Source organism: Lepus europaeus, chromosome 14 (assembly GCF_033115175.1).
Source record: "Lepus europaeus isolate LE1 chromosome 14, mLepTim1.pri, whole genome shotgun sequence".
NCBI classification, from domain to species: Eukaryota; Metazoa; Chordata; class Mammalia; order Lagomorpha; family Leporidae; genus Lepus; species Lepus europaeus.
The window spans coordinates 26,059,448-26,318,359 of NC_084840.1; the positions used below are offsets into that span (position 1 = coordinate 26,059,448).

General features: G+C 44.2%; 2 protein-coding genes and 1 non-coding gene across 5 annotated transcripts; 1 reads left to right on the plus strand and 2 right to left on the minus strand.

Annotated features, from left to right (window-relative positions):
* Positions 1-59,673: 59,673 nt before the first annotated feature.
* INTS7 (integrator complex subunit 7) lies at positions 59,674-141,714 on the minus strand. The gene is made up of 20 exons (XM_062210304.1): positions 141,479-141,714; positions 132,787-132,916; positions 131,871-132,017; positions 124,545-124,682; positions 117,462-117,508; positions 113,226-113,425; positions 112,633-112,755; positions 100,217-100,334; positions 96,445-96,579; positions 94,863-94,960; positions 92,561-92,800; positions 90,177-90,314; positions 88,987-89,193; positions 78,555-78,749; positions 77,992-78,095; positions 77,003-77,071; positions 69,809-69,941; positions 66,047-66,145; positions 64,136-64,321; positions 59,674-61,067 (listed from the first exon to the last, which is right to left on the minus strand). Exons 1-20 carry the CDS (start codon positions 141,570-141,572, stop codon positions 60,780-60,782), a joined length of 2,889 nt encoding a protein of 962 aa, XP_062066288.1. The 5' UTR covers positions 141,573-141,714; the 3' UTR covers positions 59,674-60,779.
* Positions 141,715-141,880: 166 nt separating this feature from the next.
* Positions 141,881-194,326, plus strand: DTL (denticleless E3 ubiquitin protein ligase homolog). 3 transcript variants are annotated; one of them, XM_062210308.1, is made up of 16 exons: positions 141,881-142,079; positions 142,955-143,592; positions 147,152-147,277; positions 147,841-147,939; positions 149,197-149,258; positions 149,345-149,465; positions 158,660-158,725; positions 160,501-160,613; positions 168,572-168,645; positions 170,160-170,263; positions 170,575-170,679; positions 173,158-173,270; positions 177,475-177,564; positions 180,945-181,080; positions 189,949-190,781; positions 192,409-194,326. In XM_062210308.1, exons 4-16 carry the CDS (start codon positions 147,849-147,851, stop codon positions 192,505-192,507), a joined length of 2,007 nt encoding a protein of 668 aa, XP_062066292.1. In that variant the 5' UTR covers positions 141,881-142,079; positions 142,955-143,592; positions 147,152-147,277; positions 147,841-147,848; the 3' UTR covers positions 192,508-194,326. The 3 variants fall into 3 exon arrangements, with proteins under 3 accessions (XP_062066292.1, XP_062066289.1, XP_062066290.1); XM_062210305.1 differs by lacking the exon at positions 142,955-143,592; XM_062210306.1 differs by lacking the exons at positions 141,881-142,079; positions 142,955-143,592 and adding an exon at positions 145,429-146,170.
* On the minus strand, positions 163,571-163,677 carry LOC133774022 (U6 spliceosomal RNA). Its single transcript, XR_009868003.1, has one exon. It is a non-coding gene; the product is annotated as a U6 spliceosomal RNA (small nuclear RNA).
* Positions 194,327-258,912: the final 64,586 nt, after the last annotated feature.

Here is a 258,912-nt window from a genome sequence, read left to right on the forward strand (position 1 = left end):
TACCCAGGTCCTGAAGCCAAAAAGCAAAAACAGCACTGCCATGTGTATCAGTCCCTTTTATGAGGTAGGGGGTGGTACCGTAATAGAACATACAAATAAGCTGGAGTTAAGTATACATGAGGCTTTCTGGAAGTTTCATGGTGCCTCCACAAGGAGCTTAACTTCCACGTGGCCATCATGGCGTCTCCTCCATCCTGGTCCTGGATGAGACACAGGTGCACAATAGGAAAATGGGCTTACTGCACAGGTAAGGGGATGGAGTTAGAATGTAGGGTTATGTGGAAATCATTAGAAATGACTTCCGGCTCACCTATTCCTACCTAGTCCTTCTGCCTCTTTCTCCCATATCAAAGGGATGTGAAGGGTCATGACCCTGTGCTGAAGAAGAGTGCAATGTTTGTTCAAAATGAAAACAAAAGCAGCATCCCCTGAGTGGTGAGCCCAGGGGAGGCGGTGTGAGCTGAGCTGCAGACAGGTGAGACCTAGGACATGGGACCTTGAAGACCATCCTAAAGGTTTCACACTGAGAATAACTGGGAGCTGCTGGCAGCCTGGAACAGAATCTGAAGGGACCCATAACCTCAGTTTGCCTGGGACTGAGGGAGGTGGTACTCTCAGTGGCAAAACTGGGACGGAGGCCGGCACTGCGGCTCACCAGGCTAATCCTCCGCCTGCGGCGCCAGCACACCGTGTGCTAGTCCCAGTCGGGGTGCCGGATTCTGTCCCAGTTGCTCCTCTTCCAATCCAGCTCTCTGCTATGGCCCGGGAAGGCAGTGGAGGATGGCCCAAGTGCTTGGGCCCTGCACCCGCATGGGAGACCAGGAGAAGCACCTGGCTCCTGGCTTTGGATCGGCACGGTGCGCTGGCTGCAGCACACCGCCAGAGCGGTCATTGGGGGGGTGAACCAACGGAAAAAAAGGAAGACCTTTCTCTTTGTCTCTCTCTCTCACTGTCCACTCTACCTGTCAAAAAAAAAAAGGTGGGATGGTCCCAGGCAAGCTGAAAGACCTAGAAATTAGACAATCTGATTTAAAACAAAACAAAACAAACAAACAAAAAACCACACACAACTAACTGTAGTAAGGCAGGAGTACAATCTATCAGACCAGAGAAGAGATTGCTGGGACATCCAATGACAGAGGATGGTAGTTTGAGTCCAGGGAGAGTTGAGGAGAAGTAGGTGGATTGGAGAGAAATTCAGGGGGTAAAACTGGCAGAATATCGTGAGCAGGTGGAACTGCTGCTTCAAAGGCCACGTGAGTCTTGGTCCGTGCTCTGTTGCTCTAACAAAATACCTGGAGCTAGACACTTTACAAAGACGCTCATTCGGCCCACAGTTCTGGAGGTCCAAATGCATGGTGCTGGCGTCTTAGGGTAGCTCCCCAGGCTGGGACACAACATGACAGAGAAGCAGAAAGGGAACCAGCACGAGTGACCTTGCTTCCTGACAGCCAGCTGAGATGTCAGACAGGACTGTGCAGAAGAATCGAATTCTTCTCTTCTGAAGGCTGCACCCCCAGTGACCTGATCACCTTCTGGGAGGTCTCACCTCATCACCGCCACACTGGGGACCCAGCCTCTAGCACGGGAACCATCTGGAGGCTAGTACAAACCACATCCAAACCATGGCTTCAGGCAAGCCTAACTGGAATCTAACTGGTCCCGCCTAGGCCTAGTCTAGAGTCTGTTTTTTCAGCATTGAAACACCAGGGGATATTGCCTCAGCCAAAGTATGAACTATCTGGCCTGGGCCTTAGTTTTGAGAATCAAAGGCTATAAAGGAAGGGTCATGGCCCTTTAACTTGCAGCCTTTAGGCAAAGCCAATTAAGCCACCTCAGATCAGTGTCTTCCAGAAGGAAAGGGACCCTCATTGCAGCTTAGCAGCCACATCTAAGCCCAAGCAGATTCACAGTAAACAGTAAACTCTTTCGCCTGGCTGTGCTCTAGAATGTTTTTCCTCCCTCCGGAAAGTGCCTCAGAAGTTCTCCCGAGCCATTCCGCTGTTTTACTGATAGGAGACCTGTGCCTCTAGCAGTACCTCTAAATAATCACTAGTCCCTGGCATGTGTCTAAACTCTGGTGCAGAAGACAGTTAAGGAAATTGTTGTTTACCTACGATTGTCATTGCGGTTTGAGATAATTTTCATGCTCTTGACAAAATGTCCCACCTTCTAGTAAATGGACCAAAATAGTACATATATACCTTTTTAATTGCAGCACTCTTTTCTTTTTTTTGCACCACAACACTAATTGGTGGTTTTAGAAATAAGAGCTGAGGGTTTTGAGCCAAGCAAGCAAGGACAAGAAGAATCTGGCGTTATAGGACCAAAATTGACATTCTGCTTTGTTCTCCGTTCATGTTTAAAGTTGCTAATGAACCTGCAGGAACTTCTTTGTTTGTGTTTTTCACATTAATAAAATATGCATATGCTTTCTTTGCAAACTAATGATTAGCATCTCTTAATATTATTTTTAAAGATTTATTTATTTACTTGAAAGGCAAAGTTACACAGAGAGAGAAAGAGAGGAAGAGAGAGAGAGAGAGATCTTCCATCAGCTGTCTCACTCCCCAAATGACCATGACAGCTGGGGCAAGGCCAGTCTGAAGTCAGGAGCCAGAAGCTTCTTCTGGGTCTCCCACGTGGGTACAGGGGCCCAAGCGCTTGGGTCGGAAGTGGAATGGACAGGACTTGAACTGGCACCCATATGGGATGCTAGCACTGCAGGTGGCAGCTTTACCCACTGTGCCATAGCACTGGCCCAAATCTCTTAATATTATTCGATTTTGCCCTAAAAGAGTCCAGTTATATCCTGGAGACTCCAGTGATTTAAAATTGAATTAATTGACTTAATTATAAAATGCGCTAAAAATAATGACAATGAAATAATTCTGAAAGTTTTGTGACTGTGACCAGGATCAGTATAGGTAATTTGGGGGGTCCGATACAGGTGTGGCAGAGGTGGGTATGTTTATATATTTTTTTATTTTTTAAAGATTATTTATTTGAAAGGCAGAGTTACAGAGAGAGGGAGACACAGAGATCTTCTACCCACTGGTTCACTCTCCAAATGGCTGCAACAGCTGGGCCAAAGCCAGGTGCCTGGAATGGAACTCTATCCAGGTCTCCCACATGGGTACAGGGGACCAAGTACTTGGGCCATCTGCTGCTTCCCAGGCACATTAACAGGGAGCTGATAAGAGATGAAGTTGGTCTAAGCTGTTTTTAAGGGTCTTCAACACTGCACCAAATTACTGTGGCTTTGTAGTAAGTTGTTTATTTGTTTTTTAAGATTTATTTATCTATTTGAAAGGCAGAGTTTCAGAGAGGGAGAGGCAGAGGCAGAGAGACAGACAGAGAAAGAGATCTTCCATCCACTGGTTCATTCCCTAATGGCCATAACAGCCAGGGCTGGGCCAGGCTGAAGCCAGGAGCCAGGAGCTTTTTCTGGATCTCCCACAGGGTAGCAGAAGCCCAACCACTTGGGTCATCTTCTGCTGCTTTCCCAGCAACATTAGCATGGAGCTGGATGGGAAGTGGAGCAGCTGGGACTCAAACCAGTACCCATATGGGATGCCGGTGCTGCAGGCAGCGGCTTAATCTGCTATATGACAGCACCAGCCCAGGCTTCCTCCTATAGACCGGCTGTTTCTTCTGCAGAGGACTGGGTCTCATACGGGTGGCAGCACTGGAAGAGGCAGTACTGGCTATCTGCCTACTTCTTTTCATGCTAGCATCTCCTTGGTTTCATAATAATCCTTACCCTTGTTTAAAATGGTCATGACCTTCCACCTCATTAAGGAAACCCTCCCCACTGGGGTGGCTCTATCTTTGGTGATCGTAGACCCACATGCCTCCCAATCTACAGGCTAAAGATCTAAGGGACCTGATGGGAGAATCACAGTAGTGCAGGAAAAAAGCAAGTTGCAGCCTTATCTTAGTCACAGACTCAAGGCTTTGTCACCAGGATGGAAGATTAGCACTGGTAATTCCGTGTCTTCTCATAATGCTCATTGCATTAGCTGTACCACCACTTCCTTCCTTAATATGTGGTTAAAGGCTGATTTTATAAGAGATAAGCGACATATCAGTTTTATGATAGCCAAAGCCAATAATCTTAACACGTGGTTTCCTAGCTAGACTCAATAGCAGTGCAGGAGTGTGGCCTAGAGTCAGATTCAAATCCTGACTCCGTGCTTTAATAGCTATGTTACCTTGGCTATTTAGGTAACCTCTCTGCTCCCATTTCCATACAGAAAAGCTGCAAAAATAGCACATAACACATAAAACTTTTCTATATGCTTGACCAAGGTTAATTCATTTTTGGTATTTTACTATACTTACCTCAATCTCTATTAGTCTCTACTGAACTCCTTCTAAGTTAGTAATAGGCTGTTTATTATATCTCTATACCTCAACACTTCATTGTATCTTTCCTAAGAATAAGGATATTCTCCAAATAATCATGGTTCAGTTATTAAGTGCAGTAAGATTAACATGATAAAATACTTTTATCTAATGTACAATACATATTCCAAATTTGCCATTTATCTCAATAATGTCTGCTATAGCAACTTCTTCCTCCCATGCAGGATCCAATCCAGGATCGCATATTACATTTAGAGTGACATCCCTTTTGTTTCCTTCAATCTGGAACAGTGCCTCAGCCTATCTTTTTTTTTTTTTTTATGACATTGACATTTTTAAAAGAATACAATCCAGTTCTTTTATAGATCATCCCTTATTGTGGGTTTGGCTGGTGTTGTCCAGCGATTAGATTTAGTTTGCTTTTTTTTTTTTTTTTGGCTGGACTCCTACATAAATGATACGCCTTTTCAGAATCTCATCTCTGAAGACACAGAATATCTACTTGCTTCTTATTGGCAAGATGGACCACTCTTTAAGAAATATTGACTACTTTAAGAAATATTGGACGCGCCGTTTTCTGTTGTAAGAGACCTTAGAACCTGAAGTGGTCAAAAAAAGAAACAAGAATCTTACTATTCTGAATTTTATATTACTTATTGATCTGTTAAGGAGCTTATCTATGACCTCTTTTAGAAGATTATCTCATATTAACCACAGCCACACATTGAGCTTTACATTAAAGGTCTCAACATTCCTTCCTTCTTTAACTTTTATAATTCCTCCCTTAACCTCCCCATTTCACTCTTAGTAACTCTAGATCATGACTTTAATTTTGGAGTTAATGCAGGTAATCTATGCAACGTATAAATCCATCCATGCTGTTGATGATTTTTTAAAGATTTATTTTATTTATTTAAAAGATACAGTTACAGAGAAAGAAAGAGAGAGAGAGAGAGAGAGAGAATCTTCAATCTGCTGGTTCACTCCTCAAATGACCACAACAGACAGGGCTGGGCCAGGCTGAAGCCAAGAGCCAGGAACTTCTGGGTTTCCCATGTGGGTGCAGGGACCAAGCACTTGGGCCATTCTCCCCTGCTTTCCCAGGTGCGTTAGTAGGGAGCTGGATCACAAGTAGAGAAGCCAGGGCTGGAGCTAGTGCCTACATGGTATACTGGCGTTACAGGCAGTGGCTTAACCCACTACACCATAACACTGACCCTTTTGATAATATTTTCAGGGTAGTAGAGACAACTAATTTCTTGCATTCACATTTTACAATGACGTATGAGCTTCCTCTTCAATAATGTTCTTGAAAATTTCTACTTATTTGTGCCTCTCTCTAAAATATACTTATCCATGAACTGTAATTGACAGTTTAGCTTGTTACTTGTATTTCCATATAAAATCTCTAGCCTGCTATCTTGGTGTATCTTCTACATTTCAGATTGTAAAATTCTGGCATTTATTCATTCATTCAAAAAATTGCTTAAAAATTTATAAAGACTATGATTTCAGTATTCAAAGAAGCTGGTATTTATTGAGTAGCAGCTTAATGCCTGCTACTATTACCTATACAATTATTTCCTTACAACAACCAGAGAGGAATGTTTCTGTTACTGCCATTTTACAGACAAGGAAACCTAATTAAATTAGTTCCTTGAAACCAAGCAACTAACAAGTGCCAGAACTAGGATTTAACTCTATGTCTGATTAACTTTTAAAAAAACTTTTTCTGAGAACACCTATAAAATTACAATCATGAGGACAGAGTTAAAAAAAATTGGATTCATAAATTTTAGTACACCAGATTTAGGGCATGCCATTCCAAACTGAAAGTGTAACTTAAGGCCAAATGAAAGCACTGCTTTACAAAACAGCCAGGGTATTTAAGGGAGCTTTATTCCTCAGGAAGTGTTATGAAAAAAATGGAAGATTTCATAATACAGTGTTTTGAAAATAAAGTTGAAATCCTTATACTCCCTCTACCGTCCCCTCTCTCCTTAACCTTCCTTCTTCTCAGTTTGCTATTAGATTACTTTTATACTTTGCACAAATGTCATCATTAAAAATATAAATAAAGACAAAAGAGTTTGTAATATATAATAACACTGGATAACTTGATGTTGCTGTTTTCAAGACTTTGCAATCTGAATTGTAATCATTTAATATACATACTTCAATTGCATTTGTTTTTATGATTGTATGGTAGGAATGTGCCAAGTGGTATAAATTTCCACAGTTTATTCTGCAAATGAAAAATAGTTGAGTTTATGGTGTGTTTTTAGGATAACTAGGATTGATTGGAAGATACCTTTAGCTTTTGAGATTAGCTTTATGAACAAACCCTCAAAAGTCGGACAGGGTAAAGGGGCTTGGAATTCACATTTGGTTTTAGGAAGATCTTTTAGCTTGAGCCTTCAGATGTCAACATGGGTTTCAAAATTAGACCCTATTTCTACACTTTTTAAAGTTTCTAGATTTTAAGCAACAAGTACGCATTAGAAAACAGAAGAGTGGGTGTTTGGCCTAAGGATTAAGACCCCACTTGGGATGCCTGCAAACCATACCAGAATGCCTGTGCTCAAGTTTCATCTCTGCTCCCAATTCCAGCTTCCTGTTGGCAACGTACACCCTGGAAGGCCGCCAGTGACAGCTTGAGCAATCAGTCCCTGCCACTCACACGGGAGACCTGGGCTGAGTTCCTGTTGTGGGTATTTGAGAAGCTGTTGCGGATGGGAGATTTTTTTTCTCCTCTCCCCATTGTCTGGATGTTTATTTATGTATTAGCTTGTTTATTTATTCACTCACTGAAGGATAGCTTGATTGATTCCAAGTTTTGGCAATTATTGATAAAGCTGCTATTAACATCTCTCTGTGTGTCTGCCTTTCAAATAATAAAAGAAATGAAAATCAAAGAAAAATAGATATATTATAAAGGTATATTAAAGACTAATGTACTCATAAGTACACATTATCCTTATTTGTTTATTTTAAAAAACCTTATATTTTAGAACAGTTTTAGTGTCAGAGCAAAATTAAGCAGGATGTAGAAGGATTCCCTATACCGCAAGTCTCCAGTACTCAGAAATTCCCCTCTTATCAACATCGTGCTCCAAAGTGGGGCATTTGTTACAATCACTGAACCTACGTGGTCACATCATCTTCCAAAGTCCATAGTTTACATTAGGGTTCATTCTTAGTGTGTTAAAGGTATATTCTGAAGTTTGGACAGACGTGTGTGGTCTGGATGCATCATTAATGGTACTGTACAGAATGCTTCTACTGCCCTAAAAATCTGTGCTCTGCCTATTCACTCCTTCCTTCCCACCCTCCCTCCCACCCCAACCCCTGGTGACCATTAATTTCTTCACTGTCTCTGTAGTTTTTTCTTTTCCAGGATGTAAAATAGTTGGAATCATGCAATGTAGTCTTTTCAATTTGTATTTTTCATCTGCTAGCATGCTTTTCAGTTTATTCCACATTGGTTTCATGGCTTGACAGCTCATTTCTTTTTAGTGCTGAACAATATTCCATTGCCTGAATGTACCACCTTTTATTTATTTATTCACTTACTGAGGATATTTAGATTGATTCCAAGTTTTGACAATTATTAATAAAGCTGCTATTAACATCTGCGTATAAGTGTTTGTGTGAGCTAAGTTTTTGATTAATTTAAGTAAGTACCAAGGAGCACATTTGTTTGGTTGTATTCATATGCATGGATTGCAAAAATTTTTGCACCAAAATAAAATTAGCTTGTATTTCCATTTTTCTCTAAAGTTTTAAAGTGTCGTTTTGGTGTGGTAAGAGTATGTTTTATTTTGTAAGAAGTTGTCAAATTGTTTTCCAAAGTAGCTATTCCATTTGCATTCCTACCAGCAATGAATGAGAGAGAATTCCTATTGCTCCACGTTCTCACCAGCATTTGGTGTTGTCAGTGTCTGGGATTTTGGCCATCCCAATATTAGTATAGTGATATCTCACCAGTGTTTTAATTTACAATGCCCTAATGGTGAACGATATGAACACCTTTTCATATGCCTTCTTGCCATCTGTACAGCTTCATTGGTAAGGTGTCTAATCAGGTCATTTGCCCATTTTTTAATCAAGTTGCTTGTTTTCTTATTGTTAAGACAAAACTATCGGATATGTCTTTCGCAACTACTTTCTCCCTATGTGTTGTTTTTCTTCTCATTTCTTGACCGCATCTTTAGGAAAGCAGAAGTTTTTAATTTTATTGAAGCCCAGTTTACCAATTATTTCTTTCATAGATCATACCTTTGGTATTGCATCTAAGAAGTCATCATCAAACCCAAAGTCATGTAGATTTTTCTCTTATGTTATTTTCTGGAAGTTTAATACTTTTGCTTTTAGGTCTCTGATCCATTTTGAGTTAATTTTTGTGAACAGGTTAAGATTTGTGTTCTAGCTTTATTATTATTATTATTATTGTCTTTTTGCATGTAGCTGTCTGGTTATTCTAGCATAAGAAACTGCAATAAATAGAAAGTGTCGGGGTAATATAAGGGAGGAATGTTCTGTAGTCTGATGATTAGGTCTCAATCTTTTGGTGAGCCTCTGTTCCTAGGCTGCTACCTTCCCAAGTGCTTCTTGATTTTGTTTTGTCTTCTGCCCTTTGATGGGACAGGATGGCTAGAGGGGCTAGTGTCGGGCCCTTCCCTCTCTCTGCATAGAAGGTCAGTGGCTCCCATAGTTGGGTTTCTCCTTTTCTCCAGATAAGTTAGTCTCTGACAAAACCCCAGAAGGGTAGGTTCAGATAAATTAGTTTCTCCTGAGAGCAGCCTTTGTTAAGAACAGAACATTCTGGCATATTTTATGATGGTTCACTGGCAGAAGCACAGAGGACTTTCTCAGATCTGCTGTGAGAAGCTAGTAGAGCTCTAGGAGGTAGCTCTCATAATAGTGTGCTCCCCTACTTGGTTACTAGGGCCCCTGGGGTTTTTTATCTCCCTCTTGTCCACCCTGAGCCTTCAACTGTTCATTGATTTTAGCTCAGGTTTCCCTACCCAGGTTCCCATGGTGGTTTCTGCTCATGAATCTCTTGTGATTTTCTGTATCCACCTGTTAGTGTCTTCAATCTTAAAAGGTAGAGTTTGCCCTGTGACTTGATTTCTCCAGTGGATCTAAGAAGAGTTGTTGATTTATTAACTTGTTCAGCATTTCACTTGTTAGGACAGAGTGGAGACTTCTAAGCTCCTTATAAATCAGACTGGAAGTCCCTATATTATTTTTAAAAATATACATATTTTAGATTTATTTATTTATTTGAAAGTCAGAGTTACACAGAGAGAGGAGAGGCAGAGAGAGAGGTCTTCCATCCACTGGTCCACTCCCCAATTGGCCGCAATGGCCAGAGCTGCACTGATCCGAAGCTAGGAGCCCAGAAGCTTCCTCTCAGTCTCCCATGCAGGCATAGGGACCCAAGGACACAAGCCATCCTCCACTGCTTTCCCAGGCCACCATAGAGAGCCAGATTGGAAGTGGAGCAGCCCAGACCCAAACCAGCACCCACATGGGATGCTGGCACTGCAGGGAACGGCTCCACCTGCTATGCCACAGACTTGCCCCCAGCCTATATTACAAACTTTAAAGCTCCAATCCCAGGGGTGGGCATTTAGCACGATGGTTAAGATACTCCCTGGGACACTGACATCCTGCATCAGAGTCTCTGGGTTCAAGTCCTGGCTCTGCTTCCAATCCAGCTTTCTGCTATGTGCACCCCGGGAGACAGCAAGCAAAGGTTTAAGTACTTGGGTCCCTGCCATGCACGAGGGATATTGAACTTTGGTCTGGCACAGCCAAGCCTGCTTGTTTGCACTCTCACTCTCTGTCTCTCTGTCTCTGTCTCTCTCTCTTCCTTTCTCTTTTTAACTCTGCCTTTCAAATAAATAAATAAATGTTTTTTAAAAAGAAACTTACAGGGCTGGCACTGTGGCATAGCAGGTTAAGCCACCACCTGCAGTGCCGGCATCCCATATGGGTGCCGATTTGAGACCTGGCTGCTCCACTTCTGACCCAGCTCTCTGCTATGGCCTGAGAAAGCAGTAGAAGATGGCCCAGGTCCTTGGGCTCCTGCACCTGCATCGGGGACCTGGAAGAAGCTCCTGACTCCTGGCTTTGGGTTGGCCCAGCTCCAACCGTTGTGGCCAACTGTGGGGTGACCCATCAGATGGAAGACCTCTCTCTCTCTCTGCCTCGCCTTCTCTCTCTTTGTAACTCTGACTTTCAAATAAATAAATAAATCTTTTAAAAAAAAGAGTTAAGTTAAAGTTAAGTTCTAATCATCTGACCTTAGGCGAATGAGACAGAACTTCTTGCAGGTGGCTTTCAAGTCTTCTTGATGTGATTCATTAACCTTGAGTGGCCTCCTGCTATCTGATATGTTCAGGCTCATTTTGCTAATCTTCTCCAGAATTGACATCGGCCGTTCCCCACCCTGGCCCCCCTCCAAAAAAATCCTAGTATCTTTATTGAGATTTTTTAGATTTAGGATTATTGGCAGCACTACCCTCAGAAAGAATTAATGTAGTTTTTTTTTTTTTAAGTTTATTGTATTTAGTTGAAAGGCAGAGTTACAGAGAGAGGGAAAGACAAAGAAAGAGAGAAAGAGAAAGATAGAAAAAGAAAGAGATCTTCCATCCACTGGTTCACTCCCCAAATGGCCACAACAGCCAAGTCTGGGCCAGGCTGAAGCCAGGAGCCTGGAACTCCATCCTGGTTTCCCACATGGGTTGCAGGGGCCCAAGTACTTGGGCCATCTTCTGCTGCCATCCCATGTGCATTAGGAGGAAGCTGGATTAGAAGCAGAAAAACCTAGACTCAAACCAGCACTCAGATGGTGTTGCTGGCAGTAGCATAACCTGCTTTACCACAACTCCAGCCCCTAATGTACTTCTTGCAGGAGCCTGGTTAGTTCTTAGTAAGGTTTGTTATAAAAGAGCAAACTGGGGCAGGCATTTGGCAAGGTGGATAAAACACTACGGGGGGTGCCCACTTCCCAACTCAGAATGCCTGGGTTTCAGTCCCAGCTCTGCTTCTGCTTTCTGGGAGAAAGCAGGTAACGGCTCAAGTAGTTGGTTCTCTACAAACTACATGGGAGGCCTGGATTGAATTCCAGGCTCCTGGCTTCAGCCTGACCTTGCCTCAGCTATTGCAAACAACTGGGGAGGGAACCAGTGGATGGGAGCTTTCTTTGTGCCTGCCTTTCTCTGTGTTTTTCTGCTTCTTAAAAAAAAAAAAAAAAAAAAAAAGTTTGAAAAAAAATTATGGCCACGTGACCAAAACAGCTAGAAATTGTTGGGTCTCTTTCAACTTTTAAGTGGTTCTGAATCTGTGACTTTCCCAAACCCTTCCTGGAGTCAGAATCTCAATTGAATTATGAGTCTGCCACAATACCAGCATTCTCATATTGTTATGTACAACATAAATTAGTGTGTAATTATCTGCTTTACTAAGAGATTTACTGTGGGAAATAGTAAAGTCTCCCAGAATATTTAAGGTAAAAGTTTACTTACAAAGTAGAAGGATGAGCCCAGGTGAGAGGAGGCCATCCAAGGACCTAGAGAAAGACACTGCTAAGGCAATGCAAAAAATAATGATGGATTCTCACTCATGCTAGTGCAGGCTCAGGGGCAGGCAAGTGGAAGATTGGAGAGAACAACTGCAGATGTAAATCCAGTGCCATGGCCATAATCAAGGGCATCACTCTTATCCAGCAGAGCTTCCAAGTCACAGGATGTGCTGGAACTGAATCATGAACTGTGCATCAAGAGGATCCTAAATTAAAGTAATAATGGCCAAGAAAGAGGACCTAGAGAATTCAAGGGAAATAAAAAGCAATCCAAGTAGACTCAGTAAGGATTAGAGGGAAAGAATCCAATGGAATTCTTCCAAGAACATTTCAGAATTTCAAAGCATAGGCATTTCAAAAGGGGAACAAAGCATATGGATTCATTAATAAGGGAATTGTATGTCTGTGGTCATCAGGGACAAACCAACCAAAAATAGAATAAGGGGTTCAAAAAAATGTTTTTATAATAATGTTTGTTCATCGTTTACTTCGTGACAGGCACAATGCTAAATTCCTTTTCATAGCATTGTCACAGTTAATCTTCACAAGAATACTATGAAGTAGGTAGAAACTATTTCCTGACATTTATATGATTGTGACTTTTAAATAACTTTCTTAATATCACTCAACCAAGTCTAGGACTCAAACCCAGGTTTGTGTGACTCCAGAGTTGGAGCAAGTTCGTAGTATCAACAGTCATTACTATTTCATAAATATCACGGAGTGTCAGGCTGTCAGGCACTTCATATATATTATCTTTATTCCTCATTGCAACTCTATGATAGCTGTTACAGATATTTATAGAATATTACCTTCTTAATTATTAATAATATCTTGATGGAGAGTTGCAGTCAAAAGTATGAGAAGCTGATATTGAATTCCCTCAATAGCAAACCATCTTCAGCTTTTCTGTTGCTCCTCCTGCTCCTCCTCTTGTGAGAATGGGCAGCAGGGAAGAGTGGATAGAGTGTGGACATCAAAGCCAGATAGGCCTGGCTCTGACCTACTAGGATCAGATTCCAACACAGTTGGGATAATAGCAATGAAAGAGGTCTTCTTAGGAGGGACACAACCAATTCTTTAACTCCTCTGTAGGGTGCCTTTAGTGTGTTCTAGACATAGAAGCTTATTGTTGGGGGAGTGGGGTAAAAGTCTCCTTCTAAAATGTATTGGAGAGGTTAAAAGAGAAAGCATAGACAGAGGTGGTGCTAGAGAATTAACATAACTTAAAGAAGGAGCTGAATATTGTTCTTTACAAATAACAAACTTGAATGCCTAGAATAAGATAGCAACTTTCTATGGGAGGCACAAGTTCCTGGAATTATGGAAGATGACAGGGGAGACTTTGGTTATTTGAGGGGAAAACATAAGACGTGCTTAAATTGTCATGCAACTTGTCCTCATTGTGTAAAGGATGGTGTGAAGTTCTAGTTGGAAAATTACCCAAAATTGCTGCTTTTCCTCTGATCATTGCCTTATTTGATCTCTTTAACTTCCATTTGCAGGATTCCCAGAGGGTGGAAAAGAAGAAGAAAATGGACTTATGTCCTGATGAAATTTTGATAAAGGTACAGTAAAGAGATTAAACATCATGGGTTAAAATTCATTTTCTAGGCTACCTGAGTGACTCACACACCCATGATTAGGAGGACACTTGGAGACAGGATAGGGATTCTGTTGGCTCACTGGTGTGACTTTTTAAACTAAACTACTGGTTATGTGCCCCTTGTTACTTTAGTTTGTCTTTTCCCTGAAGGTTTGTAACATAAAGATTAGAGCACCTGAGCCATATTCAAAGATGCCTGGAACATAGACGTGAAGAGACGAGTACGGTTATCCAGAGGAGTAGACTGGAAAATCCCCTCTCTGCCTTGTGCCTGATTCCATCACATAGTCTCCTTGACGATTCACCCAACTGGTAAGGGAAAGCAGTATGTTCTTGTTAGAAGGAAGGCACAGTATTTGTCAGAAACGTTGGCTACTGATAAACAACAGCAGCAACACTGTAGATAATACAGACACTCTCAGTTAAGTGTGCTAAAGATGGCAATCAGTGGAACTAGCCCGCAAGATCTTTGGTGAGTCCTTCTAACCTCGAACAATAAAGTTCATAGTCAAGTAATCCTCATTTCCTGTTCTGAAAAAATGAGCATCTAGCCAACTCCACTTGTGGAGGGGTGACTGCAGGTGACTCTTGGTTTCATAGGTTTAGAGATCCACTGTCTAGCTTAACAGTTTACATGATGCTTTATGGGCAACCCCTGCTGATGCTGTGAAGGGCTTGTAGGTCTGCTTAACTCCAGGCCCCACCTGCAGTTCAAGAGAGCCTCTCTGTAGTGGACCCCATCCTGTGTCACCCTCAGCCTCGTTCTCTCTTCCTCTGTAGTTCCCAACTGGATCTACTGCTGCCCTTTTACCTAGTCCCACCATTCTTCCTTCCATTCTGTATGCTGGCTCCCAGACAAGCAGAATTGGATTCCAACAGGTCAGAGAACAGCAGAGTCATGTGTAGGTCTCTACCTCTTTTATTCATAGTAGCAATGAGAAGTGCACAGCCACCACCCACTATCCCGCAACAGCAGTCCAGCCTCGGGGGATAGCCGTTTCTGTCTCCATGGCAGTGGTTGGACACACACACAGAGACATCTGCATACAGCCACACATCTGCCTCTTCGTGTCTACATGTCATGCATGCACTTCCACCAACAGCCACAAACAACCACCCACAGCCGCATCTACCTATGCCCCGTGGTGGCTTCTATGGGCTTAAAGGCCAAAGGGGCCCAGAGCCAAACAGTTACATGACAGAGCTGTGGGCAGCTAGGCAAGTGGGTGGGCCTGTCTGTTACCACATCGGTTGCCATAGAGGCACACAGATAAGAGGGCACAAAGGCGTGGGAACTTGATAAACTTCACCTTCCAAACATATTCAGTTCTTGATAAACTTCACCTTCCAAACATACCCAGTTCTTGAGCCCATCCTGACTAAGGCGGGGAGGTCAGATTGTAGTCTTGGTCTCTCCCCACAACCTCATCTCACAGAGCTTAAAACTCAAGTCCACTCTCGAAGACGAGACCTAGAGTCTGTCTCCCAAGTTATGGCTTCTGGGCGCCTGTGTGGGTTGCCCACTCATTGTCTGGTTCCTTTGATTTCTGGGCCAACCTAGAACTCCGTGTTCCTAAGGAATGCATAGAGGGGGATCGTGTTGACCCATGAAGCACAGCTGTCCTTAGCTTGTGCCTCACAGCCAGGGAAACTCAGAAGTGGTTGCAGCATGAAAGTTTGCTCAGGATGCTTCGTATGGGCCTCTGTGAGCAGTGGGCCAGGCCAGGAGTCCTGGGCCTGGGCGAGAAGCCAGGTAGCGATCAGAAAGCCTTTCTGCTGGTCACTGGCCTACAGTGGTTTCAAAAGGAAGGCAAACAAATGCCCCAGGCTTGAGTGTTCTGTTGTCCTTTCCCGACTCGCTCCGAATGAAAATCCACGTCCATACCTGAATGTCTGTATGTACTCTGTATTCCTTTTTTTTTTTTGACAGGAAGAGTGCACAGTGAGAGAGAGAGACAGAGAGAAAGGTCTTCCTTTGCCGTTGGTTCACCCTCCAATGGCCGCTGCGGCCGGCGCACCGCGCTGATCCGAAGCCAGGAGCCAGGTGCTTATCCTGGTCTCCCATGTGGGTGCAGGGCCCAAGCACTTGGGCCATCTTCCACTGCCTTCCCAGGCCATAGCAGAGAGCTGGCCTGGAAGAGGGGCAACCAGTACAGAATCCGGCACCCCAACTGGGACTAGAACCCGGTGTGCCGGCGCCGCAAGGCGAAGGATTAGCCTGTTAAGCCACGCGCCAGCTTCTTTTTCTTTTTAAAGCTGGACCCCCACAGCCTGTATCCACCCAAGGCCTCCCTCTCCAGAGGTGATCACTGACACGATCCGGGGCTGCGGCTCTCCTCCAGTGTTTTCCTGCAGGAGCTAGGTATTCGGCAATGTCAGCAAACACGGGCAGGAGTGGGACTACTATTGGCATCTATCGCGTAAATCAGCCAGGAATGCTGCTAAGCGTCTTACAATGCGCAGGAACATGCTCCACAGTAAGGAGTTCTCTGGGGGCTGGCTCAGACTGTCAGCTATGCCACAGCTGAGAAACCCTGATCCAGGCTAGGGCTCTATTAGCATTTTTCAAAACCTTTCCGATCAAGTTGAATATACAACCCCAGCAGAGAACAACAGTTCTACAGGTAATAATAGCTCACTTTACTGTGAGTGCCTACTTTGTGCCTGTCACTGTTTTAAGTGGATTGACTCATTTTGTCTTTCGAATAGTTTAGCAGCTAAATACTGTTATTGTTCCCATTTTATAGATAAATAAACCAAGGCACAAGAGATTAACAAATATGTCCTGGGATTCGATCTCAGAGAATCAAACTCACACAATTCAGCTCTGAAGCCTGAGCTGTTAACTGGTATTGCACATCTGAACCTCCTTCCCCAACCAGAGAGCTCCGTGGGAGAAGGGAGGGAGAGTCCCTGGAGCCCCCGGAGCCCCCTCGCTGGGTATAGGGGTATTTGCCCCAAGCTCACATATATGTCTCTGTCAGGCTAGTTTGCTAGATGCAGATTCTTAAAATGAAACTTTTAGCCAGAAATGGTAGATCCACGTTTGGGTGAGAGTTCTTAAAAAACAAGTACTTTGATCCATTAGACTATGAACAACTATTAGTCATTGCTGCTGCCATGCCCAGGCCCGCAGTGGTAACGGGCTGTGTGGCAGAGCACTTTACAGATGGCTGTCTCTAACTGAAAGCCACGCCAAGCAGCCATCAGCAATGCTGACTTCCAGCCCGGGGAAAGCACTGCCAAATGGGAGGAATGCAGACAAGGACTGGCAAAAATGGTGGAAATATATAACCTGATTTGACTCTCTCTTTATTCACTGCTAAAAAAAAAAAAAAAAAAAAAAAAAAAATGCTCAAGCAGAAAATGTACCAGCACACTTGGGCTTCTTGGTTCAATTCCACAAAACCGAGAAGGAGGAAGACACAGTTTTTTGTCTTCAGGGCAAGGATTAGGTGGTAGGGATAAGACACAAGCTATGCAAAGATGTATAATAATAAAGGGCTGTGGAAGAGAACCTTGTGTGAACCCCACGTCAGAACCACAGCTGTGGTCAACTCTGATTTCAGCCCCGTGAGCCCTAAGCAGAGAGTCTAGTCCTACTTGCTTGGACTCTGATCTACAGAAGCTATGAAATAATATATTTGTGCTGTTTTGAGCTGCTAAGTTTGTGATCATTTCTTATGCAGCAAAGAAAATGTACCTGGGAGCAGATACATCCCCTATCAGAGGCCCAGGGTTTGGGTCCTGGCTCAGCTTCTAATCCAACTTCCTGCCAATGTGCACCATGGAGTGAGCAGGTGATGATGGCTCAAGTACTTGGGTTCCTGACACCCATATGGGAGACCAGATTGAATTCCTGGTTCCTGTCTTCATCCTGGCCAGCCTCAGCTATTGTGGACATTTGGGGATTGAACCAGCAGAGATGAAAGATCTCTCTCTCTCTCTCTCTCTCTCTCTCTCTCTCTCTCTCTCTCTGCCTTTCAAATAATTTTAAAAAGTGGGGAGGGAGGTGATTGACTTTCAAATGTGAAACCAGCCTTATAGTCCTGGGATGATCCTGGTTTGATCTCTGTATATTATTCTATGTTGAGTTTGATTTGCTAAAATTGTGATCAGAAACATTTGTATATGTTCTTGCAGGACATGGCTTGAAGTGTAAGCTAGAGAAAATCTGAAGGAGAAACTAAGGTAGGGTAAGGAGGATGTTACAGGTGAGAAAACAGCACAGACAGAGTTGGGGGATTGTCACAATACAGGCATATCTCACTTTGTTGCCCTTCACAGATACTGCACTTTACACAGATTGAACGTTTGTGACAATTCTGGGTCATGCAATCTATTGATGCCACTTGTGCAACAGTGCACACTCCCTTTATGTCTGTGTCACATTTGGTAATTGTTACATTTCTGGTTTTTAAAAATACTTTTAAGATTTATTTATTTATTTACTTGAAACAGTGACATAGAGAGTGAGAGACGCAGAGAGACAGACAGGGAGACAGAGACAGACACAGAGAGATCTTCCTTTCACCGGTTCACTCCCTAAATGGCTACGACAGCCTGACTGCAAAGTGTCACAGAACTGGCTGGCTCCTGTTAGTGGCTACTACAGCTTGTGATTTTAAGTTGAAGCCAATGCTCATTTATTATTCAGAAAAATCCTAAGACCCTTAACAATGATATTAAATCTAATCTGCCCACACTCTATAAATGAAAACAACAAAGCACGGCTCATAACATATCTGTTTATAACATGGTTTATTGAATATTTTGAGCCTACTATTGAGACCTCCTGCCCAGAATAGATTCAGTACTTTGATAGCGCACCTGTTCACCGCGAGCTCTGATAGAGATGGGCCACAGGACGTGTTGTCTTCACTTCTGCTAATAAAACATCCATTCTGCAGTCCATGGACCAAGGAGTAATTACAACTTTCAGATGTTATTAAGGAAGACATTTTATAAGGCTATAGTTGCCTTATTTTTTGTTTCCAAAGAAACCTTTTATTTAATGAGTACAAATTTCCTAAGTACAACTTTAGGAATATAGTGGTTCTTCCCCCCATACCCATACCTGGGTTTGTGGCCCCAGTGCAGGATCAGAGCACAGGCAGACAGGAAGGGTTTCCCTGGAGGAAGCCATCCCCAGGACAATGCTTATCCTGTCACAGAGGTTGGAAGTGGGAGACGGAGGGGCGACATTGCAGCGTAGCAGGTAAAGCAGCTGCCTGCAACACCGGGTCCCATATGGGCAACAGATCAAGTCCCACTTTTTGAACCTAGCCTGGCCTAGCCCTGGCTATTGCAGCCATCTGGGGAGTGAATCAGCAGAGGGAATCTCTCTCTCTCTCTCTCTCTCCCTAACTCTATATTGCAAATAAATAATTAAAAAAAAAATTCCTTAGACTCTGTAAAGTTGAATAAAAAACAAAAATGATTCATGAGTTGAGCAGCTCTGAGAACCAGAGCCAACCAACAACACCATTAGACAGCATTTGTAGGAAAGCAAAAATTCAAACTGAATTGCCTACAGCTAATTAATCAACCAATTAACTGGTTACAGCTTAACCAGTTAATTGGCTACAGGGCCTCCTGCAACCAACCAACCATAGTTACGGGATTAACTCTATTTTGGTTTGTCTGTTGGGCTCAGTGCAGGTGCCCGGTACAAATTCATGTCATTTCACAAAATTTTATTTAACTCTTCTGAGGGCTGTTAGGGAAGGCTCTCTTCCAGGCCTCCCCTCTCAGCTTGTACAAGGGTGCTTCAAAAATTCAAGGAAAAGTGGCATTGAAAGATAGGTTTCCATGAACCTTTGAAGGCCCCCCATGTATGGCTGTCTTTGGCTGGGTCCTCCCATGGCCCTCCTCCTATGTGTGTCTGTATCCAATTCTCCTCTTCTTGTAAGAACATGAGCCACATTGGGTTAACACCCACCCCGTGACCTTGTTTTAACTTGGTTCCCGGCCGACACCGTGGCTCACTAGGCTAATCCTCCTCCTGCGGCGCCAGCACCCTGGGTTCCAGTCCCGGTTGGGGTGCTGGGTACTGGTCCCGGTTGCTCCTCTTCCAGTCCAGCTCTCTGCTGTGGCCTGGGCGGGCAGCGGAGGATGGCCCAAGTCCTTGGGCCCCTGCACTTGCATGGGAGACCAGAAGGAAGTACTCGGCTCCTGGCTTCAGATCGGCACAGAGCCAGCCGTAGTGGCCATTAGGGGAGTGAACCAACAGAAGGAAGACCTTTCTCTCTGTCTCTCTCTCACTGTCTATAGCTCTCTCTCTCTCACTGTCTTACTCTGCCTGGCAAAAAAAAAATTTAAAAAAAACATAACTTGATTCTCCCTGTGTAGACCCTGTCTACCAATAAGGTCACATTTTGAGATACTGGGTGTTAGGGGTGCAAGACAAGAGTTCAGGAAGGGACAGCATTGTGGTGCAGCAGGTTAAGCTGCTGCTTGGGACACCCCTATCCCATAGTCGAGTGCTGGTTCTAGTCCCAACTGCTCTCATTCCGATCCGGTTTCCTGCTAATACTCCTGGGAAGGCAGTGGATAATGACTCAGGTACTTGGGTTTTTACCACTCATAAGGGAGACCAAGATGAAATTTCTGGCTCCTGGTTTCAGCTGGCCTAGACCTGGCTATTGTAGCCATTTGGGAAGTGAACCAGTGAATGGAAGCTCTCCTCACCCCCTTGTGTATGTGTTTGTGTGTGTGTGTGTGTGTCCCTTCCTCTCTGCCATTCTGCCTTTCAAATAAATAAATGAGTCTTTTAAAAAAAAGAAGAATTTGAGAAGATGGAGTAGACACAAAATTCAATCCACAACACTTTGAACTTCAGGTTTCACAGCTTGTACTGGCTGATTCCGTGAAATGACCTATATTGAAGCTGACGCTCAGTGCACAAAATTGCTTACCTTTAATAATTTATCCAGGAATGAAGAGGTGTTACATGGAGTTCCTACCTCATTTGAAAAACCAAATATTGAGGCAGGCATCTGGCATAACAGCAGTCAAGACGCTGTTTGGGGAGCCGGTGCTGTGGCTCAGCAGGTTAAGCGCTGCTTGCAGTGCCAGCATCCCGTTTGGGTGCCAGTTTCAGTCCCAGCTGATCCGCTTCCAATCCAGCTCCCTGCTAATGCACCTGGGAAAGCAGTGGAAGATGGCCCAAGTATCTGGGTCCCTGCCACTCTTGTAGGAGACCCAGAAGGAGCTCCTGGCTCCTGGCTTTGGCCTGGCTCAGCCTGGGTGGTTCCTACCACTTGGGGAGTGAACCAGCAGGTGGAAGATTCTCTCTCTCTCTCTCTCTCTCTCCCTGCTTCTCTCTCTGTAACTCTGCCTTTCAAATAAATAAATAAATCCCACATCCCATACCAGAGTGCCGGGTTTGAGCCCCGGCTATGCTTCAGATTCCAGCTTCCTGCTGATGTACATCTTGGGAGGCAGCAGGTGATGGTGCAAGTGCTTGGATCCCTACCACTCCTGTGGGAGAACTGGATTGCGTTCTAGCATTAATTTTGGCCTGGCTCAACCCTAGTTGTGACATCTGGGGGAGTGAACCAGTGATGGAGGAACTCTCTCTGTCTCTCTGCCTTTCAAATAAATAAAAATTAATAATAAAAAGGACTCAACAAATCTAGGCTCAATTCAATTTTGATTCCAGAATCAGTCACCTCTTGAACTCTCAGTAACCCTGGAAAGTGCTGCAGGCTCATTCAGGGATGGGCAAGGCTCAAGTGAGCTGTGAGAGAGCAGGAGCCAGGAGACCGGACAGAAACAAGAGAGAAAGGACAAAATTAGGAGGAGACTGGCCCCAAGGAGAAGGAACGAGAGGAATGAGGAAAAGGGAAAGAATAAAGAAGCCAGGAAGCTCCAAGCTGCCTCAGATCAACCTCAAAAAATCCCCCCGCCCCTGGAGACCGAAGTACTCCATTCAAATATATGCAGAGGGGTTACGTGTGTGAAGAGTTTGACAGGTGTCGTTTTCTTTTCTTTTTTTTTTTTTAAGATTTATTTATTTGTTTGAAAGTCAGAGTTACACACACACAGAGAGAGAGAGAGAGAGAGAGATCTTCTATCCGCTGGTTCATTCCCCAGTTGGCTGCAATGGCCAGAGCTGCACCTATCGGAAGCCAGGAGCCAGGAGCTTCTTCCCAGTCTCCCACGAGGGTGCAGGGGCCCAAGGACTTTTGGGCCATCTTCCACTGCTTTCTCAGGCCACAGCAGAGAGCTGGATCAGAAGTGGAGCAGCCGGGACTTGAACCTGTGCCCATATGGGATGCTGGCACTACAGGTGGTGGCTTTTACCCGCTACGCCACAGCGCCAGCCCCAGGTGTCATTTTATAAGATAGAGCTCTCCAAGCGTCATACCCTTTGGAGAATGCACTGCTACACTTTCCGGCAAACTTCTTTCTAGATTTTCATCTAGTTTTTGAGCCACCAAGACTACACCGTAACTCCTCTGTGAGCTGCCAACATTCATCTTTATTGCTTTGAGGAGTTTGCTTCTTGAATAATTAGCAAGGGTGAAAACCTTGACCTTTGTGCTGACCTAACTGAGAGTGTCAGGTCAGGGAGTTTCGATTTTGCCGGAGGTCCTGACATACTTTTAGCATGGAAATCCAGAAGGTGAAACTCAGCATCTCTGGTCTCAGCCCTCATGTCCCCCAGTCTAAGACCCTCTCGAATAGTAGCTCAGACACCCTCTGCCTTCCAACCAGTGACTTTTTTTTTCCTCTTCACTTTATTTGAAAGGCAGAGAGACAGAAAGATATCTTCCATCCATTGGTTCACTCCCCAAATGCCCACAACATCCAGGGCTGAGCCAGGCCAAATCAGAAGCTGGGAACTCGTTCTGGGTCTCCTTTGTAGGTGACAGGGACCCAACTAGTTGAGCTATCGTCTGCTGCCTCCCTGGGTGTGTGTTAGCAGGGAGCTGGGTGGAACTCAAACTGGGCATTCCCATAAGAGATGTGGGCATCCCCGGGAGCGAATTAACCTGCCCGCCCTTCAGCCAGTTGTTCTTAAGTGCTGTCCAAGGCCTCCCTGAAAGCAGGGCTTCCCTTTTTCCTTTGGGATGAGCTATTTCCAAATCCATATACTCTTGTTTTTATGTACCTCTAAGACATACATACTCACTATCAGCTTACCAAGTGAATTATCACAGCTCAATCCAATTTGGAACTCATAATCAAAAGCCAATGAGCTAACAAACTTTATTGAGGATTATAATTTAGGATTCCACCTAGAAGTCTGACTTTTTGTGGCCTGACACAGAACAATGATGCCTTGTCTATTCCTGACATTGTTTGGGTGTGTTCTCTGGCATAGTCTATTATCAATGTCACAGGTGAGTTGAGGTCTTCATTTGCTGCCAGTCTTGTTTTTAATTATGATTTACTGTTCATTTACTATTTATCAAGGTAGCTGGGGTGAGTGAACGTGATATATGCTTGTATGCATGGATTTCAAACATTTCCTACACCAAAAGAAGCCTATTTAATTCTGTTTTATGCGAGCTTTGGAAGTACCCTTGTATTTGCTTTAACTGTATTTTTGGTCTTAACTTTCCAATAATTATATATGAAGACAGTCATGCATTGCAATTTTTTAAAAGATTATTTATTCAAAAAGCAGAGTGACAGAGAGAGAGAGAAAGAGAGAACCTCCATCCACTGGCTTACTCCCCAAAATGCCACAAAAGCCGGGGCTGAGCCAGGAACTCCATCTGGGTTTCCCACGTGGATAGCAGGGGCCCAAGTACTCTGGCCATCTTTTGCTACTTTCCCAGGTGCATTAGGAGGGCACTGGATTGGAAGCAGAGCAGCTGGAACTCAAACCAACACTCTGATATGGGATGACGGCACTACACGTGTTGGCTTAAACCCCTGCACCACAAGCTGGCCTGATGCATTGCAATTTGAATATGAATCATGTAGGCCTTGATTGTGAAGACAAGTGTATACCTTGTCCTCCCAGATATACTTTACATTGGCCCTAAATACTATCCTGAAGTCATTTTTCCATTTGTGCATGAGATAGGATGGGGTAGATTGACTATGGCTTATTTTGCCAGGCTTAACATGGTCTAGAGTTGGACAAAGACTGAAAACCACCTTTTTAGACTCTAGACTCGAGGAGTAAACAACAGACTGGATTGCACACTGTGCAAATAGCTTGCAAATGGCATGTGCAAATTCATTTCTCTCGATAGGTGCCCGAGAAGTAAATACCCAACCTTTTTCCAACCCCTGCTCAGCTGCAGGCTCATTGTGGTAGCAGGAAGTACTGGAGGCCAATTGATCAGCAGCCCAGCTGTGAGCAGGGACAAAAGGGAGGCAGGACTCCACAGGGCAAAGGTTTCAGGGGAACCACATATATGAGTGGCAGGGCCACCACGCTGAGCTCTGCAAATAGCACCCACAGCTCAGAGCGTGAGGTGTCTGTTCAGGGTTTTGCAAACTGCCGATCCCACATCAATAATTGGCCAGGGCCCACGAAAGCCCAAAACAACTTGGAGACACTGGTAACCTTGGGGTTTCTTAGGTCACCCAAGTAGTCAGGAACTCCCCAAAGCCTGGCCTGGGCTCACTTGAGGCACAGTTTGGTCTCAAATATTGTCTTCTTTGGGATTCCCAATGAATTTTTTTTTTTTTTTTTGACAGGCAGAGTGCACAGTGAGAGAGAGAGACAGAGAGAAAGGTCTTCCTTTGCCGTTGGTTCACTCTCCAATGGCCGCCGCGGCTGGCACACTGCGGCCGGCGCACCGCGCTGATCCGAAGGCAGGAGCCAGGTGCTTATCCTGGTCTCCCATGGGGTGCAGGGCCCAAGCACTTGGGCCATCCTCCTCTGCACTCCCGGGCCACAGCAGAGAGCTGGCCTGGAAGAGGGGCAACCGGGACAGAATCCGGAGCCCCAATGAATTTTCTTTAAATCACTGTTATTGAATTACGCTCTGTCTAGCTTCATGGTTGTAGAGAGGTCTAACTTTCCTGCAGTCTTTGTTTCTTTGAATCAGGACCAAGTTTAACTCTGCTTTGAGAGAGGGCACAGCAGAGCACCAGCTGCAGAGCTGGGGGTTAGGAAGACTGCTGTGAACTGGGGCTCCCCAGTGCTGCCTCTCTTACTCTTAGACAAGGTACTTCCCTGAGCCTCGCCTCCTTCTTAGGATTGCTATGAGGATTGAAGGGGTCTGTTAGGAGTCAGTCGTTTTAAATACAGTTGTTCTCTGTATCTGAGAGGGAGAGGATCGGTTCCAGCACTCACTACCTCCGTGATCCCTCACAAGTACCAAAATCTGTGAACACTCAGGTCCCTTTTATAAAATGGAACATTTCCGTATAACCTATGCACATTCCTCTTTATACTTTATATCTTTTAAAATGTTTATTTATTCATTTTTATTTATTTGAAAGACAGGGCAACAGAGAGAGAGAAAGAGACAGAGAGAGAGAGAGATATCTTCTATCTGCTGGTTCACTCCCGCAATAGTGCCCACAATAGCCAGGCTGAAACCAGGAGCCAGGAGCTCCATCCAGGTCTCCCACATGGGTGGGAGGGACAAGTACCTGAGCTGTCATCTGTTGCCTCCTTGGCACATTAGCAGAAAGCTGGGTCAGAAGCAGAGGCAAGACTCCACCCTAGGCACTCTGATATGGGATGCAGGTGTCCCAAGCAGTAGCTTAACCCCAAATGGTCTACCAGACCTGCTTCCTCTTATATACTTTAAATCATCTCTATATTATTTATTTATTTATTTTTTGGCAGGCAGAGTGGACAGTGAGAGAGAGAGAGAGAGACAGAGAGAAAGGTCTTCCTTTTGCCATTGGTTCACCCTCCAATGGCCGCTGCGGCCGGTGTGCTGCGGCCGGCGCACTGTGCTGATCCGAAGGCAGGAGCCAGGTGCTTACCCGGGTCTCCCATGGGTGCAGGGCCCAAGCACTTGGGCCATCCTTCACTGCACTCCCGGGCCATAGCAGAGAGCTGGACTGGAAGAGGGGCAACCGGGACAGAATCACAGTGCCCCAACCGGGACTAGAACCTGGTGTGCTGGCGCCGCTAGGCGGAGGATTAGCCTGTTGAGCCACGGCGCTGGCCTATATTATTTATAATGCCTAATACAATGTAAATGATATGTAAATAGTTGTTCTGTTGCATTGTCTAGGGAATAATGGCAAGAAAAAAATTGTGTATATATGCAGACGTAGTTATCTTTTTCAAATATTTTCAGTTCTCCGTTGGTTGAATTCGTGGATTCAGAACCCACAGCTATGGGACTCTGACTGTATTAAAAACCCAACCCCCAAAAATGGTCCACAGAGGGATTGCTGGTTTATATCACAATGGAAACAGAGACTAAAATTAAGTTGTCAGGTCTAGATAGATATATCTCAGTCTCCCTCTGTGTGTGTGCCTCTTTGTGTGTGTGTGTGTCTATCTCCACCCCACCCTGGCTCCAACACACACACACACGCACACACACAGTCAAACCTGCTCTTCTTTGAGTCGCCCTAATTTTCTCTTACTACAAATAAGCTTCGAATGCAATGTTGCAGTTGCATTTTTATCTAATTTCTGCCTAGCAGCCCCAGATGGAAAGAAGGCTTCTCCTTCCCAGGATCCATATATACAAGCCCTAGAGGAGGGCTCTGATTGGCCAGACCTGGGCTGTGTGCCTTGCCCTAGAAGGGAGACGGGTTTTGTGATTTACAGTCTCACAGGAATCCTTTGGAGTGGGGAGCAGAAATTCCCCTGAGAAAGGGCGTGTGTAAATTGAGTTAGCAAAAATAAAGATTTGGCTGGTGTATTTGGCAGACAAAGTTGCGACAGCTTCAATGGACAGGATGTCTTACCTGAGGCCACAGTGCCTGAGACGGAGCCTCCTGTTTCTCCCTTCTCTGGGCAACACCCAACACCTTTGTGCTTAGTCCCTCCTACCTCCTTCCTTTCCTGTCTTTGTCCCAGCCACAGCCTGGGCCCTTCTGAGGCTGCCGTGGGACTCCAGCGGAAGGAGGTCTCTCTGGACTCCCTCCAGGAGAGGGAGAGGAGGAGTGCCTTCTTGCTGGCACAGAAGAATCACAGGGAAATCAGAAAGCTGGAGGAGAAGAAGAAAGGACGGAGACTACGAAGAGGTTCTTATGAGGCCTATTTGCTTACTGCTTGAAGAATTACCAACTGGGGCACAGCGAGTCCCGTTAGAATTAGTGGCAGTCCCGGGGCGGTGTTGTGGGTCCGTGGGTCAAGCTGCTGCTTGTGACAGGCATCCTGTATCAGAGTGCTGGCTGCTTCACGTCTGTGCCATCCTCCTGCTGATGCACTTGGGAAAGCAGCAAAAGACGGCCCGCCCACATACTTGGCCCCTGCTATCCATGTGGGAGACACGGATGGAGTTCCAGGCCCCTGGCTTCAGCCTGGCCCAGCCCAGTTGGTGATGGCTATTTGGGGAGTGCAGCAGTGGATGGAAGATTCTCTCTCTGTGTGTCTTTCCTTCTCTCTCTCTCTCTCTCTCTCTCTCTGTTGCTCTTTCAAATAAATAAACAAGCACACAAATAAATCTTTTTAAAAAGTATCTCAGAAAGGTACTTGAAGAGAGATGAGCAGGTTCTTTCCTATTGCTGTCCCGGACCCTTCTTCTTTGTCCACTCTCTTCTCTCCCTGTCCCCCACAGCTGCTGTCACAGCATCAGTATCAGGTCCCTGGCAAGCGCCTTCCCAGGCCAGAGGTTCAGCACCAGGAGACGCGAGCTGAGACATCTGAGGCCGAAGCAGGAGGTCATTAACCCAGGGTGCGGGTTCCCGGGTTTCAACCTGGTTACTTGTTCCACGAGGCTGTCTCTGAGCGGGTGGCAGAGAGGGCCAAGGTTCTCCCGAGCCCTTCAGCTGCCCTGGTGTGGCGCTGGCAATGGATTCAGGATTGGGAGAAGGCAACGCCTGGACAAGGATTTGTGCCGAGCCCTTGATTTTTGTGGTTTTTGTTTGTTTGTTTGTTTATTTTGTTTTCCCATTGAAAGCATATTCCAGTCAGGCTAGAGGGGCAAAGATGGAAGTAGCAGACAATTTCCTAAGATTTGGGTCCTCACCGAGGGCTAGCTGGTAAGGAGGTTGGATTCACAAAAAGGCAGTGGTGGTTAAGGACCCCACTGAGTGCAGCTGGAATGTAAAGGATGTGGAAGCAGGGGATCTGAGTTTGAATTGAAAGTCTGACTCAACTACTCATTCACTGTGTGGTCTTGGACAGCTCACTTAGCCTCTCTGTGCCTCGAAGCGAAGACAGGAACTCCTCCCCGAGTTGATGTCAGCATGGGAGAAGCAAAGCCTGTCGATGAGCCAATCGATTTCTCCAGGTCTCCCACCTTCCCTGGCAAGCTGGCAAGGGTAACTGTTAGGAGCTTACATGGTGTGATTTGACAAAGTGGGGCTCAAATCCCCATTTGGAATTGTGAGGGGAGATATTTACGGATGAAATAACAGGTGTCAGGGATTCGTTCAAAATGACACAGGAAGGGGACAATGGCAGAAATGTTGCAGAAGCAAGACTGGCCATCAGGTGACAATGGATGTTGGATATGTGGGAGTTTGCACTGACCTCTCTATTTTGTAGGCACAGTCAGCGCTCAGTTTGCATGGTTCCAATATGCATGGATTTCCGTTACCATGGTTTAGTTAAATAATACCATTCATCCTACAACACGGCTCAAATTTCAGTTACCATGGTAATAGTATCTGTGGGTAATCGCATAACGTACACACGTTTCTGCTAACTCTTCAGTCCTCGGATTACTGTGTCAATAACAGATGCACATCACGCTGGTTGTTCAGCCCCATCATTTCAGTCTGCCGGCTCGTGATTGGTCACTTCCCACCTGTTCAGTCCACACGCTGGCAGGAAGCGTGTATTTGGCTGAATCCTTGCCTCCTCATGAGGCACCCTTGTGACATTTTACAAACATGGGTAATCAGAAGAGGACATTGGTTCTCCCAAAATGAAAATATACCAAAGAAAGTGAAAAATCACTGAAAGTGGTATGTGAGCCAAACGTACATGGAATTCTAGAATAAGCAGCTGCCTTGGGGATGTCCTGCGGAGTGCGGCCAGAGGGGCGCAGTGAAGGCGCAATGGGAAAGTGGTTCTGATGAAACGAGTGGCAGGGTCCCAGAGGAGGTGACACGGGGCGAAAACGTCACCTGAAAGGGCTCGGAGATCTTCCACAACACTGAAAGCACAAAGGGTCCAATATTGGCAGCTGATCCAAATTTGGGGCTGTGACAGCCCAGGCGTGGGGAAAATGCTCCCTCTTTATTATACATTAAACAATGAAAAGCAAGCATGGTTCAAATGCCTCTGGGTAAGTGTTTTACCAAAAAAGGCAGCACTCTTTTTTTTTTTTTAAAAGATTTATTTATTTATTTGGCAGTTAGAGTTACTGGGGTCGGGGGAGGCAGAAAAAGAGAGAGAGAGAGAGAGAGAGAGAGAGAGAGAGAGAGATGTCTTCCACCCACTGGTTCACTCCCCAGATGGCCACAATGACCAGGGTTGGGTCAGGCCAAGCCAAGAGCTAGGAGTTTCATTCAGGTCTCCATGCAGGGCCTAAACCCTTGGGCCATCCTCTGCTGCTTTCCCAGGTGCATTAGCAGGGAGCTGGATCAGAAGTGGAGCAGCTGGGACTCCAACCAGTGCCCATATAGGATGCTGGCATCTCAGGCAGAGGCTTTACCCACCATACCACAACGCCGGCCCCGAAGCACAACCCATTTTCTCCAGGAGGCTCACCTCTGGATAAAGGCACATTGAGGCTGATCAGTGCTCCTCAGTCTTCTTTTTAACATTATCACCCTCACTCTAGGAGCCTTTTTAGACGTTAATCACTTTCCCTATGAAATGTTCATATCATTGATAGGCTGTCTATCTGTTCATGTACTCTATGCATATTTGTGCTTTACACACAGAAAGAGTAAAATCCTTCTCCAATCATTTTTTCCCCTCTTGGGGGAACATCACTGCCATTGAGAATGTGTGACTTAGGTAAGACATGTTGATTGTCCACCCAGTGCCCCTACAGCTGAATCGTTCAGTTCCCTGCCTCCTACCCTGCCCAAGCCTGCGCCCACTGCTTTCTGCCTTCTAAGAGAACTCTGACTTTGTTGTTGCGGCTGAGCCATTGTTTCTCATGTGGCCACGCACTTCGCCAAGCCCACTAGGCAGCCCCGTTTCTTTTGCTAGCTGTGGATGAGGAGTGAGTGGGCAACCAGACATGAGAGCATGTCTGCCAGGTCATTGCTTCATGCAGGAAAACGGAGCCTCAGGAAATGACCTAACCTTTTTCCCCGTGGACGTTGTCAGGTCTTGTGTGGACTTGAACTCTGGCAGCTCTGTTGTCCCTCAGAGAGGTGCTCCAAGGACCTCGCTGACATGCCAAGCGTGCAGCGTGGATGCGAATAACGAGGGTTCTCAGTGACACTGCTTCGCTGAGTTCATGAACCCTGGAGCGACCCCCACTGGGGCTTCTTGTTAAATGAAGTGATCTTTTTCCTTCCAGCTTTGGCTTGCTGGGTCAGGGTTTCCAATTACTTATAGCCCAAAGGAGCCTGAGTAATAAAGGGGGAAAAAAAACCTCACTGTAAACAAAATAAGACTTTTGAGCAACATCTTAGTAAAGATTCGAAGCATTCACATGAACTGAGGCTCACTGCCTTGTGGAGAAAAAGACTGAAACACAATTCCCTCCATGCCTCAGCCCCAGCTCTCGTGTACCTACGTTTGAGCCCTATCCACCCACTCACCAGCTGGATGGCTTTGCTAAGTTGGTGCTCTGAATGCCAATTTCCTTTCTAATAGAACTGATGTTAGAGGTCTGTACTGGATGATCAGAATTGACCAAAAATAATATGAATAAAATGCATAGAACAATCATTGACCAAAGTAATATGAATAAAATGCACAGAACAATCTGGCATATATACAGTGTGTAAGAAATGGTTGTTTATTGGCTTCCAATATGACCTCTGTAGTCCCATCTGGTCCAGATATTTGCACTTGGAGCTATCGATGTTACTATAAATCTAATTCCTTCCTTGCTTCCCCTAAGCAGCTGCTCTCCCCTCCCCTCTCCCCACCCCCCACCCCCCATGCTCTAGATTGCAGGGAAGGTTCATGTTGTTCCCTAGCCTTAGCATAGACTTCAACTTCTGCAGCTTTCCAAAACACATCTGCTGGGGCTCAGCTCCTTGACCCCTTAGCTCCTCGCCCCGCAGGTGCTATAAAGGGTCTTTTAGTCTCCCACGGTGTTTTCCATTTCTCATGCCTCGTTTCCACTATGAGTTAATTATGCCTGTGTCTTCCCCCTCCAACCTGCAAACTTCTTGCAGCCTGAGTCTGTAATGGACACTCACTGAAGGATGGCACAGCGTGCTTCCAGCTAATAAGTCCCTGTTGTCACTCAGGTGCTTCCGGCTAATAAGTCCCTGTTGTCACTCAGGTATTCATTTTCTCCTTTTTATTTCTAAGATTGATTTATTTATTTGAAAGTCAGAGTCTACCCAGGGACGGGTTTTTATTGTCTAGAGATAAGCCTACACTTCCTGCCAAAGCTCTAGGCTTCAGCTTGGGGCTTTTTGACCCAATCTACGCATGACATTTCTCTGGACACATGGATTGGTTTTGGAGGGATCATGTGACCCAGTCTGAACCAATTAAAAATAAGGGAATCTTTGCTTCATGATTCTCAGTGAAAAAAAATGCCCTTGCTTTTTTTTTTTTTTTTTTTTAAGATTTATTTATTTTATTTGAAAGGCAGAGTTACAGGGAGGCTGGGCTGAGGCAGAGAGAGAGAGAGGGGTCTTCCATCCACTGGTTCACTCCCCAGATGGCTGCAATGACCAGAATTGGGCTGGCCCAAAGCCAGGAGCCAGGTGCTTCCTCCTGGTCTCTCATGTGGGTGCAGGGGCCCAAGGACATGGGCCATCCTCCACTGCTTTCCCAGGCAATAGCAGAGAGCTGGATCAGAAGTGGGCAGCCAGGATGCCGGCACTGCAAGCAATGGGTTTACCTGCCTTGCTACAGCGCCAGCCCCATGCCTTTGCTTTTAAAAGTGAGCTTCCACTGAAAATTCCTGTCTTTTGCAAATTCTGGTGTTCGTTAGGGCTGTTTTGGCACAACGAGGGAAGCCAGTCTGAGGATGAGACCAGTTCACAGAGGGGAGATGACTCAGGAGCCGCTGAGGTAACCCTGACGCTTGTCCTGTCAAGGTCTCTCACACTTGCAACCTATCCCATACAGGCATCCTGTCTTCAGCTTGTATTCACCATAGGACCTGCACATGGCAGACATTCCACACATGCATGTTGGGTTGGATGAGCCCATGATTCCATTCGGTTCCTTTTCTTTGGACCTTCCCTGCACAGTTCCCACCAGCCCCCACCTCATTTGAGTTTGGGGCTTCTGGTTGGGGGAGGTTCTCGTTTTCAGCTTCCTGAAATGACAGGAATGTTCATGTCTTGCCAGCCCAGCTCTGTCTCGGGAATTCCTTGATGAGCACTGGCAAATCTTAACCAAATCTCCTTTCTCAGGACTTTGGACTGTGACCTTTTGGATTGCAATTGTGGTTATAATTTCAACATACTGTCATGGAGTTTGAAGCTTATTACCTCCTGGTGATAACTTTGGAATCACCTAGGGTAATCAATAAACTGTCTACAAATTTTATTGGAGGCTGTGTCAGTGTTGTTGAGCATTCAATCACCAAATATTTGAACTGCACATTCCCTACCATGGAATAAAACAATTTTTAACAAGTTTCTTGTTCATCATTTTCATTATTGCTGGATTGGGATTATTAAGAGCTTTATTGTCAGTTAGTCATATTTCTTTCCCTTTTTGCAATTTTCCAGTATACAATGTGTTGTTGTTAACTGTAGTCTCATGATGCACAAATAGATTTCTTGAACTTATTCCTCCTGCCTGACTCTGATGCATGGCCTTGGTCAACATCACTCCAATCTCCCTACCCCTAACTCCTGGTAACCACTGTTTTACTCTATTCGTGTGAGGTCTTTTGCACACTCTCTCCCTAAGTGAGCTCATGCAGTGTTTGTCCCTTTGGGCCTGACTTATTTAACCCAACATAATGTCCTCCAGCTTCATGTATGTTGCTGCAAATGACAAGATTTCTCTCTTATAGTTTAAAACAAAAAGTATCTGCCCTGCACCCCATGGGAGATCAGGATAAGCACCTGGCTTCTGTCTTTGGATCAGCGCAGTGTGCCGGCCGCAGCGCGCTGGCCGCGGCGGCCATTGGAGGGTGAACCAACGGCAAAGGAAGACCTTTCTCTCTCTCTCTCTCTCACTGTCCACTCTGCCTGTCAAAAAAAATAAAATAAAATAAAAAATAAAACAAAAAGTATTTATTTGTAATCACTTGTAAGGGGGAGAAAGAGATCTTCCATCTGCTGGTTCACTGCCCAAATGTCTCCAACATCCAGGGGTGGGCAAGGCCAAATGCAAGGGTCAGGAACTTCATCCAGATCTCACATGTGGGTGGCAGGGACCCACCTTCTTGAGCCATCACCCCCAGAGAACACATGAACCAAGAGGGGAAGCCAGGACTCGAACTCAGACACTCAGATATAGAATACTGGCATCCCAAGCAGCAGTTGATCTCACTGAACCACAGTGCTCACCTGCAGGAGTTCCTTCTTTTAAAGGGGGTGGGCAGTCATGGGACTGGGAGTTGGGACACTGGTTAAGACATCCACATGCCATGTGGGAGAGAGGCCTGCACCACACATCAGAGTTCCTGGGTTCCATCCGTGGCTCAGGCTCTGATTCCAGCTTCCTGTCAAAGCGCACCCTAGGAGAAAGCAGGTGATAGCCTGAGTAGTGGTGTTGCTGCCACTCACAAAGGAGACCTGGACTGGGTTCCTGGCTCCCAGCTTTAGTCCAGCCCAGTCATGACTACTGCAGACATGTGAAGGGAAGAGTCAGCTCCTTCTGTTTTCTTTTTCTTTGTTTTTTTTGTTTTGTTTTGTTTTGTTTTTTGGTGGTTTTTTTTTTTTTTTTTTGTATTTATTCGTTTTATTTGAAAGGCAGAGAGACACAGAGAGGGGGGGAGAGGAAGGGAGAGAGAGAAATCTTCCATTTGCTTCTTTACTCCTCAAATGCCTACAAGTGCCAGGGCTGGGCCAGGCCCAGATCAGGAGCCTGGAACTCCATCCAAGTTACCCACTTGAGTGACAGAAACCCTAACCCTTGGACCATCATCCACAGCCTTTAAGACAGATCAGCAGGGAGCTGGATCAGAAGTGCAGAGCAGCCAGGATGCAAACCAGCACTCTGATATAGGATGCCAGTGTTACAAGTAGCAGCTAAACCTGCTGCCCCCCAACATTGGCCCCTGGCATCTCCTTATGTCTCTGTCTCTGTCTCTTTGTCTCTCTCTCCCTCTCAAAGCCTTCTTTTTTTTAAAATATATAAGATTGGATATTATTACATTGTGTGTATATACCATATTTTCTTTATCCAAGTATGATACTTCTAAAATTGGCTATCATATGCTGTCTCTAATTTCCTCCTACTCCCACCATGTATTGTTTTAAATGGAACTCCTTATCTTGGGCACAGCTAATAGGGCCAGAGATGGGTACTGACCCTAAGGCAGACATTCGTAGGTGGCCTAGGACCCAGCAGATGGTCTGGCACAAGATTGTCACCCAACCACATTGTGTTACCGTGCCTGGGCAACCAACTAGGTCAACTTAAAGGGATTCTGACTGTGAATCACATAGGAAGGAATACAGACGAGTAATAAAAAGATAGATAATTTCAACCACATTAAATTTCAGTACTCTGTTTATCAAAAGATGACAGAATGCAAAAATAAGACCCAAAATGAGAGAAAACACAATATTATTTAGATGATCAATCATTATACAAAAGAATTTCTACAAATTAATGTAAAGAAAACAGCAACTCAATAGCTCTATCCAAAAGTTCTCAATAGGCACCAAAAAGAAAATTCAAATGTTGGATAAATGATATGAAAATATACTTAATTTCATAGTGATTGGAAATTATAAATGAAAACTCAGCTGTGCACCCTCTACATCCATAGGTTTGGCAATATTAAAACATCTGAAGATAAATACAGACAGAGCTATGAAACACAGGGAAAACAAGCACAGTGAATGAAGATGTGTAACTGCTACGACTACTTTGAGTTTGGCATTTTGAGCTAAGCACTCAAGAGTCACCACTGTACTCCTAAGAACAAATCCAGAGAAATATGTGCACATGTGCACTGAGGCATATGTACAAGAATGTTCATAGCATAATAGCAAAAAGCAAACAAAAAAATCAGAAACAACTTATCAATGACAGACTAGATAAATTGTGATATATTCTTAAAGCAGAATACTATTGAGCAGTGAAAATGAATGATCAACAGCCACATGGGACAATGGTGTGATTATTCCATGTGGGCAGGAAGTAGTAAAAGAGGATGGAAGAGAAGGGTGGGAGTTGTGGTGTTAAACCACAGCGTGGAATGCCCACCTCCCACAGTTTGAGTGCCTCTGCTTCTAATTCAACTTCCTGCTAATGCACACCTTGGGATTCAGCTTGTGATGGTGCAAACGCTTGTGTCCCTGCAATCCACATGGGAGATCCAGATGGAGTTTCTGGCTCCCGGCTTTAGCTTGGCCCAACCCTGGCTGTTGTGGGCATCTGGGGAATGAACCAGCAAACAGAAAAATCTTTCTGTCTCTCTGTCTCTGTCTCTCTATGTCATTTTGCCTTTCAAATAAATAAAAATAGACAAAACTTTAACAAAAGTGTTTGGAAGTGGTCTATCCATTATCCTTTAAGGCCAGTGGCTTTGCCTTCTGGGAGGTCCTTCATCCATCACCTTTCTTGAAAGATTTGAAGTGAGCTTTGGATTAAACCTTCTTTGAAGCATGTAGATTTCACAGTCTTCATCCTGCTGTGCAGGTGGGAGCTCATTGGCTGTTTTAAGGTTTAAACACTTACAGATGCTTTTATTGCTAAGGCTGTTAGTTCTTTGTCAATATAATTCCCTTGAAACCTAAGAAAGCTTCAGACAATTCCATGAGCCAGTTCCCTGAGGTTCTTTCCTGGATACAGTTCTTTGTTGCTGTTGCTTTTAAAAATATTTCTTTCTTTATTTCCAAGGCAAAGCGAGAGAGAGAGAGAGAGAGAGAGAGAGAGAGAGAGAGAGAGAGAGAATATGAATCTTCCATCCTCTGGTTCACTTGCCTAATGGCCAGGACAGCCTGGGTTAAGCCAGGCTGAACCCAGGAGCCAGAAACTTTTATCCTTGGTGACAAGCACTCAAGTACTTGTACCTCTCTTGTTACCTCCCAAAGTGTGTATCCTTCATCCAGTTTGTCCATCAACAGCTTCCTTCTCAGGCACATTAGCAGGGAGCTGGATTGGAAATAAAGAGTCAGGACTTCAACTGGTGCTGATATGGGATGCTGGCACCACAAGAGGTGGCTTAGCCACCACATCACAATACCAGCCCCTGGATATGCTTCTTAAATCTGCTTTGTTTTTTGCTTTTCATGATAAATCATTGCTTCTCTGTCTCATTATAGTGGTGGCTACCTTGAGTCAATCTGAAATAATCGGCTTTTCATGCAAGTCCTTAAACCCTTAGTCTCATCTTTGCCATAAGCCTGGCTCTTAGTTTGGCTGAGAAGTTTCAATGGGTCTTTGAAAAATGCTTTGAGCAGCTATAGTTGATCTCTTCTTGCTTTGGTACAGAAACAATTGGTTTTTAAAACTGTCCAAAGATCCACGTTTCCGCTTTCTGGACACTGTCTGCAGTGTGACCGATTTGCGCCTGCGCTTTTTCTTGTAATGCCGTGCAGAAATGCAGAAAGGAGCAACCTGCACCCACTAACAATGTGACTATGCAACTGCTTCCTCCAGAGCCAGGGACTCTGTGGGCAAGGGGGCTGTCACTCACACTCTTGCAGCAGGTTGCTCCCGTCAGGTGTTTTCTTGCTTCAGCTCAACAACGATGCCAGCTTTCCAGCACAGCCTCAATTTTCTCATCTTCCAGCTGCTGCAACAATGGCACGTACCTCAGGTCTTTGAAACAGAAATACCATCTTGGTACTGATCACTGTATTCATTAGGGTAAGTTAGATTGCACTGATGAAGGCATCCATTGGTAATCCCATGACTTAAAAATGATAGCTTAGGGGGCCAGCATGGTGGCATAGCAGGTAAAGCTGCTGCTTGCAGTGCCAGCATCCCATATGGGTGCCAGTTCGAGTCCCAGCTGCTCCATTTCCAATCCAGCTCTCTGCTATGGCCTGGGAAAGCAGCAGAAGATGGTGCAAGTCCTTGGGCCCCTGTGCCCACATGGGAGACCTGGAAGAAGCTCCTGGCTCCTGGTTTTGGATCAGTGCAGCTCCAACCATTGCAGCCAATTGAGGAGTGAACCAGTGGATAGAAGATCTCTCTCTCTCTCTCTCTCTCTCTCTCTCTCTCTCTCTCCTTCTGCCTCTCTATAATTCTGCCTTTCTAATAAATAAATTTTTTTTAAGAAAGATAGTTGAGTTCTTTCTCATGGAACAGTTCAGGGTGAGCATTCTTGGCAGTGGGTAGTTCTGCTGCATCTGATCACTCAGGGACTTAAGTTTCTTCTCTTTCACATTCTCCATCCTCTAAGCCTTCATGTTGTCTGCTTGGAGACTGAGCCATTGCCATGTTTTGGTTCCAGAGTGTGGGAGTGGGGGGGAGTTGAGAGGGGACAGGTCTCAAAGTGCTGATCTGGAAGTGGCACATGTGTGCTCACACCCCTCCAGAGGAAAGTTAGCCACCTGGCCATAGCTAACTGCAAGGAATGCTGGGAGATGTGATGGGATAAAGGGGAGAGCAGACTTTGGTGGGCAATCACTACTACATTACTCCCAAAGTTTCAATCGCAAGCCTTCAAGTTTATTTTTAGCTCTGGGAAAAGAATTGGCCATAGAGTCAGAGCTACCTAGAAGATCAGAAATACAAGAGGGAACTCTCTTGTCACACATAGGATCTGCTAAAAAGCCAAACAATTCCACAACATCAATTTTTGTACATCATTAAGGAATATATTCATTTATATTTGAAAATGTTCCCTGCTGGCTATGAGTTTATTATCCATTGATTCAATAAGAAAATGGGAATTTACTTTATTTTTTCCCCAGCTTAACTGGCATATAATGGACAAGCAAGAATCGTTTATATTCAAGGCCTACAACACGATGCTTTGGTGCAATGGTTACCGCAGGTGCAGTTATGCTGTGCAGCAGTAGAGACGGTGCTTGGGGCACCCGCGTCCCATGTTGGAGTGCCTGGTTTTGGGTCTCCACTCTGCTTCTGATTCCAGATTCCTACTAATGCACACCCTGGGAGGCAGTAGCTGATGCCTCAAGTACTTGGGTCCCTGCCACCCATGTGGGAGACCTGGATTGATATCTGGGTTCCTGGCTTCAGCCTGGCCCAGTTTGGCCACTGTGGACATCTGGAGAGTAAGCCAGCACATGGAAGATTTCTCTCCATCTGTCTGTCTTTGCTTTTCTAGTAAAATGAAATTTAATTAATTAATGAAAAAGAAAAAAATCTCTTTTAAAAACTCCACTAGTATTAGTAAGAACTTACTGGTTGCCAGTCATGGACCCTCAAGCTAGTGTAAGTAAAAGGGATCAGTTCAATAAAAAGATATAGGGTTGTCTCTTAGTACCGGAGAGCCAGAAGGAGCCGAACGAGGGATGTGGGCAGCCACCCAGCAGGAACCAAGTGGGGCATCTCCTTGGCTCTGCTTCTGCCTGGGCATCTGCTCCCTCTGCCCCTCTGTCTCCCTGTCTCTCTCTGTCTCAAGAGAGCAATATGTGGCCACCCACAGTACCTCTGTTTCTGTATCACATCTGCCAGCCCATGGGCAGCCTGGATCTCTCTTAGAATCCAGTTCCTCGTGGGCCCCTCTGGGGGTGGGACTCTGACTCAGCTGAGGACAAGAGAGCAGGGTTCGTGCTGAACACGTGGCTGCTGGGAGCTGCCACGGTGGGCCAAGGGGCAGGAAGTGAGCTCCTGTGAGGGAGGCAGGTCCTGGAAAGGCGTCAGCCGTAGCTGTTCATTCCTCTGGACCCTGCTCCCTGGAGATAACAGCCATTGCTTTACCTAATTATAGCACAGATCTGATGAGCTAGCACACATAACGAAACTACCATTGAGCAGGCGCTCCGATGGGGAGGCGACTAGTCAATCAGATATCACATTACAGGGTGATCAGTTTTTAGGAAGCCCAGCCTAACCGGCATGCATCCTTCTTCCCTCCAGCCAAGCTGACCACCCTGACGCAGAGATGTGGCCAAGGCCTCTCTTCCTCTGTCTCAGGCCCAGCTCCCTCATCTGTTGTCTCCCACTTACAATTCAGAGCTCCCTGGGCCACATTCCTGCAAGCATTCTTTGCTGGGACAAACCCATGGCTTCCTCTGGGCCCTTGTCACCCCTGCAGGCACCCGTCTGCCATGACTATTTAGGAATGTAGCGTTTGTAAGTCTGTCCTCCCACATGAGCCACGAGACTGTTCTCGAGAGCCATGATGGGGCTGTGCACCTGCGTTCAGCTGACCAGGCGTGTCGAGTCACTGTGTTCTCACAGGAAGGACGCTATCTGTTTACTGATTCATGAAAAAGGAACTCATTTACCTTAGACCACTGCCTTTAGCCAGGATAATGTTAAAAACAGATGGCCATGGGGTTTGTTTCTCCTCTCACCTCAGCCTACAGTCAGACCACCTGGGTGTGGAAGGAACTTGGTAGGTCATCTTAGGCCAGGTGCCTCCCAAGGTGGGCTTCTGCACCCCCTGCCGGCCTCTGACACAAGGGCCTCTGTCTCCAGCTGACCAAGGAGCTTGTGACCTTCCGAGGAGGTTCACTCCAGCTTCTCTCTGTTACAGATCTGAGAAGAATCGATCCATCTCTGTGGCACTGCCTTGAATGATCCTAGTTCTGCAGGACCAGAATGAATGCTTCCTCCCCACAGCTGCGCTTCTTGCACACAGAGTGAGCCTGTCCTTCTAGGTCTCCTAAGACAGAGGGAAGTAAGGAACTTTCCCAGGGTCACACAGCATGCAAGTGATGAGGCTGGGATTCGAACCCAGGCAGTCCATTAGCATTCAGAGTCTGTGCTCTACACCATCAGACCTCATTGCTTCTCTACTTCCTTTCCCCACTGTTCTCTCAAGAACAACTTTTTGCATCACTAAGCGTCAATTTATGCCATAATACTTCAGCATACACGTTGAAATCTTGATTTGGGCACCCAAAGTATGAGTGATCCCTTCTCATAAGGGAGCCTCGTTGGACCCACCTGTGACTTCCTTCCATAGCAAGACCATTTGTCAATTCTCTATAAGCATAGAGCGTTTAAAAATCTGGAACCTTCCTAGTGTTCCATTACCTCAGCCACTGCTTCCCCGAGTGCATGCTGAGACAAACCACCTAAGAATCACATGGGTACATGTTTAAAAATAACGCAGATTCTCAGAATTTGCCTCAGACCCTGCAGGAGAAGAATCACTGGAAGTGGGGCCCAGAAATCTGTATTCCAACAGTTGTCCAAATGACTCTGATGTCAGATAAGCTTGGGAACCAGTGAGCTAATCTCCAGGTCTCCTCATCTGTACCAATGGTTCCATCACATCCAATACAAGATCTCAAGTACATTAAAGCTATGGAAACCCTTGGCAATCATTTGAAAGGTGTCCAGGCTCTGCTCTTAGTCAGCCAGCTGATTTGATGTCTGGGCTCTGTTCACCTTCAAAATGAGGAGGCTGGGTGAAGCATTGTGGAAGATGCTGTGGTGCTGTGGTATGCACACACATACCTTCTCCAGGTCGAGTCACGCATTCCCCAAAGTGCTGGAAGTGTCGGCTGCTGACAGCTCACACGTGGTTCACATTACGTCTTCTCCAGGGATGTAGCCTTTATCCAGGGTATAGTTGATGAGAAAATGCAAAGACCCAGCCCCCCAGCTCAGGTGGGTCTGTTCTGGAGGGCCATCAGACCATGGTTGCCTCTGCATCACAGTCTAATTCATCCCTCTGCCCATTTCTACTCCCTTCACTTCTTTGCAAGTGTGGGTCTCAAGGATATGTCTCAATGAACTTCCTGCACGCAGTCTCTCTCCAAGTCTGTTGCCTAGGGAACCAACCACCACCATGACCTTCTGCTCCTGAAGCATAGAGTCTCCTCTTAGGATCTTTTCAACCATCTTGGGATCTCTGCTCTCCTCTTCATCCCTCTCACAATCACTCTTCATTCACTGAACAAACATTTATTGTGCTCCTACTACGTGTCAGGTCCTGAGCTCAGCCCAGGCATTGAGAAGCGTGCCCATGGCTCTCACAGTGGAAAGAAAGCAAGTACTTTGAAGCTGAATGGCTCCTCTGTCTCTTTGTCATTTGTTAACACTGTGCTGTTCCCCAAGCTGTGGGACTCGCTCATCTTCTTGCCCTGAACATGACCTTCTGATTGCCCTGGTCAGGGTCTGCCAGGCCCCTCTCGCTGGGGGCTTAACCCTTCCTGACACCATTCTTAGGGGCTTGTGTCTCTTTTTGTATTCCTTTCTTAGCTTCTGGGTTCCTCCTTCTAGTTCTTGTAGTCAAGTTGGACAAGGGCCAACATCAGTGCTTCATTCCTTTAGGACATGAGTGTCTATTTCATGGTCACCAGACTAAGGATAGTAGGAAATCTGGAGAAAAGGATCTCAAAGTCTCCCAGACAGGCTGGGATGGAAATCAAGATTCAGAGTCAAGTTTTCACCCAATGATCTATCTAGGGCCTGCCTACCTAGACAAAATTGAAGTAAGTCAGCCCCATTGGCTGCTGCCACACTCTCTCATCAAGTCCAGTCCCTGAGGGCTTTTGGTAGCCCCATCTCCCTACTCCCCTTCGTGGGTCTGCAATCTTCCTGCTTCTTTTTCTGCACACTTCCTCTTCCCTTTGCTATCAATCATTTTCACTTTTACTTTAATGAGATTGAGTCATACACTCATTTTCCAGGGATCATCACATTTTAAGCTTTTCTCAGAACACCTTGCAACATGAAAGGCTTTGTCCAATGGACAAGGCATTGGCAGATACTAAGAAACCAGAAGGCTTTTTGTTGACCTTCTAGAATCACGTCATATCCAAGGGTTTGTCACTAGACAGACACGACAATCTAGCACAAAAGCAGAAAAGACCCAAGTCCAGCACTCTCACTGCATACATGAGGAAACCAAGGAACAATGGTGTCAAGCAATTTGCTCAGAGGTCACACAGCAATAATCGCCTAAACAGGAACAGAGGGCACCTTTAGCAAAGACAGAGGACACAGATGGGAGGTGCTAATTTCTGGATGCTACCTAAAAGTATTGCTTTGACCACTTACTCACAAAAGGGGATCCATTCCTACTGCTCTGCCATCTTTTACCTGCCATTCCTCTACAGTGGGTCAAGACCAAGCCCTCCGTGCCTTTGATCAGATAAGGAGTAAAGGAGCCCAGGCTCTAGGGCCCCTGCCCTGAAGAATACCATTTAACTGCTGTATCCTTATTTTCCCAGTCTGACCTTGCTCCTACAAGCTGGGGGTTATCAGGCAAATGAAGACACACAAACCTCAGAGCCTTGGCCAGCACCGTGGCTCACTAGGCTAATCCTCCGCCTGTGATGCCAGCACCCTGGGTTCTAGTCCCGGTTGGGGTGCCGGTTCTGTCCCGGTTGCTCCTCTTCCAGTCCAGCTCTCTGCTGTGGCCCGGGAAGGCAGTGGAGGATGGCCCAAGTCCTTGGTCCCTGCACCCGCATGGGAGACCAGGAGGAAGCACCTGGCTCCTGGCTTCGAATCGGCACAGTGTGCCGGCCGTAGCGGCCATTTGGGGAGTGAACCATCACCCCATGTGCTGGACTCTTCCATGGAGCTGGAAATGGAAGGGGGGGAGGAGTGGGGCCTGGTGTATGACTTCTTTTTTCTTTTAAGCTTTGTTTATTTGAAAGTCAGAGTCACACACACACACACACAGATCTTCCATCTGCTGGCTCACTCCCAAAATGGCTGCAACATCTGGCGTGGAGCCAGGCAGAAGCCAGGAGCCATGAGCTTCATCTGGGTCTCCCACATGGGTTCTGGGGCCCAGGGACTTGGGCCATATTCTGCTGCTTTCCCAGGTGTATGAGCAGGGAGCTGGATGGGAAGTGGATCAGTCAGGACCTGAACCAGCTCCCATATGAAATTCTGGCACTGCAGGTGGTGACTTAACCCACTATGTCATAGCACCAGCCCTATGGCCGTTGCTTCTTAGGCCACACACATGGCCATGTTACCATGTCTTAACCACAGTGATGTCCTATTCACCTGGCCACAGTGATTGTCTGGGAATTCATCCAAGGATCAATCCAAAAAGCACAAAACAAAACAATCATGGATTTTTTGAAATGAAGTTCATGGAAGAGGCCCTTCTTTCTGGCCAGGAACTCTATGACTGTGACCTCAGAGCTGCCACATGAGGAACCTGGGAGAATGAGGCCACGCTCAGAGGGAGGAAGAAATGAGACAGTGAGAGAGAGATGGAAACAAGGTGAGAGTGTGCTCCTGTGGGGTCAAGTTCCCAGGGCTGACTGTCCTGGCATTCACCGGCAGCTGCTGCTTTGATTCCTTGAGCTATATTTCCCCAAAGTCTTTTTTAGCTTAAGCCAGTTTGTTCTAGAATCTCAACTGCTTGCAATCCAGATCTTAACGACCAGAACACTCTGACAGCTTCCCTCTCTATCATACAGTTTAAAACAAGTTGTCAAACATTCGAGGCTCTGTGTATCTGAAAACCGAGTCTGTCCCTGTCTTCCTTTGGTCGGGAGTGTTGGCATGGTCTCTTGTCACCCGGTTATGCTGGGAAGTGCATCTCCCAGAACCTCCCTCACTGTGTGGCTCTGGGAGCTGCGTGAGAGGTTGGAGTCTGCAGAGAAAGAGCTCCCATTGAGCTGGGAAGGTCATGGTTGGTTGAAGGTGGTGAGAGACAGGCAGGGGTGTAGGCAGCTCCTGGCTGTCCTCACCGTCCCTTTCTGTGACCCCACGCCCACCTCCAGACGCTCTGCTGTGGACTCCCGGAGCCAGCAGCCACAGTGAGTCCACATCCTTGCCATGCCAGAACTAGACTTGCCTTGTCCACCCACTCCCTGGGCTGGTCAGTGATCTGGCTGTGACCCTGCAATTCTGCTTTTCAGATCTCTACTTCCGCGGCTCCCCTCCCCTCGGGGCTGTGTAAGATCCAATGCTTGCAGTAAGTGCCTCACCCCCTCCTACTTGCAGTGGTTCTGCTTTGCTGGTTCTATTCTGACGAATGCAAATGATATTGGGTGGGCCCCCACAAAGAAACTTCCTGTTTCCTTTCCTAGCTCCCTAGCTGACAGCTACTCCTACCTCCACTGTCCCCTCCTCTCTGGTCATCTCCACCATCTTTTCTCATCTCCTCCTGTGTGTGTGTCAGTGGGAAAGCCTGATCCTGCCCCTGCTCACTTTACTGCTATGCTAGAGGCAGTCTCGAGTGCCTGGGTCACTGTCAATCTTTCCCCTGCTCTCCGCTTCGAATCACAAGTCTGGCAGGCAGCCTGAAGATTTGCCGTAGACTGGCACCTAGCTAAAGCAAATGCTGGATGCCCTGCCTGGAGCTTCCCACTCACGATTTCCAGTTAAGAAACATCATTAGGGAAGGAAGCAAATGGGCACTGCGTGTTGCCTAGAAACACAACATGAATTAACATGGTGAAAACTAGTTGAGTTGCAAATGATGATGGAATGTTGTGTTCTAAAAATCAACCTGGTGTTTTGTTGGCCCATTGAATGCTGCACACTGGGTTTGATACTTCCACTGGGAGCTGGCTGTGTTCTTGATGGGTTCCAGGTCTCTTCCAGCTTCGTGCTGACAGCTCAGAGGCCAGAGATGCTCATCGCAACCCAGCCACTGCTCAGTGTGAGTAGCTGGTTGAGTCAGCTGGGCTTGGGCTGATCTAGCTGGATCAGTGGAGTAAACAGAGACAGACTTTGAAGTCTTGGAATCTCAGGCATGGAGGCAACCATGCAGGTTATCTCCTAACGCAGGCCGCTGACCTGGTCTCCATCCTTTCGCTCTGGCTCCCTTCACCCATCACTGAGCTGGGACCCTGTGGCCACATTCCACTATCCCATCTCTGCAGGCAGATCCAGGGGTTCCATCCTAGACGAGGGTTCCTCAGGCAGAGCAACGTGGTACCAGGCAGGTAAAATCTTTAGAATCCACAGGGGGAAATCTATCTGTTCCAGGCCCCCTTAGATAATCAGAATCTGCAGGTGCGCAAGTTCTTACACAGCATTCGCATATAATCCATGCACAGTCTCCCATATAACTCACCTCCAGATTGCTTATAATACCCAACAGCGCGTAAATAGCTGATGCCCTGTGTTGTTCAGGAACGGTGACAAGACAAGAGTCTGTGCACGTTTACTTATTTTCATGTTTTCAGCCCGCGGCCAGTGGAACCCACAGATGTGGAAGCTGCAGACGCTGAGGGCAGACTGAGGCTGCTGCTCCGTGTTTGCCCAGGGAGCGACCCGGCCTCTGGATCCGCTCCTTAGGGTGCCTAGTGAAATGGGAGCACACCCTCCCTGACAAAGCAGCTCATGGAGGCTTTTTACTGCCAGGAAGAGGGAAACACAGTGTAAAATATCAAGGAATCACTGGTCCCCTCCATGCCTCTCCTCATCACGTTTTTGTGACTTCAAGCTGCGCTCGTGAGCAAGGATGGCACACACTCAGGGTTGCAGTGGGCACCACTGGGGCATTGCTCAGCTGCCCTTCTCTGGGCACCGCTCAGCCTCCCCACCCGTTCTAGCACACATATGTCACCAGCACGTGCTCACATGGTCCCAGGAAGCCATGATTATTCCATGTCCTGCCCGGATTCCCTTGCCCAGGAATTTGGAACGCTGGGCAGAGAGACCCAGAGCGCAGGGCTGTCTGGGGAGGCCGGCTGGTTATGGGAGCCCCCATGGGGAAGTCTAAGACAAACTGTGGCCATGCCACAGGTCCTGGATCGGCCCCAGTAACAGCCCTTCAGTTGACCAATGCAACATGGAAACTGGACTCTCTCTCTCTCTCTCTCTCTTAGACACACACACACACACACACATGCAAATACATGCAGGCACATGCATGGAACTGGAAAAACTTGCTGGTCCTCCAGAACCAATACACAGTGCAGAAGTGAATCCATCTTTGCCCGGCTTCCTTTGTCTCCGTGGTATCATCGCAGCTTGCATTCTTTCACATGTCAGACATCTCTGGAAGCCCACAAGTGGGCCATGGAGGCAAGAATGTGCCTTGTTCTCCTTTGTATTCCTCCCTTGCCTAACCGACCCCTGACCTCCACCGGCACTCAGTGATGACTGATGGAGTCGAGTTCAGTTTGATTGAACAGATTGACAAAAATAGTGGATTTGCTTGTTCCCGGGATAGATAGTATTAAAACTATGCTCCAATTTTATTACCTATTCTTCTTTGTATCCTGATATTATGTTATGATTTGGGAACGAGGCAACCATTAGGTAAATGTCTTTTCAGAAAAAAAAAAAAAAAAAAAAAAGGCTGGCGCCGTGGCTTAACAGGCTAATCCTCCGCCTTGCAGCACCGGCACACCGGGTTCTAGTCCTGGTTGGGGCGCCGGATTCTATCCCGGTTGTCCCTCTTCCAGGCCAGCTCTCTGCTATGGCCCGGGAAGGTGCCTTTGGATGGCCAAAGTCCTTGGACCCTGCACCCGCATGGGAGACCAGGAGAAGCACCTGGCTCCTGGCTTCAGATCAGCGCAGTGCGCCAGCCGCAGCGGCCATTGGAGGGTGAACCAACTGCAAAAAGGAAGACCTTTCTCTCTATCTCTCTCTCTCACTATCCACTCTGCCTGTCAAAAAAAAAAAAAGAAAGAAAGAAAAAGGGGGGGTGGGGTGGAGGAAGATGGGAATGGAATTCCTGTGGCATATTCCCACTTCTGTATTGTCTCCAGTGCTCTTTCTCTGCCCCCAGCTTGCCTCACTCCCCACGGTCCCCAGCTCCAGGCCGGCGGCCTCTCCAGCTGTGCCCCCAGCACACACTGTGAGTCCTGTCTTCAGATGCAGCTGGGAAGATGGAGAGGGCAGTCTGGGGCTGCGATTCTGGATCCATCACTGAGCAGACTCGCACCAGGCCCCGGGCAGCCACTGGAGAGTGGGGAGGCTTGAGGAAGAGCCACGAACCAGCTGGGGCTGAAGACCTAGATATAAGGTGGTGAGCTTGGAGGAGGACACCCCAAAGAGACCTTAATTAGAGCTGCTTAGTGACTGTTTGGGGTTGTGCCTCCTCCCTGTCGGGTGTGCATTTCCCAGTGATCTATGGATCACTACACGGGCCACCTACACACATGGCATAAAGGCCTGACTGATGGCCTTGATGAGACAGGGAGCGGTTCAAAGTGAAGGCCAGCAGGCTCAGAGTGTCAGGGCTGGGCCCTCCACGCAGGGTGTCCTTGGCCAGGGCCTCCTGTCACGCCCTCTTGGCTGCCTCGCCCCAGCAAACAGCTGCAGAAGGTTGACAGATGGGGCTCCGGGCACTGCTGAAGCCATCCACATTCGAGGGCCTCCCCGCCAGCCTCAGCTCAGAGTGAGGCTGGACACAGGGGAGGGCGATGGCCCCAGGCAGACTCTGGTGGTCTGGCAAACCTCCATCTGCCTATGCAGTGTACTACATGTTCTATGTAAAGTAAGCCGGCCCTACACTCTCAGCGCTGTCCATCCACGCTCCAGCATTTTAGTGATAAGAAAATGCATTTTTACATTCCTTTCCATGTCTATAACATCTAGGCAAATAGGCAGTGGAGGTGAGTTTTTCTTTATACTGAAGGTCTGTTTAAAAAAATTAAAACAACCTTTTTGATTTATATTTTTTTCACTTAAGTAATACATGTACCATTTAGAAAGAGATACTGCTGGAGTTCTTTTTTTTAAAGATTTATTTATTTATTTGAAAGTTTATTAATTTCAGGTACAGAGAGAGATCTTCCATCCACTGGTCACTCCCCAAATGGCTGCAACAGCCAGCACTGGGCCAGACCAAAGCCAGAAGCTTCATCCAGGTCTCCCACGCCAGTGCAGGGGCCCAAGCACCTGGGCCTTCTTTCACTGCTTTCCCAGGCCATTAGCAGGGAGCTGAATCAGAAGTGGAGCAGCCAGGACATATGGGAAACTGGCATTGCAGGCCGCAGCTCCACCCACTCCCCCACAATGCTGTCCTCTACTGTTGTTTTGAAAAGTCTCCTACCCCAAAGTATGTGTTGGAAACTTCATCTCCAAAGCAACAGTGTTAAGAAGTGAGGTATCTGAGAGGCGACTTGACCACAGGGCTCTGCCCTCAACAACAGATTGACACAATTACAAAATGCTGGAGCCCGCAAGTGTGATCCCTGGCCGTCTTAGGTGCCTGCTCTTTTGCCTTCCCACCCTCTGCCATGACATGATGCGGTATGAAGTCCCTCTCTAGTTGTGACCTCTCAACCTTGGACTTCCCAGTGCCCAGAGTGATGAGCCAAGCAAATGTCTATTATTCATAAATTACACTTTTCTACAGTTTTCTGTTAAAGGAACACAAAATAGACCAGGAGCCATCTTATTATTCTGGCAGACCTCCAAGACTCTCATGTACCTATACATGAAAACACATATTTAACAATGTAAGAAAGTACCATAGCTAAACAATTGCCTACATCATCATCTTCATCATCAATCTTAATAGTTACATAGTATCCTATTTTTGGGAGTAAGGGTAATTTATTTGATCAATTTCTATTGTTAAAACTTTAGATTGCTGGGGCTGGCACTGTGCCATAGCAGGTAGAACTGCTGCCTGCAGTGCCAGCATCCATATGAATGCCGGTTTGAGACCCCTCCTGCTCCACTTCTGATCCAGCTCTCTGCTATGGCCTGGGATAGCAGTAGTAGATGGCCCAAGTGCTTCGGCCCCTGCACCCACCTGGGAGACCCGGAAGAAGTTCCTAGCCCAGCTCCAGTGGTTGTGGCCATTTGGGTAGTGAACCAGCAGATGGAAGATCTCTCTTTCTCTCTCTCTCTCTCTGTCTGTCTCTCTCTCTCTCTCCCTCTTTCTGTAACTCTGCCTTTCAAATAAATTAATTTTTAAAAACCTTAGATTGCTTTCAATTTATGTCTTAATAAGCCACGTTGAGAAATGTCCTTTTATAAACATCTCTGCTCTCTTGTCTGATAACTGTTTTAGGAAAATTTCTTAGAAAAGCAACCTTCACATCATTTTTCTCTTGCAGCTAGAGAAATTCTACCAACTTATACTCAGTCTCTTATCCACTGTGCCACAATGCCGGCCCTTCATTGTGGCATTCCTGTTTGGCTGTTCACTGCCTGTTTCTGTTTTTGTTTTTTGTGAGTTCTCAGTGTCCCCAGCCCATCTTTCTGTTGGTTGTTGTTCTTGTCTTAATGACATTTAAAGACCTTTACAAAAGTATATTAAGGGTATTACTCTTGGGGCTGGCGCTGTGGCACAGTGGGTTAAGCTGCTACCTGTGGTGCCAGCGTCCCTTAAGAGTCCCAGCTGTTCCACTTCCAAAACAGCTCTCCACTAATGTGGCTGGGAAAGCAGCAGAAGATGGCCCAAGTGCTTACGTCCCTGCCACACTTGTGGGAGACCTGGATGAAATTCCGGGCTCCTGGCTTTGGCCTGGCCCAGCCCTGGCCATTGTGGCCATTTGGGGAGTGAACCAATGATGGAATCTCTCTCTCATTCTTTGTTTCTCTCTCTCTCTCTGTAACTCTGCCTTTCAAAGAAACAAGATAAATCTTATGAAAACAAGGATATTACCCTTATTTGTGATGACTTACAAACTGCTGCCACAGTCTGTTCTTTTGATGGTTTGAGTTATGGAGCTCTTTGCCACTCGGCAGTTTCACGTTTCTGCGCAGAGCCACCCCTCTCCCTCGGCAGCTTCTACCCTTTCTGCTGTCAGAGCCGCGCGGAACCACACTTCTCCGCCCCCGGCCATTCAGGTGACTTCGTGTTGTCCAGAGGGAGCTGGGTCACCGTGCAACCCGGATCACATCTCTGCTTCGCAGATGTTTAGAAGCAGCAGCGATGATGCGTTTCCCTTGGCTGGAGACCTGAAAAGCAAATTGAGCTGTGCTAAGGCCTCTTCTTCGCTTCTTAGGCGAAGGATGGGACGGGACGGTGAATCCTCCCCCAGAAGCCAGCAGGAGGCTGTGTTCATTGCAGCAGGGCCACCTGAGGGCCTGCACAGCCGCCAAGAGCCACTGAATGAACTCGGCAGCCCCGGCCTGGCACAGGCTCCGCTCCCCCAGGGCCTGCTCGTCTGCTCTGGCTTTTACAGTCCTGCAGCCCAGTTCCAAGGAGCTTCTGTGGTTTTAATCAATGTGCTTCTGGGAATAAGTGCCCTTATTATTTCCTAGGCCACGTTAATTGCCTTGCTGATACCATCGTGACACACTAACCTTTGGCCCGCTGAACAGTAACAGTGCTTTCAGGAATCTCTAAGAGCTTTCTAATTAGGACTCTCCACAGATGGAAAAACCAAAGCCCACAGATAGGGAGGACGAAGCTTCACCTTGGCCACAGAGGAGCCAAGTTCAGGTCTGGCTCCTGCCCAGAGGCCACAGGGCCCCAGCTCCACTGCTTATTTGGTTGCAATGGTAGAATTTCCAGGCCCTTGGGGTGCATGGCAGGAAATTCTAGGCCCTGCTCAGGGTCTCCTGGTACTGGGTCGAGGACTGAGCAGTAGCAATGCCCAGGTGCTGGTTGGGCAATGGCTCTTGGGTTTACCATAGGTTCTTGGCAGCTCCAAGGACCAGACACCGCATCAAGGCTAGGTCATGTGAAACTGAACCCTGCAATCAGCAACTACACTTTACTGACCACCTTCACGCAGGGCACTGTACTGGACACCAGGAATTCGAAGATGAACTCCCGAGGCCTCCGTTCAGATGGCGACAGTCTATGAGAGGTGACAGATGAGTGAGCAGGGGGCTGGAGGCTGAGCACTTCAATAGAGTAGCACAGAAGCCCCATGGGGAATGCCTCCTGGAGAGGACCTTTGGCCTGGGTAAATATTGAGAGATGAGCTGGAGTTGGCTGGGCAGAGCTAGGGGGCGGGGCACACTGCAAGCTGGGAGCCAGGAGCAGGCACAGCCCAGAGGTGTGGGATGGACTGGGGGTCAGGGACCAGTGAGAAAATCAACCCCCGTCAACTGGCGGCGGTCATCCCGCCTTTCTCGCTCCGTCTATTTTTAGAGGCACAATCTATCCCTGCTATTCTCCACAACTTGCTTCGGGTGTGAAAAGGCCCCTTGTCTTCCTGTGTTTGCCTTACTGCTCTCCCTGCCACCGTCCTCGGATCCATCCCGAAGCAGGACAAACGCCCAGAAGGCAAGCACCAGGAGGAACATTCCACAGTAGAACAGGGCAGGACCCTGGCCAGGAAGCTGGGCCATCCTCAGAAACCCTGGCCTGGGATGGGCTCCTGAGCTACCCGTCACAGGCGCAGCCACCCGGAGCCGAAGCTCACAGCAGTCGCTGTGGATGAAGCAGACAGGGGCCAGGGGGGCGAGCGGGCAAGCAGCTTAGGAGGAGGCAACAGGAGCGAAATCTCAGATTTGCGCCTTGGGATCTGCCCGGCGGCTGGGGTGTGAGAGCCCAGAGGCCGCTTCCGCCTTCCTCAATTCGTCTCCTCCTGGTGTCCCCTTCTGTTGTCCACTCCGCCTCCCCCAGGGGCTTCCGGGCAGCGCTCCACACACCTGCAGTCGGGAAAAACACACGTGGCCTCCTTTCTGCCACCCCCACCTCTCGCAGGCCCTTGGCACCCTGGGCCCGCACACGCGCGGTCACTCTGGCCTCTGAGAGACACGGGAGGTGTCCCTGAGAGCCACAGGTGCACACGGGGGCCTCGCAGAAGAGGCAGGCAGGCAATTCCTGAACATGGAGAGGCACAGGGAAGGGGGAAGAAGGATGGACGGTGAAGCAGCCGCCCAGAAACTGACACCCAGCTCGCCCAGAGCAGCGGTGTGTTCTGAACTCTGACCCAGGGAGCAGATGGCGTGGGCCTTTGGTCTCCAGTCAGCGTCTCAGCTACGCTCCAGGCCGGCTCTGGGCCTGGGTGACACGCGATGCTGATCTCGCTTGGCGCTCCCTGCAAGGCTCTGCAGTGTGGCCAAGGTGAGTATTGGGCGTGGCCAGCAGGCAGCTCAGTGGGGACTGCTCCAGGCAGAGGTGAGAGTCAGGGCTGCAAGCCAGGGAGTAGCCAGGCTGATGGAGGCATGGGATAGTGGCGGGAGCTGTTGGCTGCCATCCACAGTCGTGGTGACATTAGCCATCATTTGGCCACACGGATGCTCACCCCACAGCCTCACCGCTTCACATGAAACCCCAGGGTGCTGCTGGGCCTGTGGAGGGCAGGACGGGCTTGCAGGATGGAGGCGAGCAAAGCCGCGAGGCTGCGTGTGAACCACCCGGCTCACGGAACGTCCTGGATGCGAGCCGGGCTGCCATGTGCGGTGCAAGCAGAGGGGTGGCCCTGAGCAGTGTGGGAAGCCGGGCTGCCGGCTAACTGGGGAGGGGCTTCCAGAGGATTGGGCTGTGCTGTGAACCCGGCTGGGGGATGGTTTCCGGTTTGTAATCAGGGGAGTAAACTGGGAAGCACTAAGTAAAGTGTGCTCGGAGGGGACCGAAACTAGAGACAGGGGAATCAGGAAGGGAAGGTAGTATCCGGGAGACATAGTGAGCCTGTGAAGCAGGGTGATGGCAGCGGAACAGAAGGGGGACAGCCCTCCTTCCCCCAACCCTCAGGGAAACAAGGATGGCACACAGCCTCCGCCTGCCACTCTCTCCGCTGTCAACCCTGTCCCTGCCCCCTGCCACCCCCGCCCCCCAGCTCCTCTCCTGTTCCCTCCATCCCATAACGGGAAATGGCTGGAGGCATGGCTCTGAGGACAGTCACATGCGGGTTATTTATATCTCTGCAGCTGACTGCTGGCTGATGGTGGAAGGCAAGTGTGTTGGGTGGGGAGCAGGGGCACACCCCACCTCCCAGCAGAGCCCACAGCTGACCTCCAGGAGATCCTGCTGATGGAGTGGGGCACCTTCAGTGCGTCAGTCTCCCCAGTTTGCTGCTGCTTCCTGATACCTGAGCTGCACCTCTTGCCGGCCTTGGAGGTCTCCTTGCTTCCTGTTCTGTGTCTGGGGCGTGGCGAAGTCCCCCAGACCTTGTCAGTGGGGAAGTCCTGCCCACCTCGGTATGACACCACCAGTGACTCACAAGGCTTTTGTCTGATGGACACGATGTCACCAACTCACTTTGGATATACGCCCATTGCTCTTGCAAGTTCCAGAAAGAATGCAGAGGAACCTGGGCTGGCTCCCTGTGCAGGCGCCACTTCCCCATTGCCTCCCAGCCCCCGGACCCAGCCCTGACTCAGGGCTCAAGGCTGGTGCTGCGAAGCGATGTGAGGAGGACTTCCTCGTGGGTCGGAGGACTTTCAGTCCCATCTGGGTCCCCCGATGACCTGGCCCCTCACCGTGCTCTGAAGCAGGGCTGAGTTGAAATGTCAGTTTTGTCGAGCTGCCGATTCTTTGATTCTAGAACTCCCAGCTGCTCCCTGCAGCTCTGGGCCATGCTGCCCCCTCTGGCTCTGAGCGTGTGCTGGGCACCGGCCAGGTCCCAGGCTGTGGGCACGGTACCACTTCAGCAGGGCACTGTCCACCGCACTCCAGGCCAAGGAGCCAAGGCTCAGAGAATAGCCAGGGGGCTGATGTGGGCTGGGGAACACCGGAGGGGACGATTTATTCCCATCAACAGGACATGGTGACTGTACCTGCCATTTGCCCTCATTTAAGCCAACCCTGAGGTTCAGGGCACTGGCTGCACAGTACGGGACATGGTGCTGGTCGCAGAGGGATGTAAGAGGCGCATTTTGTTGGGGGAGCCAGGGTGAGGGTGTTTCTGCAGGGCCTACTGGGCAGCTGCATTTTTCTTCTTTCTTCTCTTCAGATTTATTTGAAAGACGCTTAGGGGGCTGGTGCTCTGGCATAGCAGGCTAGGTGCTGGCATCCCATATGGGTGCCGGTTCGTGTCCTGGCTGCTCCTCTTCCAATCCAGCTCTCTGCTTATGGCCTGGGAAAGTGGTGAAAGATGGCCCAAATGCTTGGGCTCCTGCACCACATGAGAGACCTGGAGGAAGTTCCTGACTCCTGGTTTTGGATCAACCCAGCTCCGGCCATTGTGGCCATTTGGGGAGTGAACCAGTGAATGGAAGGCCTTTATCTCTGTCTCCCTCTTTCTAGGACTCTGCCTCTCAAATAAATAAATAAAATCTTAAAAAAAAAAAAAAAAGGCAGAGTTAGGGGGAGAAAGAGAGAAAAGAGAGATAATCTTCCCTCTGCTGGTTCACTCCCCAAATGGCTGAGAACCAGGAACTCCATCTGGCTCTCCTGTAGGTGACAGGGGTCCAAATACTTGGGCCATCTTCTGCTGCTTCCCCAGGAACCAGATCAGAAGTGGAGCAGCCAGGACTCAAACCAGCTCCTATGGAATGCCAGTGTCACAGCTGGGTTTTTCAATGGGAAATAGCTGGGATCAGGGGAGACAGCTTTCTGACAGGAGCCATTTCCCTCTGACCAAGGTTTCCATCTCCCCCAAACACAAGGAATCAAAGCAGGTTTAAGATTGCAGTGAGTGGTTTAGGTTGGCTATGAATAGGCAAGTGCCAAAGAAGGGCACACAAACTGAGTGAGTTCTCTCGACGGGCTGCACGGGAACAGGTGCGACACTGACCTGGACGGTCCCATCCGAACCCATTCTCCTCTGCCACCGGCAAGAATGATCAGGTGAGACTCGCAATGCATGGGGAGTCAGAGTGGGTTTCTCTGTGCCCTGCCTTCCCTAGTCTCTGCAAAGGGCAGAGTGTGTGGCTGGGAGCCCAAGGAACTCGTCCATCGCTCCCAGCACCTGGTGTACGGGATGTGTCCGATGAATACTTGATGAATGAATCAAAGACTACCTGTCTGCAAAACTGTGGTCCAGCTGCCAGGGCCTTTGGCACACATCTGGGAAATTTACCTGAGTTTGCCGACTTCTGCTGGACAAATGTATGCTGACGGAGCTGCAGGGCCTTGTGATGTCAGCTGAGTCACCTTCTGTGATCAGGATGGACAAAGTGCTTGCTGTCAGCGACTCCTGGCCAGCCGCAGGGCGCGGGGGAAGGGCAAGTGGTGCTCAGGCCGGTGTCAAGGGCCCTCAAGGAGACATGCCAGGTGCGCTCACTCCCCGTGAACAGCTCCAGCCAGAGCTAAAAGGCTTTGAGCATCCCTGGGGACCCGGTAACCACTGAGAAGGATGGATCTGATGATGCTAAGTGACTCCCTAATTAGTTACTTCTCTCTAATGCCCAGGTTCCTCGCATGCGACCTTCAGGGGTTCATGGCCAGCAGCAGCAGTTCCTGCACCACAGTACTTAATTTATCTACCTCTCCAAGGCTAAGTATTTACACTTTAGGGACCCACCTGTTTTCCAAATGCTCTTTTGATGCCCACCAGCTTGCAAGCAGGAAGTACCCAACTGTCTCTGATTATGTCAAGCAGAGGCTAAGGAAAGAAAATGCCAATCGATGTCCAGTGTTCTAGGGGCCTACGCTACAAAGGGTTACCAGTAAGGACTTTTGTGCTTTGCCAATTGCTTTAGTAAGCCTTCTCCATATTCTCTAAAAATAGGGGCATTTTCCCGTCGAGTGAAACCCCAAGTTGCTTGCAGGCCCTGCCTTGTCGGTTTACTTTTGAAGCTCCCATCCCCGGCTCAGGCCTAGCAATGTGTGGGGTCTACACCAGGGCAGCCCTTGTCCCCATGTGCATTTCAACCGTTATCCTGTGACCCTCCCGATCACGATCACATGGTGGCTGCCTCGGCTGGGTGCGGGGACACAGTGTTAACAGTTCATCATCACTGGGCTCCTCTCACGAACCCACCCCCACCCCCGTGTGCCAACAGGAAGAGGTGATGCAAATAGAAAGCATCGTTTGCGCCACTGCTTCCAGCAGGGCTGGCAGAGACTGGAGGCAGCACAGCGTCTGTTCACCTTGCATGGTCTCAGAAACAGAACTAGACATTGGTGTCTTCTCCCTAACTCCAGTCTAATTTTAAACACTTCTGGCTCACTATCACAAATACACTTCATCAAAACCTGCTAAAGAAATCTCAAAAAAAAACCAAAGAAAATGGAGGTGGGGAATATTTCTCTATGTATCATCAGATTTTCTTGAAAATATCATGACCTCTGTGGCTGCTTGGCAGGTACTAGTTTTCCTGACTGTTCTAATGCATCTGGTGTTAGTTAACCTACCCTAATTTTACTGGGAAAAAAAAAAAGCATTTGGAAACAACAGTAAAAATGTTTTCAGACTCAGTTTCCAGCTGGGGATCTTTATACAAAAGCTAGGCCAGCAGACAGGATCTGCGAGGAGGACAAGCCCCAAACTTACTTCACCAAGTTTCAGACTTCAGCCAGGCCTGCACAAAGAGGACAATGACTTCTTGTACGACTTGACGGTGCAGGAGAGAACTGCTCTGGAAGAGACTTAGCAAGCAAGTAGGAAGATAAAGAATAGACTGGAAAATGGTGTGTAACTGCGGTAGACTTTTAAGTTTTTTTTTTTTATTTTTTATTTATTTTTTTATTTTTGACAGAGTGGACAGTAGAGGGAGACAGAGAGAAAGGTCTTCCTTTTTGCCGTTGGTTCACCCTCCAATGGCTGCCGCGGTAGGCGCGCTGCGGCCGGCGCACTGCGCTGTTCCGATGGCAGGAGCCAGGTGCTTATCCTGGTCTCCCATGTGGGTGCAGGGCCCAAGGACTTGGGCCATCCTCCACTGCACTCTCTGGCCACAGAGAGCTGGCCTGGAAGAGGGGCAACCGGGACAGGATCGGTGCCCCGACCGGTACTAGAACCCGGTGTGCCGCGCCGCAAGGTAGAGGATTAGCCTACTGAGCCGCGGAGCCGGCCTTGCTGTAGACTTTTAAAAGTAAATTTACAACATTAGCATTTTCAGGATGCGGAAAATAACGGTTTCAGGTCTTAGTATGTTGTTTAAGAAGAGAAAAACGTGACTTGCCGTGTTTAAATCCCTACTACAAGCCGAAAATTAAATAGGTCATAGTGGTGTAGACTGAGAGATACCACAGGATAATGGACTGGCTCCAGTAGTGCCAATAAAATCCAGCCCCTGGTGTTAAAGGTCTGTGCCCTTGGACAAGAAATGGGAAGGAAGTCACAATCCTCTGTTGGAACCCTGTTGAGAGGAAATGCAAGCCAATTCACTAGATGTTGTGACATCTCATCACATTTTTAAGGTTTAGTGACTGATAAGGCTAGGTGGCATGCGAGCAGGACAGGGTTTGGTTAGCAAGAGTGTTGTATTACCAGACGTAAAGCAAACACACAAATGCTAAATACTCTCCTGTCATCCCTACACCCTTGCGTGTGAAACCTTTAGTGGCTCAAATAATTCTGATGTAGACCCTTTCGTCCCGAAGTCTATGTTAAGTTTTACCTGGGTTTTAAGGTCATGAATCCTCATTTCTCATTTGCTGCAATAATTCTATACATAGTAGCAGCATGAAGCTACTTAAATCTCTCTGAACTGAAAGACAATGAAGGATTCAGTTCCCCAATCACACCAGTCATGTTTTAAGTCCCTAACAGTTACCTGTGGCTTGTGGCCACACTGGACAGTGCAGGTTTAGAATATTTCCATCAGAAATTTCTGCTGGCCAATGCTGCTAATAGTCAATACATATTGCTGTCACCACCTGGGCAATCAATAGAAAATATTTCACAAAACTTTGTCTTTCAGTATTCAGTATTTTAATTAAATGACTTACAGCATCAGACAGAAATTTTTCTGTTTAGGTCAACATTTAAACTATTACTCAAAGTACCCAAACTGAATATGAGGAATAGTAGCTTGAATGTGTGTTCAGGTGCAGAGGAAAAGGAATTTTAAAGAAAAGGGTAAGATTAAGAACTGATCTTAAGGCTGGCGCTGTGGCACAGTGGGTAAAAGCCCTAGTCTGCAGCACCGGCATCCCATATGGGCGCCAGTTCAAATCCTGGCTGCTCTACTTCCAATCCAGCTCTCTACTATGGCCTGGGAAAGCAGTGGAAGATGTCCCAAGTCCTTGGACCCCTGCATCCATGTGGGAGACCCAGAAGAAACTCCTGGCTCCTGGCTTTGGATTGGCACAACTCCAGCCATTGTGGCCATCTGGGGAGTGAACCAGTAGATGGAGGACCTCTCTCTCTGCCTCTATGTAACTCTGCCTTTCAAATAAATAAAAATAAATCTTAAAAAAGAACTGATCTAACACTGAAAAATACTACCAGAGAGAACAGTAGTAACAGCAAGCACTGACGTATCTGTTTACTATGTTCCAAACATGTTCTAAATACTTTACACAAATTCATTCTATATTAACTCATTTAATCCCCACACCTACCCTGTGAAGTATTATCATGTTTCTGGTGTTTTATTACCTTTTTAAAAGATTTTATTTATTTGAAAGTCAGAGTTAGAGAGAGGGAGACAGAGAATTTCCTTCTGCTGGTTCATTCTCAAGATGGCTGCAATAGCCAGGGCTGGGGCAGGTTGAAGCCAGGAGCTTCTTCCAGGTCTCCCCCATGGATATCAGGGGCAGGGAGCTGAGTGGGAAGCAGAGCAGCCGGGACACAAACCAGCACCCATTATGGGATGCTGGCATTGCAGGTGGTGGTTTTACCTGCTACACCACAACCGCCGGCCCCATGTTTCTGCTTCAGGAATGAGGAACCTGACGAATAGAGAGATTAAGTAGGCTGTCCAAGGTCACAAAACTAGGAAGAGCTAAGCTTAGAACCTGGGCAGTGTGGTTCCAAAGGCTGTGCTCTCAGCCACCGGACTATTCGGCAGGTCGCAAGCAATGAGCAAAACGAGTCCTCTCTTCCAAGAGTCACCCAGCCAGCACCCTTCATTATCTGTATTTCTAAATTCATTAACTAGCATGTAGAGCTTTCTTTTCTGAATCATTCCTTGAGTATTTTTTTCATTCATTACTACAGTGTTGAAATTATAACCAGTTTCCCCCATAGCAAGTAACTGTTTAACACTTGAGGCCAAAAATGCAGTAGATATAATACCAAACATAAACCCAGAGCTCCAATCATGGATCTAACAGACACACTGAACGAAAACAATCTTTGTGTGCTTCATAGAGTTATTTTCACACTCTGAACTATCTGCATTTATTTTTATTTTAGTGATTCTTTCCCAAGTTTGTGCCAGAGGCCCAGTACATCAAGTCAAAAGGGTCATAATTACAACTATTAAATTTAAAAAATTTGAAAAGGTTTCAGAGGAAACTGGTAGCATATGAGTTTCTTTTTGAGAATTCTACCTTGAGACAGTACCAAAAACCTAAAATCCACATTACAAAATTTTAACCTGAAGTAACCACTTATCTTTCAGTCATTGGATAAAACTCTAGGGTTGAGGAATCCAATCAATTCATGTTAAAAAGAGATTTAAGTTCTGGAGAGTTAATGACTTGCCCTAGGTCACAGCTGATTCATCAGAGCCAGGTAGAACCAGGCTTTCAGCTCTTTCCACATCTGGTGAAATGGACCAAAGGTTCTGCACGAGCCCTCCACATGGCTCAGGCCATCACCATGTCCCCAGATGGTGCCCTGGCCACGACTGGGCCACATCTAGAGGGTGGACCCTCGCGCTGGCTGCAGTGGACTTCCACACGTTTTTTGACAGTGTTCTGGCTGTTGGCAGTGGAATGTACTGTAGCAACAGCTCATGAAGCCAAGCGATGCTGGAGGGGCCTGGATCGCCCATCAGTTTCCACTCCCAGGAGCCTCAGGACAAGGAGAAAGGACATTTTTTTTTTTTTTTTAACCTCCATCTCCTCCTTTGAATCAATGTTGACTTTGAAGAGAAAAGGCCAGACACAAGCAAGGAAATGGGAAGATTTATTGAAGAAGGAGTTCCAGGGCCTGTGCCTGCTTCCTCTGAGGAGCTGCGCCCAGCCCAGCCGCTCAGACCATCGATATGCATGATCCCAAGATGCCCGATGATCCCAAGTCAACAGTAAATTAGACCTGCTATGCTGTGTTAGAACAGCAGAGTGTACTGTTATAATTTAGAACGGTTCTCAACCAGTATTGAAATAGAAAAAAGGTTTTCTGGTTTATCAGAAAACTTTATTCCCTGAGCATCCCAACTGAGGTTGTGTTATAAAGAGACTGCTCTTTCTAGACAGTCAAGTCCAGCATTACAGAACTCTAGAACCAAACCAATCAAAACAAAAAGACCTGCTCCTTCTAACTTAAAACATTAAGGTACTGAGTGATTTTTTTCACTTCTAGAAATAATGTAGTAAGTCTGAATTCTACACAGTCACATACATATTAGAAACAACAAGTTATTAACTTCCAGTTTTTCTGTATTAATTGCTAGCTGCTCTCTGGGTCAATTAAATACTAAAATAATAAATTAAGATCGCTTTAGCACAGAAGAGACACCTAATGGCTGAAATGACACAGCTGGATGTTTCAGCTTCGCCAGGCTGACTCCAGTTGCATGGGGGGAGGGGATGGGGAGGACTTTCCAGTCCTTTGATTCGAGGACTCAGTTGCCACTGCCATAGAGAACCAGTGCACCAGATGGTCAGAGCGTCTCAGTGCCTACCTCAGTACTCCAGGTCTGGGTCAGGTAGCAAACGCTATATTTTGGAAGAGAAGCAGTCAATTTTCTAATATGGTGATCTCAATATATGACTATTCTCAAAAGAAAAAGCTTAACAATGGAAGTAACAGTGACAAAATAATGAAAATATTAACTACAAGATAAAGGACTTGGTTTAAGAAGGAATGAGGAAAAAAAATCTTTCTGGTTAGGAACCCAATTATTTAAATTTTTTAGAAAAAAAATGTTCCAGAATACTACTTTATAGAAATCAATGAATACGTGGACGCCACTTTGTAACTTTCATACTTAATGAAAAAGCAAACCCCTTCTCCAGGCTGGCCAAGCCCGTCGAGACGGGAGCCGCGCTGCAGTCAGAAGCGTGTGTAGGCGTTTCGCTGCTGCTGCTGCTGCAGTGGCTGCTGGGCCTGCTGCTGCTGCAGGCGGATCTGCTGAGAATAAGGGTCTTCCAGGGACTTGACAAACAGGGTCGTTCTGGGGCCGGTCTTCCACACGATGCCGTTGGCGTCCTTCACTGAAGATTCCACTGTGATACTGTGTGTCCCAAGGATAGCAAAGTTCAACAGAAACTGAGTACTGAAGTAATCATTGTGGGGCTCAACCCTCTGCTCCATCTCATTGGTCATGTTGTCAAGAGGTATCTGAAATGAAAGAACTTGTTATGTCTCGGCAACGGCCAAAACGTCTTCAGTGCTTATAGGAGCCAGGCCCTATTCAAAGCGGGGATTTAGTCTTTGCAAATAAGCAAGAGAGAGGTACTATTATCACCCCCGCTTCTCAGCTGAAGAGACGGAGCAGAGAGGTCAGGCAAGTCCTCCAAGGTCACATGGTTAATGAGTGGCAGAGCTGGAATCTGAACTCCAGAGCCCATGCTCTTACCGATTCAGCAATCCGGCCCCTCACCAGCCTTGGGTAGAACACGCTCCCAGAGCCCCTGCCACCCTTCCATATGCTGGCCTTCTTCCCTTGCTTACTCAACCCTACGGTCAACTCCCCACCATCTTAGTCTGTGAAGAGATTTTCTGAAGAAACAGGACGTAATCACTTGTTTCAGGGAGCTTAAAATCTAAGAGACTGAAGAAGAACATAGCACAAAGTAATTTTAAGTTAGGTTTTCCCCCAGTCTGCTTTTACGTTATTTAAGTAGTGCTGTGATTCCTTGTCCTCTGACAAGTCAGCTTTACAACCGCACACTGCTAACTTAACAATTAGTGTCCCGCTCAGATCAGTCGTGTGATATGTTATAAAATACAGGCTTATGAGCGCATTCACTTATTTAGCCAGACACTCAAATGCCTCTGTCCTTCAAAGAACAGAAGGAAACTGTATCTATGAGGCAGACTTAGTCTGAGGATACACATGAAGGTAACCTTAATGGATATTTGACTAGATTTCTCTCTTTATGTGTGATTTTCTGTGGTTTCATTTGACAATTGTCTCAATGACCAGTTATCATACTATCAGTTTTCCAGGGACATTTATCTGTAACATTAGTGAACTGAAGTCTGGGCTGGCACAGTGGTGTAGCGGGTAAAGCCACCGCCTGCAGTACTAGCATCCCATATGGGCGCAGGTTCGAGTCCCGGCTATTCCACTTCCATTCCAGCTCTCTGCTGTGGCCTGGGAAAGCAGTACAAGATGGCCCAAGTCCTTGGGCCCCTACACCCACATGAGAGACCTGGAAGAAGCTCCAGGCTTCTGGCTTCAGATTGCCGCAGCTCGGACCACTGTGGCCAACTGGGGAGTGAACCAGCAGATGGAAGACTTCTCTCTCTCTCTCTGCTTCTCTTTCTGTGTGTAACTCTTTCAAATAAATAAATAAATCATTTTTTAAAAAATGAACTGAAGTCAACCAATTCAAGATCTTAGTATTATGTATAATCTAAGTACTCTCCCTTCCCCCACATTCAGTTTTTGTAGTTTTTATCTTCTTACAACATATGTCTACTAAAGAATCATTTCCTTAAAAGGACTGGAAATAGTCCCAGCTGGGTGAGTGTTCAGCCTAGTGGTTAAGGTGCCCAGGCCCCGTACCAGAGTGCCTGGTCTAGAGACCTGGCTCTAGCTCTCGATGCCAGCTTCCTGCCAGTGTAAAGACCCTGGGAGGCAGCAGCTGATGGCTCAAGTAGTTGAGTCCCCGGACCCACATGGGAGACCTGGATTGAGTTCTGGCTCCTGGCTCAGGCAGGGCTGGCTGTTCATGCATATGGGGAATGAACCAGGGCATAGGGGTCCACTCTCTTGAATAAAAACAAATAAACAAAGGAAAAAAAAAAAAAAAAAAAACAGGCCCAAGCAACCTGATCACTTGAATGGATGGCTGCATTTTAAATTATAAACCTCAGGGCAATTACCACAGCCAGCAATCACGCACCACAGGACGGATTCTACCAGCTTCTGACTTAATCAGTGCCTCTGAGAGGTGAGTCAACAACAGATCAGTGCTTCTAGGTCTAAATCTTCTTCCTTAACAGTAAAAAATTACTGCGTACAAGGAAGAAAGAGAATCCTGGTTACTGCTGTTTCAAATTCAAAGTGAGGAGAGAGCTGCAGAAGGGATAAATTAAATGTATAAATTATCCTTACAACCTCCTGTGAGAGCCGAGATTACCCAACAGTAACAGTGGTAATCTTAATACAGTAAATGATTTTTTTCATCATTCACCAACTATTTACTGGTGGCTATATAAGGTCTCGGCAAAGAGAGGAAGAGCACTAAGGTCGAAGTTTATCAGAGACTAGACAAAGAGGCAGCTACCAAAGTAAATAAAGTGATGGACTAAGCTAGAGCTTCCCTTTGCTTTTGAAGTCTGCGACCACCACACAAGGAAATGCTTTCCTTTTATCTTCACCAATACCCATTCCTGCTAAGGGACCCCAGTTCAGACACGTCACAGTCAACCTGGACACAACCAATCTGAGCATCTGAATTAACTGTGTTTGTTCCCTTGCTCATTTACTGTGGATAAATCACCGAGGAACTGGAAAGAAATGTCTCAAGAAAGGAACATTCGATATTTGGGACACTGGTATTTCAAGGGCTCTGGTGTAACCAGCCTGATTCTGGTTAGTATTTAACCTGCCTCACGACATCATGACTTCTCAAAGCAGCAAATTCCTAGGGTGACGGGTTATACCTTTAAGATCTCACCTTATTTGACCACTGTATCCTAATGCTGCATCTGACCTATCTATTCAAATGTAAAATTCCAAAAAAGGGAAAGTGGGCTAGGGAGCTATTCATTCTTCATTCCTCTGGAGGGACCCTCCATTAGATTAACAGTACCAGCCTCTGGGGGCACGGGGCCAGTGAACCTCAGACGGGTGAGTTTCCGGGGATGGAGAACTAAGCAACTCCTCGGGCAGCAGGGTCCTCCCTCAGGCCGGGCCGCAGGTTTTTTTTTTTTTTTTGGGGGGGGGGGGGCTTTCACGTACTGACCTCACAGGCACAAGGAAGCCCTTGCTGCCAGGCTCCAGTTCTAACGGTTACAAAACTTGTATTTTGATGTCTGTTGGCTGGATGCTTTTTGTCTATCCACTGGGCGGCAAGGGAAAAGAGAAGTGCTGCTGATCAGCCTCCTCAAGGCCTACGTTTCTGTCTACCTCATCCCTTCTGAGGCGCAATCTGCTTAACCAGGGAAAACAGAGGGAAACGTCCGTCAATGAGCTGAAACATCCGCAGCACGACTCTGCGGCTTCTCTGAGTTACCTTGTAGTCTTGTCCGGATTTACTCTGCAGCGTGGAAGAAACATTCAGACAGACAGACTGAATTTTGCGGAACAGTCCTGGTTTAGATCCGTGCTGAACCACTCCCTCCACCTTTAGTGCCAGCTGCTGGTTGTTATGGACAGCGATGGGCTCCGCAGGGTTCCGGGGCGATGGCGACAGAGCAAGCTGGAATATCAACATTAAAATAAATGCCAACAACCAAGAGCAAGCTTCCTCCCAACAAGCATCTCTGTGGTAACCACTGGTTACAGATTAACATCCTGGCGCCCTTGCACCGTCCCTTGATGGCCTGCCTGTGCTGGGACAGCAGGTAGATGTACCTTTAAAGCCAATCCCCAGTGCCTCCTTTTTAACATAACTGTGTTTTTCATCCCAAACTGCTGTGTTTGAGGGTGACAGGATTAGAGAACAGAAATGGGGCCATACCCCACTGTTTGTAGGGGGGCATTTTTGTGAAAATGAGCCACTTCCAGTAGGCAAATACATCATGTAAATTTTCATCCAGCTTTCTGTTTGGTTTTAGGTAATTTGAAATACACAAATTCAAATGCAAAAGAACTTAAAATTCTAAGGCTGCTTACATAATTAAATCACCATGGTTTTTTTTTACAAAGAAAGTCAATTTTCAAACATGAGCCAAAGGACATTTTTAACTTACAAGAGTAGTTTTGCTTTAAAAATGTATTAAAATCCCAAATACCCTTCAATTACAGACAGCTCAAGTCTTGCGGAATGAAGAGATGGGAGAAACTTGAGTTACTGATAATGCTGCCGAGCCACTGAACTAACCCACCCTGCAGACACCCTACCTTAGAGGCCTTCTATCTATAGAATACATTCTCCTTATTATTCAGGGCATTTTGAAATAGACTACTCTGTTATTTGCAATCGAAAGCATTCTAATGAATCTGAAAGTTTGCTGAAGACATTAACAAACAAGCATAATTAGAAGACAAATTCTCCCCCTTTCCCAACAATTCTATTCTCTGAATGAAAAACAGATTTTGAATTTAGCATTTATATTTTGTAATATTTCAAAATGCTAACTCTACTCATTGGTCAGCATTTAAAACTAGCTATTTAAAGGCAAAAATGCTTTTTTTGAGTTAGGACTGCTGATGTTGACTGGACCATCTGATTTATTTCAGCTTGGGTCTTAATGGCCTGATATAGACAAGACTCAGCTCAGGATTTCTGAAGGGTACTTTGATAAAAACCATTAACTTGGAGCTTGCACTGTGGTACAACGGGTTAAGTCACCGCCTGCAGTGCCGGAATCTCACCTGGGAGCCGGTTCAGGTCACTGCTGCACCATTTGTGATCCAGCTCTCTGCTATGGCCTGGCAAAGCAGCAGCAGATGGCCCAAGTCCTTGGGCCTCTGCACCCACGTAGGAGACCTGAAGAAGCTCTTGGCTCCTGGCTTTGGATTGGCGCAGCTCTGGCCATTGCGGCCAATTGAAGAGTGAACCAGTGGAAGGAAGACCTCTCTCTCTCTCTCTCTCTTTCTCTGTGTAACTGACTTCAAATAAATAAATCTTAAAAAAAAAACCAAAAAAACAAAAACAAAAACCCAAAAACCCAAAAACCCAAAACCAAAAAACCTAACCATTACCTTATTCCTGGCTGCAGGAGACAAGGAACAGAGCTCCAGTTACCCAGATGCCCGTTTCACTGTACTTGGCACTGACAGTTGAAAAGGAAGAGGGTTTACCTTTGAAACCCCATTCCCTTCACCAAATCACTGCATAATGGGAGGACAGGCTTACAGCTGAAGGCTGTGTCTTCCTAAAGCCAAAGGTAAGGCACTGAACCACACCTGCGTCCTACTCAGACCTCACAGGAGAGCTGGCTTTCCACCTGCATTAACCCTACTGTTCTGGAGATAGTACCTTGATGCTGGTAGACTGCAGTTTCTGGAAAAAGTATCTCTGAAACGAAAGGGGAACTTTCAGCAAAGCAATGATGGCATTGCACAGGCAGGCTGTGTGCTGGGGGGAAAAGAAATGGAATCACATGTGAATACATTTTCAACTGTCATCAACAAATGTGGTACATTCAAGAAGTTTAAAACTGCAAACGCTTACAGATTATTTAAAAAGTAGATACCAACAAAGAAATTGGCACAATCCAGGAACTGTGTACTGCTACTAAAGCATTCATTTCAAGGAGTTAAACAGACTTTTGAGTTACATTGCAGATTTTTACTTTATTTTGAAGTATATTCAATAGAAAAAGAATGACAGGAGAATGAGATTCCTTAAGACCGCCCATTAGGCAAAAATTCACATTTCTTTAGTTTAGAGCTATCAGACATATTATTGTATAATATTTTATTTTTACTTATTTCCATTTTAAAGAGCGAGAAAGAGTAAGAGAGTCTCAGCCACTTGTCTCCTACAGCTATTTAAAATGCCTCAAAAGCTCCTCAGTGCCCACCACATTAAGTGCAAGCTCCCCCTCCCCTGGCCTTACATCATGCTGCAGCAACAACACACTGCTCCCAGAAGACACCAGGCCATGGCCAGCCTCTGCTGTCCGCTGTTTGCTGCCCGAGATTCCCCACCACTCCTGTCCCGAAAGCTCACCTGCAGAGCCGCTGTCGCTCTCAGAAGCCCTCCCCTCCGTTCTCCCTACCCTTTAGCATGAGTTACTTCATCTTCTGGCTACATCTCTGCCTCGTGCAGAGCTCTGTGACTGCAAGTACACTGTATGTCTGTTTATAACATTTTTCTTTCTTAGCTTATGGATAACTTGAGGGAAAAGCCTGTGGTCTTTATCATTTTTCTATTCTTTGGATCCAATAAGTACTTGGTAGGCTGAATAAGTATCAAATCTATGAAGTAATTTGGAAAGGGAGAAAATGGAATTAACATTCATTAACTACTCCTTATATGCCAGGTACTATGCTAGACAATATCCATGAATTCACTTACACTTCCCAGTACTCCTATGGGGCAGGCATTCTTTACGTTTCATACAAAAAGATGCTGAGTAACTTGTCCAAGTCACAGAGCTGCCGAGAGGCAGTCTGAGCCCAGTTCAGAATGAAGCCTGGCTCCTCTCTGCACTGTGCCTCCACTTGGGCAGCAGCTTCCCATTCTCTCCGTTACATTTAATGCACTCAACTCCTTCCAAACAACGTCACTGATTGGCATTTCTTTAAATTTCTTGGGGTGAGCTTGAAAGAGTATGAAAATCATCACTGTCCTACAGGGATGTATTTTCTTCAAAAATATCTTTTCAATCTCCCTTGTGTCAATTCAACGAATAGTATTGTCAGTTTTATGTGGAAAGCAGTGTGTTCGGGAAAAGCACCCATCTTTTAATCTAAATCTTTAATGACACATCCTGCCAATTTCTTCTAAAACACTGATAAAGAGTGAGACAACAGAGTGAGAACAGCAAGAAGCCAGGAGAGAGAAGGAATACCAACAGCTAATGTGTGGCAGGAAAGAGAACTCACTACTCACTACAGTGTCAACTTCAAAGGCTGGGTATTACGGGCCACATGCTTGTCTCCTTGTGGTCCCTCACCCCAATTCCTACGTGAAGGAACTGAACTGACTGACACCCAGCTCTGGGACTTCCCTGCCTCCACAACGTGAAAAACAGATGCCTGCTGCTTGAACCGCCCATCCACTGTACCGTATTCTGTCATCATAGAGCTGAAGCATGGGGGAACGGTCAGAGAGGAGAAAATCTAGGTGACAGTGTGTCAGTCTGTCCTATGCTGGAGAGTCAGGGGAGATTTAACGAGGAGCGTATGCTCAACAGTGCCAAAGGCCACAGTCAACAGGCTACGGGCTGGCCCTGTTGGGGTGCAATCGGTTAAGCCACCGCTGGTGACTATGGAATCCTACATGGGCACTGGTCCCCGCTGTTCTACTGCGGATTCAGTTCCTTGCTAATGTGTCTGGGAAAGCAGAGGACAGTTCCTGCCACACACGTGGGAGACCTGGATGGAGTTCCAAGCTCCTGGCTTCAGTCTGGCCTAGCCCCAGCCATTGTAGGCATAGAGGCAGCGAATCACTAGATGGAAGATCTCTTTCTCTTTTTTTTCTCTCTCTCCCCCTCTTCCTCTCCCTGTTAATCTGCCTTTCAGATAAATAAATAAACCTCCGGTTTTTTTTTTTGGGGGGGGGGATTCAATAGACTAAAGGTTGAAAAGTATACTAAAGACAGTAGTAACATCATTAATTGCCAGTGAGAAACAAACCCAGTTCTTTGTTTCAACTGGCTTTTGGCTCTCAACTCTAACAGCGTAACAGAAATCACCTGGGAATTTTAAAAACTCAGATGCCCCTTGACTTATGATGGTGCTACGTTATGATAAAATTATCCTTGAAAATGATCATAAATCAAGAATGCATTTAATACACCTACCCTACTAATATAACTTGGTCTCACCCACCTTAAATGTGCTCCCAACACTAATATTCACCTACAGTTGAGCAATGTCATCTGATACAAAGTATATTCTATAATGAAGTGTTGAATATGTCATATAATGCATTCAATACTGTAGTAAGTTTTCATTCTAATGAGTAAGTATCACTTCCGCACCATCACAAAGCTGAAAATCCTCAATCTGAACCATGAGTTAAGTTGAGGGCTGTCTGTACTACTGCTTGGCCCTCAATTTCAGATTCAGAGTTAACTGATCTGGGATGAGGCCTCAATATCGATCTTTCAAAGCTCTCAAAGTGATGAGTGGGTATTTAACCTAGCAGTTAAGACATCCACATCCCAAATTGGAGTACTTGGGTTTGATTTCCGGCTCCAGTTTCTAACTCCTGCTTCCTGTTAATGCAAGCCCTTTTTGAAAAGCATGGTGATAGCTCAAGAGGTTGGGATTCCTGCCATCTGAATGGGAAGCCTTGATTATGGTCCAGACTCCCAACTTCAGCCCTGGCCCAGCCCTGGCCATTTTGGGCATTTAAGGAGGGAACCTCTCAAATAAATAAATTTTAAAATAATGCTTAAAAAAAAGCTTCCAAAATGATTCTAATGTGTAGGGTTGAGAACTACTACAACTTCAGTTAAATTGTTAAAAAACAAAGTAAAAGTTAAAAAATTTGGCTTTTTAATTTTTATTATTTATTTAAGAAGCAGAGAGAGCGCGAGTGAGCTCCCATCTGCTGGTCTGCTTCCCAAATGCCCAGAAAGGTCAGGGCTGGATGAGGGCCACAGCCGGAAGCTGGGAACTCAATCCAGGTCTCCCATGTAGATGGCAGGAACCCAGTTTCTAGACCTGTCACTATTGCTTCCTGGGATCTGTACTGGCAGGAGGCTGAAATCCAGAGCTGGAGCTGGGAATCAAACCCAGGGATTCTGATGTCAGTCGTGGACATCTTAACCTCTAGGCAAAAAGCCCAACCCAGGAACAAAATAGGCTTACCCCTTTCTAGTGCAGGAGATACTACATGTTAATGTGACTATGGGGCAGCTGGAGATGTGCTAAGTGCTTTAATGGATTGTCTCATTTAGTCCTCACAGCAATGCTATGAAGCATATACTATAATAACCATTTTATAGATCAGGAAACTTAAGAGAGGTTAATTTGCTGAACTCATACACAGTTTCAAGTGCCAGAGATGAATGAAAAAACCACTACCACATAATAAAAATCCAGTAAGACTAATGCCACTTGCCATGTAAGAAACAGGAGTATATTTCCGGTTGAGCGACTCCACCTCTTCCAAGACATGATTGTACACAGACATCATTCTTCGCTCGTACTCACTGTCAGCAGGGGCTGTTCCAGTAGATCCATATTCCTGGAAACTGAAGTAAAAATCAGATATTAATTAATCAACTAAAATAGCAATATTTTGTTGCCTCAGTGTCAGGCGCTTTCCTAAATTATTGCTTAATTTTCAAATGATGGAGTTATTTCCATTAACATACGTGGAAACAGGCTTGGAGAGGCTAAGTGCTTTGCCCATAAGGAGTAAGTGGCAAGCCAGGATTCAGACTTGGATCTGACTTCAAAAGATATAATTCTGAATCCCTTTGGTTGCTAGGTAGACGAGAGTGCTTGAAATTGTTGCTGCCATGAGGTCAAAGGGATATGCGACATTTGAAAAGCGGACTATCCATAAAGTCAGCAGATTACCAGTAAGGACATACAAATCACTGGGTAAATAGGCTGGATAAGCCTGGGAGAGATGGGAAGCACTGAGTGCGGATGGCTGGGGAAATGGCCAGAGTCTAAGGCCCGAGGGTACAGTGCTCATGAGTGTGCAGAGGACAGCAGGTGTGCAGAGCAGGCTGGGAAAGTTTAATCTACATTTCTTCCCTTTTTTCCTACTGCTTCAAACCCACAACATTTCTGAAAATATTTCTAAGTGAGAAAAGAAGGCAAAACTTTTGCATTCTAACTAAACTAGATGAGGCATATTTGAAAATGCAATGTATGTAATTTAAATATGCAGGGTGTAACAGTTATTACTCTTATTATCCATTTTTTTAAAAAAAGATTTATGTATTTGAAAGATGGAAGAGGGAAGAGGATGAGAAGGAGAGAAAGTGAGAGAAGAGGTAGGTCTTCCATCTTCTGGTTTACATCCCAAATGCCTGCAACATCCAGGGCTGACACAGGCCAACGCCAGGAACTCCATTAGGGTCTCCCACATGGTGGCGGCAATCCCAGCACTTGGGACATCACCTGCTACCGCCCAGGCACATTAGCAGGAAGCTGGATTAGAAAAGCTGAGTGGCCAGTACTTGCACCAGGCACTCCAATACAGGACGCCACATCCCTCATCCCAAGTAGTGGTTTAACTTGCTATACCACAACACAACCTCCTCCTACTTTAGTATGTTTTTCAGGCCTACTGTGTGCAAGGTACTTTAGCTGGGCATTCTAAATAAGTTATTTCATTTAATCTCCCCAACCTCTCTGAGAAACAGGCATCATTATCTAACTATAGTGTATGCATAAGCAGCTCAGTGAGATTGAAGTATGCACACAGCTATGCGTAATTCAATCTGTCCAGTTTCAGAGCTCTGTTCCCTGCTATGTATTATATTTTAAATCCCATTACGAAAAGAACTTCATTTATATGATAGAGTTTAAGGACAACTAAACTACACAAATAATACATAAAAAACTGAAGACTTTTACAAAGCGACTTGCTAATAAGACAATCCAATTAGTGGCTTTTGGAAACCAGATTTGCCTTTTTGTCTTTATAAATGAGATTTATGCTTCCTGGCATTTCATATAGATCTATACAATTTATACTCTTCTTGTGTAAGGTGTGAGGTTAAGACATTTTTCTGAGAGGGGGGTTGTGGTACATGGGTTAAGTTGCTACTTGAGACACCTGCATCCTATATTGAAATGCTCAAGATTAAGTCCCACCTCTCCTTCTAATCCAGCATTCTGCTAATGTGTACCCTGGGAGGCAGCAGATGGAGGCTCAAATACCTGTGTCCTTGTTACCCTCATGGACATGTGCATATAGTTCCCAGCTCCTGGCTTTGATCCGGACAAGCCCTGGCTATTGTGGGCATTTGGGAAATGAACCAGCACACAGATCTCTCACTTTTCTCTTTTTTCCTGTCATTCTGCCTTTCAAATAAACACACTTAAAAAACTTGTTCTCTTTTTCTGTTCTGTATAATCTATTGAAAAGACTATTCCTTCTCCACTAAATTATCTTGGAATCTTTATACAAAACCAATCAACCACATGACTACCTTCTGTACCTCCCAACTAACCTCATCCAGTCATAGTGGTTAAATTACTGTAACTCTGTAACAGTCGTCAAATCAGTAGTTGGGTCCTTCCAATTTAGTTTTGTGCATTTATTTGCCAAAGTGATAAATTACATGAATTGATTTTCTAATGTTAAACCAACTTCAAATTCTTGGAAAAAATCCTACTTAGTCTATCTTTTTATGCATTATTCATATTTGTTTTTTATTAAGATTTTTACATCTAGCTTCATGAACAATCCTTGTCCTGTTCATTTGGGTTAGCAAATTTATTTCCACAAAGGCATTATTCTCTCATGTTTTTAATATCTACAGGTGTTTGTGTTGATATCTTTACTAATTTATTTTGAATCATTTTGCCTGGTGCTTTATTTATTTATTTATTTACTTGAAAGTCAGTTACACAGACAGAGAAGGAGAGGCAGAGAGAGAGAGAGGTCTTCCATCCATTGGTTTACTCCCCAATTGGCTGCAATGGCCGGAGCTGCGGTGATCCAAAGCTAGGAGCTAGGAGCTCCTTCTGGGTTTCCCATGCAGGTGCAGGAGCCCAAGAACTTGGGCCATGTTCTACTGCTTTCCCAGGCCATAGCAGAGATCTGGATTGGAAGTGAAGCAGCTGTGACCTGAATCAGCTCCCATATGGGATGCTGACACTGTGGGCAGCAGCTTTACCAGTTACGCCACAGTGCCTGCCCGATATCTTTATTTTTAATACTGGTAATTTGTATTCTTTTGCTTCTTATTCAGACTAGCTACTTTTATCAACTTTATTGATGTTTTCAAATAATCAGCTTTAGTTTCACTAATTTTCTATACTGGTTTCTTTCATAGCAGGTTTTTGAGAGGCAACCATGATTTTTACATGTACCAGTAAGTCATCATCTTTATTGCTGAATACCATTCCATTATATGAATACACTACAATTTGTTTATCCATTAGCTTGTAGAGAGGATTTTGGATTTTTCCAGTTTTTGTTATTTTAAATAAAGCTGCTATGAATATCCGTATATGTCTTCGTGGAAATGGTTTAATTTTTCTTTGGTAAGTGAAGAGGAGTAGAACTGGTGGTTGTATGGTTTACTGTTCCACTTTATAAAAAGACACTATGTCAAACAGTTTCCACAGTGGCTGTGCTGCTCTGCATTCCCAACAATGTAAGAATTTAAGCTCTTCCACATCCTCACTAACATTTGATATTGGAGGTCTTAATTTTAGCAGTTCTAATGGGTGTTAGTGATATCTCATGTGATTTTAATTATCATTTCTCCCATGACTAATGAGTTAAGCATCTTTTAATGTGCTTATTAGATATAAGCACATCTTCTTTTGTGAAGTGTCTGTTCAGACTGCTTATCAAATTTTAAAAACAGAGCTGTCTGGAATTGTATGATATTTTTATATATTCTGGATATATCGAAGTTGATAAAGTATGTTTAACACTTCCATAGCTTTGGCAGCTCATGACAAGAGCCTTGGGTGATTACTGATATCATAAAGAGTGTCAACTGTTAAATCAACAACAGGAGTCACTGTGCACTTGCTCCCCACGTAGGACCTCTGTCCTTAATGTGTTGTACTATGAGAATTAACGGTAAAATTAGTCTTCAAACGGTACTTTATACTTCGTGTGTCTGTGTGGGTGCAAACTATTGAAATCTACTTAGTATAGAGTTGTTCTTCTGTATATAATTAAAAATAAATCTTAATGAAGAATGGGATGGGAGAGGGAGTAAGAGATGGGATGGTTTGTGGTTGGGAGAGTGGTTATGGGGGAAGAACTGCTATAATCCAAAAGTTGTACTTTTGAAATCTGTATTTATTAAATAAAAGTTTCTATTAAAAAAAATAAATGGAACAGCTGGAACTTAAACCAGTGTTCATATGGGATGCCAGCGTCGCAGGCTGTGGCATAACCCACTGTACCAGGTCCTGGTTTTCATTTTTTTTTGCACCAATAAAACATATTTTTATGAAAGAAAAAAAAAGTATGTTTAACAATATTTTTCTCCCACCCAAGTACTAACCAGGCCCGACCTTGCTTAGATTCCGAGATCAGATGAGATCGGGCACATTCAAGGTGGTATAGGCTATAGACTTTTCATTTTCTTAATGGCAGAAGTTTAAAATTTTAAATCCAATTTAGCAAGCTTTTCTCTTTTTTGTCTTTAAAAGATTTATTTATTTAATTTATTTGGAGAGTGGGAGAGTTGAGGGGTGGAGAAAGAGAGAATGAATATCTTACATCAGCCAGTTCACTCTCCAAATGGCCCCAACAGTCAGATCTGGTCCAGGCTGAAGCTAGGAACCAGGAACTCCATCTAGGTCTCCTAGGTGAGTAGCAGGGGCCGTCCCTGAACTACCACCTGCTGCCTTCCCAGGTATATTAGCAGGAAACTCAATCCAGCACTGTGATATGGGATGCTGGCATCACGAGCAGAAGCTTAATCGGCTGTACCACAACACCGGCTCTAAATTTTTAGAGGGGGTGGTTGGTATTGCTGTCTTCAAGTCCACTGATCTTTTCTTTAGTAGTGTTTAATTTATTGTTAAGCCCAGTCTAATCAATCTAAATTCTATATCAATGAAAATTATCCTTCTGAAACAGAGGCAAAACCAGACACCGTCTCTTCTGTTCTTTATAAAGTTGCTTCTTTACCTTTCCTTCTCATTATGTTACAGTTTAAGTCTTTGAAATATTAACAATAGCTGTTTTAAAATTCCAGTCTGTTAGTTCCAACACCTAAATCTATTTTGAGTCTCTTTTCTAACTTACTGAGTGTTCTCTTGGTTATCTGTCTTTGCTTTCCTGGTTCTTTACCTGTCTAGGAATTTTTGGTTGAAGGCCACAACTGTGGATCTGACATTGTTGAGTTCCTGGATTCACTGTATTTAAAGACGCTAAATTTCGTTATGGTAGACAGTCAACTGACCTGTGCATATTCCTGATTCTTTTGAGGCTGACTTAAGCTCTGTTAGCACAGATTTAGAGCAGTCTTTAGCTCAGCTCTACTACCAAAGCCGTGTGACACTTCTGCTTTCCCTCCTCAATATACTGGGTGTTCAATAAGGTTGCTCCAGTTCGGCTTGAATTTCAAACATTTCTTAGTCTGAGTAAGTGCTGTTAATTGTTCTGTTTATAACTTCTTGGTAATTATTTTTTGTTGCTTTTTTGCACAGCCTTGTGGGGTTTCACCTTACATTTGAGTAGCTTAGTATTCAGTCAAAAGACAGCCTATGCAGGTGTCTGGAGTTCACTCTCTGGAAAGACTCCTGCCTTCCTGTATTCTGTCCTAGAAATTCCAGCTTTTTCACGTTCTCTGACCCGATTTCACTTAGCAAGACCTCCATGTTCTGCTCTGGTTTCTCCTCGCTGAGAGGCAGTGAAGCAGTGCTCCAGCGTAGAGGAATGCAAGGACTGTTATCGAGTTTATCTAATCTGTGTCCCTTCCCTCAGGGATTACATTCTTGAACTGCCTGTTGCCCAGTATCTAGAAACACTTGATTCACATATTGCAGCCACATTTCTAGTTATTTATGTTGAGGGGAAAGTCCAGTGTTGCTCACTTATTATGGCAAGAAGCCATCTCCTTATTTTATTAGGCAACAAAAATAAAGGTTAAGTGCAAAGGTATCATGACAGTGAGATTAAGAAGCCAGAATAAAAGAAAATAATCATCAAGCATTTCAAACTATATTTTCTGGATAATCACACAAAAAGTAGGTATGCGGTAGATAACAATTTCTGTAACTTTCTTAGCCTGTATTTACTAAACATACTGGCTTGGGCACTATATTAGTTCCCGGAGATGTAAAGTTGAGTAAGACAAGGTACCTTTCGCAAAACCTTCTAGGTTACGAAAGATAGATTTTTATAAAAACTATAGTAGAAGAGTCAACGTAGCTGTACCTCCACGGAACAATTCTGGACATGCCTCCTCCTCCTGAACTGTTGTTTTAGGTCCTTCTTCATTTGGAAGGTACAGAAGCTCACGACATCTAGAGCAGAAGATTCGGAAGGAATCTGCTGCTTCCAGTTACACACTAAAGAGACTCAAAGCACTCTCATTCAAGGTGCAAGTTTTCTTTCCCAATTTGTTATCTCTACAAAGAACAGAGGTTGGGGAATGGGTTTTGGGGATGCAGAAACGTGGAAAAGGGTGTTAGGAAGTGGAGAGGTTAACAGAGAAGGAGAGAGCCTGTGTCAGCTGACAACCCCTACATTCCACACCTGACAGTGTGCTTACTTCTCTCTAAACAGCTGGGCAGGCGTTTGTCGTGGTACTGAGCCCCTTGGTAGATTTTGTTTTTCAGCAGAGCAAAAAGCTTGGGACACCCACATCGCAAACTGGAGAGTTTGGGTACAAGTTGCAGCTTCTAATTCCAATTTCCTGCTAATGTGCCCCTTGTGAGGCAGCAGGTGATGGCTCAAATACTTGGGTCCCTGCCACCCACATTGAAGACCTAAACTGAGTTCCTGGCTCCTGGCTGTGGCTGGCCCAGCTTCAGCTGTGAGGGCATTTAGAGAGTAAATCAGTAGGTGGAAGATGTTTCTCCCTCTCTCTCTCTCTCTCTCTGCATCTGCCTAATAAATAAATAAATAATTTTTAAAAGATTTATTTATTTATTTTGCAAGCAGAGAGAGAGAGGGAGAGAGGGAGAGAGAGATATGGATAGACAGATTCCATCACATGGCCAGCAATAGCCAAGAGCCTGGAACTCTGTCCAGGTCTCCTACGTGGGTGGCAACGGCCCAAGCACCTGGACCATCCTCCACTGTTTTCCCAGGTGTATTAACAGGGAGCTGTATCAGAGGTGCAGCAGCCAAGACTCAAACAAGCGTTCATATGAAATGCTGGTATTGTTGCAGGTGGAGGTTTAACCCACAGTGTCACAACCCAGCCCCCATGATCAAAAAAACAAAAAGCAAAAAAACACCATTACCTGCTGCCTCCCAGGATATATATCAGCAGGAAGCCAGAATCGGAGACAGTGCTGGGACTCAAACTCAGCCAGGTATTCTAATATGGCCTGTGGCTTCCCAAGCTGCATCTTAACTGTGTTTTAGCTGTGCCAAACGCCTGCCCTGAAAGTGTTTTATAATGTACAACATTCTAAGAATTACCTTGCTGACTCTGGATCCAAAATCAGGGCTTCTATTGCGTGAGATATCAGTAAACAGCTCTGTTGCTGTCTGGATTAATGTTCAGGTTAAGAAATCCATTATAGTTGTTTCGTTATCTAAATATTAAATGCGCCTAGATGAGGATCACACTTCTAGTGAAAGCAATCATAACATTATCAGCTCAAAAAGTCTGGGGCTCTGTTTTTCCTTCTAAGATATACATATTGTATGTGATATTCCAGGAAAGGTACACTTCAGAGGATGCCTAATGTGGCACAGGGACACACTTTTATTTGTCTTACGTATACTTCATAAGAAACATACAAGCAAGTAAGGAAGGCTTCATTGGTAAAAATTAAAAAAAAAAAAAAAAAAAGGCCTTTACCCCAGGGTTTGGGGTCTGCCAAACCTCCTGAGATTATACACAGACTTCAGATGTGTGTACATATGTGAATGCAATCTGGGGCAGAGGGTCTTAATCCTTTTTCTTTGCTCAAAAATGATCTGCAGTTGCTAAGAAGAAAATATGGAGAACTTAGAAAAAGGTTTAGGGGACAAACTGAACCGATGACTGGTAAAGGTGATGCTGACCAGGCCCGTCAGCCATGAAGAAGGACTGGCTGGGGCACACAAAATGTTCTCTGGTGGGCAGACATACAGTAGTGCCATCCAGGGCAGCTTATGAGAGCAAGAGGGGCGTGACAATGGGAGGATGCAGGCTCGTGGAGGTGGAAAAAGCCCCTCATTGAGTCACTATGTTGTTAAAGCCTGGTGAAGTTTTAAAAAGCAAAATCATTCTGCTAATACTAAATTTCAAAGGGGGAATTATTAATTGTAAGAAATCTGTCAGGTTATCTCACGTATATTTTACAGTTAAGCATATTTGAAGTATTTCATCTACATCTAAACAAATACTTCCAAAGCATTTTCAGAAATACGCCCAAGGGGAAGAAAGAAAAGGAAAGAAGAAAACACACTGCTTAGGATACAGTTCCACATTCCGCAAAGTTGCCGAGTCAGCATCAAAAGAGGCCTGATACAGATCCCCATATCGGGAAGCAAGGCTTCGAAATTCTTCCATGGACTGTTTCATCTATAAACCATGGAAAAACACCAATTACAGCAAACATTACTGTTACTGTCTAAACAACCCCAAAAATCAGAACACAAAAAAACCCATTCCCAAACAATAAAAAAATTGAACTCTTCACTGTCATTCCATTTTCATCAACTTTGTTAAGACCAACAAAGATAGCAGATGGCTTATATTTTATTTTATTTTTAAGAACTTACAAGTTCTTCTAAATAATTCATATGCTATAACCATGCCCAACTTTCTTTAAAATGTCCTTAGTATACACAAATATGTAACAACCCTGAGACATCAACCACTTTGTTGCTATAATAACAGCCTATTTTGGAGTTAAGCATTTGACACAATGTCTGAGTCAAACCACTGATTTTAAATCTCTGAACTTTTAATTTCACAATGAACTCCAAAAGCTTCTAAAGTATAAATAAGAACTCTACTAAAAATAAAATGAAGACATGCCTGATTGGAGATTCGACCACACCTCTGAAGGTCATTTCCTAAGGTCACGGCAATTGTTGTGGCGATTGCAGGTGGAGGACTTGTCTTCAGGCTATTGCAAGTACAGATGAGTTGGGAGAAGGCCTGCAGAAGGTCAATCCTGACTTTTACAAATTCGCACTGAAAACTTAAAGGATTCAGTGGTGTACTAGCAGCCTGAAGAAGGAAAAGAGAAAAAACTCAAGACCAAGTACACATAACAAGATGACAGGGCGGCGTCATGCACAACTGACCCTCTTATTCTGCATACATGGATTCAACCATTGTTTAAAAAGCATACTGCCTTAAAGCTACCTTCTTTCACTGCTTTAGAAAGCACAGAGAGGCCACCATGTAAGAATGGGTCTTCACATAGAAATAACCTTCACTGAGGACAGAGGTGAGTCAGGAGTACGTCTTGGATGGCAAAGAGCAGCATTAGCTTGGCATAGACAAGGAGGCATGGCAAGCCATCAGGTGCAGAGGACTAAAACCTTCCACTCATGGTGCTGGCAATGTGGCGCAGCGGGTTAAAGCCATGGCCTGCAGCGCTGGCATCCCATATGGGCACTGGTTCATGTCCCGGCTGCTCCTCTTCCAATCCCGCTTTCTGCTATGGCCTGGGAAAGCATAGAAGATGGCCCAAGTCCGTGGGCCCCTGCACCCATGTGGGAGACCTAGAAGAAGCTCCTGGCTCCGGATCAGCTCAGCTCTGGCCGTTGCAGTCATTTGGGGAGTGAACCAGTGGATGGAAGACCTCTCTCTCTCTGGCTCTACCTCTCTCTGTAACTCTGCCTTTCAAATAAATAAAATATAGCTTAAAAAACAAAAACAAAAAAACCTTCCATTCTTTAGCACTGACCTAGTGGAGAAAAAAAGTACATACTAAAAATGTTAATTTAACAATAAATGGAGGCATGGTGAAGTTAATTTTCCTCTATGACATGACCTGCTTAAAACTTGCCGATGCAGGCCAGTGCCGTGGCTCAACAGGCTAATCTTCCGCCTAGTGGCGCCGGCACACCGGGTTCTAGTCCCGGTTGGGGCGCCGGATTCTGTCCCGGTTGCCACTCTTCCAGGCCAGCTCTCTGCTGTGGCCCAGGAGTGCAGTGGAGGATGGCCCAAGTGGTTGGGCCCTGCACCCCATGGGAGACCAGGAGAAGCACCTGGCTCCTGCCTTCGGAACAGCGCAGTGCACCGGCCGCAGCGCGCCAGCCGCGGCGGCCATTGGAGGGTGAACCAATGGCAAAAGGAAGACCTTTCTCTCTGCCTCTCTCTCTCACTAGCCACTCTGCCTGTCAAAAAGTAAAACAAACAAACAAACAAAAAAAAAAAAACAAAAAAAAAACTTGCCGATGCTGTATTTCACACCATTCCTTTAGCAATTGTCAAGACTGTGATTCTGGGGTCCCAGGGGTAAATTACAATATTATCCATTTGGCCAAGTGCCATATACTGACTTCAGTGTAGTTGTTTCTATTAGTAAGTGTCTAATAGTTTTATTATTTGGTAACATTCATATTTTACTGTACAAAATAAGCCACTCCTTGCATCCTTTGTAAGAATGGACACTTGGGGCAGGCACTGCAGCATAGTGGGGAAAGTCACCGCCTGCAGTGCTGGCATCCCATATGAGCACAAGTTCAAGTCCCTCTGCTCCATTTCTGATCCAGCTCTCTGCTATGGCCTGGGAAAGCAGTGGAAAATGGCCCAAGTCCTTGGGCCCCTGCACCCATGTGGGAGACCTGGAAGAAGCTCCTGGCTCCTCACTTCAGATTGGCTCAGCTCCGGCTGTTGTGGCCAAGCGGGGATTGAACCAGAGGATGGAAGACTTTTCTCTTTCTCTGCCTCTCCTCTCTCTAACTCTCTTTCAAATAAATAAATAAATCTTAAAAAAAAAAGAATGGACACTTGCTTTAATGTCAAAAAGCTTTTGAAAGGTTTTATATAAATAGGGGTAATAATTATACTTAATATATTTAATTGTGTGGTGCCCAACCTTTGGGATATTTTGCTCTTATTATGAAAGAGTACAGCTTAAGATATTAAAAGATTATTTCAGCTGTTTTAAATTTCTTAGATAATGTTTGGTTGCTCTTACAGGAAAATAAATCCCACCTACCTCCTTTGCCCTTTGAGCTCCTATCTGCTATCTTTAACTGACTGCTTGTCAGCAACTGAAGACAGGACAGGGTACAAGTAAGTTTATATGATAATGATATTTAAATAAAGTAGAGACCATCTTACCAGAAAAAAAAAATTGGCATTAGTGTTCAGAACTGCATTATAAAACTGAAAGATGGGGGCTGGTGCCATGGCTCACTTGGCTAATCCTCCACCTGTGGCACTGGCATCCCATATGGGCGCTGGGTTCTAGTCCCAGTTGCTCCTCTTCCAGTCCAGCTCTCTGCTGTGGCCCAGGAGGCAGAGGAGGATGGCCCAAGTGCTTGGGCCCCTGCACCTGCATGGGAAACCAGGAGGAATCACCTGGCTCCTGATCGGCACAGTGCCGACCGTAGCAGCCATTTGAGGGGTGAACCAACGGAAGGAAGACCCTTCTCTTTCTCTCACTGTCTAACTCTACCTGTCCAAAAAAAAAAAAAAAAAAAAAAAAAAAAAAAAAAAAAACCCAACTGAAAGAGAAGCGAGATGTGGTTGTAACGACGGAGATTTGCCACTACTCTGGACTGATTTCTGACTACCAAGAAACATTAGATCAATGATCTAAGAGAAACTTAAAGTGTTTATGCCATTTGGAGTTTGCTATATTAGAGGTAAGCAATGTTAGATATACACGCATGTTCAAAGAGAAGATAGCTCTGTCTTAAAGGGCAAGGACTTTAAAAGGCAACATTGTCCAAAAAAGATGGGAGATGTATAGGAAATAAAATGTAGACCATGCTAGTATGAATAGTGTCAAGGAGAAACAACAGGGATAAAATTTACTATTTTTTACACAGAGACTAAAGCTTAAACAGAGGCTGAGTTTGAAGGTCAGCAGATACACCAAGCATCGTGTATAACCAAAATGACCCAAAAATTCCTCAGAAGACTTCCTGTTAGTTCAACACAGCCAGATGAAGGAAGAGCAAGCTCTGAGTTCTCACCTAACATCCATTCTGGGTATAATATAACTGACAGGAGTGGCTGGCAGGATGCCCCTCTATTTAAATTGTTATTTCCCTTCCCAGTTATTAAATTACTTTTTTTCTTCATGTCTTTTTTTGGCTAGAGATATACAGCTAAATGTGTGTTAGACATACATATAGCAGAACATCACTGAATTTGTGACTTGTAGTACATACCCTACTTTCTAAATGGAGCTAGTTAAAGAAATCCTTGTGAAGAAACCTACTTGATAAACTCGGTTAAAACCTACCTATAACTCCCCAGTGAATGCACAGAGCATCTTCACCAACTTTAAGCGTACGTTTAGCCGTACTACGAAGACTTGCACTGCTTTAAGAGATTTCCAAAACACTTTCATCCCGTAGAACTGAAATTCTATACTCAGTAACCAACCACCCCATCGTGACCACCACTCTATCCTGTTTCTATGAACCTGTCTCCTTAGCCAAGATTAAGGCAATGTGAACTAGATTAAACCAGCTCTCCTGCTAAGAGCAACTAGGAAAACAGAACAGAATGTTAAAAAAAAAAAAAAATCTATTTGAAATACACTAGGGCAGCAAGTTTTCATGGAGACAAAATCATGAAGAGAAAGAAATCCAAGGAGGTAAGACTGACATCTGGTGACACTTCCCTGCTTGACATATGTTAATTTGAAAACTGCTGCTGGCTGGCTCAAAAGCTGAGCAGCCTTCCATGTCTCCTAAGACTAGAGGAAGAGCTATGGACAGCATTTCAGACTTCCTGTTGTAATCCCAAAGGGCTACAGCCTAGGAGTTACAAAACTCCAGATTACACTGGCCCTCACCATGACTGAAGCCTGGGTTCCAATCAGCTCAGTCTTTGTCAGGGTTAAGTGATCCATTCTTGACCTAAGTGCTTGCCTTTCAAAAGCAGAGACAGGGGCAAGCATTTGTCCTAGTAGTCAAGACACTTGGTTGGGACACCTGCATTCCATATTGCCATATCTGGGCTCCAACTCTGGCACCACCCCCAATGCCAGCACTACTGCTAATGCACAACCTGGGAGGCAGTCGATGATGGCTCAAGTACTTGGATCACCGTCAGCTGCATGGGAGACCTGCATTGAATTCAGGCTCCCAGCTTTGGCCTGACCTAGGCCAGCTGATCAGGCACTGGGGAGCTCACTCTCTGTCTCTCCACTTCTCAAATAGAATGAATAAATAAATAAACATTTCAAAGTAAAGACAGACAATTGAAGGCTGCAGATGATGCAATCACCAACATTTCCCATATACACTGTCCAGAAATCTTAACACAAAACTACAAAAGGCATGCAAAAAGAAAACTCCCCAAACCAAGAGGGAACAAAGGTCAGTTATAAACCACAATAGATCCAGATAACAGAGAGGAATTTTAAAATAACTATGATTAATATGCTAGATATTAAATGACAAGACAGAGAAACCTGGCTAAGAACTGGAAAATATATAAAATAACCAAATGGAAATTCTTGAACAGAAAAAACATATCAAATGAATTTAAGAGCACAATGAGTGTGTTTGGCTACAGACTAAACACACTGGATGAGAGAATTATTGAACTAGAAGACAAGTCAGAAGAAAACAGAACGAAGCTTGGAGAGAGAAAAAGTTGGAAAATGTAGAAAAGCATGTGAAATATGAGATGTAGTACAAATGATTAACATGGGTGTATTTGATCAACATGAAAAAGGGACAGAAATAGCACCAGAAGAGATAAGAGCCACATGTTCCAAAACTGGTAAGTCATCAACTTATGACACAAGGAACAAAAGAACTCCTCCCCTCAAGTAAAAAAACTACTTGCACATACTACTGGTGATAGTTTGAATTAGCTGGAACCCACCATGGGCAACTGACTGGCAGAACTTAACTAAAGTTGAACCTAAGCATGCCCTATGAAAAATTATTATATTTCAGAATAAATGCACACCACTGATACCCAAAGATGTGTGTAACAATGTTCTTAATGGAAGTATTCTTAATAAAGTGTAAATAATCCAAATGTTCAACAATAAATAAAGAACAGATCTGGGGCTAGCGCTGTGGCCTAGTAGGCTAAGTCTAACACCAGAGGCACTGGCATCCCATATGGGCACTGGTTCACGTCCTGGCTACTTCTCTTCCAGTCCAGCTCTCTGCTATGGTCTGGAAACGCAGTGGAAGATGGCCCAAGTCCTTGGACTACTGCACCCATGTGGGAGACCTGGAAGAGGCTCCTAGCTCCTGGCTTCGGATAGGCCCAGCTCCAGCCATTGTGGCCATTTCAGGAGTGAACCAGCGGATTGAAGACCTTTATCTCTGTATCTCCCTTTCTATCTCTGTAACTCTACAACTCAAAATAAATAAATAAAATCTTAAAAAAAACAACAACCGGATTTGTAGCCATCATCCAATGGAATACCATACAGCAAGGAAAATGAACAAATGGCTGCAGTATAAAAGAAAAACGTAAATGAATCATACAAACATAATGCTGACCAAAGCCAGAATCAAAATAAAACTACAAAATGTCTTGAAACCATAAATCATGAAGATCAATGTCATATACTATGTTACAATTAAGAACTGCTATTCAGCAACCATTTTTAAAAAGCAGGAAAAATCCCATTGGTTACAATTTGCATCTCATTTAACTCACAAAAGATTAGTATTCAGATCATATAAAGAACTCTTACAAATCAGAAATAAAAGACGAACTCATAGGAAAATAAACAAAAATCCTCAGCAGAAATTTTACAAAAACAAAAACAAAAGCAAGAAACATACATGGCCAAACATGAAACAAACTAATCATATTGGTAATCTGGGAAAAAGCCAATCAAACTCGATATAAAGGGGGAAATGCAGAGCAACAGAAACCCTGACATACTGTTGGGAGGATTACAAATTTATAAAACAAGTTAGGAAAAGATCCTGATATTAGCTAGTTAATTTGAAGATGCACATAACCCATGCAATTCTACTTTTAGGGTCATATCTCAGAGAAGCATCTTTGAATAGGGGCAGGAATGCTCTTAGCAATTCAGGGGTTCAGCATCTCTGGCCGCTGACCATTACAGCCAGCAGCAACACAGTCACATGTTGCATAATGATGTTTCCACATATGTTTCCATCAATAGCAGACCACATATGTGATAGGGATCCCACTGGACTACATCACCTAGATGACATCATAACCAGCTTAGTTTGTGTGAGTACACCCTGAGATGTTCCCACAACGATGAAATTGCATACTGATGAAGTTCCCAGAACAGAATCTACCACTAATAGATGGACAACCGTACTTCTTAAACGTCTATCACTGTACACAGTAATATCCCTATACACTTCCAAATTGAAGCAAGGGGCAGATACACAACTCTGATAGAGGTCAGCACTACTGACATTTTCCATGGAATAATTCTTTGTGGAGGGGCGCTGGTTCTGGGCATTATAGCATGCTTAGCAGCATCGCTGGCTTTTGTGTACTAAAAGCCAGCAACACTTTCTCAAGGTGTGATAACCACAACAGGCTCCAGACATTGTCAAATACAAAACCTTTGCATCAGTGTATCAAAAGATATCTGGAGGAACATTTAGACCAGTACCATAAATAACAGCAAAACACATGGAAAAATCAAAGTGTTTAACACTGGAATGTGAAAATAAACTGATGTATATTCATATGATGCAAAAGTATATAGCAGGGAAACTGACCCACAGTTCTACACAAGTCTTGGGGCGGTGTTGTGGTGTAGCATGGTAAAGCCATCGCCTGGGCTGCCAACATCCCATTCAGCAGAAGATGGCCCAAGTGCTTGGGTCCCTGCCACCCATGTGGAAGACCTAGATGAAGCTCCTGGCTCCTGGCTTCAGCTTGGCTCAGGGTTGGCCATTGTGGCTACCTGGGGAGTGAACCAGCAGATAAAAGACTTCACTCTCTCTCCCCCCACCTCTCTCTGTAACTCTTACTTTCAAATAAGTAAATAAACCTTTAAAAAGACAAATGGCCTGGGGAAGCAGCAGAAGATGGCCCAAGTCCCTGGGCCCCTGCCACCCATATGGGAGACCCAGAAGAAGCTCCTGGCTTCAGCCTGATCCAGCCCCAGCTGTTGTGGCCATTTAGGGGTAAATCAGCAGATGGAAGATATCTCTCTCTGTGTCTCTCCCCCTCTTTTTGTAACTCTGCCTTTCAAATAAATAAAATACCTATTTTTTTTAAAAAAGATAAACCGTAGTAACATAATTTAGGTTAAGTTCTACCAACAGGCACAAGCTTAGAAGAGGATCCTGAGTCCTAGTGATAGCTAGGACTGACCCTGGCACACACCCTGAATGCAGCTTTGTGACAGCATGAACAGAGGACTCAATTGAGCCGTGTCTGGATTTCTGAGCCACAGACACTGAAATAATAAATTAGTATTGTTTAAGATACTACATTTGTAGTAATTCATTGTACAGCACAGAAAGCTAATAAAACACAATTTTTATTCTTAGGAAGCAAGGCAACTCATCACTGTAGGAAATCAAACATCTAATGTTGCTATAGGGTCTCTGTAAGCACAGAGTTCAATTTCTCTTGCTTAGTTTAGCTGATGTGGGTAAAAGGCATGACCTTCATACAATCTAAGGTATGAATCATTCATGCCAAAAGGTAACAGCTCATGAGCATATCCACTCAGCAACTGTCAGATCCACATCTGTCAAATGAACAGATTTTTTTTTTTTAGATTTATTTTATTTATTTGACAGACAGAGTTACAGAGAGAGGCAGAGAGAGAGGTCTTCTATCCACTGGTTCACTGCCCAAATGGCCGCAACGGCTGGAGCTGCACCGATCTGAAGCCAGGAGCCAAGAGCTTCTTCTGGTTCTCCTATGCGGGTGGTGCAGGGGTCCAAGGGCTAGGGGCATCTTCTACTGCTTTCCCAGGCCATAGTAGAGAGCTGGATCAGAAGAGGAGCAGCTGGGACTAGAACTGGCGCCAATATGGGATGCCGGCACTTCAGGCCAGGGCTTTAACCTGTTGAGCCACAGTGCCGGCCCCAAGTGAACAGATTTTTAAAAAATTCTCAGGGGCTAGCACTATGACTTAGTGGGTTGAAGCCATGGCTTGCAGTGCCAGCATCCTATATGGGCGCTGGTTCCAGTCTCAGCTGCTCCACTTCTGTTCTAGTGCCCTGCTAATGCACCTGGGAAGGCAGTGGAGGACGGTCCAAGTCCTTGAGCCCCTGCACCCACATGGGAGACCCAGAAGAGGCTCCTAGCTCTTGGTTTCAGTCTGGCCTAGTCCTGGCTGTTGTGGCCACTTGGGGAGTGAACCAGTGGATAGAATACCTCTCTCCCTCTCTCTCTTTGTAACTCTGCCTTTCAAATAAATAAATAAATCTTTAAAAAGAGAGAAAAAAAATCCTCAATAAACTGACAGCATACTCAGAACTGCGGGCAGATCCCAATGACTATGAGGATCTCATGGCCTGCCCTTTCTAGGTTACTCTCAAGTAGAGAACCACTTCCTATCTTTTTCCCTACTCCTGTTCTTGAAGCCCAATGTTTGCACACAGCCAGTGCATACAATCTGCTGATTTAAGAAAAAAAAAAAAAAAAAAAAAAAACACCTCATTTCAAAAGGAGAAAATCTAAGGCCCAATGATCTACCTAGGGTCATACTGTGTTAACAAGCAGGAAAGAGAGTAAGGCCAGGGTTTCCTGTCTGTTAATCAAGTGCTTTCTTCATATGTCAGAATTCAGTCCTTAATCACTTTCAAGCCTCATTAAATACACACTATCACACAAATCATTAGGAAGGTATTAGATATTCAACAGTTTTTCAGAAACTGAACTCCAACTATGTCACTTGTGTGCCTGTTCCACAGTTCTTACTATTTATTGTACTGAATGATTAATAATTTTCTGCTCCCCATAAACTAGAAAATGAAATTACTTCATTGATTTGAACCAACCAATAATTGCATCTTTAATTTTCTGAGCTATTTATCAGCCTGATATTGGCAGCGACAATCTCTTCCCAGAATAATCAAGAGGAAAGAATCAAGGTAGACAATGCTACCCTTTAAATGGAGAAGAGCCTGTCTGTACTCCTGTTTTAAACAGTTACCAATCAATCCTAGCAAACAAATTACATTTCAACAAATATGCAAATCACAGCACTCTTAATATTGTCTCTTCCGTGTCACCTGTTTTGGCTCCATCTCGATACATACAATTTTTAAAGTTGTGTGACTATACTTAAAAAATGTTTAAGTATACTTTAACTATACTTAATAAATGTTTACTGTTGATTATATATACCCTCTTTACTTTTAAGGGGGAAAAACCCCCTTGTACTGATACAGAAAATGCTCATTTTTAGATGATGGGTTTTTACTTTGGAGTTGAATTTTTATTTATTTATTTATTTATGTATTTATTTATTGGACAGGCAGAGTGGACAGTGAGAGAGAGAGACAGAGAGAAAGGTCTTCCTTTTGCCGTTGGTTCACCCCCTAAATGGCCACTGCGACCGGTGCACCACACTGATCTGAAGTCAGGAGCTAGGAGCTTCTCCTGGTCTCCCAGGCAGGTGCAGGGCCCAAAGACTTGGGCCATCCTCCACTGGACTCCTGGGCCACAGCAGAGAGCTGGCCTGGAAGAGGGGCAACCAGGACAGAATCCAGCGCCCCGACCGGGACTAGAACCTGGGGTGCTGGCGCCACAGGCGGAGGATTAGCCTAGTGAGCCGCGGTGCCGGCCAGGAGTTGAATTTTAAAGAAACATACAAAATGCTAAAAGGTCTGTCCTCTTTACAACCTTTTCACTTTTTTGGCAGAGAAAATAACAACTGTTCCTGGCCAATAGTTAATTTGGAATAGTCTACCTCAGTGGGGTAAAAAGTATACATCCAGTCTCCTAAGTAATCCTTGACTCTATTACTTTGAATAAATGCCAGCATGAGATAAGGGCAGGGTTTCTGTGTGATGGTGGCATTGACCCCGGCTAGGATCTCACTAAGATGTGGAGAGGTGGATCTGATTTCCTCACACTTATCCTTTCTGCACAGATTCAGCGATCCTCTTTCCATGTGGTCCCCAGTGTGTTATAAAAAACAGAATGATAGACTTTCATCAGTCTATGAATGTTAAAAAGAGGAGAGAACTAAGGCTTGCTTTCCTATTCTTTCCTATTCATTATTTTGATATTAGCAGGTAATTCTCAAGGTAGTTAAAAATAGGACAATCCAAAAAGAGAAGGGAGAGAATTCTCTCAAAAGTCTCATCACCAAGGGAGAATTAAGAGGACTTACCGTTAAGGAAGCAATCCCTTTGTGGTAGAATTTTAAAGACTCAGCAATGCAAGAAAGTGCTGAGCTATAATTCTCCTCTTCCAACCCAGTGAGACACTGTTCTGCATGTGAGAACTCCTTCAAACTATTCAGCCAAAAGTAGAAGTGTTCTGAGGCGACCTGAGTCAGCAAACTCTGATAAAGCTCTCTGGCCATGTCGTGATTACCCTAAAAAAAAGAAGACGGGGCACATGGTGAGGGTCTTATATTTGAAAGAGCTGATGCAGCAGCTAAAAAAAACCTCCCAAACCTCATCTTCACATTATGTAATCCTGTGTCTCACTCTCAGTATTTCTTCTCAGAAAATATGCTGAGCTACTCTTACGCAACACAACGCCTGAGGTTCTCTACTCAAACCGTTCCAAGGAGAAAACAGATGGAATTCACTACAACTCACATCTAGAATTTCAGTCCAAAATATAGGCAGTATACTTCCTGTACTTCATTCTGGGTAAGCTATTTTGTGGGGTGAAGGGAACCCCAGGAGGAACTGTGAATGCCATCTAATGCCTGCAGGCCAGGGATGCTCAATGCCCTGCAATGCTTGGATGCGTGGGACCGTTTGGGGTAATGAAAGACTTGCCAACAGCACTGCTCTCTCCTTTTCAGAAATAATGTAAAATTGAGAAGATGCGCTTCAATCTCCTAGAGTAATCCTTATAACATTTTGTTCTCTTGGCTTAGCCCTCAGTATTTCTGTGTTAAAAACTCTGTACTTCTTCTCAAATTAAATTAATAAAAATTGTTGGACTTGCCATATGGCTGAGAGGAGTACAACACATTGGAACTTTATTCCACTTAAGAACAATAGGTGGGGAAGAGAAAAGGAAGAAAATGAGCTGTACTCATGGATAAAGATGGATGGTGGGAGGAGGCCTTGGTTGTGACAGTACAGGGCAAAATCAAAGTGACACTAACAATCTACGGTCAGAAGGAGCTTGGGTCTTAACTTCTTCCTAACACTGACGTATACCAGCAATATATACACCATCATTTTAAAAATGATTTTAAAAATCATTTCTCTCATCATTTAAATCCTTGACTAAAAAGTACTTCTTATTTTCAGATTTGACTATGACTAATAACCACGTGACCTAAGAGCATGACCTGCCACGCCCACCATCCAGTTCATGTTGAAGGGTAATACGTACCATTCGGGAAGCCTGCCTGGCAATCCGGTACACAGTCCAGCCATTGGAGACACTTTCAAGCTGCTGCTTAATCACTGCCTTTACGTCAGCAGACAATGCTTTCTGACTGGCAACAAAAATTACAGTAGCCAAACTCACCTAACAAGGGCAAGAAGTAAGAAAGCCAAGAGAATTATATAAGTGTATTCAATGTCACAGGTAACCTATCCAAAGGGAGAAAAATTAATTCAAACTCATTTAAAAATAATAAAATTTGTTTTCTACTGATATTTAATTTCTCATTTTGAGGTCATTCAGCAATTTATTCCAATGACTTACAGCACTGTCTAGAATAGCAAATGTTGAGATAGTCCATAAACACAGCTAAATAAATTCTAATATCATCATGCAATGAAATATTCCACAGCAGTGAAAAGAATAAATGAGATATACTTAACACAACAGGCAAAATGCAAAAGATTACATGTAGTATAACATTTACATAAAGTTAAAATTATGTAAAATAATTCTACAAATACATGCATAATAAAAGTATACAATGTAAAGGAATAATTCCAAATTTAGAATGGGGTTACTTCTCAAAGAAGGGAGAAGATGCTAACAGGGAGGGACACAGTGGGTTTCAACTGTATTAGCAACACTTTCTTCATTTTTTTTTTTTTTGACAGGCAGATTTAGACAGTGAGAGAGAGAGAGACAGAGAAAGGTATTCCTTTCTGTTGGTTCAACCCTGCAATGGCCACTACGGCTGGCACGCTGCGGCCGGCGCACTGTGCCAATCCGAAGCCAGGAGCCAGGTACTTCCTCCTGGTCTCCCATGCAGGTGCAGGGCCCAAGCACTTGGGCCATCCTCCACTGCCTTCCCAGGCCACAGCAGAGAGCTGGACTGGAGGAGGAGCAACCAGGACAGAATCCAGCGCCCCGACTGGGACTAGAACCTGGTGTGCCGGCGCCGCAGGTGGAGGATTAGCCTAGTGAGCCGCGACGCTGGCCTAACACTTTCTTCTTAAGCTACATGATGAGTGCAAGAGTTCTCACTATATTGTTCCTTGTATTTTTTTGAACGCTATGTTTCTTAATTAAAATTTTCCTTAGGGTAGTACTAACAAAAAAAGGGAAAAAGGACATTAATTCAAAATGCCACTTCAATAAAAATAAACTTGGCTAACTGCCTGTTAATATTCCAAAGCTGATACATACGAAGATTCACCCATGTTGTTGATAACCACATGAGATCATTACCACCAATGTTGCCATTTGCTCATCAGAGTAATCTCTGACAGCATGGGTCAATTTTTTACAATAGAGCAGTCTTGAAAGTATAATTTCATTCTTTAAAAAAATTTTATATTTATTTATTAGAAAGGCAAAGACAAAGAGAGATCTTCCATCTGCTGGTTTGCTTCCCAAATGTCCACAAGAGCCAATGCTGTGTGAGAGCAAAGCCAGGAATTCAGAACACAATATAAGTCTCCCACATGGAAGGCAGGAATCCAAGTACTGGAGCCATTTCCTGCCGCCACCCAGAGTGTGAAGTAGCAGGAAATGGGAGTGGCGGCAGGACACAAAATCAGGCACTCCTATACAGACACTGCTATCTCAAATGGTGATTTAACTGCTATGCTGAATGCCTGCCTAATTTCATTAAGCTTCCTCCCAGGCCCTAAATTCAAATGAATAGAAGTAATATGGAACGGCCACTTCATAGCTTTCATCTATCTTACGACTGTTTAGAATACAGTCTACTCTCAGCTTTGGAGAACTTTTTACTAAACATCATTTTACAGAATGCCTAGTTTCTGCTTCTTTCTAACCACCTATCTTTTCCTACCCCTATAGTCTATAGGAGCCTAAATTTGGTTGCAAACAGCTCAACAGCTCTTGTAACAAAAAACAGGAATTTCGGCTAACTTATGGCCATTATTAGCACTAAATTTTGAACATATTTTCTCAAGTAATTAAACTGTTTTGTATAAGAAAACATTTTGAAAGGCAGAGAAAAAGAGAGACAGAAATCTCCCATCTATTGGTTCACTCCCCAAATGCCTACAACAGCCAAGGCAGGGTCAGGTTGAAGTCAGAAGCCCAGAAATTCATCTTAGTCTCCCACGTAGGTGGTAGAGATCCAAGAACTTGAGCCATCCCTGCTGCCTCCCAGGGTACACACAACTAGGGAGCTGAAATCTGAAGCAGAGCCAGGCCTTGAACCCAAGACTCCAATATGAGATGCGGTGTCCCGAACAACACTGTACCTGCTGTACCAAATGTCCCACCCTATTTTGCTTTTTAAGTAAAATCAAACGGTAGTGTTTACTTCTTAAGGTAACTCCATCTGGACTAGATCCTAGTCAACTACAGTTAAGTTTTTAAAATTGGTGTCTCACCAGAAGCTCTTGTTGCTTATCTGTGGCTGATCGTCCGATCACCTTGTAGAGCTCCATGAGGTCCCCGAGCATCCCGTCGCCCAGCACCGGCAGCTGCATAGCAATGGCTGCCAGGCAATGGCACATCAGGATCCGGGCAGCATCCTGAGCACTGTGCAGCTGAGTCAACAAGGTCTCAACCACTGACTGGCTGAGATGGGGCCTGCCCTTGGCCAACTTCACCATACAGTTTAAAGCAATCTGTATAAAAATAAGAGACTAGTTATAGTGTGAAGGCATTAAATGAGGCTGTAAAGAAAAGAACTTTATACATGTTAACTCAGAAAAATCAAGGGGAAGGTTTTTCTTAGGTATAAGATTTTTCTTCAGAAGAAACACCTGATGTATTGAATCTCAAATTAGGATTTGTGAGGTATGCTGTGCTTAAAACAAATCAGGGCTGTACAATAATCATTTATTTCAAGCTAAGACTATTAAACAAGTCAAGGCTGCAGGAAGCTACTTCATAAAGTTCAAGGGAAATGGAATCAACAAAAACGTTTATTTAGCCGCAAAAATTCTTAAATCTGTACATATAAAAGGTCTTCAAGCTCACAGAAAATGCATTTTATGAAAATACTATGCAAGGATTTCAAATATTTTTTGTATCAAAATAAACTTCTTTTATTTTTTAAAAGATTTATTTATTTGAAAGGCAGAGATATATAGAGAGAAGAACAGAGAGAGATTTTCCATCTGCTCATTCACTCCCAAATGACTGCAATGGCCAGGGCTGGGCCAGGTAGAAGTCAGGAGTCTGAAACTCCATCTGAGTGTCCCATGTGGCTGGGATGGGCTCTGGGTCATCCTCCACTGCTTTCCTAGGTGCAACAGCAGGGAGCTGCATCAGAAGCAAAGCAGCTAGGACTCGAACCAATACAGGAGGCTGGCATCGCAGGCAATGGCTTAACCTGCTGTGCCTCAACATCAGCCCCAATCTTTTAATTCCATTTTCTATAAATTTTTGAAGTACCCTTGAACATCAACCATGTATTGAAACCTAAGACAATTTAAAAAATTGAAAAGCACGAGGAATGCTGAGAGGCAAATACATGTAAAACTAAATGCTACTACTACTGACATTTTAGATGATAATAAAAATATAAATTCCTGGGATCCATCAATTCCAAACTTAATGAATTACCTTTGTGTTTATGCATGTGTCTTGGAGTTACTGAAAATTTAGTTTTAAAAGATATCCCAGTTGAGCTAAGTGCATTGAAGTGAGGGAAACGCTTTTAATTTTCTCTCATTTCTCAAATGAAGTCTACAAACTAGAAATCCAGAAATCCTCACTTTGACACATCCAAATGAATTGCGATCCCAAAGAGACCCTGAGATCCCCTCAGAATATGCTGACAAACACACGTTGCCTATTCCCTTTTGCAACCTTTTGATTACAAGGTTTGTTAACAATGCTACTATCTTTATTGTTAATCACCAAGACAACACATCTTTTTTAATATGCTAAAATGAGTCAAACTCATCTGACACAAGCAAAATTCCTACATTCTCCAATAGCTTTTACTTCTATTAACTGTTCTTTGTTATGAATTTTGCACCTTCACAAACTGTATTTCATGTTTCAGTCCAATGAGAGTAGTCTCATTTCACATTTGAACATCTCAAAAAGAACTTCTGCATTTAAGTGAAGGTGAAAATTATTTACATTAATACTTTGCTGGCTTATGAATTATGGCTTCTATACTCAGGAAATTAATAAACATTTATATCATCGTGAATCCACCTGCAGTGATTTCATCAGGTTTTACCAGTGTTACTTTACAGTCTTTCTACAAAGACAGGAGTTCTGGCAATTTAACTGTTTTATATTGTCTAGGACCATCAAATGTACATATCCAACTTAATGTGTGCTGTCAGCTGATGGTAAAATGAGCCAAAGCTCATATTCTATCATGTCTACCTTTTGGGACCATTCAACAAACCAAGTTTTCAAAATGAAGATCAAGAGTAGATGTTTGTTTAAGCCAGGAGTTGACTTGAGTATTGTTGTAAGCCAAATCTAGCTCCTGGCTGTTTGTTACAAATAAAGTTTTATTAGAACCCAGGCCTCACCATCAACACCTTAAACATACTCTCCATGGCTGTTTTTGCTATACAATGGCCGAGATGAGAATCTGTGACACAGAGAATAAGACCAGCAAAAGTTAAAATACTGACTATGTGACTTTACTAGAAGACTGACAATCCCCCACCTAAGTAATAAAAATAATCACTGTATAAAAATAAACCATATTTTCACCTTTAAAGTGGCTTGAGCACCTGGACTATCATCTTGACTACAAAGTACCAGAAGTGATTCCAATCCAAAGACAGCATCTTGTTCCAGCGCCAAAAGATCTAGAAAAAAAATAGTATACTAAGATTTTGGTAGTCAAGTAGAGGGAAGTAAAATAAATACACAGATACATAGAAGAAAAAAACATCAAGAAACTCAAGATATAGGAAACACTTAAATGAATAAAGCTAATCTTCCTCAAAAAAAGTACATGTGGCATTACTTCTGAAATGTAAAGGCTATCTTCAGACTTCTTTATTTGTGCTACCTCATACTGAAGGTTCTAAAAGTATACACAATCAAATCAAGAGCTAAAGTCACAAGGCTATAAATAAAACAAAATTGAAATAATATCACTAGCTTACCTAAGGAAAATACTAAGAACAGCAAACTGTGCAGTATGCGTTAATCCTCCTAAGCAGACATAAATTATACAGTCCATTTTTACCTGGAATGCAATACTTTTCAGCTTCTAATGAAAGTTGAGCCACTTTTACAAAGTAATGAAGACCCTCACATAATCTTAAAATGTTTTAAGTCTGACCACAAATAATGAACTCCCTTAGATAACTCACATATTAGCAGGACCACAGCATCTTTTCATGGTCATAAGACTAAGATTTCTCTGAAGGTTCTAGAAAGTTCTTAATATATTAGCTTTTAAGACAATGTCAGCTTTTAGAACACACATCAGTTTTTTGTTAAAATGATAAGAAGATACTCTTTACTATGCCAAAAATAAAACAAATTTAATTATTCAAAGCAGAATTAACAAACAAATTAAAGAAATGTTTCCTGAGTATAGAGCTTGGCAAACAGTGTATAAAGACTGTTGGAAGTCAGAGTGCTAGAAAAACACAGATACTAGGAACAAGCAATGGGGCAGGCTGGTGGGGAAAGGGGGACTGCTGAGCTTGCTGTCTTTAATAAAGATTAAAAAAGAACCGAAACAGATGGAATTCCCAAAATGCATTTTCTTTAGAACATGGGCATGAAAAATTTCAGTCTTTAGGGCAGAAGATATTAGGAACACAATAAAATATGTACACTATTTTCTTGGCACATCTTCCTTGATTATACACAACAGTTTAACGTTACATGTATTAGAGACAACTTCTGTGAAAATTTAATTGCATTGCCCTGTTAATTCACTTGCCTCTAAGAGAAATTATTTGTTTTTTAAGTCCCTTGGTAAGTAACTTCTCCAGGTGTTGTGTAAGCGGGCACACTGTCTCACAGTACAGGGTACAGTCCTAAGCAATCCCCATCACAGCACCACACAGAGGTAAGCAGGGGAAGGAAACAGGCAGTGCTCCAGAACGCCTCTAATTCCACAAGCCAATTCCAACGGCCTCGTGCTTTAATTATTTTTTATAAGGATTAAGTAGCCTTGAGAAAGTCTGCTCTCAGAACATTTGGAAAAAAGCATCTTGTGGATCAATGCAAATAGGCTAAAAAGAATAAGAGATTAAAAATCCAAACACATGGAATTCTACCCAAGCTCAAGCCAAAGTTCTTACGTAGTACAAGACCTGACCAAACTCACCTTTTTCTTGACAGGAGACAGTTATATTGGTGAGGACTCTCACTCCATGGGCGGCAATGCCCCTGTTGTTATGGTAACAGCACTCTTGGGCTAATTTGACTAAATCAGAGGATCTGGGGGAAGAACCGACATTTCCTAAACAAGCAGAAGAAAGCAGCAGATTGTAACTCAAACAGTGCAAAAGCAGTCCAGCTTATAGGTTCAATTTTCTTAGCTTTATGAAAAATTCCTGAACAATAAACCTCTACAAAATTTTCTATCTCGATCCCATCATCAATATATATCGCTATTTCTCTTTCTCCTGTCAAGGTATTTAAAACAGGTACATGACAACATTTTCGTAATGACCAAGAGCTAAAATCAACGTAGGACTTTCCCATAAAAGTAGAAATTGACTATGAAACAGTGCAAAAGACAGAACAACTACAGACTCTGTCTGGGGAGTTCAAAAGGATTTCAGCTACAAAATGCTTAGTGCTGATGGGCTTTCTTTTGGATGGGGCCAGTACCTTGACAGCATGACAAAACAAGCCCAAGTGAGCCCACTGAGAGTCACATGGAAAACCGATGAGGAGTCACAGCTGAAAGCCTTCCAGCTTCCAGACTGAATGAAACCATCTCAGGTCATCAAGTCCTGGGCAAGGCTCTTGGTGACTGCAGTCACAATTGGGTGAGACAAGTGTAACTGCCCAGCTGAGTCCGGTCCACCTGGCTGATTCACACAGAGCAAGCAAAACAGTCATGGCTTTCAGCCACTAAGTGCCGGGGAGGTTTGTTACATGGCAACAGATATCTGGCACAGAGCACCTCACAGAGTTACCGGAAAGGCTGGGAAAACTAAAGGCAGAAAATGCACAGGAAAAAGGTGAGGCCAGAGAGCAACCGAGAGATGACAGCCCAAGAAACCATGCCCGAGTTAGTCCAGTGAAGCTATTGTGGCCATTGTCACCAAGTACTCGATGTCCTGGCTTACAATGCTGCCATGGGTACTACGTATTTACTGTCACAGTGTATGGAAAATGGAGGTTGCTGTGGTCACTGCTACAGCACCAGAATGGGTCTCTGGAAACCCACTTCTTTTTACTGGCTGCCAATTCAGTCTGTGGTATGGAAATTATTAGTTGAGTCTGGGCCACATGTATGTACCCCAGTTGGAAGGCAGTCATGCCAACAGAGTGTCAGGTCTGTTTAACTTCCTCTCAGGGAATGCTAGTCACCCCAGTAAATTAGCTCATATGCTATTCAGCACTAAAGAGAGACTTTTTTTTATCATTGTTCTTTAATGAATTTAACTCAGAGTAACTGACTAGAAAAGAAAGCCATGGAATACCTCGAAGCAAACAATAGCAAACCGAGTCTGAAGCTTACTAGGTAAGCAAGCTCCTCGGGCATTCATGAAGGCATTCAGGAGTGAATATCTTAACAGGAAACTAGAAAAGTGCTACTGAGCTGGGGTAAAGTTTTATTTTAATCACAACCCAAAGAGATAATATACACCTAAAAGGAAGCATATGACATTTGGCTTTAAAATTTACTACCACTTGGTCTTTGAAATATATTTAAATTCAAAGGGCACTCGGGGGATTCCAACACAATCCCATCAAGGTGGCATGTACCAATGCCATCTCACTAGTCCAAGTGATCAATTTCAGCTCACAACTGATGGCTCTGATAGGTCTAAGAGTCAAAGGGATCACACAAACAAGACAAGTGTCTGCTAATACTAACTGATAGAATCAAAAAGGGAGAGAAGGATCCAACATGGGAAGCGGGATACACAGCAGACTCATAGAATGGCAAATGTCCTAAACAACACTCTGGCCTCAGAATCAGCCCTTAAGGCATTCGGATCTGGCTGAAGAGCCCATGAGAGTATTGTAGGCATGGAAAGCCAAGATATCATGGAAAAAAAAAAAAAAAGACCTAAATGAAAGATCTCTGTGAGTGAGATCCCAGTGGAAAGAACGGGGCCATCAAAGAAGGAGGTACCTTTCTCCGAAAGGAGGAGAGAACTTCCACTTTGACTATGACCCTATTGGAATAAGATCAAAGTCAGCGAACTCTAAAGGCTTCCATAGCCCTGACAACTCATGACTAGAGCCTAGGGAGATTACTGACGCCATGAACAGGAGTGTCAAATTGTTAAGTCAGCAACAGGAGTCACTGTGTACTTACACCCCATGTGGGATCTGTCCTTAATGTGTTGTCTAATGTGAAGTGATGCTATAACTAGTACTGAAACAGTGTTTTTATACTTTGTGTTTCTGTGTGGGTACAAACTGATGAGGTCTTTACTAATTATATACTGAATTGATCTTCTGTATATAAAGAGAATTGGAAATGAAAAAAAACAACCTGGTGTTAAATTGGAAATGGCATAGAAAATTAATTAACTTTAAAAAAATATTATGTAGGATCTCTGTCTTTAATGTGCTGTACACTGTTATTTAATGCTATAACTAGTACTCCAACGGTAGTTTTTTCACTTTGTGAAGTGATCTTCTGTATGTAAAGAGAATTGGAAACGAAAAAAAAAAAAAGGAAAAAAAAAAAAAACAACCTGGTGTTAAAATGGAAATGGCATAGAAAATTAATTAGTTTGAAAAAAATTATGTAGGATCTCTGTCTTTAATGTGCTGTACATTGCTATTTAATGCTATAATTAGTGATCCGATGGTAGTTTTTTCACTTGATGTTGCTATATGGGCAGAATGTTGAAATCTTTACCTAATGTATGCTAAACTGATCTTCTGTATATAAAGAGAATTGAAAATGAATCTTTACACGAATGGAAGGGGAAAGGGAGCGGGAAAGGGGAGGGTTGCGGGCGGGAGGGAAGTTATGCGAGGGGGGAAGCCATTGTAACCCATAAGCTATACTTTGGAAATTTATATTCATTAAATAAAAGTTTAATAAATGAAAAAAAAAAAAAGAGAATTGAAAATGAATCTTGATGTGAATGGAAGGGGAGAGGGAGCGGGAAAGGGGAGGGTTGCGGGCGGGAGGGAAGTTATGGGAGGGTGGAAGCCATTGTAACCCATAAGCTGTACTTTGGAAATTTATATTCATTAAATAAAAGTTTAATAAAAAAAAAAATTCAAAGGGCACTCTGAATGAGAGACATACAAAAGAAAACTAGCTATATTAAGCATCCTTAAAAACATTATCTCGGGGCTGGCACTGTGGCATAGCGGGTTAACCCCCGGCCTGAAGGGCCAGCATCCCATATGGGTGCTGGTTCTAGTCCCTGCTGTTCCTCTTCCAATCCAGCTCTCTGCTATGGCCTGGGAAAGCAGTAGAAGACGGCCCAAGAGCTTGGGCCCCTGCACCCACGTGGGAGACCTGGAGGAAGCTCCTGGCTCCTGGCTTTGGATCGGCATAGCTCCGGCCATTGCAGCCAATGGGGAGTGAACCATTGGATGGAAGACCTCTCTCTCTCTCTCTCTCTGCCTCTCCTCTCTCTGTGTAACTCTGACTTTCAAATAAATAAATCTTCAAAAAAATTATTTGAAAAAAAAGTATCTCATCCACATATAATTCAAAAAAGGACACATTTAGAAAAATAATATCCTTGAGTTAAGATCAAGGATGCAAGGTTTCATCACCATGGACATCAATTAAGAAATTATTTTCAAAGACATTACCAGCAAGTAACACAGGAGATGGAAACTTTCCCTGATTGTAAAACTTTATGGAAGAAACACCTGAAACATAACCATGGAGAAAAGAACTCAGCAAATTATGCATACAGTAGCTCCTTGCTCTCCCTCACCCGGTGCTGCGCTGAAGTAATGTTTGATGGCAATGGTCCCTGATAGCGTGGAAAGGACAGACAACATCCCCAGTTTTAAGCTGTCATAGGGAGTCTGGAGAGCACATTCGCAGAGTGCCTGAAAAGCAGAGAAATGAGTAGATGTTAAAACATCAATACTTTTAAACTGTCAGCTCCATCTACATTTTTCTAGCTTTTAGAAAAATTATATATTAAAGTCTTTATCCCATGATAAAAAACCTAAGTCAAACTGCCAAATTCTTTAGAAGAGCCTAAGGAGACGTGGTTACTAAATGTAATGTGGTATTCTGAAACAGAAAAAGGGCACTAGGAAAAAATCTACAGAAAGCCAAATAAAAATAAAGCTTGGTGAATAACAACAATGTATCTGTGTACTGGTTCTTATATAACAAAAGTACTATACTGATGCAAAATGTCAGTACCAGGGAAAAACGAGGGTGGGGTACATGGGAACCCTCTGTGCTGTCTTTTCCATTTTTTGGTAAATGTGAAACTGTTCCAAAACCTTCACCAGACTTTGTTTACCTATGATACTTAAGTTATTTCATATGTGTGTATTTTAAAAAAAGAACACTCCTCCACTTCTGGTCATTTTCTCTACTCTTACCAAAGGCAGCTGAAAGCATCACCAACGCCGAGATGCTAGTGTTTTCCGCAAGGCAGTGAACTAGGAACCGTGCGCACAGTATGATGACGCCTGCCTCCTGCACCACAGGACTCTATCACAACTGCACGCAACACAGGCAAGTAACTCATATTAAATTAAACGCCCATTATTCCACAAAGTTTCACAGCAAAATTTAAAGTCTAGGGGGCTTAGTGGGTAAGGCCTCTGCCTGTGGTGCACAGGGTACCAGTTCTAGTCCTAGTTGCTCCACTTCTGATCCAGCTCCCTGCTAATGTTCCTGGGAAAGCACTGTAAGATGGCCCAAGTACTTGGGCCCCATACCCATATGGGAGACCAGGATGAAGTGCCTGGCTCCTGGCTTCAGAATAGCGCAGCCCCAGCTGTTGCGGACATTTGGGGAGTAAATCAGTGGATAGAAGATCTCCCACTCTCCCTCTCTCTCTCTCTCTCTGTTTCTCTACGTTTCAAATAAAATAAATAAATCTTAAAAAAAAATTAAATGTTGGAGTGGGCATAGAGCCTTGCAGTTAAGATGTCAATGTTCTGGGGCTGGTTCTGTGGTGTAGCCTGCAGTGACGGCGTCTCATATGGGCACCAGTTTGAATCACGGCTGCTCCACTTCTGATCCAGCTCTCTGCTATGGCCTCAGAAAGCAGTGGATGACGGCCCAAGTGCTTGGGCCCCTACACCCACGTGGGAGACCCAGAAAAAGCTCCTGGCACCTGGCTTCAGATTGGCACAGCTCCAGCTGTTGAGGCCATTTGGAGAGTGACCCAGTGGATGGAAGATCTGTCTCTCTGTAACTCTGCCTTTCAAATAAATAAATAAATCTTAAGAAAGTTTTTATTTAATGAATCCAAATTTCATAGGTACAGCTTTAGAAATATAGTGGTTCTTCTTCCCATACCCACCTTCCCACCTCCACTCTCATCCCACCTCCTATTCCCTCTCCCATCCCATTCGTCATTAAGATTTGTTTTTAATTAACTTTATATACAGAAGACCAACTTTGTACTAAGAAAGATTTCAACAATTTGCACACACACACAAAGTATAAAGTACTGTTTGGAAACAAGTTTTACAGTTCACTCTCATAGTACAACTCATTAAGGACAGAGGTCCTACATGGGGAGTAAGTGCACAGTGACTCCTGTTGTTGATTTAACAACTGACACTCTTCTTTAGGACGTCAGTGATCACCCGAGGCTCCTGACATGAGCTGCCAAGGCTATGGAAGCCTTTTGAGTCCACAAACTCCATCAGCATGTAGACAGGGCCATAAGCAAAGTGAAGTCCTCTCTTCCCTTCAGAGAAAAGTACATCCTTCTTTGATGGTCCCTTCTTTCCACTGAGGTCAAACTAAAGAGATCCTTCATAAATCCAAATAAATAAATAAATAAATCTTTAAAAAAAAAAAAAAAAAGGTGTCAATGTTCTGCATCAGAGTTCCTGTGCCTGATTCCCAGCTGCAGCTCCTAACTTCAGGTCCTACTAATGCAGACCCTGGGAGACAGAGATAACTCAAGTAATGAGGGTCCTGTCACGCACATGGAAGACCTAGACTGCATTCCTGACTTTGGGGTATGGGCACCCCCATTCTGCCTCTCAAATTAATGCTACATTATATATTGTTCAATTACATAATGCTCTATTATGATTTCTGTCATCTTATACATTATTAGGTACCTAAAATGGTCTTAGTAAATATATACTGATTTAAGGGCTCACTGACCCAACTAGTAAGCTTAACAGCAAATCACAAAATTTCCCAGGGATGGTACATCAATCATATTCCTATGATGAAATCTAGCTCAAGATTCTGTTTCAAAGACATCAACTATTGTAAAATTATTCTCACCAGGATAATTGTTCCTATCTACAAAAAGGAAAAAAATATTTACAAAAGGAATCCTCTTTCTCACTCACCATCACTGCCATCATTGTTGTCTACTTAGCTTAATTCATTGCTCAACCAGAGGTCCTGGCCTGAATTACTGTTTTCTGGGTCAGCCTAAATAGGGGTGTCTTTACCCTGGAATGGGACTGGCCACCGGGGATGTGTTCCAGAAAAGTGACAAAGAATAATTTATAATCTTTAAAGTTAAAAAAAAAAAAAAAGAAATTATGCTTGAAAGTATTTGGTGAGAGACATAACGTCTCCAAAGTTTTTTTTTTTTTTTTTTTTTTACAGAATTAGACAGTGAGAGAGAGAAAGACAGAGAGAAAGGTATTCCTTTTCTGTTGGTTCACTCCCCAAATGGCTGCTACGGCCGGTGCGCTGCGCCAATCCGAAGCCAGGAGCCAGATACTTCCTCCTGGTCTCCCATGCAGGTGCAGGGCCTAAGCACTTGGGCCATCCTCCACTGCCTTCCCAGGCCACAGCAGAGAGCTGGACTGGAAGAGGAGTAACCGGGACAGAATCCAGCGCCCCAACCGGGACTAGAACCTGGGGTGCCGGTGCCGCAGGTGGAGGATTAGTCTAGTGAGCCGCGGCGCCGGCCCTCCAAAGTTTCTTGAAAGTATTTGATGAAGACATAATATCTCCAGAGTTTCTCTGTAATAACTACAAAGAAAAATATTATTAAAAGAAACAACTGGCTTACCAAATTCTTTCTATTCTCAGGTAAGGAACAAGTTGCAAACTCCCAGGACAGCAGGGCAGGTAATGTCAAAAATAAAATGATGTCTTCAAGAATTTCCAGAACAAAAAATTATCTGCTTTGTAGTAGAGGTTCCATAAATCACATAAATATGTTCTCTAAATAAGACTATATCATCATAATATTGTAAACTCAATCTGAGTCTCCTACATGGGTGGCAGGGATCCAAGTATTTGAGCTAGCAACTGATGCTCCCAGGGTACACAATAGGAGGAACCTGACAGGAAGCAGAGCCAGGACTAGAACCCAAGCACTATGCTATGGAAAGAGTGAGTCACAAGTAGCATACTAACCACTACCAAATGCCTGGTCCAAGAGACAGGGCCTGTAAGAGGTAATTAGGTCATGGGGCCTCTGCCCTCATGAATGGATTAAGGCCATTATCTTGGGAATGGATTCCTTATACAGGACAAATCTGGCATCCTTCTACTTCTTTCTCTCTTTGTTTTTCTGTCTTGGGGTGATTCAAGAGAAGGCCTATGCCAGATGCCAGCCCCCTGATCAGAGTTCCCAACCTTCAGAACCAGAAGAAATAAAAATTTTTATTGTTTACAAATTAGTGTATGGATTCTGTTATGGCAGCACACAATGGACTAAAGTAGTTTCCTATAAAGTTTAATATACATCTACCACCCAACCCATCTGTTCCACTTCCAGGTATTTACCCAAGATGACAAATGGGTATGACAGCAGTTTTATTTGTAATAGTTAAAAAAAAAAAAAACTGGGAAGAATCCAAAGGCCCATCAACTTGTGAATGGACTAACTGCTGAATGTCCATACACTGGAATAATACTCAGCAACAAAAAGGAATGAACTACTGCTACTTGCAACAATATGGATGAATATCCAAAGTATTAAACTAAGTGAAAGCGGGGCCGGCTCTGTGGCATAGCAGGTAAAGCTGCCGCCTGCAGTGCTGGCATCCCATACAGGTGCCGGTTAGAGACCCGGCTGCTCCATTTCTGATCCAGCTCTCTGCTGTGGCCTGAGAAAGCAGTAGAAGATGGCCCAAGTCCTTAGTCCCCTGCACCCACATGGGAGACCCAGAGGAAGCTCCTGGCTTCAGATCGGTGCAGCTCTGGCCATTGCAGCAATCTGGGGAGTGAACCAGTCAATGGAAGACCTCCCTCTCTCTCTCTGCCTCTCCTCTCTCTGTGTAACTCTCTCAAGTAAATAAATAAATCTTTAAAAATAAATAAATAAACGAAGTAAAAGCAACATCCAAAAGACTACACATTACTTGATTACATATGTATATTATATGTGTATTTTGGAAAGCAAAATTACAGATATCAGAACAGCAATTGTGAGGGGTTATGGGAACTACTGAATACACAGGGTATGAAGGAAATTTTGGGGTGAGGAAAAGTGTTCTTTATCTCAATCATGGTTGCTGCTACACAACTATAAACACTTGTAAAAATTCATTAAACTGTACACCTGAAATGGCTTCTGTAAACCAATTATGCCACAGTAAACCTTCTTAAAAATCCATTTCAGGCTGGCGCCGCAGCTCACTAGGCTAATCCTCCGCCTTGCGGCGCTGGCACACCGGGTTCTAGTCCCGGTCAGGGCACCGATCTTGTCCCGGTTGCCCCTCTTCCAGGCCAGCTCTCTGCTGTGGCCAGGGAGTGCAGTGGAGGATGGCCCAAGTGCTTGGGCCCTGCACCCCATGGGAGACCAGGAGAAGCACCTGGCTCCTGCCATCAGATCAGCGCGGTGCGCCGGCCGCAGCGCGCCTACGGCGGCGGCCATTGGAGGGTGAACCAACGGCAAAAAGGAAGACCTTTCTCTCTGTCTCTCTCTCTCACTGTCCACTCTGCCTGTCAAAAAAAATTAAATAAAAAAAAAATCCATTTCAAACTAATATCAATGAAAACATTATAAGCCATCATTCATGGAATGTGGCCAATCTGTGATAAGGGAAAAATTAACAGCCTCAAGTGTTTTTATTATCAAACAAGAAGAATAAAAATAAACATATCAAGCATTTGAAAAAGAAAATCTAACCTTTTAGTAAGTCTTAAGGAAAGGGTATTAAAAAAAGTACAATATTAAGAAATTACAAATTAAAGATAAAATATCAAAAAGTTCTTTATATCGATAAAATGAAGTTAAGAAATGAATTAAGTGGAAAGGAAGAGTAGGAAACTGATACAGCAATAATCACGTAGTAACTGGAAATGTTCTGAAAACAACATGCTTGGAACAAGTCCCAGATCTGGAAAGATCTCTGGTATTTTTTAAGCTACGCCTTCAGGAAACATAAAAGTTATGCTATAATTCTCAATCATTCTAGATTATAGAAAGACAAAGCTCTCAATTCATTTTATTAAGAGCATAACCCCAACTCTCTGTCAAAGTATGAGAAAATGAAAACTACAGAATAATCTCACCTTTAATACAGATTTTTGGAGCTACCCTGAAAAAAATGCATTTATTTGTATGTGCCAGAACACACACTGCTGAAATATATCTTAACCACCTCAGTCTCCTATCTGCAATTGTTTCTTTAAACGTCTGTCTTTGCCTTCCCCATTCTTATCCACACTCAGCAACCCTATTTCAACAACAACCACAAAAAACAAGCATAAGAGATTTTCTATAAAGTCTACCAACACTGACCCAACCATGCACATCAGTACCCATTCCTACTGTCTTCCTTCCTGTTCCTGTATAAACTAGATAAAGTCTCTACCGATCCACTGGATCCTTTCCAGTCTTATCTACCCAGATATTTCTCATACAATTTTTCCTCCTTTACCAGGTAATTTCCACCAACATAAAACATGTATTCCTCCCAGGCCAAAACCCAGCAGACAGCTAACAAATGACATTATTTCATCCTTCTCTAAATGTTCTCTAGCAGTATTCTCTCCCTAGCTGTGTCACCCAGCTCATGGCTTTAAGCACCATCTATTAGCTGATGACTCTCATATTTATAATGTTGCTACATCTGCCCATAGACTCCAGATTCATGTATCTTTGGCATCTCCATGTGGATATTAGATACCTCAAAGTTTATATAACCATAAGTGAATCTCCCAGAGTCTTGTCTGTTCTAAGAAAATGGTAGTTCCATTTGTTGAAGGCAAAAAACCTTAGTGCCATCTTCAAGCCCATCAGTCCTGTCTTTCAACATACTTACAATATGACCACTTCTTGGTATACCCCTACCACCACCCTGGTTCAGGAAACAATATTCTCTAACTGTATTATTTATAATTGCCTCCCAAATGTTCTCCTTGCTTCTGTCCTTGTGCCCCTACAATGTAGTCTTAATATAGCTAAGCCAGAGGGAGTCCTTTAAAACTAAGTCAGATAATGTTCTCTGCTCAAAATCTTCCAACGGCAATCCATCCTGTGCACAGTAAAAACTAATGTCCTTATAAAGGACACAGTGGTCCTCAATGTCATGCTCCCCCCCAACTCCCAAGCACCTGTCATACAGCATCTCCCACTAATCTCATTATTCACAGTCACAGCTGACCTTCCACTCACGAGCACGTCTGCTGCTCTCTCTGCCAGCAAACCCCTGCCTTCAGAAGCCCATGACGTTGACGTTTCCTCCTTCAGATCCCTGCTCGCATGTCAGCTTCTTAAGGAAGTTGACCACCCTGTTTAAAACTGCAACCTCCATCCTCCACTGACTCAACCTGTTCCTAACTTCATCTGACCTCTCTTAGGCAGAAGAAAATCTAAGTCTTCTCTAGAAGAATCTATCTCCACTCTGTGCCTCAAAGAATTCCCACATACAGTTTCCCAAGAAAAATGCACATTGAAAGTAAAAAACAATCTGCTGCACAAGGAAAATGTGTACTATGATGGAAAAGCAATAGAAATAGAGAGCAAAGACAGATCTGCGAAGACTTCAGACAAGCTGAACTAAAACACAGGAGAGATTATGCAAAACACAGAGCAAATGAGGTGAGCAGGTAAGATAAGGATCCCAGATGAATAATGGAGATGGGTTAACAGGGAGCTCTAGAAGAAAAGGAGAGAGGGAGAAACAATGGTAGTACCTGAAGGACTTACAGCTGACAATTTTCCAAATCTGTTGAAAGACTCAGTCTTCTCATTCAAGAACACAATAGCTTAAAGAGAAGGAATTCAAAACCAGACATTTCATAGTAAAAACACAGAACACTGAAGAAAAGAGAACATTTTTTAAGCAGGGGAAAAAAATTCTTCAAAAGATCTTTGCTACTTCATGTTGATAATGGAACCCAGCAAGCAGACACTAGGGATCCTCAGTTCTCTGGGAATTCTATCCTCAAAGAAAGTGTCTTTCAAGATTGAAGACAGAATGCAGACATCTTCAGAAAAGTAAATATTTGCAGAGTTTACCACAAGTGACTCACAAAAGGACTTTCCAAAGGCAGAAGGAAAAGCCTCACAGAGAGGAAAGACATTGGAAGGTCCAAATTAACATGAATTGATAATATAGTAACAATGCCACATAATAAGGAAAGACAGAATTAAAATATAAGACAATAGTATCTATAAATTTAGAGGGATTTGAAGGGAATTAAAATGTGTTCTGAAGTCTTTGTAGCAGAATTTCAGACTTTGATAAGAACTATGCATGTTTTGATTTCTAGGATAACAATTAAAATAACATAAAAAGACTGTAAACTTCTATTCAAAGGAAAGAGAATGGTAAAATATATTTAAAAAAAAAAAATCAATCCAGAAAGCAGCAACCCCCTCACAAAAGAGACAAAACAAAAACAAAAACAAAAACAAAACAGGAGAAACAGAAAACACAAAATAAGATGGCAGACTTTAATACAAGCATGGAAAAAAACCACAGTAAATGTACACGAACCAAATGCTCCATTTGAAAATGACAAAGACAACCAGACTGGATTAAAATAATCCAATTATGTGTTATAAGAAATATATGAAACATAAAGATATAAAGTAAAAAGATGGATAAACAATCTACCATGTAAATACATCTTAGGGGAAACCAAAGTAGCTATGTTAATATTATATGAAATAGACCAACCCAAGAGACACATTAAAAAGACCTAAATAAGTGGAAAAATAACACGTTCATACACTGGAAAACCTAATATAGTATAAAGATACTAATTTGTTACAAACTGATATTTGTATTCAATGCAATCTCAATCAAATTGTCAACTTTTGGGGGGAGGGGGTTAACTTCAACCAGCTGTTATAAAGTTTAGATAGAATTGCCAAGGACCAGGGCTGGCACCATGGTTCACTTGGTTAATCCTCCGCCTGTGGCACCAGCATCCCAAATGGGCATCGGGTTCTGGTCCCGGTTGCTCCTCTTCCAGTCCAGCTCTCTGCTGTGGCCCGGGAGGGCAGTGGAGGATGGCCCAAGTGTTTGGGCTCCTGTACCCGCATGGGAGACCAGGAAGAAGCACCTGGCTCCTGGCTTTGGATTGGCGCAGCGCCGGCCGTAGTGGTCATTTGGGGGGTGAACCAACAGAAGGAAGAACTGTGTCTCTGTCTCTCTCTCACTGTCTACAACTCTCTTTCAAAAAAAAAAAAAGAATTGCCAAGGGCCAACAAGTATGAACAACCAAAATACATAAAGAATAGCTAAAAAACAAACGGAAAAATAGGCTTGAATAGCTATGCTATAAAAAGAAAATGCAAATGATCAATAAAAAAGTATTTAATTTATTTAGTAATAAATGAATTACAAATAAAAACTAACTCCTAAATCTGTTAAAAACGGAAAATTTGCTAAATCTATGTGCTGGCAAGGATGTGGATCAACAGGCACTCTGGTACACACAGAGGCAACGGAAATTGGTTTTATCATTTTGGTAAACAGTTTGACATTATCTGATAAAGCTGACAATGCACATATTTTATATGTTAGGAATTTCAGTCCTAAGTATACATTTTAAAGGAACTCCTGCAATATGTACCAGGAGACAAACAGAAGAATGCTCAAGGCGGCATTGTTGACAAGAGCCCCATGATGAAAACAATCCATTAAGAGCAAAATGACTGAGGTACAACCACGTAATGGAATACTATATATAAGGGTATTTCATAAAGTTTGCACAAAATGGAATAAAGAAGGGTTACTTTACAGCAAAAAATATTATTTGTATTTATCTGAAAGACAGAAAAATACTTAGGTACTCTGAGATGGGATAACCAGTGTCTTAACTGCTACGTCAAATGCTCACCCAGTACAAAAAGATTTTGATACCATCAACTTTCTGAAGCTCCTGCATTGCAATTAAAGGGAAGAAAAACAGCTACATGATGAGTCTCACCTGCATAATGTGAAACAAAAGCAAACTAAAACTAAACAGTATTATACAGGGAGTCAGACAGGAAGGGTAAAACCATAAAGAAGAGGAAATTGATGAGCGGCTTTACTTGGGTGGGTGTAAAGTTCTGATCAGGAGGACCATGAGAAAGCAGGCAGGGTTCTACAAATCTGCAATGTTCTATTTCGAGCTACATGGTGGCTATGTGGGTTTTTACTTTAAATTATTATTTAAGTTACTACATATACAATTAACATTTTCTATATATGTGATCTCATCAACAACAACAAAAACATGAAACGGAACACAGTGCTGCTCACTGATCTTTCTAAATAACTGGGTGTCATCTACACAAATTCCCTCAAATGACTCAAGTGGTTGAGCATATTCTCATTTTGGAAAGACAGGATTATTTTGTCAAAAAAACACCAGATAAAGGATCACAGAATCTTTCTTAATCAAATTCTTAATTAAGTTCTCTTCAGAAGCTCTCTGAAGCACATTGAATCTCTGAACTCTAATTGCTTACCCATTAAATGCAAATACTAACAACTGCTCTAACCTCTTGGGATATCTGTGACTATTGAGTCATCCTATATTAATTGCAAACTAACAGAAAAACAATTAAACATAGCAGCTTAGTTTCATAATCCACAATTCAAAGATTTTTGTTACACTAAAGCTGTAATGTGCCAAGAGATAAAAATAAAATTCATGAAAAAAAGGGTCAAAATCTAATAATCTTCATTTTCACTTTCAATTGCATTATTTAGAAAATGGTATGTTATCAGTAACAGGCAAACAAACAGGGTTGTATTTTGAGAAAAAATAAATAAATTTATCCTAAGAAATGGTACAAAAGATGTCACATTAAAAGTCTGGAACTGAGAGTTGCTTTTATGCTTATGAAAGGAAACTTCAGAGTGTCTGTCTTTTGCTCTCTGGGAAAAGGAAGAATATATTTTTCCAAGTTACCAACTGTGAATTATGATATACATATTTTGGTTTTTGTCCTTAGTTCTTGGCTCATGACTTACTCCTCAAGGCAGGCGACAGAAACTACAGTTTCTCGGGGGCAGGTGTTGTAGCACAACAGGGTAAGCCACCACTTTGGAACCTGCATCCCACAGTAGAGTGCCGGTTCGATTCCTGGTTCCTGCTCTTCCTGCTGCTGGGACTAGGAAGGCAGCAGACGACTGCACTAATTCCTGGGTTCCTGCCACCCACATGGGAAACCCAGATGGAGTTCTTGACTCCTGCTGCTGCAGAGATTGGGGGATTGGGGAGTGAACAGCTGATGGAAGATGTAGCTCACTCTGTTACTCTGCCTTTCAAGAAAATAAGTAAGTAAGTAAATCTCAAAAAAAAAAAAAAAAAAAAAAAGGAAGAAAGAAAGAAAATAAAGAATTTTTCTCCCCCAAGGTGTTTCTTAGAAGCTTAATCATCATGACCAGCTTTGTGGGAGGCAGATTAAACTGTTACCTGCAAAGCTGGCATCCCATATGAGATCACTAGTTCGAGTCCCAGCTGCTCCACTTTCAATCCAGTTTCCTGCTAATGTGTCTGGGGAAGCAGCAGAAGATGGCACAAGTGCTTGGGCTCTTGCCACCCAAGTGGGAGTCCTGAATGGAGTTCCAGGCTCCTGGTTTCAGCCTGACCCAGCTTCGATTGCTGTAGCCATTTGAAGAGTGAACCACCTGATGGAAGATCTCTCTCTAACTCTGCCTTTCAAATAAACAAAATAAATCTAAAAAAAGAAGAAAAGAAAAGAAAACTAATCTGCCCTTGTCTTTAGCTGGCCATAAAGAAATTCAGTGACCATCCCTTGTCCAATAGTAGGTCATAAGACTCTCCTCATTCCAGCGGGGTCCTGCCCCTTCCCAGTGAGGAAGGATGGCTAAAGATCTGAACAGACAGGCCTTGCTGGGTTTTTCCATCCAGTCTACTGGCATTCAAGTGTAGGCAAAGAAGTCTCCATAAAAACCCAAAAGGGCGGAGAGTTTCTGGAAGGTGGAATATGTGAAGGTTCCTGGAGGGAATCCAGAAAGGGTTTAGAAGCTCTGAGCCCTTTCCCACATGCTTTGCTCTGTGCATCTCTGCATCTCCATCCTTCGCCACATCCTTTATAGTAAACCAGTAAATCTAGGTGTTTCCTTGAGTCATGTGAACTGCTTGAGCGAGTTAACCAAACTTGAAAAGGAGGTTATGGGAATCCTGCTTTATAGCTGGCAGATCAGCACAGGTCAAACAACCTGCTACCTAAGGTGAAAAGCCAGAGTCTTGGGTACTGAGCCGTCAAAATATCAGATCCGATGCCATCTTCAAGTATACTCGTATAGTGTCAGAACTGAACTGAGGGACACCTGGCTGGTGTCTGCTGCAGAACTGACTACTTACTGGCTGGCTGGAGGAATACCTGCACCTTAAACGAGGTCATGGAAGTTGTGTGTTCCCTGCGGTGTGAGAGCAGAGGAAACAGTTTGTTCATCATACATGCCCAGCCAGGACCTTCTCCATAATAAATCATAGTGAGCATCTAAAATGTTCTCCCTGAACTGACTGAAGAAGACAGGAATAAAATAAATAATTTAATTGAGATTCTCAATTAGCTTCACTGTTGCTACAGAAAAATTAACAAGAAACAGAGGCAATTCTCACTTACTAAAACAAACTTTGAGGACAGAAATTTTGTTTATTTTGCTACTTATAAAACAATTTCTGCCACAAATATCAACAACACTTGTAGACGCTTTTCATGTTCAACCATGCAGAAGATGATAAAGGCAATATTAAATGTAATGCTAAACAGTTTATTTTTATGTTCAAAGTTCTAAATACCTGAATGTTCTCCCTACTCCACGTATGTGGTGTTTTATTGGCAAGTAATTTCAGGTCTTGAATAGCAAGTCTCTTCACTGCTTTCCTGGGGTCATTCTTCAGATACTGCAACAGAAGCTGAATCTGTAAGAGAAGTCAGTCACTCCATGAACGATATGGTCACTGGAATCAGCACTAGTGATGCAGCATAGTCTAGCGAATCTTTGAGATTGCGTCAGGACTCACCTCAGTTACAGCCCTGTCGCCTATCAGCTATGCGCTCATGTTTGGGCTTCCCTTTCCTTGTGGGTAAATACCATCATTTAACTGGTAAGCTTCTAGCACAGGACTTGGCATTTAACAGACCCTCAATCCTTTCTTTTCTTTACTGCCAGCTTCACATCCTGTCATGTACCTCCTGACACCCCATTTTCTCAAGGGTAGCCAAGAATCAGTATTGGGGACTATAGAGAAGCACACAGAAACTAAACTGGTCTTTATCAAAAAAAGGGGATCTTCATGTTTTTAACACAGCAGTTCATTTCTCATCTTTATCATATACTAAATACGCAAGTTTACTGAAGAATAAGCAGTTTAAAGAAAAGTGAAATTACCTGCTTTGGTGTATCAACCAAAGACGAAGCAGCAAGCAGAGTAAAAGTATGCAAAGAAACAATCACCATTTTGGTGGAGGGATAGGATGTAACCAGCTGCTGTAAAAGCTGACGAGCACTGGAAGCCAGGATCGCATCATGGTGCATGTGCTGCAGGATGGGGATCAGCTTCAGCTTCAAGTCTACTGGTGTAGCTAAACCTAGATGCAAAAAGAATTCAGAGATTTCCAATCATCATCCTTACTAGTTCCTATTTAAAGGGCTGGGGGCTGGGCTGGAGGTACAATGGTTAGACTGCTGCCTGGGAACATGCATCCCATATAGGGGTACTCTGCTTCCAATCCAGCTTCCAGTTAATGCACACTCTGGGAGGTGCCAGACGACACAGTTCAAGTATGGAGGTCCCTGACACCCACATGGAGACCTGGACTGAGTTCTAATCTCCTGGTTTGGCCTGGCCCAGTCCTGGCTATTGCAGGCATTTGGAGGAGTGAACCAGAAGATGGAAGATCTGTCTGACTCTCTCCATTTCAAATAAAAAAAAAAAAGGAAATAAATTAGAAATAAAAGGTCTGACTCAATTAGCAAAATGTGCATTTAAAAAATCAAATAGTATACTAATAGTTATATTTGTAACATTAAAGATTATACTAGAACTAATCCATAAATTCAATAGTTTTTTTCCCAAAGTATTTATCTTATCGTTAAGTTTTCATGATTCTAAAACTATCTGCTAATAATAGAAAATGCCTTTAAAAGGTATAGTAGAAAAGCAGCCGTATTTGCTGTCCATTTCTTCTTACAACATATTAACATGATTACATACAGATATACACACACATACACTATCAGGATATGAATACACTGTGTGTAGAATAGCTTTGGACTTCTCTGAACTTTGCATAGCAAAGCTTTTCTTTGCTGTATATACAGCTGGAACTCCATGAGCACTAATCCTGGTGCATCTTTTCCTGACAACCCTGGAGCTAAACAAACAAGACTTTTCTCCAGAGCAGGAGTAGGGAACATATGTAAGGCCAGTGAAATCACTAGAGTTGGCAACCACAGGTGGGACTCGAAATTCAATATATCTACACCACAACTTTCAAGTTGATAATTTTGTATGGTGTGCGAATGATGTTATATTCAAATGGCCCCTGGCAGAAAAAAAGGTTTTCTACCCCTCTACTAAAGCATGGCTTTGTGGCAGTAAGAAAAATTTCTCCACCATAATGTACTAGATCACATCAAAAGCTAATTTGTACTCTGCAGATGACCGGTTTTCCCATTGTAAAATCACTGTCAGTATGAACATAAGACAGCATCTCACCATCCAATGGTAACTTACATCAACAAACTCCCTTACTATTTGGTCTCAATTTGGGTTTGGCCAAAGCAAGAGAGCACCAGCAGGAGACGGGTAGGGGTGGTGATGGGGGTGGGTAGAGAAGAGAGGTCAGAGCAGTTCTTCCTTTGTTTCCTCTCTGCAGTCCATTCTGCTATTTTTCTGATCCTTAAAGTGCATTTGACGGTGCTGCCAACTCTATCTAGGAAACTTCCCAAACCAGCTTCTGCTTTTCCCTTCCTGCTGGTTTCTGCCCTCTTTCTCTGGCTGTTACTCCTTAGTCTCCTCTGTAGTCTCTTCTTCTATAACTTCTGGTATTTCTTGGAGTTAGTAATAAATTCTCTTCTCACCTTTTGTTGTATTTTTTCTACATAAACTGACAGTAGTCCCATGGTGTCCACTATCAGCCAGCCCAGAACTTCACATTTATATATCCTGTTACCTCTGACCACCTCCTCTAGGATATCTTACTAGGGCCTAAAGACATCTTCTGATCTCACCTTGAAATTGAGCCTCCAAAACCTTCCCTATCTCAAGAAATGACAATGCCAGCATTATAGCTCCTCAAACCCTGGAGTATGTCTTAATTTCCTTCTTTCTCTCACATCACTTTTTCCAAATTTATTAGCAAGTCTTTGCTTTATCTTCAAAATGCAAGCCAAATGCAATGCCAATTTCCACTACCACCTCTTGACTGAACTACTGCAAAAGACCTTAAGTACTCTCTTTACTTAGGCCTTTCTGTATGGCTGACTCCTGGCTCAACTCCCTCTCTTCTCCACTCTGAGTTTATTCTCAATCCAGCAGTCAGAGATTCTTCATCTATTTTTAAACACACCTTTACTGAAGATTTAGGGGGACTCAAAAAGCTTTGCTTGGAAATGAGGCAGCTTAAAATTAAACATCAGAAAAAAAAAATTAAACATCAGGATATTCTGTTCCTAAAACTCCTCTGCCATTTCCATATCTTGACCTCCAATCTTCCCCCACCCATGTGCCAGTTTTCTTCTCCCTCTTTCTTTCCCTAATTCCTGTTCCTAAGTTTCATTTTTGAAGATAAAGCTTAAGGAATAATAAAGCAATGAATCTTAAGCATACAGATTAATGAATTTCCATATATGTATATATCCATATAACCACCTCCCAGAAACATAAATACTCCAGCACCCTAGAAGGCCCACCTGTAGAGCTTGCACCAACTCCCTTGCTGTCTGCCCTTTACTCCTCTGTTTGTGTTCAGGTAATGGAGAGCCCCAGGAGGAGAAGGGAGGGAGAAGAATGAGGTCAAAATAGTTATATTTACTCTCTGGTTCCCTCTCGGCAGAATCACTTCAAGCTCGCTGAAAGTCAGTTTTACAAAAAGGCCCTCTTGACATGACTCCAAGTTTCTGGTAACCACTCCTTTTCCTGGGCCCTGGAAGGGTGACAAAAGCTATTGCTAGGCTCCAGCACTACATTATTCCCTACAGTTTATTGGATGCTCTTTGAATTAACCCAGTGCAAGTGTGCCATTTGTTTCCTGCTGAGATCTTATCTAATATAGCACATATTCAATAAAACCTTGCTCAATCAATGAATGATGCTTCCTTTTAATGATATGAAGACAATGAACCCTTTGTTCAGGAAAGCCCTTTCCTGTTAGAGGACAAAAAGACAAAGAAATGAAGGTGAACAGGATAAAGCTCAATCACTGCACCTTGGTATTTGAGTGATTATTATTATTGTAAAGTGAACAAGACCTCTTTAAAAGACAAGGGCCAGCGATGAAGTGTAGCAGGTTAAGCTACTGTCTGCAACGCTGACATCCCATATGAGCACCGATGCCTGCTCCAGTTCGGGCTGTTCCACTTCCAATCCAGCTCCCTGAGGATGCCCCTGGGAAGGCAGCAGAGGAATGGCTCAAGTGCTTGGGCCCCTGCACCCACATGGGAGACCCAGATTAAGCTCCTGACTCCTAGCTTTCTCTGATTCTTGAGGCCATGTGGGGAGTGAGCCAGTAGATGGAGAACCTCGCCCTCTCACTCTCTTTGTAACTCTGATTTTCAAATAAAATAAATTAACCTTTAGGAAAGAAAAACCTAAAAGACAAGTCAAACGTAAGTAAAATATAACTAATATAGAAACTTCATACTCCAGAAAAGCACTGGACCACTGTGGTTAAAAGCATGGACCTCAAAGCCTCACTGTGCTATACCAGGTGTGTAACTACAGACAAATCACTCGGCCTTATTGCAGCACCTTTTCCTTTTTAGGAAACCAAGAGTAGTGGTGCTCTTTAGAATCCTGTAGCCTGAGCTCCCTTTTACAAATGTTACGAAGATAAATGAAGTAAATATTCAATAACCCTGAAGCAGGGTTTAGAAAGTGAAGTCGGAAAACTAAGGCTTTGTAGGTCACAAAAGGAATGTGGATTTGATTCTAGTTGCCACTGGAAGACACTGGAGGGACATGAGTAGAAAGCAACCAGAGCTCCTGATAACAATGCCTTCCTGCAGATCAAAGCATTCTTCCCTGGCCTACGTGCACGGCTGGCTCCTCTCCCTACTTTACTTCTCACACAAATATCACTTCATCGACGCATGTAAAAGGGAAGAAGAGGTCCCTCCTCTCCCTCCACCTACTCTTGGGACTCTACCCTTCTTACTCACTTTTCCTCCAGAGCACCTGGTATGTCCTATCTTATCTGTCTACTGTCCCACCCTAGACCAGAACTTAGGTTACATGAAGGCAAGGGCTTTGTTTTGTTCCTTTCTGTATCCTAAGCACCTAGAACACTTTTAGCACATAGAAGATGATGACCAGCATATAGTAAGTACTTAACAAATATTAGCAACTACTATTAATATAAATCCTATTAAGTCACTTCCCAATAGTAAATGAAGCATACATACCTTGAATCATTTCACTGATTTTATTACAGATTCCTACAGCAAAATCCCTTTGGAAAGAGAGAACAGCAAAAAGTTTAAAATCAAAACACTAAATTTGTTAACTTTTCCAAGGAGTTACATCATAGGAGAAATGTAATACTATAAATCGTTAACTAATATTCAAAAGGTCAAGTGTGGAGGAAGGGGTAATGGTAAGAAACACAATTCCAGGCCGGCGCCGCGGCTCACTAGGCTAATCTTCCGCCTTGCAGCGCCGGCACACCGGGTTCTAGTCCCAGTCGGGGCACCAATCCTGTCCCGGTTGCCCCTCTTCCAGGACAGCTCTCTGCTGTGGCCAGGGAGTGCAGTGGAGGATGGCCCAAGTGCTTGGGCCCTGCACCCCATGGGAGACCAGGAGAAGCACATGGCTCCTGCCATCGGAACAGCGCGGTGCGCCAGCCGCAGCGCGCTACCGCGGCGGCCATTGGAGGGTGAACCAACGGCAAAAGGAAGACCTTTCTCTCTCTCTCTCACTGTCCACTCTGCCTGTCAAAAAAAAACAAAAAACAAAAACACAATTCCAACAAAAACTTAACCATCAAATAGGTGTAAGCCAAGACTTGTCTCACATGATATTCAAGGAAAGACCCCCTGATTTGTGAGAGGTGTTGGAATTTGCATCCATTAGTGACACTGTCGGAAAGAATCAAGGTCAGTATCATAGAATATGTTTTAGGACATACTTCATATTAAGAAACAGGTTCTGGGACCAGTGCTGTGGCATAGCAGGTAAAGCTGCCACCTGCAGTGCTGGCATCCCATATGAGTGCCGGTTCAAGTCCCAGCTGCTCCTCTTCTGACCTAGCTCTCTGCTGTGGCCTGGGAGAACAGCAGAGGATGGACCAAGTCCTTGGGCCCTGCACCCACATAGGAGACTCGGAAGAGGTTCCTGGCTCCTAGCTTCAGATTGACCCAGCTCTGGCCACTGCGGCCACTTGGGCAGTGAACCTCTCTGTAACTCTGCCTTTTAGATACATAGATAGATAGACAGATAGATCGATCGATAGAGGAAGGGAGGGAGGAAGGGAGGGAGGGAGGGAGAGAAAGAAACAGGTTCTAACATACAAGCACTGATTACATAAGCAAATTAGGTCCTAACATTTTGAAGTTTAGAAAGAGCATGTACATAGTAGTAGAAATGCAGTAGGAAATACAGAGAAAATCTTACTAAAACCAAACTACTTAGTCATATTTTTCAATATCACGCATGTGTTTATTTTCTAAAGGTGCTGTTTTTCATTTTATCACAACAGAAATATTACTGTGTTGAAAAAAGTATTAATAACATGAATAACTGAGATAAAACATTATATAACATGTAAGGAAATAGAGGTTAAGAGGATGAAAATGGATTCATTTAGTCATGATAAAGCATACATGAGACATGAAATACTTTCTTCTACAGCTCACAGATGTCCAGGTAAAGTATTTTCTGCTATTAAGATAATATGCATAGGGGCCGCCACTGTAACACAGCAGGCTAAGCCTCTGCCTGCAGCGCCAGCATTCCATACGGGTGCCAGTTCATGTCTCAACTGCTCCTCTTCTGATCTAGCTCTCTGCTATGGCTTGAGAAAGCAGTAGGAGATGGCCCAAGTGCTTGGACCCTTGCACTCGCATGGGAGGCCCAGAAGAAGCTCCTGGCTCCTGGTTTCAGATCAACCCAGCTCTAGCCATTGTGGCCATTTGGAGAGTGAACCAGAAGATGGAAGACCTTTTTCTCTGTCTCTTCCTTTCTCTGTAACTGTACCTCTTAAATAAAGAAAATCTTTAAAAAAAAAAAAAAAAAAGGATACTTTGTGTAGGCACTGGTATTGTGGCATAGTGGGTTAAGTCAATGCCTGCAGCATCAGCATACCATACGGGCAGTAGCTGAGTCCTGGCTGCTCCATTTCTGATCCAGCTCCCTGCTAATGTGCTTGGGAAAGCAGCAGAAATTGACTCAAGTGCTGGGGCTCCTGTACCCACGTGGGAGTCCCAGAAGAAGTTCCTGGCTCTAGCCTGGTCTGGCCCCAGCTGTTGCAGCCATTTGGGAAGTAAACCAGCAGATGGAAGATCCTTCTGTCTCTCTCTCCCTCTCTCTCTCTCTAACTCTGCCTTTCAAAGCAATAAAATAAATCTTAAAAAACAAATCATGTGTTATTTTCAAATTCCTTCTTTTACAAGCAAACAGTGAAGTTTTGCAGAGGCTACAGGATACAGAATGACATCATCTCTCAAGAACTAATGGAATATGTGCTTTCTAGTGTTTTCCAAAATTTTCGAAGGGAGTATATTTGGTATATCAACATGAAATCCAAGATTAATTCAGTCTGTTCTCAGTGTTACTGCACTCTTACAATGTCTGTAATCTCACCATCAGCCAATACTTGTACATTATTTTGAAATCCTGACGTTTGTGCTTACACACAGACATATCAAGTATACTTTGTCTTGGTTGGTGGCAAAATTTTGAAAGATTTCTCTAAAATTGCTTCTAAAAACAAAGTTCACCTGCACAATATTCTTCTTATACTTAATGGTGAAATTCTGACATGACAGATGAGAAAACTCGTTTTCTCAACTCACAACTGTATAATGTTGGTCCAGAGACGATGAAAAAGACGAATCATATCAGACAGTTCTCTGATTTATAGAGAAGAATGTATTCTAAAGAAAATGGTAAACCTGTAAATAAGAAAATAAAAAAACCAACTAAACCTATTCCCCGGCTTTTCAGATGTTAATACTCCAACTCACCATGTCTTATGCCACAAAACATTACAGTGCCAGTTAAACTGCAGCTTATTTTGAGACCAATAATTTAAAATTTAGCTAGAATGTCTGAACACTTTTTACAGTTTATTTATTTATTTGAAAGGCATAGTGACGGGGTGGGGGGGCATGAATAAAATGAGTATCATCCATCTGCTGGTTCACTCCCCAGATGCCAGCAATAGCCAGGGCTGGGCCAAGTTGAAGTCAGAAGCCCAGAACTCCATCTTGGTCTCCCAAATGGGTGGTGGGGACTCAAGTGCTTGAGCCGTTATCTGCTGCTTCCCACGGTGTGCATTAGCAGGGAGCTGGCTTGAATCCGAGGCAGGACTGGATCCCAGATACTCTGATATGGGACACAGATAGGCATCTCAAGCAGCAGCTCACCCTGCTGTTCACAACGCCCATCCCAAGGTATATTTTAAACACAGATGTAATGTGCTCTTTAAAGCAAAAAAAAAATTTTTTAAACTTTTATTAAAGCTCTTCAAATAGAAATGGTAACAAGTTAACTAACTGTAGTAGCACATTGGCTGCAGAAGTGCACATGGTACAGACTTATACAGCTGATAGTGCTAAATGTGTATTGGACAAAGTCAGCAAGGCATTGCCACTTTGCAGTAACATAGTAACCTGTCCAATTAAAGATCTGGCTGCAAATATGAGGAATGAATTAATAGCTCATCTGCACCTTGGCAAGAATCAAGGCAGTAGCAGTCATTACAGTGTTCTTCTCAACCAGACACTTATATTAAAAAAAAAAAAAAAGGGCCAACGCTGTGGTGCAGCAGGTTAAGGCCACGGCCTGAAGCACCGGCATTCCATTTGGGTACCAGTTCGAGACCAGGCTGCTCCACTTCTGATCCAGCTCTCTGCTGTGGCCTGGGAAAGCAGTAGAAGATGGCCCAAGTCCTTGGGCCCCTGGACCCACGTGGGAGACCTGCAGGAAGCTCCTGGCTTCGGATCGGCACAGCTCCAGCCATTGCGGCCAATTGGGGAGTGAACCAGCAGATGGAAGACCTCTCTCTCTCTCTCTCTCTCTCTCTCTCTCTCTGCCTCTCCTTTCTCTGTGTAACTCTGACTTTCAAATAAATAAATAAATCTAAAAAAAAAAAAAAAAAGCCAGCTGTACTCAGTAATGCTGTTAATAAAACAGTGAAAATTACTAATTAATTAATGTAGTTTTATTAAATCTCAACCCTTGGATTCACATCCATTTAATAAACTCTGACAGACTGGGAAGTACAGAAGGAGTAACAGTATTGTTTCCACAGAAAGGAGACGACTGTTCAGGGAGTAACATTAACTAGTCATCTTCTCATAGGATGTCACGCTTACTCAGATATGGTTTTATGGCAGGCATTTTGTTGAAAGATGAATAAAATGAATGTGGAACTTGAAGGTGGATAACTGAGAATATTTGTTGTCAATCATAATATTTGAAATTTTAAGTAATAAAACTGATGACATTAACAATGTGATCCTTTGCTATTATACAAGGAAATGGATCAAAATTTGGAAGACCTGCCTAAGACTATGAATCAGGATTTCCCAAAAGACAAGCGCACTGGGCTGGCATTGTGGTATAGCAGTAAAGCCTCTGCCTGCAATGCTCGCACCCTATATGGGTGCCAGTTCATGTTCCAGCTGCTTCACTCCCAATCAGACTCCCTACTAATAGACTGGAAAAAAGCAGCGGAAGATGGCCCAAGTGTTTCAGCCCCTGCCACCCATACAGGAAACCTGGATGAAGTTCCTAGCTCTCACGTGGCCCAGAACTGGCTGTTGCAGCCATCTGAGGAGTGAACCAGTGGATGGAAGAAGTCTCTTTGTCTCTCTCTCTCTGTCTCTGTCTCTCTCTAACTCTGACTTTGAAAATAAATTTGAAAATCTTAAAAAAAAAAAAGACCAATAAATACATCATTACTAAATCACACACAGGCAGAAGATTCCAATTTAAATCAACAGAAAAAATGTTTACTGATACAGTTTTACAGTTCACACTAAACTAATCTTTTTGCATTAATGTATTTATTTGAAAGAGTTGCAGAGAGTGGGAGAGACACAGAGAGAGAGACTGATCTTTCTGGTCATACTCCCCAAATGGCTGCAACAGCCAGGGCTGGCCAGGCCAAAGCCAGGAGCTAGGAGCTCCATTAGGGTCTCCCAAGTGGGTGGCAAGGGCTCAAACACTTGGGCCATCAGCAGCGAGCTGGGTCAGAAGTGGAGCAGCCTGGACATGAACCAGAGCCCATATGGGATGCTGGCATCACAGGCAGTGGCTTTACCCACTACGCCGTGATGCTAGTCCATGCAAGTAACCTTTGAAAAACCACCACTTGTATAGTTTTGAAATATTATCAAAGAAAAAAGATCCATAACTATGAAGGCTTTAAAAATACTTTTCTCTTTTCCAACCATATATCCATGTATATATCATATATAAAGAACATACCATACACTGTACTCAAAATAGCACATTGCAACAGACATGTAGCATGCAGAAGCAGATGTAAGAAACTAGTCAGATAGTAAAGAAATTTGTAATTATACAAAATAATGCCACTCTTGCAACAGAACAGTTTTTTGTTTCTTTTTTTTTTAACTTTTGTTTCAGAAAATAATTATCTTCATAAAGACTTTTTAGGTTAACATTATGAATCTTTTATTATTTTTAAGAGTAAATATTTTTAAAATTTAGCCTTTTTAATTTCTAATATGTTAAACAAAATATAATCAACATAAACAAACTTCTTTCACCCTCAGTAATGTTTTAAGAGTGTAAAGGGAGTTTCATGGAAGAACAGTTGGAAGGTTACTCCTCTAAGGTATTGGCCTCACATTCAAATAAGGAAAAATGACACATGTTTTTAAGGTGTAAGGCAAGAAATAATGACTTGTTCCCATCTCAGAGAGCTCCTGCACTTCCTCCTCCTTCCAACTGGAATATTATTCTAGAATTCCGCACAGATGCCTCTTCTTCATCACACAGTCTCAGTTCCTATCTTCTGAGCAGCCTTCCCTGATGACCACAGCTGACGTAGCTCACTCAGGACATTACCACAATCTCATTTTATTCTTTCATAATGTAACCATACTGAATACAACTTTCTTTTTCATATTCTGATAAACAAAAGCTAACCACTCGGCCTGCCACTAACTAGAGTGTCTATTCAATTCAACGGATAAATAATGCTTGCTTGTGACTTCCAGGAGCTGGCATTGGGAAAGTCAGCTGAAATGGTAAAGTCATCTGGCCCTCTGCAGTCAGCTTGAGCAAAGGGGATTCGATGTAACACAGTGTAAAATGGTGCGCATAACTAAGGGCACAGTGAGCTCTAGGCTGAGTGGACCTCATCCTGGTTAGGAAAACTCTGGAGTCTCTTAACACAACACTGCCTCTTTGCCTCTTTCAGATCCCAGCCAAATAACATTTTGCTGCCGCTTTAGTTGTGTAACACATCCTGCTTGCCCCTCATGATAAAATCAAGCCACCAGGCAAGTTTCTTAAGGAACTGTGTGATGTCCAAGACTGATAAAATACCACTGTCAGGTCAGCAACCGGCTTCGGCAGCCAGCGATCTACTGCTGACTTGTCATCAGTCATACTCAGTAGCCTAACTTCCCTTTCCACTTCTTCAAAACCTAGGCCCCCCTCACCGAGGAAGGCAGTTCTGAGACCCTCGTCTGCTACCTTAACATCCACCAGTAGATTAAATGTTCTCTTGCTTTTTTTTTTTTTTTTGACAGGCAGAGTTAGATAGTGAGAGAGAGAGAGAAAGGTCTTCCTTCCGTTGGTTCATACCCTAAATGGCTGCTATAGCCGGCACCAATCCAAAGCCAGGAGCCAGGTGCTTCCTCCTGGTCTCCCATGTGGGTGCAGGGCCCAAGCACTTGGGCCATCCTCTGCTGCCTTCCCGGGTCACAGCAGAGAGCTGGACTGGAAGAGGAGCAACTGGGACTACTATCTGGCGCCCCAACCAGGACTAGAACCTGGGGTGCCGGTGCCACAGGCGGAGGATTAGCCAAGTGAGCCGAGCCACTGCTTTCTATGAAATCTTCCCTAAGAACTCTGACCTGTGCTCACCTGTCCTTCTGGGAACCAACATTTTGACCAAAGTTTCTATTTTATGTATTTAAGACTTGTTCTCCCAACAAGCCAACATGACATAATCCCTCCTGGAAAATTATCACATTGTTATTTACATTTTTCTGTAGCCCTTAGTGTCGACCAGTTATTTCTTCAGAAACTCTTCTTGGGAGCCAAATCAATAAAAGCCTGATGCTTACTTTGACTGTGCAGAGAAGTTCGCAGCAGCAAAAACAGCAGCTTCCACTTCGACATTATCGTGTGAATCCAGACTCTGACGGATACTGTGGTGAGCATTCTTCCTTTCAGGAATAATTGACGCCAGACTTCCCAACATCCTACAGAAACAGAAACCCAAGAAGAGTGGAAGTAAGTAAACTGAAGGTCAGGAAAAGACAATGCAAGGCAAAGTTAGATTACCAAAAATACAGTCTGAAGGGGATTCATAAATCTCGGGTTAATACACTGTAACTTTAGAAATCCAGTAGTGCCTCAAATGTCAAAACCTTTCTATACATTATTTCTAAAAAATCAAAATGGCTTCACTAACACAAGAAAAATCTGAAAAAAAAAAAAATAAATAAAATTAAAAAAAAATCTTGAAGTACATCCCAGGTACCAAACAGGCGCCATAGAAAGAAACTTTTGAATTATTAAAGCATCAGAATATCACTTTTCCAATGTTGCATAAAGAAGTGCATTTTAGCAAAACATTAAGAGTACAACCTTTTTGCTAGTAAGCAGATCCACAAAGTAAACAACGTAAGATGCCCCAGTCTTTTTCTCTACACCAGTAAGTATCGGTATTACGATTTTCAAATCTGTCCCCAGCATCAAGACAACAGAGGTAGAGCTATGCCCCCCCTGAGGCTCATATAGATCTACAACAATGAGGAAGAAACACAGTCCTCTTTAAAATAAAATTTTAAGACTGGATGAGAAATAGAAATCTACTGTTTGGAATAAACTACAGAAAGCAGTCTGAAAACTGTAAGTAAGGCATGGGTTTCACAATGCTGCAAAACATTACAATAAACAAACCTACAGTGTTTCTGAAATAACAATCTTCTTCAAAGTTAATACTCCAAGTTATTCACTTTCAATCTGACATGCCATTACCATATATAGAGATGACAATCAACTGAATTACAGCATAACTAATTAGGTTCTTATGGATAAGATATTAAAATAGAATGCTTCTAATTTGTAAATTACACGTTTTTCAAGTGAAATAAATTGTTATTAATCTAATATTTAATAGCATGAAAGACTAGCTAGGTTAACAGTGTTAGGTTTTGGGTTAGGCACATCTTGATTAAGTTTGTTGCTTTAACAGAAATGGGCAACAAACATATTCCCAGTGGTATTTCTGAAAATATTATAAGTGATTCACAGCAATACATTTCAAATACTATGACTCTCTTCCTGCTCTGTTGTTTCAAGTTTAGAGTAATAAAAAAATACTGAACATCTTTAAAATGTCTCTTCCCTATCCATTTTCCCCTTTTAAGTTTAAATCATCCTGACTCTAAAAACTGCTTAGGGTTTTAAAGACATCACTTTCTTTCCTTACCAGTTTCTACTTATTAACACATTTTTCTAGAAAGTAAGTTCCCTGACGTCAGTCTTGATCTTCTTTAAACATATTCTGTGAAGCCTTCCACTCAACAGTACTTAAAGAGTACTTAACATTAATGAATCACTGGGGCCAGCGCTGTGGCACAGCAGGTTAAAGCCCTGGCCTGGAGCACGGCTGCTCCTCTTCCGATCCAGCTCTCTACTATGGCCTGGGATAGCAGTGGAGGATGGCCCAAGTCCTTGGGTCCCTGCATCCACGTGGGAGACCCGGAGGAAGCTCCTGGCTCCTGGCTTTGGGTCGGCGCAGCTCTGGCTGTTGTGGTCATTTGGGGAGTGGGCCAGCGGATGGAAGACCTCTCTATCTGTCTCTACCTCTCTCTGTAACTCTTTCAAATAAATAAAATAATTTTTTAAAAAAAAATTAATGAATCACTCATCAGCTTCTATCTTTGCTTGTGTAGAGTTTGTTTTCCTCTTTAAGGCAATCTTTCTTAGTGGTATCACAATACTCCAAGAAAGTTACATTCTTAGAAAAATTAAGATTCTCTCTGTATCGTATGTTCTTTTTCAAAAACAGTATTGTAGTCAAAGCATTTCACAACAGAATGAAAATACAATAACTTACAAACCAATAACTTATCAAAGATGTATTTCTATAACCATACTCTACATTTCTAAAAACCAAGGAATATATTTTTGCATTTTATCATATGGGAATAAATGAAATCTGTTAATGCAAGTATTATTTTTCTCATTTTACATCAAGGAAAGTGATCTTCTGAATGCTAGTTCATTAGACTATGAGTCAGTCTTCCTACAAGGTCAAATTTCTCTGTAGTAACCTAGACCACTGCTCTCCAAATAGGAGTTCAAAAAACTGACCTTTTAAAAAATTATTACTTAAACTATTTTTTCCTTTTTAAAGGCAACATATTTTGAGAACCTCATAGCACAAACTGAAGGCATATATGCAACAGTTGGTAGTTATAAGCTCACTCTTGGCTCAATCCCTTGGTTTCCTACTGCCAGAATCTGGCGTCGTTTTCACAGTTGTATAGTTTGGAGCTGTTTTTATCCCAAGGCATATATTATTTAATTTACAGTTAAGACAAAAAACATAAGGAACAATGATGCTGAAATATAACTCAATGAGGAGCATAAAAATGGATATTCTGTTCATGGCTTTCAGGCTCTGAAAGTTTCTGTCAACTCATTGGATCTATAAAACACATATCAAAGAAAGGACCAGCATCCAGGATATATTTAAAAATAAAAACAAACAAACAAAATCTTCTATGGCTATATAATAAGAAGACAAATGACATAATTAAATCTATACAATCTACAGAAAATGAGCAAGGAATTTTAATAGATGCTTTCCGAAACAGGATACATGAATGGCCAAAAGACACACAAAAAATGTGCTTAAGATCATTACCATTAGGGAAATGCAAATCAAAACCATTATGAACCCATGAAAATGACTAAAACTCAAAGGGCTGACAACACCAAAAGTTGTAAAAGGTGTGATGCGAGCACAACTCACACAACTCATAGAGACATAAATGGTAAAAACACTTCAGAAAAAGGCCAGGCTGTTACTTGTAAAATTAAGCACAGTTATCCTGTGAACCAGCAATTTTATTTCTGGATATATATTCACCAGAAAGGAAAGCATGCTCACAAAAAATCTTACATAAAAATGTTCGTGGCAGCTTTATTTCTAATAGCCCCCAAACTGGAAACAGATAATCATCAATAAGAGAACAGATATAAACTACAGTGTAATCATACAGTAGAAAACTATTCAAGAATAAAAAGAAATTACTGATATACAGCATGGGTTAATCTTAAAAACATCATGTTGAGTGAAAGAAGCCTTTTGCAGGAAAACATAGAAATTTATCCACAATGAGAAAAAATTAGAACGGTGATTGTCTCTGGGAGGCAGATGCAACAACCAACTAGGAAGGGGCAAAAGTGAACTCTGCTCAAGGGACAGTAAGCTCAATACCTTTACAGAGGTTACACGAGACATCTGACAATACTCAATGAATGTACATGTAAACTTCTACATTTCTTTTTAAGTAAATTTTACATTTAAAAAGGAATGGGCATTTAGGCTAGCGAAGATGCCTACATCCCACTTCAGAGTATCTGGGTTTGATTACCAGTTCTAGTTTGGCTCCAGACTCCAGTTTCCTACCAATGCAGACCCTGGGGCGGGGGTGGGGGGCAGCAATGATGGGTTAAATAACTGGGTTCCAGCCTCTCATATGGGAGACCTGAACCGCATTCCTGGCTCTGGTCCCAACCTAGCCCTGACTACTGTGGCCATTAGGGCAGTGAACCAACAAACGGTATTGTATCTTCCCCACCCAGTGTTTCTTGTTCAAAAAGCTAAAAACAAAACAAAACATACCACACCACACATATACACACAAAACAAAAAACAAACAAACAAAAAAACCCAGTAACTTTATAAGCAAACTGAACTCTAGTTAACATTAGGCACACTGACGTTATTTGACGTTTACTGTGAAACATATTAAGTGAATTAGATTGATGAATATAGAGATGGACAGATATGTGATAAAGTAAGTTTAGCAAAAGAATAATGGTTGAATCCAGGTGATGAATATTTAAATCTTTACTATAAAGTACTTTCAACTTTGCTCTGTTAAAATTTTTTCATAATAAAATCTTGGAAAAAAATTTTAATTTACATTTTAATATAGTTAGCCATAGCCAAACATGCTACTCAAAAATGTGTTTGTTGGCATATCATATTTTTTCTTACATTACGTGGTAAATTATATAGTGTCTGTCACTCCTCTAAAGACGAAAATTTGGGGGTGAGTGTTCAGCACAGCAGTTAAGATGCCTCCTAGAGAACCTGCATCCTGCATTGGAGTCCCTAGTTCATGTCCCAGCTCCTCTGCTTCTTTTTTTAAAGATTTATTTATTTATCTGAGAAGTAGAGGTACAGAAAGAGAGAGGGAGAGACACAGAGAGATATCTTCCATTCGCTGGTTCACTCCCTAAATGGCCACAACTGCTGGAGCTGAGTCTATCTGAAGCCAGGAGCCAGGAGCTTCTGGGTCCCCCACATGGGATCAAGGGCCCAAGGATGTGAGCTATCTTTCACTGCTTTCTTAGGCTAAAAGCAGAGAGCTGGATTGGAAGAGCAGCAGCCAGGACATGAACCAACCCCCATATGGGATGCCAGCACCACAGGTGGAGGCTTAGCCCACAATGCCAAGGCGCCGGCCCCTCCTCTGCTTCTGATCCAGCTTCCTGTTAATGCACACCCTCGGAGGCAGCAGGTGATGGCTCCAGGACTTGGGTCCCTAATACCCAAGTGGGAAACCTGGATTGATCCAGGGCTCCTGGCTTTCGCTGCCCAGCTCTAACTATCGCAGGCGTTACAAGTCTCTTGTAAGCCAGCATTGGCTATTGCAGAACAAGCAGATGGAAGATCTCTTTCAAATAAAATTAAAGTAGAAACAAAAATCTTTGAAGAGAAGAACTTTATAACCTTTTTAAAGACTATATTTTTAAAATGTTATAATGTTAAATAACATGCTACACTTAAGAACTATTTTTAGCTTAAATAATTTCCTTATTTATGTCACGTAAAATATTGAAATAGTGAAAACAAACGTCTGACTACTCAAAAATGTTTTATTTTTGTCAAAGGGGTCAGATATTTGTTGTGTTGCTACTGTCTGGAATTTACTTTGGGATTGTTAGAACTATACCTTCATTTTATTTTTTGATTTTAGCTTTATAAAATGATTTGATCATTCCAGTCCCACATCTTGCAGCTTTTTTTTTTTTCCTAGTTGAGCATCTTCTCCAAGAATGTTTTCAAAACACGTGCCAATATGGCAAATCTCCTGAGGCCTCGTGTCTTTTTTTTACTGTACTACTCTTATGTGTTTGTTTGTTTGATTTATTTTAGAGGCAGAAAGACAGAGACACACACATAGATCGATACTGGGACAGATACAAAGAGAGAGCTCCCATCCACTGGTTCATGCCCCAAATGCCCACAACAGTCACCCAGCAGAAGCCAGGATCCAGGAACAATCTAGGCCCTCAGGTGGGTGGCAAAGGCCCAACTGCCAACACCTGCTGACTTTCAGGGTGCACACTACAGGAACTGGAGTCAGGAGCCAGAGCTGGGTCTCAACACTCTAGCATGGGATGTCCATGTCCAGCAGACGTCAGCACTGCTGCATGCGATGCCCTGTACTACTCTTCCAAATGACAGTGGACCATATCTACAATTCTGAGCTCAAATTCTGTGCCTTTAATACTTTTTACACTGAATGTTACTACTGAAAAGTCCAATTTCAATCTCATCTTTTTGGAAGCTGTCTAGATATCACTGGTGTTACCGATAACAATTCTTTTTTTGACAGGCAGAGTGGACAGTGAGAGAGAGACAGAGAGAAAGGTCTTCCTTTTCCGTTGGTTCACCCCTCAATGGCCGCTGCGGCCGGCACACTGCGGCCAGCGCACTGCGCTGATCTGAAGCCAGGAGCCAGGTTTTTTTCCTAGTCTCCCATGCGAGTACAGGGCCCAAGCACTTGGGCCATCCTCCACTGCCTTCCCGGGCCACAGCAGAGAGCTGGACTGAAGAGGAGCAACCTGGACAGAATCTGGCATCCCGACCGGGACTAGAACCCGGCATCCCGACCGGGACTAGAACCCGGGGTGCTGGCGCCGCAAGCGGAGGATTAGCCTAGTGAGCCGTGGCACCGGCCGATAACAATTCTTAAGGGAAGAACTGAGAGATACAAAGCTCAAATGCTGTAACTTAGAGAAGAGCAAACATACAAAATCAACAAAATATTTATCTATGTACATTCTTTTCAAAACATTCAGACTAGCTCTAAATTTTTTATTAAATTTATTCTGTCAGTTAAATTATATAATTCCTCTTCTTATTGTCTTCTGATAAAAACAAAATGCATTGCTTATGGAAACAATTCAAACATTACAAAACCACACAGAAAAGTCTCTTGTAAACCATACCCATAACCCAATTACCCCTGACCAAAATAATCCTTCAGCAGGATATGTTCTTCCAGATTTTATTTTGAGCCTATATAAACACATTAGTATTAACTGACAAAAGTTGAGTTCATAAAATGAAATCCAGGGGCTAACATTACGGCGCAGTGGGTTACACCACTGCCTACAACCCTGGCGTTCCATATTGGTGTGCCAGTTTGAGTCGCAGCAGCTCCACTTCTGATCCAGCTCCCTGATAATGCACCTGGGGAAGCAGCAGATGACATCCCGAGTACTTGGGCCCTGGCCAACCACGTGGGAGACCCAGAAAGAACTCCTAGCTTCTGGCTTCGACCTGGTCCAGCCTTGGTTGTTGGGGCCATTTGGGAAGTGAACACGTGGATGGAAGATCTCCTCTCGCATGCTTCCTCACTCTGCCCCGACCCCATTACTCTGCCTTTCAAATAAACAAATAAGTCTTCAAAAAAAGTGTGAAGGAAGAAAAGCAAAGGCTAAAAAAACTGAAGTGATTTTATCTGGTACTCTCCAGTGAGTCCAGATATAAATTATCACATGCGAAAATGAGCATATAACCAAGGATGAATACAGAAAACTGACAGGGAACAGTAATAACAAGGTCAGGAGGGCAAACGTTCAAAAGGAGCCGAGGCTAGGCTGTGTTGAGATCCACTGAGTTATTTGATCAGAACACCCAACTAAACAGAAAAATGTTTTATACATAAGTTAGGCAACAATTTATGATCAACATAGTATCACAGACAGAGATGGTAAAGATATTTTTGCATGCATCTCAGTCAAAAAAAAAATCCTTAATATTCAACACAAAGAAAGTAAATACACTGCCATTGGGGTACACAATCACAGCTTAAACATCTTGTAGGAATCATCATAGCAACATGGTATACCGGAGTGTGATGGCTCTCGCCACAGGATCATTACTATGAATCACCGAGAAGATTCTCTTCACAAATTCATCCACATTTAGAATCTTCTCCAGATGCTTCTCGCTTTGTTGAGTAACTTTAAGAACACACAACCTCAGGAAATTGTTTCTAGGAAAACCAGAAAGAAAAGAAATCAGGCCACTTCAGGAAAGTAACATTTGAGATGAAAGCAATATTAACGACATTAAGTTTTAGCAACAGGCAATGTTTTTCAACCTTATCATTATTCGTCTCTCCACGAAAAGAGTTACCCAACCTGCAGCTTGGGTGGAAACTAAGCATCAGCAGTTAGCTTTGCCTGCAGTCCTACTGCGAGACACCAAATGGCAGTGCCACGACGGGAAGCCCTGGAGCCATCAATATCCCAACCACAGGACACCCAAGCCCAGGAGGCAGATGGAGCTCCTCCTCTCTCCAGCTAACCATCCTTCTTTCTTCTCCTTCAGGTCTGACCTGGTATACGCGCAAGTGCATGGAGACGATAGAAGTGGGAGAGGAAATGGTATGGAGAGAAAAAAGGAAACAGGTATTTATTCTGCACTTACGTGTTTTAGGCACTTCTCTGATATGCATCTATGTTATAAAGTAAGTTAGAAAACGAAATCAGAAACTTCTCAAAACTATCTACACAAATTGTCTTGATTTGATTTATCCTTCTCAACAAAGAATAAAGTATTGAGTTATACTCTTCATTTTTGCTAAAATGTCATTGAATCTCATACATAAGTGTGCACACTGCCCCGTGCATCCACTGAAGTCCTAACTAACCATAGAGAAGTCCTAAAAGACAAAAAAAAAAAAAAAAAAAAAAAAACAACACAAAACAGAGAAATACAAACAAGGTGCCTCAGGACATGGAGTCTTTAAAAACACTTACCCAACTCTGAAAACATCAGCTAACTTTAGGAATGCAGAATTGATGAGAATAGGGAATGGATACTTCTGAAACAGTCTGGGAAAACGAACAACTGCTTCACATTGCTCACCAAGTTTGCCAGATCTCAGGCCTATGAAAAGCACACAGAAGGGAGAAGAGCTTGCAAATTTGCGTTCACAAAACAAAACTAGCAAACAACAACTCATTACACACTAAAATAACAATTAATCATTCGTACTAATTAGGTAAAATACATCTGTACCTCAATACCCTTTGACCAATAAAAACAGTAATAAACTAGCAATTTGGTAAGTTGCCACTTTTAGATATATACCAATGAAAGAGGAGCAATTTTTTTAAACGCTAACAGTTGATAAAGAATATTCAGGGCCATAAAATAAATTTCAAAAGTTAAAGGGATCAAAACCATACTATGTATGTTCTTTGACTGCAATGGAATTAAATTAGAAATCAATGAGAAAAATAATGAGAAAATTCCCAAATACTTGGAAATTAAACAATGTACTTCTAAATAACCCTTGGTGAAAGAAGAAATCAAAGGAAAATTAGAGGGGCTGGCACAATGGCATAGCAGGTGAAGCCGCCGCCTGCAGTGCCAGCATCCATATGGGTGCTGGTTCGGGTCCCAGCTGCTCCACTTCCTATCCAGCTCTCTGCTGTGGCCTAGGAAAGCAGTAGAAGTTGGCCTAAGCACTTGGGCCCCTGCACCCGCATGGGAGACCCGGAAGAAGCTCCTGGCTTCAGATTGGCACAGCTCCGGCCATTGTAGCCAACTGGGGAGTGAATCAGGGGATGGAAAACCTCTCTCTCTCTCTGCCTCTCCTTCTCTCTGTGTAACTCTGACTTTCAAATAAATAAATCTTTTTTTTAAAAAAAGGAAAATTAGAAAAGTATTTCAAACAGAATGAAAATGAAAGCGCAATCCGTGGGATGCAGCCAAAGCAGAACTTTAAGAAACATTTACACCACCGAATACTAGGAAGGATGATCTCAAAAAAGTGATCTAGCACGTGGCAGATAACCTTCTAATATATGATTCTGGAAAATACTGGATACCCACACCAAAAAGAAAACAGTGAAGCTCAATCTTTAACTTACACCACATACAAGAATCAACTCAGAATGAACGACAGGCTTGAATACAAGAACTGAGATTACAAACTGTGCAAAAGAAAACAGGGAAAATCTTTAGGAGTGTGGGTTAGGCAAAGAATTCTTAGATAAAACACAAAAAGTATGACCCATAAAACAAAAAGGTATTAAGTTTAGTTCCATCAAAATTAAAAAATCACTCCTGAAAAGATACTGTTAATAAATAAATAAATAAATCTTAAAAATTAAAAGGGAGGGGGCAGCGCTGTGGCACAATGGGTTAGAGCCATTGCCTGCAGCACCTGCACCCCTATGGGTGCCAGTTCCAGCCTCCAGCAGCTCCACTTCAGATCCAGGTCTTTGCTAATGTACCTAGGAAAGCAGCGGAGGATGGCCCAGGTCCTTGGGCCCTGTACCCATGTGCGAGACCAGGAAGAAGCTCCTGGCTTCAGTCTGGCCCTGCCTGGCTCACTGAGGCTATCTGGGGAGTGAACCAGCAGAAGGAGTATCTCCCTCTTTTTTCTCTCTCTGTTTCTCCTTTCTACTTTTCAAATAAATAAATAAATAAATCTTAAAAAAAAATGAAAAGGGGACAGTCAATTGTCACAGCGGTTAGGATGCCACATGGGATGCCTAGATCCTATATCAGAGTTCTAGGTTCAAGTCCTAGCTCTGCTTCCAATCCAACTTTCTGCTATTGTGTACCTGGGAGGCAGTAAACAATGGCTCAAGTACTTGGAATGAGTTCTAAGCTCCATGTTACAGTCTGGCCCAGCCTTGACTGTTGTGGACATTTGGGGAGTGAGCCAGTGAATGGACGTTATCTCTACCTGTCTTTCTCTCTGCCTTCAAATAAACTAAAGTTTTTCAAAAAGAAAGAAAACAAAGATTCTGTGAGCAGGGATCAGGCCATAGATGGCAAGAAGAAAGGAAGAAAAGGAAAGCCACACACTGTGAGAAAATGTTTACAAAACAGATGATAGAGGCCCGCGCTGTAGGCGCTGTAGCTGAGCAGGTAAAGCCACCACCTGCAATGCTGTCATCCCACACGGGCGCTAGATTAAGTCCCACTTCTGAAGCAGCTCCCTGCTATGGCCTAGGAAAGCAGTGGAAGATGGTCTAAATCCTTGGGCCCCTGCAGCAATGTGGGAGTCCTGGAGGAGGCTCCTGGCTTCAGATCAGTGTAGCTTCGGCCATTGTGGCCATCTGGAGAGTGAACCAGTAGATAGAAGACCTCTCAACTGCTCCCTCCCTCCATCCCTCCCGTTGCCTCTGTATTTCTGCCTTCAAATAAATAATTAAATCTTTTATAAAAAATGATAAAGAATTTCATCCAGGGGCCATAGCGGGTTAATATGCCTCCTGCAGTGCTGGCACCCCCATATGGGTGACGGTTCAGTCCGGGCTGCTCCACTTCCAATCCAGCTCCCTTCTGATGTGCCTGGGAAAGCAGTAGAGGATGGTCCAACTCCTTGGGCCCCTGTACCCACAAGGAAGATCCAGAAGAAGCTCCTGGCTCCTGGCTTCGGATTGGCCCAGCTCCAGGCATCATAGCCATTTGGGGAGTAAACCAGTGGATGGAAGCTCTCTCTCTGCCTCTGCCTCTCCCTCTCTGTAACCCTGTCTTTCAAGTAAAATAAATAAATCTTTAAGAAAAGAAATTTCAATCATAGTTTTTAGAACTTACTTAATAAGCCAACGCAGTTTTTGAAATGTACACAATTTAAAGCAAAATTTCAGTAAGGGAGAAATATAGATGGCAAACATAAGTACATGAATGGATGCTCAACACTGCTAATTATCAAGGAAATGAAAATTTAAAATTGCAATAAAATACCATTACATATCCACTAGAATGGCAAAAAAAAAAAAAACTGTAAAAAGACTGACAATATCAAGTGATAATGAGGCTATGGAGCAACCATAACTCTCATATATTCATGATGGGAATGCAAAAATTATATGCTTCTTTGGAAAAACACTCTAGCTCTTTCTTAATAAAGGTAAATATACATTAAAGACCTGTAGGCCAATGCACACACAGCTTTATTCAAAACAGACCCAAACTAGATACAATCCAAATGTTCATATTCATGAATGGATAAACAAAATGTAATATATTCATACAATGAACCACTACTCAGCAATTAAAAAGAAACCAATACTGATTCATGTGACAACAGAGGTGGATCCCTGTTATATAACTTTGATGATCCCAATATTTACATATTTTTTGTGAGTGAGGTAAGAACATGGATTGTGATCCCTAGCCACCAGAATGCTACAATATACCTCATCAGAACTATGACTTAATATGACACCTGTGGTTAAAATAAGAGGATCAAGAGATTTTCCCTCCTTGTCCATAATGTTTACATACGGAGAGCATATGAGAACAAATCTCACAGTGAACACACTTGATAAGACGAGGCATATTAACCACGTGGTGAACTCCAATTTAGCGATTTGTGAAACCATACATTGATTTTCTCCTTATTTTAACCACATAAAACTGCTTCAAAATCATGATGCTGGCTGGCGCCATGGCTCACTAGGCTAATCCTCTGCCTGTGGCACCGGTACTCCGGATTCTAGTCCCGGTTGGGGCACCGGTTCTGTCCCGGTTGCTCCTCTTCCAGTCCAGCTCTCTGCTGTGACCTGGGAGGGCAGTAGAGGATGGCCCAAGTGCTTGGGCCCTGCACCTGCATGGGAGACCAGAAGCACCTGGCTTCGGATCGGCGCAGCGCTGGCCGTAGTGGCCATTTGGGAGGTGAACCAACGGAAGGAAGACCTTTCTTTCTGTCTCCCTCTCTCGCTGTCTAACTCTGCCTGTCCAAAAAAAAAAAAAAAAAAAAAAAAAAAAAATCATGATGCTGAGTGAAAGAAGCCAGATGCAAGACTACGCACTTAATAAACTCTATTTGAGTAGTTTGGCCAACCCAGCAGTCAGTAATTAAGTATATGTGGTCCACTACTGGGCTCCAAAACACAATATATAATCCTAAGATTTCAAAACCGAGGAGCTTAGGCTGCAGCATGGCTACCTTCTGGTAGCCTTTAAACTATTCTCTGGATCCTCTCTAGCCAACACTGGCACTGCCTGTTAGCACTCTGGAGCTCTGCTATGTTAATTAAACCATGTCTCCAAAAACCTCTCACTGTTACAACTCAAACTTTGATTACATAGAAGTCTGCTTCCTACTAAGTGAGCGATTAGACTTTTTGATCACCTCCTTGTTTTAATCACACAAAACAATCTCAAAATAATTATAAGGTAACAATCTACTGCCTAAAAATTGGTAATTCACAGCCTTAATTTATATTTTAAGGGCAGAAATAGGAACTAAAATAACAGTTAACGCAACTAATAAGGCATTAATAAAGGTCATCCTTCTTGCCAATTCCAGGAATTGTCTGTAAATGCACATGGTAAGAGGCACACAATACTGTATGCAATGTGTGGGTAGATAGAATATTGATTTAGAATCCTAAACAAAGTGATTTTAGTTTATGAATACCAACTTGTAGGAATATTTAATGGCTTGCTTTATAAATTACAAAATAGTAGATCTTATCCATACATAGAGGTACTGTTTTCTAAGAACTGAAGAAAGGCCAGGGAATTTTTGGATAAGTTCATGGTCCAAAAAGAGATCACCAGCCATACTTGGTGCTCTTTCTAACACAGTTTTTATGTAGCTTTAAATTGCAAAAAGTCTGACTTTGGCTTCAATTCTACATGATTCTACAGGGCTACTTCTCAACACTGTCAAGAACTAAGTTTGGTTTGGTAGTAGAGATTTTCAATAGAAAGAATCTGATTCAGTGTGTGTCAAATGCCCACTCCTGAATCCGTTACACAGCATGGAATTAGTCATTCTCTTCAAGAGGTTTTATGGAGATACTTCCAGAAAAGCCCTACCTTTATTTATCATAACCAACTGCATTTCTGTCTATGTGGATACTGTAATGGCAATGTGTGGTCTTCTGCACAGACAATTCAGCTGTCCTAGAAAACACGTGAGGTGATGGTATAACGACCCGAATCATCTTTCTATCTCAAAATTTCCATAAGCACACCATCGAGCTTTCTATGGAGCACTGAGTTTGACAGCACCTCCAGTGGCAACTCTGCTGGCCCTGCACCAGCTGCGACAAAGGCAGTAAGAGTCACCACTCTCTTCTCCATTGGGGTCACTTGAGCAGTCCAAGGCCAACCTTGCAGAAAGCAGATAAGCTGGGTGATATCATTTCAGAGATTCCTCTTCCCCCAGGGTGAAAGAGATCTTGCCTAAGTTTTATCAAATCAGGACAAAAATGCTTTGACTAAGAAGTTACGGCCGCCGCCGTGGCTCAACAGGCTAATCCTCCGCCTTGCGGCGCCGGCACACCGGGTTCTAGTCCCGGTCGGGGCTCTGGATTCTGTCCTGGTTGCCCCTCTTCCAGGCCAGCTCTCTGCTGTGGCCAGGGAGTGCAGTGGAGGATGGCCCAAGTGCTTGGGCCCTGCACCCCATGGGAGACCAGGATCAACACCTGGCTCCTGGCTTCAGATCAGCGTGGTGCGCCAGCCGCAGTGCGCCAGCCGCAGCGGCCATTGGAGAGTGAACCAACGGCAAAGGAAGACCTTTCTCTCTGTATCTCTCTCTCACTGTCCACTCTGCCTGTCAAAAAAAAAAAAAAAAAAAAGAAGTTACATTAGTGGCCGGCACCGTGGCTTAACAGGCTAATCCTCTGCCTTGCCGCGCCAGCACACTGGGTTCTAGTCCCAGTTGGGGCGCCAGATTCTATCCTGGTTGCCCCTCTTACAGGCCAGCTCTCTGCTATGGCCTGGGAAGGCAGTGGAGGATGGCCCAAGTGCTTGGGCCCTGCACCCGCATGGGAGACCAGGAGAAGCACCTGGCTCCTGGCTTCGGATCAGCACAATGCGCCGGCTGCGGCGGCTATTGGAGGGTGAACCAACGGCAAAAAGGAAGACCTTTCTCTCTCTATCCCCTTTGCCTGTCCAAAAAAAAAAAAAAAAAAGTTACAGTAGTAAGAAAGTTTGAGACATGTCCTTTATAATGCCTGCAGTGGGTACCAACGATTATCTTCTGAAATGTGTCAGGTAAATGTAACTTGTATTTGATCATACTAGTGTTGTTTGCTTATATGCTTGGTTTTCACAGGTTAGTCGGCAAGGCTATCAGCTTGTAATTTTCAATGTCCTCCCACTGCACTTTGCATAAAAACCAACTTTTTGTCCTGACCAAGGTCATGTTTGATCTAGCTCTGTCTCCCACATTTGAATTTGAGCTTCTTCTTCTTTTTTTTTTTTTTGTAAAGAGCTATTTATTTGAAAGGTAGAATGACAGAGAAGGAGCAAGAGACAGATCTTCCTAGGTTTACTCCCCAAATGGTTATAACACCAGGTCTGGGTCAGGCTGAAGCCAGGAGCTTAGAACTCTATCTGGGTCTCCCACGTGGGTAGCAGGGGCCTAAGTCCTTGGGCCATCACTGGCTGCCTTCTCAGGTGCATCAGCAGGGAGACGGATTGGAAGCAGAGCAGTAGGGGACTCAAACCAGTACTCCAGCCACGTCACAACACTGGCCCTGAAATGTGTACTCCTTAAAGTTGTCTTGCTCACTGATACAGCCCAAACTCTGAGTACAATGTCTAACACAGTGTAGGTGGTCAGTAAATATTTGTTGAATGAAAGAAAAGCTGTTATATGAATGATTCTTTTCCTGTGTTACCAACTACATCCTGAAGGAATGAAATTAAGTCAACTTTAAAATAGCACCCATTTATTCCCACAGAGATCAAAAACAATTTGTGGACAGGCACTGTGGCACAGTGGATAAAGCTGTCGCCTGCTGTGCTGGCATCCCATATGGCGCTGGTTTGAGTCCACTTCTGATCCAGCTCTCTGTTAATGTGCCCGGGGAAAGCGGAAGATGGCCCAAGTCCTTGGGCCCCTGCTCCCACATGGGAAGCCCAGAAGCAGCTCTGGGCTCCTGGCTTTGGCTTGGTCCAGCCCCAGTTGTTGCAGCCATTTGGGGAGTGAATCAGTGGATGGAAGACCTCCCTCCCTCTCTGACTCTCTGTTAGCTCTGCCTTTCAAATAAATAAATCTTTTTAAAAAAAGAAAAAGATGCCTTATGAGGATTAAAAAAAAAAGAGAGAGAGAGGCCGGCACTGTGGACCAGTTGGACCGATGTGCTAGAGAACATCTTCAGTTTAAAAAAGGGAGGGGCCTCAAAAAGTCACTAGGCAACCATCAAAAGAGCTGGGAAGGGGCTCCAGGTGGACTTAAAGGGATCCTTCTGGGGCCAGTGCTGTGGCACAGAGGTTTAAGGCCCTGGCCTGCAGCGCTGGCATCCCATATGGGCACCGGTTTGAGACCCAGCTGCTCCTCTTCCCATTCAGCTCTCTGCTATGGCCTGGAAAAGCAGTAAAAAGATGGCCCAAGGAACTTGGGCCCCTGCATCTGCGTGGAAGATCCGGAAGAGGCTCCTGGCTTTGGATCGGCACAGCTCCAGCCCTGCGGCCAATTGGGGAGTGAACCATCAGGTGGAAGACTTTTCTCTCTCTTGGCCTCTCCTCTCTCTGTGTAACTCTGACTTTCAATTAAACAAATAAATCTTAAAAAAAAAAAAAAAAGATCCTTCTGACTTGCAGTCCAGTTCTCTGATAATACACGGGCTACACATAATCAAATATTAAGTGTACATCAGCTGATAAAATACTTCCCCTATGCAACAGAAATCCTTGAAGTATACTAAATCAAAGGGTCCATGTTCATACTCGAGTTCTTCACTAATAAATATTCGCCTTGCCTCCTATAGTCACATCTATAAAGAAAAGCGTACCTCTTCAGCATTTAATAAATGCTTCTTTTGCATACAATTATATCACTTAATAATTACAAATCTCTCCAGCTCAGTGGTACTGGACCCACTTAGCAGACAGTAAGTGGAGGCTAGGTGCAGTTAGGTGACTCGTCCAAGATGACAAAATGAGCAGAACTGGGTTTCAACTCAGTCGAACCCCAAAGTTCCTTCTACTACGCCAAGCTGCCCCCTGTAAGGAAACCGAACTCATGCAACTTGTGTCCAGGGAGTGAGCACAGGCCATGCTTTTCGGGTGATCTTGGTCATTTTTAACCTACCTTGTAACCCGCAGGCCACAGAGCTGCGGAAATCAAAGAGCTACAAAGTCAGTGCCAAAGTCGTGATGAAGACCTGGTCGCAACTGCAAGAAGCACTCAAGAATATTTTCACAATTTCAACTTGGTGTTTTTTAGGAACTAGCCACTTTCGCTGTTTGGAAAATCGGGGGACTGTGCCCTCAAGCAGTCAAAATGGGACCCTCCCTAGAGCTCGCTGCAGGTTCAGCGGACGCAAAGTCCATCGGGCGACCCTGCAATTCTCCTGCAGGATCCGGAGGGGGCCAAAGCTCTGGCCCCAGAAAAAGCACAGGCGCCGCCCGCCCAGCGAGGCTGCGCGCATGCGCCTTCCCAGCCCCTCCAGAGGCTGCCACCACCTGGCGGCGCCACTTCCCCCACGCCCGGTCCCCCGCTCAGCCCGCTCTTTCGAATACCTTTGTCCAATTCCATAAGAGCAGAGTTAGCATCCAGTTCCTGTTCGCCATAGCCGGCATCGGCCAGGAATGACTTAGTTGAGTTTGACGCCATGACCCGAATAGTTATTCGACTAGCCCAGTCAGACAGATCGCAAACTCTGCCCCAGCACCGCCATCTTCTCCTGCCGCCTTCTCGCGGATTTTTCCTCCGCGCTCTGTCAAGCCGTGCTACGCATGCGCCCCGGTCACCCCGCGGTTCGCCGGCGCCTCTGCGGCCCCCCGCGCAGGCGCTCAGGGAGCTCCCGAACCCTGGGTTCCCGCGGCTGGGAGAAAAGGAGGCGGGGATTCCAAGGGGGAAGTGACTCTGAGACGGCCGGACGCCGCCCCGGGAGCCAATCAGAGCGTGTGACGTCAGTTTGGCGCGGAGTTTGGCGGCCGGGGCTCCCAGTGGCGGGAGTTGGAGGCAAAAACGAGTCGCGCTGCGAGGGGCGCAAGCTGCGGCTTCTGCTGGGTTCGGGGGGCGTTTTCACGGCTTTTCTCTCACTTGAGCCTCTTCCTTCGGCCCTCATGCTCTTCAATTCGGTGCTCCGCCAGCCCCAGCTTGGCGTTCTGAGGAATGGTGAGTAACGGTCTTCAACCGCTGCTGCTCGCTGGCGGGATTCCTCCCCCCAAACACACGCCGCCTTGGATCGGGGCCGACTCCAGCCCGAGGTCCCCGCTTCCGAGTTCTCCCACGGCGGGACGGGGTTGGTGTTCGCGAGGAGTGCCGAAGAAAGCGGGGCGCGCGTTCCTGCGGGACATTTTTGGTCGCGAACGGGCGTTTTGCATCGTGGTGTAGGCCGAGGGAAGGAGGGACGGAGGCCGGCCCTTATGGCTTACGTCTATATTGCGCGTTAACTGGGAAACGCATGCCATGTGTTCTCTCAGCAGCTCCGTGAGACCGTCCAGGCTCGGATCCATTAGTTAGCCCGTTAGTTCGTGGTAGAACCCCGGAGAACCTCACTATTTGTGATCGCAGCGAACGTGAGCGCTGCGGAGGACCTCGGTCGGGCAGAGAGGACAGGACATCTGCTCTCCGCCGGGTCGAAATGCAGCCTCCCCCCCCACTTTCCACACAGCCATAAAAATTCCGAACTGTAGCGTCAAAGATGCCCCTAATCGCGTCCCCCGGGGACGGCCGCGGTTAATAGGTTGAAGTATATTATTCTAGATTTGTTGGATGTCCGGAAAGAAATATTTTCAGAAATGAAATCAAAACGTTTTGTTTTTCTTTTTTGCAGCGTTAAGTTGTCCCTATTCCCGTGTCCGCCTGTAGAAATCCAGCTCATTTTCTGCGATTCTCTAGGTTATAAGAGTTAAGTCACTGGCACAAGGAGATTTGAGCTTAGGTTTGGGTATCATCGACCTGAAATTTTTGATACTTTTCTGAAATAGGGGTTAACTCTCTAGACTAACCCGGGACGGAAATGAAATCTCTTTTTTTTTTTTTTTTAGAAGTGTGCAATACCCAGAGGTCCCCCTGCCCCTGGAAACCATGTGGAGGAAAAGACAAAGATAAAGGAAAGACTGAGAAAGGAACTTTTTATTTAAGGGATGGGTCTAAAAATGAATGTTGATAAGACTGAAGAGTGATTCCCTGCACTTCCTACTCCAAATCTAAAACCTTCATGCTTTCCCTCTTGCCTCTGAAATAATCTTTGTGATTACACTCTAAATCCTTCTCTCTCTGTCTCTCCTAGGACCTTGCTGAGTACCTTCTCTGTCCTCTGTGTCATGGAGGGCTGTACAGCACGGTGGTTAAGAATGCGATTGTCTTGGAGTTAACTGCCTGGGTTTTAATTACAACTCCACTCCTTACTTTTCGTGTGACCTGGGGCAAACTATTGAGCCTTTATTTTGTGACAGATTTTCTCCTAATTCTCCAATACATCTGTCTACTTTTTCTCCTTCCTCTCCTATTCATGAGTACTCATTCATTGTTAATGTGGTAAGCACTGAAATTCACTCATTATGTGTTGCCCATTTAAATATTCAGTTATCTTCTCCTTATCCTTAAATGTTAGTGTTCCATCCTTGGCCCCTTTGGCCTATTGCCATGGATATCACAGCCATAACTAGGACTTCTTAAACTAGTACGTATAACCTTTAATTTCCTACCTATGTTTTAGATTCATTTCTGAAAAAGCTGTATGGGTTGATCCCCACCCACTTTGTCCTGTGAGCATCTGAAATGCAAATTCCCAAAACCAAACAAAATTTGCCTTCCAAACCTCCTGTGTGACCTACAGGAGTAGCCCCATTGTTTTAAAAGAGGAATCAGAATTTTTATCACCAGTTTAAATAGATGCTAAGAGTATGATTTGTGGCTATATTGTGAGCACTGACATCTTAAAAATACTAACTCTTTTAAATGTATTTGGTAGAATGAATACTGATTTAATAATCACATCATCTATTTAAAAATATGAATAAACTCTTCCTTAACTGTAGAATATTCTATGCAGTTGCTTTTTTCTCTTGAAGTTATTTCTATACTGTATTTCTCCTACAGAATTTGTCCTAGTATAAGTCATTGTTTACTTGAAAAGTCCTTTTACTGATAATCCTATCTTGTCCTTCTGTGTCCAAAAGTACATTTAAATTGCTGTTTTCTGTTATCATAAGGCTTTAATGTTAAATGTTTCTCCTGGGTTTAATTTTCATTAACAGTTTTTAGTATGTGATTGATAAAAAAAAATGATCAGTTTTGATGAGTAATTATTAAAAAGTAACTTTTATTGAAAGTACATGTTTTAAAGGTGGATTTGTGTGTTTGTGGTGCTATTCTTAAATAAATGATCCAGTTATCTCAGGTGGGATACTAGAAGGCTTTCGGTTTTACTTAAAAATATTTAATTGATACCTAGAAGTTTTTATACCTTGAGTCAGCGTAAGGTATATAGTTGGGGAATGGGGAATGCCTTTTTTTTTCTTTGTTAAAGGAAATGATGAAGGTAGAGAAAGATGTACCTCAGCCTTCTCAGGTCAGTTTTAGAAATGCATATATATGTATGTATGTGTGTGTGTATATATATATATACACATGTATATATATGTGTGTGTGTATTGTATATGTGGAAATTAGTTCTCCAAAAACTCTTGTGTATTTGTATGCTTCTTGGTAAAGTTACATGTAACCCGGCCTTAAGTTGTACATTGAATAAATAAAAGCCTTTTCTAAATGAATGTTATGGGAGAAAGTATTACAAGTTCATGTCATAGCACAATAATAGTCCAAAAATAGCTTAAGGTGGTCCATCAATAAAGGTGTGTTACGAGAATTACAGAAGTGGAGGGACAGGCAGAGTCTTCTCACTAAGCCACTTGAGGTTGTTTCTCAGTGTTTGTTTGGATTTTAATCCAAATACGCAGAATTTTAGAGTCTGTTTAACTGTAAAAAGTTGGGTTTTCCAGAACATGTTATCTTCAATTCCAGCAAGATATCCTTTTGAATTTATCTATCTCCATCATCTCCATCATTAGGGTTTTTTTTTTTTTTTAACCCCATACCACAAGTGTGTATTTGCATAACCTTAGGCAGAGGCTTTTGTTTTTAAATTTATTCTGTAAGTGGATATTTGTGAATGCAACACAACTAATCATTGCATTTGTTTAGTGGTGTTTAACAGCTTATTGACAGTGATATCTGACATTGAAATAACAAGGTAATGCCTCATTGCTAAACCTGTATTACTTTTTTTTTTTTTAAGATTTATTTATTTTTAATTGAAAGAGTTACAGAGAAAGGAGGAGAGAGAAAGAGTATCTTCCATTGGCTGGTTCACTCACTAAGTGGCTGCAATGACTGGAGCTGGGCCTGGCCAAAGCGTGGAGCCAAGAGCTGCTTCTGGATTTCCCACATGGGTATAGGGAACCAAAGACTTAGGCCATCTTGAGCTGCTTTCCCAGGTGCATTAGCAAGGAGCTGGATGGGAAGTGGAGCAGCTGGGTCTTGAACCAGCACCCATTTGGGATGCCGGTGTTGCAGGCAGAGGCTTAACCTAGTGTGCCACAAAGCCAGCCCCTGGGTCACATTTTGTTACCTATTTCTACTGATTCTTGTGGTTATCTAGGAACATTTAAAACTAGGTGTCTCAGAGGTTTTGTCAAACTGTCTTCTCCAAACAGTGCTTTTGATGAAAAAGAATGTACCCTAAAGTGTTAGAAAGATGTTTAAAAAGTGTTTAAGAAGATCTCAGTAGATTATAAACTCATTTTTTTCTTCTGGTGCTTGATGAGCATTTGGTTTTTAGTCATTATTGGTTGAATGAATGTTTTACAAGATAGCATTCCTAATGCAAAAATCTGAAATGTTCCACAATCCACATGATGCTGAAAAAGTTTTGGGTTTGGGAACATTTTGTGTTTCAGATTTTTGGATTTGGAGATGTTCAGCCAGTGAAGTCTATGCAGATGAATTAGGGATACTCAGCCTGTATGTATTTAAAACTTGTTGATCTACATATCAGTGTAATAAAAACAGATCTGTGAAGCTTACTTTTTAGAACCATAGTTCACTTTGCATATCTCTGACCCAGCAGAATAAACTGTCTTCCCTGAATTTCTTGCTCTCTGGCTCTAAATCCAATGAAAATTTACTCATCTTTCAAGACCTCCTCTAAAGACACCCCCCACCCCCCGCTGTCAGGGATAACTGAATGTCTTCTAGAAGTAAGAATATAATGCTTTACTTTAAAATTTCTCTAGTAAGCTTTTTTTTTTTTTTTTTAAGATTTAGTTATTTGGAAGGTAGAGTTACAGGGAGGCAGAGAGAGAGAGATCTTCCATCTGCTGGTTCACTCCCCAGATGGCTGCAATGGCCGGAGCTGGGCCGATTCGAAGCCATGAGCTTCTTCTGGGTCTCCCATGCGAGAGCAGGGGCCCAAGCACCTGGACCATCATCTATTGCTTTCCCAGCCATAGCAGAGAATTGGATCAGAAGTGGAGCAGCTGGGACTTGAACCAGTGCCCATATGGGATGCTGGCACCGCAGGCAGTGGCTTTACCCACTGTGCCATAGTGCCGGGCCCTCTAGTAAGCTTTAATCTACCATAATTTGTTGTTCTTAATATTTTAGAAACTTAGAATTTTAGTATTGTAAAAGAAAAAAAAGTAAAATTTGTGTTTACTTGGTAATATATGTGATGGGCCATAGCAGGCATGTGGTACGTTGTTTTCTTTAACTCTGGGCATTGGACTATGTTGCTAGTGATTGTAGTACTGTAGAGTTTGTAGTACTGTTAATTTAGAGACTACAAAAATAATAAAATTTTCATTGAAGGGACTTTTAATGAAATGCTTTTAATGGCAATGCTTTTTTTGGTTGTCTCTTTGATAGAAGAAAGGGTAAGATCTTTTTACTGTGCAAAGAACACTTGTTTCTTCCAATCTTAATATGTTAGTGAGAGTCTCCACTTAAGGTGGTAAATCTAGAGCTGTACCTCACCAGAAGTTGGGAGTGCTCCTTAATTTCTTCCATAGGACCCCATGAGAAGATACTAGCAACTGTGTTGTAGAACACTGTATAGATAGTAGATCCATGTTAAATGTATGAGTAAAAGCTTTTTAAGAAAAAATATTTACTTCGGTATATTTAAAAGTTCTGAAATGTGATGCTTTATTGGAATTATATGAAGAATTGTGTTGTTTTAGGATGGTCTTCACAGTACCCTCTACAATCCCTTCTAACTGGTTATCAATGCACTTGTAATGATGAGCACACTTCTTATGGAGAAACGGGAGTCCCAGTTCCTCCTTTTGGATGCACTTTCTCTTCTGGTAAGAGAATTACCATTTAAGCTAGGCTTGAAAAGAAATGACTTCTGTCGTATTTAGAGGGAACATATACTGGAGTGTTGTATTTTCAAAGAAACATAAACTGTTAGTTTTTCTAATAACTGTTCTTTCCTGGTTTATGTAATAGAATCTCCTTAATCTCTGTACATGATTGACTTAAGTATATTTCTCCTAAAGCATGGGGCTATTATAGCATCATATTTTTTGATTGACATTCAGAAAGAGTTGCAGAGATTCATCTACTATGAAAACTATTTACCCAGCAGTTACCCTTTGGAGCTTGTTGCATATGTCTCTGATTCATTGGTGAATATATGAAACAAAACAGACGTCCTTAAATGTTTAAGAAAGGAGAGGTGAAAGATTGTAAATTTAAAACCGATAGATTCAACCTGCTGGTGGCCTATATCATGTCCCCTTATTTGCCACTTGGCTCTTCTCTAGATTGAAGATAATTTTGGTCATTTTGAGTTATTTAATACATTCTTGTTTATACTAAATTTTTTGTTGCTCTTTATATATTTAATTTTTGATCTCTTATTTAGCTCCCAATATGGAGCACATACTAGCAGTTGCCAATGAAGAAGGCTTCGTTAGATTGTACAACACAGAATCACAAACTTTGAAAAAGAAGTGCTTCAAGGGTAAGTGTAGATTTGTAATTTCTTAGGTTTGTTTATGCACAGGCTTTCATTTATTTTTTAATTTTATTTGAAAGACAGGAAAAGAGAGAACTTCCATTTTGCTGGTTCATTCCCCGAAATGCATGCACACACCAGGGATGGGCAAGAGAACCGGCTGAAAGTAAATGGTGGACTGCCTATCTGACAATGATTTTTAATGGCAGTGCCTTTACTGAAAGTTAAGCAAATACATTTTAGGATTCAAAAAAAAAGTCTTTAAGAAAGTTAAGTGTCTTAATGTGGTTGGGGAAGCTTTGCTTGCAAATATTTATATTGATTGAGCATTTTCCATATATAAAGCAAAGTTCCATTGATCTTACGAAGCTGATAATTGGGAACCAGTGAGTTAGTGTTGAGATAGTGAAAATAAAACAGACTATAATGATATAGAAGTACATTAAAAACAGGACAGATATCAAAAAGGAAGTTTTCATGTGATAAAGAAGACCAAGAAATTTCTTCACAAAGAATGGTAATATTTGAGCTAAACTGTGTTATTTAAGACCAACCCAGTGGAGATGGAGAAAGGCACTCTAGGTATAGAAAAAAGCAGTAGCAAAAACATGGAAATAAGAAAGCATATGATATAATAAAGAAATAAGAATATGATATACTTCTGGTCCCACACTTTTTGAATTAGGGATACTCAGCCTTTATGTATTTAAAATTTGTTGACCCACATAGCAATGTAATAAAAACAGATCTGTGAAGATGGCTTACTTTTTAGGACCATAGCTCACTTTGTATATCTCTGACCCAGCAGAATAAACTTTGTCTTCCCTGAATTCCTTGCTCTCTGGCTCTAAATTCAATGAAAATTACTCATCGTTCAAGACCTCCTGTAGTTTGGATGGAATAAGTAACTGGAGAATAAGTGAGAGATAAGCCTTGTAACAGATAAAAGCCAAACCGTGCAGGACCTTGAATGTCAGACTAAAGTTAAATTCCATTCAGAGAGCATCATGAAGAATGTTGAGCTGGAGGATGTTTTAGAAAGCCGTGTCAGTGAATGTATTACTAGATAACTCATGGAAAGGAATTTAACATCAAATGATAATTCTCATGTGATGATGGATATGTGCAATGTCTCCAAGTCCACAAATCCTTTCTGACTTACCGTTGCTTCATGACAACTTTCAAGAATCTTAAACTGCTGTTGATATGGCTGCTACAGAACAGTGCGTAGACATTTCACACTTGGCCATTTTCTTTGTTTAGAATGGATGGCTCATTGGAATGCTGTGTTTGACCTGGCCTGGGTCCCTGGTGAACTTAAACTTGTAAGTGACTTATGTTTTTTTTTGGAATCTGAGTGAACACTGGTAAAGAGTTACTTTATTAAATGGTGCTACCTTATTTTTGAAAGGTTACAGCAGCAGGTGATCAAACAGCCAAATTTTGGGATGTAAAAGCTGGTGAACTGCTTGGAACATGCAAAGGTCATCAGTGTAGCCTAAAGTCGGTTGCATTTTCCAAGTTTGAGAAAGGTAGGTTTATGCTTGTCTTCTTAACCTCCTTTATAGTGGGGAAATGAAAAGCTGTAATTGTTACTACCCTTTCCCCTGTCAGAGTTGCTACTTTGCCTACATAGATAATTGAGATTCTAATGTGATTGAAAACCTTAATGAAATTTAGTTGATTTTGGAGCCAGCACTGTAGTGCAGTGGATTAAAGCCTTGACCTGAAGTGCTGGCATCCCATATCCCATATGGGCACTGATTCGATACTTGGCTGCTCCACTTCTGATCCAGCTCCCTGCTAATGCACCTGAGAAAGCAATGGATAATGGCCAAAGTCCCTTGGCTCCTGCACCCACATGGAGACCTGGAAGAAGCTCCTGGCTCCTGGTTTCAAGCTGGCACAAGCCCTGGCTGTTGCAGCCATTTGAGGAGGGAACCAGCAGATGGAAGATCTGTCTGTCTCTCCTCTCTCTGTCTGTAACTCTACCTTTGAAAGACCTTCCTCCGGGTCTCAAATAGCAGAGAGCTAGATTGGAAGTAGAGCAGCTGGGTCTCAAACCAGAGCCCATTTGGGATGCTGGCACTGATGGCGGCAGCTTTACCCACTACGCCAAAGCGCCAGCCCCTAAATAAATTCATTCTTTTAAAAAAACAAAAGAAATTAAGTTGGTTTTAATCCCATTCTTAAGGACATTTTCTCCAGCATGTCCCTGAAAGTCAAGAGCCTTCAGATAATTTATTTTCTTATAATCTTTCAGGAGAGCTTAGCAGTTTTAAATAGCCACAATACTTCTGTTGAATTTTGATGTTTTTGTTTGTTTTAAAGATTTATTTGGGGCTGGCACTGTGGCATAGTAGGTTTTAAGAATCCTGTGGCGCCATCATCCCATACGGGCACTGGTTTGAGTCCTAGCTGCTCCACTTCTGTTCCAGCTCCCTGCTGATGGCCTGGGAAAGCAGTGGAAGATGGCCCAAGTGCTTGGGCCCCTGCACCCAAGTAGGAGACCCAAAAATAAATAAATAAATCTTTCTTTTAAAAAAAAATTATTTATTTGAAAGGCAGAGTTACAGAGAGAGAGAGAGAGAGACAGAGGGAGAGACATCTTCAATTGGCTGGTTCACTCCCCAAATGACTGCCATAGCTGGGGCTGGGTCAGGCTGAAGACAATAGCCAGGAGCTTCTTCCCAGTCTCCCATGTGGGTACAGGCAGTGGCTTAACCTGCTATACCACAGTGCTGGCCCTAATTTTCATTATTTATTGAATTCAAAACTTTATATTGGCTATTTGTTCATTCTTTTTGTAAAATAGGATTACTTTAACTTTACTTGTAAACTTTAGGTGGAATGTGAGGCTGGGGTGAGACACCTGGAAAATGGCATGATTTTTCTACCTAAAAATTTACAATGACCCAATTTCCTAGTATGTTTTCATTGATTATATCTCAAAGAAGTATCTGAATTAACCTGTCTCAGTATAATAGAGACAAACATTAAAATCTCTTACTGTTAAAATTTACTCTATAAGCATACCTTGGAGATATTGCAGGGTAAGTAAAAACTATATATTGTTTAAGAAAATGCTAATTATAATCTGAACCTGTACAAAGTCAATCTTTTTTGTCTGTGGCCATACCACCCTGAATACGCCTCAGCTCATGAGTTAAGCAGAGTCAGGCCTGGTTAGTGCTTGGATGGGAGAAAGTCTTTTCCTCATAGAAGGGTTTGTCTACTTGTTGATGGCCACTGACTGGTCAGAGTGATGGTTACTGGAAGTTAATTCTCTTGCTTTTAGTTTTTTTAAAACATTTTATTTGGGGCCAGCATTGTGGTATAGTTATTAAAGCCACCACCTGCAGCACTGGCATTCCATATGGGTGTGGATTTGAGTCCGGGCTACTCCACTTCTGGGCAGCAGAAAATAGCCCCTGCACCCATGTGGGAGACCCAGAAGAAGCTCCTAGCTTTGGATCAGCCCAGCTCCAGCTGTTGCAGCTATTTGGGGGAGTAAACCAGCCAATAGAAGATCTCTCTCTGTCTCCCTTTCCCTCCCTCCCTTCCTCCCTCTCTCTCTCTCTCTCTCTCTCCCTCCCTCCCTCCCCCCTCTTCCTCTCTTTCTGTGTTACTGTGCTTTTTTATTTATTTTTCATTTTATTCAAGAGAGATCTTCCATCCCCTGGTTCACTCCCCAATACCTGTGTTCTAATTTGTTTTATTCTTGTGTCAGAGTTCACACTGAGTTTATAAAAGTAATTTAAGGTCATGAAAATTTAAAGAATACTGAAAGGCCGGCATCGCGGCTCACTTGGCTCATCCTCCGCCTGCGGCACCAGCACCCCGAGTTCTAGTCCCAGTCTGGGCGCCGGATTCTGTCCCGGTTGCTCCTCTTCCAGTCCAGCTCCCTGCTGTGCCTTGGGAGGGCAGTGGAGGATGGCCCAAGTGCTTAGGCCCTGCACCCGCATGGGAGACCAGGAGGAAGCTCCTGGCTCCTGGCTTTGGATCGGCGCAGCGCGCCAGCCATAGCAACATTTGGGGGGTGAACCAACGAAGGAAGACCTTTCTCTCTGTCTCCCTCTATCTCACTGTCTAACTCTGCCTGCAAAAAAATAATAATAATACTGAAAAAGGAAAACTTCATATCTTTTTCTGTTTGCTTAATTTTTAAAACTTGTGCCTGTGACTCAGTCTATGCCAACATGATCTAGTAGGAAATGCACTGAGTTAGAAATTGGATCAGGTAGCTTCGTTTCTTAGCTCTAGGTAGTCCATGGTTGCCATCTTGTGAATAGTCTGGTTAGTCACTGCCTACAAAGCCTCATGATTTGGTTGGTGAAACAGATTAGATTTTAGTCTCACTCATTCTTTCAGACATATACCCTTGTGTAGAACCACTTTTATGACCATATGTAGGAGCACTGTGTTTTAGTCTTAATTCTGCCTCTAAACTGTTGGGCAAAGTCATTATTCTCTCTTGGTTCTTCACTTCCTCATTTAGTGAGATTATTATGTATTCTATTTAACTCATAAAAATACTGTCAGCATAAGCATGAGATATGAATGCATTTTAAAAAATTGAGGACTATATAAATGCTTAGTGTTTTGTAGGTTTTTTGTAGGTAGCATGGTAAAAAAGACCCTGCATGGGTAGTATACATATAATCCTAATTGGACATGGTCATATGTCCGTGTGGAGTTTACAGTCTTCCCTAAATATCTATGACCTACAAGCAAGAAAAATTGAATTAAAGATATATGTGTTGTGTGACAGAAAAGAGGGTATTAGAATTGGTGGATCAATAAAATCGATTTTTATTTCCTCTCCTATAAAATTACCTGGATCTCTTGTTCTCTCTTTTACTTTTCTTTTTTTTTCTTTTTCTTCTTTTTTTTTTTTAAGTTTTATTTATTTGAAAGTCAGAGTTCAAAAGAGAGCTCTCCATCTGTTGGCTCACTCCCCAAATGGCCACAACAGCTAGGGCTGAGCCAGGCTGAAGCCAGCAGCTTCTTCCAGGTCTCCCATGTGGGTGCAGGAGCCCAAGCACTTGGGCTGTCCTCCACTGCTTTCCCAGGCGCCTTAGTAGGGAGCTGGTTCAGAAGTGGAATAGCCTGGACTTGAACCTGCTCCTGTATGGGATGCAGCTTTACTCACCATGCTGCAATCCAGCCCTAGGGAAAACAGGCCTGTCTGTTGCCCATCCCCAAAACATCTTGTGTTTTTGTAGCACTTATCCTTTATAATATGCAACATATTTTATCATAAAAATTTTTTTCTTCCCGGAGTCTGTGATAACCACTCCTGTATGGTTCTTTTTCTATCTTTATGTTTATTCCTTCATGGTCACTTGTGTACTGTGTATACTTTTCTATCCCAGTTTTACTTTTTCACTTGTATTTTCTTAAATCTCTTTCTAGTCTCTTTTTTTTTGTTGTTTAAAGATTTATTCATTTATTTGAAAGAGTTACACAGAGCGAGAAGGATAGGCAGAGAGAGGTCTTTCATTCGTTGGTTCACTCCCCAGTTGGCCCTAATAGCTGGAGCTGAGCCAGTACAAAGCCAGGAGCCAGGAGCTTCTTCCAGGTCTCTCCCATGGGTTTAGGGGCCCAAGGACTTGAGCCATCTTCTACTGCTTTCCCAGGCCATAGCAGAGAGCTGGATCAGAAGTGGAGTAGTTGGGACTCAAACCGGCGCCCATATGGGGTGCCGGCACTTCAGGCAGCGGGTTTACCTGCTATGCCACAGTGCCATCCCGTCTAGCCTTAACCTTTCTACAAACACGTCATATCAATATAATAAAACTGAGTTCATGATTTCCCACTGGCAACTCCATCTTTATTCCCTCCTCTGGTATCATTTCCCTTAGCTTGAATAACTTCCTTAACATTTCTTTTATATGAGTCTGGTGATAATTATTATCCTTGTTTTCCTTTATTTGAAAATATATTTCATCTTCATTCTTTTTTTTTTTTTTTTTTTTTTTTTTTGGACAGGCAGAGTGGATAGTGAGAGAGAGAGGTCTTCCTTTTGCCATTGGTTCACCCTCCAATGGCCACTGCAGCTGGTGTGCTGTGGCTGGTGCATCGCGCTGATCAGGAGCCAGGTGCTTCTCCTGGTCTCTCGTGTGGGTGCAGGGCCCAAGCACTTGGGCCATCCTCCACTGCCTTCCCAGGCCATAGCAAAGAACTGGCCTGGGAGAGGGGCAACCGGGACAGAATCCGGCACCCCGACCGGGACTAGAACCCTGGGTGCCGGTGCCGCAGGCGGGGGATTAGCCTATTGAGCCGCGGCACCAGCTGCATCTTCCATTCTTAAAGGGTGCTTTTGTTGGAGATGAAATTCTGTGTTCACAGGTTTTTTTTTTTTTTTTTCTTTTAATTACTTGAAGATACTATTCCACTGTCTTCCATGGTTTTATCCCCTGATAACTGAGAACTGTGTCATCATTGAAATCTTTCTCTGTATGTGTTTTTCTTGACCACTTAGAAAATTTTCTGATTGTTTTTTAGCAGTTTGTGGTGTATCTGCTCATGATTCCCTTCGAAGTTACCCTGTTTAGGTTTTGCTGAGCTTTTTGAGTTTGTAAACCTATGTTTTATTGAATTGAGAAGTTTTCTGCTATTATTTCCTGAAATATTTTTTGTGCCTATTTCACTTGTTTTCTCTCCCTCCTCTGACTCCAATTACCCCCATATATTATAGTCTCATAAATCCTTAAGGTTGTATTGTTTGTTTTTCTATTTTTTGAAACGTGATACATAAGTTACATACTCTTTCTTTTCTTTTGCAATAACAAAATACCGAGATTGAGAAATTTATAAAGAGTAGAAATTTGCTTAGCTCATTACTTTTAGTCTAGGAAGTCCAAGAGGATGTCCCTAGCATCTGGTGAGGGCCTTCTTGCTACACCCATCTGCCAGTTTATTCCCTAAATGCTCACAGCAGCTCGGGCTAGGCTGGGGTTGAAGTCAAGAGCCAGGAACTTAGTCCAGGTCTACATGTGTGTGGTGCAGCCCAGCAGCCATCACCTGCTCCTCTCCCAGGGTGTGCATGAGCAAGAAGCTAGAATTGGGGAGTGGAGCCAGGACTCAAGACCAGGCACTCTTATACAGGATATGGGCATCCTAAGCAGTGCTTTAACTGCTAGGCCAAATGTCTGCTCTAAAAAATCATTTTTCAAATTTTCATTTATTTACTTATTTGAAAGGCAGAGCAACAGGGAGAGGGAAAGAGGGAGGTCTTCCATCTGCTTGTTCAACTCCCCAAATGGCCAGAACAGCCAGGGCTAAGCCAGGGGTGGGCCAGGCTGAAGCCAGGAGCCAGGAACTCTATCCTGTTCTCCCTTACAGGTGGTCAGGCCTCAAATATTTGGATCACCATATGCTGCCTTCCCAGGACATGAGGAAGGAGTTATATTGGAAGTGGTGCAGCAAAAACTTGAACCAGCCTGCAGTTTGGCATGTAGGCATCCAAAATACCACAATGCCTGCTCTGAGGACACACTTTTATAACAGACCCACACATATGATAACCCATTAATCCATAAGGGAATTAATCCATTCATTAGTGCAGAGGCCTCATGACTCAATCACCCCTGCCTACCAATTCCACCACAGTGACAATTTCAGATTTCAACATTGAGTTTTAGAGGGTGCAAACTATATTCAAACAGAAGCACATAGCATAAAATTTACCCACTTAAAGTATTCATTTTAAAGGTTTTCAGTTTACTCAGAGTTGTACAACTAGCACTGCAATCTAAGGTTAGAATATTTTCATTAGCCAAAAAGAAACTCAAACCTGTTAGTACTTTCCATCTGCCCCCTCACCATAACCTCTGCAACCACTATACTGCTTTCTCTTTCTTTCTATACATTTGACTCTTAATACACATGAATAGATGGATACAATTGTAGCCTTATGTAACTGGCTGCTTTCACTTAGCAAAATGTTCACCCCTCCTCTTTTTCAAATTCAGTGATTTCTATTTGTCTTCAAGTTCACTGACTCTCAGGTCTCTTTCTAAGCCTATCTTGCAAGTCTTTTATCATTTCAGATATTTTTTTTAAGTTCTAAAATTTTCTCTTTTTTTAATACTATTTATTTGATGCTCTATTGCATTTCACCACATTGTCATCAACTACGAAGTTTTATTTGACTTAGTTGTGTCTGCATTACAACTTCATCTGATAAATTATCATCTGAGTTATTTTGGAGTTGGATTCCTTTCCCCTGAGAATACCTGGCCATTTTCCTGCCTCTTTTATGTCAAATAATTTAAGATAATATCCTGGACATTGTGTATGGTATATTGGAGTCAGTTATATTGTTTAGAAAAGAGTTTCTGGTTTGATGAGCAATTCATTTAGAGTCAGATATGGACAGTCACATCTGCAGGAGAGCAGTGCATCATATCTCAATTCAGTCTTTTTGTTCAAGGCTGACTTGCAATTTTCTCTTGCACATTTTTTATTTAATTTTTTAAGATGTATTATTTATTCTAAAGGCTGAGATGGGGAGGGAGAGACAAAGAAAGTGAGATTGTCCATCCTCTAGTTAACTCCCCAAATGGCCACAACCGCCATTGCTGGGCCAGGCCAAAGCCAAGAGCTTCTCCCAGATCTCCTTCGTGGGTGTGTGGGCCCAAGCACTTGGGCCATCCTTCGCTGCTTTCCCAGGTGCATTAGCAGGGAGCTGGATCGGAAGTGGAGCAGCGAGGTGTGAACTAGATGTGAACTGGCGCCCATACAGGATGCTGCATATGGGATGCTGGCGCTAAAGGCAGCAGTTTAACCTGCTTTGCCACAGTGTTGGCCCTTTGCACATATTGTTTAGGGACAGCTACACACTTGAACTGAGTTTAAATGCAGAATTAGGGGTTCTCTTTTTCTTGCTCTTCTTAGGATCCCATCATCATCTCTTTTCTTTTTCTCCTCCCAAAGAGAGAGATCTTCCATCTACTGGTTCACCCTGTAGATGGCCGCATTGGCAAGGGCCAAATGCCAAGTGCCAAGAGCTTCATCTGGGTCGCCCACGTGGGTGGCAGGGGCCCAAATACTTGAGCTATCTTCCAGTGCTTTTCCCAGGCCGTTTAGCAGGGAGCTAGATTGGAAGTGGAGAAGCCAGGACATGAACTGGCACCCATGTGGAGTGCCAGCACCTCAGGCAGCAGCTTTACCAGCTATGCCACAGGGCCAGTCCCAATGATTTCACTCTCTTGAGTGCTTTTGTTGCCCTCAGTCCTCTAATTCGACACAAGGTGAGTTTTTTCTGTTGACATTTTAGATACCTGGTATTGATGTTGAGGCTATGACTGCTTTCAAAATAAAACCAAAAAAAATAAATAAATAATTTAGCACCAGCCAATCACTTGCTTCAGATGTTGATTCCCCACCAAATGTGCATGTTTTTTTCAGTCCCTGCAGAGCCCTCAGGAAGTTGTTTTTTGTGTTTTGTCCAGTTTACAGCTAATACAAGTACATTGGTTTGTTAAGTGTTCACCCTTTCATACAGGGAGAAGTGTTTTTTTTTTTTTTTTTTAAGAATAAAAATTACAGATAAATATTCTCTTCTTCAAACCTATTGCCCTGTTTCGATCTTAGAGTCAGTACCTTTCTACAAAGTTCATACAGATCTGGTCTATATTTTTATACTAAGATGGTATAGCTTGTTTGGAGTATAGGCCCTGGATTCATACTGGCAATAATACTTTTACAAATTACCTTTCTCTCTCTCTGCCCTGGTTTTCTCATCTATAAAATGAGGAGGATAATACCTAATATGGTTGGTGGAAAGGATTGGGACAATTTATGTAAAGTATATGGAAAAATATATAGTGCTTAGGCTAATTAGTATGTTGGCTATTACCTGTCATTCATAGATTTTTTTTTTTTAAGATTTATTTATTTATTTGAAAGGCGAGAGACAGAGATCTTCTATCCTCCAGTTCACTCCCCAGATGGCCCCAATAGCCAGGGCTGGACAGGCCAGAGCCAAGAGCTTCATCTGGGTCTCCCACGTGAGTGGTTGGGGCCCAGGAACTTGAGCCATCTTCTGCTGCTTTCCCAGGCGCTTTAGCAGGGAGGTGGATTGGAAGTGGAACAGCCATGTCTTGAAACACACACCCATATGGGAGGCCAGTGGATTTACCTGCTGCACCACAGCACCAGCCCCTTTGATTATTCTGTAAAGTTTTATTCCATATAAACATCTTGAGCTCTTTGCAGTCCTTTCCCTTCCTAGTTTTCTCTGTTGTTGAGCCACATACTTTTAAGATTTTTAATCTGCAGTACCAAATATTGTACATAGCACATAATAGATACTCTAGGTTGGGGTTGGCCTTGTGATATAGGAGGTTAAGCTGCTGCCTACAATGCTAGCATCCCATGTAAGGGCCAGTTTGAGTCCCAGCTTCTCTATTTCTAATCTAGCTCCCTGCTCATATGCCTAGGAAAGCAGAACATGGTGCAAGTACTTGGGCCCCTGCCACCCATGTGAGAGACCCAGATGGAGTTCCAGGCTCCTGGCCTTGACCTGACACAGTTGTGGTCATTTGGGGAGTGAATCAACAGCAGATGGAAGATGTGTCTCTCCATCTCCCTCTGTAACTCTGCCTTTCAAATTAATTAACTAATTAATTTTAAAAATGCGGTATGAAATTTAAGTTGAAATGTATGTGCCATTGACTGGTTTTGTTTACCTCTTGATAAACTGTTTATTTCCCCACAGCTGTATTCTGTACAGGTGGAAGAGATGGCAACATTATGGTTTGGGATACCAGATGCAACAAAAAAGGTAGTCTAGTTCTTTTTTACTCTTGATAGATGTGGGATCATATTTAATAATTTTGAATGAAAGTGTTAGTGATTTCATCTGAATACCACCAGGGGGCCCATGTGTTCATAATCTCCCATTTCTGCTCAGTGTTCCAGTTCTCAGGCTCCTAGTGATTGTAATTACTGTCTTGTTCACATACTTGCCTCAGGTTGCCTTCCGACTTATAATGACATTTGCCTATATTATTGATGTAATTAAAACTGTTAATGCATAGGTTCACTTTTATTTTTATTGAAAATTTTTGTTTTAAACGATTAGATTAAATAAAAGCTTATTTTTCCCTATAATGCCATTAAGAGAGTGATTGTTCCCTGGCTTATTTTTAATTTATTTATTAGCATTTTAATAGTCTTTTTAATTTATTTTTTAGAGGAGTGAGAAGTACTGTTTCTATATATCCCTTGCCCTCACACTACAGCTTTTCCTACTGCCAACATACTGTGTGAATGGTACATACATTATAATAGGTGAACCTATATTGACACATGATTTTCATTCAAAGTCCATGGATTAAATTAGGGTTAGCATTTTTTTTTTTTTAATTTGACAGATAGAGTTAGACAGTGAGAGAGAGACAGAGAGAAAGGTCTTCCTTCCGTTGGCCTCCCCAAATGGCCGCTACGGCTGGGGCTGCACCAATCAGAAGCCAGGAGCCAGGTGCGTCTTCCTGGTCTCCCATGCAGGTGCAGGAGCCCAAGCACTTGGGCCATCCTCCACTGCCCTCCCGGGCCACAGCAGAGAGCTGGACTGGAAGAGGAGCAACCAGGACTAGAACCCGGAGCCCATATGGGATGCCGGAGGGCTCACTTTTGATGTTATACAGTGTATAGATACTGACAAATGTATGACATGTGTCTGCCATTGTAGTAACATACAGAATAGTTTCACTGCCCTGAAAATAGTCTGTGCTCCACTTACACATCCTTATCTCCCCAATAAGCCCTGGCAGCCACTGATCTTTATGCTGTCTTCATGGTTTTATATTTGCTAAAGTGTCATATAGTTGGAATTATAGAGTGTATAGACGTCTCAGATTGACTTCTTTCACTTAATAATATGTATTTAAGTTTTTGTTTACAGCCTTATCAAGTTTGTTTTTTTTTTTAAAGATTTATTTTATTTATTTGAAAGAGAGTTACAGAGAGAGGTAGAGACAGAGGGAGAGAGGTCTTCCATCTGCTGATTTCACTCCCCAAATGGCCACAATGACCAGATCTGAGCCAAGAAGAAGCTCCTAGGTCTTCCACGTGGGTGCAAGGGCCCAAGGACTTGGGCCATCCTCCGCTGCCTTCCCAGGCACATTAGCAAGGAACTGGATCGGAATTGGAGCAGCGGGACTCGTTTGGACCAGCACCCATATGAGATGTTGGGACTTGAACCCTGTGTGCCATAGTGCCAGCCCCAAGCTCATTTCTTATTTGTGCTAAATAATATTGCATTGTCTGGATTTACAACATTTTATCCATTCACCTCTTGAGGGAAATCTTGGTTGCTTCCATTTTGGGCAGTTATGAATAAAGTTAATATAAACATCTCTGTGCTTACTATTTTTTTTTTAATACATTATTACCTCACCACAGGAGATCTAGTGCAGCTGACTCTGCTAAACTCTAATTTCACTAATCTTGTCAGAAATTGCTTAAATTTTTAAGATCTTATATATAAATGTTACATGATGTTCAGCGTGAGGTCAACGTTTGAAACCAAGTCAATTTCCTTGGAATGTCTTTCAGATGGTTTTTATAGGCAAGTGAATCAAATCAGTGGAGCTCATAATACCTCAGACAAACACACCCCTTCAAAACCCAAAAAGAAACAGAATGCAAAAGGACTTGCTCCTTCTGTGGTAAGATTTTGTAATGTATACATATGTATAGATCTTAACAGTAGGATAGAATCTCATTTTAGGGAATTTCTGGGCATGAAAATGGGAGTTTTGGATTAGGTCAAAGAGAGTCGTCATATTCTTTTAGTATAAGTGATTTGTTGCTTATTTAACGCCTACGATAGTGGTTCTCAAACTTAAGCATGTGTTAGAATTACATAATACATTAAAAATTCAATTTCCTGACCCTCTTCTATAGCGATCTCTGTACATATTTACTACAGTATTTGTATAATGTGATTCATTAGGAAAAGGGGTGAGAGTTGTTTGAAGAAGAATGTTAGGTACTATTATATAGTATTATATGGTAAAGTAATCCCTGTTTTCATAATACAAACTACAGAAAAGCTGTGAATTTTGTATTCTTTTCAAATATCAAGTAAATTATTAAATTGAAAGGTTTGTGGGAAAATGGAATGAAAAGATAAAAATACATAAACTTTATTTTTTCAACATAAACTACATCATGTTCAAGACACTTTTTAAGTGCCTGATACCAGCATTTAGCCTAGCTTTAAAGAACTGAAGGTATTGGGAATTCAACTATGTCAATGCACTCTTTTTTACATTAACTGAAGAAAAATGGGTGCCCTTTAAAGAATTTTTTTTATTTTTATTTTTTTAATTTTAATTTTAATTTTTTTTTTTTTGACAGGCAGAGTGGATAGTGAGAGAGAGAGACAAAGAGAAAGGTCTTCCTTTTTGCCTTTGGTTCACCTTCCAATGGCCGCTGTGGCCGGCTCATCTCGCGGATCCGAAGCCAGGAGCCAGGTGTTTCTCCTGGTCTCCCATGCGAGTGCAGGGCCCAGGGACTTGGGCCATCCTCCACTGCCTTCCCGGGCCATAGCAGAGAGCTGGCCTGGAAGAGGGGCAACCGGGATAGAATCCGGCGCCCCGACCGGGACTAGAACCTGGTGTGCCGGCGCCGCAAGGCGGAGGATTAGCCTGTTAAGCCACGGCGCCGGCCAGAATTTTTTTTAAGATAAGGAGGCAGAAGTCAGAAAGAAGTGAATCAGAATTGTAAATGTAGATGCCTTAAGTTTTCCCATCAGAATTCTCAAAAAATTACCCATGTTTGATGAGAAGAATGAACAAGACTATTGTGATGGTAGGCAAGGACTGTCTGGTGAAGCTTTTCCTGCTAGTGCTTTGGTTCACTTTCTCAAAATACCGTCATAATAAGCAGATGGCTTTTGGCCCTCCATAAAGTCAATAAAATCCTTGAGTATCCAAAAAAAAAAAGAACATTATCATAACCGTTGCTCTTCACCAGGCTGGTTTTGCTTTGCTGGACCACATTTGCCTCTTGGTAGCTGTTGCTTTGTTTTTTGTTTTTGGGATCATACTGGTAAAGCCATGTTTAATCACATAGTTCTTTCAAAATATGCTTTAGGATCTTGACCACACTTGTTTAAAATTTTCATTGAAAGCTTTGCCCTTGGCTGCAGCTGATCTGAGTACATCAGCTTTGGCAGGATTGAGATGAAAATTTGTTCCACTTTAGCTTTTAAGTCAGAATTGTGTAAGGTAAACCAATGGAGATATTTATAGTATTGGCTATTGTTTCTGTTAACCATTGGTGCTCCTCAGGACACAAATGAGATTTTTTTTCTTTCTGGAAAATTTTTTTATTACAGATCTATGTATATATGTATTTGAAAGGCAGAATTACAGGGAGTGAAAGATTTTTCCATCTGCTGGTTCACTCCCCAAAATGGCCACAATGGCAAAGGCTGAGACAGGTCAAAGCCAGGAGCAGGAGCTTTATCCAGCTCTCCCACATTGGTGGCAGAGGCTCAAGCACTTGTGCCATCTCCTGCTGCCTTCCCAGGTTCATTAGCAGACAGCTGGATCGGAAGTGGATCAGCTGGGACATGAACCTGTGCCCAATATGGAAAGCTGGATTTACCCATTTCACCTCAACACTAGCCCCTTTTCTGGAGAATTGATGTGGATGGTCTGCCACTACAGGCTTCATCCTCAACATCATCTTGTACCTGCTTAAAATGATAGTAATTTGTAAATTGCTTATTTCCCTGGTGCATTGCCCCTATAAACTTTTTTTTATTAATTAATTTTTAGGGAAAACAAATGTCGTAACTTTAGGAATATAGTGATTCTTCCACCATACCTGCCCTCCCAACACACTCCCACTCCTCCCTCTCCCCTTCCAGTTCCATTCTCCATTTAGATTCATTTTCTGTTAACTTTGTATACAGAAGACCAGCTGTATGCACACACACTCACACACAAAACTAGTTTTACAATTAAGTCGCATAACTCATTGAGGACAGAGGTCCTGCATGGAGTGTGCACAGTGACTCCTGTTAATTTAACAAACAACACTATGTATGACGTCAGTGACCACATGAGGCTCTTGACATGAGCTGCCTAGGTTACTGAAGCCTTTTGAATTCATAAACTCAGTCAGTATTTAGACAAGGTCATAAGCAAAGTGGAATTTTTCTTTTCCCTTCAGAGAAAAGTACCTCCTTCTTTAATGGCCACTTCTTTCCGCTGGGGTCTCAAACACAGAGGTCCTTGAAGTAGACTATTTTTTGCCACAGTGCTTTGGCTTTCCATGCCTGAAATGCTCTCATAGACTTTTCAGCCAGACCAGAAAGCCTTAAGAGCTGATTCTGAGGTCAGAGTGTTACTTAAAGCAATTGTCATTCTATGAATCAGCTGTGTGAACTGCTTCCCATGTTAGAACATTCTCTTCCTTTTAGTTCTACCTGTTTTTATTACCAGACACTTGATCCTATTTATATAATCATGTTAACACTTAATCCTGTCTATATGTTCACTTTAACACTTAAGATGGCATTTTTACCACTGAATAGGCTTTGGGGTCCCATTACAAGGTTTTTTTTTTTTTTTTTTTTTTTTGGTTTTTGTTTTTTTTGTTTTTTGTTTTTTTAAATATGGAACGCTTCACGAATTTGCGTGTCATCCTTGCGCAGGGGCCATGCTAATCTTCTCTGTATCATTCCAATTTTAGTATATGTGCTGCCGAAGCGAGCACCCATTACAAGTTTTTAAAGTGTACCCTTAGAAGTAAGTTAATAGGAATGTATGCAGAACAATACAGCTTTACAGTTACAAACTTCTTCCTCCCTCTCTTACTCCCATTCTTATTCTTTACTAAGATTCATCTTCAATTGACTTTATACACATATGATTAACTATGTTGAGAGTTCAACAAATAGTATGAAAAAAAACCGAAAACAACAAAAATGAAACTGCTCCTTGACAGTCAAGACAAGGGAGCTCAAGTCTTTCCTTCTCAAAAAGTCAATTTCACTTCTACAGATTTTGTTTTAGGTGCTCTATTAGTTCTCACAGATCAGGGAAAGCATATGGTATTTGTCCCTTTGGGACTGATTTATTTTACTAAGTATGATGTTTTCCAGATTCATCCATTTTGTTGCAAATGGCCAGATTTCACTTTTTTAACTGCTGTTTAGTATTCCATAGTGTACATATCACATAATTTCTTTATCCAGTCTTCTGTTGATGGACATTTAGGTTGATTCCATGTCTTAGCTATTGTAAATTGAGCTGCAATAAGCCTGGGAGTGCAGATAGGTCTTTCATTTACTGATTTCGTTTCCCTTGGGTAAATTCCCAGGAATGGGATGGCTGGGTCATATAGTAGGTCTATATTCTGATTTTTGTGGTATCTCCATATTGTCTTCCATAGTGGCTTTACCAGCTTACATTCCCACCAACAATGGATTAGGGTACCTTTTTCCCCACATCCTCACCAGCATTTCTTGTTTGTTGATTTCTGTATGAAAGCCATTCTAACTGGGGTGAGGTGAAACCTCATTGTTGTTTTGATTTGTATTTTTTCTGATGGCTAGTGATCCTGAGCAATTTTTCACATGTCTGTTGTGCATTTGGATTTCGTCTTTTGAAAAATGCCTGTTTAAGTCCTTTGCCCATTGCGTAACGGGGTTTTGTTGTGGAGTTTCTTGAATTCTTTGTAGATTCTGGTTATTAACCTCTTTATCAATTGCATAGTTTGCAAATAATTTCTCCCATTTTGTTGGTTGCCTCTTCACCTTCCTGATATTTCTTTTGCAGTACAGAAACTTCTCAGTTTGATGTAATCCCATTTGTTAATTTTGTCTTTGATTGCCTGTGCCTCTGGGGTCTTTTCCAAGAACTCTTTGCCTGTGCCAATGTCTTGCATGGTTTCCCCAATGTTGTTTAATAATTTGATGGTGTCAGGTCATAGATTTAGATCTCTAATCCATGTTCTGTGGGTTTTTGTGTGAAGTAGGAAGTCTTGCTTCATACTTCTGCATATGGAAATCCAACACCATTTATTAAATTCCCAGCACCATTTATTGAAGAGACTGTCTTGCTCCAGGGATTGGTTTTAACTCCTTGGTCAAGTATAAGTTGGTTGTAGATGCTTGTAGTGATTTCTGGTGTTTCTATCCTTTTCCATTGGTCTATACATCTGTTTTTGTGGCAGTACCAGGATGTTTTGATTATAACTGCCTTGTCGTATGTCTTGAAATTTGGTATTGTGATGCCTCTGGCTTTGTTTTTGTTTTATAAAATCGCTTTAGCTATTCAAGGTCTCCTGTGCCTCCATATGAATTTCAGCATCATGTCTTTGGTATCTTGATTGGTACCGCATTCTTCTTTCAGAAGAATGGACATTTTGATAATATTGATTCTTCTAATCCATGAACATGGAAAATTTTTCCATTTTTTTGATCCTTTTCTTGTTTTGTAATTCTCATTGTAAAGATCTTTGACATCCTTGGTTTAATTTATTCAAAGGTATTTGATTTTTTTGTAGCTATTGTGAATGGGATTGATCTTAGAAGTTCAATCTTAGCCTTGGCATTGTCTGTGTATATAAAGGCTGTTGATCTTTGTGAATTGATTTTATATCCTGCTACTTTATCAAACTGATAGAAGAGTTCCAGTAGTCTCTTGGTGGATTTTTTTGGATCCCCTATATATAGAATCATGTCTTCTGCAAATAGGGATAGTTTGACTTCCTCCTTCCCAGTTTGTATCCTTTTGATTTCTTTTTCTTGTCTAATGGCTCTGGCTTTAGCCCAAGCACTTGGGCCATCCTCCACTGCCTTCCCGGGCCACAGCGGAGAGCTGGACTGGAAGAGGAGCAACCAGGACAGAATCCGGCACCCCGACTGGGACTAGAACCTGTGGTGCCGGCACCACAGGCAGAGGATTAGCCAAGTGAGCCGCAGCGCCGCCATCTACGCATTTTTTTTATTTGTTCTGTTGAATTCTTCATTTGATGTTGATTTCTCTTTAAGATCTCAATTTTGTGGGAGAAATTTTCTTTCATGTCATGTCGATTTCAGTAGTTCTTGCATTTGCTTCTGATTACTGCTATGTAATCTTATCAGTTTTTTTTTGAATTCTATTTTCTGGCATTCAGTCTCATCATCTTCACAGTCTAGTATTGAAATGTGTTCTTAGCTGGCGCCACAGCTCAATAGGCTAATCCTCCGCCTTGCGGCACCGGCACACCGTGTTCTAGTCCCAGTTGTCCCCCTTCCAGGCCAGCTCTCTGGTATAGCCCGGGAGTGCAGTGGAGGATGGCCCAAGTGCTTGGGCCCTGCACCCCATGGAAGACCAGGAGAAGCACCTGGCTCCTGCCATCGGATCAGCGCGGTGCGCCGGCCACAGCACGCCAGCCGTGGCGGCCATTGGAGGGTGAACCAACGGCAAAGGAAGACCTTTCTCGCTGTCTCTCTCTCTCATTGTCTACTCTGCCTGTAAAAAAAAAAAAAGAAAGAAAGAAATGTGTTCTTTTTGGGACGTCATGTTGTTCCTTATTCTTTCTTGAATTGGTGCATTTGTTATTCAGCATCTGTGGAGATACTCATTGGTTTCTTCTTTGTTTTTTCAATGCAGTGGCTTTTAGCTTTGTACTATGCCTCTGTAGATAAGTGGAGTGTCTGCTTTCAGTGAGTATCTAGAAGCATGTGGTGGGTTGGCCAGGGAGCTCTTCAGTTCTCCAGTATGAAGGGCATGTCTAAGGTGACACACCAAGGTTTGTCATGGTAAATCTTTTTTTTAATCAGAAGGAAAGTTTATTCTGCTCAGCTGAGCTCCTCTCCTCAATGGAGACCAGTGCCTGAGCACTAGCCCCAGTGGGTATGATATTCATCCACTTTGCGCCAAGAACCACACAAAGGAACTGTGCAATTCTCAATGTAAGCTTAGATTCCTCAGCAATGTCCTTCACCAGGTAACCAGGAAGCCCTGAGCATGTGGAGTCTCCCACAGTGACTGCCCAAAGTCCTAGCCACACCGTGAATCCTCCCACACAGCCTCAGTTTTTTTCACAGTCCTGGTACACAAGCCTCCCACAGTTACAAGCACCCAGCCCCCTGTTAGTTTTCCCCACCAGAGTCAGGAGTCTCTACTTAGCTGGTTGCTGGGCACAGACACAAGCTGGCATAGCTGTTAACGTACATCCAAAATGGTGCCCCCTCTATCAGCCTGTTATAGGACACCATTGTAAGGTGATCAGGGGTTTTTGGTTCTTTTGGTTTTGTTTCTTCTCTAGTTTGGCAGGTAACACCGTCCCTCATGGGGCTCCCAAGGCAGGTTCCCTCTAGACTCTTCCTGCAGCTTTATCGCCAGTGGCTTGGGCTGCTGCTGTCTTGTCTTACCTCACTCTCCAACACTGGTGGGTAGGCTCTCGACTGCTGGGGTCCTGAGTTGCAGGCATCCACACCCTCTACGTAGGTCCCTCTAATGTGATTAGAGTTTCCTCTACTATTTTCTCCCTAACTCTTGCCTGAGACTGCAATCTCTCCACTTTTTTAAAACTAACTTCTAGACTGGAGCAGTAAGCTCCTTCCCTACTCTGCCATCTTGGAAGCTCCCTATAAACTTTTCATAAAGCATTAATGATTGCTCCATTCTTTCTCTTAAGCCAGAATTCATATTGCTCTGATAGGGCTTCTTTTCAAACTAGTGTCTTACCCTTCTTAGTCCCTCAAACTAGATCCTGTTCAAACCTGAAACAAGTTAGTGTGAATTTAATGCGTTTCACTTTCAAATATACTTGACTTGTGGGATCAAAGTTAGTATTTTGGGGCAAGTATGGTTACCAAAACAATAGGACTTAAAACTGTATCTCCTGTCCATGAACGGAATACAGAAATGCATGAATGAAAACAGTGATCTCTGGAGTCCAAATGACTTTTAAGTGTTTTAAAATTTCAGACATTTAGTCAGATTCTGAGCTTAGAGAATCTTTTAGGTAATAACAATAAAAATTTCACAAGTCCCTTTTAACTTTTTCAGAGCATATAATCTTTGATCCATAATTCTTTAGAGACCCCTATATAATAATATAGATAGCAACATTTTGTAAATGAAACGTGTGTAGGGGAAAAATGTGTATAGTTTTCTAAGATGACACAGTTTAGATTGGCTGTTTCTAAGTAGACCCAGTAGAAGTTCTGGTTTTATGGAATGGGGACGAGCCACTTCTGTTAGTTGTTTATTCTCTTTCTTTTACTTTCTTTTGAAATAAAATCTTGTAATCACCAGTTTGTCTCTTGAGTACAAGTTAAAGTATTAATACTATGTACTATAAGTTAATGATGTTTAAGGCATTTTCTTCAGAATCTATGTAAGGGTCTTCAGAAAATTCGTGGAAAATATGTATTATGAAACAGCTGTCCGTGGATTTCAAAATTTTGTGCACCAAAATAAATTTCCATTTTCCATGAACTTTTGAAAATGTGTTTGTATATCTGATTAGGATTATTGAAAAGAAAAGCTTTAATCTAATTCAGAGTTTGAGGGAAGGAGGAAGGGAGCCATATTCTAATACTTTGTTTTGATGGTGAAGTTTATAATGCCTAAGGTAGAATTTCCTCCTTTGCTTTCTCTTGTGCTGTTAGGATTTCCAGCAGAGTGTTACTGTCGTCCTTTTTCAAGATGAGAATACTTTGGTCTCAGCAGGAGCTGTGGATGGGTAAGAGTCTTTATTTCTTGGTTCTTTTGATGAAGTCACTAGTTCCATTATAAATGAATGTGTGATTTTAACTTTTGACATAGTACCCCAGCTGAGAAGAGGAACTAGAGATTACACCAGAAAAGATGGAGTTAGAACTTTTGCTCAAATAATTAAATGAAATAACACCTGTGAAACATATAGGACCAGTGTTACCTGCTGCTTAAATTATAGAAAAATCGGCCGGCGCCGTGGCTCACTAGGCTAATCCTCCGCCTTGCGGTGCCGGCACACCGGGTTCTAGTCCCGGTCGGGGCTCCGGATTCTGTCCTGGTTGCCCCTCTTCCAGGCCAGCTCTCTGATGGAGGATGGCCCAAGTGCTTGGGCCCTGCACCCCATGGTAGACCAGGAGAAGCACCTGGCTCCTGCCATCAGATCAGCGCGGTGGCCGGCCGCAGCGCGCCAACCACGGCGGCCATTGGAGGGTGAACCAACAGCAAGGGAAGACCTTTCTCTCTCTGTCTCTCTCTCACTGTCCACTCTGCCTGGCAAAAAAAAAAAATTATAGAAAAATCTAAAAGTTACTGGTTATATTTGTGAATAGCTGTGAGAGCTGTTTTACATTTTATATTTATATTTCATACTGCCATTTTATATCAAGTTTGTGTTTTCAAGTTGTCCACAAACTGCAAGTAGAGAATTAAGACAATTATATCAATAGATGAAATGAAAAAGTGTTTTTCTATATTTTACAAGAAAATTTGTTTAGGTTACTTAAATAGTTATGTGAAGAAATATTACAACTATAAGGACAGAGCTTGCTACTTAGTGATGTCAGAGGATATATGCAGAGTATTAAAGGCTTAGGAGGCCGGCACTGTGGCTCAATAGGCTAATCCTCCGCCTTGTGGCACTGGCACACCAGGTTCTAGTCCCGGTTGGGGCACTGGATTCTGTCCCGGTCGCCCCTCTTCCAGTCCAGCTCTCTGCTGTGGCCTGGGAGTGCAGAGGAGGATGGCCCAAGTCCTTGGGCCCTACACCCCATGGGAGACCAGGAGAAGCACCTGGCTCCTGACTTCGGATCAGCATAGTGTGCTGGCCGCAGCAGCCATTGGAGGGTGAACCAACGGTAAAGGAAGACCTTTCTCTCTGTCTCTGTCTCTCTCCCTCACTGTCCACTCAGCCTGTCAAAAAAAAAAAAAAAAAAAGGCTTAGGAAGTGTTTTTTCTAAAAACAATGGAACAGTGACTATCAGCACTCTACCTTCAGCTTCCTTTTCCGCTCCCTTGGAGTAAACTCCGGTAACTCATCACTGGGTCAAATCACATCTGTTTCCGATCCGTCAGAACTGTAAGTCTAACATTGGAGATGACGGTATGAGATAGTTCAATTTGTTTCCCAATGAGATGTCCTCACTATACCTGGTGAATGTGTCAGAGGAGTTAGATTAAAAGTCATTTCACATTCCATGTAATTGAAGTTGTTTGGAGTTAGGAGAAGATCTGCAAAGTAATATTTGCCTTGGTTTTTTTTAGGATAATCAAGGTATGGGATTTGCGTAAGAATTATACTGCTTATCGACAAGAACCAATAGCGTCCAAGTCTTTCCTGTACCCAGGTAGCAGCACACGAAAACTAGGTAAGCCTTTTCCTAGATTGTGCAATTTTGGGGGAAGATTTGAGTCTTGTTAAAATTTTCAAAAGACAGTATCCAAAAAAAAAAAAAAAAAAATCAGGCTACTTTTTAGCAACATAGGCTTGAGAACTTATAAAGTGTGTTTGCATCTTTTTGAACTTCAAAGGATAAAAACTCAAGCATATTTTTGGTTTATATATTTAGAGGACAGAGAATTCTGATGACTCTTGTGGAATGATCTAATTTTGCCTCTACATTTTAGCCCCATATGTATACATAATCAGGACATGCTAACTGAAGATTGCTTTTTCTAGGATACTCAAGTTTGATTTTGGATTCCACTGGCTCTACTTTATTTGCTAATTGCACAGATGACAACATCTACATGTTCAATATGACTGGATTAAAGACTTCTCCGGGTAAGATATTAATCATTCAGATTCTCTTACTGGAAAACTAACATGGGCTTTTTTGTTAATGATAATTTAATGTTTTTTGTTTTTTCTTAAACTAGATAATTAAGCCATCTGAAGACTTTGGCATCTTTGCTTGGTTCCCTGGTATTTTCATAGGTGTACTTTCTTTGTGATACCTTCAGAAGTAAACAAAACTCTGCTCTATATGGGACTTATTTATAGTGAATCTGTTGTCCTGAAATGATGCCTCTTGGCCTATATTTAGAATTATCTTAATTTTCTATTTACAAAGCTGTGGGATAGAGAACTGTTTTCAGCTTTTGTCCTCTTTGAGAACTGTTAGTTAAAATCAAAAGGCTGAATTTTTCAGACCCCTAAAATAGTTCCAAATTCACCTTCTTCCTTCTCTCAAGAATATAAAAATAGAACCTGACACTTAGAACTAATAAAACCCAAGTTTCTCAAGCATTTTTAAGGAGGGTTATTTGAGTTATATTTTTAAGAACATTCAATTACTTAAGCAAGCAAAATACTATAGCTTGATTCTTTCACAGTCAAAAACACTTTGAATCCATAACCAGTCCCCAGAGCCACTTAGTTCCCTCTAAAATATGATGCACTGATAAATAAGAAATCTCAAAATAGTACAGAACCTAGGTTATTTTAGTTATGATTTTACAGAACTTTCCAGAGATTTCCCTAAGCAATCTTATCAGGACTTATCTGTGGCAGCATCACAGTTGACATTTCCGATGCTTTGGATTAGGTCTAGTGTTCTCTAAACAAGAGCAAGAATATTTAGAAAAGTCAGAAGGTTTTAGTAACTTATTTTGCTATTTTCCTTAAAGAAATCAAAATGTGAGATCTGCTCATTTTGTTAGTCCTAAGAAATACTTTTCCAAATCGTTCCCCATAGATAGTGTCTAATCTTGATCATGTTTTCAGATGTGCAAGAGTGTTTCTATATAATTTTCCTCACAGTGTGGCATTAAAGGGGCCTTGAGTTTAGTTTGTCCCTATGGAAATAAACATTCCTAACACTTTGGTAACCTTTTCTATGCTCCTAAAACAGATTGGTAGTAGGTGGGTAAATAGGTAGACACAGATTTGTTCTTTAGAAATTTAATGACAGGGGCATGGAGTTGGGGAGAGGTTATATGTCTAAAACATCTAGTAATTACTTGTCTTTTTCAAAACTTCAGAAAAGGTCCCAGAGGTGATACTTCTAATTCACCGTATTACAGTAAATGATGTTCATAAGAAGATTTCTTTACCAGGATTTGAAACATTTCCAAGTGTGATGTACTTCATACCAATCTTTCTTAGACCAGTAGAGGGCAATAAATACTTAGAGGTTTAGTGAGAAATGCAGTCTATAATTTTCCACTCATAGTTTAGTGTTGAGGAAGATGAACAATTGCAGTTTTGGGACAATATTCCAAATAAAGAAGACTGCTTATTTTGCAGAGGATTTTTTATGATGGCAGGTATATATTATGTGGGTCTGTTGATTCATACGCTACTTTACTTTTATGTTAAAAATGTCTGATATGGAAAGAATGTAATAGGCATTTTCTTTGAAAGCTATAAATACAAAAATTTTCAGTTTTATTTTAGAAAAAGGAAGGTATCTGTGTGGACTTATGGAAAGCAGAGTCCCTTAGCAATTCTTTCTCCTTGTTAAAAATTGGAGTGATTTTTTTTTTTTCCTGCCTGAATAAATCCTTAAATTCTCCAATAACAGATTTTTCTCTTATGTTTCCTGAGGCAGAGGCCTCAGGTTTTGACTTCCTTAGAATAGAAGAACCTGTCAGGAGTGCATTGTGCTAGATTTTTATATAGATTATTATTACTTGCCTTTTTGCCATGGAGAGTGGGAAGTCTAAACCTGAAGCTAACCTAACATTGTGTTTTATAATTTATTTAATGAGCTATTCTATCATACAGTCTACATTAAGTGCTGGATATAAGAGCCCTCCATCCTAGGGAAGCTACTGTAACTCTTACTCAAATGGAACAAATGTTTGAGGATTTACTGTGTTCAGAGCACCATAGGTCTAGTAAGGAAAGAACAAGATGTGAAATTTACACTTAGGAAGCTTGAAATCTGAAGGGAAACAAGTATAATATATCAGTGCAATAGAAAATACCTACCTAGGGTAGCAAGAAAGGGTCTAATTTTTATTTTATAAACAGATTGAACATTGCGTACTTCTTTTTCTTTAAGTATTTTTTTTTATCACTTAGTATAGCCATTTCAAGCATGTAGGCTGAGTTTGTAACACTGGGTATAATATAAAGCTGCTTTCTATTGTTTTTTTTGCCAGTATCCATTTATTTCCCTTGTTGAGTAAAATTTGACCATCTGCTTCAATGGTTAATATAGTGATAAAACTTTTTAGAATATATATGCTATAAATAATGTACTCATTTGAACACTAGGAATAAAAGAACCACATAACTTTTTTTTTCTTCTTGCAGTGGCTGTTTTCAATGGACACCAAAACTCTACCTTTTATGTAAAATCCAGCCTTAGTCCAGATGACCAGTTTCTACTCAGTGGCTCCAGTGATGAAGCTGCCTACATCTGGAAGGTAAGTTGCCAGACTCCCCCACAAACGCAGAACTGAAGCGTTCTTGTAAACGTTTCTCCTGTCTGATACAAGGTAAGTTTAATGTAAAATATGTACTATTAGCTTCTTCCACATCAGATGTAAGGATTGCTACTTGACTCTTAGATAGCTCTCTCAGAGACTGTATGATACTTTCATTTTCATGGCCAAGGTGTATCAGAAATTGATAATCCATATTCTCTGTTTTACATGTTACCAGGAAATTGAAAATAATTGTAGCTCTTAAAGTGACAACTCTGAACTAAGAAATATAAAGCTTTCAGTTTGAAGCCCTAGGGAGAAAATGTCCTGGGGGAAATATTTAAAAAAACAAAAGTGGTTTCTATATACATAGAGTTGCAAAAATGCAACATGACCTTATTAAAAGCTTTCAGTGACAATATCCTAAATGATCACAAGGTGGAGATATTGTTCTAGCCAAGATGCTTTTATGTTGGGCCTGCCTGTTAACAGTGCTTGTCACTAGCACTAATGCTTCTGAGTGCTATACTAAATTTTGAATTTCAAATTTGGTCTTATGCTTCTTATTTTGCTAATTTTTTGCTTTTCCTCATTATCATACCTACATTCCATTCTTTACTTTAGCTTCCAACTTAACTAGAGAATTTTATTCCTATTGCAAGTCTTTATCTTTTGAAATTTCCTTCTTTGAAACAATTGGAATTTCAGACATACCAAAAAGCATAATAGGGGGATTGTGTAGGAAATACATATGTACTGGTAATTCTGTAAAATCAAGTCACATCAGTTTTTAAAATTGTACATATACATAATTACGTATATATTTTGTGCACACACAAGGGTAGTTCAGAATGTTCATGGAAAATGCACATTATCTTTTAATTCCATTTTTCCACAAACTTCTTAAAGTACACTCCTATATATATGTTGTGTATTATGAATACATACATATGTATTGTTTTCTTCCCAATTCTTAAAAGTTTATCTAGCATAAAAACCTTTTTAAAATTTCGTTTCAGGGAATGAGGGTTGAGGCTATACTTCTTCCCTTTAAAGATACTCACAAAAGATATTTGGCTGTTGTTTCTAACCCATATTCAAACATTTAGTCAGTGGCCACCATATACATGAGTGACCGTTTGAATTCCTAGGCTGGGTCACATGTCACAGCTGAATGACGTGGTTTAGACATGATGTTCTCCTGCCTGTCCACACATAACTCTGTGTACAGGCCCTGATATTTGAGATTCTGGCAAGCTTACTGCTCCTAAAATTGAAATTGCCTAGTGAGGTTGCTCAGTTTTTCTTTTCCATGCTAAAAGGGGGGAGGAGAGGAGTTTTAAATTATAAGCAATTTGATACAAACTGAAGATCCTTGCTGTTAGATTGTCTTACAACTTTGCTGCATGTTCAAGAAATTAAAATTCTTTTAAGCATTAGAATTTTTTCTGTGTTAACAAGTCCCTGGGCATAAGAAAACAAGTGAAAGGAAGGTGTTTATCTTAGGACAGAAAATAATGGCCTTTTAATTCTTATTACAACTCCACTAGGGGGAGATGTAATAAATTTACAGTCTCAGGTGCCAAGGCCCAATATTAAAAATACAAAGATTTAATATGCTTTTTAATTTCCTACCCATTGTCCCACACCCCACCCCCTTTTCCCTGGTTTGTTTCTAATGTAGCCAATGAATAGTACTGAAGTGGCTATAAATAAACTGATTTGGCACAGTCATTCTACCGCTGACTGGCGAAACACTGAGCCTGACACTTTAGGAAGTGTAAATGATCTCATGGCAAAAATAAAGATTAGATTTGGTTTCCAACTGGGCACAGTAAGAGGTTTTGTGAGGAAAAGTGCTGATCGTTTCTACATGTTTAAGTCCATAAAATGCTTTTTGAGGTCTGTACGTTAAGAGTTATTTACCTCTAGCACTACCTTCATAGCTGTAGCTTTGGGATTCCTTATGCCTTGAGGTTTTTGTTCTATAAAAAGTAGAATATATTAAAAAAGGACAGTTTTTCCTCACCATCCTCCTAGTACACGGATGTCAGTGTTCCTGGGACTTAATAGTCTCCTTCCACCTTAAGGAAAGGAGGGCTTTAAAGATGAAATCATGTATAGTAACAAAGTGGCAGTAAGTAAAAACTTAGCAAATGAAAATGAAAGATTTAAAATCCACCTGATTTTTATTAGAGGAAATTAATCTTTGAAGGAGTTGTAAAGTAACTATCAAAGTGCCCATGAGTAAAATTCATAAAAACTTACTAGATATGTTTTTCATGTCAACCTACAATGTTCTTCCCCCACTTTTTTTTTATTGAGATAGAATTCATGTAACATCAGATTCGCCAGCCTACTCATTTTAAAACAGACAACTCAGGCGTTTTTAGTATAATCATCAAGTTGTGTAGCAATCACCACTCTGATTCCAACATTTATCACACGAGAAAAAAACCTCATTCCCTTTAACAGTGACTCTCCATTCCCTTGCCCTCAACAACTGCTAACCTACAGTCTATCTCTGATCTTGCCTGTTGCAGACATTTCATATAAATGGAATCATACAATATGTGGCATTTTGTCTCTGACCTCTTTCGCTTAATATAATGTTACCAAGTTTTACCCATGTTACAGGGTTATCAGTACTTCATTCCTTTTTATGGTTGAATAATATTCCATTGTGTAGGTAGGTCACATTTTATGTATCTGTTCATCAGTTGGTGGACATTTGAATTGTTTCTACTTTTTGAATTGATAAATAAAAGTGCTGTGAGCATTTGTATATTAGTTTTTTGTATGGACATGTTTTCAATTTTCGTGGGGACATATACCTAACAGTACTATTGCTAGGCCATATAGTAATTAATTCCGTGTAACTTTTTTAGGAGCCTTCTCTGTCACTTTTAAGGCTGTGTAAATTGCCCAGCTGGTAATACTCAATCAACAATTGGCTTTCATTATTATTAATAACTTATCAAATTATAAAAAATTTTCCAAGTGTCTTTTTTCTCTGAGATCCCTATGGATGAATGCAAAAATGTTCATAGATTGTATTGATGGGCATATGATTTTTCTTGAAACATTTATTTATTTTCAAATGTATTTGAAAAGCAGAGTTACAGAGAGATAGAAGGAGGGAGAGACAGAGATTGTCTACCCACTGGTTTACTCCCCAAATGGCCACAACAGCCAGAGCTGGGCCAGTCCGAAGCCAGGAACCAGGAGTTTCTTCTGGGTCTCCCACATTGGTACATTGGCCCAGAACTTGGACCATTTTCTACTACTTTCCCTAGAGCATAAGCAGGGAGCTTAATGGTCATCGTTTTGTCAGGTGTACTTCTTACTGTGCTGATTCCTGCAAAGGGGATTGACATCTCTAGGGTGAGTCAGCTGTGCAATGCTGTCAAATGCATTTTACTGGTGTCTTGTGGTGATGGGAAAGGCACATTCTTAGTCATATGTATAGGACAGTATGATGTGACCCTTCTTTATGAGTTAAACTGTATTAAAATATGGTAAGACTTAATTTGAAAATTGAAAATTTTTTAAGCAAATTAATTTAAAAAAATGTTCCACAAAGTATACCAGTGAAGTACCTAGTAAAATGAAGTGTTTGCCCCTTCAAAATGAAGATTGTCCAGCTCAAAGTGAAAGGAATTTAGGTTTTTGATAAAAGCCAGTGTATCTTCTCTCTCTTGTCCTAAACAAGCAGGTAGCATGTTTCAGGTACCTTCAGCATTCACAGTTAAGTATTTCTGAAAGTAATTGATGAGAAGATCTGAAAATATGTAGGCTATATAAAAATATATAAAAACAGGACTAAATTGTGCACTTGAAGTGTACTACCTAGCAACTGAGATTCATCTGTCCAGAAAGAAAGTTACCAGCTAAGGGCTAAGGAAAAATAACAGTCTTGAATTTTAGTAAAGATGTATAACTAAGTAGTCCTGATTTGAAATAAAAACTTTCCAAGTTCATATTAAGAACATATTTTGCCTATTTTAATTGTTGTCGTCTCAGTTTTGTTAGCAGAAATCCTTCATTATCCGTTGGAAATTCTTTTTTCTGAACTGTAACCACAGGTGGTAAGGGCCTTAGGTGACAACCTTGAAGCTCTCTAAGGCATATTAGGGAGATTCAGAGCCTGTATCTGGGAGACCTCACACTGCTATGCTGACTTGTTTCTTTTTGTTTGGGCTAGGTCTCCACACCGTGGCATCCTCCTACTGTACTCCTAGGTCATTTTCAAGAGGTCACATCTGTGTGCTGGTGTCCATCCGACTTCACAAAGGTGTGTAAACATGTCTGTGTAACTAAAAAATAGATTACTGGGGCCGGCCTGCAACACTGGCATTCCATTTGAGTCCCAGGTGCTTCACTGCCCATCCAGCTCCCTGCTAATGTGCCAGGGAAAGCAGCAAAGGATGGGCCAAAAACCTCGTCCCTGGCACTCACATGGGAGATCCACAGGAAGCTTATGGTTCCTGGCTTCTGTCTGACCTAGCCCTAGCTGTTGTGGCCATTTGGAAAGTGAACCAGAGAATGGAAGATCTCTTTCTCTCTCCCTGAGCCTTTCAAATAAATAAAAATAAATCTTTTTTAAAAAGTGGATCACCAATTTGCAGATATTCCTCAGGTTTGCCTAGAGAGTGATAGATTTTAATATTTAAAGGGGAATGTGAAAGGTCTAGAGGTCATCCGAAAACCATATCAACATTACTCACATAGTCTGCTTTTCTGTACCAATTGAGGAGCTTATCAGCTGAGGAATAAGGCTGAGTTCCTGGTTCACTGGGTTTGTTCCTTTCATAAGTATAGAGTTACATTTTACTTACTAAAATTTCATCTTAAAATCTAAGATGAGAACTAGTCTTTCTTTTTTTTTTTATTTTTGACAGGCAGAGTGGACAGTGAGAGAGAGACAGAGAGAGAAAGGTCTTCCTTTGCCGTTGGTTCACCCTCCAGTGGCCGCCGCGATAGCGCGCTGCGGCCGGCGCACCGCGCTGATCTGAAGGCAGGAGCCAGGTGCTTCTCCTGGTCTCCCATGGGGTGCAGGGCCCAACGACTTGGGCCATCCTCTACTGCACTCCCTGGCCACAGCAGAGAGCTGGCCTGGAAGAGGGGCAACCGGGACAGGATCGGTGCCCCGACCGGGACTAGAACCCGGTGTGCCGGCGCCGCAAGGCGGAGGATTAGCCTAGTGAGCCGCGGCGCCGGCCGAGAACTAGTCTTTCACATTCTTTCTTTTTTTCTTTTTTCTTTTTCTTTTTTTTTTTTTTAAGATTTATTATTTTAAAGGCAGAGTTATAGAGAAGCAGAGGGAGAGAGAGAAAGAGAAAGAAAGATCTTCCATCTGCTGGTTCACTCCCCAGATGGCTGCAATGGCCAGAGCTGGACGGATCTGAAACCAGGAGCCAGGAGCTTCCTCCAGGTGTCCAGTGCAGGTGCAGGGGCCTAAACTTTTGGGCCATCTTCTACTGCTTTCCCAGGCCATAGCAGAGAACTGGATCAGAAGTGGAGCAGGCCAGCGCCGCGGCTCAATAGGCTAATCTTCCACCTTGCGGCGCTGGCACACCGGGTTCTAGTCCCGGTCGGGGCACCAGATTCTGTCCCAGTTGCCCCTCTTCCAGGCCAGCTCTCTGCTGTGGCCCAGGAGTGCAGTGGAGGATGGCCCAAGTGCTTGGGCCCTGCACCCCATGGGAGACCAGGATAAACACCTGGCTCCTGCCATTGGATCAGCGTGGTGCGCTGGCCGCAACATGCCAGCTGCAGCAGCCATTGGAGGGTGAACCAATGGCAAAAGGAAGACCTTTCTCTCTGTCTCTCTCTCTCACTGTCCACTCTGCCTCTCAAAAAAAAAAAAAAAAAAAAAGTCCCTCCCTTTGCACATGAAGCTGTAGCTTCCTCACTGGTTTGAAAGGCAGAGAGAGGAAGGTCTTCACAGGTTCACTCCCCAGTTGGCCGCCATGCCAGAGCTGCACCCATCCGAAGGCAGGAGCCAGCAGCTTCTTCCAGGTCCCCGGTGTGGGTGCAAGGGCCCAAGTAGTTGGGCCATCTGCTGCTGCTTTCCCAGGCCAAAGCAGAGAGCAGGATCAAAGTGGAGCAGCTGGAACATGAAACGGTGCCTGTATGGGCATTGCAGGCGGCAGCTTTACCCACTACACCACAGCACCAGCTCCTCTTTATTTTCATACCCCTGTTACCATTTCTGTGGTGAGCCTCATGGCAGACCTTCCCTTTTTTTTTTTTTTTAATTATTACCTTAATTGTCTGTAATTACATCCTAATGACATCATCCCACTGAGATTCCATGTAACTTCCAGTGAAATTTCTGCTTTTAAGGTAGAATATTGCATCTTCATGGAACTTTCTAAGATGAATGGTTTTTGAATATTCACTGTTGACTTTTTTCAGCCCTCATGTATTATCCCATTTTCTATGAAAAAAGACTTAAAGTAAATGGCAGAGCTGTTTACCCACACTAAGCTAAGTCTTTTGTAAGTAATTTTGTCCCAAGCCTAGGATTAGGGAAGTAGAGCATGGTTGGTTGGTTGGTTGATTTTTTCAAAAAATGTTTTGACTTTTGGAATAAGAGAAACTAAAGTTTGAATTCTAGCTCTGCCACTTAATTGTGGTGACTTTGGGCAAATAACTTTGTTTCTGGTTTCCAAATGAGATTATTTGATATTGTAGGAATAAAATAGTAGAAAAAAATATGAACTGCCAGATGCAATACAGGTGCTCTGTTAGTAACTACTGTTAATAGACTGTCTAGTGACTCTGGGATTCCAAGCATTTCTTGCTATAGCAGTTAAATATGTGTATCTTCCTTTGGCCTCCCAGTAAGGAAAGGAAAAAGCTGCCAGTCTCTTGGGGACCAAGACTTAAGAGAATGTGTGTTCTTTTTTTCTCTCTCTTTAGTGACTGAAATAGAGAAATTATATAAACAAATGCTGGGGAACAACTCTGGTACCAGTGGCCATTTGCCACAAGCTCTTCAAGCTGGACTTTCTCTGCCATAAAAGGCTTGGGACCAAGATCAGGAATAGCCAGATCTTTTTAAAGGGGCAAAGGTTATTTTTAACTTCTTTCAGCCTGGTGAACTTGTTGTTTTCCCAGATTGCTCCTTTACCTATCTGAAAAAGAATCTCAAAGGAACAGTTTGATTCTGCTTGTCATGGCTTACTGAAGTCATGAGCTAAGTACAATCTTGGAAATGATCCTATTACTTTAACAGTAAATCAGAACATGCAGCAATCAGAAGTTGCAGAAACAGAATATTGGTAATACACATTAATTTACCATTTAGCAGAAAGAATAAAAAGGATATAACTTGATATTTCATTCTTACATAGAATGATAAAGACTTGCCCAGCTCCTTGAGAGAACAGAATGAAAAGTGTCTGGTTTTGTAGTAGAGCTTTAAATTAAGTAAGAAATGATTGGTAACAAATGACATAGCGGCAGAATGTTTAAAAGACAAAACTAGGGAATATCAACTTCTTTGGAAATTTGGGAAGATTCCTGTAAATAAGGAATGAATTTATATGATCTTTCAGATATTACTGAAATAATTTTCCAGTCATGAGTCCTTAAGATACATCTGTTTCTTACTTTGTTGTGAATATTTGATTGCAAGTTTTAAACTTTCTTCCTGGTTCTCCTTTTTAGATTGCTACCTGCTCTGATGACAATACACTAAAAATTTGGCGCTTAAATAGAGGCTTAGAGGAGAAACCAGGAGGGGATAAACTTTCCATAGTGGGTTGGGCCTCTCAGAAGAAAAAAGAGACAAGAGCTGGACTAGGTAAGGATATCATGAATTTTCTGTTTTTTATGGTTTGACTAGTGGTAAGCTAGATTTGATCTTGTTTTGTTGTGTTTTTAAAGAAAAGTACTATTTTCTTAGCATTGTTTTCAATAAATGTTTTATGAGCACTACTAAGTTTATCATCTACACAAAGCACTGGAATACAGTAATAGATTTATTCAACAAATATTTATTGGATACCTGCTATCTGCTGGGCATTGTTCTTAGTGGCTAAGGATTCAACAATGAACAGAAGAATCAAAAATCTCAAAGATGTAAATAGCGTGAGAGGGGATAAGCAAGATAAAGAATAAAAATGTACTATGTCAAATAAAAGTAATTGCTGGCCAGCGCCGTGGCTCAACAGGCTAATCCTCCGCCTAGCGGTGCCAGCACACCGGATTCTAGTCCTGATCGGGGCACCGGATTCTGTCCCAGTTGCCCCTCTTCCAGGCCAGCTCTCTGCTATGGCCTGGGAGTGCAGTGGAGCATGGCCCAAGTGCTTGGGCCCTGCACCCCATGGGAGACCTGGAGAAGCACTTGGCTCCTGGCTTCGGATCAGCGCGGTGCACCGGCCGCAGCAGCCATTGGAGGGTGAACCAACGGCAACAGGAAGACCTTTCTCTCTGTCTCTCTCTCACTGTCCACTCTGCCTGTCCAAAAAAAAAAAAAAAATTTTTAAAAGTAATTGCTTAGAAAAAGAATGAAAACAAGAAAGTAAGAACAGGGCTGGCCTTCTGGTGTGGCATGTTAAAGCCTCTGCCTAGGATACTGACATCCCATATGAGCGCCAGTTTAAGACCGGCCTGCTGCACTTCCCAGTCTAGCTCCCTACTAATGCACCTGGGAAAGCAGCAGAGGATGGCTGCTGCACCCACAAGATCCAGAGGAAGCTCCTGGCTCTGGCTTCGATCTGATCCAGCCCCAGCCGTCATGGCCATTTGGAAAGTGAACCAGTGGATGGAAGACTAATCTCTCTCTGTGTCCTCTCCTCTTTCTGTAATGCTGCCTTTCAAATAAATTAGGATAAAAAGAAGAAGAAGAAGCTTAAAATCTTAACTTTAGGTCTGGCATTGGTGGAGGGTTTGGAAACCTTGATGAGAATGTGAAGCGGTAGTGGCCTGATTGGTGTCATTCAGGATGAAGGAAGAAAAGAACTTGAAGATTGCAAGCATAGATGCTCTTTCAAAGAAATTTGCTGGAATGGGTAGCTGGAGGAGTTGAAGTTTGGTGGGTGTTTTATTCTAGTATTAAGAAAGAAAAACTAGCAATTTTTTAATGTGATTGGAAAGATCTCATATGGAGGAGGAGTATTGATGCAAGGAAATGTGGTGGAGCAGTGTCCTCGAGGAAACATGAGAGTATACTGTAATACAGAAGTAGGAGAGTATGCCATTGCAAGAAATGTGGATAATGAGAGAGAAGGCAGAATAGAAGTATGTGTGCACAATGGAAGTAAGTGGAGAGATAGGATGGTCAAAACTTATGAAAGCTTTCTTTTAATCTGATGGCTTTATTTTGTCAGTGAAATACAAATGAAGATGATCAACTAAGAATAAGGATTAGGGGGAAGAATAAAGAATTGGGAGATTTGAGAAGACACAAGAGTCTAAAATGATCATTGACAGAAGAGAAGAGTAAATAGAATAGGAAATTAGCATTATTGGGCATGAAGAGTCAGCTTGAGGCCAGCAGTCTATTCATTGAAAGTGAGTACCCAATGTGGTTCAGCAAGTCAGGTTTTGAGGAAGAACATAGAGGTTAAAGATGGATGCAAGAGAATGATTACAGTGATTGATGCTGAGATTTAACCTGGCTTCAGAGGGTGGTGAGGACGTGGTCGGGAACGGTGTAAAAAAGGTGTTATCAATGGATTGAGGGCTCCTGAAGAGGAAGGATTGTTGGAGTAGAAGGTGAGACAGCAGTATATAGACTCATTTTCTTTAAGGATTTATTCTTTCACTTTATGAGCTGCGACTAGACTTCAGGAGGGGTTGCATTGCTCTAAATTTAATTTCTAAGAAGTCTTTGATGCTGTCTTATTTATTTTTTTTACTGTCTTAATTTTTGAAATTTTATTAGTGTTAGCAGTTTAATAAATCATGATTCTGCAGGATAAATAAGACAAAGAGCAGTCCCCAGATCCTTTGCCCCCCATAGTTTCCCTTTCCCAGAGGCATATACTTTCAAATTTCTCAGTTGATTTTTTGATATCTGTGTCTATTATCTAAATAATATTGTGTGTTTATTTTTAGCAGTTTTCGGCCTCCTCTTTTCAATGTTTTCCCATATCAAGGGTCTGAATTCAAGTCATAGCTTTGCTTGTAAGTCCAGCTTCCCACCAGTGTACACCTGGGTGACAGCAAGTGATAGCTCAAGTAGTTGTGTTCCTGCCTCCCATATAGGAAACCAGAATGGGTCCCAAACTTCTGGCTTCAGCCTAGCCCAGCCTCAGCTATTGTGGGCATTTGGAGAGTAAAACAGCAGTTGGAGGATCTCTGTGACTATCCATCATGTCCTTCTCTGCCTTTCAAATAAGAAAACCTAATTTTGGTTAACTACAATGTATGTTTTTCTTTTGTCACCTGTGCTTTCGATGTTATATCAAAGAAACCATTGCCTATCCCAAGGTCACAAAGCTTAACTTGAGTTTTCTTGTAGGGGATGTTTGGTTTATGGGCTATGATGATTCATTTTGAATTTATTTTGTGTTTGATTAGATGTTGTTGCATGTGGATGGCATCGTTTTCTAAGAAGATTATTGTTTATCCCATTGAATTAAAAGATATGTTTGTTTTGATGCAAAAAAATTGAAATCGATGCATAAGAGGAGTCTGAAATGTTCACGGAAACTCATATATTGTGAAAGTACGATGTGGCTTTCAAAATTTTTTGCATCAAAAACAATTTGTCTTTTAATTTCATTTTTCTACAAACTTTAAAGTACCCTTTTATATGCTTATGTTGGAACCACATTAGCTTGATTACTGTAGCTTTGCAGTGGGTTTTGAAATCTGGAAATTGAGTCCTTTAGTTTTTCTTTTAAGATTGTTTTGACTATTCTGGATCTTAAAGCTTTAGGATGAGCTTCTCAGTTTCTGCAAATTATCCAGCTGCTTTTGTTTTTGTTTTTTATTTGAAAGTCAAAGTTACAGGGTGGGATGGGGGGAGATACAGAGACAGATCTTCTATCCACTGGTTCACTCCCTAGATAGCTGCAATGGCCAGGGCTGGGCCAGGCCAAAGCCAGGAGCCAGGAGTTTCATTCTACTCTCACACGTGGGTGGCAGGGACCCAAACACTTGGGCCATCTTCTGCTGCTTTTCCCAGGCCTTTAATAGGGAGCTGGATTGAAAGTAGAGTATCCAGGACATGAACCCGTGCCTATATGGGATGCCAGCACTGCAGGTGGCAGCTTTACCCACTATGCCACAACACCGACCCCAGCCAGCTGGGATTTTGATAGGAATTGCATTGACTCTAGATCAGTTTTGGACGTATTGCCATCTTAAGTTTTTTGATCCGTGAACTTGGGTTGTTTTTCCTCTGCCTATCTTCGCTTGTATTTTTCTCCCTCATTTTGGATGCTCTGAATGAAAGAGTCATGAGGAAAGGGCCATGAGTCTTCCTGTCATGTACACGTAATTTTAACTAACACTTCAATTACTTTTTTGAGATTTTTTTTCCGCCTTTGTGTGAGAGATTCCTTTTTAACATAACCATAGTTAGATTATATATACATTTGGTTTCTTGGGGATTTTTTTTACTGAATATGATGTCTTTAGAAACACTATAGGTTATCTTTTTTAAAACAGTATTTAAAATATGTCATTGAGTAAGTGTTCTACAGTTTACCTAGCTAATCTATTCATTACATGTTTTATTTCCAATATTTTGTTAAAAGTTGGTTTTTTCGGCCGGCGCCGCAGCTCAATAGGCTAGTCCTCTGCCTTGCGGCGCCAGCACACCGGGTTCTAGTCCCGGTTGGAGCACCAGATTCTGTCCCAGTTGCCCCTCTTCCAGGCCAGCTCTCTGCTGTGGCCCAGGAGTGCAGTAGAGGATGGCCCAAGTCCTTGGGCCCTGCACCCCATGGGAGACCAGGATAAACACCTGGCTCCTGGCTTCGGATCAGCGCGGCGCGCCAGCCGCGGCAGCCATTGGAGAGTGAACCAATGGCAAAAAGGAAGACCTTTCTCTCTGTCTCTCTCTCTCACTGTCCACTCTGCCTGTCCAAAAAAAAAAAGTTGGTTTTTTTCCCCTGAATTTAGGGTCCCCTCCTTCCATTAAAATAGCTATGAAGTTGTAGTAGATCCAGAATTGGAACCCTTGTAGTCTGGCATATGGCTAGAGCCATTCTGCAATACTGCATCTTTTGGAGCCTAACACAACAAAACAAAGTTCACATTAACACCTAAACTGAAATTTAAAGTTCAAATTATGCCTTGATTCCTCCATTTCTGGATGAGGCTAGGGATTCTCTAAAGAGCACTACAACTTGACTCAGGTGCCAAAGGCTGATACCTGGGCCATTTGACCCTCCTAGGAAACTTCCAGCAACAGATTGGTTGCTGCTGTCCCTATTGCCATCTTGAGAATTACGTATCTCTGCTTTTCCAAGCTTCTAATTGCTTCTGCAAGCCTTCGTTGCTCTCCTGGGCTTCATTTCTTCTCTTCTGGCCTTTTTAACAAATAACTGGAAGACTTGATGTGCAAAGGCACAACCTCTTTCCCCTCTGCCCTACTTTTCCCAGCCAGCATCTGCTCTATCACTAGTATTATTCTTTCGCTTTGCATCACAAACACTTGTGGAACTTTTTTAAAGTTGGTGTGTCCCCAGTGATTGATTCAATACCTCTGAGAGTAAGTACCTGTGTTTTTATAAAGTTCCAGGGAAGTTGTGTAGCAAGGGTAGAGAACCTCTAGTGTAGGCATTATTGAGTGACAGAGATAATTATTCTTACTTTAAAGAGAAAGAAGTCTTACCTCTTCCATCTCAGATGCCTGCTTCAGTCTCACAGTCAGCAGGATATTCACAGTCAGTTTTCTGATGCCTGGAACGTCACCCTTCCCCTTCTTAACAGTAATCAAGTTTAACTGTGTTTAGTAATTCCTTACAAGGCACTATGGGGGACACTGGATCTGTGCTAGATCTGCAGATGAGTAAATCAACCTCACCTGCCCTCCAGACGCACAGTCTAGAAGGCAGATGCGAAAACGATGGTACATTTCAAACATTTCTCCTTGCTCTATAAACAAAGAGCTCTGGGAACTCCATGGGGAAAGAGGAAAGAAGTTTGGGAATGCGTCACAGTACAGTTAACATTGTCACTAGGGCCTTGAAACATGAGAATAGCTTTTGCCTGACGAAGGGGAAGACTTGGCAAGAAAACCACATGAACAAAAACAGAAATGTGACTGTACACAGCGTGTTTAGGAAGCAGAAAGTATCTCTGTAACAAGACCCTAAAGCAGCAGGGCGTGCACATGATGACTGAAAGGCCAGGTGGCAAACCTTCATAGAGAAAGAAGCTGCAAATGGATTATTAGGAAGCTCTAATTCCTGAAAGGAGCTGACTGTCAGGAAGCCTTTAGGACAGTAACCCAGTCTATGCTGTGGTGTCATCAGATCTTATATACCACTTCAGGTCAATAAGGAATTGATCTAAGTATGTAACCTAGGAAATGGCATGTCAAATGTTAAGCCAGCGTAGTGACATATTGTGCAGCTGTTAAAAATGCTGTACACCCATGTGAAGATTTACAGAGAAAAAGATAAAAGAGCAAAATTGCAAAACATACATTGGAATAGGGTAATCTGTTAGTTTTGCTTTCCTTTTTAAGGTATGATAAACATATACTTTTGTATGTGGTAATAGACAGAAAATTGTGAAATGCACAGGAATCTGAGTGAAATGAGGGGTTATATAGAGTTTACTTTTCGCTCTCTTCCCCTTGTATTGCTTGAATTTCTTCACAATGAAGTTTTATTAATTTTATTACTTTATTACCTAGTTACTGATTTAAAAAAAATTAGGGGTACAACCCATTAAGTTGCCATCTGGGACATCCACATTGTTTTTCAGAGTGTCTAGGCTCAGTCCCAGCTCCCCTTCCTATTTAGCATCTTGTTAATGCACACCTTCCTGGGAGGCCACAAATAATGGCTCAAGTATGTGAATCCTTACCACCCATGTGGGAGACCCAGATTGAGTTTCCAGCCCCTGGCATCAGACTATCCCAGCCCCAGCTTTTGGCAGACATATGGGGAGTGAACCAGTTTTTCTGACTTTCAAATAAATGAAAGATGAAAGTAAATGAAATTTGACTGAGTTTTTCTAATCTTCAAAGTTAGCAAAAATCTTGGCATCATAACATCCAGAAGGAAGAGGACATACCCCAACTTTCAAATACATCCATTTCCTGCTGACCTTTCAAAAACACCTCCCGCCCATGCCGTGGTAGTATCAGAAATTTTGGTGCCTGGTTTGTCACTAGCCCAGCTCTTCTTCTTCTCTTAACCTGGCCTTAGACTCAGCATATACAGTAGAACTTTGAACCCTAAGTGTACACTTGAGCCCACTTGAGTGGAACAAATGTCTGTGGTAGCAGTGCAGTGACTGTTGTTGAGCTGCACTTGAGAGTGCAGCAAATGAAAGCTTCTTTGCTTCTGCAGTAATGACAGCAGTCAAGCTGTAAAACATGGAGGAGCGGCTCTGTGGACAGGATCCTTTACTAAGTCCTTTCCATAGGGGTAGGGTATGATCTTGTGTTGTTTAAGATTTTATCTTATTGGGGCTGATACTGTGGTGCAGTAGGTTAATCCTCCGCTTGCGGTGCTGCCATCCTTTATGGGTGCCGGTTCTAGTCTCAGCTGCTCCTCTTCTTATCCAGCTCTCTGATATGACCTGGGAAAGCAGTGGAAGATGGCCCAAGCATCCTGACCCCCTGTACCCATGTGGGAGACCCAGAAGAAGCTCCTTGCTCCTGGCTTCGGATCGGCCCAGCTCTGAGCGTTGTGACCATTTGTGGAATGAACCAGCAGATGGAAGACTTTCTCTGTCTCTCCCTCTCGTTGTCTATAGCTCTACCTCTCAAATAAATAAAAAAATTTTTTTAATTTAATTTTATTTATTTGAAGGGCGGAGTTACATAGAGATATTTTTCATCTGCTGGTTCACTCCCCAAATAGCTGCAACTGCTGGAGCTGGACCAGTCTGAAAGCTTCTTCCAGGTCTCCCACATGGGTACAGGGGCCCAAGTACTTGGGGCATTTTCGCTGCTTTCCTAAGCACATGAGCAGAGAGCTGGACTGGAAGTGGAGCAGTCAGGACTCAAACTGGTGTCCAGTTGGGTTGCCGACGTCACAGGCAGCTGCTTTACCTGCTACACCACCGTGCCAGCCCCAGTAGTCATTTGTAAACTAAGGTGAGAAGCCACGTGAGGGCTAGTCACCTTATCTAGTTAAAATCTGTCTCCACTGAATGTGGAAACAGTCCAAGGAGATGCAGAATTGGGCATAAGTCACACAGTAAGAGAATGTGCCAGGTTTTAGACCTGTGCTTCGCTGAGAATCCTTGTGCAGTGTAGTGCTTCTTTGCCCAGCATCAACAACCTAACAGCTTTACTGTTGGAATCCTTTGCTGATGGATAAAAATGGACGTAGGACCTTCTCAAAAGAATACATAACGTAGGCCAACAAGTACAAGAAAATCATCAGGGAAATGCAAATTAAAGCCAAAATGAGATATCACACCATACCTGCTAGAACGGCTTTTATAAAAAAGACAAAAGGTAATGAGTATTGGTAAAATCAGTATAGAGGTTTCTCAAAAAACTGAAAATAGAATTACCATGTGCTCAAACAGCTCCACTTCTGGATATGTATCCAGAGGAGTGATAGCAGTGTGTAGAAGAGGGAATCTGTATGCTCATATTCACTGTAGCATTTTTCACAGTGAGTCAAGATACAGAAGCAGCGTAAGTGTCCATCAGTTGGCTAATGGATAGAAACTGTGATACGTATGCATAGTAGAATACTCTCCAGCCTAAAAAGGTGGGAGTCTTGTCTTCAGCATGCGTGCAACCTGGAGGATGTTATGTTAAGAGAAATAAACCAGGCAGAAAGACAAATATGACCTGATCCCACTTATATGTAGGATCTAAAAAAGTCCAACGCATAGAAACTAAGCAGTGATTACCGGGGGCTGATAATCAAGGGGAGCAACTGGAGAGATACTGGCAAAAGGTACAAAATTTCACTTATGTCAACATATAAGTGTTTGTATATGTGGAATAAATTCTGGAGTCTATGATACAGCCCAGTGAATGCAGATAATAATAATATCCTGTATATTCAAAAGCTGCTATGAGTAGATGTAAAGTTTTTGCTACATAAGAATGAGTATGTGAGGGGATGGGCATGTTAATTATCTTGATATAGTCATCCACATTGTATTCATATATCAGGACATCACATTGTACCCTGTAGATACAACTTAAAAATTAAATTTCTCAGATAAAAAATTACCAAGTAGCATATACATTATACTCTTTGAAGAATGTGAAATGTATAATATATTATATGCACAAATACAGAAAAATACGAACAGTGGTTTACCTGGGTGCTCTGAAATTTTTCTGTATTTTCTAGATTTTTATAGGTGTCTGTTTTGCAATAAGATGTTGGGAAGCTGGCAATTAGGGAAAAGAAAATGCTAAATCAATGTGGCAGGAATCACATACATATAACCTACTTACTGGTAAACCAACCTTTGGATGATTGGATCAGATGTCATTTTCCTTGATGAGAATTTAGGGACTCTGTTCGGCTTTCACTTCTGGTTTTCATGATCCTCTCTTTTTCAGCAACAGTAACAAGTAGCCAGAGTACTCCTGCCAAAGCTCCCAGGGTGAAGAGCAGTCCGTCCGTTTCCTCTCCATCATCTGCAGCTTGTGCTCCAAGCTGTGCTGGAGACCTCCCTCTTCCTTCAAATACTCCCACATTCTCTATTAAAACCCCTCCTGCCAAGGCCCGGTCTCCCATCAACAGAAGAGGCTCCGTCTCCTCCGTCTCTCCCAAGCCACTTCCGTCGTTCAAGATGTCTATTAGAAACTGGGTGACTCGAACACCTTCCTCATCACCTCCCATCACTCCACCTGCTTCTGAGACCAAGATCATGTCTCCAAGAAAGGCCCTGATTCCTGTGAGCCAGAAGTCATCCCAGGCAGAGACTTGTTCTGAATCTAGAAATAGAGTAAAGCGGAGGCTAGACTCGAGCTGTCTAGAGAGTGTGAAACAGAAGTGTGTGAAGAGTTGCAACTGTGTGACTGAGCTTGATGGCCAAGTTGAAAATCTTCATTTGGATCTGTGCTGCCTTGCTAGTAACCAGGAAGACCTAAGTAAAGACACTCTGGGTCCTACCAAATCAAGCAAGATTGAAGGAGCTAGCACAAGTATCTCAGAGCCTCCTTCTCCTGTCAGTCCTTACGTTTCAGAAAGCTGCGGAACACTACCTCTTCCTTTGAGACCTTGTGGAGAAGGGTCTGAAGTGGTAGGCAAAGAGAATAGCTCCCCAGAAAATAAAAACTGGTTGTTGGCCATGGCAGCCAAACGGAAAGCTGAGAATTCATCCCCACGAAGTCCATCGTCCCAGACACCCAATTCCAGACGGCAAAGTGGAAAGACGTCACCAGGCCCGGTAAGGCAACCGTGGTAGGAAAGCACATTTCCTGGCTTGAGGGTGGACAGACACAGATCTCTTCTTGAGGCAGAATGCTCAAGAAAAGAAAGTAAATATTTATTCCTAGAGTTGCCAAATTTAGCACATAAAAATACAGGATAAATTTTGTATGGAACATTTATAGTAAAAAAAAATTGTTATCTGAAATTCAGATGTAACTGGGTGTGCTGTATTTTATCTGGCAACCCTGTTTACGCCCATTAAAATCCCCCCGTCAAGGCCCATTCTCCTCAGCCCTGTTGCCTGATTCCCTAAAGCCTTTCTCATGCTCCAGGATATCAGTTCAAAAATACCTCTCCTCTCCTGTCAGACAGTATGCCATCCTCTTTTTATAGATAAAGCTGTTGTTCATGGAAAAGTTGCCAGCATCCATAAGTAGGTTTCCAGTTTGTAATTGCATTTTGTGATTAGTTAAAATACAGTGAAACTTGGATACTTACAAAGCAATTTAAGTGCAGAATTCTTCTAGATTTTTACGACTTCTCCCCGATTTTTAATCCTCTTGCTCATACCAGTGTTTTTAGTATTACAAAATAGCATACTTCCTCTTATCTCTGTAGATTTTGTATTTCATTGGCTTATATATTTAAGTTAGATAATAACAGTAATAGATATTACTGGCAGAAATAGATTTTTGAACCCTGAAAAGCATAATCATGATGGTCACAGAAGTAGCTGTGAGGGACTAGTGGGCAGCAGAGGGAATAGAATGCTTCTGCTCATTGGTTTGCAGGTTTGGAGAGGTGGGTCAAGGAAGTTTCCACCATAATTCGTAGTAGCTTTTGTTCTGTGTTAAGGAGAAGCCCATAGGCTGATTGAAATCTAATCCAGGAGGCAAGATCAACACATGTGTTTTTCTAAGGGCAGAAGCTGGATAAGCATAGGCTGAGTTCATGTTCTCCACCTGCTTTCATCAAATGTATCCTGTAATTTCAGGGAAGATAATTGAGAAATATTTTAAAGGCTGCTTAGTCGCAGTCTCCAACCAGGACTTTTCCTACAGAAAATGGGGGGAGGGGCTTAGAGAAAGTTTTTTCTTCCCTCAAAATTATGAGTAAGTCCTGTTTTTTTCAGGGGAACTGAATGTGCAGTATAACTAATTTCAGTGACTTATTTTCACTAATACGTAAATCAAAGAGTCTTTAAACAATAATGTGCTATTCATATGGTTTCTTTGAAGCTAAAGTTTCTTTATGTGATGAAAATGCAGACCTTCAGAAGAGGGTAACTGCTACCACTTAAATAGCTACCTTATTTAAAAATTGGAGAAGCTGATTTACTTATTTATTTAACAGAGGGTAATAATTGTAACCTCTTTGTTTCCTATTGGTAGGCTTAACTATTTACATTAAAAGTCCTAAGCCTTCTTTCCTTGCACACCATCTACAAAATTTTTACTATACATCCTGTACAGATCAACCAAAAGAGACCCTGCCATCAGAAGTATTTGCAACTGAAAACTGGATGACAAAATAAATAAATTTCTAGTCATCCTAAATTAAGGTTCCCCTTAATTTTAATTGTTGAGGTAATAGCTAAACTTTTGTCTTGGGAAATCTCTGAAATCTCAACTTTGTTCTTGCAGGTCACCATTACTCCCAGCTCCATGAGGAAAATCTGTACATACTTCCATAGAAAATCCCAAGATGACTTCTGTAGTCCTGAACACTCAACAGAGTTATAGGTTCTAGTCTGAGTGAGTCAACAGAATCCTGGTCCACCAAAACAAGATGACAGCAGCAGCAGAGTGACTCTGGTTTTTAAGAAAGCTGCCGTCTTTTCATTTTTAGATAAAATCTTTCCAACTCTGAAATGCACCTGATCTGGTTCTTCTACTGGTTGTGTTATACACAGTGTTTGTTTTTCAGAGTGAATGCTGGGTTTAAATTTCATAAAGTTGTCATTTTGTAGCATTTTGAGTGAATACTTTTCACTTTTTAAATTATGCAACTTCTTTACAATATTGACACCTCAGCTTATGCAGGCAAGAAACTGAGTGTTGTTACCATGAAACTGTACACAGAGGGAAGTGTCTGCAAGACACAGCGCAAGGCCTCCCTGAGGCATCTGCTGGAGACCCCTAGATCGGTTCTGCCTCAGACAAGCATAATTTTATTTGAAATATATAATCTTTTCACTATGCTTTTGTGTTTTCTTTGTAAAGCGTATATAAAAATGTGCTGTTCAGATAAGTACATTTATATTGGTTTAGTGTTAAAATGCAATCTCTTGAGTTAAAAGTCTTTATTTTAAATGCAGTGATAAATGTCAGCTCTTTGGAGAAATGAGGAGAACAACAATAGAAAGCTATATCCATCTTTCTCCCAGAGTACCTTCCATATGAGATTTAAGGTTCTCGTATTTTTTAACAAGCATTTGTATGGGAGGTTATGATTTTGCCATTTACTGGAGAAAGGTTTTGTAAATCAGCAGTCATACACACTGAAGCTGGAATTTGACTTTAGGAGAACTCTTCAGTTCTCTAGGGACTACAACTTGTTTTAAAATAAGACATCAGACTTTAAGAAAAGTAATGATTTCCTGTTGGTATTTTTTATAAAAGATGATGGCTCTGAACTAAATATTCACACCTGAAAAATAAATCTTGGTTTTCTCTTCATGTACGTAAAAAGCAATAGCCTTTTAGAATAGCCCTGAGACAAAAAGTCATTGTGCTTTCCCTAGATACTTAATAGAGAGTATATAGAGACTGAATCTAAATTAATTAATGGGCAAGACATCTTAACAATTATGTGTTATTGACCATCTCAAAATGAACCCTTGTTTTATGTTTTTTTTTCCTTTTGTAACTTAATAGAAAGAAGCCTTATGAACTTTCCATGTACTCTGTGCTTGGAAGGGAGTCCACTTGCAATTGTAACATTTGATTCATTTTATCCGTATTTCTGAGGGCTGTGTAGACTTTATTCCTATTTCGTCATGATTTGAAAACCTGTTTTTTTATGGAAGCTCTTTAATTCCTTTGATCTTATAAATTAAAGCTTGTAATAACCAGAGCCACATAGGTCAATTAAGCATAGATTTTCCCTGGCTTTATCCAAAGAGGGAAAACAAAGAGAAGTTTTAGAATTACAGTGTTCAAAACCAAGTGCACCATGGCCTTAACTGAATATTTAGGAATTCAACTTACATTTGATGTTTGGTTTTTGAGGGTTGGGCTATGGGAAGGTATTATTTGTGATCAATACCTGCCAATAATGCTACTTTGTTGTTTTTAAAGCCAAGAAGGAAAAAATTTCATGAAAAAACGATCAATATAAGTAGGTGATTTGGGTTTTGTCCCTGCGTATCCAGGAGCACTACTGAGTGAAATTGGGGTAAACGTGACTGTCAGAAACTGTGCCCAGGGTCTAGTGGGTGCAGCATGTCCCACTTGGAAAACTAGTACTTAAATGGGTGCCAAAGGTCAAATGTAATGAGATAATAATTATCCCTGCTTGTGTCAGTGTCAGACTTTGAGCTGATCCTGAATAATAATAAAGTCTTTTACCTTATTTGATGTCCTTTTCTGAGCATTTTACATTAATCAAAAGCAGTCTATACAAAAAATATAGTAGTAATACCTCCTACTTGTGCACTAAACAAAATGTTCCTAAGATGTTATCTAGTTCAAGTTGAAAGGGTTTTTATAATACATCTTTCTTCATCAGCCCTTGAAGATTTAAGATGTCTTGGATTACTTGATGGAGGGTAGGGCAATATTCTTTTCCTAAACAAGTATTTCCAGCCCAAAGTTTTCCATTTGATTACGTGCCAAGCACATTGCTACAGTGCAGTATTAGAGTTTTTCTTTTGGCTGTTCAACACAGGCCCACAATTTATTTTTGTGAGGGTTGACTAATTAGTCCCTTAAAATGTCTCTTTAATTGGAGCTGCACATTTAACAGATGATGAATCAAGATCATTTGTAGCTACGCTGTTAGGGATTCAGAGTGGAGTCCGCTTACCACCCCCATCCCCAATTCTAATAGCTTAAAACTACACTAAAACTTGGGATACGCTATATAGAAGGTATTTTTTTAAACCACAGATGTGGATGACTGGAGACAGCTTTTTAAGTGTAGTGTGTATGTTGCTTTAATCCCCAGTTTGAAATTAGCCAGTAACCATGTTCTTACCTCTAGGTCGCATGTTGGCTCAGCAAATACTTTCTGAGAGCCCATCATCGTAGCAGACAACACCGCTGCTCTGTGGTGTCTCTGCTGCACTGCTCCCAAGAAGGTCTGGCTTCCTTTCACACTACCCTTAAAGTAAAGGTCTGGAAGTTACAGAATCACTTCTACAACTAGGTAATATAGATAACATTTTACAAATGTGTGTCAGGAGAGAGACTGAGAATGTCGTGCTGGGTTAACTCAGAAGACTGAGTTAATATCCTCCATGTAGCAGTTCGGCACCTGGAGTTCTGCTTAATGCTGTAAAGGGCTGCATGTAGGCCCAGCTGACCTATCTACCAAGAGTTCTTCACCTGCCCTAGGTTAGGGTCATGCCACATAACAGATTACCCAGCTACTCATTAAATTATTTGGGATCATAGGGAATCTTCATTGTGTATCAGATCTTTAGATATTGGTTGAAAGTTAAAGGCTGAGCACAACATTTTGTTGAATTTAGGTGAGTTTAATGCTTTACTACTGATGCCAGGAAGACAAGCTAACTTGTCATAACAGTAGCTTTTGTCGAAGGTCACAGGAAAACTTGTTTCTGAGCCATTCTTGATTGCTCACTAAAAGGTAGAGGGGTTGTTAAGGAATAATGGAAATTTGGTCTTTCAAAAATTCACCTGAGCATAATGTTTTAACATTTATTCATTTTTATTTTGGAGGCAGAGTGACAGAGGGAGAGACACTTAGAGTTGTTCCATCCACTGGCTCATTCCCCAGATGCCCACAACAGCTGGGACTGGTCTCAACACAGGAGTGGCAGGGCTCAGCACTTGAGCTGCCTCCCAAGCACATTAGCAGGAAGCTGAGTTGAAAGCAGGGGTGGAGGTGGTACCCAGTGTCAGGTACAACTCTCATAATGGATGTAGGTGTCCCAAGGTGTGGCCTAATCTTCGACAACACCCACCCCCACCTGAACATATTAAAGAATAGCCATTCCTCCCATTTCTCTACTAAACTAAGAAAGGATTTCAGTAATATATAACTGCCGACGCTGTGGCTCAACAGGCTAATCTTCCGCCTAGTGGCGCCAGCACACCAGGTTCTAGTCCCGGTCGGGGCGCCGGATTCTGTCCCGGTTGCCCCTCTTCCAGGCCAGCTCTCTGCTATGGCCCAGGAAGGCAGTGGAGGATGGCCCAAGTGCTTGGGCCCTGCACCCCATGGGAGACCAGAAGAAGCACCTGGCTCCTGCCTTGGGATCAGCGCGGTGTGCCGGCTGCAACGCGCTGGCTGTGGCGGCCATTGGAGGGTGAACCAACGGCAAAGGAAGACCTTTCTCTCTGTCTCTCACTGTCCACTCTGCCTGTCAAAAATAAATAAATAAATAAATAATATATAACTAGTTCTCATCTCAAAGTTTTAATGTTCCATTCAAAATTTCTCTTTTCATTCCCTGACCCAGCCACTCTCTGTTTTGACATTCTAAACTCATATGTAAGCTATTTTGTGGAATATGACTAGCACTTTTTTTTTTTTTTTTTTTTTTTGACAGGCAGAGTGAACAGAGAGAAAGGTCTTCCTTTTGCTATTGGTTCACCCTCCAATGGCTGCTGCGGCCGGTGCGATGCATCATGCTGATCCGAAGCCAGGAGTGCTTCTCCTGGTCTCCCATGCAGGTGCAGGGCCTGAGGACTTGGGCCATCCTCCACTGCACTCCCGGGCCACAGCAGAGAGCTGGCCTGGAAGAGGGGCAACCGGGACAGAATCCGGCGCCCTGACCGGGACTAGAACCCAGTGTGCCAGTGCCGTAGGCGGAGGATTAGCCTATTGAGCCGCAGTGCCGGCCAAGTAGCACTTTTCAAAATGCATTTGATTTCAAGGTGTTTGATTCAGTCATTTATTTATTCATCACTTGGGTGCCAAGGCCTGAGTGAGGCACCTGGTCTACAAAGAATTCTTCAGGTCATCAAAAAAGCCACTTTGGTGCAGGCATTGTGGTACAACGGGTTAAGCCACCTCTTGTAACACCAGCTATCCTGTATGTGTGCCAGTTTGAGTCCTGGCTGCTCTACTCCAATCCAGTGCCCTGCTAATGCATCTGGGAAAGTAGCAGAAGATGGCCCAAGTAGTTGGGCCACTGTAGCCACATGGGAGACCCAGATGGAGTTTCAGATTCTTGGCCCAGCCCAGGCCCAGCAGTTGTGGCCATTTTTAAGTCTCCTTTAGTGAAGTTTGTGAATAGTGGATAGTACATAGGTGCAGACTTTTCCCTCTGGGAATGTAACCCAGTTGCTACTTAGAGCACCTTTAATATTTCAAAATACACGTTGCTTTCTTTTACAGTGTTATAAATAATGGTTGCAAACACTAACGTTAGAGCCAAAGTACCTCGCTTTAAATCCAAGCCCTAGTTGTGTGTCGTTGGACAAGTTGCTTAACTTTTTGTGAATCTGTCTTCCCTGTCTGAAGAGTGGGATTATGTAAGAATCATAGAAAGCTCTTGGGGCGAGGCCTGGCATTACCCTTAGCCATTATAAAAGTAGAAAGGATCATTATCCGTATTTGGTACGTAGACATTGAAGGTTTAAATAACTCATTCCTGATCTCTTTCCACTACTGGAGTCTGTAAAGCTATGGGAGCCAAATCATGATCACATGGGGAGGTTTTGTTTTTAAATCCAAATGTTCCTGGGCCTTCCAATCCCAGTACTTTTCAAAAGGAGTAGGTAAAGCTGTGGCGGGGAAGCTCCTGTCTCCCAGGTGTTTGAGATCCATGACTGTCCCACCAGGTGCACATGAGTCTTAACAGATTATTTCATTTGTGGCCTACAGCCACTGTTTGAAAGAAACTATAATTTGCAAACCTGTATCCGGCACTCTGAGCAAGCCAAAGCCTTTGCCTCAGACAAAGCCCTCCCTCCCATTTCCTGACTGCTGCCCCCAGCTCTGCTACATTAAGATGTGATCACCTTTGGAGAGGAAGCTGCAGCTGCTGCTGGTCTTCAGAGCCAACTCTTAATCACTTTTCAGACTATTAGGCTCCCTGTCCAGAGAGCAGGCAAATGGAAGTAAATCTCAAAACAGGCCCCATTGCCTGTAGGAAGCTGATTCTGTAGACCACGAAGAAGATTGGATCATTTGGTGAGGAGTACTCTGTGTACCAGATTGTTTGCTCTCACTTGAGATTCTTCCCTGGGTTTCTCTGTTTGTTACCAAGAACACTTGTCATTGTCACATCAGTACCAAAATTACCAGCCATAACAATGTCTGGCATTGTGGTGGACAAACCCAACTTTAGGGCTCCAGTTGGCTTCTGAGCAGCAAATTTATGCTGCAGTTACACAAAGCTGGATTGCGGAAGTTCCCTTAGTTCAAACAGGTGTCAAAGGCTGTGTGGAGGGGCAGAAGTTTATTAACGTCAACAGGCCCAGGAGAATTGCTTCCCCAGACTGATATCCAATCTGGGTAGGTTTCTTAGACTATAAGTTCATCAGCATCAAGCCTTAACCATTACAACATTGGTGGGTTTCGATTGCAGCCTGTTTGATTCAGGACCACCCATGAGGAACCTGAGACCACACAGGCAACTTGAACTTGAACAAGGGTTTACAGAAAACCAAGATTAGGACACCTGCCCTCCTTAGGGGTCTTATTTTTCTCTCATCTCTGGTCCCAACCTAATTTCCTCTTCACTGCCATTGATGCTATTTGGGACTATGATTCCCAGTCTACAGGAGCTTACAGAATGTGGCGTCTTACTAGGAGCAGGCACCTAGCTCCTCTGCAAACATTCCTGCCCCCTTCCATCCCCTACCCGGGTTTGTGCCAAACCTGCTGATTCAAATGAAAATGATAGGACTGAATTGTTTCTTCTTGTTAACAACCTTGCTCACTTTTAGAAAGTCAGGATCTCAGAGTAATTATATTGATCAGCCCAATCCTGTAGCAACATATTGCCAGGTGATAGATGTTAGTAAAACAAACATAAAAATTTTAAGGAAACCATCTGGCCTTGCCATGTTGACAAGGAGTTGGCAAATATTGTCATTCCACATCACTCAGTAATCGTTCGGCACCACTCTTAATTCCCCTTCCACCTTTTCCCATCCCCTACAATATGCTCAAACTCCATTTTCCAAGAATTATTTGAAGAGAAGCATTATAGGAGGATTTGTTCAACTGTGAAGTAACTTCGTGGCTCGGGAACTGAAAAAATAAAATCCAGGAGTCATTAACTCTTTAAAGGGTCAACATTCAGGCTAACTATAAATTTCATATTGGAAAGGCTGCCTCCTCGAAAGTCTTCTTGGATTTAAATAGCTTTGTATGGGAGTAAGAGACTTAAGAGTCTAAAAGTCAATATCTTCATAGAAAGGTTGATTAGAAGACAGGTTGAAACGAACATTACCAACTCAAGAGCCGTTATGATAAACACTTCTGCTGTAGCTTGAATTTTAGTTTGGTTTTCCTTCAAAGGCCCATGTGGTAAAAGCTTGCTCCCTGAAGTCTTCTGCTAACCCTGGTATGAGGGGGGCGTGGTGGTGGGGGGGACTACCCAATTACGGTGCTCAGGGCTGGGACCTTTAAGTGATCAGATTGGGTTTGGCTCCTGATTGGATCACGGTGGCCCTATAAGGAGGGCCACGGACACTGCCGTGTGGCGCTGTACACCACCTGAAGACTCCGCCAGTGAGAACTCCACTGCCAGATGCCGGAGCAGCGGGGCTGTCCAGGACTGCGCTGAGAACCACCAAAACCGTGAGCCAAAACAAGCCTTCCTTCATAAGTGGTTTCTCTAAAGGAGTTGTCTTGTAAGCTCTCAGCTCCCTAATTAGGTAACGAGGTAGGCTTGAAATGCTGCACCTGTACTTAAGGATCTGTCTTTGGACAACTCTCTTCAAACCCAGCAACTAAATGACAAAGTGTGGAGTTGCATGTGGAGAGCCTGTAGGATAAGGAAAATTAGGATGTGGTTTCTTTGACTAGGAACGATTTCTGTTCCAGCCAGCTCTCCTTACAGTGAGATTGTACGGAGAGAGAAAGCCATTCAGAGCAGCTCGTTCATTAGAGTTCGCCTCTGGTGTCCTCTTGCCACCCGTTTACTTCTCCTCCATGGTGGTTTTGGCCACTGAACTGTTGTGGGTTTGATTTCCAAATGGACCGATGCATTTCACTTTGTGTATTCTGTGGCCACATAACTACCCTATCCAACCACCCCACCAGGAGGAGTGGGGCGGACAGTGTTTGAGCTCAGTGTAAACATTGGGTGCATACTATGGTGTGTTTTCCTCTGTGCAACCTGAAGGCATTCTGAATGCTGCAGATTCCCTCTTCCTGTCTGAAGCCCTAATTTATAAACCTGTTATAATCAGAGTAACACATTGTTTCATGTAAAGCACACAGAAACACTGTAAGTGGGTATAATTATTATCCCTGCTCCTTACAGATAGGGAACTAAGACAGTGCAGCAGGTGGTAGCTTAGAAAGCCATAGTCCTAATTCTCATCCTGTATCACCTTCCAGAAAGAGACCTGCTCCTGCCCTGTCTCTCAAATTCATACTTTGTTTTGTGTATGTTCAAAAGAACTCTCAACGTATTCCAAATACACTTCCTACTTGAGTAATACATGGTGGGGGTGGGGGGTGTTAGTATCCCTTGGGTGAGGAAGCCTTGACTGCAGAAGAAAGGGTGTGTGCATTGCTGGAAGTTGGTGCTGATAGCGTATAACAGGAACCTAAGGCTGACAAGTGAAGGCAAGAAAAAGGGATAGAAGCACAGAAGTCAAATTCCTTTAGGAAAGAAAAAGGAGAGCGAGGCTTCCCCACAAACATGATGGCAGAGGATGAGGATGAAGCCACACATGTCCTGTGACCCAAGCATTTGCTCATGCGCCATGGGACATATAAGTCGGAGTCTTCATAGCATCAGTCTAACGACCCACCTGTCCACTCACAGTGCAATGGATAAGCTGTGAGTTTAGAACAGTATAGAACGGAGAGGAAAGAAGACTGAACCATCTACACACCACAATGTGAATGAATGTTAGAACGTTTTGCAGAAACGAGAATATATACAGTATGATGTCATTCAGGTTAAGTGTTGTCAGGAGACTGGCAATGCTAAACGAGGATCGAGGGACAGGTACATGGGTGGTAAAAGGCAAAAAAAAAAAAAAAGACTAAAAAGACTTGATTATTACATTGAAGCAGAACAGTGGTTCTGTCTTGAGAGTTGTGCTTGTGAACTTGCACCTGGAGCCCTTCCTGGGTCCTGGTAAGGCCCTGTCTCGTGCTCTGGTTGGTGACTGCAGGGGTGTTTGCTCTGTAATTCTATCTTGCTGTCACGTTTTGTGGATTTTTCTGTATAAGCTTTATGTTTTATGGTGCTTGAAGAGGTTTGTGGTTTTGTGTTTTGGTGGTTTTTTTGTTTTTGTTTTTGTTTTTTTTTTAAGGAATGAAGATAGGTTGGCAAGAGATGAGTATGGAGAGGAGTTCTACATAGACTCAGTTATCACAGTCATTCGAAGGGAATAAACCTGTGGGTCTTTGATGCATTCTAGGGAGGATGGAGGATCTTCTGTTCCCTCAAGGCAGGACGATGCGTTGTATACACTGTTGGAATTCTGTGTGTTCACACTGTTGAAAGATCTGTGCCTCCAGCAGACCCTGCTGTGACTCACACGGGGGTTTGGATTTTTCCTAATGGACCGAGCCGGAAGTCCTCAGGGAGGACCTGCAGCATCAGGGGGCCTTGCAAAGTTCTATGGGCTGTGTGTTTCTTCTTTTCACCTTTGTGCTCTAGTTTCTCTTTACAAAGCCAACCATCGGCACCAGCGCCCAGCGCCGTGGCATAACAGGTAAAGCTGCCACCTGCAGTGCCGGCATCCCATATGGGCACTAATCCAAGACCCGGCTGCTCCACTTCCGATCCAGCTCTCTGCTATGGCCTGGGAAAGCAGTAGAAGATGGCCCAAGTCCTTGGGTCCTTGCACCTGCGTGAGACCTGGAAGAAGCTCCTGGCTACGGATTGGCACCACTCTGTCTGTTGTGGCCAATTGGGGAGTTAACCAGCAGAGGGAAGACCTTTCTCTCTACCTCTCCTTTCTGTGTAACTCTGACTTTCAAATAAACAAGTCTTAAAAAAAAAAAAAAAAAAAAGCCAACTATCAACTGAAGGCAGAATTGGGCCATAAAAATCAAATTCTTTTTTTTTTTTTTTTAAGATTTATTTATGAAAGAGCTACAGAAAGAAACAGATCTTCCATCTGCTGGTTTACTCCCCAAATGGCTACACTGGCAAGGGCTGGGTCAGGCTGAAGCCAGGAGCTTCATCCAGGTCTCTCACATGGGTGGCAGGGACCCAAACACTTGAGCCATCTTCCACTGCTTTTCCAAAGCTATCAACAGGGAGCTGGATCAGAAGTGGAGCAGCCAGAACATGCACTGTATGCATGTGGGATGCTGACATCACAGGTGGAGGCTTTACCCACTATGCTACAATACCAACCCCTAAATTCTTATTTTAAAGATGTAGTAAGTGACTTGGGAAAATTAACTGATTTTATTGGGGGGTCACAAAATTGGCTATTGGTAGACTCTGTTCTGGTATCCCACATTGTTTGCATTCCAGTTCTGATCTGTTAGCCTTCCTCCTAAAACCTTCACTATCCTGCCTTTGTTTAATGTGTTTACTCTGCCAGGAATAATTTTGCTATCTTATGCCTGCCTTTGAAGTCCTCAATTTTAAGATCAGTTCAATTCTTCCCTTCCTTCCTATGGGAAACATTCACAGATTTTTTTCCTAATTTGGCGTTTCATCCCCTTAGCCCCATAGTGTCTTGTTAAAACACTGTAATGGTGCTTGCCCTGTTTGTCTCATAATTATTGCATTCCCTCCACTAGATCATACTCTCCTTGCTATCAGACAGGTCTTATTCTTCTCTGCATCTCCAGTGTTGCGCCAGAGCTGGCTTATATTCCTGATGGCCAACTACTCAATATTCAGGAATGTTGTGAGTTGGTTGAAATGTTAATAGCCTCAGCTGGGCTTTTGGCACAGCAGTTAAGACACTGCTTGGGACCTCCATGTCCCAAGTCAGAGCGCCTGGGTTCAAGTTCTGGCTCTGCTCATTTCAGTTTCCTTACGGTGCCCATTTTGGGAGGTGCCAGGTGATGGCTCAAGTAGTTGAGTCCCTGCCATGCACATGGAAGACCTAGATTGAGTTCCTGATTCCTGGGCTAGTGCTTGCTCTTGCAGGCATTTGGGAAATCAACCAGAAAATGGGAGCACTCTTTCTCTCCCTTTATTGCTCTGCCTTTCTAATAAGTAATTTTTAATGGTTTTATTTATTTATTTGAAAGGCAGCATTACAGAGAGGCAGAGGGGCAATGTCAACATCCCATATGGATGCCGATTCAAGTCCCGGCTGCCCTACTTCCTAAGCAGCTCCCTGCTAATGCCCTAGAAAAGCAGTGGAAGATGACCCAAGTCATCTAAACTTGAGCCATCATCTGCTGCTCCCAAGGCACATCGCTGGGGAGCAGGATCGGAAGGGGAGTAGCAGGAACTCCAACTCTGACGGGGCTGTGGGCATCCACGGCAGCCGCTCCGCCCACTGTGCCACAGGGTCAGCCCACCCCACACACTTTCCAGGAACTTTTGAAGACCCCTTCTATGGGCCCCATCCTCAGGTTGCATCCAGACCCACAGGGCAGACAACCATGAGAACCCAACACACTGGTAAGGGCTCTGCGGAAGACAGGCCCTGGGGGCCGTGGGAGAACACAGGGAATTTGGGCATCTGGGGACTTTCCTTGCAGAAGTGACTCTGAACTGAGCTCTAGAAAAGAACAGGTTTTCTAGATGGGTAAGTGAAGGTTTATCCTAGCCAAGAAAATGGCAAAATAACATGAACAAAGGTTTGAGGGTCTGAGAAAGAGTGGCCTGTCCAGGGAACTCTGAGAAATTCAGTTCCCTTCCCCAGGCCACCACTGGAGCAGAGAGAATCTGTGAACAGCAGGAGATGAGGCCCACAGGGGTCTAGTGTATTGCTGCCACATCCAGTTTAGTAACCCCTGGATGAATAAGCAGGCAGTTTTACCTATCATCTATTATCTGTCATTCTCCAGATGCCCATAACATCTGGGGCTGGGCTGGGGCCAGGACCAGGAACTGTGAAAATGACCCAGATCTCCTATGTGGGTCACAGGTACTCAATTGAGTTATCACTACTACCTCCCAGGATCTGCACTGGCAGGAAGCTAGAATCAGAAACAGGAGCTGAGGGGCTGGCTCTGTGGCATATTGGGTAAAGCCACTGCCTGCAGTGCCAGCATCCCATATGGGCATCGGTTTGAGTCCCAGCTGCTCCACTTCCAATCCAGCTCTCTGCTGTGGCCTGGGAAAGCAATAGAAGACCGCCCAAGTCCTTGGGCCCCTGCACCCACCCCTGGAAGAAGCTCCTGGCTTCAGATCGGCGCAGCTCTGGCCATTGCAGCCAACTGGGGAATGAACCAGGGACAGAAGACCCCGCCCCCCCTCCCCCGATTCTCCTTCTCCCTGTGTATAACTCTGATTTTCAAATAAATAAACTTTAAAAAAAAAAAAAAAGAGCTGAGAATTAAACCCAAGCACTCTGAGATGAGGGGTGGAGAAACACACGTGCGTGCACACATACACACACAGGTGTCTACCATCCGTGGTTCACTCCCCAAATGACTACAATGGCCAGAGCTGGGCCAACCTGGAGCCAGGAGCTTCTTCTGGGTCTCCCGTGTGGGTGCAGGGACCCAAGCACTTGGGCCATCCTATACTGCTTTCCCAGGTGCATTAGCAGGGAGCTGGATGGGAAGTGGAGCAGCTGGCACTCGAACCGGCACCCATATGGGATGTTGGCTTCACAGGCAGCGGTTTTATCCACTAGACCATAGCACTGACCCCCATGAGATGAGGGCTTCTTCATTGCTGGGCTAAACGCCTGCTCCAGATTTTTATTTTAGAAAAGATAATTCTAGTCTATTCTGGAGGGTAGATTGCAAAGGAACTAGTTCTGTTAGGAGGGGCTTGTACCCAGGCAGTGGGGAAATGGGCCTGGTGCACACAGCATGGTGAGGGAGTCCTAGAACAGCAGACCAGTGTCCTCTTGGGGAGAGGAAGTAGAACAGAGCAGAAGAAACAGTATTGAGCTGGGAGAGGGTCTTCCCAGGGAAGAACCAGGGAAAGGCCTGTTCGGTGGTCCTGTGTGTAGGGTTGGTGATCAGGAGGGTGGTGTAGAGTAGAAAGAATTTTAGGAGCATGAGATGTGAACAGAAGGGTTTGCATGGAATTTCTAGGGGAGATCTCGTTGCCTGGGGAGAAGAGGGAGCATGGCGGCTCCAACGTGGGCAAGCAGCCCCCAGCCCCCAGTTCCCATTCACGAGGTCAGGCCTGAGAATTTGCATTGCTCCCAAGTCTCCAGGCCCTGCTTGGTCTAGGGAGCCCATTTTCAGGACTCTTGGTACTGAGCAAGGCCAGCTTCAAGGCGATTGGAGGAGGAAACAGGAGGTGGCAGAAGTGACTGAAAAAGAGGCAGTTTAGGAAGGGAAAGTCCAGGACAAAGAGTTTCCGGGGGGTGAACCTGAGTGAAGTCAGGCAGGGTGAAGAACAGAGTCACTTGTGCATTTGGCACTTTAGACCTAAGACAGGAGCCAGCAGTGACATTGGGGAGACAACGGGCCGGGCCGAGGTAAGTGCAGCTTCCCTTCCTGAGAGGGGCAGTGGGGAAGTATAGACACGGAGGGACGTGGAGAGGACACTCGTGGGGAAAGGATTGGGGGACAGGAAGGAGTGCGCGTACAGGGCAGGAGAGGGTGGGAGGCAGAAGCGGCGATGGCTGATGGGAGCTGGAAGGCAGGGGATCCAGACATGCACTTGGCCTTGAGCAGGACTAGGAGGGGAAGGGCAGGAGTAGGAGGTGTATGCCTGGAGCAGGCAGGCTAATAACTGTAGGCCGAGAGAGGAAGCCTGGGCAGAGGCAGGGCCCGTGCTCTGGGAGAGCTGGAGAAGCAATGGCTAGGGGCCCAGCAGTGGAGGTCCAGGAGGCCGGGCAGCAGGAGCAGAGACGGGGAGGAAATAATTCAGGAAGTGCCCAGTGATGTGGTGGCTGCCGTCAACAGGGCGACGCGTAACCTTGGAAACACAGAAACAGCTCACATGTTTGCAACATTCATTCACAGGATATTGTTGAAATAAATTAAAATTCAGCCACAAGAAATGACACTACTGTAATGATCTGAAAGGGAGAGAACAGTGTAAGTTACAAGATAACAGACATAACATTCAATTTTGTTTTAAAAGATACAAATGACAAATAGGTATATTGAGATGTGCTGTAGTAGTCAGTAGGAATCGAAAGTGTTTTTTTTTTTTTTTCTTTGTGTTTCCCAGGTGCTCTATCAGGAGCATATATTAATTTTCTAATTTTTTAAAAGGTTTCTATCCAAAAGAGTTTTAGTTGATAAAGGGTTATTTACATCTCAAAAGTGGGAGAGAAGGAAGAAATAATGAGTAAGGGGCTGGTACTGTGGCATAACGGGTAAAGCCGTCGCCTGCAGTGCCGCATCCCATATGGGCACCGGTTCAAGTCCGACTGCTCCACTTCCAAACCAGCACTCTGCTATGGCCTGGGAAAGCAGCAGAAGATGGCCCAAGTCCTTGGGCACCTGCACCCACATGGGAGACCCAGAAGAAGCTCCTGGCTTTGCATGGGCTCAGCTCCAGCCGTTGTGGCCATCTGGAGAGTAAACCAGCAGATGGAAGACCTCTCTCTCTCTCTCTCTCTCTCTCTCTCTCTCTCTTTTTCTCTGCCTCTGCCTCTCTGTAACTCTGCCTTTCAAATAAATAAATCTTTTTTTAAAAAATGAGCAAAGAGACAAAGTCTATATTCTAGGATGGAGAATTTCACAGCAGACATCTTAGTGTGTGTATAAAAACACAGAACATAGAGAATATATTCCCTCTACATGTTGATTTTTATTATAGAGAATATTTTACCTTACAGGGAGAATATACAACTATCTCACAGGGAATTAATTTTTTAAAGATTTATTTTATTTATTTGAAGGAGTTAGAGAGGCAGAGATGGAGAGAAGTCTTCCATCCGCTGGTTCATTCCCCAAATGGCCACAACAGCCAGAGCTGAGCTGATCTGAAGCCAGGAGCCAGGAAATTCTTCTTGGTCCCCCACATGCATACAGGGGCCCAGGGACCTGGGCTATCTTCACTGCCTTCCCAGGCACATTAGCAGGGAGCTGGACTGGAATCGGAACATCCAGGTCTTGAACTGGCGCCTATATGGGATGCTGGTGCTGCAGGCTGGGTCTTTAACCCACTGCACCATAACACCAGTGCCAGGAATATGCTTAAAAATATAATTGTGTTATAGAATATTACACATAGGGCACACACATTTCCAGCTACTTCCTAGGAGATTCCTAGAAGTGGAATTACTACAAAAGGCCTGATGAATGCTGTTACCCTAAAGGTATCAACTAATTTTTTTTTTTAGAAAGCTGTACTATAAATGACATCTCTAGGGGAAGTTGAAGAAATTCACCCAAGAAGAAGGCTTTGAAGTTATCTGCAGTGAATGGAGAGACAGGAATGGGTTTTGGGACAAGAGAAGGGAGCAACAGTTAGGGGGCCGAACACCTGATGTACCAGGCTCTGTTCTGGCTCTTTAATACAACCCTATCACAGAGATTCTTGTTCTCATCTTACAGATAAAGAAACTAAACCTCTTGGAGTTGAAATCATTCGCCCATGAAAGTGGCCAAGGAGGGATTTACATCCCAGCCTCCAAAGCCAGCTCACGTGGGAATGACGTTAAATAACCATCCTGAGAACCACAATGTCTTCTGCTGACCCTAGAAAACAGGGAGTGGGATACTGCAGCCCAGCTAAGCAGTTAGGGAGATCTGGGGCTGTGGTGTGTGGGGTCCTGAGGACCCGAGGAAGGAGCCCCAAGAGTCCAGATGCCCACCAGGACCACGACTCCTCCCCCTCTCCCTCACCCCTCCTCCATCTGAAAGGCAGGACATGGGGCAGGGCTGGATTTTCATCGGCTGGTTCTCTCCCCGAGTGGTTGCAATGGCTGGCGCTGGGACTGGATCAGGTCAAAGCCAGGAGCTAGGAACTCTATCTGGGTCTCTCATGTGGGTGATCGAGACCCCAACCAGCCACTGCCTTCTTGGGCACATTAGTTGGGAAATGGGTCAGAAGTAGAACAGCCAGGCCTCGAACCAGCACTCCGATATGGGATGCTGGCATCAGAAGAAGCGGCTTAACCCACTGTGCCACAATGCCTCCTTTCTGGGGCACTTCTGAAGTGATGCTCTCTGGTCTGAACTAACCAGAAATAATAATCAGAATTGAACTGGGCTGATTTAAAAGATGGCTGAACTGCAGCAGGAGCTCTGATCGAGTCCACAAACCTCCCACGGAGCTCTTATGATGAGGCATAGTACAGGGTCTCACCTGATTCTCTAATCTCTGTCACGGGAAGTGACCATTGGAGCTGGCACCACAGGAAGTGAGAATTCACCAGAGCTGCTGGGTAGAGCGAGCAGGGTTAGACGTATTAAATACACTGGCAGGGCAGCGAGACACTGCTGGGTAGGAGCTGCCATCTGAGAAGTTTGTGTGTGATGGGCAGCCTCATAGCTTGGCCCACTGGGTTTCCCCAGTCAGTTAGTTTGCCTTTCTGGGTAGAGCTAGGAAGTCCACTTCTGTTAGCCAGGACCAAGGGCCTAGGCCGCCACAGGCCCCAGGTGACTCCCACAATCTTGGCTCCGTCTTCTGCAGGTTCTGGGACTTTATGTGCCTTCTTGGCTCTCTCTGAGCCCCAGAATCCTCATGGGGAAAATGGGAAAGGTGGTAACAGCAATTTCTTCGTTGGAGGACGACATGAAGTACAATACATAAAGTGTGTGAACAGGTGCCAGGCGTGCATTAAGTGTTAATGCTTTGTAATTGCTCTGGGGTGCTGAAATCATCACCCTGAGTCACCAGTGAGGAAGAGGGTCAGGCACACGTGGACTTGATGCCAAGGGTGCAGACCCTGCAGAGCATGTGTATTTCCAATAGAGCTGGCAACCTGAGAGCAGAGTCGAAGCAAAGAGTAGGAGAGAGCCCTCAAGATGGGCCATCAGCCAGGAAGGACCCGGGGAGGAGGGAGGATGTGCGGGACCCACAGGCACCTTAGAAATTGCGGGCCTGGGATCCAGGCTGGATGTGGAGGCAGCAAGGGACTCTGGGAAGGGTGAGCGCGTGAGCAACAAATGCCTGAGGTGCACAGGTAGGGAAGCATTGAGTAGGTTGTAGTTAGAGAGGGGGTGTGAGCGTCTGATATCGCAGGGGCTATTCTGATGTCCATGTTCGGGCTGTATTTGTTGCAAGGAGGGACAGCTTGGCTAGAATTTAAGGTCATTTGTAGTTTTCACAAAGTCATAGTATAGCTAGGATATCAAGAGGGTCAAATACAGATGACAGGTGGCAGTCCTGGAGGTGGATGTTAAGCCATTGAGGAGTGCGAGAGGGTGTCCCGGAGACCAACAGACATGTGAAAGGACAGAGTGAGTAGCAACAGGGGGCTGAGTGCCCAACAGGAATAGGGGCGCTGGGGCCTGGGGCAGCAGCCGGAGGTCGGACAATGCCAGCCTGCTCTGCCTCGAGGCGTAGGGAGGTCAAGAGAGCAAGGCAGGCCAGGCTTTCCTGTGGACAAGAGGTGGAAGCAGCTTGTGTTAGAGACTGGAGGAGGTGTGCCCCTGACAGCTGGTACTGTACGCCCCGGGCACAGGCTCCCGCCAAGCCCCGCAATGGCTCACTGGGAAGCTCCATCCTGCCAGCAGGGTTCTGGGCCCGCCAGCACGTGGGAGTGGGAGGCCATGCGTGTCCCCAGACAGCCCCGGCAGGCGCAGGGAGCCAGGCCTCTCAAGTCCGTGCAGCAGGCACCTTCTGCACGCTCGGGCTGCTGAGTGATGGCCCCAAAGGCAGTGCCAGCAGTTCAGTGGGCAAGGGAACACGAGAAGTAGGGCTTGGCACTTTATTTTGGGAGCTGTCAGCAAAGGCCATGCCCTCCCATCCTGGGTGCCTGACGCTGAGCAGTAGCTCCCGCCATGAGCTCAGATGAGCAGGCTCTGGCTGGGGCTCCCAGGGAGCCCCTGTGTCAAACAGGAGCTTCGTGGCTTCCCCAGCACAAGGGACTGAAGGAGCCTCACCCTGCCCAGGTGCTCGTCCCAGCTGGGCGGGTGCCTCAGCCTGAAGTACCTGGGGAGTAAGTCCAGCTTTCAGCCCCTGCTCCTGTGTTCCCTCAAAATTACAGTGAAATGAGGAACACACGTGGAATACATTGGAAGCTGCAGAGTCAAGGGAGGCTTCCCAAGGCAGGGACGCCACCCACCCCTGAGTGTCCCCGCTGATGCACTTGTATGACTGCTGGCTGGTGCTAGGCCTTCGTCTAAACAGGGGTACCAGCCGTCACATTCACACAAAGTCAAACCTGTGTCCTCCATGAGCACAGTACTTGGAAACTCAAGCTAACTGACTTTGAGAACCTGGGGGACAAGCCTCGGGGTGCATTTCTGCTGAGTGGAGAGATCCGAGTGGGATCCTTGTGGCTCTTGGAGAGTAGGTCATGCTGTCTTTTATTTATTTTTGAAAGGCAGAGTTGCAGAGAGAGAAGGAGAGGCAGAGGTCTTCTATCCACTGTTCACTCCCCAAATGGCCACAATGACTGGGGCTGGGTCAGGCTGAAACCAGGAGCCAGGAGCTTCTTCCAGGTCTCCCACATGGGTGCTGGGGCCCAAAGTCTTGGATCATCCTCCACTGCTTTCCCAGGCACATTAGCAGAGAGCTGGATGGGAAGTGGAGCAGCCAGGACTCAAACTTGCATCCATGGGATTCCAGCACCACAGATTGGGGACTTTAACCCACTGCACCACAGCGCCAGCCCCAGTCACGCTGTCTTACACTTTTGGTCCTCCTTAGACCTATTAAGATCGCCCAAATTTGGACCCTGTGTGAGCCCCCATTAATATCTTCCTTTGTAACCCCACCTCCACTGTTTCTTTAAAAGTAACTTCTACTAATTCCTAGAGAATATGACATTTTGGGAAATCAACATCTCTCATATTGACTATTTTTTTAAGATTTTATTTATTTATTTTGAGTGGTATTGTTATAGACAGAGTTGAGACAGAGAAAGGGGAGAAAGGGATCTTTTTTTTTGTTTTTTGTTTTTTTTTTTTTTTTTGACAGAGCTAGAAAGTGAGAGAGACAGAGAAAGGTCTTCCTTCCGTTGGTTCACCCCCCAAAATGGCCACCATGGCCAGAGCTATACCGATCCGAAGCCAGGAACCAGGTGCTTCTTCCTGGTCTCCCACACGGGTGCAGGCACCCAAGCACTTGGACCATCCTCAACTGCCCTCCCGGGCCACAGCAGAGAGCTAGACTGGAAGAGGAACAGCCGGGACTAGAACCAGCTGCCCATATGGGATGCCAGCGCTGCAGGTGGAGGATTAACCAAGTGAGCCATGGCGCCGGCCCCAGAAAGGGATCTTTCATCCATTTGTTCACTCCCTAAGCGGCTGCAATGGCCAGAGCTGGGCAGATCCAAAGCCAGGAGCCAGGAGTTTCTTCCAGGTCTCCCACGTAGGTGCAGGGGCCCAAGGGACTTGGGGCCATCCTCTACTGCTTTCCCAGGCCATAGTAGAGAGCTGGATCAGAAGAAAAGGCAGGACATGAACCAGCGCCCATATGGGATGCCAGTGCCACAAGCAGAGGATTAACCTACTACATCACTGTGCCAGGCCCATATTGACTATGAGATAAAGGAATCAGGACCCAGCAGGGCTGAGCGGTTCACACACTAAGCTGTCCCAAGAACTCCACAGCCCAGCAGTGATTAGAATCCAGCAGAGTCCCGCCTTCTGGCAGTTGTTCCATCCCCTAGCTGCTTGCCTCTCATTTGTGCCAGGCTAAGACCCAAACCATTGAGGGCTATAGGCAAGAACCCCTCCTCTGCCATAGTCGGACATCCCTGCATCATTAATTCATAGAAATGCTCAGACCCTTATTCTCAATTTCAGCAGTTTTCTTTTGCTGTGACTTGAATTCACTCATTTATCAGATTAAATGCAATAGGGTTGGGAGCATAGGGTTCTATGCTTGTCCTCTGAAAAGCTCAAGGTTGTTGTTGTTGTTTTTTGTTTTTGTTTTTTTTACTATTTGGGGGTTAACTCACATTATTTAATCTGAAATCTAGGGACGCACACCCCAGAAAAATTCACAAGACACTCAGTCACAAAACATTGCATATAGGAGGCCCCAAGCTACTCTGGGCCAGTTCCACTTGAGCACAACGCCAGTGGAGCTGGAGTCCTGGGTTTGGTCCCTGGGACTTTAACTTTGCACACAGGAGCACTTATCTCAGAAGCACCGCGTAATCTCGAAAGTTCAGATCTGGAAAGAGGTTTAGCATGTGCTTGGTTCAGTCCCTTCCTTTTACAGATCAACCAGAGAAGCAGCAGCACAGGGGAAATTGGTCACTTACACGAGGTCAGCCACAAGGGGGATTAATGGCAGGGCCAGGACTGGTCACACCAGGTCAGATCACATAATACAAAGCAAATGGTCTTTTATTTATTTATTTTTAAAAACGTGTTAATTTTTATTTGAAAGACTGACAGAGAATTGTCTATATGCTGTTTTAGTTCCCAAATGTTCATAGCAGCCAGGGCTGGGCCAGGTTGAAGCCAGGAGCCTAGAACTCCATCTGGGTCTCCCACATGGATGCCAGGAACCTAAATACTTGAGTGATCATCAACTGCTCTCCAGGATGCACATTAGCAGGAAGTTGGATGGGAAGTGAAGGCAGCAGCTTAACCACTATGCCACAATTCCCGCCGATGAATGATTTTTTAATGGTGAATTAGCAATATCAACTTAATATAGAGGGGAAAGTGCATGAATATCATATCCTCATTTTAAAAACCAGATAGGCAGCCAATATTTATTGATTACTTATCACATTTGTTTATGTATTCATTTATTCAAAAAACTTTTTTTTGATAGGCAGAGTTAGACAGTGAGAGAGAGAGAGAGACAGAAAGGTCTTCCTTTTCCGTTGGTTCACCCCTCAAATGACCGCCACGGCCAGCGCGCTATGCCGATCCGAAGCCAGGAGCCAGGTGCTTCCTCCTGGTCTCCCATGCGGGTGCAGGGCCCAAGCACTTGGGCCATCCTCCACTGCCTTCCTGGGCCACAGCAGAGAGCTGGGCTGGAAGAAGAACAACTGGGACAGAATCCAGCGCCCCAACCGGGACTAGAACCCAGGGTGCCAGCGCCGCAGGTGGAGGATTAGCCTAGTGAGCCACGGTGCCAGCCTCAAAAAAACATTTAATATCCACAAAGTGCCAGGTACTGTGCTAAGGTACTAGTTACCATAATAACAACCAACACACACAATTTGGTACCAGCATCCCCTTTAGGGCATTGTATTTCTCTCCTTACACATGTGTATCAATTCATAGGCTGTCCGTACTCGGGGATCCCACTGACCATGGCCTCAAGTTCTCTTCATGGCATGAATTAAGTTGGAGGAAGACAATTTTAAGGTCCTATAATGCCCATGACCAGTTCAATTCCACACTCATTTTGGGTTGGCATGGCTCTTGAATATGACAACTCTAGAAGTTGGGGTAAATACTAGGACTAAACTAGTAAACTTGGCAAGGAAGCCTGGATCCCACACTAAATAATTTTCTCATGTCCCCAGGGCAAGCTCCAGGCCTGTGTGCCCTAACTTCTCTCTCCTGTCCTTGCCCATGACCCCTGACGTCCTGAGATGAGCATGTAGCCATTCTCTTGTTCAGATGGAACTCCACTTGCACCCGAGTCTTCTTGCTGGGTGAAGAGAGATCACCTTTAGACCGGGAGGCCATACCCTGTGGCTACGGGTTCCTACCTGAACATGAATTTACCAGCTTACAATTGGGATTTCACACTAAGCCAGGCTCACTTTGGACCAGGCCAGCTACTTTGAGTCCTCACTTGTCTTGTTCCCACAGCTGGGCTTCCTTAGGGATTGGGGCAGAAAAGGAACCATTATGGGCTGCCAAGTGTTAGGGACTATGCTAAACACTTTCCCTGGGTAATCTCATTTAATCTTTCCAATAATGCTACAAAGAGAGGCTTCTATTACTTCATCTTAAAGAGCAGAAACTGGAGCTTAAAAGAGGTTGAACTTGCCCGAAGCTTGCAAGCCGTGAAGCCAGAGTGGAACCCAGGCAGTCTGCCCTCATTGTGCCCCTTCTGAGGGCCAAGGTAGCAGAGGGCATTGGGGCGCATAAGCCCGAGTCATGGCCCCTGCGTGTTTTTCTCCATCATGCGACCTGACCAGAGAGAGACCCTGTGGTGTGTGTATTGGCCAAGTGGCCAAGTATGGTAGTAAATGCTTTACAATTTTTTCCTGTGGATGTGGCTTGTTAACTGTTTTGAAAACTTCATTGTGCGCTCCATGAGAGCAGAGACCATGTTCCATTAAAGAACTGACTCCACACATGGCAGGCAACTAGATCAGTGAGTGTTCATCCACTGGGACATAGAAAACCAGAACCGAGTCCTAAAAATCTTGTCTGGACTTCGGAGTCTCATTTTACAACTAAGGAGACTGAAGCCTAGAAAGTAGATTCGGAGCCATCAAGGTCAAGCCTTCCCTATATTTCCTTCTCTCACAGTCCTGAGATTGGTGGTGGAACTCCGTGTATCATCCAACATGCATGAGGACCACAGGGTCTAGTGGCTGGAAAACCAGAAAAACCTGGTATTATTTTAGATCACTCGTAGAGGGATTATCAGAGGGAGCCTTAGGAATCCTCCTGTTCCACTCCCAGGCCAGATGCAGCAAGCCACCGCCCAGTCCTTGTCAGCTGGTAGCAGAGATGTGTAGGAAGTGTGGACCCCCTTCCCTTGGTTGGGGTGTGTAAGTCAGGGTGGGAGCAGGGCAATGGCTCCATCACCAAGGCCAGCCTGCTCAGGGAACGGGGTCCACTCCTCATCAGAGCCGTCAGCAACTCACCCCTGCGTTCAGCCTCCTCTGTCCCCTGAGCGGTGGCAGCCCCAGCCGAGGGCACACTCGTCCATCCTCCTCCACCTGCCCTTCCCTTTCCAGCTTAAGAGTGTCACACGTGTGCAAATGACTCGGCTGCCCTGTTTCTCCTCCTGGGCTAGGAGGCTCTGAGCCAAGCCTGGGGAAGTGTCATCCTTCTATTTTGCTTCCTGCAGAAGTCAAGGGCCAGTTGCTTCTTGCAGGCAGCATTGGCGTGGGAGGGGGCTGTTTTGACCTCTGCAGACCTTGACGGTGACCTTGCCCAAGTGGTCAGCCCCTGTCCCTCCCATGCACTTCCAAGCACAGTAGGGATCAAGAAGCAGTGCATAAAGCAGTGAAGACCTCTCCGCAGGCTGGGAAGGGTCGTTCCTGAGAAGGCTACAGAAACAGCAGACAGCATATGGGGACTGAGCGCTACATGAGTCTGCCAGGCTAACAAAGGGCCCACTCTCCCAGGGACAGGACGTTTAGAAGATGGTCTGCAGGGAAAGTCATTCAGTGGGGCCAGAGCAACCATTCTTCTTCCACTGCCCTGTGTCTGTGCCTCCACAGAGGAGCAAGCAGCTGGCCCATTCCCATCTACCCAGGCCCCCAAGCAGCAGGGAGAAGTTTTTCTCTCTTGTCTGGCTCAATTCCAACCCCAAGATGAAATATACCGTCTATTTCCCTCTCGCCTGCACTCAGACAACCAAACACTTCTGGAGAAAGTCTCGCCATCAGACAGGTTCCTCCATGAAGTACCTTGGGGTCACCAACTCCACGTGCGACCAAAGGGTGCTGAAAACTTGGCTGAGTCTCCTGTCAGCCGATGCTCTGTACTGATCTGTTCTCTGTTACTGTAATGAAATGTCTGAGATGGGCTACTTTATATTGAAAAGAGGCGGGGTCAGCACTGTGGCATAGTGGGTAAAGCTGTTGCCTGCAACACCAGCATTCCATATGGGTGCCGGTTCAAGTCCCAGCTGCTCCACTTCCGATTCAGCTCCCTACTAATGTGCCTGGGAAAGCAGTGGAAGATGGCCCAAGTGTTTGGGCCCCTGTACCCACATGGGAGACCTAGAAAAAGCTCCTGGCTCCTGGCTTTGGATCAGCTCAGCTCTGGCCATTGTGGCCATTTGGGGAGGATGAGACCTCTCCCCTCTTTCACTCTCCCCTCTCTCTACCTTCATAACTCAGCTTTCCAAATGAATAAAATAAATCTTAAAAAAAAAAGAGGTTTATTTAGCTCAGAGTTTCAGAAGCTGAAGGTTCAAAAGGCATAGCAGGAGCTCTGGTGAGGGCACCAAGCTGCATCCCATCATGGTGGTTGGGATCATAGCAGGAGAGCACACGTGAGAGAAAGCATGTGGTGAGACCAGAAGCTAGAGAAAGGGAGAGGGCGCTGTTAATTTCTTCCTCCCAGCCCTGCTCCCCTCATAAAGGTGCCACCACCTCTCAATCTTGCTACACTGGGGGCCACGCGTTCAGCATAAGAGCCACTGGGAGATTCACTCAAACCATATCCAATCTATCACACACACCAACTGTCAACAACTCTTTCAAACCATATCCTTTCTCCTGAGACCTCTGACCCGCCCCCCCCATCACTCTCCACAGATCCCATTACCTTTGAGTTCTTATGACCAAAAGTTTAAGCTTACCTTCTTTCTTGCTTCTTGTTACAACTGAAGTTATGATTTTCCAGTAGCTTCTAACAGTAGGAGTGGAAAATCCATCCCATCTCCCACTTCTTCATAAACCTTGTCTATAGAATCTCTTTTGTATATTCCTTCACTCCCTCTGTAATGGGTCCATCCCATGCTTATTAAGCAAGCTAATATACCTCTAATTTAAAAAGACCCCTTGAGAAATCACACTCCACTGACTAGCACCTTCTTTCTCTCTCCCTCTACATACTTGAAACCCTCCAAATATGTTTATGCTCCTTAGCTCCACTTTCTCAATTCTCATCCACCTCCCACCCCAGCCCACTCCGATCTGACTTTGGCTCTCATTACTCTACCAAAACAGCTTTTGCACTGGTCATCAGTGATATCTGTGTTGTTTCATACAAAGGTCACCTTCCAGTTCTCACCTTGGCACCTTGGCATTTGGCACTGTTGGATGATGGAATGGGCATTCCCTCTTTCTTTAAAAACACAAGAACAAAAAAGGTCCCTTGTTTTCATTGATAATAACATTTCTTCTTGTTTAATTCCTCTCTATTTGACCTCACTTGTTCAGTTTCCTTGTAGGTTTATCTTGCTTTACTTAATTATTAACTGTGGAAGTTTAAGGCGTGAAATTTTCAAGTCTGTTTATGCTGAATTCCCCTGAAATACCAGGCTATTCTACCCTCGTATGTGTTTAAATCAGCATTATATTACAAACATTTCCCCAGGACTGCATATGAAGGGAGGTATGTTATGAAGGTAGCGTAACTTATTTATCTGATCCTCTATTGTTCGTCATATAACTAGTTCCTAATATTTTTGCCATTCTAACTAGAATATTTCTAATATTTTTACTTTTGTAAATAGACTATGATGAACATCCTTATACAATCTTTTTTTTTTTTTTAATTTGACAGGTAGAGTTATAGACAGTGAGAGAGAGAGACAGAGAAAGGTCTTCCTTCCGTTGGTTCACTCCCCAAATGGCCACTACGGCCGGCGCTGTGCCAGTCCAAAGCCAGGAGCCAGGTGCTTCCTCCTGGTCTCCCATGCGGGTGCAGGGCCCAAGCACTTGGGCCATCCTCCACTGCCCTCCCAGGCCACAGCAGAGAGCTGGACTGGAAGAGGAGCAACCGGGACCAGAACCTGGTGCCCATATGGGATGCTGGCGCCACAGGCGGAGGATTAACCAAGCGAGCCACGGCACTGGCCCCTATACAATCTTTCTTACATGTGGCTGATGGAATGATGCAGATATTAATTACTAGTACCCAGTCAATAGCAATTTACTATGGGGAAGCTGGAGATGTTTGGATTGTGCATTTCATCTTCTTAGATCAATAATATGAGGACAACTACTAAGCAACTGTACAGCAACACCATCCAGGGCAAATGGAGGCAGAAGGGACCCCTCATTGGGTGTAGGGTGACGTAGCTGATGCTCTGTGTGCCTCTGAGTCCTTAGCATGGGAGACGCCAGCACAGATGGGCAAGGGGTCCTGGCCCAGACATTGTTCACTCTGGGAGTCACACAGGCCATGTGCCTTATTCCCACTCTCTACTCTGGCAGGAGAGTCAGTCCTGATAGACTCCCAAGACTCAGATTGGCCAGATGCATTTCCAAAACCCAAGACAAGTCCTGACCTGATCCACCAAGCCTGGGCCTTGGTGGTCACAGACAAAACAGCTCAACACGAGAAAAGTGTCAAGGGCAGGCTAGCCAAGCAGAAGGTTGGGATGCATCACGGGAGGAAGAGTTAAGTGGAGGGAGATGGCATCTCTCTGAGCGACAAATACTGGAGTCCTCCTGGATCCAGTCCTTGCTCCTCTCCTTCCTATCCACACTCACTTCTTTAGTGGTCTTGTCTGGATTCATGGCTTCAAACACCACCTACCCACAATTTCTGATATGATGTTTCTAGCCTGACTTCCAACCTCAACTCCTGGGTTGGATATCCAACAGAAATGTTGGCATATGCACTTGGACTTCTAACAGGCATCTCAAGTTTAGCATGTTTAAGCTCCAAATTTTACCCTGCCTCCCATGCCTTCTGCCCCCAAGTCTAATCTCATCCCAGGCAAAAGCAATGTTACCCTGCAAGTTTCAGTTCAAAAACTCAGTGTTCCCTGACGTCTCTTTTTCTCACAACCTACATCCCACTCATGATCAACTCCTATTGACTCCATCTTCAAAATATGCCCAGGCTCTGCTTCTAGCCATAAAGGAGGAGCTGATATAGGATTTACCATAAACAACTGAAATGTTGGATCATTTGCAGACAGTGGACAAGAGACAGTGTGGGACCGAGATCATCAAGGAAGGGAAACAAATGGGGTTGGCCCCTAGGTGTGTGGCCATTTTCAGGTGGCACTGCCAGAAAGGAGGACAGGAGTCCAGTTGTCTGGCTGAACTGAGGAGACAGGCTAGTTTGGGGAAACCAAGCGAACTAGAGTTAGCTAGATAAAATGTCGAGGACGAGGGAGCGACTTGGAGAAAGAGCTCCATGAATGAAGTTGAGTCTAACAACACCGACTGTGCAAGCACAGGATGAAACTCTGTGAGGCCAGGTAAAGAACAGCTGCTGGGGAAAGATCAGTTACTGAGGAGCTAGAAGCCATAACATTCTTAGAACTCATGGAGGGCTGGGAATTATTCCAGTTCCAACCAGCCAGAGTGGAGAGCCTGGTGACAGGTAGGAGCTCCTGAGCCATCTTTGGAAAGTGTGATCCTATGTACTCTGCTGCATTGTGGCATTGCTATTCTCACTTCAAGAAGTGTGGTCTGATTCTACTCCTTTAATCTAGGAAGGCCCATGACTGCATTTAACAGCCAAATACAGTAGGGATGCTTTGTGGGCTTTGAGAATAGAGTGGAGAAGGCGATGAGGCTTCCAGACACCCTTAGCATCTACTATGTCTTGCTCAGCTCATACCAGTGGTCACATGGGTAGAAGAGGGAGACAGGCTTGGTTCATGGATGGGTGGAGCCACAAATGGATGGGTGCTGCGTTAGGGCCCACTTCAGGGCAGCTCAGAAAGCAGTGAGGGAAGACCTTCCCAATAGACAGAGCTCCTGTGCATCTGTTGTTCATTGTGGAAGAAAGAGAATCACATGAGGGGGGAAAGAAATGGATTCAAAGGCAGTGGTGCATGGCTTGATTGATGCAGGAAGCTGGGAGGGGAGAGATTAGAAGATCAGGAACAAGGAGGCCCAAAAAAGAGATAAGGGTGTGTGAGTGTGCGCACACACGCACGGGAAGTATAGATCTTTGTGCCACATGGTAACACCCGCAGGGAGGTGTCTGCCCAGCAGACAGAATGACTCAGCCGGTTGACATCAGATGGCCTCTGTCACTGGCCACTTGGGCGCTGGCTCCCACTCAGAAACACTGGGATGGCTGTTGCTGTTGCCAGTGTCCAACCTGCCAGAAACAGAAACTGTTTTACTCAGCCCCTGAGGTGGCACCATCCTCTGAGGAGAGGAGCCAGCCCCTTGGTGGCGAGTTGATCACACTGGGCCTTTTTCACCCTGGAAGAGATAGTAGTTTCCCTTGACTGAAATGTTTTGTTGTTTTTTTTTGACAGAGATCATAGTAGCCATTTATTTTTTTTCTAACATTTTTTGTCTTCATTTTAAAATATTTCAAACAACACAGAAAAGTATACATAAGAGTTTATAAGTATGCATACATTTAACAATTTTTAATATTTTAGCTTATTTGTGTCATGTAAATATGTATATACACATACTATTTTTTAAAGTAAGGGTGGATATAATATCACATGATATAGGATTTGTGACAATGATGAGGAAAGAAGAGTCTATTGTGAAAGTTTTATAATTCAGTGATGACAACTTTTACAAATATTTATATGCCAAATAATATGGCATCCACACATTTTTTGCATCCTCTGACACATATAAGAGATAATAAATTATCTTTATGTCTGGTTTATTTCACTTAGAATAATGTCTCCAATTCCATCCATTTTGATGCAAATGTCACGATTGTGTTCTTTTTCTGTGGCTAAGTAATGTTCCATTATATATGTACCACATTTTCTTTATTTATCCGCTGATGGACATCTAGATTGATTCCATATATTTGCTATGGTGAATAGTGCCATAAGAGCCATGGGAGTGCAGGCGTCTCGTTCCTGGCTTCGTTTCCTTTAGATATATTCCCAGAAGTGAGATGGCTGGGTCAGGTGGTAGATCTATTTTCAGTTTCTTGAGGATTCTCCAAACTGTTTTCCATAATGACTGTCCTAATTTACAATCCCACTTCCTCCACATCCTCACCAGCATTTGTTATTTTTTGGTTTTCAGATAATAGCCATTCTAACTGGAGTGACATTGTACAGCATGTGGGTTTTTTTTGTTTGTTTGTTTTTTGTGGTTTTTTTTTTTTTTTTTTTTTTGACAGACAGAGTGGATAGTGAGAGAGAGACAGAGAGAAAGGTCTTCCTTTTTGCCGTTGGTTCACCCTCCAATGGCCGCTGCAGCTGGCGCATCGTGCTGATCCGAAGCCAGGAGCCAGGCGCTTCTCCCGGTCTCCCATGCGAGTGCAGGGCCCAAGCACTTGGGCCATCCTCCACTGCCTTCCCGGGCCACAGCAGAGAGCTGGCCTGGAAGAGGGGCAACCGGGACAGAATCCGGCGCCCCAACCGGGACTAGAACCCGGTGTGCCGGTGCCGCAAGGCGGAGGATTAGCCTGTTAAGCCACGGCACCGGCCACAGCATGTGGTTTTAATTTGCATTTCTCTGATGGCTAGGATCATGAGCCTTTTTTTTTTTTTTCAATGTGTTTATTGGCCATTTGTTTTTCTTCTTTTGAAAAGTGTCTATCATATCCTTTGACAATTTCTTAACTGGATTATTGTTGAATTTTTTTTTAAAGATTTATTTATTTGAAAGGCAAAGTTACACAGAGGCAGAGAAAGAGTCTTCCATCTGCTGGTTCACTCCCCAGATGGCCAGAGCTGAACTGATCTGATTCGAAACCATGAGCCAGGAGCTTCTTCTAGGTCTTCTATGCAGGTGCAGGGGCCTGAGGACTTGGGCCATTTTCTACTGCTTTTCCAGGCCATAGCAGAGAGCTGGATCAGAAGTAGAGCAGCCGGAACTTGAACCGGCATCCATATGGGAAGCCAGCATCGCAGGCAGCGGCTTCACCCACTACACACAGCGCCGGCCCTGTTGTTAAACTTGAGCTCCTTACATAGTCTCAATATTAACCCTTTTCCAAATGCATACTTTGCAACTATTTCCCCCATGTTGTCAGCTGCATTTTCACTCTGTCGGTTGTTTCCTTTGCTTCACAGAGCTTCTCAGTTTGATATGATTCCATTTGTCTATTTTTGCTGTTACTACTTGTGCTTTTGAGGTCTTATCCAAAAAAATCATTGCCTATGCCAATGTCTTTGTTTCCTTTACGTTTTTCTCTAGCAGCTTCATAGTTTCTAGTCTTACAGTTAGATCTTTGTTTCATTTTGAGCTGGTTTTTGTATAGGGTGTGACATAGGAGTCTTGTTTCAAACTTCTGCATTTAGAAAGCCAATGTTCTCAAAATCATTTATTGAAGAAACTGTTCTTTCTTTCTTTTTAATATTTATTTATTTATTTGAAAGGCAGAGTTTCAGAGAGGCAAAGGCAGAGAAAGAGAGAGAGAGAGAGAGAGAGAGGTCTTCCATCTGCTGGTTCACTCCCAAAATGGCCACAACAGCCAGAGCTTGGCAGATCCAAAGCCAGGAGCCAAGGGCTTCTTCTAGGTCTCCCACACAGGTGGAGGGGCCCAAGAATCTGGGCTATCTTCTACTGCTTTCCCAGGCCATAGCAGAGAGCTGGATTGGAAGTAGAGCAGCCGGGACTCGAACCAGTACCCATATGGGATGCTGGCACTTCAGACAGTGTCTTTACCCTCAATGCCACAGTGCCGGCCCCAAAACTGTTCTTTCTTTAGGGAGTGTTTTTAGTACCTTTTTCAAATATCAGTTGGTTGGAGATGCATGGATTTATTTCTCAGGTTTCCATCCTGCTCCATACAGGGATGGGGAGACTCGTTCTGCCAAGGGCCGTTAGGATATTTATAGCATCATTTGAAGACCATACGAAATTATCAACATAAAAATCAGCCTGCTGTAGATTAATTGAACTTCAAGCGCTGCCTGTGGTTGCTTGGCAGGGCCAGATAGAATGATTTGGTAGTCCATATACAGCCCGTACCCTGGACATCCCCCAACCCTGCTAGACTGTGTGTCTGTTTTTGTGCTGGTACCATGCTGTTTTGTTTACAATAGCCCTGTAATGTCACTTGAAATCTGGTATTGTGATACTCTGGATTTACTTTCCTTATTCAAGATTGGTTTGGCTAACCAGGATCTTTTGTGTTTCCATGTGAGTATTGGAATATTTTTTTTCTAATTCTGTGAATAGTGTCATTGGTATTTTGAGGGTATTATATTGAATCTGTAGCTTTGAGTAATATGGGTGTTTTTGCTTTTTTTTTTTTTTTTAAGATTTATTTATTTGAGAGGTAGAGTTACAGACAGAGAGGGAAAAAGAGAAAGGTCTTCAATCTGCTGATTCACTCCCCAAATGGTCACAACAGATCCAAAGCCAGGAGCCAGGAGCTTCTTCCCACTCTCCCACGTGGGTGGAGGGGCCCAGGTACTTGGAGGTGGAGGCTTGCTTAACCTTCTACACCACAGCACTGGCCCCAAACAGAGATAATTTGACTTCTTCCTTTTTTATTTGCATGCTTTTTAGTAATTTCTCTTGTCTGATGACTCTGGCTAAAACTTCTAGAACTATATTGAATAGCAGTGGCAAGAGTAGAGATCCTTGGGGTTGGCGTTGCAGCATAGCAGGTAGAGCTACCTCCTGCAGCACTGGCATCCCATAAGGGCACCAGTTTGAGTCCCAGCTTCTCCACTTTCCATGCAGCTCACTGCTAATGCGCCTGGCAAAGCAGCCAAAGCTGGCCCAAGTACTTGGGCCCTCACACCCATGTTGGAGACCTAGATGGATCTCCTGGTTCCTGGTTTCAGCCTGGCCCAGCCCTGACCGTTGTGACCATTTGGGGAGTGAACCAGCAGATGGAAGATCTCTCCCGATCTCTCTTTCTCTCTCTCTCCCCCTGCCCTTCTCTCTTCCCCTCTCCTTCTCTCTTCCCCTTTATCTCCCCCTCCCTCTCCCTCTCCCTCTCCCTCTCTGTAAGTATGCCTTTCAAATAAACAAATCTTAAAAAAAAGTAGACATCCTTGTCTAGTTCCTGATCTTAGTGGAAGTGCAACCAGCTTCTCCCCATTTAATATGATGTTGACTGTGGACTTGTCACAGATAGTCTGTATTAGGTTGAGGTATATCCCATCTGTATCTAATTTGTACAAGTTTTTTTTTTTTAATCATGTATGCATGTTGTATTTTATCAAATGCTTTCTCTGCATCTATTGAGATTATCAAACGATTTTTAATCCTTTGTTTTCTTGATGTGATGTATTCAATCATAGATTTGCAAGGACTGAACCATCCTGAACCATCTCTGCATCCCTGGGATAAATTCCACTTCAACTTGACTGAGATTAAAACCTGTTCCAGGAGCCCAAAGTGGGTCATGGACTTGCATGTAAAATATAAAAGTTGTAAGACTTTTAGAAAACACAAAAGAGAAAGTCTTTGATTTTAGGGCTAGACAATGAGTCCTTAGATTTGACACCAAAAACATGATTCATAAAAGGAAATTTTGATGTTTGACTTCATTAAAATTAAAAACTTGATCTGTGTAAAGGGTGAAAAGATGAGCTACCATTGGGAGAAAAATGTCTGTGAAACCCACAGCTGGGGGCCCCGGTTGTGGCACAGCAGGTTAAGCTGCTGCCTGCAGCACTGGCTGGTTTAAGTCTTGACTGCTCCACTTTCCATCCAGCTTCTTGCTAATGCACTTGGAAAAGCAGTAGAAGATGGGCTAAGTGTTTGGGCCCCTGCACCCATGTGGGAGACCCAGATGGAGTTCCAGGTTCCTGGCTTCAGTATGACCCAGCCCTGGCTATTGTGTTTGTTTGGGGGGACAGGACCAGAGGATAGATCTCTCTTTCTCTAATTGTCTTTAAAATAAATAAAACAAATTTTAAAACATGCTCACACACATGACAAAGGACACTATCTAAAAAATACAAAGAACTCTTAAAAATCAGTAGTCCAAACAAACAAACAAAAAAACAACCCAGAACCAGGAGTTTGGCCTGGTACAGAAGACCTTGGTTAGGGTACCCACGTTGCAATCAGAATGCCTGCTTTTGAGTTCCTGTTCGAGCTCCTGATCCCAGTTTCCTGCTAATTCAGGTGATGGTTCTTCAAGTGGTTGGGGCCTGGCTGACTCACATGGGAGACCTGGATTGAGTTCCTGGATCCCATCTTCAGTCCCCTGGCTATTGTGGGAATTTAGTAGATGGGAGCTCTCTAAGAAAAATTTTTAAAAATTTTAATAAAGAAAAAGGGAAAAATATGTAATCAGGCATTTCTCTGAAGAGTAAATAGTAGATAAGCATAGGAAGGGATGATCAATATCATTGGCAATTAGAGAAAGATAATTAGCCGGCGCCGCGGCTCACTAGGCTAATCCTCCGCCTTGCGGCACCAGCACACCGGGTTCTAGTCCCGGTCGGGGTGCCGATCCTGTCCCGGTTGCCCCTCTTCCAGGCCAGCTCTCTGCTGTGGCCAGGGAGTGCAGTGGAGGATGGCCCAAGTCCTTGGGCCCTGCACCCCATGGGAGACCAGGATAAGTACCTGGCTCCTGCCATCGGATCAGCACGGTGCGCCGGCCGCAGCGCGCCTACCGCAGCGGCCATTGGAGGGTGAACCAACGGCAAAGGAAGACCTTTCTCTCTGTCTCTCTCTCTCTCTCTCTCTCTCTGTCCACTCTGCCTGTCAAAAATTTAAAAAAAAAGAGAGAGAGAGAAAGACAATTAAAACCATAATGATGGGGCCAGTGCTATGGCATAGTGGACTAAGCCTCTGCCTTGCTGAGCTGACATCCCATACGGGAGCCAGTTTGTGTCCCGGGTGCTCCTCTTCTGATCCAGCTCTCTGCTGTGGCCTAGGAAAGCAGTAGAAGATGGTGCAAGTCCTTGGGCCCCTGCACCTGTGTGGAGACCCAAAGAAGCTCCTAGCTCCTGGCTTTGGAACAGCCTAGCTCTAGCTGTTGCGGTCATTTGGGAAGTGAACCAGTGGATGGAAGACCTCTCTCTCTGTCTCCCCCTCTCTCTGTAACTCTACCTCTCAAATAATTGAATAAAATCTTAAAAGAGAAAACAAAACCATAATGAAGGCCAAGCACTATGGCACAGAGGATTAAGCTGGGACATCAGCATGCCAGGGATTGAGTCCCTGCTATTTTGCTTCTGATCCAGCTTTTTGATGAGCATCCTAGGAAGCAGTAGATTATGGTTCAAGTCCTTGAGTCCCTGCCACCTACCCATATGGGAGACTGGAGAAAGTCACAGGCTCTTGGCTTTGGCCTGGCCCAGACCTGACTTTTGTGGGCATTCAGAAAGTGAACCAGTGGATGGAATATTCTCCCTCCCTCCCTCCCTCCCTCCCTCCCTCCCTCTCTCTCTCTCTCTCTGGCATTCTGCCTTTCTAATAAATAAAAATTTTAAAATGTTATTTTAAAAAGCTATAATGAGACACTATAGACTATAATAAAAACTAGTGATATCAAATACTAGAGGTGATTTGGAGAAACTGAATCAATCAAACATTGATAATGAAAATGGTACTGCCACTCTGAAAGCAGTTTGGAAGTTCTAAAATTTTTAAAAATTTAGTTATTTGAGTGAGAGAGAGAGAATGAGTACACTCCCATCTGCTGGTTCACTCTCCAAATGTCGACCACAGCTGGGGTTGTGAAGCCAGGAGCTAGGAACTCGATCCACATCTCCCTGGTGGGAAGGAGGGACCCAAGTTACCTGAGCCATCACCTGTTGCCTCCCAGGGTGTGCACTAGCAGGAAGCTGGAATCGGGAGTAGACCCAGGATCTGAACCCAGGTACTGATATGGGATTTGAGGGTCCCAAATGGCAAGGTAGCCATGGCCCAATTTGGCTGCTAAAAAAAAAACAAAATATAACCCAGCAAGTGCACTCTTGGGTGTTTATGCCAGAGAAGTGAAGACGTATGTTCACGCAAAAACCTGCACACACACGTTCATAGAGGCTTATTCATAGCTGCCAGAAAGCTGGAAACAGCGCAGGTGTCCTTCAGCGGGCAAATGGTTAAACAAACTGGGATGGTCCTACCATGGAACACACGGTGATGAAAAGGAAGGAGCTGATGGTGAACTCAGCACCTTGGCTGACGGCTCAGGGAACTGGGCTGGGTGGAAAAACCCAATTCCAAAAGGCTATGTACTGTAGGATTCCACTTAGAAAACATATTTGAAATGACAGAAGTTTTGAAGTAGAGAACAGATCCGTGGTTTTCAGGGCTTAGGAATGGGAAAGGGAGGGAAAGGCAAGTGTAGTGATGAAAGGACAGCCCAGGGTCCTTTTAGGAATGAAATTTTTCTGTGCCTTGACTGTGATCAGATGGATAAAACTGAATAGAACTAAACACACGCACACACCCATGAGTACAAGTAAAACTGGGGGAATCTGACTAAGTTTGAATGATTGATCAACATCTGGATCTTGGTTGTGATATTGTACTGTAGCTCTGTGCAATGTCACCATTGTGGAAAATGTATGAAATGACTTCATGCAGGGTCTTCAAAAGTTCATGGAAAATGCATGTTATGGAAAAACTGTGCATGAATTTCTTAAAAAAAAAGATGTATTTATTTAAAAGTCAGAGTAAGGGAGGGAGAGAAGGAAGAAGAAGAGAGAAGTAGAGACAGAGAGGTCTTCCATCTGCTGGTTCACTCCCCAGATGGCTGCAACAGCCTGGCATGGGCCAGGTGGAAGCCAGCAGCCAGGAATTTCTTCTGAGGAATTTGTGCTTCCTTTCCCTGCAACTTTGGGCTCTGTGGCTCTGGAAGTTCTGGTTCCCCAAAAGGTAATGCATCTACCAGCAGGAGGTACAGCAGTTCCACTAAATTTTAAACTATGGCTACTGCCTGGTCACTTGGCCATGAAGCTCCTCTTGCTAAGAGACCGGCAGACAAGGAAGGGAGCTGCTGCCCAGGCTGGGGAATGGGCCCTGATCATCTGGAGGTGATGCACTGTGGAGGCAGGAAAGAGCATGCTTGGGGCTCACAGAGCAAACTAAGCCATCTGTGACACTCACCCTGGTAATTATAAGGCAAACAGAAGAGGGTAGCAGCTCTGATCTCAAAAGTGCGTGGTGACTCATGTCTCGGCCCCCCTGGGGGATGAAGGTCTAGGTCATGAGCATCAGGTCAGGCATTTGAAACAGAAGTGCAGACTAATGGGGAGAGGACTGTAGAGTGGGTGGTGGAGCAGGAGATGATGAGTGCTGACGTGGCTTCGAGGCTAGGAGCAATGGTGGGGACAAAGGGAAGGGGCCTAGTTCATCCCACCAACCGTTTTTTTTTTTTTTCTTTAAGATTTATTTATTTATTTGAAAGGCAGAGTTACAGAAAGGCAGAGGCAGAGAGAGAGAGGTCTTCCATCCGCTGGTTCACTCCCCAATTGGCGACAACAGCCGGAGCTCGGCCAATCCGAAGCCAGGAGCCAGGAGCCAGGAGCTTCTTCCGGGTCTCCCACTTGGGTGCAGGGGCCCAAGGACTTGGGCTATCTTCTACTGCTTTCCCAGGCCATAGCAGAGAGCTGGATGGGAAGTAGAGCAGCCAGGACTTGATCCAGTGCCCATAGGGATGCCGGCACTGCAGGCAGTGGCTTTACCTGCTATGCCACAGTGCAGGCCCCCACAACAGTCTTTAAGTCTCCTGAGAAAACAGGTTCTGGTTGCAGAATCCTGAAGAAGCTGTTGTGGGTAGAGTGAACTTAGCCATGGATCTGAATGGTGTAGGGGGAGCATTGTGGTTTGTAGTGAATGCTGGGGGGTCACCCAGGCCGCCATTCAACAGGAAGATGCTCATTTTCTCACCTTCCTGGAATGGTGGTTATCGACGGCTCACAGCTGAGTCCCTCCCTGGGCGCTGCTTCCTTGGTGCAATCTTAAAACCTCTCACAAAGGGCAGCCCACGTACAAACACTGGTCCCTGTGGGGCTGGCTCCAACGGCCTGGCCAGGGCCTCCCTTTGGGACAATCTAAGAGTTATCTCAGAGTTGACCTGTTCACAGCCAGACCGAGGCCCTCTTCAAGCCTGAACTCATTTTAGTGAATGCCAGTTCCATTCCTCCAGGGGTCCAGTCCAAACCTTGGCCTCCTCTGAACCACCCCCGCCCCCGTTATCTGGTGCCCACATCCAATACACCAGGAAGTCTTTTTGACCCGACTTCCATATCTACAGTGTGACCACTTCTCAGCCCCACCACTGCTCACCCTCTGGCCCAAATCCCTTTAAAGTCCCACCTGGAACACACTGTGTAGCCTCCCAAGTGGCCCCTCTTTCCTCTTCTTTTAAAATTGTAAATTTTTTAAAAAATATTTTATTTTAAATGCAGAATTATAGAGAGAGGGAGAGAGACAGAGAAACGTATCTTCCATCTGCTGGTTTACTCCACAAATGACCACACCAGCTGGAGCTGGGCCAGTGGAAGCCAGGAGCCAGGAGCTTCTTCCAGGTCTCCCATGTGGGTGGCAGGGACCCAAGCCAAGTCCTGGGCCATCATCTGCTGCTTTTCCAGGCACATTAGCAGGGAGCTGGATTAGAAGTGGAGCAGCTGGGACTCGAACCAGCACCCATGTGGATGCCTGTGTTATAGATGGTGGCTTAACGCATTATGCCATAGTGCCAGCCCCTAAAAAATTTAAATTTTATTTGAAAGACCCAGAGACAGAGAGAAAAATAGAAATTTTCTATGTGCTGGTTCACTCCCCCAAATGCCTACAAAGCCAGGGTGGGCCAGGCTGACGCTAAGAACTGGGGACTCCATCCAGGTCCCACACGTGGGTGCCAGGGACCGAAGTGCTTCAGCCACCACCTGCTGCCTCCCAGGACGCACACTAGTAGGAAGCTGGTTTATCCGAGGAAGACCAGAACTTGAACCAGGCACTCTGGCTAGTGAACTCAGGTGCCCAAGGCAGTATCTTACCGCTACCGCAAATGCCTACACGCTCACTGCTTCTACAGTCCCCTCCAACTTACTCCCAGCAGGAAGCTGGAATGATCCTGTTAAGTATAATCAGGGAAAACTTTGACCAAGTTTCTCCCGTGGCTTCTCATCACACTCAGACAAAACAAAAGCAGAAGTCTTCTCAGGGGCCTACAGGGCCCTCCATGATCTGGCCCTGGGCCCTCTGTCTGACCTCATCCCAGGCCATTCCTTGCCTCCCTGCTCCAGCCCCTGACCTATGTGCTGCGTCTCATGTGTACCAAGCTGGCTCCTGCCACAGGATCTTTGCACTTGCTTGCCTTTCTGCCTGGAAAGCCACACAGCTCCAGCCCCAACTTTCCTTGGGGCTCTATACAAATAGTATCTTTTTTTTTTTTTTTTTTGACAGGCAGAGTGGACAGTGAGAGAGAGACAGAGAGAAAGGTCTTCCTTTTGCCGTTGGTTCACCCTCCAATGGCCGCCGCGGTAGGTGTGCTGCGGCCGGCGCACCGCGCTGTTCCGATGGCAGGAGCCAGGTGCTTCTCCTGGTCTCCCATGGGGTGCAGGGCCCAAGCACTTGGGCCATCCTCCACTGCACTCCCTGGCCACAGCAGAGAGCTGGCCTGGAAGAGGGGCAACCGGGACAGGATCGGCACCCCGACCGGGACTAGAACCCGGTGTGCTGGTGCCGCAAGGCGGAGGATTAGCCTAGTGAGCCGTGGCGCCGGCCTACAAATAGTATCTTATCAAAAGTTGTTCCCTAAACATCTCCTCTATGAGAGCAAACTCTGCTCCCATCCAATCCCCACCATCGTCCCCACCCTACTTGCTCTGCTGTGGCACTTAGACCTGCCCCAGTTTTTTGGTTTGTTGTCTGTCCCCCTCCACTAGAAGGTAAGCTGCCTGAGGACAGGGACCCGCACTTTATCTCCAGTTCCCATATCAGTGTTTGGCTTGTAGTAGATACTAATAATAATAGTATTAGCAACAACAACAGCTGAATGAGGAGCCGGTGCTGTGGAGAAATAGGCTGAGCTTCCACCTGCAGCACCAGTATCCTGAATGAGCACCATTTCTAGTCCTGGCTGCTCCTCTTCAGATCCAGCTCTCTGCTATGGCCTGGGAAAGCAGTAGAAGATGGTCCAAGAGCTTGGGCCTCTGTACTCACGTGGGAGACCTGGAGGAAGCTCCTGGCTCCTGGCTTCAGCTCTAGCCGTTGTGGCCATTTGGGGAGTGAACCAGCAGATGGAAGACTTTTCTCTTTGTCTCTCCTCTCTCTGTGTAACTCTACCTCTCAAATAGATAAATACACAATCTATAACCAAAAAAAACCTGACTGCATAAGCATGTAATTCCCAGGGCCTTTATACTGTAGGCGTTCATTCCTCCCTCCTACAGTCCAAAAGAGCTACCTCCAGAAACAATTGCAGACACAGCCATAGATAGAGAAGGAAACCCAGCACCACCAGAGCCATGTGCAATGGCCCCACACCCTGAACCCTCAGGGGAACAAAACCTCCTCACCTGTGAATTCACTTTCCTTTAGCATCTAGCTTGCAATGGGACCCAGGTGCAGCAATAAGGATGAGACTTGAGCCCGTGGGAATTGTTCATGTCCTGACACCTGAGCAGATTTTGAAAAAAAAAAAATAATAATCATAGCTGTATTTATTTCAAAGTCAAAGAGACACAAAATTTCTACCCACTGGTTCAGCCCCTAAATGCCTGCAAAAGCCAAGGCTGGACCAGGCCAGAGCCAGGGTTCTGGAATTCCATCCCTGTCCCTAACACAGGTGGCAGGGGCCAATTGGTTGAGCCATCACCAGATGCCTCCTAGGATGTGTATTGGTGAGAATTTGGAATTGGGAGCAGAGCCAGGACTGGAACCAGGTATTCCAATAGGCGGTCCCAAGCAGAGGCTCAGCACCGTGCACACAGCCCACCCCAAGCAGGCTTAGCACTGAGAGCACACAGTGCTTTTACAGGCCCATAAAAATGTGTTCATTTAGTTTCTTTTAGCCTCAGGAGAAAAATGAATATAATAATAATGAATACTTGGTAATAAATCCAGCTTGGGTTCTATTCACCTTTATATGAATGTAGTCATAGAACATAATTTTTTAGTACTTTTTTTTTTTTTTTTAATGGAGAAAACAAACCAGGAAGTCTAAAGGGATCCAGGAAAGTGACGGTGCTGCCAGTCGGGGCAGGACGCTGGAGGGAGACTGGCGTTCAGTGCGTTTGCTCATTCAGTCGTCACCCCTAACCCAGCTTTCCGGTCCCGTGTAGTGAACAGGGAAATGGAGATGAATTTGCCAGGTCACAGAGACGGTAATGGCCCTGCTAAGAGTTGAGCCTTGGCCGGCAGAGCACATTGCTGGCCTGCACTGCTGTGTGGGCCCTGCAGAGTCGCAAGCACTGCTCTGCGTTAAGCATTTGCCCCAGACCTGCTCCTGCCTGCCAAGACGGCCCCACACTGGGTCCTTCCCTGCTGAGTCACCCCAGCTCCTCCCTGCCCTGTGTGGGCCCCACATCCCCCTGTCTTCCTCTTCCCCAGTGCCAAGCCCCTGCCCAATCCCTAGCTCCAGGTCTTAATCACGAAACTCTGGGGAAATGGGGTTAACTGGTAACACCACGCCCTATGAGCAGGCAGGTCTAGCCGCCCTCCTCCTCCTGCCTGTGGGTCCTTCCAGAGAGCAGGAACTCGGTTCCAAGGAGAAAAGAGCAGCCTGGGAAAGACTCGTCCTTATTATTCCCACCACAGGCTGGGTGCCAAGGCCTCCCTCCTTGTGCCAGTGAAAGGGTCTGCATCCACCCCAGGGCCTCTTCTCTCTGCATCCTAATCCCCCCCTACCCCAAGCTCAGGGTCAAGTTCTTCCCTGAGGCCCAAGCACAACTTTGCAAATTCTCTAAGGTTTCCCAGCCAATATCCCTTCCATCTCCTGTCCATATTTGATGACCGACCTCTTACATAGGCGCCATTGGGCAACACTTGGGATCCAGGAGGAGACATGAAATGCAGCCCATGGATTTGGGGAGAGAAGGGCGTTGTGGAACTTTGGATCTCTATATAAATAACTTAACCTCTCCAGATATAACTCAAACCTTGCTAAACCAACAGAGAGAAACGAAGCACTGATCGCAGAACCTGGAATAGAGTGCACCCGTACATGGTGGTGATGTCAGATACCCGCTGTGCCTTTCACTCCAGTTTTGCCAGGTTCTGTGGTACTTTGTTCTGGGTGCCTTCATAATCCAATCACTCCTTACACATATCTGGAACACTTACTGTGGGCTGGCTGCTCTGTAAGTGTGGAACCTCAAGAGCCTAAAGGGAGCAACACGACAACTACAATAAAGTGAGGTGCGGCCCAGCTCTGTACCCACAGCTCCTGACCTTGCCCTCAGGGAGCCAAGGTGCCAGGTGGGGAGAGGAGCCATTCACCCTCAAAGAGCAGCTAACAGGAAACCAAAGCATAGACAAAGGTGGAAGCCTGAGACCTAGCATTTGGCCACTGTCCCGGTAGGAAGGGTAAACCTAGCTGGTCCTGGCTAGTCCTGGGAGAGAAGCCCCCGCTAGGGTCCTGAGGAGGTAGGCCTAGCAGTTGTCTCAATACTTTCTAGGGGCTGGCCTCATGAGCGAGTGGAGTCCGAGAAGAGAGGAGATGCGCAGCCACCTAGGAAAATGCCTCGGGGTCTCTCTTAGCCCCAGGCACCTCCATTTATGGGCTCCTAGTCCAGAGGGAGGAGGTTTTGCTCTGGTTGTATCCTGGTTAACTAGTTCTTTTCCTCATATTCAAATCCCAGCCGCCATTCAGGGCCCAGAGGTCCTCCTCGGTTTTCTTCCAGCCTGCTCGGACCTACTCTTTGGGTTTGTTATAGCTGGTAAAAGCATTGGATGCTGTAGCTAGGACCTTGTGTGGCTTCTTGGCTGGATTCTGTGTGTGTATGGGTCTTCCTAGCTTGTCTGTCAATGATCTATTGTCGTATAACAAACCATCCTTAGTGACTTAAAACAACTGTGTGCTTGCTCATGAAGGAGCCAAGATCAGTTGGGTGGTTCTTCTGCCAGTGGACTTGATCTGGGCTCTCAGCTGGGATGAGAGGGTGCAAGAAGGCTTCGCTGATACCACAGCAGAGGCGGGCAGAGCAGCTAGGGGCTGGCTAATCCCTCTCACCATATGGGGTCTCGTCCTCCAGGGCCTCTCCACATGGCCGCTCCCTCCATTATGTTAGCCTGGACTTCTTCCAGCATGGTGGCTGAATTCCAGGAGAGTAGAGTCCCCAGGCTGGCACTATGGTGTACCAGGTTAGGCCTCTACCTGAGGGCCAGCAACCCACATGGGCACCAGTTTGAGTCCTGGCTGCTCCATTTCTGATCCAGCTCCCTGCTAAGGCACCTGGGAAAAACAGCAGAGGATGACCCAAGTCCTTGGGCCCCTGCAGCCACCTGGGAGACCTAGATGAACTTGTGGTTTCAGCCTGGCCCAGCCCTGGCTGTTTCAGCCATTTGGGGGGAGAACCTTCAGACAAAAAATCTCTCTCTTTCTCTCTTTCAAATAAATAAAATAAATTTTTTTTCTTTTTGACAGGCAGAGTGGATAGTGAGAGAGAGAGACAGAGAGAAAGGTCTTCCTTTTTGCCGTTGGTTCACCCTCCAATGGCCGCTGCAGCCGGCGCGTTGTGCTGATCCGAAGCCAGGAGCCAGGTACTTCTCCTGGTCTCCCATGCGGGTGCAAGGCCCAAGGACTTTGGCCATCCTCCACTGCCTTCCCGGGCCACAGCAGAGAGCTGGCCTGGAAGAGGGGCAACCGGGATAGAATCCAGTGCCCCAACCGCGACTAGAACCCGGTGTGCCGGCACTGCAAGGCGGAGGATTAGCCTGTTAAGCCACGGCGCCAGCCAATAAAATAAATCTTAAAACTTGAGTCCCAACATGCAAGCACTGACCTATTCCCCTTATGTCTGTTAATATCCGCTAACAAACCCCAGAGCCAGGATAGGAAAGGACCCGAGAAAATTATGACCAGCGGGTGATAGGGTTTACCGTGGGACAGCGGTGTTTACCACAGTCCACAAGTAGTGTAGAGACTGCCCTGCCTACGTTTCTGAAAGTTGCAGTTATTGGCATTGCACACAGTGTATCAGTGGGTACTCGATAAGTACTTGTTGACTGAGTGATGAGCAGAGCAGCGGGAGCATAGCGATCTTGTAGGCAAGAACTGAAGGTCGCTCCCTGAGCAAAGCAGAGGCCTGAGAGGAAAGGTGGTTGAACGCCCAAAATTGGGGGGATTTTAGTGAATTGAAGGTCCTCCCCACTAACTTCAAGACCAGAAGAACTGGGGCCAGCACTCTGGCCTGGTGTGCTAAGCCTCCACTTACAGCACTGGCATCCCATAGGGGCACTGGTTTGTGTCTTGGCTGCTCCTCTTCCGATTCAGCTCTCTTCTCTGGCCTGGGAAAGCAGTGGAAGATGACCCAAGTGCTTGGGCCCCTGCACCTGCATGGGAGACCTGGTAGAAGCTCCTGGCTTCTGCGGCCATTTGGGGAGTTAAGCAGCAGGTGGAAGACCTCTCTGTCTCTATCTTTCTCTGTGACTCTGTCTTTCAAAGCTTTATTTATTTATTTAAGAGGCAGAGTTACAGACAGAGGTAGAGATGGAGAGAGAGGTCTTCCAGTCACTGGTTCACTCCCCAAGTGGCTATAATGGCTGCAGCTGGGCCAATCCAAAGCCAGAAGCTTCTTCCAGGTCTCCCACGTGGGTGCAGGGGCCCAAGCACTTAGACCATCTTCTACTGCTTTCCCAGGTGCATTAGCAGGGAGCTGGATCAGAAGTGGAGCAGCCAGGACTCAAACCAGTGCCCATATGGGATGCCAGCACTGCAGACTAGGGTTTTAACCCACTGTGCCACAGCACCGGCCCCAATAAATCTTTTTTTTTTTTTTCCCAATAAATAAATCTTTAAAGAGAGACCAGAAGAACTAAATGTCCTAAGAAACCAGAGCATGCTCAGTTCAATGTTATGTTCACTTCATGGAGGATACGGAAGTAAACAGAGCCATGGAGGCCACTGAAGAAATCGGAAATAAAAAAAGGAAAACGGAAATAACTCAAGGCCTGGTGATATTCTTAACACAATGCGAAGCAAACAACAGGCACTTGAAACATGCTCTGAGGAGAAGGGAGAGGTTGGATCGGAAACTGAAAGGGGCCAGGCGTGTGGCGCAGCGGTAGTCTGCTTGGGAGTCTGCCTTCATGTGGTGTCCGCGTGCCTGGTTCACACCACAGCTGCTCTGCTTCCCATACGGCTTCCTGCTGGTGCATACCAGGGCAACAGCAGGTGGTGGCTCGAGTACCTGTGTCCTTGACTCACATGGGAGATCAGGACTGTGTTCTGGGCTCCTGGCTCTGGGCTGGCCTGTCCCCAGCTATTGTGGGCATTTGGGGAATGAATCAATAAATAGAAGATTTCTCTCTCTCCCTCCTCCCCCTCTCTCTCCTTTCAAATATAAATAAAAAAAGCCAAACCCATCCTTTCTGCTTAAAGAAAAGAAAGTAAAAAGTTAGTTCAATGATCAACAAAGGACAAATGATGGGCCAAATCGGGCTCTCCTTCTGGTTTTTAAAATAGTTTTATAGGAACACAGCTGCAGTCAGTTGTTTACTTATTGCCTGTTGCTGCTTTTCCACTATAATGGAAGAGTTGAGTAATTGTACCACAATACCTGCAAAGTCTAAAATATGCACTATTTGGCCCTTTATAACAAAGGTGCATCAACCCTTAGGTTAATTTAAGGTGACCCAGTGATTGCCTCCCAGGTTCGGCAGAACTGATTCCATCTTCCTGGTGAAGGAGTAGATGAGTGCACAGTTGGGTGGGAGATGCTAAAATCTGTGAGCAGTTCTGGTTCCCAAATGTGCTGTGGGCCCCCCTGCAAGGAAGGACGCGTTGTCGAGCAGTGGTGGGAGGTTGGGCTCTGCTAAGATCCATGGTGCCAGTGACTCCTGCCAGCTGTCTGTGTGCCCTATTCATCGCCCTATTGGCACTCCCCCGCCTACATTTTCACCCTGACACTGCAGTGGACCAACAGAGGACCACCAACAAGGCAAATGCACTTCTCATGTGCACGTCCTTGTACATCTGGGTCTGTAGGACGAAAGGCCACCAGTAGCTGTGAAGCGAAAGAGCTTGGTACCTGCAACCTTATTCTTTCAACTAAATGGGTCTCAAAAGGTCCTCCTGATCATTTCATTGTGACTGCACTGGGTTAGTTTTATATTATCCCATAGATGTGCTTTCCTCTCTCTGACTTTCTCTGGGGCAGCTTCTTCATAAGCCCATTAGCAAGCAGGCACATTGTTGAGGGTCCCTGATATTTTAGGGGCCAACAAAAATGTTTGCATTTTCATTTTTCTAACTCAGGACAAAACAAAGAGTGTAGTAATGCATATGTAATAATAAATCCAGCCTAGATTTATGCCTCTTTGTACCAATTATATTAAGTATAATTTTTAATATTTTTTAAAGGAGGCAGGAGCCACAAAGGCAAGGCTGCTAGAAGTCGTACGCAGCCCTGCCTTCCTCCAGGAATAGGTTTCAGGGTCCACAAACTGCCTGGACAGTGGGTTTTCCCCAAGATCGGAGTAGTATTCCTGCAGTGCCTATGAACGCGACTGCTTTAAACCTTTGAGTCAGGATGAAAACAAAGATCTCAGCGGGAGGCTGACAGGCAGGAAGGAAGGGTGATGTGGTCGGTTCACCTGGCCAGGGGGGCCTGCATGGCACTGTCCTCGCTGCCAGTGTGTGGGCTCCTGCAGAGCGGAAGTCGCTCAGCCCCTCCATGGATAAATGGATAGATACTGCTTCAGGCTCAAGCGTGTTGACTAGAAACTGTGGTTGCTACGCTCCCGGTCCTTGCAGGCTGCTCCCAGGGGAGCGCCACTCCTGCTAAGAGCTCTCCAAGGGACTCGCACAGCCTGAGTTGACTTTCAAGATTCCGTCACTACTGGTTGGCCACTCCGGTTCCAAGCCTCCATCTCTCAGGAGCCGAGGACTTCAGTTTATTCATTAACCGGCTGCTTTGGTTTTCCTCCAGGGTGCTACCCTTACTCCCCTTTCTACCCTTTCTATGAAGGGAGACAAAAATTTACTTTTGTTAGTCTTCAAACACGAATTTAAAACTTACCTAGGTTGTCTTTGTTATGAGTCCATTGTGTCCCCTCCACTGCCACATATGCCGAAACCCTCACCCCCAGGACCTCAGCACATGACCTTGTCGGGAAATAGGGTCATTGCGGGTGAAATCAGGTCAAAACGCAGTCATCCTAGAGTAAGGCTGGACACCCGATCAATAGGACTGGTGTCCTTATGAGAGGAACAGTCAGACACTGGGAGAAGCTGAGGCATAGATTAGAATGAGGAAGGTTTGGGGCCACCCGAGGCTGGGGTGGCGACAAAAATCCTCTTCTCGAGGTTTCAAAGCACTGTGGCCCTGTGTACACTTGCTCTCCAGAGACAGTAGGTCTCTGATGGTTTAAGCCACCTGATTTGTGCTATTTAGTTCAGGGAAACAGATGGTCTTCAAAGCAAAATGTCCACACACATGGGAACCTCAAACGTCAGTTGTCTGGCGTGTAAGTCACAGCACGCCCTGTGCACGGTGAACGCAGCCCGCCTCCATGTTCTCCACGGTCTCGTTCAAGCCCCATGATTACTGGGTGACACAGGGCAGAGTTTCTTACTCTTCATTGTACAAATGGAAAATCTGAAACTCAGGATGCAGAATCGCCTACCCCAAGCCACACCTTTATGTCTTCTGTGGCTTAAAAGAGAACATCTAGGGGCTGGCGTCGTGGCGCGGGGGGCTAAGCCACTGCCTGGAACACTGGCATCCCATACGGACGCCAGTTTGAGGCCCGGCTGCTCTGCTTCTGGTCCAACTCCCTGCCGAAGTGCCTGGGAAGGAGGAGAAAGATGGCCCAGGTCGTTGGGCCCCTGCCATCCACCTGGGAGAGCCAGACAGAGTTCCAGGCTCCTGGCTTCTGCCTGACCCAGCCAGAGACAACGTAGCCATTTGGAGAATGAAACAGCAGATCAAAGATCTCTCTTTCTCTCTCCCCTTGTCTCTCCCTCTCTGTCACTCTGCCTTTATATTAACAAATAAATCTGTGAAGAAGACAAGGATGACATCTGTAACAGGAATTCCCCTGACTGGTGTGGGAGGCCTTCAGGGAGTCAGCTATGCCTGTAGTTAGCCACGCTTCAGATTTCATGTGCAGTCAGCAGCTCTTAGAAGTGAGCAGTGAAGCTCAACTGCCTGCTACTATTGACACCATTTCACAAAGCAGGGTTTTGTTTTTATAAGACTTATTTATTTATTTGAAAGTTACAGAGCGAAAAAAAAAAAAAAAAAAAAAAGGCCGGCGCTGCGGCTCACTAGGCTAATCCTCCGCCTGCGGCGCCGCACACCGGATTCTGTCCCGCTTGCCCCTCTTCCAGGCCAGCTCTCTGCTATGGCCCGGGAGTGCAGTGGAGGATGGCCCAGGTCCTTGGGCCCTGCACCCGCATGGGAGACCAGGAGAAACACCTGGCTCCTGGCTTCGGATCAGCGCGGTGTGCCGGCCGCGGCAGCCATTGGAGGGTGAACCAATGGCAAAAGGAAGACCTTTCTCTCTGTCTCTCTCTCTCACTGTCCACTCTGCCTGTCAAAGAAAAAAAAAAGTTACAGAGCAGAAGACAGAGCTTCCATCTGCTGGTTCACTCCTCAAATGGCTACGACAGCCAGGGCAGGGTTGGGCTGAAGCCAGAAGCCAGGAGCTTCTTCCAGGTCTCCCACATGGGTAGCAGAGGCCCAAGCACTTCGGCCATCTTCTATTGCTTTCCCAGGCCATAGCAGAGAGCTGGATCAGAAGTGCAACTTGGGGACTAGAACCGGCGCCCATATGGGATGCCAGTGTCACAGGCAGCAGCTTTACCCACTACAGCGCAATGCAGGTTCCAGGGCTTTATACTATTCAAAACAAGAGCACAGGATCGGAGAAAGGGCACATCTTTCTTATTAGATAAATTTAACTGATTTTTAAGAACTCACTATGTTGGCCTTATTTTCTCCCTTTTTTGGAAGACTGTCAGACGTCAAGACTGGCATAGGGCAGTCCCTCCTGAGCTTTCCCTGGGCCTTGCTCGTCTTATCAGGAGGCGCTGGGTTTCTCCCTGCCTGCCTTCTGCCTCATGACATTCCATGATGATGTGCCCAGATTCTTTCTACTGACACAGCTGGAAGTGAGAACCTCTGGGTCTGGCTGGCAAGTGCTGGACACCCCGCCCTGATGGAAAGAACCGTGCAGATTCTGTCCTCAGACCGCATGGCCCCTCTGTGCTCTCAGAAAGAGACCAGGAGTTGTCCTCGTGGCACTGGGGGGGAAGAGCTGACTTCCTTTTAGAAGTGACAGCTCGGGATTTGCTGTGCACACTGCGGCCTGTTGTCTCTGTGTCCCTCCTGCCATCAGACTGGTTCTGCCTGGCTGAGCTTTCCCCTTGAGTGACAACTCCTTGGCCTACCAGGCTCCCAGCCCCCAACCTGCTGCTGTTGTGGGTCACGGTTTAGCAAAGCAGCTGGGAGAACCCAGTGTTTCCACCGTGGGCTGCCTCCTGCTCAGCCAGAAGCTTGTGTGTGCCACAGCCAAAGTCAATTATTTTATTATCAGCAATGTGTGGTGCTTTATTTTTAAAGTCCACTGTCTTTTCAAAATAGCATTGGTTCTCTGGGGAGAATTCATGAAAGAAACAGGACTGGAAAGTGACCTTGAGAGATGGATGGTATCTGGAAGGGGGTGGGGTGCAGAGGGAGGAATGAGGATCCCCGGGGGCTGAGCAAAGCCCTGGGGGTGGGGGCACTGAGTTCCCATCAGGAGGAGAGGGGTGAACTGGGGATAGGTCAGCTGTGCCCAGGCCTCTCAAAGCCTGGCCAGCTGCTCTCCAGTGTTGCTGTTCCCCTAGAGAGGCTAAGTGGTCCTGAGGGGTAGGGAAAGGCTGAGCACAGGATGAGTCTGCCAGGGCTTCTTCCCTTTACAGAGTTATCCAGGGGCAGGTGTTGGGCCATATCAGAGCCTAGGTTCAAGTGCTGTCCACATCCTATTCCTGCTAATGTGCACCCGGGGGGGGGGGGGGGAGCACTTGGTCTCTGTCACCATATGGGAAGCTGGACTGGCTTCCTGGCTTCTGACCTCAGCCTACCCCAGCCCTGGCTCTTGTAGGCATCTCAGGGAATGAACCAGGGCTCTATATATCTGTCTGTATCTCAGATAAATAAATAAATAAATAAATAAATAAATAAGTAAGATGCAGCAAGGCAGAAGCCTAAGATCCAACTTCAGCTTCTTGCCTGCATAACAGAGCAGGCCCCACCCCCAAAGGACTTCTCAGGCCCCACATTCTTCCTTAAAGCAGCTCAAACTCACCACAGCCACTAGCCTGTGCCCACCAGGTTTGCAAATCCCAGACAAACCCACTGAGTGCTGCCTAACACCTGCGCACTCACGACCCCCAGCTGCCTTAACTGTATAAACCTCAGGCTGTAGACAGCCAGGCTCTCTGCCATGCGTTTGCCCTGTGTGCACACTGGTAGTGAGCCCCTCTCGGGTTTTCTCCAAACAAACCTGTTCTGGCTGTGAGTCCGTGTTCTGTCTCCACTTTGTCTTGCTCTTCAAACCTTACAAAATAAATACAGATTAAAAATAATCAAACTACTTCCTCCCTCTCAATCTTTTGAAAAGCATGGTTCTATCCTCTCCTTTTCCCAGAGATAGAAATATCAGGGCAAAAAAAAAAAAAATCCATGGAGATTAACCAAATCTTTCAACAAACTTGACCCATTTATCTTTTTTCCCTTTTTTAAAAAAAAATTTGTCTATTTATTTGAAAGGAAGAGTGGCAGGGAGGGAGAAAGAGAGATTTTCCATCCACTGGTTCACTCCTCAAATGGCCACAACAGACACACTGTAGAAAGCCGGGAGCCAGGAGCTCCACCCCAGTCTCCCATCTGGATGACAGGGGCTCAAGCTCGTGGGCCATTTTCCACTGCCCTCCAGGCATATTAGCAAGAAGCTGGATTGGAAGCAGAGTAGCAAGGACTCGAACGTGGCAAGAGGCAGCTCAACCTGCTGAGCCACAAGGCCTGCCTTGACCCTTCAAATGCGATGTACCCAAATCCCTAAGCCGAACAACAGTTGCCACCCCCAAGCCATCACTCCCCACCTCGCTCTAGGCAGGTCCAGAACAAGAACTAAGAAGTCTTCTCAGGAAGCAGGTGAACCAATGACCAAAAATCCAAGCCTTCCCTTCTTGGAAGGAACTTCTCAGCTAACAGAGGAAAACTTTACAAAGTGCTCCTTGTTCACCACAGAATGAAAAAGAAGTAGGAGGGGAAATTGACTGCCTTGAGTAGTTTTCAGAATATGGAGAAAAATTGTTTTCTATAAAAGGGCACAGGTCCCCTCCAATCTGAGCGGAGGGTTTGCAGCTTTAAAGGTGCTTTTCTCTGGAAAATTTGGCCTCTGCTTTTATCATTGTCTCAGTTGGGAACCTGGAGTATTTTTCTTATTCACTGTTGACCTACTTTTTTGTTTCTCATCACCTCCTGTTGTGACTGTTGAGATTCAGACTTGGTAGTGTGTGAGGAGATGAGGCTGGGATTAACAGAAAAGATTGGCGAGGGAGCTGACTTTGCAATAGCAGAATATTAGGAACAAACTCCTAAGTGCAACTGGCTTCCCATGACTTTATTTAAATTTGCATTTTTATCATAGAAGAAATATATGCACCTGGTAAAACTGGTGTCTTATGATGGTTAATTTTCTGTGTCAACTTGACTGGGCCATGAGATGCCCAGGTATTTAGTCAAACACTATTCAGGGTTTGTTTGTGAAGGTGCTTCTGAATGAGATTAGTATATGACTTGCTAGACTCAGTAAAACAGACTGCCCTCCCTATAAAGGTGGGTCTCATCAATCAGTTAAAGACCTGAACAGAACAAAAAGCCTGACCTTGCAAGTTGGAGGGAATGCCCTTGCCTCCCTGCTCTGAGACATCGGTCTTTTCCTGGTTTTGGACTTGAACTGAAGTATCAGCTGCTCTTGGGTCTGGAGCCTGCCAAGTTTTGGACTGGAATTTCACCATTGGCCTCCTTAGAGCAAATGCTCGGACAGCACTGTGCACCATCCCCCACCCTGCCCACCTCAACTCCATGTGTTGAAGCTGTAACTCCCAGTGGATCTATATTTGCAGATAGAGCTTTTAGGAGGTAATTAATGGTAAATGAAGTAATTAGGGTAGGGTCCTAACAAAACAAGGAAGACTGATTCATTTTCTCTCTCTCTGCCTTTCTGTCTCTCTCTCTCTCTCTCTCTCTCTCTCTCATCTCTCTCCTATGTGAAGAGATTGCAAAAAGGTAGCTCTCTGTGACCCAGAGAGCCCTCACCAAAAATCAACCATGCTGGCACCATGCTCTCCGATTTCCAACCTCCAAACTATGAGGAAAAAAGTACTGCCTAAGCCACCCAGTCTGCAGTGTTGTATAATGGCAGCCTGAGCTGACTCATACATATTTTATTATCAAGACAATGTCAGTCCCCAGTGCAGAGTGTAAAATACGTGTAAGTTCCTGGTGTGGAGTTTTTCTCCTCCCCAGAAATGACCACAGTAAACAGCAGCTTCTTCCACATTCTTCAACAAAAATATTCATGTATCTGTGATGATGAGAGCGTATCCTTTCTTAAGAAGAAAGAAATCTGAAATCACACCACGCGTATTGTTATACGTCTTGCTTTTTTCACCTACGGGTCGTCTTTAGAGACGTTTTTTGTCCGGGATAGGATCCTACATATTTCCTGGGACAGTCCTGAGTCTCAGTCTTCATCCCAGAATAGCCACCCACAGAAACTACTCGCGCTCTCACAGGGCCTTGGAGATCCCTGTACTTATCAAGCAAAATGGATCATGGAATGTCACACCATGGATACCTCAAACATAACTAATCCCCTGTCTACAGGCTCTTAAGTTACTGCTGGTCTTTAACTAACAGAAACAGCTCAGCAGGGAGGCTCCTCCTGCCTTCATCTTTGAACTCCCCAAGCACAAGTGGAGATAAATTCCTTGCGGTGAAAACTGCTGGGTCAAGGGTTCGTGCCTTTTACATTTTTCTCCTATACAATAACCTTCCTATTTACTTTCCAGTGGAGGTCCAATGTCCCATTGTATGACTCTGTCATACTTATTTGTCCACCTTTGACATTTGGAAGTCTAGCAAACCCTTCTCCAAAAGGGAGGGGCTGCAGAAGGAGGAGCCCCCTGGGGAGCTGTTTGCAGGCCCCGACCCTCCCAGCCCACTGCGCTGGACCTTGGATGGACCAAGTCACTGCCCCCTCACATAGCAGGTGCTTGCCCGGCCCCTTCTCTTGAGGGTACCAAGCCCTCTTCCTATTGAAGTCACTGCCTGACTTCCATGCCCACAGCACAATCAGGTTGGGGGCAGGGTGCCTCCTGGGGACCCCCACCCCCAGCCTGGCTGCTTCTCACATCGCTGCACACACCCCAGTGAGCTGCAGTCCCCTCTTGAACTTCATCTTCACAGCTGGACTCTGTGAGTTTCCTGCTGCTGCTGTAGCCACAAACATAGTGGCTGAAAACAACATCCACTTGTGATTTTATAGCTCCGCAGGGCACAAACCTGGGCTAAAATTGAGGTGTCCAGAGGCTCACGGGGGGACAACCTGCTTCTTGCCTCTCGCAGGTTGCAGAGTCTACATGCATCCTTTGAGTCCTGGTCCCTTCATCTCCAAAGGCAGCAGTGGCTGACCTAGTCTCTCGTATTACTTTCTCATATCATTCCTTTGTATCCACAACCTTAATTCCCTTCTGCCATGCAGGGTTGCATATCCACAGCAGCCAGGAATAAAGATAGAGACACAGGGAGCCATATTTCTACCTACCTTGGACCCAGACAGTAAAGTATACTTTGTTGCTATTGTGCTCTGGCCCTGAAACCTGATGGGTGCTAACTGTCTATCAATGGCTTCTTGCCTATGAAATTCTTGTAGGTCAGGTAAAGAGGACTAGCCCAGGGGCCTGGTGTTGGGGTGCAGCAGGCTAAGTCACCACTTGCAACACCAGCATCCCGTATGGCTGCCAGCTGGAGTCCCAGGTGCCCCACTTCCTGTCTAGCTTCCTGCTCAGGCTCCTGGGAGAGCAGCAGAAGATGGCCCAAAGCCTTGGGCCCCCTGCTGGTCACATGGGAGACCAGGATGAAGCGCCTGACCCTGCTGTGGCCATTGTGGCTCTTTGGGAAGGAATCAGCAGATGGAGAATCTCTCTCTCTGTCTCTGTCTCTCTCTCTCTCTCTGTAACTCTGCCTTTCAAATGAATAAATCTTTAAAAAATAAATAAAGTGGGTAAGAAAATGTCATGGTGGCAGTGGCAAGGGTCTCCTCCTCTGTTCGGTCCTCTCACCAGCTGTAACCTCCTTTCCTGCCAACACCATTTTTAGTCTGAGGACGTTGAACCCAGGGGCAGTGGTTAGGGTCCTCCAGAGCAGGGACCACACCACCCAGCCACGTGCACCCTAGTGCAGAGCCTGGCACACTCAGAACTCGGTGGTGTATACTGAGTGGGTCAGGGTGCAGCACACTTGCACCTGGGGCACAAGAGCAGAGAGCAATGACCGTGGGACATTGGGTCAGGGTGAGAGAGGCAGAGGTCGGAGGGATGGCTCCTGAGTGACCCCAGGCTGCCAAGGCCGACAGAGCTTTCCTGGTCAGGCCCCAGGCAGCCAGGGGACTCTGGGTCTGGTGAACCGTGTGGGGTAGGAGGTCAGCAGCAGGCCAACGAGGAAGTGGCTGCCTGGCCAGCAAGAAAGGGGTCAGGAACAGGGCCAGGGCCAGGTGGGTTCAAGAAGCTGTGTGTGAGTGGGAGGTGAATTGAAGGGTGCTTCGGGTGTGTGTGGGAGAGGAGGAGTAGGCTCACCCAAAGGCGGCTTCCTGTATGTTGCCCTGGGTGCCTACATTGCTTCCTGTGGTGAGAATGCATTCAGCTCTACCAGTGGCTCCTGGATAACGCACGGTGCCCATGGCTGTGAGGACCTCGGGCTGGCAGACCCTGAGAGCAGAGCGGAGCTGGGAAAGGTCAACTCAACAAGCAACAGTAGCAGCAGATATATGGAAGCTCAGCCTAGGATAAGATAATAATAATAATCCTCCATGGTAGACATTATTTCTCTACTTTATGGATGAGAAATGTGAGCTCAGAGAGGGTAGGTAACCTACCCAAGGCCACACAGCTGTTAGAGGAGGCAGATCTACTTACAAACTCAGTTTTTTTCTACTCTGAAATTCACAATTCTGAAGTCTAATGCCTAAGACTTGAAGCCAGGGTGGGCACAGTGGCTAAGGTGCTGCTCGGGATGCTTGTATTCCATATCAGAGTGCCTGGATCCAAGTCCCAGCTCCCCTTTCTGATGCCAGCTTCCTGCTAATCCATTCCTGGGGAGGCATTCGATGAGGGCTCAAGTGTTCGGGTCCCTGCCTCCCACATGGGCGATCTGGACTGAGTTCTGGCCCCTGGCTGTTGTGGGCATTTGAGAAATGAACCAGCAGATGGAAGATATCTGTTTGTCCATCTGTCTCTGTCTCTGTCTCACTGCCTTTCAAATGGAAAAAAAAAAAAAAAAAGTTAAAGCAGTTTTTCTGTGTTGCCAAGCCCAAGACAAGGCGTGTACTTGTAGTAGGCACTCAGTGAATGTTTGTTAAATGAATCACTCCTTTGGAGTAAATTTAATTCTTATGCTCTTGTACTCTGCACTCATTTCAATTACAGCTCTATTTTAGTACTAAGCCCTTGCTAAATGAAATGTATTTCACCCCTTCCAAATAGGACTTGAAACACTCATAAGACAGCGTGGTGATCTTGAGCCTGCTTAACTACCAAACACTGAATCCCTGAGAGACGCAGGCTCCAGCCCACTAACTTCGTAACCTAGCACATGGTGACGTGTTCAATAACCGAGTAGCCACGAGTGAAGGTTAACCTGGCAGTGCTGTGCTAGACGAACCGCAGATCGCTCAGAGAAAACCTGGGCCGTCATGTTTGGGGCTGTTTCATTCCCTCCAGGATTAGATAGTGCTGGTGCCTGTACGCTTGTGGATACAGGCTGAATGTGTATGCAAACCCGGCACTTCCCCTAGTTCCAGCTATAACAGGAACCCTCTCCACTCAGCGTTGTTTTCAACCCAGTAAAGGGATTGTATTACATTCTGGGGACCCTCCAAGTCCGAGGAATTTCACTGTGTCTACAGAATACCCTGTCTCCAGAGAAACTACATTTCAGTTCCAAGTACTTGAACCACAATCATAAACACAACCATGAAGGAATGGAAGCAAACCACCAAAACACGATGAGTGGAAGGCCCGACTCCTCTCAGCTGGTCAAGAGTGTTTCTAAACAAACACAAAGGAGATTACACCTGCTCTGGATCCAGCCAGAACAACAGACAGCAAATCCCAGAAAGTCGGAGTGGCACCAAAGAGGGCCAAACAAGCAGCTTGGTGGGGAGAAGAGCCGCCAGGATTAGTGGTGACTGAAGACTGGCCTATTCCATTGCATGGGCCAAGGAGTCAGACAATGCAGCCTTATCACATAATTTTAACTTGAGATAATAAGGCTAACAATAGATTTTTACTGAGTGATTACTAAGTGCCAGCACTATGCTCAGCACTCTTCACTCCTTGGCTCACTTGATCCTCACAGCAGCCCTGTGGATCTGCTGGTACTGGGCACAGAAGGAAGTCAAGTCGCAGGAGTCATCCAGGTAGGCAAGAGAGGAATGGAGGGAAGCTCAGTGTCAGAGCCGATGCCGGGGACTCAAACATCTCAAGACAAGTGTCTGCCCCACCCCAGGGCTTGAAGGCGATATTTCCTATGATTCCTACATACACATTAGAGCCACGGGGATAGCTTTCAAAAGATGGCCCTCTGAGGGCGCCTCAGACTCACCGCAACAGAATTTCCAAGGACAAGGCCCAGAAACCGACATATTTTGAGTATATTTGTAAAATCTGCATTGCAAAAATCTCTTTTTAAAAAAGCCACCCCAAATTCACACTCAGAAGGGTCCCACATGCACACAGGCCCTTGGAGAAAGTGCAAATGCTAACAAAAGCCAGGCGCTGTCAGCTTATTCCCCGCCGGCTTCCACCTCCGCCTGGTGCCACAGCCAGGGCTCCGAAACCACAGGCAGTCCTGGGCCTGTGGAGTCCATGCTTCCAGGACTGCACTCAGTCTATGAGTCTGGGTCGGTCCCCACGGCCCTCACGTGGCCCCTTTGGGCATGTTGAGCTGCCCCCAGGAGCTATGTCCTCCCACCCAACCACCGCTTTCTGCCACAGCAGTGCCAGAACCCTGTTAGGATCGAGCACTCGGGACTCAGGGCACCAGCCATCAGAGCATCGGGCGGTGCAATGAAGGGGCTGCAAGACCTGGCCCAACCAAACGCTTGCTATCTGCTCTCTGTTCGCAGACTGGATTCCTTAGCCCTCCTGAGCCACAGAGAAGTTCAGGCAAGGCAGCTGGAGAATGAGGGGTCTGAGCTTGCAGGTCCATCTAAGCCCATCTCAGCGGGCTCCCAGGCTCTGGATTCTGCTCCTGAATCCTGCTTCCCTCTCCCCTCCACATTGAGAGCCCCGTCCCTGGTCTCTCCCACAGGCCAACACCTCTGCTTGTTCTTGGCAACCACCCTCCACCCCCAGACAAAAATAGCCCAGCGCCTCTGCAAGCGCTTTGCTTTCACTGACGAGAAACAAACCCCCGTTTGGTTTACTTTCCCCTCTAAAGTCCAGGAAGCCTCTTGACAGAAGATATTGGGAAGGTTTAGTGAAGGCCAAGGGTTTAAGTTTTGAAACCTAAACCATCTGACAGGGCCTGGGAAGGTGACGAAAGCCAAGAGACGTATGGTCCAGCTGAAACTCTTGCACTTTGGGTCTCATTCATGAAATGTGCTGAGACCTTCATTAGGATTCCTTAGATGTAGAAAGCAATCAACTACCAGCAGACAGGCTTGAGAGAGAATTCTCTAACAGCTGTGCATCCAGGGAAGAGGGCCCTGAGAGCGTGAGTTCATTGCCACTGGCTGTGACCCTGATTATCTGTCAGTCGTGCCTTGGGTTTGAGGCTGGAGCAAGGTGACCGGTCAGGGGGCAGGTGTTGTGGCTCCGTGGGTTCAGCTCACACTGTCTCTAAATCAGAACTCTCCTCTTACGAGATTGTCCCGAGTTGGGTATTTCAGATGTTTGTGCCCACTCTTGAATATTAGACTTCTTAAACTGAAGCCATCTGAAATTGATCTTCCATCACCAAACCTGCTCCTTTCACCGTCTTGTTTATTAATGACAATTCTTTTTTAAGTATTTATTTATTTATTGAAAGGCAGAGTGATGGTGGGGCAGGGGAGATCTTGTCCAGCCACTGATTCATATCCCAAATGTCTACAGCAGCCAGAGCTGAGCCAGGCTGAAGCCAGGAGCCCAGAACTATATCCAGGTCTCCCATATAGGTAGCAGGGACCCAAGTACTCGAGCCATCACTTGCTACCTTACCAGGCTCATTAACAGGAAGCTGGATTGGAAGCCGAGTAGCCAGGACTCTAACTGGAGCTCCCATATGGAATGCCGCTGTTGCAAGCAGTGCCATGCTGCTGCTCCACAACGCTTACCCTTAATTCATGGCATTTCTGTCCTTCCGATACCTTGGGCCAGAATCCCTGGAGTCATTTGTTGTTTTCTCTTTCACACATTATAGCGAGTCTGTCAGAAAAACCTGTTGGCTCTACTTTCAAGATATATTCCGAATCTGACCACACTTACTCCTACCACCTGCTACCTCCACTGCTGCTACCTGATCCCAGCCGTCGTTACCATTCCCCAGGATTACCACCACACCTTTTACCTCATCCTCCTGTGTTTCTCAGCACAGGAACAAGAGCTAGCGCAGGATGATGGAAATGTTCCAGCAGGTTGTGGTGGTAGTTAGATGACTCTATATACTCGTGAAAACTCATTAAATGGTGCATTCAAAAATGGCAAATTTTATCATGTGTAAACTATATTAATGCTGATGAAAGTAATATCAGAGTATGTCACTTCTCTGACATGTCTCAGAAAATGGCTTTTGAGGTAGGCATTGTAGCTAGGACAGCAGGTTAAGCTATCATTTGGGTACCGCATCCCATATGGGTGTGCTGATTCAAGTCTTGGCTGCTCCACTTCTCACCCAGCTTCCTGCTAATGCATATTTAGAGGCAGCAGATGATCATGGCTCAGTAATTGGGCTCCTGCCACCTCTGTGGAGACCTGGATAGAGTTCCAGGCTTCTGGCTTTGGGTTGTCCCAGATCTGGCTATTGCAGAGATTTGAGGAGTGAACAAGCAGATGGAAGATTTTCTCTCTCTTTCTCTCTCTCCTTTCTCAGCCTTTCAAACAGATGAAAATAAATAACTGAATAAACATTTTTTTGAATAAACATTTTTTAAAAGACTTATTTATTTACTTGAGAGGTAGAGTTACAGAGAAAGAGAGAGACAGAGAGAAAGGTCTTCCATCTGCTAGTTCACTTCTCAAATGGCCGGAGCTGGACTGATCCAAAGCCAGGAGTCAGAAACTTCTTCTGGATCTCCCACATGGGTGGAGGGACCCAAGCACTTGGGCCATCTTCTACTGCTTTCCCAGGCCATAGAAGAGAGCTGGATCAGAAGAGGAGCGGCCAGGACACGAACCGGTGCCCATATGGGATATCAGGGCTGCTGGTGAAGGCTTAACCTACTACACTACAATGCCAGCCCCATGAATAAACATTTGAATTCAGAGTAAAACCCAAGGTTCTTACAATGGCTTTTAAGGATCTATGTAATCCATCACTCTCATTAATTCTCTACTTAATCTCCTATGATTTCCTTTTCGCCCTTTTAGCTCTAACCACACTGGCCTTCTCAGTGCTCCCACGTCAGGATCTTATACTGTTTGGAACAGCCTTATCCGATTTACTTTCATGACTTTCTTCCTCTTCCCCTTCAAGTATTTTTTCAGTTGTCATCTTCTTGTGAGGCCTTCCTACACATCCTATTTAATCCAGCTTGCCTTACAAATGTCGTGTTTAGATCATTTATATTTAATGTAACTACTGAGGCAGGTCCACTCTTCTGCTGGTTATTTTCAATTTATTCCATATGTCCTTTACCTCCTTTACTGATTTCTTTTGTGCAAAGCAAAGCAAAACAAAAAAACAAACAAACAAAAACCCAAACCAAAGAATTTAGTGTACATTTTATCTTCTGTATTGCCTCATTAGCAGTTTTACATGATTTTTTTGTTGTTGTTGTTCTTTTAATCGTTGCTTTATAAATTTAATACAGGGTTACTTCAAGGAGTTCATGGAAAATAGTTAAAAGATAAGTTTATTTTGGTGCAAAAAAGTTTGAAATCCATGTATAAGAGGTCTTCAAGGCTGGCGCCGTGGCTCAATAAGCTAATCCTCCACCTGCGGCGCCGGCACACCGGGTTCTAGTCCTGGTCGGGGCGCCGGATTCTGTCCCGGTTGCCCCTCTTCCAGGCCAGCTCTCTGCTGTGGCCCGGGAGTGCAGTAGAGGATGGCCCAAGTGCTTGGGTCCTGCATCCGCATGGGAGGCCAGGAGAAGCACCTGGCTCCTGGCTTTGGATCAGCGCAGTGCGCTGGCCGCACCACACCAGCAGTAGCAGCCATTGGAACCAACAGTAAAGGAAGACCTTTCTCTCTGTCTCTCTTACTGTCCTCTCTGCCTGTCAAAAAAAAAAAAAAAAAGAGGTCTTCAAAAAGTTTATGAAAAAAAATTGTGTGATTTTCTCTTTTCTCTTTTTTTTTTCCTATTTTTCCAATGATTTATAATCTTTGACTTTTTTTCCTTGATCTTCCAAGTTTTCCCAGATTTGGCCCTTGGGAATCCGTCAGGTGATCTCCTGTGCACTTTTGCTGTCTCCGCTGTCCTTTAAGCACCGTGTTACTTCTCGCAACAGCCACCAGACTCGCTGTACACTCATCTGTCCTTGCCCTGAAAGCATCCATTTGTATAAAAGGCTTGACTGCTGCTTGCGAAAGGTGATGTTCACATACCGTAATCTGGGTACCGTGTGCTCACTCATGGGTGCTGTCCATGGCTTAGGTGGACAGAGCTAGGAAAGATACACATGTATACATTGACTCACACATGCTTGCATGTTTGTATCTACCTATCAAAGACCACGAGTTCTCACCAGTGCCTCCAATTCCATTCCAGTATCAAAGGATTTCGTTTCTTTGCTTTTTTTTAAGATTTTATCTATTTACTTGAGAGGTAGAGTTGCAGAGAGAGAGAAGTCTTCCATCTGCTGGTTCACTCTCCAGATGGCCTCAATAGCCAGAGCTGAGCCAATCCGAAGTCAGGAGCCAGGAGCTTCTTCTGGGTCTCCCACACAGGTGCAGGGGTCCAGGTACTTGGGCCATCTTCCACTGCTCTCCCAGGCCATAGCAAGAGCTGGGTTGGAAGAGGAGCAGCTGGGACTCAAACCGGCACCCATATGGTTTTCCGGCACTGCAGGTGGAGGCTCAGCCCACTACGCCACAGCGCCGGCCCCAAAGGGAATCTTTTACCCTCCCCCTTTTCCTGTTTGCAGCCCTCTTTGTCAACAACGAGAGAATTGGCTTTCTGTGTCCTCGGTGTATTTGTATTTCTGTATTTACTCGGTTCTCCTGCACGTAACCAGTACCCTGGCCAGTTCTTGGTCCTGCTGCCCTAGGATCCCCTCCAATGACATCAGGGCTAAATCCTTGTCTCACTAACCCCTGCTGACCATTCTGGAACCAAACCTGCACCCTGATGAATGTCTCTGTAGCCTTGTCATAGAAGCCAATGGGGTGGCAGGATTGATCCAGGGCTGATGATCTGTCAAGCAATGTGTCAGGAACTTAGATATTCAGATTGTCAAAGGATACATCATGGATTTTGGCAGGAAGTAGGAGAAAAAAACGCCAGAAGGTATGTTGAATTGGTCCAAAGTGGAGGGGTGGAAGTACTGGAAGTCTTGATAAAATAAAAGAATGGATATGGAAGGGACTAAGTTCTTTCCAAATAGCTGGCCAAATGTCTGATTGTATCTACACGTGAATCGGGCCACAGTGAGACCGGATTCCATTGGAACTTTTATGGTCGAGTGGGTCACATCCGGGAGAACTGCCATTAAGCAGACATTTTTTCCAAACAGGGATTACAGGTGCTTCCCCTCCAGTAAATTAAACCCCTAATAGCAGCAGTAACGGAAGCACATGTACACTCACACACAGGCTAAATAGAATGTTGGCCCCCAATCAAAAAGCGTCAGGAAGTCGGGCTTCAAGGCAAGGCTTCTGACCTGAAATGACTTGATCACGGTCGGACATCACAGGTATCAGAGAGATAAGGCAGAGGTGGAGATTTCTCAACTCCTTGAAGCCAGAAGCCATGGGCTCTGAGACCAACTGGAAATTGGGTGGTTAATATCCAATAAGTGGATAAAGAAGTCTGAGCTGTTCACAGCAGGACTTCCGTGGGGGGTGAGGGGGGATGGAATTTCCTTTGGAAGCAATTCAGTCAAGGATCCAGAGAAAACCACAAATCAGCCAGAACCGTGAGAAAGAACAGTGGATGCACCTGCTGTACTTGGAGGTGACAAAGGTCAGGGGCACATCTCCAGCCAAGACCGGGCCCGTGGTGCCACTGGCTGTGCAGCTTTGTCAGTGTGGCTGTTCAGGATCATGCCCTCTCAGCACACGGCCCTGCTGGCTTCAGTGACGACCTGCAGATGACCGGTCAGGGGGTTCCTCAACCACATGTCTCTACCTGCACATTACTGTGTTGATACCTAGCCATAGGGCCCGTGCTGTGACGCAGCAGGTTAAAGCCCCAGCCTGCAGCGCCGGCATCCCATAAGGGCACTGGTTTGAGTACCAGCTGCTCTACTTCTGATCAAGCTCCCTGCTAATGTGTCTCCCATGTGGGAGACCCAGAAGAAGCTCCTGGCTCCTGGCTTCAGAGTAGCTCAGCTCTGGCCGTTGGGGCCCTTTGGGAACTGAACCAACAAATGGAAGACTTCTCTCTCTCTCTCTCTCTCTCTCTCTCTGTGTGTGTGTGTGTTTGTGTGTGTGTCTATCTGTACCTTCCTCTGTAACTGTGTCTTTCAAATAAATATATTTTCAAAGATTTATTTATTTATTTGAAAGGCAGAGCTACAGAGAGACAGAGGCAGAGAGAGAGAGAGAGAGAGAGAGAGAGAGAGGTCTTCCATCTGCTGGTTCACTCCCCAATTGGCCTCAATGGCCAGAGCTGTGCTGATCTGAAGCCAGGAGTTTCTTCTGGGTCTCCCATGTGGGTGCAGGGGCCCAAGGACTTGGGCCATCTTCTACTGCTTTCCCAGGCCATAGCAGAGAGCTGAACTGGAAGTGGAGCAACCGGGACTCAAACCGGCCCTCATATGGTATGCTGACACTGCAGGTGGCGTCTTCACCTGCTATGCCACAGCATCAGCCCCAAAATAAATATTTAAAAAGAAATACCTGGTCACCATTTCTCCTCTCTCCAGTCACAGGAAGGACTGTCCTATCCATGGCCAACTCCCCAAATCACACTCATGCTCTTTTCCCTTCCCCCCAAAATTTTGTTACCCCAGTTTTTACCCCCAATCCCTTTGCAGGTTCTTTCTCCCGGAGCTATGAAAAAGCAGGGTTCTGTCTTAACCTGAGCACATGGAACTTCAATCCTGTACCCTTTAGTGTGCCCTCCAAAGTTCAGATGTTGCCAATGTGATGGTATTAAGAGTTGGGACCTCTGGAGCCGGTACTGTGGCATGGCAGGAAAAGCTCTGCTTGGGACGATAGCAGCCATGTGTGCGCTGGTTTGAGTCCCAGATGCTCCATTTACAATCCAGCTCCCTAATATGCTCCTGGGAAAGCAGCAGAAGATGACTCAAGTGCTTGGGCCCCTGAATCTATGTGGTAGACCCGAAAGAAGCCCTGGGCTCCTAGCTTTGACCTATCCTAGCCCCAGACATTGGGGCCAGTTAGGGAGTGAACCAGCAGATGGAAGACCTTTCTCTCTCCCCCTGGCCCCTCCTTTCCTCTTTTCCTCCCTTCTCTCTCTGTAACTCTGCCTTTCAAATAAATATAAAATAAAATACTCTTTTAAAATAAATAAAATCAAGGAGTTGGGGCCTCTGAGAGGTGACTTGGCCATCTGGGCTTCTCCCTCATGAACAGGATCAGCTGTCCTCCTAAAGGGGCTTCAGTGGGAAAATTGGGTGTCTTTTGTTCTTCTGTTTCCTGCTATGTGAACACAGAGCCAGAAGACCCCCACTAGATGCTGAAATCTTTTTTTAAATATTTCATTTATTTATTTGAGATAAAGAGTTACGGAAAGAAGGAGAGACAGAAAGGTCTGCCATCCACTGGTTCACTCCCCAAATGAACCATTGCCCATATGGGATGCCCGCACCACAGGCTTAGCCTTCTATACCACAGCACCAGCCGCATATTTTTTAAAAAATATTTTATTTATTTATTTATTTGAGAGGTAGAGTTACAGACAGTGAGAGGGAGAGACAGAGAGAAAGGTCTTCCTTCCATTGGTTCACTCCCCAGATGGTTGCTATGGCCGGAGCTATGCTGATCTGAAGCCAGGAGCCAGGTGCTTCTTCCTGGTCTCCCATGAGGGTGGAGGGGCCCAAACACTTGGGCCATCCTCTACTGCCTTCCCAGGCCATAGCAGAGAGCTGGATTGGAATAGGGGCAGCTGGGACTAGAACCAGCACCCATATGGGATGCTGGCACTGCAGGTGGAGGATTAACCCATCGTGCCATGGAGCTGCCCCCCCCATTATTTTTTTTTTTTTTTGACAGGCAGAGTGGACAGTGAGAGAGAGAGAGACAGAGAGAAAGGTCTTCCCTTGCCGTTGGTTCACCCTCCAATGGCCGCCGCGGTAGCGCGCTGCGGCCGGCGCACCGCGCTGTTCCGATGGCAGGAGCCAGGTGCTTCTCCTGGTCTCCCATGGGGTGCAGAGCCCAAACACTTGGGCCATCCTCCACTGCACTCCCTGGCCACAGCAGAGAGCTGGCCTGGAAGAGGGGCAACCGGGACAGGATCGGTGCCCCGACCGGGACTAGAACCCGGTGTGCCGGCGCCGCAAGGCGGAGGATTAGCCTGTTGAGCCACGGCGCCGGCCCCCCCCATTATTTTTTTAAAAGAAACTTTTTTTTTAATTTATTTTTTGGAGAGGTAGAGTTACAGAGAGGCAGAGGCAGAGAGAGAGAGAGAGAGCGAGAGAGAGAGAGAGGTCTTCTATCCACTGGTTCACTCTCCAGATGACCACAATGGCTGGAGTTGGCCGATCTGAAGCCAGGAGCCTGGAGCTTCTTCTGGGTCTCTCACGCAGGTTCAGGGGCCCAAGCATTTGGGCCATCTTCTACTGCTTTCCCAGGCCATGGCAGAGAGCTGGTTTGGAAGAGGAGCAGCCAGGACTAGAACCAGCACCCATGTGGGATGCCAACACTGCAGGCGGTGGCTTTATTGCTATGCCATAGCGCTGGCCTCTGGCCAACACTCAATAGCTAGCATTTTCCTGACCACCCTCTGTGTGCTGGGCTCACAACAGCCAGTGAAGGGCTCACCCAGGGTGCACAGCCAGTCAGTGGCCTTGTCTGGATTCAATCCCAGAAAGCCTGGCTGCAGAGCATAACTCTTCCCTCAGCTCCTTACGCCTCTCATTTATGCCCGATCTGCAGCCACACATCAGGGCTGGGTGTGTATCCTGTTCATGCAGTGTTACACTGTAAGAATGTTTCAGTGTCATAAAATAAGTTTGGGGACTGTGACTTCTAAGGCCTAAGAAAGCTGCCTGGTAGAACAGTTTGTCCTCTCTGTTCAGTTGTCAACCCATTGCATCTGGGCCTTCACTCTTCCCCACCCAACAACAGAATCAGACCCCATAAGGGTCATTAGGTGGCCTCTTTGGGGCTAACTCTAGTGAGTACTTCATAACCCTTCTCTTTCGTGACTCCTCAGTATTTGACATCATTGTCTTCCCCTTCCTTCTGTCATTCAGTCAACAAACATTTACTAAGCACCCATTATGCACCAGATTCCATGTTAGGCATCAGCAACTTCCTCTTCTGTATCCCTGGGATACTCTGTTGTTTGGTTTTTCCCTTGCTTCTCCTTGGTGTTTTGCTGGTCTCAGAGTTCCTGGTCCTCGGCCTGCACTTTAATGGTGGTGCTCTCCAGAGCCCTGTGTTGGGGTCCTCCCCAGCGCTTCTCAGTCCTGGCTATGCTGTAGAATCACCTGCAATGTTTCCCTTCGCTCCAAGCTTCAATATTTCAAAGACGTCCCATCCTCCACCCAGTTGTTGCTTTCCGCCGCGTGTTTCCCGTCATAGGAACGTCTCTCTCTATCCACTCAGCAAAGCCACAAATTGTTGCTTCCCTCTCTCATCAAATCAATCATGGCATCCCATTGAGTCTACAGCCTCATTTGTAAAATCTTCCTGCATCTCCTCCATCTCTACTGCCATTTCTCACATTCACCCCCAACATTTGCAGGAATTTATAATCCAGAAACACAAGATCAATACAGATATTCATCATCAAATACTAGGAAGAAAAAAAGGCCACCTGTAATTCTACCACTCCGAGATTCCCTCCTTTGTCTACTTACTTTTTGGCAACTATCCTTTAGGTCACCTTTTTATGTGGATCAATTGTATGGAAAAAAAAAAGGGGGGCCTGGGTTTTGTTCTTCAATGGGATTCAGATGCCATAGGGTGGCCCTAAAGAAGGAGAACATGTGATTGATAAAAATGCAGTAGTATAAAAATGCTGTTCTGTTTTTAATGAAGGGTGCCTTTTATCTAAGTAGTTTTCTCTTCTCTAGCTTCCCTCTGCTCTCTGCACTCTCACCTGGACCCCAGGTAATCAAAGCTGATGACTAGGTTATAGGTACTTTCGTTGTCTTCCACACGCTTGTATAATCATACACTGGTATTCTGTTGGTTCGCTGGAACCCAGCAACAAAAGTTTATTGACGTAGGGGTTGATTTTTCTGTGTGGAAGTCCAGGGCTGGTGTGGCAGCTCCACAGTGACGGGGGAGCCAGTTTCCTTCAAACTCTGCCTGGTCATCTTTCACAGGCATCCCATTCTTATTTCAGGCAATGAACAACAGGCAAGATCAGGGGCCAAAAAGATCTTTACCAAACACTCCAACTAAAACTTCCACTTAAGCCTCTTTGGCTGTTCCTATCTGTAAGAAGATCCGAGAAATATCCTTTTTCACCTGGGCACATTGCTATCCCCCTAAATGGAGGGTCTCTTAGCAAGGAAGAGAGAAAGGATTGAGACCAACCCACCCAACATCAAAGGCTGTGGAGTTGCTTTCATGTTGAAATATGTTTGCATTTTCTGAAAATTGGTGCAGAATTTATATATACTTTTGACAATAGCTTTTACTTCTGAAACAAATTTCATGGAAATCACTCCAAGTCAATTCATAAAGATCTAACTTACGTTTTTTAAATGGCTAAGTAATTCTCCATGGTAGTTGCACTCTATAATTTATCCAACCGCTCCCCTAATGGAGGCCTTCACTCGATTGTTTTGCCAACTACAAACAATGCAGCAATAAACAGCTTTGTACATATGTCCTTTGTACTGGTGCTTTTATTTCTATAGGCTTGATTCCTAGCCCTGGAATTGCTGGGTTGAAGGACAAGTGCATTAAAATTTTATGGCCTTTGCCTGACTGCCAAAAAATTTATAGCAATTCATATTTCATCCAGCAATATATGAATACCTGTTTCCTCTTCACTCTCACCAATACTAGCTGTTTTTTTTTTCTTTTAAAAAAAAAATTAATTTGA

Bases quoted from the DNA above. Each gene is read 5' to 3' on its own strand.
- DTL (XM_062210305.1), top strand. From the start codon at position 142,028: ATGCTCTTCAATTCGGTGCTCCGCCAGCCCCAGCTTGGCGTTCTGAGG. The intron at 149,259-149,344 runs GTAAGTGACTTA...TATTTTTGAAAG, and splicing joins TCCCTGGTGAACTTAAACTT to GTTACAGCAGCAGGTGATCA. The intron at 181,081-189,948 runs GTAAGGATATCA...TCTCTTTTTCAG, and splicing joins AGAGACAAGAGCTGGACTAG to CAACAGTAACAAGTAGCCAG.
- INTS7 (XM_062210304.1), bottom strand. From the start codon at position 141,572: ATGGCGTCAAACTCAACTAAGTCATTCCTGGCCGATGCCGGCTATGGC. The intron at 94,961-96,444 runs GTGAGTTTGGTC...TTTTTTTTCTAG, and splicing joins TGTCTCCTGTCAAGAAAAAG to ATCTTTTGGCGCTGGAACAA. The intron at 90,315-92,560 runs GTGAGACACCAA...TGCCCTTGTTAG, and splicing joins ATAAGCAACAAGAGCTTCTG to GTGAGTTTGGCTACTGTAAT.